This window comes from Equus asinus, chromosome 18 (genome assembly GCF_041296235.1).
Source record: "Equus asinus isolate D_3611 breed Donkey chromosome 18, EquAss-T2T_v2, whole genome shotgun sequence".
NCBI lineage: Eukaryota > Metazoa > Chordata > Mammalia > Perissodactyla > Equidae > Equus > Equus asinus.
In genome coordinates, this window is record NC_091807.1 from 39,723,314 (window position 1) to 39,978,492 (window position 255,179).

Below are 255,179 nucleotides of genomic sequence, written 5' to 3' on the forward strand. Positions count from 1 at the left end.
ATTCATTTAAAGGATGCAGGAGAAACTGGGTTTTCTATTAATAACAATTATTTACTCTGCATGTTCAAAATGACGCATTTGTTACGTGTGATTTTCTGAGCCAGCCAAGTTCCAGGGCAGCATATTAAACATTTAACATTTAGGTAATAAATGCATCATTGATTTCAGGAACCAGGCCGTGGATGCATCTCTTTTGGACTGTGGGGCGGTCACGGTGCCCCTCTCGGGGGGTGCTGGGCAGCATGCGTGCCCCGCAGAACCTTGTCTGTTAGCGACTGGCTGCACCTTAGGCGGAGTATGAGCAAGGACTGGGCTGCAGGTGGCTTATTTGCCAGTGGCCCCAGAGGGAGGAGGAAGGGAGTGGGGAGGAGAGGCGTGGGAGGACAAGGAGCCGTGACAGTGACTGTTATGGGGCTGGTTATCTCTGTGGGCTCGACCCTGCCGGGGCCCTCTCAGAGGCTGTGCACAATGCACTCCGAGAAAAGGACGGTTTGCACATTGATTCACCCCCTCGATGAGGGAAGGCCTGGTGGTGTCACTACCCCAGCTTATCCTGTGCAGCCTGCTCTGGGCCCTCGGAGAAGGTCTGGGCCTGGGGCAGGAAAGGGGCTCCCCCGGCAGGTCCCTGAGGTGGGACCCTCCCAGTGCCCTGCGCCGCCCAGCTTTAGTTGAATCAGAGTGAGCTGCGGGCATGCGGTTTGGGTACCCAAAACGTCTGCTAGAGTCTGTGCGTACCACGCAGGCCTCTGTGACCGGACAACTTTACACCGTGGCCATTAGGAGGGAAGAGACCCGTAGAAATTGGGGTTAAGCTGACGCCACCCCTCCCGCCTGTCCCAGTGAAGTTTTGGAGGTTGGCATTCTGGGCAGCCCAGCCCTCAACCTGCCCTTCCTTCCCACCACCCTCTTCTGCCCCTGTCACCCCGATATTAGACGTGCCGGAGGCTGGCACAGGAGGTGTTGGCCCCGCCCTCATGGCTAGGCCAGGCCCCCGCGGGCGTCTGCCTCCAGGCTGGTGGTGGCTGCCTGGGTTTGAGAACAGCCTGAAAAGGTGGCTGGAGGACAGATGACGGCCTCCTGCAAGGTGGGGCCGCCCGCCCCCATCGAGCAGGGACACAGGTGAGGGACAGGAGGCTTGGGCGTGGACAGGCCTCCTGGTGGAAAATCTCAGCTTGGAAGGAGTGAGCGAGAATCCTGGCTGTCAGAAAGCCAAGAAAAAAGGCAAGTGAGCTAAAAATAGGAGCACTGAACAGAATGTCCGGAAATGCCATCCACAGCGCCAGGTTTGATTTCATTATCGCTAACTGTTCAAGTCACGTTGTGCAGAACAACCTGGGAAGAGGATACTGTTTCTGTACAAGCAGCTGTGGAGAGTGAGTTCCTTACAAAAAGGATACACAGAGAGAGCAGCCGTTAACAGCGTGCTAAGTGCGTCACTGAGAGCCAGGGGAGGGCAGGTGGGGCCAGGGCCTTGGCGGCACCTAGCTCTGCCCTTTAACCTGCTGTGCCCCCAGCTCCTCCAGTCTAAAATGGGATGACAATAGCAGCCCCACTTCCTGTGCCGTGGCCTCCAGATGGCGTGAGCAAGGGGCTCCCGTGTCCCCAGCGTGGCTGAGCGCTAGGGGTCTGCGATCTGAGCTGCCTCTGGGAGAGCACTTACCCTGTGTGTGCCTCTGTTTCCCCATCTGTGAAATGGAGATGGGAATAGCCCCTCACAGGGATTTTGTGGGGGTCAATTGCATAGAATACATGTTTTGGAGTGGAAAAAAATTCTATCATGAGCCCTGCTTTCAGACAAGAAAACTGGGACTCCTAAATGAAGAGTAATTTAGACCCCAAGTAGCCCGTTCAGAATCTGCTACCTTGACCACTGTGCAGCTCTTTTTGTGGACAGGCCGGCTCCTCACCAACAAGGGGGAAGTGCAGAAGCGTGGAAAAAGAGCAAAGAGATTGCCTGCTGTCCAGGACAGTCAGGCGAGCATTTTGATGCATTTCCTTCATATCACAGCTTCACTTGCCTTTTAAGGCTTGTTGGGTTTTTTTTAACTTTTTTTTTTTTAAGGATTAGCACCTAAGCAAACATCTGTTGCCCATCTTCTCTCTTTGTTTTCCTCTTCTTCTTCTTCCCAAAGACCCCAGTACCTAGTTGTATATTCTAGTTGTGATTGCCTCTGGTTGTGCTATGTGGGGTGCTGCCTCTTCATGGCCTGATGAGCGGTGCCATGTCCGCACCCAGGATCTGAACCAGTGAAACCCCGGGCCGCCGAACTGGAGGGCGTGAACTTAACAACTCGGCCACAGGGCCGGCCCTATTTTATCTTTCTAAAAGCTTTATTCCTTTTAAAATGCCCAAAAGACTTTTAAAAAGGTCCAAAGGCCTAAAGATATCCAGGTTTCAGATGAGATTATAGTCAGGTGCTGACTTGGTTTCTCTCTTGCTAAAGCCTAAATTTCCACCTGGTCGGTTCTCTATGGCCATGATTGTTCCAGTTGGGGAGGGGCGAGGTCACCACTCCAACAGCATTGAGAAAAACAACGGCAGTAGCGATCATTGTCATTGCAAGGGAGAGAGTTTTATGATCCAGGATCAACTTTTATCAATTAACATTGTGAGCGCTTCCTGGACTATCATAAACCATTTCCAAACACCGTTTTGAGGCTGATATCATAGTTCACCAAATGGACAGAGCATAATCTGTCTAACACGGCCATTGATATTTATTTTAGGTTGTTTCCAAGTTTTGGCTGATGCTGCAAATGATACTGCAACATGGGTTTTTATCGGTCAAGGTTTGGGAGAGACTGTTTCTGTAAAGAGATCCAGAAGCGGAGTTGCTGGGTCAAAGGAGGAAAGGGGGTTACTGCTTTTTAAAAAGGTGGCACCTCAGAGAATCTATCAATGCTCACTCCGAGCAGGCTGGATGGCTTGTGTTACACACCCTCACCTTCCCCCGCTCTTCTAGGATTTTCTCTCAAGTTTTTGTTAATTCTGTAGGCGAAAAAAAAATATATATATTTAAAGATTGTATTTTTCCTTTTTCTCCCCAAAGCCCCCCAGTACACAGTTGTATATCTTTAGTTGTGGGTCCTTCTAGCTGTGGCATGTGGGATCCTGCCCCAGCACGTCTCCACGAGTGGTGCCATGTCTGCGCCCAGGATCCGAACTGGCGAAACCCTGGACTGCTGAAGCGGAGCGTGTGAACTTAACTGCTCGGCCATGGGGCCGGCCCCCCAAAACCCTTTTTTTAAGGTTTATATGGCCTTTCCCTGGTTCCTCATGAGGTAGATTATCTCCCTAAGCTATTATTACTACTTCTATTTCCCCTTTTGTGGAAGAGTTGCTCCCTGAGGACACTATTTATGGACGGCAGTAAAATGCGCATAAGAAAACATGGAACCAGAGTGCCCGGACCCCTCTGCTGCGCCCAGCCCAGCACTCCACGTGGAGATGCTCCTAAATCCTGGAGGGTGAGTGAAGCGCAGTTAAACAGAGGGGTGAGCACAGAGTGAAATATTCAAAGCAACACATAGTTTACCTTGTGGCTTCTTTGGAAATTCATGGGTTCCTGCTTTAGAGTCAGTGGGGTTTTTTATTAAACCTTTATTTTGAGATAACGTAGATTCACATGCAGTTTTAAGAGGACTCCCATGAACCATTTACCCAGTTCCCCCAGGCTGGCATCTCGTAACACTCTAGTACAGTATCACAACCAGGATGTTGACATCAACACAGCCCAGACACGGAACATTCCATCCCCACAAGGACTCCTCATGCTGCCCTCTTATAGTCACATCCGTTTCCCTCTTTACCACAACCCCTCCTTAACCCTTGGCAACCACTAATCTGTTCTCCATTTCTATAATTTTGTCATTTCAAGAATGTTATATAAATGAAGTCATGCAGTGTGTAAACTTTTGGGGTAGGATTTTTTTCATTCAGCATAATTCTCTCAAGATCCACCCAGGTCATTGCATGTATGAGCAGTTGATTCCTGTTTATTGCCGCGTAGTATTCCATGGTGTGGATGGACCACCATTTGTTTAACTAGTCACCCCTCAAGGGACATCTGGGTTGTTTTCAGTTTTCGGCTACTATGAATAAACGTGCTATGAACTTTTGCTGGCTCACCATCCATTTTGGCGCCCCCTCTGTGGAGAGGGCCTGAGCAGGGGGGCAGTGTAGATCTTGTGGTGCCTCGTTTGGACAAAGCATATAAAATATCTCGATGCATAATTTAACAGGCTCTTTGCAGCCTGGAGACAATGTAATGGGCAACCAGGAAAGGTCATTCAGGCTTAAGTTCCAGCAACTTTTAAAAAAACAAATGCTGTCTCAGGAGAAGAGGATCTGAAAACAGAATGGACATCGATTAATAGGAATAGCATCATTTTCACCATTATTAAAAAAGAATTGCTAAACCAGTATTTGTGCTGAATTCAAACATTTACTAAATTCCTAAGTGGGAAAAAAAAAATCTCTGATGGTCTGCTTGGCGGGAACATAGCCCAGGAGTCTGCTTACTGCCCGCGAGCCAGCACGTTGCCTGGAATGGAGTGGGAGAGCTTGCCCTTCCCTCCCTCCAGAAAGAAAACTCTCCCAAACGAGAGCTGGCCGGTGCGGCCGGGACACAGCATCTGCGCCGTCACGCAGGAAGAACTGTCAGTGCCTGTTTTCTCAGTCTGCAGTTAGTTCTCTGTGAGAAGAGACCGTAGACGTGGGGACCAGGGCCTGGAGTCTATGTTTATCATGTCCTTTTTTTAAAAAAAAATTATTTTAGCTATTGAGTAGATGTGAATGATATGTCATTGTCACTTTTTTTTTTTTGAGGAAGATTAGCCCTGAGCTAACTACTGCCAATCCTCCTCTTTTTGCTGAGGAAGACTGGCCCTGAGCTAACATCCGTGCCCATCTTCCTCTACTTTATATGTGGGGCGCCTACCACAGTGTGGCTTTCTGCCAAGTGGTGCCATGTCCGCACCTGGGATCCCAACCGGTGAACCCTGGGCCATTGAGAAGTGGAACGTGCGAACTTAACCACTGCGTCACTGGGCCGCCCCCTCATTGTCACTTTACTTTGCATTTCCCTGATATCTAATGGAACGAGCATCTTTTCGTGTGATAACTGACCATTTGTGTGGGTCCTCTCTGATTTTTATTCTTCTGTTGTGCCTTTCCTGCCTTCTTTTGGATTGATCAAATATTTTATATTTTTCCATTTTATTTCTTCTACTGGCTTCTTAGCCAAACCTTTTAAAGTTATTTTTTCAGCAGTTTTGCTCTAGGCTGAGTATATGTGTCCTTACATCAAATTCTAGTTAGAGTCGATATTGTCTTACTTCAATCTCGTCTCTTCATACAAGACCCTTCTCATCTCCCACTTCGCACTTCACACTTGAAATTCCCACTTCACAAAAGTAGCAGCCTCACCAATGTGGGGCATCCTTTATCCACCCCATCTTTGGGCTGTTGTTACCATGTCTTTTACTTCCTCACACATTTTAAAACCGTCACACAAAGTTATGCTGTATGTTTTAAACAGCAAGTTGTCTCTTAAGGAAATTATGAGAAGAAGAAAAAAGCATAGCAACTTAGATTTCCCCGTTTCTTGATCATTTCCAGGGCTATCCTTCCCTTCCTGTGCATCCAAGATTCCATCTGGTACCATCTCCTTTCATCCTGAAGAACACCCTTTAGCATTTCTCGTAGTACCTGCCTGCGGGCCTCAGGTTCTCTCAACTTTATCTGAAGATATCTTTATCTGCCCTCATTTTTTAGACTACTTTTGCGGGACATAGAGTTTTGGCTGGTTTTTTAAATGCAGCACTTTAAAACTTTTGTTTTCTGGCTTATGTTGTGTCTGATGAGAAGTTAGTGGAAATTCTTGCCATTGTTCCCCTGAAGGTGTGTCTTTCTTTGCTGGCTGCTTTCAAGATTTTCTCTTTATGGTTGTCAGCAGTTTGACTGTAATGTGCCTGTATGTGATTTTCTTTGTATGTATTCTACTGAGCTTTTGCTGAGTTTCTTGATCTGGACATCAATGTTTTAAAATTAAACACGTGGATTTGGGGCCATTATTTTTCAAATAAATTTTCGGTCCTATTCACACTCTCTTCTCCTTCTGGGACTCCTGTTACGCGTGTGTTAGGCCATTTTATATTGTCCCATATATCCCTAAGGCTCTTTTCATTTTTCCTCCTTATTTTTTCTCTTCTTCAGTTTGAATAATTTGTATTGATCCGTCTTCAAGATCACTCACTCCTTCTGCTATCTCCAATCTGCTCATAAGCCAAGGCAGCGAAATTTTCATTTCAGTTGTACTTTTCAGTTCTAGAATTTCCATTTGATTCTTTTTTTTTTTTTTTAAAGACTGGCATCTGAGCTAACAACTGTTGCCAATCTTCTTCTTCTTTTTTTTTAATTACTTTTTTCTCCCCAAATCCCCCCAGCACATAGTTGTATATTTTAGTTGTGGATCCCTCTAGTTGTGGCATGTGGGACGCCACCTCAACATGGCCTGATGAGCGGTGCCATGTCTGCGCCCAGGCCCAAAACCGGTGAAACCCTGGGCCGCCGAAGCAGAGGGTGCGAACTTAACCACTCGGCCATGGGGCCGGCCCCCTGATTCTTTTTTTGTGCTTTCTGTCATTCCACTCTGAGTCCCTATCTCTTTACTCATTAAGGCCATGTTTTCATTAATTCTTCAAATATATTTACTACAGCTGCTTTATGGTTTTTTATTTGTAAGAACAGCATCTGGGACATCTGGGGGTTGGTTTCTACTCACTGCTTTTTTTCTTGATGTGGTTTAGACTTTCTGGGTTTTGCACGTCTAGTAATTGTCCAGTGTCTGTTGGGCATTAGATAAATCATACGTTGTAGAGACTCGGGATCATCTTCCATGGAAGTCTTGACTTTTGTTCTTGTTGGCAGTTCAATTATTGTCTTTATCACCTTGCATTTGTATACGTTTATTTTTTATTTTTATTTTTATTTTGAGGAAGATTAGCCCTGAGCTAAGTGCTGCCAATCCTCTTTTTGCTGAGGAAGACTGGTCCTGAGCTAACATCTGTGACCATCTTCCTCTACTTTATACATGGGACGCCTACTGCAGCATGGCTTTTCCCAAGCGGTGCCATGTCCGCACTTGGGATCCGAACCAGCTAACCCTGGGCCACCGAGAAGCGGAACATGCGAACTCAACCACTGCGCCACTGGGCCAGCCCCTAGGTTTAGTTTTATGCTTCGTTAGGTTGTATCTGAGGAATGTCCAAGGTGTCCCCAAGCCCCCCAAATTTGGTGAGATTCAACGTCCAAACTCTGTTTCTCTTGCAGATCTCGTCAAGGCTTTGCTTTACACCTTGTTAAGGTAGGTCTGGCATACGCCTTATTTTAGGGCCGGGGTTGGCAACCTGTGACTCACACCTGGGCCATGCCCTGTTTTTGTATGGCCCTTGAGCTAAGAATGGTTTTTATATTTTTAAATAAATGTTTTAAAAAAAATAGCAGAGGAAAATGTGAGACAGAAAGTGTATGTGGCCTGCAAAGCCTAAAATACTTATCTGGGCCTTCACTGATAAAGCTGGCTGACCCCTGGGGTCATGGCCCTCCAACTAGAGTCTTAGCTGAATGCCCTGGGTGTTAACAAGGTATCAGTGAGGTCTTTCCTGTACCCCTGCTTGGCCTCTAGTCTTTGTGCCATTCCTAACTCTGTAACAGCCACTTCCTGGAAAGCCCTATGGAGTCTCATCCTGAACATACTGAGCCGTACACACACTGAGCTGTACAGGCTTACGGGGGGCTCCCACGGACTTCTGGCTCTCCACTCCTGATTAGCTCCTTCTTCTCCAGTGCCCCACAGACTCCAGCTGTCCAAAACTCTGATCTTTGCCTCCTCACCCAGCTACAATGCTGGGTGCTACACTGTGCATACACATTTAACAAATATGTTCACACTCAAACTATTTCCCACGTACACTTAACCTCATTTGCAGAAGTTACCCCAAACCTACTTTCCTTGCACAAGAAACTTATATGCAGTTAAAGTAAGGTTTCATTTTATGGTGTCCTCAAAATGCGTACCACTGCCTACTCCATGGAAGGCTCTGTGTGGCTGGGTATGGGGGAGGGTTGGGGACTCACGCAAAAGACACAGTGCCTAATGCATGTGGAGACAGGAAATTAGTGCTACCGGGAGCAGGAGCAACGTGTTGTGGAAATCCAGAGAGAGGCGATTCATTCCAACCATCTGGAAGGGTCTGCACAAGCTGGTCTCCCAAGCCAGCCTGGAGGAGGAAGTGTGGTACTGTGGCGTCTTTGGGGGTAGTGAGAAGGCATATAATCTTGTTCTACTTTATGGCAGTAACATTACTCCATAAAACCAGTATAACCAGAAAACACAAGACCAGCAGTTTCGCAAGGGCTAACTGCCCTGCAGCCCAGGGGTGGGAATTAACCCTGTGTCTTAACTGATTCCCCGCGAGGCATCCATACTCTCAGCGTCTGCTAAGAGTAGCAAAGCTGGGGTAGGGGCAACAGGCCCACACGCAGGTGAGTCACGGACATGCTCGTGTCCCCAGGCCCTTGTCAGTGCCTCCAGGGGTCCTGCCTGTGTCCACACACTGTTGTCAGTATCCCCCGACGTCGCCCCACGAGCAAACGCCATTGCTAGTGCCTCCCGGGGTCGTCCCGTGTCCACATGCCGTTGTCAGTGCCTCCCGGGGTCCTGCCTGTGTCCACACACTGTTGTCAGTATCTCCCGAGGTGGCCCCGTGTCCGAATGCCATTGTCACTGACTCCTGGGGTCACTCCGAGGCGCGGAGGGAGCTTCTGCGGAGCCTCGCCCGCCGCCTGCCTTCCCTCCCCCGAGGCCGCGCGCCGCCAGGGCGCCTTTCCGTCGGAGGCCTCCCCTTTAAGCCGTGCGCCCCGGAAGCGGTAACGCGGCGGCGCCGGACCGGAAGTGGATGCGGCCGGCGGCGGGCGGCCGGCTCCGGAGCTGCCTCGCGCGGCCGGGCGGGCGTCGGTGTCGCGGCCGGCGGCGCCGCTCAGGCTCGGGCTGGCCCGGCGCGGCCTCGGGGCTGCCCATGGGGCGCGGGGGGCCGGGCCGGTGACGCCGGACGCCCATGGACGCCCCTGCGGGGCCGCTGCCGCCGCTGATCTACACCATGGAGAACAAGCCCATCGTCACCTGTGAGTGCCCGTCGGCGCGGGACGGGGCGGCGGCCGTTGCGGGCAGCCCGGCCCAGGCTCGCCCGCCCCGCGGCCCGGCCCCGCGCTCCCGGCCCGGCCGCTTCCTGGAACGGAGGTGTGGCCGGGGCGGCGGCTGCGGCTGGCCCTCCGACCCCACCGGGGCCGCCTCCGACCTCCTCTGGGGAAGTCAGCAACTTCCCTCCGGTTTCGGCCTCCGACCTCCCCCCGGGGCGACCTTCGACCCCGCCGGGGCGACCTCCGACCTCCTGTGAGGAAGTCAGCAATCTCCCCCCGGGCATGGCCTCCGACCTCTCCTCGGGGACGACCTCCGACCCCGCTGGGGCGATCTCCGACCTCCCCGGGGGACGCCCTCCCAGGCCGTTCCGGCTGCAGTTTGACAGCCCGGGGAGTCGAGGGCGAGGAATGGGGGCCCCGCCGTGCACCCCGTCCAGCCCCAAGCGGGAGCTCGCCCCGCGACCGGAGGGACCGGCTTTCCCGGTGGGGACCGTTCCCTCTGATCCCTAGGAGGGCTCCGTGGCTCTCCGAGTTGCGACGGGGACGAAGTTTGCGTGCGTTCTTGTGTTGGAAGACATGGGTTTGTGCTTCGGTGAAGGGTTACCCGGTAGAAGACGCAGGTGATCTTCGGGGCCGTGCAAAGCTGCCTTTGCACGGGCACGGCGGCTTTGCTGATGGAGCGGGGACCCCGGCCGGGCGTTGTCGTGGAGTCCCCGCAGGCCCCTCGGGAGGAGAAACCCGTTTTGCAGATGAGCCTGTAAAGGCTGGGTGAGCTGCTCCGCCAGAACGTCCCACTCTGGAATCCACACTCTGGACAAGCAGGCTGGTGCCTCTTTGTTTTGGGGGTCCATTTTTTGTTTGTGACACATTTATGCATATGCAAAGGAATTGTTTTCCTTCTACAGGAAAAATTCCCCCTGATTTTTACAATGGTTAGTTTAGAATTAAATACTTTAAAAAACACGGAGCTTCTGGGAAACGTTGAAATGTTGCCTGGGGTTTTGATGACTTGCAGAGAGGTTTTTCAGACTATTAGGATTTTTAACCTTTAACAGTATTCTCTGTCTTCAGTTAATTTTTTCAAATGGTCTTTCATGCTTTGAAAGGAAGCACTCGTTCTATAGAAGAATTTGGGGGCCTAGGCCGCAGTAGACTGTTCTGTAGGTCTTGAGCACGCTCCTGTTTCTTTCCCTCGTTTTACTTTTTTTCTGACTAAAGAACTTTCTCCTGGTATGCTCCCTCTTGTCAGATCCCTGGGAAGCTGTGTGTTTAAAGTTTAACTTTGTTGCTTCAGCCTTAGGTGATAAACTTTCTTAGGAAGTGGGCTGTGTCTCATCTAAATTTGGACACTTGTGTAGTTCAGCAATAGCTGTGTGCTTTTTCCCCCAGAACACTTGTCAACTAAAAGTCTTAAGACTGCACCTTCAGCCCAAGAGGACAGGTGCACGTAAAGCTGATCTGGTGGCCCTGCAAGTCCCAGGTACTTTGTGAGTCCTCAGGGAAGAGGGGCCGTGCTGGGTCTTCCTGTTAGCTTTCGGTGTCCTCCAGATCCTGGAAACTTCTCCCCAAGTGCTGGGCACATTTTGAGTGCTTTATAAATAAATATGGGTATCCACATATTTAATTATATCTCGTAGCCCTTAGCTTACATTTTAATAGCAATATATTTTTCTAGGCGTTGTGTAAGTACATTTCTGAAGAGGAAGTTCCTAAAGCTCTATTGGATTCAGCTGTGACTAAGTGGGTAAATTGTTATTCTAGCAGTCGGGATTTGAGATACGTGTTTGTTTGTTTGTTTTTTTTCTGAGGAAGATTAGCCCTGAGCTAACCTCTGCCTCCAGTCCTCCCCTTTTTGCTGAGGAAGACTGGCCCTGAGCTAACATCCGTGCCCATCTTCCTCTACGTTATATGTGGGACGCCTGCCAAGCATGGCTTGCCAAGCAGTGCCATGTCCGCACCCAGGATCCAAACCGGTGGGCCCCGGGCCACCAAAGCGGGATGTGCGCACTTAACCACTGCGCCACCGGGCTGGCCCCTGCGATACGTGTTTTAATGTTTAGTTTCATACACTCTTGCATGGCACACAGCTAAAGGACACAGTTTCCTTTCCTGTAGATTTATTAGAATAGCTTATGTTGGAGATTTTTTCCATGTTTAAAGCATAATGAGTAAGTGTTACCTCTACTGACGGCATCTCTGTCTTAAAGGCACAACCTTTCATTCATTGGAGTCTCAGAAAAGAGTGGTTTCAGTAAACTTTTGGAGAAAGTTAGCTGGAAAAAGAAAAAAGGTTCCTTTAAAAGTTGCAAATTTTGTAGCTTTTAAGAAGGCTGACTTCATGGATCAGACTTGAAGTTACGCTTCAGTTTATCTGGGGCTGAAGCTTCGGGAAGCAGTTGTTGTCCTGGCTTCTCCTCATGCTTTCTTTATCTTGTTCCGTTCTTTCAGCTGCACGTTTTGAAGGGTGAAGCTAGTCTAAGCCATATAGACAGAGGTATTAGGAAAATTGCTTTAACAGTCCATCCAGAGACTCTTTATTCTTCACATTTTTGATGTTATGTACATAGTTCTCTTAGTATGCAACATTTTTGTTTTTAAAGTCTACTTGCATCTTTGAAATGTCACCACTTCAGATCTCCTTGAAGACTTATCAGGCCACTGCACTCTTTTTTTTTTGAGGAAGATCAGCCCTGAGCTAACATGTGCTGCCAATCCTCCTCTTTTTGCTGAAGAAGTCTGGCCCTGAGCTAACATCCGTGCCCATCTTCCTCTACTTTGTATGTGGGACACCTGCCACAGCATGGCTTTTGCCAAGCGGTCCCCTGTCCTCACCCAGGATCCGAACTGGGGAACCCCGGGCCGCTGAAGCAGAACGTGCCCACTTAACAGCTATGCCACCCGGCTGGCCCCAGGCCACTGCACTCTTATGAGGTCTGTGTTAGTTCATTTTAAAATGGAAGCAGAATTTATGCTGGTTTTCAATTTCATAGAATTTAGGACATTTTACTTCAAGTGAAAATGAATTGTGCATAGACCTTTCTGAGAAGAATGTCGACTGTGGCTGGTTCAGGGAAATTTGGGAACTGTTTATATGTGGCCATGAGAAGAATGCAAAGTCCCCAGAGATTCGGGGTAAATAGAATACATTATTACTTGAAAACCTTGCTGAATTACTTTAATAATATTCTGAAGCTACCTGCAAGCTTTAATGGGCTTCAGTCCGTAGTTAAGTTTCTGGACCTGGTGCAGGGGGACTACTTGAGCAGGAGATCTGCTTCCGCCCAAGACTGGTTAAGCTTGTAAACACTGGAGAATGTATCGGAAATGCGCAGGGATGTCAGCTCAGCTGTTTGTGGCACTGATGATGTGGTGATGTTGGGCAATAGATTACCTAATCATAGCAATGAGAATACCTATGGTGTCATTTATTAATCATGAAAAATGTGCACTGCAACTGAAACAAATCCAGCAGATGCATTTGATCTAAATTTAAGTTTTAGCTTAGATGTTTTTCAACCACTGGCTCAGTTCTCTGCTGTAGAATAAAGACTTAGGTTTCTGATCCAAAGGTATGTTAGGAAAGGCATTCCTTTTCCAGCTGTCTCGTTTAGAGGACAAAGTTATTGTAATTTCACTGATTTGTGACTGTTGTTTGTTGACTGTCGGCATCATATCTAAAATAGCACATACCCTCAATGTGGAAAGGTGCGGTGCTCCATCCAGATGATCTGTTCTCACCAGCCTCTGCTTAGGGTGCTCGTTTCATTTCTCTGAATCTCTGTGTTTGGGGTTCTGCATCTGACATTATACATTTTGAAAGAGGGAAAAAGACAACAAAAATGAGCAGATCTGTAGTGCTTTGTACCTGGTTGGAGTTGGGTTTTTTTCCCCTTGTAGGTTGAAAGTTTTAAATTTGCATATCACAATTTTCCACCGAGCCCGAAAGTATGGTGCTTGTGATTTAACCACTTTCTCAGTTTCATTACCAGAAAAGTCACTTAAAGTGTCTTTTTTTTAAATTGATGCACATAAATGCAGGTCTTGGTCCATGTTAAATGCTTAAGCCAGTAGTGAATGAACGACTGAGAAGTGGGAGAAACGTTTCTCCTTGGCAACCCTCAGTGGTTCCGGGGTTACATTTGGGGCGTGGACGGGAGGACCACCAGATGTGCTGCCCTTGCTGGGTCTGGCCTTTCTGCCTGTGTGTGGTTACATGACCCAGGCGTACGCAATCCCTTCCTCACCTGTGAAGTGGGCACAGTGGTAGTTCTAATCTCAGAGGATTGACATGGGATTAAAAGAATAAATATGTGTAAAGCGTAGTGATCAATGTGCAAAAAAATGTTTGCTGCTCAGGAGCGATTCCTAAACTTTCTGTGTTCATGGTGCCCTCAGTGTCTCAGTAATTTCTTCATGGCACCTCTGGGCTACAAAGAATATTTAATAATTCCATTTACTAAGTAGTTAGGTCCAAATAATTTTATTAAGTGTTATGTCCTAACAGTAGCTATTTAAGAAAAAATAATGCATATAAATTGGAAGAAAAATTTGTATTTCATTCTTAGATAACCCTAACAACATACTAATGGGATGGCTGCACTTGTTGGGCACTACAGCTTCTTTCACCTGGGAATCAGCTTGGACCTTGCGACCCTCCTTGGCTGTCTTTTCTTTGTGGTACTTACCTTTTAGCACAGCGCCCCCCCCCCCCCTTCTGTGATGATAATGATGTCATTCAAAGGAATGAGGAATGTTATGCGATCTAATATTGAAACTGTGAATACCTCAAGTGGGGTCTGGTACCTTTCCAGTGTTGCTGTTTCCTCATTAGTTTCAAATATCTCTTGAGCGCCTGAGGGTTTGCTGTGACGCCCTGAGGCAGCTGGGGACACAGTTTGGGAACTCACGTTACTCGTATAGGAGCCCACCGCTAGCGTGGATTTGAACTGATCATTTAGAAGTGAAAAGCTTCCTTTTCTATTTGAATTTCAGCTCACATGCCTAATTTACGAGATGTGTTTCTGACAAGCTTTTAGTAAATTAAAATTTTGTTTACGCAAATGACACTTAAGGGTCTGACTTTTTTTTTTAAGTGCTAGTGAACCTCTGGAATAATCGTGTGTGGCAGACATAACACACGCCAGTCTTCCCAGAGCGGCACGGACAGCACGGTGGTGCAGTCCATGCAGTGAGAGAGGAAAGCCTGAGTTGGTCATCTTGCATTGGAAATGCAGGGGGACTTACTGAAGGATTTTTTGTCTAAAAAACGTTTTTTGCCAGTTGACAGAGTATCTTTTTATATGAATTGCACAGCTTAGTGTGTGTGCTCTCACAGTGGACCGTGTGCAGGTCTCCCTTCCCTCTGCTCTCGCCTGGTGGCTTCCGCTCTAGATGACAGACCAGGCGTGGCAGAAGACTGCACGGCCTAAAATACTCCAAAACACACGTCTTTCTCAGCAACCTCCTTCCTTGTGTTTGCCTCCGAGCCTCCTGGGCCTTCTCTCTTCCCTCTCCTGTCTCTCCTCTCTCCATCCTAGTCAAGTCTTTGCTTTGGAACTGCTTTTAACGTGAATTTTGCATGTATTCACAGTATTTTGGTCCCAGAGAATATTTGGTTTTTAAATTCAAAATTGATGACCTTGGGGGCCTGCCCAGTGGCATAGTGGTTAAGTTTGCGTGCTCTGTTTTGGCGGCCCAGGATTTTGCGAGTTCAGATCCCAGACATGGACCCACACACCGCTTGTCAAGCCGTGCTGTGGGAGCGTCCTACATACGAAATAGAGGAACACTGGCACAGATGTTGGCTCAGGGCTAATCTTTCTCAAGCGAAAAAGAGGAAGATTGGCAACAGATGTTAGCTCAGGACCAATCTTCCTCTCCAAAAAACCAAAAAATGATGACTTTGGAGTCATTTGTGACTCCTTTTTTTCTCTCACAGCTGACATTTAGTCTATCAGCAAATATAGTTTTATCTTTAAAAAACTTATCTAGAATTCAGCCACTTCTCCCTAGCTTTACTGCTACTCTCCCAAACCCAAGCCTCCATCTTTCCCTGGGACCACTCCAGTGGCCTCCCAGCAGGCCTTCTGGTCTCTACCCTAGCCCTTGAGGCCAGTTCTCTACGGGGTTAAGAGCAATTCCTCTACAAGAGAAGCCACAGCATGTAATTCCTCCGCTCAGACCCCTCCAGTGGCCAACCCCCTTCTCAGTGTGACATTCACAGACCTTCCTGTGGGCCACGATACCCTCCCTGACCTACAACCCCCTGGCCGCCCGACCCTGGCCTCCTGGTTGTGCCTTACACCCCTGCAGCCTGCACCCACTGTGGCCTTTGCCGCTGCTGTTACTCCAGCCTGCACTGCTCTTCCCACCCCCTCAGAGGTTCCCTCCCCAACTCTGGTGGCTGCTCAAATGCCACCCAGCTATTGTTCGGCATCCCAGTGACCTTATTCAGTCTTGGTGGCTTGTACTCCCTGATGTACATATTTGTTTTTTATTGGTTTATTGTCTCTCCACCCCTCACCCAGGCTGCCCACAGACTAGAACCTGAGGTGAGTTGGAGGAACTTGGTCTGCTTTGTTCACTGCTGTTTCCGGCACCTGCAGCTGTGCTTGGTATGTGGTAGGTGCCCGTAAATTAAATAAGTAAAGGAGGGAGCACTTCTCTCAGGGAAAACTGCTCTCCATCACTTAATGCTTCCATAAGTTAGAAGTTTTGGTGGCATAAAATTATTTTCTTTAAATACATGTTTTTATCAAGATAAGACAGCTTTGTAGAAAATGCTTGGAGACTTTAAATCCTGATCACTCAGACTTGTTTTTAGGAAACTGCTATGCACGTAGTTTTTTTGATACTGGAACATTCTCTGTTTAGAGTTTTTTTTTTTTTTTTTTCCTGCTTTATCTCCCCAAACCCCGCCTGTACACAGTTGTATATCTTAGTTGCAGGTCCTTCTAGTTGGGGGATGTGGGATGCCGCCTCAACGTGGCCTGACGAGCAGTGCCATGTCCGTGCCCAGGATCTGAACCCTGGGCCGCCGCAGCAGAGCATGCGAACTTAACCACTCGGCCATGGAGCCGGCCCCTGTTTAGAATTTTTGAACCGAGGAAATACATGTTAATCTAGTAAAAGAAATCCAGCTAACCGGTATGCCAGGGACTGTATTCTTTGTGGTGATCCTTCTGAGTTGTGTTTGGATATGCTGTCTTTACTGCAAGTCGACAGAAATTTAACTACATCCAAACCAAAGCATTCTTGGGTGGATGCATGCAGCTTCTGAGGTGGAACATTTAGGGTTGAGGGACTGTCAGCCTGGCATTTGGATGAAGCCTTGAGAGAAGATATATTTCTAACTTGTTTTTTTGCTAAGGAAGATTAGCCCTGAGCTAATGTCTGTGCCAGTCTTCCTCCACTTTATATGTGGGTCACTGCCACAGCATGGCTGAGGAGTGGTGTAGGTCCATGCCCAGGATCTGAACCCATGAATCTGGGCTGTTGAAGTGGAGTGTGCTGAACTTGACCACTATACCATGGGGCCAGCCCCTATTTGTAACTTTTCAAAGCTAAACTTTAGGGGCTGGTCCTGTGGCCGAGTGGTTAAGTTCATACGCTCCGCTTTGGTGGCCTAGGGTTTCACTGGTTTGGATCCTGGGCATGGACCTAGCACCACTCATCAAGCCGTGCTGAGGTGGCATCCCACATAGCAGAACTAGAAGGGCCTGCAACTAGGATATACAGCTATGTACTGGGGGGCTTTGGCGAGAAGAAGGAAAAAAAAAGATGATTGGCAACAGATGTTAGTTCACAGCCAATCTTAAAACAAAAACCCTAAACTTTAAACCTTAAAAATGCATAGATAAACTGGGATCCATTTTTATTATGAAGAATGGAATCTTGAAGTGGGATTGCTGGCTCAGAAGGTGAGAGCACTTTGAAGTTTGAACCGTGTTTCCCAAGCACCCTGTGAAAAGCTGTTTTCTGAGTTACGCTTCACTGGATAGGATCCATCTTTTTAATTGTCACCAGTCTGATGGATGGGAAAACAAACTTGTAGGTTCTTTTATTTAAAAAAAGAGCTTTATTGAGCTTTAATGTATGTACTATAAAATTCATCCGTTGTAAGTATACAATTTTTTGACTATTAATAAATTTTTCAGGTTGTACAGCCATTACCACATTTCAGTTTTAGAACCTTTTGGTCGCTTCAACGGCCTCCTTTGTACTTGTTAGCAGGTAATCCGTGCTCCCACCCCCAGACATAGGCAGTCAGTAACCTGCTTTCCATCTCTATAAATTTGCATTTTCTGGACGTTTCGTAGAAATGAAATTGTGTAATATGCAGTCTTGGATCTGCCTGCTTTTCCTCGGGTGTTTTTGAGGTTCATCCGTGTCGCACCATTAATGATTTGTTCCTTCTGTTGTTGCTGTACAGTATTCCACTGTATGGATGGGCCACATCTTGTTTATCCATTCACCAGTTGATGGACACTTTCCCAATTTTTGGCTGTTGTAAATAATGCTGTTGTGAACATTTGCCTGTGTGTCTTTGTGTGGACGTGTGTTTTCATTTTCATGGGAAGATTCCTAGGAGCGGAATTGCCGTGTTGTATGATAAGCTTATGTCTGACTTTTTAAGAAACTGCCAGATTATTTTCCAAAGTGGCTGTACAGCTCAACCTTCCCACCAGCAGTGTTTGAAGGTTCCAGCGTCTTCACATCCTCTCTGATTCTTCCTTGTCTGTCTTTTTTATTGTAGCCATCCTAGTGGGCATGAAGTGGTGTGTATCCGATTTTGGTTTTAGTTTCTATTCTCTGATGATTAGTGATGTTGAGCATCTTTGCCTGTTCTTATTAGCTGTTTGTATATCTTCTTTAGTGAAATGTTTGTTCAAATCTTTGCACATTTTTAAATTAGATTATGATTGAGTTGTAAAGTTTATTATATTTTCTGGATACATGTTCTTTATCAGATAGATGATTTGCAAATATTTTCTCCTAATCTTTGGTTGTCTTTTAATTTTCTTAATGGTGTCTTTTGAAAGGCAAATGTTTTCAGTTTTGACGAAGTCCAGTTATCAGTTTTTTCTCTTGTGGATTGTGCTTTTGATATTGTAGCTCAGGACTCTTTGTCCAGCCCAAGGTCATCATAGTTGTCTGGTGTGCTGATGATGTCTTCTGAATTACCTCTTCATCTGCGTCTGCTCACATTTAGGAAGCATAGCCGAAAACCTGTCTAGAAGATGAATTGGAATAGCACTAGGGAAAGAAAGTGCGTTCTGTGTCTGTATTTTATACGTATGTATTAGCAGTTTTCTAGGGCTGCAGTAACAAATTATCAGACACTGAATGGCTTAAAAACAGAAGTTTATTCTCTCACAGTTCTGGAGACCAGAAGTTGAAAATCAAGGTATCAGCAGGACCGTGCTCCCTCCTGAGGCCATAGGGGAAGCCCCTTCCTTGCCTCTTCCAGCTCCCAGAAATCCTTGGTGTTTCTTGGCTTGTGGCTGCATCTCTCTGATCTCTGCCTCATCTTCACACGGCCTTCTTGCTCTCTGTGCTTTCTCTTCTGTCTCTTATCACACTCACCGTTAGATTTAGGGCTCATCTAGATAAGCTGGGATAATCTTGTTAGAGATCCTGATCTTAATTATATCTACAAAGACCCTTTTTCTAAATAATGTCCCATTCATGGGTTCTAGGGGTCAGGGTGTGGACGAATCACTTGGCCCTTTCAGCCCCTTCATCACACTGTCTGCACTGGCATCCAGGTGCATACTGGCCAGCACCCCCGCAGGTCTTTGGTTTTCTACTGTTTCTTCTATTTTGGGGGGCTTGTCCTTGCTGTGCTCCTGAGCAACGGAACGATTCCTGGGCATCTGCGGTTTTGGGGTCTAGATGTTGACACAAGGTGGGATGATCTCTCAGAAAAAGATGAACCTTTTCTGCAATCTCTCTTTCCTTAATTTTTTTTTCCCTAGAGCATAAATGCCTTTATTTGGCTTCCTGCACATGTGTTATGTGATATTTTGATCCTCAGTATTGTTTTAGGCCTTTGTTTGCAAAATTTTTAAAAAGTGAGCAGAGAAATTTTAAAGAAACTGACAACAGGTTTAAACCTTGCTTTCTCCAGGGAACGTTGTATGTTTGGAAATTTTTCTTATTTTTAACAGGTCTCTTTAGCATTTAGAAGTCATTGCGTGAATTTCAGAGCTGAAATTGTAGGGAGAGCCTTGGAAGTAACGGTGCCCCGTTTGGTCGTCATTCCTGCTGCATCTGTAGCTCACCACTGGTGGGTACTTTTAGTGCAGCTGGGTCACTTAGTAAGTTTCCGAGCATTGAGGTGAACAGTGAGAAGGGCTGTCAGAGATCATTTTGAAGTTGAAGACCTGAGGGCTGGTGGCTGTGCCGGACTAGGGTCCCTCAGTAGTTGGTGGTGCCTCGAGGATAGCGTCAAGGTGGCTGATTCCTCCTCTGCACAGCTCTGCCAGGTACTCGGGGAGTCAGACCTCGTCTGCCTACACAGAAGGGGCTTGTCCCTGAAATTATCCCTCAAGAATGCCTTTGCTGTAGAGTTAAGTAAAATAAAAATATCGCTTCCTTTACTTCTGCAATCTAGGAACTAAGTCAGCCACACTAGAAATTTTTAGTATAATCTTACTCATTCTAAAATTAAATTCATATTCTGAGAACTGGACACCCAGCAGCATCATTGCTTATGCTGTAGGACATCGTGTCCTTTGGGGGCCCTGGGTTGCCTAGTGTAGAGTATGAAGGGGTTGGGCCAGATTCACCAGTCAGCGAATACGTAGTCGTCATCTGTTACATGCCAGGTACCATTGCAGGTACTTGGGTTTCCTCCGTGAGCAAAGACCCCAGCTCTCTTAGAGCTATGTTCTAGCAAGAGATGGATGTAAATAGTAATTTATACAATTTAACAGGTGATACGTGCTATGGAAAAAGGAAGAAAGAAAAAAAGATAAGAGAAATGTGAGAGTTGTAACGTTTCGAACTTTTATTATGGAAACTTGCAAATATGTAAAAAAACCAGAATAGTGTAAAGGAGCTTTAACAATTGTGTGAATTGGTCAATCTCTATGCCCCCCCATTCCTTCCAATCCTACATTATTTTGAAGCAAATGGCAAGCATCACATACATAATTTATCTATGAATGTGTGTGTTATGGACTGAATGTTTGTAACACCCCCCATTCATATGTTGAGGCCCTAACCCCAGTGTCTTGCTATTTGGAGATGGGGCCTTTGGGAGGTGATCAGGATTAGATTAGGTCCTGAGGATGGGGCCCTCATGATGGGATTAGTGGCTTTATCAGAAAAGGAAGAGAGAGAGCTCTCCCTTCCTCCTCCAGCACCCCAAGGAAAGGCCATAGGAGCACCCAGTGGGAGGTGGCTGCGTGCGAGCTGGGAAGAGAGCTCCCACCGGGAACTGAATGACCAGCACCTTGACCTTAGACTTCTAGCCTCCAGAACTGGGAGAAAATAAATTTGTGTTGTTTAAGCCACTCTGTCCATAGCATTTTGTGATGGCGGCTAAGACAGTATGTATCTCTAAAAGATAAGGACTTTTTAAAAAAATTGATGTCATAATAGTTTATAACATTGTAGAATTTCAGTTGTACATTATTATTTGTCAGTCACGATATTAATGTGCCCCTTTACCCCTTATGCCCACCCCCAACCCCCTTCCCCTCTGGTAACTGCTAATCTGTTCTCTTTGTCCATGTATGTGTTTATAAAAGATAAGGACTTTAAAAAAACATAACTGCAAAACCTTTATCGCACCTAAAAAGAATTCCTTAATATTGAATAGTCAATGTTTACATTTCCGATGTGTCTTAAATGTCTTTTTTTTTTTTTTATCATTTAGTATCCAAATAAAGTTTTTGGATACATCTTTAAGTTTCTCTTAAAATCTTGGTTTCCCCTCCATCTCCCTTTTGTTCCTTGCAGTTTGTTGAAGGGCCCAGGTTGTTCGTCCTGTGGTGGTCTCGCCTCCTGGGCTTTGCCAGCTGCGTCCTGTGGTGTCCTTAAACACCATCCTCTGCCCTCTGTGTTTCCTGTGAGATGGTCATTGCAGCCCGAGGCCAGGGCGCATTCAGGTCGGACTTTGGCAAGAGTGTCTCGTAGGTGGCACTGTGTTCCTCCATGAGCAGGAGCGCAGTGTCTGGTGGGGTCTCTTCGTGATGTTAGCAGCCATTTAATCTCACATCATTAATTCTTTAAGGGTTGCCAAATGGTGATGTTCTAATTTCACCATTTCTTCTTCATTTATTAACCGAAATATTTGTGTAGAGAGTGTGTCTGTGTACATACAGACACACACACGTATGTACATATATTTATATTCTTGGTTACCCAGTGGCGTAGTTTGTGTGGGAAAGGAAGACTAATGCTTGGTTTCCTTTACAGAATTGTTTTCAAAGTGAGTTGGCTTACTAGTGTCCTTTAGTGGTGCTCAGTTAGTTTAGGTTTTTTTTTGTTTTTTTTTTAAGTCTCGTTATGAATTTAGGATTTAAACAACTTGACTTGTTTCAGCCCATTGCAGCTGTCATCCTTACTGAGGTGCAAGTTGTTCCGTCTCTCCCAGTTGGCTTCTCAGTTATAGGGATCTTTGTAATTTCTTTGTTGTCTGCTCTGACAAGATGTCCAGACTCCTTTTGTCCATTTCCTGCTGCCCCTTTTCAGGGGACAGGGCTAGGATGGAAAGGTAAAGTACGGCACAAGGTCACACTGATCTTTTCAATGCAAATTCAGGACCTCAGGGCTTTAATGAACTGCTCTGCCTTCTGTATTCTCTTTGTTCCGGTTCTCATGGGTGGTTGGGGATGACAGAGTTAGAGCGAGGTTCTCAGCCTGGAGCTGCGGCGGAGTGCCCTGGGGGGCTGGGTGCCTGGAGGGCTGGTTAGCACCTGTGGCCGGGCGGGGTGGGGCCTGGGCATTAGTGTGTGCAGCAGACGCCCAGGTGGTCTGGTGCTGCAGACCCAGGAGCCTCGTGTCCCCCTTCCACAGGCTCTGAGTAACTGCACTCTAACTCTGCCATCACAGGCTGACTAGTGGAGACATTTAAACTTTCTGTCATCGTTTTTGTGGCACTTGGCTCAACCCCACTGGGAACGAACAGGTTCCTGTGGTTCAAGCCCCTTGTCCTGCTTCCTCTCTCTGTGGTTACACTGCTAATTGCGTATCATTTTAACTTCATTTAGTTTTTCCTGATATTTTTAGGGAAAGCTTTTTAAAATTTAATTTAGTTTTATAATTATATAAAGTATTTACATGCTTCCAAAATCAAATCTCCCGCACGAGGTAGAGCAGTCTGGCGCACATCCCTGTCCTTTCCCCCTCCCCTCCCGCCTGGGTATTCTCCTTCCATAAGACAATTCGCGCATACTTGTATTTCCCTTACTTTCTTTTTCTTGGTTAAGAGATTGCAAACTACACATACATTTTTCCCATGTCGTTTTTTCCCTCAGTGTTGTCTGGAGAGCATTCCACACTAGTGTATAGAGATGTGTCCATTCCTTTGTCACAGTCCTGTAGAGCTCCATTATGGGGACGTTCCGTGGTGTATTCTCCTAGACCCCATTGGTGATGTCAGAGAATAAGAGGCATAAACTACAACAGAAGTAGAAAGGTTATTTGGGGTCTCAAGAATTGCAACTTGGGAGAGACACATGTGAGTAGAAACTCAAATGTGCTCCGAGGAGAACAGAGGAGATGGGTTAGAAGAGATGAATTACACAGGTTGTTTTGCAAGATTTGTGATTGGCACCAGCAGCATCTATTACCTCTTGGCTACACACGATTGGTTGCTAAGGCCATCCCTAAGGCAGAAAGTTCTTATCTATGGGAGTAAGCATATTTCTTGGCAGAAGGTCAGGATGACAGCAGTGAAGCACAGTTCAAAGGTTATGTTCCATCTGGGTGGAGACGTGTAGAAGCCCCGCTTCCCGGGTGGCCATCCAGCTCCATTTTAGAAGCTTTGACGCACGTTACACCGTTTTGTTATCGTCGTCTGCACTGGAACTTGAATGGTTTTGTCTTTTGCTGTTTCAGAGTCTCACATCGAATAGCCTTGTGTGTGCGATAGCCTTGTGTGGGCATCTGTCTTCTAATTTTGCTGGGGTATCTGTTGGGATAGATTTCTGGGGCTGCAGTAGACGTGGATGTAATTTTGCTAAATGTTGCCAAATTCTCCTCCATAATGGTGCACCTTTTGAAACTGCAGTTAGACCTTGTGACACGATGACCTTTGAACAGAGTCTTTAAGGAGATGAAGGGGAAATCTGGGGATAGAGCAGCTTGGGGACCCTTCTATCCAAAGCCCAGGACAGGGGCATGCCTGGAGCGGACGAGATCTCTTCTTGAATTTGTGAGTGCTATGATTTGAACTGCTACAGTCATCCTGTTATCTTTATTTAAAAATATACAAACTGTTAAAGCCCGATTCTTCAGTATTCTTTTTTTTTTTTTGAGGAAGATCAGCCCTGAGCTAACATCTGCTGCCAGTCCTCCTCTTTTTGCTGAGGAAGACTGGCCCTGTGCTAACATCTGTGCCCATCTTCCTCTACTTTATATGTGGGACGCCTGCCACAGCATGGCTTGATGAGCAGTGCCATGTCCGCACCTGGGATCTGAACCGGCAGACCTTGGGCCACTGAAGTGGAACGTGCCCTTAACTGCTGTGGCACTGAGCTGGCCCCTTCAGTTTTCTTGTATTTAGATGCATTTGTTTGATCTTTCTTTTTCTGTTGAAACTCTTGGATTTTAAGTCTAGTCTTGTCTCTTGAGAGCTAGAGAAGGTGACTGTCGTCCGCTGGTTAGGAGTGTTTGCTTAGACCTCTTTAACACTTGGCCGGGGTGCTAAATTGTCTTTCATTTTGAAAAAGAAAAAGACTTTGGGGCTTTGTATCTTGTGACTGGTCTCCCATGTATCAGTTATAGTTTCTTTTCTGCAAACTCCCACGTGTGAAACTTGGTTAATGCTGGCATAGTGTGGTTTTTTCCCTTTGATCACTCCTGGGGGTGGTAATTGTTATGTGGACTGGGTACTGGGAGAGTGAGAGTGTGTCACAGGCAGGGGCAGGAGGAAGGCTGGGTGGTACGGGTGTAACGGGGGAGCTGGGGATCAATCGGGGGGTATGCTGAGTTGTGATTTGAAATCACCGTCGTTTTGGCAGGCGTGACACAGGGTCTGTGACAACTGACAGCCAAGCGAAGATGATCCCTGTCACCTGGCTGCGGGAGCGACTAGTCTTTAAACCAGGCCTCTGCAGTGCACAGCTGCGCGAGGGTCCCTTTGCTTTTCTTCTCAGCTACGTGCCTTCCAGTGGAGAGAGGGCAAGGTTTCCGCATAGAAGGGGGGCTCAGTGGCCCAGTCATTGTGAGGCATAGAGTCCCCCTTGATTTCTATGTGAAGAATCTGGATGGCGTCTGGATCTGTTCTGTTCTTCCTTGTTAACCTTCAGTCCCTGCCCCCACCCCCAAATTTGAAAGCCTTTCGTGTGCGGAGACTGAGGGGCCACTTGGGAGGGTTTCCTTATTCCATGATTATGCATTTGATATTAGTTTTCCCCATGAAAGCGCTATCAATTTGAAGCATTAATTAATTTTCATTACTGCATTGACATTATACATAAATTATAGCAAATACGTTTTACATTTTATTGAGCAGGCTGAAATGACTTCCCAGTTTGTGACCTTGGACTTTTTTCTTGCTGTTGTTGAGGAAGCTTGGCCCTGAGCCAACATCTGTTGCCAGTCTTCCTCTTATTTTTGCTTGAGGAAGATTAGCCCTGAACTAACATCTTGTGGCCATCTTCCTTTATTTTGTGTGTGGGATGCCTGCTACAGCATGGCTTGATGAGTGGTGTAGGTCCGTGCCAGGGATCTGAACCTGCAAACCCCAGGCTGCCAAAGTAGAGCACGTGAACTCAACCACTGCGCCACCAGGCCAGCCCTGACCGTTGACATTTTTATCGTCCATGTGAAAGTCTGTTCTACCAAAGCTGTTGAGGAGAAATTGATTAATGTGCGGTCTGTTGGCAAGCACATGCATTCTTGGGGTTAAAGACTCTGCCCTCTTTACTACTTGTTTTCAGATGGGAGTGAGCCGCCTGTTAGTGAATTGTAACTTTATTTTGTTAACAGCACGCTTAAAGAATGCTGTTTCTACAAAATTTTCTATAAAGCAAATGTTAGATAAATTATGTATTTCCTTTGACTTTTTCTTCACAAGTACAATCTTAGAATCTCTTGCTTGGAACAGCCTTAAAATAGCTCCTCTTGTCCTAGTCCAGCCACTCCACAGCTGTGTGGTCTCTAGAGTCCCAACTGGGAGATGGTCAGATGTGGGCTGTGGGTTCCTCTGTCTGACGCCACAGCACTTCTGCTGAGCTGCAGTCCGTCCCCGTCATCCCCAGTCATGAGTGCTGTGGAGCCTGCAGGATAGAGCTAACCCTTTTAAATTAAGACATCATCTGTTAGGTAGGTGAAGGCAGCCGTCTTGATAGCAGGCTACAATAATCTGGATGTCTTCAACAATTGAAGAGAAGGAGGGCTGTATTTTATTATAAAAGTTACTGTTCCCACACAAAATTGGGGTTCTCTTGCCCGATGCTCATAAAAAAGCCAATTATTATGACAGTCAGCTTTTGGGAAAAGAAATGTAACTTTATTTTGCGAGATCGATCTGCAACGAGACATGGGGCATGTGCCCTCAAACCTGTCTCCCTGGTCCAGGGTTTGGGGCGCAATTTGTGGGATGAAGCACAGGGCGGTCTGAAGTGTGGAGACAGATGACTGGAGGTGAGGAGAAGTGAGGTAACTGATGATGTGCGCAAGCGTAGTCAAGCTTCATGCCTCTTCACAGGACATGTGTTCACAAAATGGTGGTGTTACCATGACCTGAGGGTGGAGTTTTTAGCTCCCTGACGTCAAAAAGGTTACTTAACGGAGCATTTGTGCAGGCCCAGTTGATGAGTTGGTGGTCTCAACTGGCCTGAACTGGACAAGGGATCTCAGTTCCTGAAAAACCACTGTTAATTACTCTATTGATAAGATGGGATCAGTTGAACAAGGGTCCTGGAGGGCCCGGGGTTACATTACTATTTGTCTTTACTAAGATTATACTAAAGGGTTTGAAGAAAAATTATACTGTATGAGAGTACCAACAAATATTTAAAATTTTTATTTAAGATCTTTTACCTAACATAAATCTCCAAATTAAAATACTGATCTTGAGTCAGTGGAACAGAATTGAAGCCCAGAAATAAAACCACACATCTATGGACAGCTAATCTTTGGCAAAGGAGCTAAGAACGTACGATGGAGAAAGGAAAGTTTCTTCAATAAATGGTGTTGGGAAAACTGGACAACCACATGCAAAAGAATGAAAGTAGATTATTATCTTTCACCATATGCAAAAATTAACTCAAAATGGATCAAAGACTTGAAGATAAGACCTGAAACCATAAAACTCCTAGGAGAAAATATAGGCAGTACACTCTGACATTGGTCTTAGAAAGATCTTTTCAAATACCATGTCTATTCTGGCAGGGGAAACAAAAGAAAAAATAGACAAATGGGACTTCATCAGACTAAAGAACTTCTGCAAGGCAAAGGAAACCAGGAACAAAAATGAAAAGACACCCCACCAACTGGGAGAAAATATTTGCAAGTCATATATCTGACAAAGGGTTAATCTCTAAACTATATGAACTCACACAACTGAACAACAAGAAAACAAACAACCCCATCAAAAAATGGGCAGAGGATATGAACATTTTTCCAAAGAAGATATGCAGATGGCCAACAGGCACATGAAAAGATATTCAACATCACTAATCATCAGGGAAATGCAAATCAAAAGTACACTTAGATATCACCTTACACCCGTTAGAATGGCCATGGTCACCAAGACAAAAGATAACAAATGTTGGAGAGGATGTGGAGAAAAGGGAACCCTCATCCACTGCTGGTGGGAATGCAAACTGGTGCAGCCACTATGGAAAACAGTATGGAGATTCCTCAAACTAAAAACAGACATACCATATGACCCAGCTGTCCCAATACTGGGTATTTATCCAAACATCAACAGTTGACATCAGTTGACATCAACAACTCAAAGAGACTTATGCACCCCTATGTTCACTGCAGCATTATTCACAACAGCCAAGATGTGGAAGCAACCGAAGTGCCCACTGACTGATGAATGGATAAAGAAGATGTGGTGTATACATACAATGGAATACTACTCAGCCATAAAAAAGACAAAATTGTCCCATTCTCAACAACATGGTTGGCCTTGACATTACTATGTTAGGTGAAATAAGCCAGACAGAGAAAGACAAACACTGTATGATTTCACTCGTATGTGGAAGATAAACTAGCACATGGACAAAGAGAACATTTAGTGGTTACCAGAGGGGAAGGGCCTTGGGGGTGGGCACAAGGGGTGAAGGGGTGCATTTATATCGTGACTGACAAACAATAATGTACAACTGAAATTTCACAATGTTATAAACTATTGTGACCTCAATAAAAAAAATACTGATCTTGAAAATATATGATATCAGGTATTTAGAAAAGCTGCAAATTGACTGAGCATTTTGGTTTCTTTTTTTGCCACCTTCTCAGGGTTATGATTTGCCGATCCTTTGATGCTTTGGTGATAAGACTTTCACAGCTCTGCATGTTTAAGGATTGGTAACAATGGAAAGCAGGTGACAGAAATGTTTGCGGTGTTGGTGGAAGGTCTTCTAGAGCCTGTATTTTCAGCCACGGTGTCAGCACAGCCACTGTAGGTTAATTAGCAAATGGTAAAATGAAGAAACAGCAGCAAAACGGAGCCGTAGTGAAGGATGCTGAGTGCAGAGCCAGGCGCCTGGGTCTTGGTCGGTCCTGGCGTTGATGCTAGGAACTGCTTCCCCTTGGGCCGGTTGGGGAGGTTCTGGGTGCCTTGGTTTCTGTGTGTGCAGGGGCACTCTCTCCTCGGGCTGGTGTGAAGGCTCAGGGTGACTGTGTGCCTAGGGCCTCCTGTCAGCCAGCTCTCACCTGGGGCCAGATCCTCCTGGATCAGCAGATCAAAGGTATTACGTAGATTTGGGGGTTTTTTGGTGAATTAAATGCTTTTATTTTTCCCTTGTAAGTGTCTTGTATACTTTTCATAGTTGTATTTGTTTCCTGTGGCTGCTGTAACAAATTACATAGATTTAGTGCCTTAAAACAACACAGGTATTGTCTTACAGTTTCAGAGGTCAGAAGTCTGAAATGGTCTCATTGGGCTAAAATTAAGTGGTTGGCAGGGCCCATTTCTTCTGGAGGCTCCAGAGGAGAGTCCGTTTCCTGCCTTTTCCAGCTTCTAGAGGCACCACATTCCTTGGCTCATGGTCCCTCTCCCATCTTCACAGCCAGCAGTGACCGGTTCAGTCTTTGAGATGCCATCTCTCTGGTTCCGGCTTTTCTGCCTCCTTCTCCCCAGTTAAGGACCCTTGTGAGTGCGTTGGGCCCATCTAGATAATCCAGGATAATCTCTTTACGTTAAGGTCAGATGATTAGCAACCTTAATCCATCTGCGACCTCCATTCTCCCTTGCTGTGTAATGTAACACATTCATAGGTTCCCGGAATCAGCTGGAGATTTTTGAATGCCCTTAACACAGGTGTGGAAAAAAAATCATAGGACATAGTGATTCTATAAGTAGAAAAGCCCTGTGTCCTTCCCACAGTGAAGGTAACTTTTGAGAGGTAACTTTTCAGTTTAACCTTGTTTTTCCCCAGACAAGTTTTAGCTCTTGAGCAGTCAGACCACGTTGGTAATTTATGCTCTTTCTGGAGACTGTTTAGTGCCAAATTCAATCTTTTCTTTTTCTTTTGGTGAGGAAGGTTGGCCCTGAGCTAACAACTATTGCCAGTCTTCCTCTTTTTGTTTGAGGAAGATTATGCCTGAGCTAACATCTGTGCCCATCTTCCTCTATTTTGTATGTGGGACGCCTGCCACAGTGTGGCTTGATGCGTGGTGTGTAGGTCCATACCTGGGATCTGAACCCGCGAACTCTGGGCCGCTGAAGTGGAGCACGTGAACTTAACCACTGCACCACCAGGCCAGCCCCCTAAATCCAATCTTATGTCATAATCAAGACCTAAAATCTTTTAAAAATTATTGCATAAACATTATAGGAATATTAGCCACAACAAATTTATAGCTTTTTGAGCATAATGCAAACCTTTTTCCTTTAGTTAAAGAGTAACATGTACCTTTGTTTTGGTCTCGTTTAGACATCTGACATGCCTGTAATCAGAAAGCGAGCTCCCAGTAACCTCTCCCCACACAGAGCCGCTGTGCACCCTTCAGTCTGGATGCAGGTTTTTAGCAGGCTGAAGCACTGGTTGTCTGTCTGTCTTGTTGGAGGCATCTTCACACAAAGCAGGACATCCTGGGGTCCTCTGCTCTTTAAGTATCTGTTCTGGTTGCAGTTGACTGTGAAGAATTAAACATCTGAATTTGAAAATGCTTTGACCTAAATAACTTTGTGGCTTTGCAGCTCTAGTGGGCCCTAAAATAAAAGGTTTTGTGCATGAAATGATTGAAAGTCAAAGCTTCCATTGCTCTTTTCGTTGCTGGAGGATAGACAAATGACGTATGGGTATGAGGACAGCTGGGGCTGGCCTGAGCACAGCCGCGGGGTCCGTCTGGGCTGGCGCTGAGCTTTGGGCAGACTCTCATCTCAGCGAGAGCACCATGGGTCTGGAAGGGCTGTCTAGTCTACAGTTACAGTTGACTTCTCTGAAAATTGCAGTTGTTTCAAGAATAGCCATTTTCTTATCATTTTATTGTTGGTCATCTGAAATCTGAACGATAACATCTATGTCTAGTTACTCATGTTTTGTAAATTGGTCATGTGTTAGTGTCTTTTTAATATTGGTATAAGTTACTACTTCCTCTTTGAGTTCCCAAGTCCTTCTGTTTTAAAGATTTTAAGAAAATGTTAAGCTGAGTTTGTTGAAATATGACCCATTTATGCTTAAATCACTGAAATCATCTTTTTGAATTCTTTTTTCCCCCGTGTTTAATTAGTTCTTATTTGCTTTTAACATAAAAAGTTTTAAATTGCGTGATTACTACATGATGTGTGCTGGTCAAATTCTCAGCGACTCGCGCGGTGAGGGCCTGCGTGGGTCTCTGACCGCGGGGAATAGGTCAGTTCCAGCTGGTGTAAATTGTGAGGAAATGGTTTGGTTCATTCTCTCAGAAACTGGGCTCTGCTTGCCGTTCTCGAGAAGTGTCTGAGCTGGGCTCTCAGCCTGGGACAGGTGCCGTGCAGGTCCAGGCAGCACCCAGACACAGTGCCCGCGTCTCTCTGTTCGGAGCAGGTGACTGTCCCCCGATGTTTCCCTTCATGTTCAGGGCTCCTGTGCCTGCTCCTCAGTCATCCCTCCTGCCAGGGGGCTGCCAGGCAGTGATACAGCCAGGGCAGAGGAGGACCGTGCTGGTCTGCACACACCCCTGCACCCGCCTGGGTGCGGGCCCCTGTGTGCCCCCTGGCTCGCCCCAATCCTCAAATCGCTGAGCCCCCAGTGAGTGACGAGAGTGGGTCCTGTGTGTGTAGACACACGCACAGGGAAAGAGATTTATGTCAATGCGATCAGGCTTTGAATTACTCTTATTAGTTATTGTGATGTCTCCCCTCTCACCAAAAAAAGGAATCTCCGTTGTCTGAATTGAGTCTTTCAGTAGGCTTCTTGAATCAGAAAAATAAACCCCACTTTTCTGCAGAGTCCTCTGATGCGGGCACGTCAGTAAAAGCCTCATTTTGCTTTTAGTAGCTCCTTTCTAACGTCCGCATCCTCATTGGTTTTCCTCGTGCCTCTGTTGCCCATGGGATTAAAATGGAAAATCAGCCTGGAAGTTGCTCTCTCTTACAGTTCAGATCCCAAAGCTCTAATGACTTTTCTCCTTCATGCTTGAGCTATTCGGGGAAGCTACAAAGTTTATGTTGTTCATTTAATTACCTGTCACATAAGATGAGATTTAATTCTTCGGGGTTTTACAGTAAGCTCTTTCCCCTCTTTCTTTTTGTGCTCTGACTCTCTGTGGCCCATTTTCAAAGGCATCTCTCATTTTCATAGTACTCGAAATAAAGATTGAAGAGTATTATAATTGATAAGACCTGTGTATTCTGAGAAGCTTACGGTGGCTTTGCTTCGTTCTTGTCCGGTCAGGGTAGAGTGTCAGTGGGTTGGAAGGATTTGGCTGCAGACGTAGATCAGGGTGCTGTCGTAGTCAGCTCTTGCTGCCGTAGCAGATAGCACAGACTGGGGCATAAGCAGCACACTTGATTCCGCACGGTTCTGGCGGCTCGATGCCCCAGATTGTGTGTCGACAGGCTTGGCTTCTGAGGCCTCTCTCCTTGGCTGTGGATGCGCTTTTCACATCTTGGTGTCTCTCCACGTGTCCCCAGTTCCTCTTCTTCTAGGTCACCAGTCAGGTTGGATTAGGGCCCACCCTGAGGACCTCATTTTACCTTAATCCCGTCTTTCAAGACCTTGTTTCCAAACCCAGTCTTGTTTCGAGGTACTAGGGGTTAGAATTTCAACACATGCCTTTTGGGGGAGGACACGGTTTGGCCTATAACAGGTTCTGAGGTCAAATGGTCACATGTTAAGTCCCCAGTTACTGTCAGATGACATCTTTGCACTCGACAGATGTGCTAATTGACCTCTACTCTTTTCAAGTTAAAGTTTGGACTTAAAGATTTATTCCAGATAGAATATAAGAAAAACTGTTACTTCATAGTTTCCATTTAGACGAGTTTTATTGTTTAGCAGGATTTCCTGTGGGAGATGGCTTGGGGGCGGGTAGGAGGCATTTCATTTTTTTACTCTGTGTACATACGTTAATTGTTCATTTATGTTAGATTTTATTGCAAGGATCATGTGTGTAGTTTTATACAGAAAATCAAGTGAAAGAGGAGAAAGCTTCCATGTAGTTGCCCTCATTTCTACCTAGCAACGAATAGTGGTTTTTGTATGTTAATCTTGCGACCTAGTAGGGGCCGGCGTGGTGGTGTAGTGGTTAAGTTTGCTCACTCTGCTCTGGCAGCCTAGGGTTAGTGGGTTTGGATCCTGGGTGCAGACCTACACTACTCACCAAGCCATGCTGTGGTGACGTCCCACATACAAAATAGAGGAGGATTGGCACAGATGTCAGCTCAGGGCCAATCTTCCTCACTGAAAAAAAGAAAAGTTAGGAAAAGAACGTCTTGGAACCTTGTAAAGAGGCAACAGGAATTGGCAGTCAAAGATAAGAAATCTGGGGCCAGCCCCGTGGCAGAGTGGTTAAGTTCGTGTGTTCCACTTCAGCAGCCTGGGGTATCGCCAGTTTGGATCCTGGGCGCAGACATGACAGCACTCATCAGGCCTTGCTGTGGTGGTGTCCCACAGCACAAGCAGAAGGACCTACAACTAGAATATACAACTGTGTACTGGGGGGATTGGGGGAGAAGAAGAAAACAAAGAAGATTGGTAACAGATGTTAGCTCAGATGCTAATCTTTAAGAAAAAAGATAAATCTGAAGCTAACTGAAGATTTTCTGTAATAATTTCTAAGATGACTACCAATGACCATGATGAAAAATGATAAACATAAAAATTTTTATTTTAACAAAAAATGTAGTAATAGTGAGCCTTATTAAGTATTTACTTTGCATCAGACCTTGTTGGAGGTTATTTACTGTGTTGACTCATTTAATTCTCACCAGGCTGTGTTGGGGAGGTATTTTTATTTTCCCATTTCACAGATGGTGCCCCGACACCCAGGAAGGGTGAATGGTATCCCCAGGCTTATTCAGCCAGTACGTGGCGGAGCTGACATGGGACCCTGGCGGTCAGGCCTCAGTGTTTGTGTCCAGTCACGGTGCACCCCGCCTCTCTGCCCCTCTCGGCTCAGCTGCCTAGAAGTATCATTCCTCTCAGCAGTGACTTGACATTGTTATGTGGTTTGGGGCAGGTTTTTTTAGGTCCATGAGAGCAAAATAAGCAGATGTATTAATGGCCCATATCAATTCCCAGTGATTGCTTTAAGATCAATATAAAAGCAGTTTGGAAAATGGTTTTGCTGAAAAGAGGATCCTCTGAGTATAAGAATTTGAGTCATCTATATGAAAAGATTTTTTTTTAGCTTAAGTGTAATATGGTCGTACAATCGTTTTATGAGCGCTAACTGGGTTTTCAGCTCTCTTAAAGCCAGGATGGAGAGCTGAATTAAACCTGAGTGGGCAGCATTAAGTCAGGCGCACCCGCATTCGGAACTAGTGTCTGCCGCTGGCCAGCTTTGTGCTCGAAACGCCTTGACCTCTCAGATCCACTTTCTGTACCTGTGAAGTCTGGTTGTGTTTGACCTTGCCTTCTAGGAGTTACCGAGGACTAAACGAGAGAGTGCATGTCAGGTGTCTTGGGTAATATGTGCACATGGAGAGTGTCCTGTGTATTGTAGCTGCTACTGGCGTTTGGATGCATCTTGAGTTTATTTTGGTGAAGAAATTCGTGCTCACTTCCCTGGATTCCTTGTCTGCACGGAGTTCTGCAGCTGTTCTGAAGTTGAAGGGAGCAGTGGTTGTAGAGCACAGACTCAGGAGGAAAGCTGAGGGGAGCTGAGCTGGCTGCATCTCTACTAAGCTCTGTGGCCTTGGGCAATTTACTCAACTTTCCTGATCCTCATTCTCCTCGTGGGGAAAATCATATGTACCTACCTCACAGAGGTGTTGTGAGGGTTAAGTTAGATCATGTATGTCAAGGGCTGGGTTTTCCTGAGACCAGTTATTTAAAGGTATGAAGCAGCCTTGTTTTGTAATGTCATATTACTAAGTATAAAGTTGTCTAAAATTACCCATTTAATAACCTTTAGAGCCAATTTTGCTATATTCATCTAAAAATGTCATAGCTGGATTTCTCTTTGTTCCTGTTATAGGTGCTGGAGATCAGAATTTATTTACCTCTGTTTATCCGACGCTGTCCCAGCAGCTTCCAAGGGAACCGATGGAATGGAGAAGGTATGGCCTATTGTTTTCTGGGTGTATCTCCCTCTTCATTTTTAGACATTTTTTTTTTTTTTAAAGATTTTATTTTCTCCTTTTTCTCCCCAAAGCCCCCGGTACATAGTTGTATATTCTTCGTTGTGGGTTCTTCTAGTTGTGGTATGTGGGACGCTGCCTCAGCGTGGTTTGATGAGCAGTGCCATGTCCGCGCCCAGGATTCGAACCAAACACTGGGCCGCCTGCAGCCAAGCGCGCGAACTTAACCACTTGGCCACGGGGCCAGCCCCCATTTTTAGACATTTTTGTGAGCAAGTGAGGTAGTAACAGTTGAAGCCTCAGTTCTAAGTGGATCATAAAGAAGCTGTGTGGCATCCCTGAATCTGTGGGCCTTATTCTTTAAGGAGTGTGCTGATTGTCTCAGCGAGACCTAGGGTGCTGGAAGCAAGACAGGTCCTCTGAGTTAAAGGCTCGCTTTTGTAGGGATGACTTCTGATTCTTCATGGCTCATCAGAATGTCTTCAAGACACAGGCGTTTGGAAAGGAGACGTGCGCTCACTCAGACTGCACATCAAGCAGAAGATGTGCTCTCGGTGTGCGCTCTCGTCAAGAGCCCTCTCCACCCTGAGCTCCTGTGCTCTTTGCTTAAGGATGAGACAGTGTCCAGAAAATGTTATTTAAAAATTAGGAGAGAAACCAGATCAACCATCCCAGTTGACCTGTTGTGTGTAATTGTTCATCTAATGACTTGATCAGAGGAAATAATTGACTTTGAATTATCTTATTAGAAAACTTATTTCTGGTAAGATTAGATATTATTTCTAGAAAATGTTTGGATTTTGACTTGTTAACACAGGTAATCTGATTTTAACCAAGGTGTATAAAAAATCTCCCGTTGTTATTGATGTTCGTGTAATTCTAATTCTTGCTGCATTATTCCTGTCTGACCACCACTTTATACCATTGTAACGTGAAGAATTCCTGTGGCTTTATGGGGATGACTTACCCAGGTTCTCTAGTGAATCAAGTCTATTTTTTCTGCACAATTATAGTGTTAGAAGGAATGTGTTTAGTTACTAACGTTCAGTATAAAGAGTGTACAGGATGTGGGAGAATGCCCTTACAGAAGAAGTGCTCAGCATCTGAGGAGGCCCAGTGCTATGAACAAGAGAGAAGAAGCCTACAAGTGGAGGAGTTTAGTACCCGACAAAATGGAGTAATCTGGAAGGATTTTGAATAAGTAGACACTGTTTACACATTCAGAAAGATAAAAGAAAAAAAGTGTGTCCAAGAAACAAGAAAGGGGGTTATGAGGAAGAAGAAAAAATGAAATAAACTACATAGATTGAATATATGTATTCATCTCTTCGTCTTCCTCAAACCTCACTAAATGAGGAAAAAAGTGCTGAAAATGCCTCGGTGCACAAGGACAGAGGCGGGGGGTGGAGATGGAGGCAGCAGAGAGCTGGGAACACCTTCCGGGAGAAGGAAGAGACACAGAGGAATTGGGAGAGAGAGCTGAGAAAGCCATGTGTCTGCAGAGGTGGCTCCCTGAGAAGCAGATGAGTCCCCTGGCAGGTGACAGGGCCCATGGCCTTGGAAGGCGAGGGTAAGACCAGGTTGGAAAGGTGGGTAGCAGAAAGTGTGGACAGGGAGTAGTTAGATGCAGGGCTCCTGCTGCCGTGTGTATGTGTGTGTGTGTCTGTGTGTGTGTGTTTGTTTGTTGAAGTGACCAAGCTTGCCTGCTCCTGCAGGGGCCTGGAGAGTCTTTCTGTGGACAGAAAACCTCCAGACTCTTGGATACGAGGCACTACAGAAAGCGGGAGAAGTGCCATTCTGAAACCAGCAAGTCTCAGTCTGAACAGGGCACAGCCGAGATCCGAGAACTGTGTGCCACATCCCAGCGAGTGGAGACCTCATCTCAGGAGAAGTCGATGGCTCCTGGAAAAGGCCTGCCACATTCCCTTTCTCGGCCAACACTGGGGGGATGTGCTTCATCACGTTTAGGACCGAGGCTGCCTCCCTGATTGGTGCAGGAGGACTCTGGGCTCCTGAGGGACGCTTCCAGGGAAGAGAATTGATAGATGTCTGATGCTTGACTGTGTGTGGGTAGTGATCAGAGGGTTTACAGTTCTGTTGGAGAGCTTGAGAGGAATTAAAAATGTTGATACTGCGAGCTAGGAAAATAAAAAATGCCAAGAAGAAAAGTTACATTATAAGGCTCCTGTAACCATAGTGTGTTACTTGGCTCATTAGTGAGCAGTGTTGCTACATTTACTAATAAGGGAAACAACATGGACAACGACTGGTGATAGAACTGCTGGAGGGTGGAGGGAGAGCAAGAGCTTGGGCACACACAGCTGGTTCTGCATCTTCCATCATGGACAGTCGAAGATTGTCTCTAAATTTAAAGTGCTCGGGGAGGTGTAGCGTGTTGAATTCCGCCTCCCAAAAAATATGTCCACCTGGGACCTGTGAATGTGACCTTATTTGGAATAAGGGTCTTTGCAGATGTAATCAAGTTAAGGATTTCTGCATGAGAGTAGTGTGGGCCTTAAATCCAGTGGCAAGTGTCTGTAGAAGACACGGGGGAGAAGATCACGTGACGATGGAGACAGAGATTGGAGTGCTGCGTCTGTAAGCCAAACAACGCCACGGCTTGCCAGCAGCAGGAGAGAGGCCAGGAACGGATTCTCCCTTAGAGCTTCCAGAAGGAAGCAACGCTGCCACACCGTGATCTCAGATTTGTGGCTTCTGAGCTGTGAGATAATTAGTGTTTTAAGCCTCCAGGTTTGTGGTCGTTGGTTAGAGTAGCTACAGGAAACACATGTGGGAGGAGGCCAGAGAAGGATGGGGAGGCGCCTGCTCCTGTCGTGGGGGAGGGGGTGTGAGAGAGAAAAGCTTCTCAGTACTATTTAACATGTTAAAGCATGTACATATTACTATGATAAAAATTAGAAATTGATTAGATCTTGGAAATAAAAAAATTGAAGCAGAAACTTTACTAGATGCAGTGAACAGTCGTGTAGCTGAAGAGCAAATTAGTGAGTTGGAAGATGGAGCTTCGAAATTGGAGTTTACTGCTGGAGATTGATGCCAAGGGCTGGAGCTGGAAAGCATGGAAGAAGAGCAGAGACACAGGCTACATCCAGGAGTTTCAGTGTCCCTCTAGTAGGTGTTTCAGAGGAGAGAACAGAGAATGAAGGGCTGGTGTCAGGATTTTCCCAGATGGGAATCAGGAGATTGCAGGAGCTCGCTGAATGTCCGGCAGAATGAAGATAAAACAAAGCAAACAAAAAGCTGTGCCAAGGAAGCAGGAGAAGAGCAAATCCGAACCTACAGTCTCTGTCCAGGCTTACAATGCAGCAGGAAATACAGCACCTAAGACTGGGCTTCTGATCCTATCCTGATCCTATCCCCTGCACTCTCCTGAAGAAGGAAGGCTGAATCCGAGCCCCCCCGCCCCCAGCCCAGGACGACGCAGGTGTGAGAGATTCTGTTCCTCTGAGGCCTTGGGGGCCAGCTGGGGCCCAGGATGGCCAGGGGCCCTCACCTGTCACTTCTGGCTGCACAAAGCCACATATGTTTGCTCCAGGGTGCCATTCAAATATTATGTTCACTGTTTGCCAGAGCACGGAGATAGTTGGGAAGCAGTGCTTACTAGAAACCTTCTCAGACACAGATGATCAGAAATCTTACGGCCCTGTCTGAAAGAATTAAAGGGCGTATCTCAACAAGAAGAAAAATGAGCCCAGAATTCACAGGATGAAAGAAGTGGCTGCCAGCAACAAGTCATAAAAATATTTTACTAAAATTAAGGTATCAATCTTTTTAAAAATTAAAAAATCTAAAATTTCAGATATGGGGAAGGAAGCAGAGAAGAAAGTGTATCTTTCCTGTCTCGCTCAAGAAGAGGGTCGACATTTGCTTTAGTCTTTGAAAGAATGATTTGTTCATGCATATTAAAAATAGTGGAGTAGAGATAGATGGTTAGACTTTCAAGCCAGCAGAGAAAAAGGATGGAAAAAGAAAACTCGATTAATCCCACAAGGGACAGGAAAAAATAGAGCCTGCAATGGGAAATACGCAAGTTCAAGTATGAGCCTAATCGTGTTAAATGTGGTTGGTGTCAGCTTACTAAACAGAGACTCCAAAGAATACGAAATCCAGCTCTTGGAATTTAAAGGAGACACAGCTACTACTGGTGGAAAATAGAGGTATGGAAAAAAGATGTATGTAGCATAATTCATTTTTCGGAAGTGTAATGAAATAGCATCCATATCCTCTGACAGCCTTAGATTAGATGTCTGTAGCTTGTGGGATTCCTCCATCTTCTTTTTCTTCTTTGGTTGAGAAAGAGAGTTTACCACTGTTTTTTCATGCTCTGCAAACAAAAACGTGTTCTCTTTCATCGGACAGTTCTCTCTTTTTTGAATGGTACAGATTGTCCCAAAAGTGTTAGCGCAGATGAAAGCTTTCGTAGCTTCCCACTGTGCTTGACATCTGGGAGCGCGTTTCCTCTCTTATGTAGTGACTAGAGATTCAGTTAAATTGCAAGTGATGCCCGTTTGTCTCAGAAGTCTATAGCACTGCAAACAGCCTGGTGAGGTAGAGTATTGCTGTGTGCTGTCATTGAGCAAAATGAAAGATTTTATGGAGGGGGGAGTTTGACATGTAAATGTGAACTGTGAATTATTAAAGTAATTGCTAGAACTTTTTGGACAGAGTATTATAGTTACAATTCAGGGTTAATATTATATATGTACTTCTGAACTCAGAGCTATGATTAAATTATGTTGTGTTTTTCCTCTTTCTTTCTGCTGAACGTTCTTCTCAGTGGCGTGTTAAACATTGTTTCTAGGTCCTATGGCCGGGCTCCGAAGATGATTCACCTGGAGTCTAACTTTGTTCAGTTCAAGGAGGAGCTGCTGCCTAAGGAAGGGAACAAGGCCCTGCTCACCTTCCCCTTCCTGCACATCTACTGGACAGAGTGCTGTGTAAGTGCTCCTCGAGGGGAGGGCGCTTGCAGTGGGACTAAGCATGCACCTGTCTGGGCTTTGTTAAGACAACTGTAATTTTTCACACTTACTTTTTAATGTACTCTGTGTGTTGGTGGTCTTCTCTTTTCTCCCTTCCTCAGCTAGATGTGCAGCTTTGTCCCTGCATGTTTCTGTCCTGGTGCAGGGCCTTGCACTCATGGTAATCACCAAAGACAGTCTTCCTTCCTGTGTTGCCAGTTATTGTGAGCCATCTCACTGTCCCCGACTGGCCACTAGGTATCTTTAGTATTCGCTGTCAGTTTTGTTTTCATAACGCCCTGTGTTCACCATCATGGCAGTTACTCTGCTTGATCATGCTGTTTGTCTCTCTCGCTGGTGTATCGACTTTCTGAGGGCGGGGCCCTGTGTCCTGCTTCCTCCCATCATGGTGTCTTTTGCAGGAGGCTCTTCATGACTGCCCATCGAGCGAGGGACACTACTGTGTGGGTATGGTGGCCTTCACTTGTACTATGCAGTTGTGTATTTATGAACCTAGAAGGAAACTTTTCATTCCTTTTTTTTTTTTTTTGAGGAAGATTAGCCCTGAGCTAACGTATGCTGCCAGTCCTCTTTTTGCTGAGGAAGACTGGGCCTGAGCTAACATCTGTGCCCACCTTCCTCTACTTTATATGTGGGACACCTGCCACAGCATGGCTTGACAAGTGGTGCATAGGTCCACGCCCAGGATCCGAACTGGTGAACCCTGGGCCACTGAAGTGGAATGTGCGGACTTAACCGTTGTGCCACTGGGCTGGCCCCGAAACTTTTTGTTCTTGACAGAATTTTTCAGTCATGAATTAATATAGAATTCTGTGGGTCATTTCTTCCGGTTTTGACTCCAATAAAGTAAGCATTTTGCAGTATACAAAATATATAAATTGTTGCATACTGTGACATTTTAACCTGAATCTGAGGCTGCAGAAGTCGTTCTTTGTAATTTTAATGAGCGGGGACTCGAAGCTCAGGCCTCGTTTCCCCTGGACTTTGCCCCTGGGCCACACCTTTTGCGTTTGCTGGTTTTGCTTTGTGACCTTTCCCAGGGGAGTCGTTGATGGTCTGACTCCCCCAGCAGTGAGTGTGACGGCACGTCTGAGATGTCGTCTAGAAGGGAAGCTGGTTAGAGACTCAGTGTCCAGGGTGTTTATCGGGGGCCAGTCATGTAGGCAGCCTCTGCCTGGCATGTACCAAAACTGTGGAGTCCCAGAGGGGAGCAGGTGTCAGCACAAGCCATAGTGTTTGTACCGCAGTTTAGGCCCAGTGAGGCACTCTTGCCTCACGGTGGCGGGAACCCTCCCCAAATCCGCGTTCCCAGATGCCAGCCTTGGGAGCAGGCCCAGAAGTGGCCGTCCCGCCTGCTGTGCTGACTCTTCTCTACAGCCCTCAGTGGCAGTGTTAGATTCGACCTCGTGTGAGGGGTTGTCCGATTTCTCCATGCTATAGTTCTTTTTTGCCCTTGCAACCAAGAAGCCCTCTCTGGGGAGCCCCTTTCAGACCACATGAGGGTCCTGCTCCTTGTCCTGCTTAGATTTAGCGCCCACTGATGATCCTTCCTGAACCAGTCTTTACTCAGAGCTGCAAATGCCATTCCCCTAAATGTCTCAGCTGGTGCTATGCTCTGGAGAAGAGTCTGTCTGGGTTTCTGCTTTATTTAATGCTCTGTAGTCAGTTATCCTTGCTTATCTTGGTGCTTGAGTTGTCCCGGATTTGCCCACTGAGTGTCACCTCCAGCTGGCTCCTGTGTCCTTTGGAGCATTTTCTAACTTTCTGGCATAGCGACGTATTCTTGGTTCTTGGACCTTTGCTCCCTTGTCCTGGGATCAGCCATTTCTTCATGGAGCACTCGGGGAGTATCGCCGTGTCTATGCCCTTCAGTAGGCGGAGTTGAGAGAGTACACATCTTAGAAATCCTGAGTTGATGCTCATGCCTCCAACTGTAGCCTAACCCCACAGGCTCCTTCTTGCCGTAGCCCAGTCCATGTTGATCTCCGCCCTGGCTCCCAGCAGCGTCCACACGTTAGCTGCTCAGTCCTGCAGTCTGTGCACAGTGCTTTCAGAATTGCTGCGCCCAGGAACAGACCCGCGGAGAGCCCCGCGTTCGTTCACCTGGTCCTCTTCCAGGTGACTGCATTGTGATCAGAGTGGCTTTATGAAACTTGTCTTCTCTGTGTCCAAATAAATGATCAGTTTTTGTGGTTGTTCCATGTGTGTTTGAGAATGTATTTTCTCTGTTTTCAGATTATAATGGTAAATATGTGTTTGTAAGAGCTGTCTTACTGGTTGTATTGTTTAGCTCATTTCTGTTTTGCTGTGTTGTCCTCTTGGCCTGTCTTGAACTGACAGTGCCATGTTCAACTCTTCTATTATTGGTGTGTTCTACCCTCTTGCATCTTCCGTAAGTCCTGTTTTCTGTAGGTGGTTGATCTTATTATTTAGTTGTATAGGTATTCATAAATATATTTTTTATGGAGCAAAATATGTAATTAAAAAACCAGTTTCTGAGTAGTGTATCATGTTTAGGAAGGCCTGGTCTATCTGAAGATAAGAATTGATCTTCTCCTATATGTTCTTTTAATCATTTGATAGTTTGTTTTATATTTGGACCTGTATAGTTTCAGGTTATTTTTGTGTGTAGTAGGAGATTTGGGGCTTCATGATCTAATATTATAGTCTAAATGGGTAGCAAATTAGTTTGACTTCATTTCATAATCGACTGTCTTTTCCCCACTTATCAAAAGTGTCACCTTTATTTTAAACCAACATCCTGTATGCGCAATATCCTAGACACCTCAGTTCTATTAACCATTGTCTGTTCTGTGCCAGGACCAGACTTCTAATTATTACATTTTTATAATATGTATTGGTATCTCTTCTTTAAAATAAATCTCTTGGCTATTTTCTCTTCCTTAGAAATTTTAGAATCAGATTGTTAGGTGTATAAATTTTGTTTTCCCAAAATGGCTGTACCAATATATCCCATCCCACATGCTCTTCTCTACTCGCTAGTGACATTCCTCCATTGAGAGGCTGGTCTGTGTTTCCTCCAGTTGAATCTGAGAGGGCCTCTGCCTGGCAGAAGGGGCACTGTGACTTTTGAAAAAGACTGAGTCATAAAAGGTAATGTGTCTCCTGCTGGGTCCTCTTGGTATGCTTGCTCTTAGAGCCCAGACACCATTGTGTGAGGAAGTGAAGTCCCCATGGGAAGGCCACCTGGAGGTGTAGAGCCCCGGTCCCAGCAGGTCCTGGCCAACACGCTAGCGTCCGCCAGCAGGCGTGGGCTGGCCCCTGCGCCCAGCCTTCTAGCGCCACAGCTCACGCTAGGTGGAGCAGGCGAGCTATCCACCAAATCGCTGGCTCGTAGACTCGTGAGCAGAGTAAATCTTCCGGACCACCGCATAGTGTAGAGGTTTGTGGCAAAGCAGGAGGTGACTGGAATAGCAGTTGAAAAGAAAAAGACAAGACTGGAGGCGCTTTGATTGGGATTGCCTTGAGTAAGTTACAGGTTCACCTGAGAAGAATTTCAGTAATCATGAATCTTCCCACCTGGGGACATGGTTTGTGTCTCCATTCTTTATGCCGTTTTTGTGTCCTTTAGTAATGGGTCATAACATTTTTCATAAAAATATAGTTTTTGTGGACATTATGAAGGAGGTTTCTTTTCCTAAAATTACATTTTCTAATAGAGAGCCTCTGTTTTTTTGTTCTTGTTGTAGGTTTTTGTTTTGTTTCAGTTTTGAGTATTATCTCTTAAGCAAAAGTTCCTGGAGCAAGTTGATAATGTTTAGGATCTTAGATTTAAAAGTAAAACTCTTAGTTATGTTCTCTCAGTAGTTGCTTTAGGGTTTATAGTGTACGTCAGTAACTTACCACCTCAGTCATGACCTTCAGGTCACGTTCTACTGCCACGCGGGCTGAGAACTTCCCAGCAGTGTGCTGTGCCGTCGTGGCATACGTGTTAATCCTCTGCGTGTTACAGACCCCACAGGAGGTTGTTACTCTTATGTTTTCAGTCAGTTATGTTTTCAGGAGATGAAGCATAAGAGAACACGTCTTCATATCTGCCTGCATGAGGACCATTCTCAGAGCTCCCCTGTCCTCTGTGCAGATCCCGAGTTCCCATGGGGTTCGTCTCCTCCACTGAAGGACTTCCTTCACGTCTTAGAGTGCAGGTCCATTGCTGCTGAGTTCTGGCAGCTCTCATATGTCTGAGAAAGTTTTTATTTTGCCTCACTTTAATTTACTTCACTGAGTATAGAATTCTGGTTTGACAGTTCTTTTTTCCTTTCGACACTTAAAGTTGTTAGTCCGCTGTCTTGGTTTCCATTGTTACCCATGAGAAATCTTTCATTTTTGTTGTGTTACTTTCCACATAAAGTGTCTTTTTTTTCTTTGGGTTTTAAGATTTTTTCCGTTTATCACTGGTTTTAAACAATTTGATTATGATATGCCTTAGTATAGTTTTCTTCATGTTTCTTGTGCTTTGGGTTTTTTGGGCTTCTTTGCCTTATAAGTTTGATCAAATTTGGAACATTTTTGGTTATTATTTCTGCAAATATTTTTTATGTTTCTCCCTTTCTCTCCTTTGGGGACTCCAGTTAATTATATATTAGGCCACTTGAAGTCTTGCAGCTCACTGACGCGCTGTTGATGTTTGATCAGTCATGTGTTTCATTTGGATAATTTCTGTTTTTCTGTCTTCAAGTTAACTAACTGTTTCTTTTGCAGTGTCTAATCCGCCCTTAGTCCCACCCAGTGTATTTTTCAGTTTAGACTTTGTGGTTTTCATCTCTAGAAGTTCCACGTGGGTCTTTTCCTTCTTTTTAAAAGATCTTCCATGTCTCTGCTTAACATTAGTCTTTCTTCTGCCTTCTTGAATATATGAAATATGGTTATAGTAACTATTTAAATGGCTTTGTCTGCTAATTCTATTATCTGTGTCATTACTGAGTCTATTTCTATTGACTGATTTTTCTACTTACTATGGGTCATATATTCTTTCTTCTTTGTCTACCTGGCAAGTTTTTATTGGATGCCAGACATTGTGAATTTTATCTTGTTTGATGCTGGTATATTTGTAATCCTAAAAGTTTTCTTGAGTTTTGTTTAATCTGCTTGCTAAGTTTGATCCTTTTAGGTATTGATTTTATGATTTAATGGGTCTGGAGCAGTGCCCAGTCCAGCCCTAGTTATTCCTTACTTCCTGAGTGCCCCACCCAGTGACTTGAGGTTTTCCAGTCTGGCCCCTTTCCAGGCCCCTTGTGAGTGTCTAGTCCTGCCTGCTGGGTCTCTCCATGGCTTTGGGTGGTACATGCACACATGTGCTGATCAATTCCCTGCTGAATACTCGAGGGGCCCCTCTGCAGACCTCTTGGGTTCTCTTTGTGCTTGGTGCACTCTCTTCCAGGATACTCCGACCTCCTATGAAGTCAGCTGCCTTCGTCTCCCAGGACTCTTCGGCCCTTTCTCATCCACGCAGGGCATCTGCCAGACTTTCCCTCAGTGCCCTGCCATGTGCTGTGGTCTGGAAACTCCAGGGGGTCAGCTGGGCCCCTCGCCGGGCTCACCTCATTTCCCTCTCTTGAGGATCTCTGTCCTTTGTCCCCTGATATCCAGGGTTTTGAAAACCCTTGATTCATGGGGTTTTTTTCGGTTGTTTCAGGTGGCTGTGTCAGTCTGGTCCCTGTACTTCGTCTCATCTGGAAGTGAGAGTCCTGTGCACTGATTGATGTCAGCATGCACTCGTTGATTTCTAGTTTTTGCAGTGTAATTCATTCCTGTCATCATTTATTTTAATGCTCAAATTGTCCCAGATTTGGCCTCTGTGACCTTTTGAAATGTCCTTATTCTTTTAGCACTCCCTTACACAGGATTTTCCAGGGTCCTCTGGTCCTGTCCCTGCTGAAGCTCTGGGGTCAGCTGTTGCTCCAAGGAGCCGTGGTTCTTTCTGGTGGAAAACTGTATTTAGAAATGAAGATCTGGAGTTAGGAGTGCTCTTTGTTGTTGAGCCCTCGCAGCGGACTTACCTAGAGAATAGATGTATGTGGTATGTGTATGCATGTGTGTCCGTCCACACATACATTTGCGTGTGTTCCATATGTAGCTTTGTGGCATGCACACACATCGTGTACGCACACACAATCCAATTCCAATCCAACACCACAGGGTTAATTCTGGTAACTCCCATCTCTGACACGGAGAAGCCAGGCACTCCTTGTCTTCCATGTGTTTGCTTATTCGAACAATCGCTGTCAGTGAGCGTTCTCCTGTCACTGAGTCCTGTTCCCCCACAACACAGTGCCCCTCTCTGCTCTGGGGCTGCCGCTTTGTGCTGGATCACCCCCTCCTAGGACCTCACGTGATCCACAACACGCCGGGCAAGGTCACGCCCAGAGGGAGGGCCTCTCTGCCCTGCTAGGCCTCGGACACCTCGTGTCCTTCATCACTTCGCGTGGGGTCCCACGTCTTGTTCTGTGATACCCTCCTCGCTCTGCTTGTCTCTGGTGCTGGGGCGGGGCTGCTCCTTGTCCCCCATCAGGACCCCTTCCCCACCATCCCACTAGTGGGTTCTTCTTCTTTTAGCTTGTTTCCTTAGGGACCCTTAATGTCACTGGCTCAGCGTGGGCTCCTCTCCTGAGGAGTCACCAAGTCTTTGTAGTGATGTTTGGTAACGTTTGCTGTTTGCTCTCTGTCGTGAGTGGTGAGCTAGATTGTGTACTCCTGATTCCCTCAGAACTTTGGGGAACTCTGCCCTGCTGCTCAGTGAGGTCTCTTCCTGAGAGTCCTGGCAGACTGCCCAGCGGAGTGTCCCAAGAAGGGACACTGGGGTCCCCTCAGGGGGTGCAGCAGTCCCTCCCTGGTGTGGAGAGCGGGGCTGGGGGTGGGCCTGGAGTCGGGTGGGGGGCACCTGGAGCTTTCACAGCCCTTCCCGGCTCCCTGACTTGGTGGGGCCCTGTGATTGGTGTCTGCTCACTGACTCTAAGGCTGTGGGGTCTGTGGCTGCCAGCCCTCTGGCCTTTTGGTTTCGCTTTCCAGGTGTGATGTATCCGGGCTCTTGGAGTTCTGACAGCACACCAGCATTGTAAACCTCATCTTCAAGTCCTAAGAACCGCCAGTCTCTGGAGGAGATGCCATAACTGATGGATGTGAATTCGCAGAAAATTGATTTTTGCAAGATAGTTTTCATCTTAATTTTTTAGCAAAAGGTCGTTTCAGATTGTATTTGTTTCTCATTTAAACTGAGGACATGGCAATTTTTAAAATCAGACTAAAATTATAAGCACTGTCCTTTGGATCTTTTCACTATTAATTAAACCAAAAGTGGGACTAGATATAGAATTTGAGATTTAACTCATTCGTGGATAATCACATTAGCACATGTCTGTATGAGCGTTGTTCAAGAGAGTGAAAAATCCAGAGAAAATACAGGCAGGATGATAAGGAATCTTTCTGTTAAAAGAGGGGAAAGGATATATTTAAATAGAGGTATTAATTATAGTTCTCAAAGGTTTTTAGATGCCTAATTTTGAAAGGAATTAAGCATCTTGGTTTTAGATTTTCTCTCTGGGTCTGCCAAGTGGATTTGCGGAGCCTAAGAGCAATTATCAACAGAGTTAGACATAGCAAGGACAGTTCCTGTTTCCCTGTTCTCTCTGGAAGAGGACTGAGGATGGACTCACTGGCTTTTGTGCAGGTGGGGTGCTGTCTTTGGCAGGTGATGTTTGGGCCTCTGAGTCAGAAGGAGCATTGATTTTTAGGACCAGGATGGCTCCTCTGTCAATCCCTGGGAATCAGAAGAGCTTGCAAGAAGCACTAGGTTGTGCTCTTTCCTTGGGTTTGCGTTGGAAGCGGCCTTGCCCCTGACATGGTCTGTGAGTGGCATCGAGGTTAGAGTGGTTTTAGGGGCTTGCAGAGAGCTGAGGGGCTGCAGAGAAAACTGCCGGGAGGCAGGCCTTGGCTTCCTACAAATGGCCTTGGCCCTGCAGTGACAACTAGCCAGCACGATGACAGCTAGCCTGCAGCAGGAGGAGCTGGTCGCCTCCGCCATCAAGGCAGGACACACGACTGGATGGGCTTCATGCAGTGCTCGGGTTCAGGGCCTTTGGCCATAGAGACCTGGGTTTGAAGGTCCCAACTTACCTAGTAGACTCCGTCACTGTGGCAACTCACCGAGCTCTCTAACTCTCAGTCTCTTCCTCATAACTTTGGAGGACCTTCCCTCAGTGTCAGGAGTATCTGGGGACCGTGTGCACCGAGGGCATGGTGCTGAGCCTGCCCAGAATGCCCACAGGTGTGGCCAGTGCTGGGCTTTACATGGAGTGTCCCTGTGTCGGAGCCATAAGGCCCTGCGGCCTCTGTGTTCTCTGTTATCAGACACGTTTTGCCCTGTAAACTAAAGCGCATTGATTAACTTGCTTTCACAGTGACTTATTTATTTTTAGGATACTGAAGTGTATAAAGCTACAGTAAAAGACGACCTTACCAAGTGGCAGAATGTTCTGAAAGCTCATAGCTCTGTGGACTGGTTAATAGTGGTAGTTGAAAATGATGCCAAGAAAAAAAACAAAACCAACATCCTTCCCCGAACTTCTATTGTGGACAAAATAAGAAATGATTTTTGTAATAAACAGAGTGACAGGTAAGTGTATCTTTAATTTTCCCTCCTTGGGCTGATAGCTGGATGATGCTGGCTCCTGGGTAGCGATGAAAGTTTACTCTGAGCAACTGTAGTGTTCCTGACCTGGAGCATGTGATGGGGGTGCCCAAGAGACCAGGGCCCTCCCCTCCTGCTCTGGCAGGCAAAGAACTGTGAGCAGTAACGCCCTGTGTGTGGCGTGGGAGGGGCGGGTCCAGTGGCTCAGTGACCGTGGAAGAGACCACACAGTGGGTCCCCTTTCTGAAGATTGGTAATGGGTGTTAGCACAAGAATGGCTTCTCGAAGTCCTGCAGTCCTGTGTACAGCAGGATTCCTTAAATGTTTTGTAGCTATGGAACCCTGTGTTTTGTTTGTTTACCATATCACCTATTAAGGGTTCCTAAAAACAAGCTATAAAATGCTGACTTACTCTCCTTCGGAAACTTGAAAGTGACTCGGAAATTCTGGTGGCCACTTTGTTGCACGGACTTCCTTTCCCCTCTTGCTCATCCCTGTCTGAGTCCTGTTGTCATCCTTCCTCTTTGGCGATGCCATTCCCAGCCTGACACTTATATAATTTACCGTCTTCCTCTCCTAGTTTAGCACTTTAACTCGCCCAGGTCCGGGGGTGCAGTGGTGACCCTGCTCCCTGCACTGCTACAGTGTGATCTAGTGGCAGAAACAGGCATTACTCCACCCCCAGCTCGCCACGACTGTGGTTGCCACATCTGTGGTCACCACACCTTTGGTCACCATGGTGACACATGCTCAGTGGGAGGGTTCCAGAGTGCAGCAAGAGCCTGGAGTAGGAGAGCTGGACTGCTCTGGGGGCTAATGGAGCTGCCCTGAGAAAGCAGCAGTGGGGCTAAGAAATGAAGGATGCATAGGAGTTGAAGGAAGAGATCCTGAGTGTATGTGGCTGGGAGTACCAACCAGACACTGCCACATGGCTCCTTTATTCTGTGGCTGCATCTTGTCAGGGCCACCCAACGAACTGACAATTCTTCTAAGGAAGGAGCCATAGGTGGACTTCGTTTTTATGTTCCACACAATACTGAGTACATAGTAATGTTCAAACTTGCCTTATTTATAGTTTGAATTAAATATTAGATTGTCCAGCTTATGGTTTATCTTAGAGAAATTTTGTGCAATCTGGACTTTGGGAATTTTTTCCTAAGGTCTGTTATTCATAAATTAGTTATCACAAAGGAATCAGCTTGACGTTTTATCAAGATGCTCCGTAACTGAGTGTCCGTTCCTTCACTGCAATGCAGGTACACTAACATTTTTGTTCTGAAGGAAGGAATAGATGCCCTGGGCCTGGAGGGAAGAGAGCTCTGTTTCACCAGCTGAAGGAAAAGTGGGCCAGCATGGCATAGTGAAGCAAGAGATGGAGCCAAAAATCAAACCAAATGGCCTTTCAGTTGTTAATAAAACAAATCATATTTGTTTGGGATTTTATTAAGTAAATAAATTGGTACTAATGGTGTGTATTAGTCTAAACTTATGAAATGTTCAAATTGTATGATTTTTCAAAGTGCCTATTGCTTGCTTTTAAGCCTACATTATTATTTTTTTATCTAATTGCCGAAAGTATGTTTCTGCTGAGCCTATTTAAAACTAACTTGCTTTTAATGACTATTCGTTATACGTAAAATTTAACTTACTAAAATCTTTAACATTTCATCTTTAATATTTAAACATACCATCTAACATTTTGATTTTCGTCAGTTTGCAAAGCCACCTTTAACAAATCTGTACTTCATTTTTTAATGTAAAAACCTGGGTCACGTTTTCATAAATTTGAATTTAGTAATGTCTGTATTGACAATTGTTTTATTAGGTAATATAACTTCCGGCCTTTGGAAATATCGGAACACGTGGCCCTGAAGTGGCTTACCTTTTTTTTAACTTTAATCTTGTATTTAATTTATGATTATAAATATTACATGTTTATTGTAGAATTATTAGAAAAAGACAGTAAGCAAAAGGAAAATAGATACTAACTGTTAGTGTTTGGTGTATCTTTCAGACTTTTTACGCGTAATGTTTTGTGCTTGCTTTTTTCATTTAGTACGTTGTAAAAATTTTGCCATCAGCAGTAAATGTGCGTCTGTACCCTATCGTTAACGAGTGCATGGTGTCTCACAGCATCAAGGCGCGTAAGGCATTTGTACAGTCTTCTGCTAGACGTATAAGTTACTGCTTACTTAGTATTGTAAACAATATTATAAACATCCTTCTAGCTTAGATGGTGTATACATCCTTAATTATTTCCTTAGGCTAAATCTCTAAAAGGAACATTCCTCGGTAAAAGGTTTTGTGCATTTTTCAGGCTTTTGGTAAGTATCGCTAAATCAGAGGGTTGGCTTATTAATTGTGCCAGCAGCTGTCCCAGTGACTGGCAGAGACCCAGCCTGGAGCCACTCGTTGTGCTGCGCCTCGGGACAGCCGTGCAGCAGGCCCTGTGAAGATGCTGCTCTCCTCCAGATTGGGCCCACCAGCCTGGGCTCTCCCTCTCTGAGCCAACCATCTAGGCTTGATGTGAATTTCTGAAGCATAGCGCTTTCTTGTTGATAAAAGGAGAAGAAGATCTGGCAACAGTAAATGCTGAAGGACGTAATGAGGGATAGAGAATATAATGAGTATATCGTCTGAGTGATAAGCACCAGGTCCCTGAAAAAAAATTTTGTTTTGATGATTGGTGTTTGTGTTTGTTTCCTTTTCTACTCCACCCTGTAGGCATAGGGAGAATTCTGTGTCTGGTGAGGAATAAATGTTGATAGTTACAGTCCTTGAGAATGCCTTAAGGATAAACTACTGAACTGATAGATTCCAGCAGTTCATAGATTGAATAAATACATGTTAGCCCTTTGGGATCTTAGGAGTGGGCTGACTGGACCCCTTCATCTGTCAGGGGCAGAAATATTCTCAGAGGGGTGGAGTGACTGGAATCACAGCCAGCTGCCGATTTGATAGTTGTCTTCCCGGTGCTGACCTTTCACCTGGTGGGTCTGCTAGAGTGTGGGCTGCTTCCCCTGTTTTGTCTCCTGGCTTATGATTCCACAGATTAGCCCTTCCTCCAGAGGGCGTGAGGGGGCACAGAGACAGTGAAACTTAGAATCTCTTCTTTTTGCTACTTGCTGGTGATTCAGGTGAAATATTTACTGAGGAGAAATGTTGACGCTCCTAGCATCAATATTTTAAAATTATTTCTCAGTTCAGATTTATTCATATTTCTAAATTATTATTATCAAGGATAAAGTTAGTTACCTTTTCCAACCTGTTAGATGAGTATGTTGCCTTTTCCAAATCCATTGGAAACTCTCTTAGTTTTATGCCTTTGGTATTTTTACACCACAGATGCAGTCTTTTTGTAGTGAGATTGTATCACACCTATGTGTTCAGCCATATTCATTAAGCCTTTACTTATTACTTATTTATTAACCCTGCTCTTGAGGAGCTCCCAGTCTGGTGGGAGAGACGGACCTACAGAGAGAGAAGGTGTTTACAACGTGGCCCTCCCGTGGTCGCGGTGTAATCACAGTGGGGGCCGAGCAGGCAGAGCAGCTTGGGGGGCGGGGGGTGGGGAGGGCTCAGTGAGGATGTGTCAGCTGGGCCGGGGTTGAAGGGTGAATGGGAGCGTGCTAGGTGAGAGAGGAGAGCGTGAGAAGTTCAGAGGGCTGAACTGGGAATACTAAGAATTCAAGCCATAGACACCTAGGTTGGATCCATGTTATAATGGTCGGCATGTGCCATGTTATTGCATTCTAACTTTTATCCTGTCAATTACAAGGAACTAGAGATTTTTGAAGGGAGCAGGGAAAACAAGGTTTGGCAACTAAGTGTGATATAATCACCTTATTTTACAGAGATCCCTGGAGGCAGGGTCTAAGACTCAAGACTTGTCATAAATCCCTCTCCCCTTTCCAGTCCATTCTACAGCAACTCTCGGAACAGTAGTTACTGCTCATGGGGCATCAAACCTGTTCTTGAGGAGGCCTTTTCCTCGTCTGATTTCTCACTGCCTGCCTGATGTCTTTCACCAGTTAAAGAAGGAAGAAAGGCAGGGAGGAGGGAGGAGGAAAGGAAGGGGAGGAAAGGAGTCAGTTTTCACTCCAGGAGAATGGTGGCACCTGGGCAGTGGTACTGTGCTTGGAGAGTATTTTCCAGATAGTCCGTTCATGTCTCTGCAGGTGTGTCGTGCTCTCCGACCCCTTGAAGGACTCTTCTCGAACTCAGGAATCCTGGAATGCCTTCCTGACCAAACTCAGGACATTGCTTCTTATGTCTTTTACCAAAAACTTAGGCAAGTTTGAGGATGACATGAGAACCTTGAGGGAGAAGAGGACTGAGCCAGGCTGGAGCTTTTGTGAATATTTCATGGTTCAGGTACTTGATTAATTATAGAACTAGACAGTTTCCTTCTTCTCTCTTTCCCTGTCTGTCTTTCTTAATAGGCAGCTCTCTTCTGGTAATTCTTATTGGCACAGTTTTTCAAACTAAGAGGCAACGTAGTAGCTAACAGATGTTTCAGTCTCTTGGCCTGTCCAGCAGAGAGCAGAGATGGTCTCCTGAGTAATTACGTCATCAGCTCCCCTGCCGCTTCAGAGCTTGGCATCCAGCCTATTTTGAAATGGCCTTGTCCTCAGGCCATTTGACACTAATTGTGGTTTTGTTAGTGTCTTGGGCCTTGTGGGGCATCCACCATGGGAGTGACTCAGGCAGGGGAGCCCTGGCAGTGGTGATGGCCCTGGTGATGAAGATGCCCTCCACCTGCCCAGCACTGGGATGAGATTATGACTGCCTAGGAGTATTTCCTCTGTGGTGTAGTCTTATAGCCTTAGGTTCTAATAAAAAGCTCATCTTAAGCTAGTTTCTTTACCATAGTTTACAAAATGTTTAGGTTTTTAAAATTGTAGTCCACACTCAGCTGTTTTTCTCTTTTGAGAAGAGAAGTGAACAAAGGGGTGTGACGGTATAATTTGGGGATAACACTGCAGGAGGTGACAAGAAGGCTGCTCTTAAGGTCCCTTATTCTTGTTCACCCTATTTTGACTGAAAAAGTATAATTTTCATATTTAAAAATCAGATATGTATTAATTGCTGATGAAATAATACACTTTGAATAAATAAAAGACTAGTTCTGATTAGAAATTCTGGTATTTCTCTTCTTCTGATGCTTAGTGGTACTTGGATGATTGGTAGTCGTAGGGAATTGGAATATGTTCACAATTCCGTGTGATTGACCCATTACAGACCTTCCAGATTGCCCTGTCTTTCCACCCTTCAAGCTTAGTAAACTTAGTGTCTAAGAGTTACAAACAAGAAAGGGGGAGTCTAAATGAACCCAGTGGAATTGGATAAGAATCTGACGTATCAATGTGAACCCATGGTGGGATGGATGGATGGATAGATAGATGGATAGGTAGACAGATACATTCAGAAATATAGATGTGTGTGTGTGAGGGTTGGCACACGTACATATATTTCTTTACTCTGTCCTTTGATCGTGCCTAGAAAAAATGACTCCAGTAACAATGAGCACACCTAGTGTTAGGATCTTGGTTTCCAAACTCCATTCTCCAATAAAAGGTGCCAGGGCTCCCTGTAGAAGTAGTTGATTCTGGGCCTGGGCAAGGAGAATTCAAGATGGACCTGGAATATGCTGTAGAACCAGAAAGAAGTAAGTGCACAAGAAGAGATGGAGGTCCGTCAAAGAGCGTAAGCAGCACCTAAAGGAGCCTCCTAATGGCCAAAGCTGGGGCAGTTGGTGCAACAAAATAAATAACGATAGAATTGGATTTTAACCCATGGAATAAAATTAATATCCATGAGTCTGCATGGCTATAAATAAATCGTTGGTTAAATAAGTAAATGGAGGCAAAGGTTCAGCTCTTCCGTATGGAAGAATTCCAGTTAAAAAATGTCTGGGATGGCAAGGGAGATAGCAAGGATGAGAGGGGAACTGGCGTGTCCCGTGCTGCTGCTGGGCCATGGAGGGTCTCCAGCAGTCATGCTGGCCTCCTCCCACTTCTCTCCTGCCTCCTCTCTGGGCGCGCGTGAGTGTTGCCGTGCTGTGGTCACCGAGTGGATTGTCACTCAGCGTTGTGCGAGCGTTCCTCGCAATGCTGCCTGCTTTCCTCTGGTGTAATCTGCAGTAGCTACGTACTGTTTCACAAAACTGAGTTATGTTTTTGCCTTTTTTAAAACTTTTTTTTGGTGAACAGGAGGAACTTGCCTTTGTTTTTGAGATGCTGCAGCAGTTTGAAGACGCCCTGGTGCAGTATGATGAGCTGGACGCCCTGTTTTCTCAGTATGTTGTCAACTTTGGTGCTGGGGGTGAGTAGTGAAGTTTCGGAAGCAAATTCTTTTCTCAGCGTAGTTTTTCCCACTTTTCAGTAGTTTGGAAACTGCCATGTCTTTAACCAATGATTAAATCATTTGATGTTTTTATACGAATCATGTAGATTCCTATGGGAACTGGAACGGTTCCTGTAGGAAATGAAATGAGAATTAGGAATTAGTCACTTAGACTTTGAGAAGGATCTTAAGTAATGAAATGTTTAAGACGTTTTTCAGGCATAAAGTGTCGTTTCTGTGCTGGTGACGCCCCTGCTTCCGGGCCCCTCGCCAGCACAAGCCTGGGAGTCTTACTTCTCCTGAGAGGCTGTCTTTGTAATATTGGAGCGCTTGTGCAGTGAGTTTTCTATGACACCAGTGTAATGGGTATTCATCTTTTTTTAAAACTTTTAAACAATGTCTTAAATTCTTTTAAAAGTACAAAATTAGTACAATGAAACCATATACAAAGAAAGTTTATAATTGTCCTGTTTGTTGGTTGACATTTATTTTGAGAGAAATGGCATCGTTTTATATAGAAATTTGTCTGTAGCCTGTTCTTATTGACAGCCCCTCACAGGCGTGTCTCCGAGGTCACAGGTCAGTTTCTGAGTTATCTTTGTTCATAGCTGCCTAGTGCTTCCCAGTGTGGATTTGTTCACATGCGTGCAGCCATCCCCTGGTCTTGGACATTTGGGTTGTTTCCGCTCCTGCCACCACAAGCAGTGCTGTCATAGCCATCTTTGAAAACCCTTGTCCCAGTGTCTGAAGAAAGGGCTGATCTCAAGGAACCATAACATCTGCTAGAAAACTTGTGGGAAGATGAGGTGCTGGGACAGTCAGCTTGAGCCAGGGACACTGTCCTTGTTCTGGAGATGATGATGAAATGTCACTGATTGGGTCCCACTCCAAACCAATGGTTATGAAGTTCAGGTTTAGATCCCTTACTTTGCTAAGACAGAAATATAAACATATAACCAAAGCAAAATATTTACTAACAAAATAAAAAAATTTTAGAAGAGGTAAAATTACATTTCTTAGATTTTACATATCCATACTATACATATATATCTTTTAAATATCTTACATATTTCTTACATTATATTTCACATAATTTCTTTGTTCCCTCAGTTTTAAAATAAATCTGGGGCAATTTAAAATCTAGGAGTAAGCCTGGACCACCTTTCACAGCTAAATGATAAAATTGTTCATTTTTGTTCATTTATACAACAAACACTTATTGAGAGCCCACTATGCCAGGCACTGTTCTAAATAGAGTAGGGAGCAAAACAGAATCACTTCTTTCATGGACTTTACGTGAAGGGGGAATAGGCAAAGAAAATACACGTATAACTTGAAGTCACTCACTAATACTGTTAAGCGCAGGCTGCAAAAGAGCCTCCAGGGGAAGGGGCTAGAGTGACAGCAGGTGCTGGCTCATTCAGACAGGACGGTCTGAGAGGTTCTCTGAGGAGGCGGCATTGGACTGAGGCCTGAACGAAACATGGCAGTGAGCCGGGAGAGTACTGAGGACGGGGCGTTGGTCTAGGGACTCTGAGGGGTGGGGAAGCGCCTCACTCAGCCTTCAGGTAAATAGCTCTGAGTGTACGTTCCGTTGGATGAAGGATGCTGTTAGTTGTAGTTGCCCCTTCAGCTATTTAGTAGCGTCAGTATGCCAATATGGAGTCGCTTCCTGATAGGAACATCAAATGACATGGTTATGATAACCTCCTTTTTGGAGTCAGAAAAATGGATTAAACATTTTTTTCATGAATGTCGAATGACTTGTTATTGTAGATTCTTATGTTTATTTTAAGATCATATTTGAGTCTTAAGACAATAAGTTAGAATTGGGGAGTCCTGTTGGCAATTTTTGATAGGCAAGAATTTTTTCCCCTCCTCTTCCTACGTCTACATCTTCCTTGTCCTTTCCTCTAGGAGCATGACTCAGGTAGTTGACGTGGTTGAGTTAGCGACAAGCGTGAGGCTTAAATAAGTAAGGAAAAGTGTGGGACGAAGGAAGGCAAAAAAGACCAGCATGGCCCCGTGAACAGGCTGCTCTCCAGCACACAGGTAGAGGTGAGCTAGCACAGCATGCTCCGGCCCAGGCCTGGAGCCTTCTCAGAGCTGACTGACCACAGAGCCTGAGGTCTGTCTGACCACTTAACCCATCTGACTCTGATTGCTTCCCAAGCTGTTCCTGACCTGGGCATGGTCCCTGTGCTCATCATCAAATGCCGAGTACTAAGTGGGTGTACTTGTGGTAACTACCCCAGGCCTGCATCACTAGCCCAGTTCCACGCCAGACCAAGGGGGGCGGGCCAGCGGCTAGGGAGCAACTGACTGTTAAGCTGCCCATTGGTATACGAGGTCTCATAGTCCTGAGCAAGACTCTCAGAAGGTGAAGTAATCTTAGTCAGCGCCTTTCATGATGTGTGTTTGTTTAGATGGTGCCAACTGGCTGACTTTTTTCTGCCAGCCGGTGAAGAGCTGGAATGGATTGATCCTCCGAAAGCCCATAGATATGGAGAAGCGTGAATTGATACAGAGGCAAGAAGCCACCCTGTTAGATCTGCGCAGTTACCTGTTTTCTCGCCAGTGCACCCTGCTCCTCTTCCTGCAGAGGCCGTGGGAGGTGGCTCAGCGCGCCCTAGAGCTGCTGCACAGCTGTGTGCAGGAGCTGAAGCTCTTGGAAGTGAGTCGTCTCTTTTCCCAATTTACCCGTTTCTTCATTATTCAAACAGAAAACTCTGAACCTTGAAATCCCAGGCATTGAACTGTTGGTGCTTAGGAAGGATTTTTCTTTTTCTGAAATGTCTTTAATTTTTAGCGTATTATTTGTGTAGTTACTCTGTACATTGATTAATTAATTGCTTGAAAATATAATTTCTGCTCTCAGCATGGTGGAGTTCCTGTTGGCCCAAAGCGAGCCTCTTAGATCAGTTTCTTAAAATTACTTTTTAAGATAACTGGCTTATTCCGTAGGAGCTGGTCTTCTCTGATCAAGATTACTCACCTCATGGACGTGCAGAACTAGGTTTTGTAGGTAGACATTTCTTTCAGAACTATCTTTTCATTTTGCACATGAGCATGCGGGTAACAATGTGAGTGACACGCAGCAGGCTGTGCCACATTAATCAGTAGCACGAAGTTTAATGGAAGGGACATTGTAAGTATGTGTGTGCATGTGTGTGTGAAAGAGCCAGTCAGTGAGGCTCTACACTGCTTATCTGTAGGAAATATTTGCCTTTGAAGCTTCATTCGCCCCAGGGCTCCTGAGCTCCTTTACTCCCATGAGTCGTGAGCATTTGAGTGAGGTAGGGGAACTTTGACGACTGTCTGGTCTGCGGTTCTCACCTCTGTTGTTTGAGTGACCTGTCTACCCAGAGAAACGCACACGTGCACATAGGAAATGTTCCGTGTAGCTTCAGAGGATCCATGGATACCCACAGCCCCGGTCCCCTGGTCACAGGCCCAGCGGGTGTCTATTCCATTTTGCAGATGAGGAGAGTGGGTCTGGAAGCGGTCAGTAACTTACCCCGTGACATAACTAGTCACAGAATCCCGACTGTCGAAGCCAGGGCAGTGTCCCTTCTGTTGTGCTCCACACCAGGGCTCCCGGGGGCCCTCTCTAAAGGCCTTAGACGGTGAGGGCACCTTAACCGCATTGGCTGCACCCTTGGGAGGGCTAGTCGTTTGTAACTTAGTAGCGTCTGTTTTGTGTACCCTAGAATACTAAATAACAGGCTCAACACTTGGTTTGAAATAATCTAAAGAGATTTAAACTTTTTCTTAACCAAATGAAGAGCAATTATTTTAGTTAATTTCTAAATAAGAAATACCTGGCCTAGGTGAGGCATAAACTCAAGAATTTAAGAATTTTTATCAAATTATTTTTCTTGCCTTAGACATCTGATCAAGTGAATGAGGAAAACTAATGATTTTCTTTGGCTCCCTCTGAGTAGATTTAGATAATCGGCTTTTGCTCTTCCGACCTAGCTGGGCAGACAAGGGGGCTGGGAGATAACTGTTCATTACTAGGACAGGGCTGTCTGTGTTCATCTGTGTCTGGAGATTTTACCTGGTTTAGAGATTCAGTCTTGTTAGTGGATTGGGGGAAAATTGGGGTATTAGAGTCCAAGCAGTTCACACTTGGCACTTTCAAATGGCGAGACCTGGGGGGGTTCATTAGGAAGTGCTCTTGCTCAGCTTCAGGCAGGTGTGGGAAACCACGGTGGGCAGTGCTGAGCCCAGCCCGTCACAAACTCAAGAGTGTTTAAGAATCTTTCTCACCTTCTTTTTCTTGCCTTTGAAAGTTGACTAGTCATCAGGTGGCTGCTGGCCTGCAGAGAGGAGAGGAGGCGTTGCCAGAGCCAGGCCGAGAGGGCTGCCGTGAGGGGCTGGGCCCTCCGCTGAGGGGCTACTGGCTCTGCAGGAAGGAGCCGGGCACCTACGACCACTTCCCTCTCCTCCTCTGCTCTGATCTCCTGCAGGCATTCTGGAGGCCGGGAGGCGGGGGAGCTGTTGACAGCAGGGGGAAGTGGAAAATGGAGCTGGGAGGCCAGCCAGGACATGCAGCATAGAGTCGGGGTGGCGGTGCCTTTTCTTCTCATGTCGTTGCTCACTTGCAACTGTCCCCTCCTGGAGCCCTTCTCATTCCGGCTTGTCCAGACAGTGCAGGTGGGGCTGCCGGAGGGCATGTTAGCTGTCTCCCTCGTTCACTGCCCAGCAGCACACTTGCCTCCACCTGTCAGCTCTCCCAGTGCACAGTGGGTCCTTCTGCCCGACTTAGCTTGTCCCCTGAGCTCTGTGACCTCCCGGGCCATTGTGGAAGTGAATACACACGGGTGCATTATTACCCTTTTGGCTGGAAAGAGAAACGTGCAAGTAACAGGTGCCTCAGAGGTGCTTGTGGCTCAGGGGCAGTGTGTCAGCGTGATGTGGTTGGGCCCTCGGCTCTCGGGCTCTGTGTGGGCGTGCACTGAGGGCTTCTTAACTGCTTTGTGGTGTTGCGTGCACCTCACATCCTTTGCAGTGTTCTTTCCCCTGGCTCTTTTCTTTCTGAATGAAATGGTCATCGTCGTCTAGATCTTTCCTTGAGTAGAGGCTGTCCCTGCTTTCTATTACATTTATTGCTCTTTTCTGGTTCTGCTATGTCCCTCTTAGATGAGTTGACCAAAGCTGAATGCTGAATTCAAGGAGGACACACCACCCACTTCTCGCTTTCTCCGTCTCTCTCCTTAATGATCCAACTGCTTGGTGCCTGTCCCCTCATGCCCCACCAGCTAGTTGCCGTGTATGCCTGCGCTGTCACCTGTGTCTGCATTTGTCAGCCTAGTGGACGAGGTAGCTAGGCCTCTTGGATGTGCCTTGCCTGCTAAACTGCCTGGGCTTGGAGTCGCCGCGCTCCTTTGTCAGACCCCCGTCCCATGGGTAGATAGGCCTGCACGATCTTCTCTCGTCTTGCTCTCTCGTTTGACCAACGCTGACGTGAATGCTGTTCTCTTGCAGAGCTCCACTGGTGACTTCTTTTTCACTTCAGAAGTGTTTTCCTTGAAGGTGTGACTCGAGTCCAGTTGTCAGGTGTCCTTTGTGAGGGTCAGGTTTTAGGAAAACAGCCAGCACAGAGGCTGGGAGGGTGGTCTCTGGAGGCAGCCTGTCTGCCCTCAGATCCCACCCCCCTTCCCGCCAGGACTTGACTGGTTGACTTACCCTTTGCGCTGCTTTTCCATCTGTGAGATGGGGCAAACCAGTAGCTGCCATTTGGATTGTGAGGACCCATGAGATAACGTGTGTCCAGGGAGCGTTAGCACAGTGCCTGCACGTCATCAGCCCTTCATACAAGTTAGGTCTTAGCGTGACCTTCCTTGTTAACATCTTCTGGAGTATTTCCTCTCAAAGGACAGAGAGTTCCCTGTAAACTCAGGTGCCAGCGTTCTCATGAGACTGTGGAGGTTGTGCGATGCTTGAAGCACAAAATTATTCCCTCAACTTTCTCATCCACGATTCTTCCTGTAGGCTGGCGTTTTGGTGCGGGAAGATTGTTACGTTTGAAATAAGCTTTACAGTTGTCAATTAACTTAAAAAGTTTATTCTTAGAGTTTCTTTTAAATTTTTGTAGAAACATTCAAAATTCAAAAGACTCAAAATTATTTCCTTTTTCTGTACGTTTGATTCTACGCTTGAGAGTAGCCTCATTTCCCTGGGACTAGGCTAGCGTTCTGGTGGATACTTGTTCATGTTCCCATCAGTGGCCAGAGGCCAGCGTTGAGCTTTGGTTCTGACACACAGGGCCGAGGTGGCTCACAATGGTGCCATCCCAGCCGTGGGCCAAGCTGTGGGGACAGAAGCTAGGGACTCGGCCAGCTGCAGACTGGGCCTGCGTGTGGTTCTTTTAGGGTTACACTTATGTTTGTTAATCCATTTTAAGCCCAAAGCCTCAGTATTGCAACCATTTTGTGCATTTCTAATTGTGACATTTCTTTAGCAGAAAATGCTGTGTATATTTACTTTCATGGCTTGTAAAGCATGTCCCGGTAACTTCCTGGTTGATTTATCAGTTGATTTAAAGTATCTTCTTTGAGAGTAGGAGGCAGTGTGGTGGCCAGATGCCGTGGGAACAAGCCCTACCTTTGTGGTAGGGCCTGGAGTCACACCCCGGGGGTGCCAATTAAGAGCCTTAGGTGAGCTCCCTGATTGAAAATCCATAAGAATGGAAATTGTACCTGCCCCATATGGCTGTTAGAGATCAAGGAGTAACATCCATAAAATTAGACCAGTTTTGTGTGAGTTCAAATGACTCCATTGCAGAGTATTTCTTTTTTTCTACAACATTTAAAAATTTTCCCTCCATTTACCACAAGGTGAATATATTCTCTGTATAAATTTGGAAAATACAAATTTAATACAAAAAACAAAGAAGGAAGTCTCATTGCTTAGTCTAATAGCGAGAGGTCCCTTTTGGCCCATGGCTTTTCCGTCTGTAGAGGAACCGCAGGCTGTCATCAATCCCGCTGTGAACACTCGGACTCTTTAAAATTCTTGGTGATCATAGCCATGTGTGTCCTTGTACATCCGTCTTTATGTGATGTATTTGTACAAGTAGAGTTGCTAGTTCAAGGAGACATGTTTTTAAAGCTTTTAATATATATTGTCAAATTGCCTTCCAGAAAGATCGTCCCATTCTCAGTTATACTAGCAATGCCTGTTTTCCTGCATCTTTGGTAAGAAAAAAAGTAATATGTGTATATATTTTAATCTTTAACAAATTGGTAAGTAGAACAATATTAGGAAGATATATTCTAGAAGCCCATTATATGTGTGTTTCATCGACTGCCCGAATGATTTTTTTTTAATGTGTTCACTTCAGGGCTGATTTGTTTTTATCATCTTGTGTTCTGACTGTGTTCGCACACAGGGTGGGCCGAGTAGGAGCAGGACTCCTTGGCATCCCAGAGGAGCCGCCTGGTCTAGAGACTGGCCAGAGCTGCACACAGAGCCCATCCCAGCCAGTCGGCCAGTTTGTGAACAAGGGCCACGTGTGGTCGAAGCTTCCAGGTTAAGCCGCAGGAAATAGATTAGGCCTGTGATCCAGGCTGGCCCACTGGGATTGGTGTTCTGAGGTTGGGGCCCCACAGAGGACAAAAGCCGAGGCGTGGCTCAGGAATGCAGCTCAGGGTCGTCAGGTACTCGCTGTGTACCACACCCTCCGCCGGACTCCTCCGTGGGCAGGCGGAGGCTGTTGTGTGACATTGAGCCATGAGGACCTGCACTGGAAGAGCAGTGGCAATGGGCAGGAGGAGGGAAATGTGAAGGGTGTTGCTGAGGCAGAACGGCAAGAGTTGATGGCTCTCAGGAAGCAGAAAAAGGGTTAGAGGAAAGGACTGCCAGGCATCATTGCAGAGACAGATAACTGCCTGCCAGGCACCGCTGTGAGCGTGGGGCTGGGACACAGGGTGCACGGACGAGGAAGAGACTGGGCCCACTACCCTCAGGAAACCCAGAGAAGAGGGCGTTGAGCCAGCCATGCACGCAGGCTATCAGCACGCTGCTGCCAGGCCAGGAGAGGAATGTTCAGGAGAGGGGCAGCGTCAGGAGGGAGAGCAGCTCTGCGCGGGTGCCGCTGGTCAGCTGAGTAAGCATTTACACGGGGCCTGGTACGAGGGAGGGAGGTTTCTCAGGATGCTTTTTGTGTGAGCCAGGTTTTAAAAGATTCACTCATTCAACAGATGTTCACTTGAGTGCCTCCTTTATGCCAAGCAAGCATGTATTCCAGGTGCTGTATTTTTAGCAGAGAGCAAGAGAGACCAGACCCCTGCCCTGTGGAGCTTGCATTTTGATGGAACGAGTAGGCTGAGGAAGAATTCACCAGGTGGATGTGGCTCGTGGGGCAAGTGTGAGAGTGCATTTCAGGTAGAGACAATTTGGTCACCTTTAAGGAACCGTAAAGGAGTTTGGTCTTGGTAGAATGTAAGGGGGGAGGTAGGGCGTGGAGGGGAGGGTACAGAGGTGCTGGGGGCCAGATTTGGAAGGGAAGCATGAGGGTCAATGTATGTCACCTCGAAGGTTGGATTTTGTTCTCCAGCTAGTAGGGAGCCATTGTGGGTTTGAATCTGGGGTGCCATGAAAGGTGTTAGGACCTGGTGTGCGGAGGGCAGAGAGAAGCGAAGCGTCAGGTGGGGCAAGGAGAAGAGTTGGAGACTTCTGCCATAATCCGAGGGAGAAAGGATGAAGCACAGAACTAAGGCGGTTGGGGTAGATTTTAAATAAATGAATTCAAGAAAAACTTGCTCAATGAATAAAATGGTTTTGAGTCAACTGAATATATGTAAAAATAAATCTTGATCTCACACTGTCCACAATTTCAGGTGGAATTTTGATCTAAACAAGAAAGTTTCTGGAAGATAATATGGGAGAATATCTTCATGACCTTGAGGTTAGCAAATGTTTCTTAAGCAGGACTAAAAGGCACTACCCATAAAGGGAGAGAGTGATAAAGTGGGCTACGTGAAAATCAGAACTTCTCTTGGTCAGTAAATACCATTCAGTGAGTGAAAAGGCAGGCCACAGAGTGGAGGAGTGTGTCTACAGGCTGTGTAGTCGAGGCTCTTATCTAGAGAATGTGAGGAACTCGCACAGATCAGGTAGGAAAGACTGACACAGGAGCGAAGAGGCAAGGGAAGATGTCCAAAGGGGCGGTAAGCATGTGAGAGGTGCTTAATCTCATTAATCCTAGTGAAATGCAAGCTAAAACCACTGTGAAATCCCACACACGTCCCCCAGAATGGCTGACATTGAGAGGCTTGACAAGTGTCAGTGAGGGTGGAGAGAGGGAACTCATTCACTGAGGAGGGAGTATGAATGGACCCCCTGCTTTGGAAAGTGTGGCAGCACCTGCTGGAGCTAAACACAGACATCCCCTGTGACCCGACAGTGTCAGCCCCTGGCGCACACAGGATGTGTGCGTGTGTGTACTCAAAGACAGTGCAAAAAGGCTCGTGGCAGCATTAGTCATAATTGCTAGAAACTGGAAATAACCCAAATGTCCATCACACGCAAGGGATGCAGTTACTGCTGTGTGTTCAGATAGCAGAAGAGCATACAGCAGTGAAAACGAATGTAGTGGACGAATCGTACCAACATGAAACTGAGCTAAAGAAGTTAGACACCAGAGAATGTGTGCATTTCGATTGCATGAATATGAAGTTCAAGATTAAGCAAAAGCAGTCTGTTGTGAGGCGTCCACCAGCGATGGTTTGCGAAGGGGACACGACTGGCAGGGGGCTCTAGGGTCCATGCTCTGCTGCGGCCATGGCTCCAGCGGGGGTGGGCATGCGAGGATTTACTTAGCACGCGGTGTTTTTAAGCTATTTGGGTTATATAAAAAGTGGAGGTTTAACAAAAGAAAGAATAAAAAGAATGTCTTTAATTTTAGGCTTGGAAAATGGTAAAACAAGAATAATAGCAGTCTATCAGGAGAGGAGGGGCTTTAAGAAAACTAAGGAATATAGTATATTAAGAAATTAGTTTTAAAAGTCTGTTGTTCACAAGAGAGGTTCTCTAGATGGCCCAGAAGTCTGTGGAAAGGTGCTCAGCATCCTTCTTGGTAGGGAATGTGAGTCATCAAGAAACGCCGAGACCACCGCCTGGTTGCTGAGGAGATGCCAGAGCTGCAGCTCTGCTGTGTGGACTCGGCCCGCAGAGGGGCGTGGAGAGTGGCTCTTTGTCGGGTTTGGGCGGCAGGGGGTTCTGGGCCTGGCGGCCTTCAGAGGGACACAAGCTGCCACCACCTGCAGATGTGTGGGTCACTTGGCACTCCTGGCATGTTTGATGAAGTGCGTGCATCCCGCGTCGGCTGCCTCTCAGGCGCCGGGGCTGGCGCTCCTGACTGGCTCACTGACGTGAGCTCTCCTTCGCTACACCAGGCTTATAACCGCTTCTAGTGGTTCCTTGTTACCATGGCTGCGGTGCAGCCGCTCTTTTCCAAAGTTTATCGGGCTTTAAAAGTTCTCAGATTCTACCATGATGGGTAAAACAACATTAAAAAAGATCGACAATACCAAATGTTGGTGAGGAGATAGAAAAATTGGAACTCGCATGTAGTGATACAAGTGTAAATTTGTACAAGCACTTGGGAAAACTCTGTGGCAGTGTCTGCTAAAGCTTAAACACGTGCCTGTCCTGTGACCCAGCAGTCCCATTCCTAGGTGTGTGCTCAAGAAAATGAGGCCAACCAGAAGACAAGCACGGGAATGTTCAGAGGAGCTTGTGAACTGGCAGAGGGTCTGACTTTGGTTGATTTCCTGGCTCTGTTTCCCTAGGAATAGATAAAGTTGGTGCAACTATGGACCCAGACGACATGGCTTATGATCAGATCGCCTTCGATGTGTGGGTTGTGTCTGGACTGGGAGACTGCAGACACCTGAGGGTGAGGCCTTGTTCTAGGCCCCCCTTGGTGGCAACTGCTGTTACCTCGCGGTATCCGTGCGGCTGTTACAGGAGATGGTGGTCCCAGGGCCACAAGGCTTCGTGAGGGACCCAGTGCCGAGCCCTCCTCCTGCACAGCTGCTGCCGGGATTCTTGCAGGAGAGGGGCCCCTGATGCTGCCTGCCCGTGCCCTTCTGAGTCTGAGGAGGCTCCCTTGCCAGGGAGGGGGCAGCATTGCAAATAGTTTTATCCGGAGTAGCCAAACCCTGGAAACAACCCAAACGCCTGCCAACAGGGCGATGGATCAGTAAATTGTGGCATATTCGCAGAGAGGCGTGATACCCAGCAGGGAAGAAGAACTAGCTGCTGATAGACTCAGCAAGGCTGAATCCCACTGACATTGTGCTGGACAGCAGGAGCTGTATGCAGAAGAGCTCGTGCTGTGGGATTCTGTTTGTATGAAGCTCAGCAGTCAGGCAAAAGTCACTGGTGGTGACAGAAGTCAGAATAGCGTTCCTTTTTGGGGTGAGTGTTCACTGGGAAAAGGCTCAAGGGAACCTTCTAGGGTAACGGGAATGGTTGGTTTCTTGATGTCAGTGGCGATTACATATGTAAAAATTCATTGAGCTCTAAGCTTAGGATTTGTACCATTTACGTATCTCGCTATATGTATTTTGTAGCTTATTTTTTTAAATGAATAATGAAATGAATGAAATCAATGAAAAAAGTATTACTCCAATTTTGTTTTAAATGCATTTGTTTCACTAGAATGTCCAAAAGCCTCAGATGCTGCACTGTGGAAGTTCTGGGCTGCCAGAGAGCCCAGCTCCGTCAGGACTTTGGGATGGGCAGGGAAGAAGCAGGAGAGCTGGTCCCTTTGGGGTGTTTACATGGGCTTTGGTTGGGAGCCGAGACAGACAGACACACAGAAAGGAGCAATGTAAGAGGTAAATGGCATGTGAAACATAGACACCATAGGACACACCAATTAATATGCAGATGTTTTTCAGTAAAAACTTAAATTTAAAATGGTGTGCAGCAGGAAATGTAGGAAGCTGCGATAGTCTCTGACGATAGAGGCCATTAGAACGCTACAGCTGCTGAGCAGAACTTGTGGTGGAAACCAGAGCGTGCGGGAGCGGTGAGCACTGTGAGGGCTGTGGTTCCCAGAGGAGGGGCTGGCTGCGGTCCCCAGGCAGCACTGGGGAGGATTCCAGCTTCAGTTACAGAACGAACACTGCTTCTGTGGTAATAGGATAGAGCACTGTGAGTCACGGGGCACACCTTTGTTCTTTGTCGTGCATCTGTGTCTCCGTGTGGGCACCTGCCTGGTGTTTCCTCTTCCTGCTGCCTTTGACCTCCTCCAGACTGGAAGTTGAAACTTCAGCAGCAGCCAGTGCCTGCCCCTAGGTTTTCTTTTTTTACCCCTAGAAAAGCTACTGCTGACTGATGCTGCTACTTTTTACACACTATTTTTCAAACTTACCAAAGTGGTACTTTCTCTTTGCAGAAAACAAACATACCAAGAAAAGATCTATTCCCTAATCTTTCCACAAAGTAATACCATGCTTTACGTCATGGTGCGAGTCTCTAGATTCCTTCCATGCACACATGTGTGCCATACGGGTCCATTGCTTTTGGCTCTCTGCCGGTTTGGAGAGTGGCCCAGCGCCCAGGGGCTCAGGCCCCTTGATCCCGGAAACCGGCCGCCTGCACCTGGCTGCTCATACCCACAGCTCCAGGGCTCCCCTCCATGGCACTCCCTGCTCTGACTCCTGGGTGTTCTTTCCCCTCCTTGGATTCGTCTGAATCAGAAGACTCTTAACCTAAAGCGCTGTGTATAGCCCTGCTTGGTATGCACCCTTCATTCTCCCTGGCTGATTACCAGTGTGAGCCTGGGGAGAGGTGGCATGGTTAGCAGAAGTTTCCATACAGTTGGGTACCTGTGCTGGTGGTGTCTTGTGAGGTGAAAGTACCCAGATGGCCTGGCACCTGGGAACCTGGAGGTGCGGAGAGGCGAGGTCAGCTCGCTCAGAGCCCGCCCTATTTGACTGGGGAGGGAGGAGCGTGCTCTGTTCAGGGTCCCAGAGCTGTGTCCTGCTGACCAGCTCTTCTCTACATCCCTGTGGGTTTGATCCATTGTCCAGGTGAGAAAGTTGTACCACTTTATGAAAGTAGCTTCTGATCACATAATTTTTTTCTATGCTGATTATTCTTTTCAAAGGATCTAAGTAGTTTATCTCATTTTTCAAAAACTGGGCAATTTAGCTTTGATGGGAACATTTAATGGCACTCTCCGTTCTCTGCACTTGGCTCTGCGTCCTTTTCTTTGTGCTCAGAGTGCATTGAAGGAGTCCTTCTTGCATAAGTCAGTTTTATCTGCATTATATAGCTCTTCACTTGTCAAGTGATGTAGAATTGCTTCTTAAGTTTCCATTTTGAGTAGTACCAGTTAACATATCTCACCAAAACTGGGATACCAGTCGTAAGATACCTCACGATGTTAGTGCCACCCAGAACACCGTCAGCACTGCCAAGTGTTAGGGTTAAGATGCCATCAGTTGTGAGACACAGTCCTATTTCAGAGATACTAAAATGTGAAAAAAAAAGTGCATCTTAGAGCCGATCATATACAGTAGATGCTTTTGTATTTCTGATAATATAGGATTATTGTTATTACTATTGTTTTACCGAGGAAGATTCGCCCTGAGCTAACATCAGTTGTCAGTCTTCTTCTATTTTGTATGTGTGTCACTGCCACAGCGTGGCCACCAACGAGTGGTATAGGTCCATGCTCAGGAACTGAACTCATGCCGCTAAAACAGAGCGTGCCAAACCTAGCCATTAGGCCATGGGGCCAGCCCCGTAACATTATTTTTTTAATAGAAAGACTCAAGTATATACAGAAGTAGAGAGGATGATATGGTGAACTTCTGGGTACCCAGCACCAGCTTCAGTGGTCACCAGCCAGTGCACAGGCAATCTCTTAATTCATCTGTGTCCCTGTCCACTTTCCCCTGGATTATTTTTCAGGCAAATCCTAGACATCATGTTTTATTTGTGTGTAAATATTTCAGTCTGTATTTCTAAGCAACGGGAGCTCTTTTTTACAAACATACTCACACCTAAAAAAATAGGAATTAGGAATTGTGGTTAATTTTTTTTGGTGCGATTATGTTTGTAAAAAAGAGCATTACCATTAACAGTAATTCCTGAATATCATCTAATAGTTACTCAATATTTCAGATTTCTCATTTTGAACATGCTCTTTCTGAAAGGTGACCAAGTGGTTGCCTGGCAAAGGCCACTCTTCCCTTCATAATATGTGTTGTTCAAACTGAGATGTGACATCTCTCAAACTTAGAGTAAGTGCTGAGAGTCGGCCTTTCTGTAGGCTTCTTTTCTTAGTAAGCTTTTTAAAATGCATTATTGAAAGCTGTGTCCCTGCCATGTCACTCATTGTCATCAGAAAGATGAAACCCAGTAATATCTCTGGACCCAGATCACTCCTTTCCATAGGTGAGCGGATGTCACTTTGGTTGCCATCCCCTTATCCTCCCGGTGGCTTTGCAGATGACAGCACCGTTAGATTGGGTCGCTGCTTGAACGTGTGGGAGTGTGTGCTTTCCCTGAGTGCTGTTCTCACGCACCTGCACTTGTCCCCTCCCAGGTCTCTGTCCCGCCTGGCGCTCTGGACTGCTGGGTGTTTCTGAGCTGCCTGGAGGTGTTGCAGAGGATAGAGGGCTGCTGTGACCGGGCGCAGATAGACTCGAACATTGCTCACACCGTGGGTTTGTGGAGCTATGCCACGGAGAAGGTAACTGCAGCTGAGCGCAGGCGTGTGCGCTGTCCTGGGCGGTGCTCTGGGGCGGTTGGAGTAAGCTGTGTGAAGAAGTGCTGTCCACCCATCAGCACACGGGCGCTCTCGGCACTTAGGGCGTCTAGTAGCAGCCCCAGATGAGATGCTCCCCTGCTAGTATTGCTTTATTCAGCAGAGACCGAGCACTTGCTTTGCTTATGCTAAAGGCTGGTTCTAGGCCAGGAACTGGGGGGAGAGGGTAGAGAAAAGGGTGAAGCCTGGAACATTGCGTACAAATGCAGAGTGGCTTCCGCTTCAGTGACTGATGGCAGTCCCGTGTGTGCGACAGGATGGCCTGCTGGGGTTGGGGTCACGGGGCTGCAGATTGAGTGGGAGACCTTGAAAGCTTGGGAGAATGTAGCTAGGTAAATGGTGTAAGCTGAGAATTCCAGCCGCAGAGCCACTCTGAGAATTACTGTGTAGGGAAGGTGTGAGTTTGAGATTACTCCAGTAAGAAATATTTTTATATCCAGATAAGAATCACTTGGATAGGAGAGCTAGATTTCTTTTAGAATTAGGTGGATTTTAATTTTTATATTTAAATTTATAAATTTGCTGCTTACTCTAATGGCAAATTAATTGAAATTGTGGGTTTATCTCAACAGCTAAAGTCCTTGGGCTATCTGTGTGGACTTGTGTCCGAAAAAGGACCTAACTCAGAAGACCTCAATAGGACAGTTGATCTTTTGGCGGGTTTGGGAGCTGAGCGACCTGAAACAGGTACTTCCTGAGATGTGCCTGTGTGAGCAGGACTGTGGAAAGTAATGAATATGCTGGTTGTAACCTGCATGTGGTAACTAAAGTTCTGCCAATGTAATTACTTACTATTTGGGGAATTATACTCATTATTAGCTGACCGGATTAATACACAGGATGTTTTACCTTTTAATAACATAAAGAAATGTTAGAAATAATTTAGGAAATTGGAAGGATTTTTACAAATGTGCCTGAGTTTCTAATAGGCATAAGTGAGCTGCTCGTGACTCTTTCCAGCCTGTGTGAAGTTCCAGTGCAGCAATCCCCTCTCAATTCCAGATGACCTGTCTTTCTAACAATATGGCCAGACAAATCCTTTCACTCAATAAATTACTCCTGGGTAAGAAAGCACTTTGAAAGGAGCATTACTCATTCTTTTACCTGTGAATGTAGTGATGAGTATGGTTTAGCAAAACTGCTGCTAAAAGTAAAGAATACCTAATGAGCTGGGAGGACTCCGACTAAATTGAATGAATTCGTCAGGGAAAATGTGTAATATTTACATTGTACTGTTTCAACCTGAGACCACCGCAGATCATTTTGGAAGTAATTTAATTCTTTGGAGGATTTGTAATATGTACTTTTAAAAATTCTAGTCTTAATCAAAGATAAAAGTATTAAATGAAGAGTTTAGACTATTTCGTGAATATGTTAATTGGACAGGAATATAAGTAACAGTGTAGTTTCAGTGGCATGGCCATGTTCATCATTTCCACAAGCATCAGATGGAGTCACCTACCTTGGCATTTGAGGGTAAATGTGAACTCATATGATTGGATGTAATGAACATGAATAAAGACTCTTATTTCTTTTCTTTTAAGCCAACACAGCTCAGAGTCCTTATAAGAAACTCAAAGAAGCATTATCATCAGTAGAAACTTTTGAAAAACACTACTTAGTAAGTATTACAAATGTTCCCCATCTATGTGGCAGAAAACTCGTCCCTAGAAGGCTCTGCTGCTCCATCACCTTCTGCCCTGGGAGTGAACTGGTCTTCGGGATCTCCACCCCCTCCTCCTTGTTGGCCCTTTAAGTTTCTTTGGTACCCTAGGGAGTTGTGATGAAACCTGGAATAGTTGTTGTTCATCAAATGTTTATTAGTATCCGTGGTGCCATAATTAGGCATAAGAGAATCTTTGGATATTTATAATTTTGTTCAAAATGGTACTGCTCCTTCAATAGAATAGAAATTGTAAGAAAGGATAATGAATCGTTTTCTGTGTACACAGGAATAATTTGGACTTGAACAGAGCTATTGTGCTTGATTTTAAAGGGTTTAAATTTGGGAGAGACCTTACAAGGCAACGTAGGTAGAAGCTTGGTGGATCAGCTTTGTTCCCAAGTCACAGTTAACTCGGGAGCGTTCGACGGTAGACTGTAGTGTTCCTGTTAGCTAAAAAGTGAGAAAAATATTAAAAATGTAACCCACATACAGAAAGTACTTTGAAAAGTTAAATATTCTCTGCCTGCTGAGTTTGTGTTTCTTTTATTATGCTTCATAATTTACACACAAGCTAAATGACTGTATAAATCTCACATTACGTTAAAACAACACGAAAATAGATGCAAAGTGAAAAATGACACGTTAATAAGGAAGTCTTTTGCTTCAGCTTTGGGTAAATAAAGATAGAATTTGTCTAGCATTAAAATTAAAGAAGAGAATTATGTGGTCTTTTGCGTTCCCACAGGATTTGTCCCACGCTACCATGGAAATGTGCACAAGTATCGGGAGGGCTCGGTCTGCTAAGCTCGTTGGGAAGGACCTGGCAGAGTTTTACATGTAACTGATTTTGAACTTTTCTTTGCATTTTAAACATTTCCTACATGTAGTCAGAGAAAATTTGTTTTGTATGGAGTTAGTACAAAGTGTACATAAATTTGTAAAGTGAAAAATGTAGAATCTGTTAACCAATCTTTTTTTTTCCAATTTCTTCTAAAACCAAATGGAGAGATTTTTAGCTTATTATCCTTAATAGCTGCTATTGATCTTTGAGTTTCTTTTATTTAGTTAAATTCATTTAATGAACTTATATAATATGTTATATATAGATATATGTAGGTAATATAATAATACATGTAATATACATATTATAATTAAATTTATTTAATTAAATAATTATGAGGAAATATTGAAGACTCTGCATCCAATGGCAAGTAAATTGGGATATGGATCCTTAAATATCTTGTTCTATAGCAGTTTCTCTAGTTTATATCATATGCCTCCTAGGAGGATTGAAATTCTCGAGGTCAGTGATGTCAGGTAACTGCATGTCTTGTATCTGTGAGAGAGAGGCGATTTGTGACTGACTAAGAGATGGTGTGTATAAAATGCTGTAAACGTTTCCAGTCTAGCTCCAGCTTTGGAGTTGAATTCTAGAGAAAAGACTAAAAACTTAGCCTGTTTCTCATGTGTTTGATAAAATCAGCCTATCCAGGAGAAGAACCCTGGCTGGCATCAATTGCTCTTTCAAAGTACTGGAAAGAGATATAAATTACAAGGGAAAAGATGTTTAAGTTTCCTCGAAAGCAATGTGTGTTTGAAATGACGTCTTGAACTGTTTAATAATTTCATTGGATGAAACAAGAAAGAATAATTTTACTGATTGAAGTGGCTGCAAAGAGATGCATAGATCATCTAAATGAACTTACTAGTTTTCCAAATGTGGTTGCAGCAGCTAGCCAGTCACACAACCAGCTAACGGCCGAGTTGGCTAGCATTTGACTCTCTTGAGTCTCCATCTTTTGTATCTAAGGAGTAAGTTATTAGTTAATGGAGCAAAGACGCCATATTCTCAGACACTCTGAGTGGAGCCCGCCGGGACCCTGGTCCCTCCTGAGGCCGGGAGCTCCCGTGGGATGCTGCTGACGTGCTGGTCGGAGACTGGGGTCCTGGTTCCAGCTCGGCCGCAGACCAGCTGGGTGAGCACCAGCCTCTGTCTCCGGGGGCTGGATACCCAATGGTCTGTAGACTCCCTTCCAGCTCTAGAAGGAAGAATCTTCAGCTAAAGAGAGTAACTGAAGAAGTGTGGAAGGTTCCAACCCCTTTAAAAAAACGGGGGTGGGAGAGAACCATAAAAGTCTAGAAAGACCAGTGCGCCAATTTGATAGGGTTAAAATTTATGTGAGAATTTGAGAACTCTGATTGCTTCAACTGTAGGGTAATGAAAGCTGGGATGTCTTCCAAGGATGCCTAGAGAGTGAGTGCTTATTTAGTGGTGGCCTTTGTCCCCTGAATTCAGTAGTCCCCCCCCTCTGGGGAAGGCCGGGGCACCCATGCTGTCGCTGAGGCCGCGGCAAGCTCTTGTTCATTGTGCTTTGCATTTGTTTTATTCTGAACACCTTGAGGGTTTCAACTGGACTGGGAAGGTCTGCTCTTGGGCGACATGTGCTGCTCCTTCACTTCTTCACAGTTCTCCGTAAGTCTCTGCACCGCTCAGTGCTGTTTGCCTGGGTTTCAGAGTCGGCCCAAGCTCTCCTCTTGGCTGGGCCGTATAGACTGCTTCAGCGTTGACCTGTCTTCTCTAGGTGGTGTGGCACGGAGCCCAGGTCTCCTGCCTTCCTCGATAACTAGCTGTGTACCTGTGGACAGATTCTTCCCCTTCTTTTACCCTTGGCGTTCTTATGTGTCAGCTTTTGAAATAGTGAACAATGCCCTCACTTTTCTTATCCTGAGATTCAATTAGGAAAGTTCTTAGACTAGTGTGTGATGCTAGGCAAACGGTGTGTGTGGGATTATCACTGTGAGCCCATTTCTCGGCTCCAGTTACGCATTCCTGATTTAGTACCCTTTCTCCTGCCAGGGGAGTGGTTGGAGAAGGACGTCTAAAGATGGTACAAATGTCATGACGTGGGGTTGCAAAGGGTGGAGGGCAAGTCATGAAGATTATGTTGAAGTTCGTTGATTATCATGAACCATAATGAAAGCTTCTGTTTGTTGATTGCAAGGAGGAAAAAGTCTCCACAAAAGGCAGAAATGTATCTTCAAGGAGCATTGAAAAATTACCTGGCTGAGGGCTGGGCACTGCCTATCACACACACAAGGAAGCAACTAGCCGAATGTCAAAAACACCTGGGACAAATTGAAAAGTATCCTTTAAGTTTAGTATTTTCATGAAATAGGAAAATCGCTTTCTGTTTGTACAGCAGCAATGCCCATAGTTGAGTGTTTAATAAACACCTACTAATTAGAGAAGAATGCCACCTTGCACATAATTACTGGATCGAATATAAGTTAAATGCCTAGTCAACATATTTGATCTCTTTTTGAGTTCCTAATAACCTAAGGAAAAAAAGAAGAATCCACATGGGGCTGCAGTCCAGGGGTCCTGAGGCCGTAGAGGCTGTCCACGCAGCACCCTCAGTGTGAGGCCCCCTCTCTGGGCCCCTTGACTCTGCACTCCAGCTACCTTCAGACCAGCAGCCTCTTAGCCAGCGATCGCCACTTAACTGAAGAGGAACGGAAATACTTCTGCCAGGAGATACTCAGCTTTGCCAGCCAACAGACAGTGAGCCCAGGTAAGACTCAATTTTAAAACTTTTTATTAGGGGTATTTTCAAATATTATAGAAAAGTAAAAAGAATAATACAATGTATACTAACTACCTGCATTGAACAATTGTTAACATTTTGCTGCGTAGCAAACATGTACCTGTATCTTTCTTTCTTTTCACTTTTTTCTTTTTGCTGAACTTCAGGGCAACTCCAGACCACCTCTAACACTCTACGCTGAAACGGTTTAGCGTGCGCACCCTGAAAACCAGGGTGGTCCCCCGCCACCCCAAAGAGGGGCAGGGTTCTACCTTCAGCTGCTAAGTAGCCCACATTCAGATCTCCCTTCTTGTCTCAAAAAAGGTCTTCACAAATTATTTTAGTCGAGTCCAGTCAGAGCACATCCTGTAGCTGATTGTAGTATCTCAATTCTCTTTTGATTTAGAACAGTTCTTCCCATTTCTTTTTCTTTTTTCAAGACGTTGACTGTTTTTAATATAACAGCTTTATTGTGGTAGAATTCACGTACCATTCATCCCCTCATTTGCAGTGTACAATTCAATGACTTTTAGTATATTCACAGATAGGTGCAGCCATCATCACAGTCAATTTTAGAACATTGTTATTACCTCAAAAAGAAGCCCCATCCTTATCTCCTCCCAGCCTCCATCCTACCCCTGGCAACTGCGAGTCCGCCTGCTGTCCCTGTAGAGACCCATTCTGGCTATTTCGTGTAAATGAAGCGTACACTGTGTGGTCTTTTGTGACCAGCTTACTTCCCTCAGCATGATGTTCTCAAGCTCCATCCATGTGGTAGCATGTCAGTATTTCATTCCTTTTTACGGCCGAATAATATCCTGTTGTATGGATAGACCACATTTTGTTTATCATGCGTTGTTTGACGTTTGGGTTGTAAGACACTGACTTGTTAAAGATATTGAGCCAGTTGTCTCATAGACTGTCCCACCTTCTGGACTCTGTTGGGTGTTCTCACGTGGGAGTGTCCAACAGGAAGGTAGATGTGAAAGGCGTAGATTCAGGCTGGATGTTTTGGCAAATATACTTTATAGACAATGCAGTGTGGTAAGAGTAAATTTATTGTACCATTTAGTTCCTTGTGTTTAGTCTTTCAAGAAGAGTACTTATTTAAAATAGTTACTGTCTTAGTCAGCTCGGGCTGCCATAACAAGTGCCATAGACTGGATGCTTAAACAACAGGCAGTGATTGTCTCCTGGTTCTGGAGGCTGGGCATCTGAGATCAAGATGCCAGCAGGGCTAGTTTCTGATGAGGACTCTCTTCCTGATTTGCCCTGTGTGGCAAGGAGAGACAGAAACAGAGAGAGGGGGAGACAGACAGAGACAGGGAGAGACAGAGACAGAGAGGGGGAGAGAGAGACAGAGAGATGGGGAGAGAGTGAGACAGACTGGGAGAGACAGACAGAGATGGGGGAGAGAGAGACAGAGAGAGAGGAGAGACAGAGACAGATACGGGGGGGAGAGAGAGACTGAGAGAGAGACAGAGACAGAGGGCAGAGAGGGACAGACAGGGAGAGACAGAGAGAGACGGGGAGAGAGTGAGACAGAGACAGGGAGAGACAGAGATGGGGAGAGAGAGACAGAGACAGGGAGAGACAGAGAGGGGGGAGAGAGAGACAGAGACAGAGAGGGGGGAGAGAGAGAGGCGGAGAGAGACAGGGAGAGACAGAGAGGGGAGAGACAGAGACAGATGGATAGAGAGACAGGGAGAGACAGAGAGACGGGGAGGAAGAGAGACAGGGAGAGGCAGAGACAGAGGGGGGAGAGAGAGACAGAGGCAGGGAGAGACAGAGACAGAGAGAGGGGAGAGACAGAGACAGGGGAGAGAGAGAGGCAGGGAGAGACAGAGAGGCAGAGAGAAACAGACAGGGAGAGGGAGACAGAGACAGTTCTCTCTGTTGTCTCTCTCTGGTGTCTCCTCTTATAAGGGCACTGATCCCTCAGGATCTCAGCTGAACCTAATGATCTCCTAAAGGGCTCACCTCCAAATACCATCACATTGGGAGTTAGGGCTTCAGCTTAAGAATTTTGGGGAACACGATTCAGTCCAAAACAGTTACTAACTACTTGGAAGCCACTGTCTCCGAAGGTTCTGGCTTCAGGTTCATTTGGTCATTGACTGCTAGGGTGTATTTCACTCCAGTCAGGCCGTCTGGATGGGCTTCTCAGGAGCAATATAGCCTTGCTTTGTTTGGTTTTTTAGATTCTTTAATGTGCCCCAACTGGTCGTTGGTAGAGCCATGTGCCAGGTGTGCTGTATGTGACGTGTGCATGAGACTGTGCAGTTAGGCCTTTCCTACCCACATTGCTTGGCATCTCTATATGAGTAAAATATTCTGCGCTTGTCCTCCATTTTCTTGTGGTTTTATAGCATCAATCTCAGCAAGTCCTTTAGGTGATTAGTGTTCACTAGATACTTACTGGTCAGTCCGGCAGCCTTGTGAATTTTCTAGACAAACCAGGTGCCGGTGGAAGGGATGGCAGAGAGCGCGGCGGGTTCTTCTCCCCTTGCTGACTGTGGGGCTGGGGCCCCGTTGCCCTCCTGTGGTCCAGGAGGCAGGGCTCCCCGCTTCACTGGCTGACGTCAGAGGCTGGCAAACACCTGGATTTATTTCCAGATACGTAGAGGGACACAGCTGTCTTGAGAACTTCTTTATGTGCGTGAGAAAGCGGTAGAATTCCTTGAAACAGCTCTAGGAATTGGACTTACTTACCGATTTTGTTTTGAAATTGAGACGTTAACTGACCTGTATTTCTCTTAGGTTTGCCAAAACAGAACTTAGAAACCTTTGTTTCTTCAGATTTCATGATTTCCAGACGTTATGTGTGTGTGTGTTTATGTTGTGCTTTTGATGTGTGGAGCTCTTTTTGGTGTGTGTGACAATGGCTTGAGGTTGGGAATCTTTGAACCATCTCTTGAATATCGTTGCTTCTTGCTTCTCACGTTGAGCGCGCTCCAGCTGGCCTGACGGTAGCCAAGGTCTTGCTGCCTCTCTCATCCAGCAGTGTGACTTGGGAAGTAAGACATGGTAATGTGTATTTGCAGGTCACAAAATAGTCCTCCCTATGCAGTCTTTTGCACAACTGAGAGATCTCCATTTTACCCCTTCCACTGCGGTGGTCCACGTGGGCGGTGTTTTGTCCGTGGAGATAACCATCTGCAGTCAGATGCCTGTCCCTGTCCGCGTGGAGCAGATTGCCATCAGCGTCCACTTCAGCATTGAGAAGAACAGCTACCGGAAGACAGCTGAGTGGCTTACCAAGCACAAGGCATCCAATGGGGTCATTCACTTTCCGACGGAGCCCTCGCCTTTCCCCGCAGCCCAGAACAGCTTACCGGCCCTGGAGCTATACGAGATGTTTGAGAGAAGTCCTTCCGATAATTCCTTGCACACGACAGGGATCATATGCAAAAACGTTCACATGCTCCTGAGAAGGCAGGAAAGCAGCGCCTCTCTGGATGCGCCCTCAGGTGTGGCCCTGGAGGACGGGGCCCACGTGCTAAAGTGTAGCAGTGTGACTCTGGAGCCAGGGGCCAATACGATAACGTTCAGGACGCAGGTATGTGTGGGGAGGGGGTGACTGTGGAGGCCGTCAGGAAGGGGTGTGGAGCTTGCAGAACTGTCTGAAGTGTGATGAGAATCGAGGGGGCCTCTGTCCAGTTACCCTGGTTTTGTTTTATCCCTAAGGAAGAATAGGCTGACATTGAAAAAATTCGTTTATACTTATACAGTTTTAAGGCAGTTGGTAAATTTTGAATGAAGTTCTTAACATAGATCATCATTTGTCTTCTCACTGGATTTACTTAGTTTTTTTCCCTTTGTATTAAAATACACCCTCATTTGTTAAAATGAGGAGATTTCAAAAAAGATGGCGCACTTTCATATTAAACTTGATTTTCCTTTAGTAGCTGCATGGATGTCAAAACAGTTGCTTCTGACTCATTCTGATTGAACTCTTTCCCCAGTGCGGCGTGTCCTCGAAGTTCCACCAACTGAAGGGGATTTGCCCAGTGGACGTACAGCTCTTTGTCGCCTGCATTTTTAGTCTAGTCTGAGAGCAGGCCTTAAATCGCATGCTGAATGTCTCCATTAAATAACTTCTCAGGGGCCAGCCCCGTGGCCAAGTGGTTAAGTTTGCAGGCTCCACTTCAGCAGCCCAGGGTTTCGTGGTTCGGATCCTGGGTGCAGACATGGCACCGTTCATCAGGCCATGCTGAGGCAGTGTCCCATATGCCACAGCTAGAAGGACCCACAACCAAAATATGCAACTATGTACTGGGGGGATTTGGAGAGAAAAAGCAGAAGAAAAAAAAAAGAAGATTGGCAAGAGTTGTTAGTTCAGGTGCCAATCTTTAAAAAAATACTTGTCAGAAGAGAATGCCACAGATAAAGCTTATGAAATTGAAAATGCGTTATTAGCAGCATTAAGTCAAATTTGAGTGTCAGTTACTCAGAAAGTCATCGACTGAGACATTCTGAGGGCTCTTTTGAACAGCCCGAGTGTAGAAGTCTAGGCACAGAGCAGGAGGGTAAAGAGGATAAGACAGGGTCATTTCAAAGAGAGTCCAGCACAGCCTCCTTTAGGAAGCTCATAATTACGAGGATGGGTGACGACTTTCCAAATGCTTGCTTTTGACCCTAGGCCAAGGAGCCGGGAACATACACGCTGCGGCAGCTGAGCGCCTCGGTGGGCCCGGTGTGGTTTGTGCTCCCTCACATCTACCCCCTGGTGCAGTACGACGTGTACTCCCAGGAGCCGCAGCTGCACGTGGAGCCGCTCGCTGGTGAGTGGGCCGCGGGCTACAGGAGGCTGGGCTTGTTTTGTGCTTGTGCGTGTTGTGCTTCACGCGTTTACCAAGGAGTTGCTTGAAAGGAGGGCTTCCTACAACTTCAGACTTGCAGCGCTTCGGGCTGTGTCCCTCTTCGGGAGGCGTTTTGGTGGCACAGTAGAAATTTTGCCTGGGAACTAACTGGCTGTGACTCTTCTCTTCATCTGAATATTTACTTTCCTGTAATTGCTGACTTTCATGTTTAATAAAGATGCTGTATCTGAAAATAAGAAAAATTGGCCAATGTCTACTGCAGAGAATTTAATAAGTAAATATAACTTCCTGCTTAGAGTTCAGGACGCTAAATGCTAGATTTAATTATGTTCTATACTCTGATCAAAAGTCTTTTCCTTTGAAAGTGTTCATTAAACTTGATCCCCTGGCACAGCATTTGAGAAACTCACAGCTGCTGTCCTTGTTGTTAACTTTTAAAATTGGAAGGAGTTGGTGTGAACGAATTACTGAAGACCACGTGGCCCTCAGTTAAAACACGAGTGAGCAAGTGTCCCAGTTGTTTAGGCTGGAAGCAATATATTTATTTCCTGGTTTCTTCCATTTGGAAAAAAAAAATCAAGGAAACCATTTGTTTTTCTCTATTTGCTCTTCCCATACTCCCTGTTTCTCTACTTTTAAACTTCTCCCAGGGCTGCCAGGAAAGGCCCTCGGATGCCGAACACAAGAGTCTCTCAAAACAGTTCTTCCGTCAAAGAAGCTTTTGTGAAAAAGGCTGAGCTCTGTTGCTGGGAGGTCCTGGACGTACCAGATGAGACCGGCCGGGCCGGGCGTGCTCATGCCTCTGCTTTGCACTGCAGCCCCTCCCTCCCTCTTGTCTGTTTATTCTTAGCTCTTGCCTCCCTCCTTCTCCCTTCCCTGGAGGGGATTCTCAGAAACCTCAGCTCATTCCACGTCTTCATTCTGTCTAGGAGAAAGCGGTAGCCATGCCCTCTATCTCACTGTTTGTGGACCAAAGATCCTGCAGGCCTGACCTGAAAAAGCCAGAGAAAATTCTGAATAGCAGCAGCACATTCGATATCGTTAGTCTCTTCTTTAGCATCATTCTCTGATTCTCTCTTACTAACTTATTGGCAGGTAAATTTTGAGACTCAAACACGGTTGCCACTGTGATCACTAACTCTCTAAGCCAGGCAGTGCTAAGACCTCAGTCTCGCATATGCTCTTGTTCCTAGCAAGAGCCCACTCAACCCTGAGTCCACGTAACGGAGATGGAGAGTGAGGGTGGAGGGATGGCAACTGAGGGAATTTGTGGAGTATCTCAAGTGAACAAATCTTTCCTAGTAGAAGAAACAGAGTGTCCTTTTAATCTCAGCGTAGGCCCTCCATTGGTACTCTTGGTTGATAGTGATGCTAATTGCTGTCTTCTTCCCTTTAGATAGCCTTTTGGCTGGTATTCCTCAGAAGGTCAAGTTCACTGTCACTACTGGTCATTACACAGTAAAAAACGGGGACAGCCTCCAGCTCAGCAACGCGGAAGCCATGTTCATCCTGTGTCACGCAGAGAACAGAGCAATGATCTATTCTAACACGAGAGGTGAGGCGGCAGTCACATAGCAAAGGTGAACTCTTGGCATTGTCATGCACTGTGAGGATGTAAGCAGCCTGTCATCCCTGCCATCCTCAAGTGGTGTCTGAGGACCTCTCCTCCCTTTGGCTTTTGATGGCAATGTCCTGCCTGTAGGTGGACGGTGACCCTGCCCCTCGGCGGGGCATTAGATTTGGCAGGGATAGATTGAGAGCTGTGCACGTGCTCAGTGGCCAGGTGGCGCTGACCTTGCTGAGGACTTGTGAGGCAGCATTATAGCCTGGGTCCATGCTCCACGGTGATGCTCGGCTGGCCTCTACCTCCTTCCACCCTCCCCAACCCTCCTCACGAAAAAGCAAAAGCAAATCAGTCTTTCCAGGTGCTGGTTAGAGTGCTAAGAAAGTCCCATCTCCCCAATCTCTGGCCATGAGGTATCGAGAGGGAAGGAGGCTGTGCCCTGTTTGAGTGGGAGTTGATCTGGTGGTGGGATGGAGTGGGAACACGTTGTGCAGGGACACACACAGTACTGGAGTGGGCCATGTGGGAAGTGTCCCTTTTCTGTCTTTAGACTGAGCACAATGACAGTTGTCTGAGCCACTACCAGCCGACTTTTATGCAGTGTCGCTCTGTCTTAGGGGTTTTGTTCCTGATTTTCCTGCCTCTTCCCTCCCAAGTCAAGCCTTCCTAGACACACCCTTCCACGTGCATAGGAGCGGCAGGAGTTGGGCTGGAACTTCACTGCTGGGCCCATCACCTGCTCGAAGAGAAAGGAACAAGGAAAACAGGGAATGTGTTAGAGGTGACTTTTTCTATTTTTCCTAGAAAAAGCTTCTGATGCATCGCTCCGGGTGCAGTCCTCTGACAAGGTCACAAGCATCAGTCTGCCTGCTGCGCCTGCATACCACATGATCGAATTTGAACTGGAAGTTCTCTCTTTACCTTCAGCTCCAGCAAGTGGAGGGGAAAGCAGTGTGCTGGGGGTAACTGAGCCCCATAGGAAGCATAAGGACACGCAGAAAGCTGGCCACTGCATGGCTACCACGGACCACAAAGTAAGGAGGGGCTGGAACTGCTCAGTCTGTGGTGGCAGCCTCTGTCTGTCCTGCATGTTGTGAAAGACAGTACATAAGAGAGAACTTTTGTTGAAGTGGCAGATTTCTAGTTCTTGATATCTCAGGCTCTCGTTGGGTTTGGCACTTGTCTGTGGATCACCGCTTCTTAGATACAGGGTGCATCTTGTAAGGACAAAGGCAAACTTTTCTATTCCAACTCAAGAGGGAAGGACAGTTTATTGTAAAAGATAGAGTGTTTGCTTAGGCGGAGGTGGGTTTGGGTCCGTGGTCCATTCATCCTCGTGCTTGGGCTGCAGGGAGTGCTGTGTCGTGCTGTCCTTCATTTCTGTGCCCTGGAACATCACATCAAACTTAGCAAGCAAGAACTTCTGTCATTTTATGCTTTGGTGCTGATATTTATTGACAGTTATTTGAGAGGTTCATGACTTTGATCCTAGGTCCACAGTCTGTTAGCTCACGGAACATGTTGTTAACGTTGTGCTTATTCCGGGTGTGTCCATGTCTTGTAACACAAATATCTGTTCTGAAGGCTTTTGAACAGCCCATGTGTAGAAGTGTAGGCTTGTGGTCCCATAGGACTGTGTATATTTGTATTCTTTTAAAAGCTGCTACCTGAGGGTCTGGCTTCCAGTCAGCCTGAATCTAGGTGCTGAGATCCTCCCCTCTGGGACACTGACAGACTTGGCACATCCTCAATTACTGGGAGCTACTGAAAATATAATAGGCCGCCTGGACAAGCACAAAGGTTTGGGAGACTACCAAGAGCTAGGAGAGGGTTGAACGCCAAGGTTCATCTCCTACACAAGGCCACTCCTCCAAGATGGGAGAAGTGGTGGTTTTATTTGCTGAATAGAAACCAACAGAGTCAAGCAAATTGAAGAAACAGAGGAATATATTCCAAGCAGAAGAAAAAGATAAAACTTAAGGGAAACACTGTAATGATACAGAGATAAGTAATTTGCCTGAGAAAGAGTTCAAAGTAATGGTTGTTAGGATTCTCACTGACGTGGGCAATAGAATGGATGAACACAGTCAGAACGTCAACAAAGAGATGGAAAATAATAAGAAAGTGCCAAGTAGAAGTCACAGAGCTGAAGAATATAATAACTAAACTGAAAAATATGCCAGAGGTGTTCAACAGCAGACCAGGTGAAGCAGAAGAAAGGATTAGTCAACTCAAATACAAGGCAGTAGAACTCACCCAATCAGAGGCAGCAAGAAGAGAAAAGAATGAAAAACAGTGAAGATAGGGACTTGTGGGAAAGCATCAAACCAGAGTAACATTTGCATTATAATAGGGCTCCTAGCAGGAGAAGAGAGAGAAAAAGGGGTAGAAATTTCACTGGAAGAAATAATGGTTGAAAACTTCCCTAACTTGGGGAAGGAAACAGACGTCCAGATCCAGGAAGCCCAGAGAGTTCCAAACAAGATGAACCCAAAGAGATCCACACCAAGACACATTATAGTTAAAAATGTCAAAAGCTAAATACAAGGAGAGAATCTTAAAAGCAGCAAGAGAAAAGCAGCTTATTACAAACAAGGGTACCCCTATAAGACTATTAGCGGATTTCCCAGCAGAAACTTTGCAGGCCAGAAGGGAGTGGCATGATATATTCAAAGTGCTGAAAGAAAAAGCTTCCCACCAAGAATGCTCTACTCAGCAAGGTTATCACTCAGAATTGAAGGAGAGAGGAAGAGTTTTCTAAACAAGCAGAAGCTAAAGGAGTTCATCACTACTCAATCAGCCTTGCAGAAATGTTAAAGGGATGTCTTTAAGACGAAAAGAAAAGGTGCTAATTAGTAACAAGAACACATGGAAAAATAAATCTCACTGGAAAGGTAAACATATAGTAAAGATAGTGGATTAATCACTCATAGAGCTAGTATGAAGGCTAAAATACAAAAATAGTAAAAATAACTGATTATAGTAGTTAAGGGATACGCAAGATAAAAAGATGTAAAATGTGATATCAGAAACATAAAACTTGGGGGAGGGAATGTAGAGCTTTAGAATGCGATCAAACTTAAGTTGTTACCAACTAAAAATAGACTGTTATACATATGTTGTTATACGTAAGCCTTATGGTAACCATAAAGCAAAAACCTATAGTAAATGCACAAAAGATAAATAGGAATAAGAATACCACTAAAGAAAGTCATCAAACCGCAAAGGAAGAGAGCAAGAGCAAAAGAAAGGAACAGAGAGGAACTACAAAAATGGCCATAAAACAGTCAACAAAATTAAAAAAATAAGCACATACATATCAATTATTACTTTAAATGTAAATGGGCTAAATTCTCTAATCTAAAGACATAGAGTGGCTGAATGGATAAAAAAACAAGACCCATCTCTACGCTGCCTACAAGAGGCTCACTGTAGACGTAAAGACAGACTGAAAGGGAAGGGATGGAAAAAGATATTCCATGCAAATGGAAAACAGAGAGCTGGAGTAGCTATACTTAGATCAAACAAAATAGACTTTAAAACAAACACTGTAATAACAGACGAAGAAGGGTGTTACATAATGATAGGTCGGTCTAACGAGAGGAAAACATTTGTAATTATCTATACATCCAACATAGGAACACCTAAATATATAAAGCAAAGACTAACAAACCTAAAGGGAGAAACAGACAGCAATACAGTGATAACGAGGGACTTTAATACCTTGCTTTCATCCAGACAGCAAATCAGTAAGGAAACATTTGCCTTAATCACGTTAGACCAGATGGACTTAACAGACATTTACAGAACACTCCATCCCAAAGCAACAGAATACAGATTCTTCTCAAGTGCACATGGAACATTTTCCAAGATAGATCATATATTAGGCCACAGAATAAGTCTTAATAAATTTAAGAGGATTGAAACCATATCAAACATCTTTTACAACCATAGTGGTATGAAGCTAGAAATAAATTACATGAAGAAAACTGAAAAATTCACAAATGTGTGGAGATTAAACAGCATACTGCTGAACAACCAATGGGTCAAAGGAGAAATCAAAAAATATCTTGAAACAAAAGAAAATGGAAATGTGACATACTACAATTTATGAGATGCAGTGAAAGCAGTAGTAAGAGGGAAGTTCACAGGGATAAATGCCTACCTCAATAAACAAGAAAAGTCTCAAACCACCTAGTATTCCACCTCAAGGAACTAGAAAAAGAAGAACAAACGAAGCCCAAACTTAGTAGAAGGGAGGAAATAACAAAGATTAGAGCAGAAATAAATGAAATAGAGACTAAAAAGACAATAGAAAAGATCAGTGAAGCTAAGAGCTGGTTCTTTGAGAAGATAAAATTGACAAATCTTTAGCAAGACTCACCAAGAAAAAAGAGAGAGGACTCAAATAGAATCAGAAACGAAAGAGGAACTGTTAGAACTGGTAACCACAGAAATATAAGGGATCATAAGAGACTACTATGAACAATTATATGCCAACATATTGGGCAACTTAGAAGAAATGGATAAACTCCTAGAAACATATAACCTACCAAGACGGAATCATGATGAAATAGAAAAACCTGAATTGACTGATTACTAGTAAGGAGATTGAATCAGTAATCAGAAACCTCCCAACAAACGAAAGTCCAAGACCAGACAGCTTCCCTGGTGAATTCTACCAAACATTCAAAGAAGAATTAATACCGGTCCTTCTCAGACTTCCAAAAAAGAGAAAAGGAAAGAACTCTTCCAAACTCATTTTATGAGGCCAGGATTACCTTGATACCAAAACCAGACCAGGATGCTACAAGAAAAGAAAACTACAGGCCAATATCCCTGATGAACATAGGTGCAAAAATTCTCAAAAAATTTTGGCAAACTGAATTCAACAATACATTAAAAGGATCATACACCATGGTCAAGTGGGATTTGATCAAGGGATGCAAGGATGGTTCAGTGTCTGTAAATCAGTCAGTGTGATACGCCACATTAACAAAATGAAGGATGAAAATTATATGATCATTTCAGTACATGCAGAAAAAGCATTTGACAAAATTCAACATCCATTTATGATAAAAACTCTCAGCGAAGTGGGTTTAGAGAGAATGTATGTGAACATAATAAAGGCTATATATGACAAGTTCACAGCTAATAATCATACTCAATGGTCAAAAGCTGAAACCTTTTCCTCTAAGGTCAGGAACAAGACAAGGATATCCACTCTTGCCACTTTTATTCAAAATAGTATTGAAGTCCTAGCCAGAGCAATTAGGCAATAAAAAGAAATAAAAGGCATCCAAATTGGAAAGGAGGAAGTTAAATTGTCACTATTTGCAGATGCCGTGATATATATAGAAAACCCTAAAGTGTCCATCAAAAAACTGTTAGAACTAGTAAACAAATTCAGTAAAGTTGTAGGATACAGAATCAATATACAAAAGTCTGTTGCATTTCTTTACACTAATAATGAACTATCAGAAAGAGAAATTAGGAGAATCCCTTTTACAGTTACATCAAAAATAATAAAATATCTAGGAATAAATTTAACCAACAAGATGAAAGACTTGTATATTGAAAACTACAGTGGCTGGCCCGGTGGCGCAGTGGTTAAGTTCTCACGTTCTGCTTTGGCGGCCTGGGGCTCACCAGTTCGGATCCCGGGTGTGGACATGGCACCGTTTGTCAGGCCATGCTGTGATAGGCGTCCCACATACAAAGTAGAGAAAGATGGGCATGGATGTTAGCTCAGGGCCAGTCTTCCTCAGAATAAAAAAAAGAAAATTACAATGAATGAAATTGAAGAAGACACAAATAAATGGGAAGATACTCTGCTTGTGGATTAGAAGAATTGATATTATTAAAATGTCCATATTACCCAATATAATATATGGATTCAACACAATCCCTATCAAAATTCCAGTGGCATTTTTCACAAAAATAGAACAAACAATCCTAAAATTTATATGGAACTACAGAAGCCCTTGAATAGCCAAAGCAATCTTGAGAAAGAAGAATGAAGCTGGAGGCATCATGCTCCCTGATTTCAAACTACAGCCATGTGCTGCATAACGGTGTTTTGATCAATGACAGACCGCATATACGACACGACGGTGGTCCCATAAGATTAGTACCATATAGCCTAAATGTGTAATAGGCTATGCCATCTAGGTTTGTGCGAGTGCACTCTATGATTTTGGCAAACCACAAAATCACCTAAGGAGGCATTTCTCAGAATGCAGCCCTGTTAAGTGACGCATGACTGTATATTACAAAGCTATAGTAATTAAAACGGTATGGTATTGGCATAAAAACCAGACACACAGATCAATGGAACAGAATAGAGAGCCCAGAAATAAACCTGCACATACTTGGTCAATTAATTTACAACAAAGGAGCCGCGAATATATAATAGAGAAAGAACAGTCTCTTCAATAAATGATGTTGGGAAAACTGGACAGCCACATACAAAGGAATAAAACCGGACTACCATCTTACACCATATACAAAAGTTAACTCAAAATGGATTAAAGACTTGAACTTAAGACCTGAAACCATAAAACTCCTAGAAGAAAACATAGGTGGTAAGCTCTTTGACATAGGCTTTAGCGATGATTTTTTAAATCTGACTCCAAAAGCAAAAGCAACCAAAGCAAAAACAAACAAGTGGGATAAAGAATTTCTACACAGCAAAGGAAACCATCCACGAAATGAAAAGGCAACCTACCGAATGGGAGAAAATATTTACAAATCATAAATCTGATAAGGAACTAATACCCAAAATATATAAAGAACTCATAGAACTCAGTAGCAAAATAAAAACCTGATTAACAAATGGGCAGAAGATCTGAATAGACATTTTTCCATACAGATGGCCAACAGGTACATGAAAAGGTGCTCAACATTATTAATTATTAGAGAAATGCAAATCAAAAGCACACTGAGATAGCGCCTCACACCTGTTAGAATGCCTATTACAAAAAAGACAAGAAATAGCAAGTGTTGGCAAGGATGTGAAAGAAAGAGAGCCCTTGTGTACTGTTGGTGGGAGCACAAATTGGTGCAGCCACTATGGAAAGTAGTGTGGAGGGGCCTGAAAAAATTAAAAATAGAACTACCATATGATCCAACAATTCCACTTCTGGGTATTTATCTGAAGGAAAAAACCCGCTAACTTGAAAAGATACATGCATCCCCATGTTCATTGCAGCATTATTCACGATAGCACGGTATGGAAACAACCGAAGTGTCCATTGATGGATGAATGGATAAAGAAATTGTGGTGTATATACAATGGAATGTTATTCGGCTGTAGAAAAGAGGGAAATCGTGCTGTGTGTTACAACGTGCATGGACTTCAAGGGCATATGCTAAGTGAAATAAGACAGAGAGAAAGACAAACACTGTGCGATCTCATTTATATGCGGAATCTAAAATAAAACAAGCTCATAGATACAGAGAATAGATTGCTGGTTGCCAGGGGTGGAAGGTGGCTGTGTTTCTTAGCCTTTTATCCTACTACTTTTCTTCATACTCTTTTTTTTTTTTTTTCAATTATTCATTTTATTTAAACTAAAAAAAAAAAAAATAGTTCACCCATTTTTCCTACTCAGGGGAGTGGTCTGAATGTGCATCCCTGTTTCTCCTCAGGTGTCCATCGATTGCCCATGGTCCATCTACTCCACCGTCATCGCACTGACCTTCAGCGTACCCTTCAGGACCAGACACTCTTTGCTGTCAGCCGGAACACGGTAAAAGAGGCATGCACTCCAGGCCCTGGTCCTGTCCCAGGCTCTCCTATGCGGAGACCCTTGCTGTTCATAGCCTGGCCGTGGTGACATTGAGCCCGTTTTCTTACGTAACCATGATGCCATCTTCCACATGTTAAAATTCCGAGTAACTCCCTGGTGTCCTACAACACCCAGTCGATATTCAGATTTCCCCAGCTGTCTCAAAAATGATGTTGCGCCGCAGTTGGTTTGTGGGATGTGGGATCCAAACAAAGTCCCCATTTGATTACGAGACCCCTTTTTATCCCTCCTTCCCTTTTTTCAAGCCATTGGCTCATTGACAAACTTGGGTCAGTTGTCCTCTAGAAAGTTCACCATTCTAGATTAGACTGGTCACATCCTCTTGGATTTGTTTAACTAGTTACCCTGTCAATTGGTAGTCACCTCTAGAACAGCGTTTTTCAACCTTGGCCCTGCTGATGCTTTGGGTCAGATAACCCTTTGTTGTGGGGGCTGGGGGCCGTGGGGGCTGTCCTGCACACTGTAGCATGGTTAGCAGCACCCTGGCTCTCCTCCTTTATGCCAGTGACACTCCCCATCCTCCCCACCCCCAATGTGACAACAACAAATGTCTCCAGACATTGCCCAGTGTCCCCTGGGGGGCCTAAATTGCCCCCACTTGAGAACCACTGCTCTAGAGGCTTGCTGAGATCCAGAATCAGCCTTTGGACAAGAATGTTTGGAGGTGGTGTCCTGTGCTTCGTGTGTCACACATCAGGGGACACACAGTGTCTGGCGTCCCACTGGAAGTGATGATGCTCACATTGATCACTAGGCTCAGGGAGAGTCTGGCCTCTCATTGTAACATTCCCCTTTTGCTTTCATCCGTTGATGATGTTCAGGTAATTTGGAAACAAAAATGTCAGGACCATTTTTATTTTTATTTTTTTTAAGATTGGCACCTGAGCTAACAACTGTTGTCAGTCTTCTCCTCCCCCTGCCCCAATCCCCCTGGTACATAGTTGTATATTTTAGTTGTGAGTCCTTCTGGTTGTGGCACGTGGGACGCCACCTCAGCATGGCCTGACAAGCATTGCCATGTCCACGCCCAGGATCCAAACTGGCAAAACCCTGGGCCACAGAAACAGAGCTTGCAAACTTAACCACTCAGCCACGGGGCGGCCCCAGGACCATTTTTAGAGTGGAACATTATGGTAGCAGGGTTTTTTCCTTCAGATCACTGTGAGGGAACTACAGACATTAATGGTTAAACACATCAGCAGTTCTCACTAGAACCTGAGTTGCTTTATTTAAGACTGGCTTTTCAAAACTCCTCTTTACCTGTAGCAGAAATTAAAGTGAACCCTGTACTGAGTTTCTCAGTGTGTGCCCATTGCCTCTGATGATGAAGAGTAGCGTTGCCCTTTCCTACACAGTTCATTGCAATCTACTACATGTTTAGGAAAATCAGTTGTAATCATTTAATGATACTGTATCAGAAACAATATTCTTTGATCCATTTTTTATCAGAAATTGCTTAGATTTTTTTATCTGACACTTTTTTCTTTTTGCTGAGGAAGATTAGCCCTGAGGTAACATCTGTGCCAGTCTTCCTCTATTTTATGTGTGGATTGTTGCCATAGCATGACCGACAAGTGGTGTAGGTCTGCACCTGGGATCCGAACCTGTGAATCCAGGCTGCTGAAGCAGAGCATGCCGAACTTAACCACTGCATCACAGGGCTGGCCCTTTTCTAATACTTTTACATGTGAAATCGAAAATAGGAATATATGTAACAACTGGTTCTTATTTTGCTATGTCACTCTTTCAATTCCCCAGAAAGCCAAATATATTCACAAAGCCAAAATATATTTAATAAAGTTCTTAAATGCCAAAATCTGTTTTCTTTTTCTACTTTAGGAAGTATGTTCAAGTTTGTGTCCAGAATTTGTCAGAACTTGACTTTCAGCTGTCAGATAGTAAACTTGTAGATACCGGTGATGGTACCGACCTGCAACTAATTCCGCTAAACACGAAATCCCAGCAGGTAACTCTTTTCTAGAATTGAGCATAAACTTCTTAACAGAAGACAGCGTGAGAAGAAGAGTGTAAGATGGAGCATTCATCGTGTTTTGATGAGAGGGACGTGTGCTTTCAGACTGAGAGTGGTCTTACTGGGGATTAGTCAAAAGCGCTTGCACATTTAAGGCTGCTCTGAAACGACAGCTTTGTTGCCACGATGTGCATGTTCGCATTTCACTTTGTGGACTGAGTGGCACAATGGATGGGTTAGGAAACAGACAGATATTTGTATTTTCAGAAGGGTTAAGTCTTAGACTTGTCCTGCTCTATGCACAGATTCATGTAACTACAGGCTTATTTGTAGTCCCAAGTTGACTGCATGGACACCATCATCCATGGGAAGTGGTGGCTGTCCCCTTCTGCCTGTAGTGCAGCACCTACCTGTGCCCAAGGAAGCGATCTTCGGTGTTGGTGTAACTTTGGAAAGGAGTCATATTCATGTGCACGCTGCCTGGCTGAGTCCTGACCTTGCTTTTTCTGTTCATTTGTCACATGTTTTCATTTATTTATTTATTTTGTTTTTAATTTTTTACTCTTTTTTGAGGAAGATTAGCCCTGAGCTAATATCTGCCACCAATCCTCCTCCTTTTTAGCTGAGGAAGATTGGCCCTGAACTAACATCCATGCCCATCTTCCTCTACTTTATATGTGGGGTGCCTGCCAAAGCATGGCTCAGTAAGTGGTGCATAAGTCTGCACCCAGGATCTGAACTGGTCAACCCTGGGCCACCGAAGAGGAGCATGCGAACTTAACTGCTGCTTCTCTGGGCCGGCCCCGTCACATGTTTTTAGATAATAAATGCTGAGTGTTTAGAACAAAGCTTTTCTTAATGGATGTCTGATCTTTAGCATTTTCAAAAGATTCTTCCCAACTAACCTTTGACCTGTTTCAAATGCTACCCAAGTCTGTTACCATGCTTGTAGCTGTGGACTTCATGCATGAATTGGGAGCGGTGTTAGTTCCTCATTTAACTTAATGTTAAATGCAAAGTAATTGGCGTGGATGTAAAGACGTCCTTTTAAATTGGTTGACAGCATTTCCCCTTTTGGAAATGTATGGGATACTGTTAACCAATAAACATTCTTTATGCTTTTTTTGTAATGCCCTATGCTCTGAAGCTTATGGAATCATAGGGAATTAAAACCTTCTTACCAACTTTGTGGGGGCGAGGTCAGGTTGGAGGAGCGGAGGGCGGTGGTGGGGACGCCGGACCGCAGGCAGCTCATGCGCAGTGTGGGGCAGCAGGGCTCTGTGGGCGGCCTCTCCTCGCCGCACACATGCCGGGGCAGGCAGCGGCTTTGCACTGGGATGCCTGTTTCGCCCTGATGTACCGTGACGGCCGACTCGTTTTGCAGCGCATCTCCAGCAAGCAGTCGGTGTTCTTTGTCTGGGAGTTGCAGTGGACCCAGGAGCCTCCCCCGTCTCTGCATTGCCGCTTCTCCGTGGGATTCTCCCCGGCTGCTGAGGAACGCCTGTCTATCTCCTTAAAGCCGTATACTTACGAATTTCAAGTCGAAAATTTTTTTGTACGTATTGTATTGTTTTTTTGGTGGGGGTGTGGGTTGGGAAAATGAAAGGTGGCACGTGTCCTTTATAATCCCCCAAAAACCAGATAGACAGAGTCTTTCAATATAGTGAAACAACAGATCAAGGAGAATAGTTAAGTTCTTGACTGGCTGGATTTTAGAACCCCAGGTCCTTTTCAAGTGACTGTCTGATACACTCTTGGTGGCGGTTCTAAGATATTTGTTTATTTGTTTATTTTTATTACTTTATTTTTTTTATTAAAAATTGGCACCCGAGCTAATATCCATTGCCAATCTTCTTTTTTTCTTCTCCCCAGAGCCCCCAGTACATAGTTGTGTATTCTAGCTGTAGGTCCTTCTAGTTGTGCTACGTGGACGGCACCTCAGCATGGCCTGATGAGCACTGCTAGGTCCACACCCAGGGTCCAAACCGGCCAAACCCTGGGCCGCCAAAGTGGAGGCCACGAACTGGAACGTAACCACTCCACCACAGGTCGGCCCCTGTAAAACGTTTATAATCTATAAAGACCAAAGACTGCTGATCTCTTGTCCCATTTCTCTTCCTCACGTTGACTTAGTAATGTCCTGGAAGTGTTTCTCAGAGTCTTTTCATCTTGATCATAAGCTACTCCTCAGTGGGGTTGCTTTATGAAGGCATGTCTCTAGTTTTTTAAAAGAAAAACTGAAAGTATTACAGAAGTTTTCTTTTTTATTTACTTTTTTAATTTTTTTTTTACTTTTAAAATTTTTTTGAGGAAGATTAGGCCTGAGCTAACATCTGCTGCCAATCCCCCCCTTTTTGCTGAGGAAGACTGGCCCTGAGCTAACATCCATGCCCATCTTCCTCTATTTTATATGTGGGACGCCTACCACAGTATGGCTTGGCCAAGTGGTGCCATGTCCGCACCCAGGATCCGAACTGGCAAACCCCGGGCTACCGAAGTGGAATGTGCACACTTAACCACTGCACCACCGGGCCAGCTCCTACAGAAATTTTCTTAACCAATGTTGTGAAGATTATCTCATAACCTGCGCATTAAGTATGAAGCTAAAAGTAGCCTTGAGCTAGGTGAATAGAATTGTGTCTTTTGATTCTTTAGTGGGGTTATTGGACTTTGTTACGTAAACCAAATTGTAAATAGACAGTTTTGTGGTTTTCCTTTTCTTCTCTGTACTACTGAAATTGTCCCACTGAAATTTGACTCTCCTGTTTTATTTAACGCTGCTCTTAGCTAAATTAGAGTTAACATAATCACTAGCATAATTTGTCTTCTTGTCATACAAGCAGATACCTTTTGATGTGTTAACAGCAGCTGAACATGCAGATCACTCCCACAGTCAGGAGTCTGCATACATCCATCTGGTTTGCTTGCCGCAGAAGTCGGCTCACTGCTTCGCAGTTCTCACTGTTACTTTCCTGTCTGATTTGCTTCCTCTTCAAGTTAAGAGTATGGAAAAACTTCTCCTTTAGAACTGTACAAGCTGAGTAAAAGGCCAGAGAGGAATATCTGGTGGCTTGCTCTTTTCAAAACTGGTATTCTGGGGACCAGAAATAGAGATAGCACTTTTTTAAAAAAGCATTATTGAGCTATAACTTATATACCGTAGAGTTCACCCATTTGAAGTGTACAATTCAATGAATTTAGTGTATTGACAGAGTTGTGCAACCATTACCGTAATTTTAATTGAGAACAATTTCATCATTTCAGAGAGAAACCTTGTGCCCCATTAACAGTCACTCCCGTTCCTTCTTCTCAATCCTGGGCAACCACCACTCCACAGGCCCAGCTGTCCGTGGGTTTGCCTGTTCCGCGCATTTCACATACACGAGATCGATCATATGACGTGTGGCCTTTTGGTGACTGGCTTTTCACTTGGCAGTGTTTCCTAGGTGCATTCATTTTGTAGCATATATCAAGTCTTTGTTCCTTTTGATAGCTGAATAATATTCCATTGTGTGGGCAGGCCACATTTTGTTTTTCCATTTATCAGTGGCTAGACATCTGGGTTGTTTCCACTTTGGGGCTATTGTGAATAATGACGTTATGAAGATCCTTGTGTAAAATTTTCTGTATACGCATGTATCCAGTTCTCTTGGGTGAACACCTAGGTGGAGTTGCTGGATCGTGTGGTAACTCTGTGTTTAACTTTTTGAGAAGCTGCTTAACTGTTTTTCTAACAGACGTCACTTTACCCCACTAGCAACATATGAGGGTTCCAGTTTCCACGTACTTGTCAACACTTGTGTTGTTGTCTTTTTGATGATAGCCATCCCAATGGGTGTGAAGTGTGTATCTCGTGATTTTGCTTTGCATTTTCCTAATGGCTGATGATGTTGAGTATCTTTCATGTGCTTATTGGCCGTTCGTATATCAAAGATGTCTATTCATATTCTTTGCCCACTTTATAATAGGGTTGTCTTTTTATTATTGAGCGGTAGGAGTTCTTTATATATTTTAGATACCAGTCTCTTATCATAAATATAATTGCGAATGTTTTCTCCCATGCTATGGGTTGTATTTTCATTTTCTTGATGGTGTCCTTTGAAGCACAAAAGTTTCTTGTTGGTTGTTTTTTGTTTTGTTTTGTTTTTGTTGCTGAGGAAGATTCACCCTGAGCTAATGTCTGTGCCAGTCTTTCTCTATTTTGTATGTGTGTCCCTGCTGATTCAGGCTCAGCGAGCCGAGGGGTCAAAAGAAAGATTTCTTGGACTCCCAAGGTCTGGTGGTTGTGCTCCTTTATTCAGAGAACAGCATGGGAACAGGATCCATGGGCAGTGAAGAGCTGCATTGTGTTGAGGGTAGGGCTAAATTTATAAGGCATAGGTATGTGGGTTATTTTTTACTAGACAAAGGAAATATCATGTAAAAAAGTTATTAAAATGGTATCATGCAGGTGGGGTCTGGTTATCGTGTGATCATATAACTTTAGATATGAATCAGGTCAAGACATCCTATACTTCCCAGAGGCTGATATAGATCAGCATGTAGGCCAGAAGGCCTTGGGCTTCTCTCCCTGGGGCAGCCTTGATCCACATCATAAAACGCCCCCTGAACCCATTTGGCCCCGAAATCCTTTGGGGATATGGATGATGGTCAGTTTTCTGTAACTACTTCCAGCTGTACAAGGTCATAGAGCTGTCCCTAAATGGGGCCATGGGGGTATAGGCAGGAAGTTCAGTGGACTGGAAGGTTGTGCCCGCAGAGTCCAAGGCAGACAAGGTACACAGAGCCTCTGGAGACGAGAGAATCATTTGATGGGAAGTGGTCCAGGACGTGAAACGTTTTTGGCGTGTGGAAGACAAACAATAAAATAGACAACAAATTATAATAAGAAATACAAGCAATATGATTAACCTAATGAATAAAGCTTTGATAATAGTCTGGAGACCTGGTCCTGACCAGGAGTTCAACCAATCACTCAGGGATAGTGTAGGGTCAGACATAGATTTAATTTGGTGACGTGTATCGGATAGGAGGCCAGAGATGTTTTGATGGTAGTCGGGAATATAGACACAACATTCAGTTTCTATAATGGCACGAGTGCCCCCCGTGCTGCCGTAAGGCATCCGGTGCCATTCGGTTTTGGAGGACTGCCTTACGCATTTGGGACACTTCTGAATTGAGCAGTGAAAGGATATGTTGTGTATTGTTTAATGACTTCACGGTAAATTTGTTTAGGGCCTCCATGTGCCAGATGACACTTTCGATTCCTAATTGGGGAAGGAAAATTGAGGCAAGGTGATCATACCAGTGGAAGACAGAGCGGGTCCAGCGCTGTTGCAGGTTGGGTAGGTTAGCGGGAGGAGATACAGTAAATGTAGTTCTACCTTGCACCCAGATGAAGCCTAGGGTGCACCGTCCAATCCATCCAGGCGGCAGCCAAGGCCATAAGTTGGAGCCACATAACCACTGAGTGCTGTTAGGGGCTAACCAACATATGCTGGGCCATCTACCCCAGTCAGTCCCAAACCAGTCAATATTTTTTAAGGCTATGACAGGAGAACACATCTGACAGGGAATTTGTCCCATAGGTTGGGTCCTATTAGGCCATGTATCACAAGTGTGATTGGTTTGTTCCCAACATAGAGTGGCCTTTTGACTGAGTTGACCATTAGTAGGAGTGAGCCAAATATATTCGTCCCAAATTTGATACAGTCCATCCTCTGTATATCGATAGGTTGGGGACTTTACTTTAGGAACCCGTTGTTTATGATCCACCTGTGACAAGGCGAATCTAGTTAGTATTTGGGCAGTAGAGTTGAAGGAAAAGTTTGATTGTGGCCAGGGAGCTCCCAGGTATCAGAGACAGATGGCCACAGGGAGACATTATGATTAGTAATAGATGAATCTTGTAGAAGAGAAGAGCTAGAAATATATTGTGTGGTAAAGGGAAGCATTGCATGTCAATCAGTACCCTGGAGGGGAGGGACCCACCAGGGGAGGCCGGAAGTACTAGACAGAGGCAAGAGTCCTCACCCCAACATGGGGTTTGGTTCCGGAGCTCAGCATAATGTTGAGCCCATTTTAAAAAAGAATTGTCTGTAATTACAAAAGGAGATAAGAGGAAAATAATGAAGATAGGGCTCATTTTGTTCTAAAAAGTAGTTTTAAATCATGAGTTTGTTCACAGGAGTAGTCCAGTTGAACAGCAGGATATGCATCAGCTTTGTCCTATAAAGAAGTCATAGGTTTCATTCAGGAAATATGAGTCCAAGAAGTATGATCTTTTAACTTTACAGCTGTGGGGGTACTTAGAACGACTTGAGAAGGTCCTTTCCATTTTAGGCTTAGCCCATCAGAATGTGTTTTCCATTCCTTTAAATGTACCACATCTCCAGGATTTACCTGGCAAGATATATCGGCAGCCAATGTGTCCGGCTTAGGTGAATGATTATCCACGTACTCATTTAGTTCCTTTTGTATTAGACCAGCCTCAATGGAATAGCGGTATAGTTGGTGGTAATCAGAGTCCAATACTATATCGGCAGATGGAAAGGGCCTTCCATACAGGCTTTCATAAGGGCTTAACCCTAACGTGTTCTTAGGGACAGTTCTCATCCATAGGAGGCCAATGGGTAAGAGTATAATCCAAGTTTCCAGACTTAATTTGGAGAGATGTCATTTTAGAGTATGGTTTGCTTTTTCCACTTGCCCAGGGGATTTTGGGTGCCAGGCCAAATGCCAATAGTGTTTAATTTGTAAAGCTGAAGGAGACCTGTTGTGTTATTTGAGCTATGAAAGAGGCTCATTAGCACTCCGTAAGGTCTTGGGCAAGCCAAAGCGTGAGATGATCTCCCTTAGAAGGGCCTTTGTTATTTCGATTGCCCGTTCGCTTCGACAAGCAAAGGCCTCAATCCAGACTGTAAAGGTATCGACAGATACTGAAAGATACTTATAGCCATGACAGGGAGGCATTTGAGTAAAATCCAGTTGCTAGTCTTCCGCCAGATAGGTGCCCCATCGTCATACAGGCCACAAGAAGGGAGGTGGTTTAGCTGCCCCCTCTGGATTTACTTGAGCACAAGTGGCACAAGAGCAGCAGACCTGCCTAATGGTGGCATGGAGAGTATGCCCATCAAAGGATTTAGAAAGTAGTTGAGTCAAGGATTGTTTGCAAAGTAGGTAGCCTGATGAATTCTGTTAACGAATTTCCATTGAAGGCTTTTAGGTATGAAAATGTTTCCTTGATCGTTAATTAGCCAAGACTTTTGTTTCCTGGGTGTATCCCTTTTCTTGAGCCAGGCTTATTTCTTTTTTCTTTTCTTTTTTTTTTTTTGAGGAAGATTAGCCCTGAGCTAACTACTGCCAACCCTACTCTTTTTGCTGAGGAAGACTGGCCCTGAACTAACATCCATGTCCATCTTCCTCTACTTTATACATGGGACGCTTACCACAGTATGACATGCCAAGTGGTGCCATGTCCACACCCGGGATCCGAACCGGTGAACCCCAGGCCACCAAGAAGGGGAACGTGCTAACTTAACCGCTGTGCCACCCGGCCGGCCCCCAGGGTTATTTCTTGATTTGTATAAATAGGACTAATAAGGCCTGAAGCAGGGGGAATGGGGAGTAAGCTGAAAAGATTACTCTGTTTAGCTGCCCGTGTAGCTTCCTGGTCACTGAAATTATTGCCCCTGCTCAGGGGATGCAGCCTTCCGACGTTCCCAGCAATGGACCATGGCCACTTGCTTTGCAAGAAGCACGGAACTCAAAAGAGCCCAAACCTCTGTTCCGTGTTCGACAGGGGAGTTCTTTGTATTGAGTAAACCCCTTCCTTTCACATGGCCCCCTGTGCATGTGGGACCAATAAGGCATATTTTGAGTTAATGTAAATACTAATAACCATATGCTTCGCTGTAAATATTGATAACCATGTCCTTCGTCAGGTGAAGGGCTTGGGTAAGAGTCGTGAGTTCAGCCTTTTGGGCGGACGTGTTGGCTGGAAGGGCTTGTGCCTCATTGATGTGTGAGGCGTTGACTACAGCATAGCCTGCCTTGCATAGCCCCTGTTCTGTGAAGCTACTGCCGTCTATAAACCAGGTGTCATCTGCATTATCTCGGGGGAATCTAGCAGTCAGGCCTGCTAGAGTACATCTGTTCTATGACTTGAGAGCATGTGTTCTCCAAATCCTGGACTGGGTAGTCAGGACCGGGCGTAAGGTCTGCCGGACCCGGTTCGACGCACCTGAAGGATGACCTCAGGGGTGTCTAGGAGGATGGCCTGACAGTTAGTTAGACGTCCTCCAGTCATCCATTATGCCCTTAGTTTGCAACACGGCTTGTACCTGATGGGGAGTGATGACTGTTAAAGGTTGTCCCATAGTTAATTTAGAGGCCTCCTCAATTAAAAGAGGTGAGGCTGCTACAGCCCTTGAGCAGGCTGGCCATCCCAAAGCCACCGAGTCTAGAGTTTTTGAGAAATATCCAAAAATTTGGGTCTCTGGGCCTAGTCTTTGAGTGAGGGTACCGAGGGCTCGGCCCTGCTTTTCAGCAACATAAAGAGTAAAAGGCTGGTTGCCATTAGGCAGAACCAGGGCTGGGGCAGAAGACAATTGCTATTGAATTGACCGAAAGGCCTTGTCCTCCTTTTGTGTCCATTTCAGAGGTTCTGTATCAGGTCCTCTGGTTGCTTCATACAAAGGCTTTGCTATTACCCCGAACTGAGGAAGCCATAAACGACAGACACCTACCATACCCAATGCGAAGGTGTTTTTTGTCTTTGGTGGTCCAAGTTCGAGAGTAGTCTTTTCCCTATTTATAGAAAGTGCCGGGTGTCCTGGGGTTAAATCATAGCCCAAATAGGACACCTGCTGTCGTGAAATTTGTGCCTTTTGTGGGGACACTCGATATCCCCATTGGGCTAAGAAATTAAGGAAAAGGACAGTATTGTGATCAGAATCCTCCTTTGTGGGACTACAAATAAGAATATCATCAACATATTGTAGTAAACCACGGCAGGGAGTTTCACATCCCGCAGATCCTTGCCTAGGGCCCTTCCAAACAAATGGGGGCTATCCCGAAAGCCTTGGGGAGGACTGTCCACGTCAACTGGATAGGAAGAGCTTCATTAGGAAACTTCCATTCAAAGGTGAATAAAGGTTGGGAAGTTTCATCCAGAGGAATACAAAAGAAAGCATCCTTTAAGTCCAGGACTGTGGACCAATTAGAGTTTTCTGGGAGCTGGGAAAGTATAGTATCTGGGTTAGGCACGATGGGGTGGTAGGAACAGTGGCCTTATTAGTTATGCAGAGGTCCTGGACCGAATGATAATCTCCATTTGGCTTCTTTACAGGCAAGATAGGAATGTTATAGGGAGACTGACATCGTTTAAGGAGGCCGTGACTGAGGAATTTTAATATAAAGGGTTGTAATCCTAGAATTGCCTCTGGTTTTAAAGGGCGTTGCTTCTTCTGGGGTACAAGAGAAGAGTCTCTCAGGGTAATAGAGACTGGCTAAGCTGTTATAGCTCTTCTTGGAAGGGAGCAGTCCCAAACCTGGGGATCAAGTGCTTCCCATATATGGGGTAGAATATTAGAGGCAATCTGGGAAACAACAGAGCTTGGAGAGAGAGCGGCAAACAAGCCATCCTCCTCATGTGTCAGAATAAATTGGCTTCCTAGTTTTTTCATTAAGTCTCGCCCTAATAGTAGAGTATGACAAGTAGGTAGGACTAGAAAAGTATGGGAAAAATCTGAGTCCGATATTGGCAAGATAAAGGAAGAGTTTGATAACAAAATTTAGAGTCACCCTCTATTCCACAATTTTTGATGGGACTTAGGAGTTGGGCCAGAGTGGCAAAGAAGTGCAGAGTAAGTGGCTGCCGTATCAACAAGAAAATTGATCTGCTTACCCTCCACATCCAGAGGAACCCGGGGCTCAGTCTGTTCAGTGGTGATGGTTGCCGGACTGGCCTCTGGGCCCCTTCAGGCGGAGTCTTCGGGATTGCATCTCCAGGCAGGGAAGTGTGTTCTTGGCCCCTCCTCGCTCTGGAGGTGAGGACAGTCACGCTTCCAATGTCCCTCTCACTTGCAGAGAGGACCAGGCCCAGGAGAAAGCTCCTTTCTTGGGCACTGTTTGCTCAGTGTCCAAGTTGACGGCAATGGTAACAAGGGGACTTACCTGGGCCTCCGGCATTGGTAGTCTGAGACTTGGGCCCCTGGTTAGCCTGTTTCTGTGGCAATTCCGCTGCTAAAATGTGAGCCTGTACCTTACCCTGTAATTTTGCCCTTCTGTCCTTATCCTGTTTAAGAGTCAAGTCCCGATCATTAAACACCTGAGTAGCAACCTCCAAAAGTCTCTGTACAGCTGTTTGAGGACCCAAGGCCAATTTAGTCAGATTGAGTAATGAAGTGCAGGTTTAGAACGGTCATCCTTTCCGGAGAAGTAGGGTCTAGATTAGTGTATTTTCCAATAGCTTCAGCTAATCTTCCTTGAAAAGGAGCAGGGTTTTCATCTGTTCCCTGAGTTACTTATTGGAGTTTGTCAAAATTAACCGGCTTTGAAAATCCCTTCTTCATTCCCTCTAAACAGTAATCACGTGATTGCGTTGTCCGATCTTCTTCATCCCCATAATCCCGTTTGGGGTCTGTATCTGGTGCTGCAGTGCCACCTGCTGGGTATGTCTGTCTGTCTCTAGTATGTAAGTCAACTGCAAATTCACGTGCTCTCACCCAAAGACGATTTCTGTTGTCTGTAGTGCAGCAACAAGTAAGAATAATACAAATATCCTGCCAGGTCAATTCAGACATCATGATGAGCTGCTGAAAGCCATCGATAAATTGGGAAGGATTTTCTGAATGTCTACCGAGTTGTCTTTAGTTGAGCCATATCAGACACTGAAAATGGCACATGGACTCGAATGGTCCCCATTTCCCTGTTTGCTACCTCGCGGAGAGGGAAATGTCTGGGATTATAAGAGGTCCCACTCCTCGTGTGACCGGCAGAACTTATGAGGGTTGAGGACTCAATTTTAGGTTCCTCCTCGTAGGGAGAGGATATTCAGGTCTTTGAGTCCTCGGGACAGGTTAAATCGACAGGAGCTGCAGGGGCCTTCGGAGGAGGTCTGACAAGGCAGTCATCATCTAATATGTCAGGTGTGGGTTTTTCTACTGTAGTGGGGGAAGCTAGACACATGCGACAAACCACTCTGAGTTCAGGATCTTGATATAAGGCCACGAATGCTTGAATATAAGGGATTTCAGACCATCTTCCCAGGCGCGGCAACGTAAGTCTAGTTGAAAAATAGTATTAAAATTTAGGGTGCCTTTCATTGGCCTTTCTCCTCATTCAGCGTATGCTGAGGCCAAACAGTATTACAGTAAAAAATGTCTCTTTTTCTTTAGATCTTGTAGATCAAATTTTGCCCAGTTATTTAAAAGGCAACCCAAAGGTGAGTCCTTAAGAACAGAATTAGAAGCTCCCATGGTCCTAGGAAGCAAAAAGACAAAAGAAGAAAGATGAAAGAAAAGGGCCCATCACCTTGAAATTCCCCCCTGAACCTAGGGCAGCATCCTACCCATTGTTCTGCCTCTGGGGTTCTTGGAGCAAGGGGTGATGGGGGCATCCCCCTGCATCGCATCCCTTGTCTGTCCTCCCTATTATGCCTGGCAGTAATAGGCGCCTGGTGAATGGTCCCAGAGATAAAAGAAAAGAGAAAAACAGTGAAGAATTTTCTGCCGGTCTTGGGGCCATTCTACCCAGTGGCATCCTGGAGCCGTTCTCCCAAGAAGGGGTTCCCATACTCAACGGAAGGTTATAGTTTGGTACTTTCCTTGAACTGGAGTCCTGATGGGGACTTTCCCACAGTTCGGAGTGTGGTCAGGAGCCATAGGGAGGTATGCCAGTCCAGCCTGAGGAAAAGAAACCTGTCACGGGAGTCTTGGAGATTGGCGACCGTCCTGATGACTTAAGAGGCCCACCCGCGCCCACGTCAAATTTATGTATTAGAGATAGGATTAGGAAGGAACGCATCAATTCATTCTTCATCACCCTAAGGCTTCAGGTACTGATTCTCTTCGGGCCGAATGCCATGGTTTGCCCCATAGAGTAGCCACGGGCGGCAAACTCGTATTCATGCAGCTGTCCGAGAAGGTTGCTGATGAAGAAGTGAATTTAGATCCATCCTTGAAAAAGAGGAAGGCACAAGGAAGAAAAGTGCATTTATCAGAACTTAAGCGCACAAGCCCGTGAAGCAAGAAAGATCCCTGTACGGGCCACCAGAGGAAATGATGTGGGCTTGGCGAGCTGAGGAGTTGAAAGAAAGATTTCCTGGACTCTCAAGATCTGGTGGTAGTGCTCCTTTATTCAGAGAATAGCATGGGGACGACTCGTGGGCGGTGAAGGGCTGCAATGTGTTGATGGTAGGGTTAAATTTACAAGGCATGGGGCCGGCCCGGTGGCGCAGCAGTTAAGTTCCATGTTCTGCTTCTTGGCGGCCCGGGGTTCGCTGGTTCGGATCCTGGGTGCAGACATGGCACTGCTTGGCACGCCATGCTGTGGCAGGCGTCCCCTATGTAAAGTGGAGGAACATGGGCATGGATGTTAGCTCAGGGCCAGTCTTCCTCAGCAAAAAGAGGAGGACCAGCAGTAGTAGCTCAGGGCTAATCTTCCTCAAAAAAAAAAAAATTTACAAGGCATAGGTATGTGAGTTATTTTTACTAGACAAAGGAAAGATCATGTAAAAAAGTCGTTGAAATGGTATCAGTGCAGGTGGAGTCTGGTTATCGGGTGGTCATATAACTTTAGATGTGAATCAGGTCAGGATGTCCTATGTGTCCCGGAGGATGATACAGATCGGCATGTAGGCCGGAAGGCCTTGGGCTTCTCTCCCTGGGGCAGCCTGGAACCACATCACCCACCACAGCACGGCCACTGGCGAGTGGCGTAGATCTGTGCCTGGGAACTGACCTAGGCGGAGAAGCAGAGCGCGCTGAGCTTAACCACTAGGCCCCAGGCCCAGCCCCTGAAGCACGAAAGTTTTTAATTTTGATAAAGTCCTACTTATCAATCTCTTTTATTCCTTGTTCTTTTGGTGTAAGATCTAAGAAATCATTGCTTATCCCAAAGTCAAAAAGATTTCCTCCCGTGTTTTCTTCTAAGAGTTTTACAGTCTTAGCTCTTACATTCAGGTCTGCAGTCTACTTTGAGTTAACCTTTGTGTATGGTGAGAGGTGGGGTCCAGATTCATTCTTTCCATGTGAGTATTCAGGTATCCCTACATCATTTGTTGAAAAGACTGTTGTTTCCCCACTGGATGATCTTCGTACCCTTGTCGAAAACTGATGGCCTTAAATGTTGAAGTTTATGTCTCAGGAGGCTTATTTCTAGGCTCTGTACCTACAGCCTCAGCAGTGGCTGTCAGGGGCGGGAGGCGCCTCACTGCCAGCTTCTGGCCCAGCGCTTCCCCTCAGCCCTTCCCCTCCTTCTCATGTGCAGCCAGAGAGCAGTGTTCCAGGACACACGCTGACGAGCACACACACCTCCATCGCTCTTCCCTCTGGGCTTCCTTTCAAGCTCTAAGCAAATTCGTACTCTTCGTTGGCTCGGCTCAGAAACATTCCAGACTGGTGTGCTCCAGCCATGAGCATCTCAGGAGCCGGAGACCCTGAGCCAGCCTTTCGCGTTGCTGGTCTTCTCCGCGCAGCGCTCCTTCCCCTGCCTGCCCCTGCCCCATCCACCATGACAGATGGCTCTGCTTCAGTCCGAGCACTGTGCTCCTTTGCGTTGCACGCGCAGGCGTCTTTGACACCCTCATAGTCAGAGGGCCCTGTGAGAGCCGGGGATGCCCCCCTTCAGATCGGGAGAAGTCTGTTGCATCTCCAAACAGATGTAACTGGGTGTTTGATGGGAAATCCCTGAGCAAAGCCCATCCAGGATTACTGTTTAGCCTGTTAGGTCCCAGAAAAATGCTTTATCTTGACAGTTGGCTATTTGAAATCCTAAAATCTTCTTTCTTTGAACATGTTACAACACCAACAGAACACTTCTAAATTGAGTTGTTCTGTAATTATATACCTGTTCTGACTTTGGTAAATTAACACTTGGTGTGTGGAGCATAGAGTGCTAGGTGGTGAGCCCTGGTTCAACAAAAGACCACGAGAAACTGAAATAGAGAAGTGTATTGCTCACAGGCGCTGGAGGAAGTAATTTGCACTCTTGGAGGCGCCACACAGGGAGATCAAGGCAGAGTGCAGGCAGAGAGCAGGCCCCAGGGCACGTGCCTTCATAGGCTCTGTGGGTGGAGTGCTCTGGCGTTCCCAGGCCAGAGCTGGATTGGTCAATTCAAACCACAAGAGTGGGTTTTGGTAAGTCCCCAGGAGTGTTATCTAAGGGGCACGTGGGGGAAGGGCTGGGAGGCAGTAGGGGTGCTGTTGATCTGTAGGGCTGTTGGGGAAGTCACATCAGGGACTTACATTTCCTGTGGCTCTCTGGCTGGTATCGGGGCATGCGCTTGCATGAGAGGCTAATGTCAGCTTAAGGACTTCACAGCCGCTTGGCCAAACAAAATGAGTGGCGAGGCAGAGCACCGTGGAGTAGCTGAGCTGCACTCTAGACAGTATCCTTCAAAAGTGGAACCACAGCCTGTGGGGGTGAGCCCGTGGTCCCCTGTGCGGGTCTTGGGTCTTTGTCCTGGATTGTGAGAAAATGTAGGGCAAGTGTGAATAGATGTGACGATCAGGTAAATAGGTCATGGAGAAAGATACGTTGTGCAGAAAGTTGGTTATGGACTCAATATTGGGTGATACCGAGGAATTAATGTCAGTTTTGCTAATTGTGATCATGGCGTGTTTAGGAGAAAGAGCCCATGACTTTTAGTAATACATACTGAAGCATATGGGGTAAAGTGACAGCTTGTCTGAGGGAATCGATCACTGTCCGCTGGGCAGAGGAAGTGAATGGAGCCACTGTTGCTCACCCTGCCCCTGGGTGCTGGGCACACGGAGAGCAAGACCCTGCCCTTCTCCCGCTGTGCGTGCTGGACAGCGGTCAGCATTAGGAGGGGCGGACTTCCCAAGAGCGTGTCCCCAGGCGGTCGCTGAGGGAGGCGCACCGTCCTCTGGGTAACCTGAAGTGAAGTAGCCGCGTGGACGTCTCCTCCGTTCTCATTCAAGTCTGTGGGCAGCGCCACGCCGGCCTGCAGGAGCGTTTCTTCCGACTGTGTATTCATCTCCTTTGTCCTCTTCTCCCCACTTCTTGCCCAGACATTATATAACGTGAAAGCGGAGATACTGCCCCCTTCGGGGGCGGAGCACTGTAAGACCGGCTCGCTCTGCTCCCTGGAGGTGTCCATCACACGGCTCTCGGGCCTCTTGGAGGTGGATAAGGACGAGGCCCTGATGGAATCCGACGAGTACTTCTCCACCAAGCTGATGTACGAAGGTGGGTCGCCGTGCCTCCTTCCCCACTGTTGCCAGACGGACTGAGCCCTCCCTTTCACATGGTGTCGTGTCTTCTCTGAGAGAGAGCGTGCTGGAGGCCAGAGCTCGTGGGAGTGTCTGGTCATGTAAGGGGCCCTAGGCCCGCAGGATGTGGAGCGTGGTTATCAGGAGCCTTCTCCAAACAGGTGTCGTCAGCAGTCGTCAGCCCGTGCTGAGCACAGCGGCACTGGCAGCGGCCCGTCTGCCTGCCTGTGAGTCAGGTCTCCCCTCACCCTGGAAGCCAAGGCTGGACTCTGCTACCTAGCAGTCTCAGTGGCCTGCACTCACGGCTCCTGCCCTTCCTCACCTTCCTTCCACCCAGGTCCCAGCTCGACCCCCAATGCACGGCTCCTCTCCCCCTCCTCCCTCCCAGACAGCCCTTGTGGCCCTCCTCCCCCAGGGCCTGGGCGTCTTCAGGAGCAGGTCTCAGCTTTGGTGTCAGGCCCTTCGTACTCTCAAAATGGTTGAGGAGCCAAACAGTTATTTATTTATTTACTTTAAAATAATGGTAGACCCATTACATGACACTATTGAAAAAGAACTGTTTTCCAAAACAAACAAAAATAGCGAGAAGAACAATGCTTTGCATTCTTTCAAATCTCTGTGCTCTCTGGCTTCGTGGAAGGTAAGTGAGTTTCCCGCTCTGCTGCATCCAGGCTGTGGTGACATGTCATACTGACCGGCGCACGTGGGGAAACTCCAGCCTTGCATAGATGCGTAGTTGGAAAAGGGAGGGTATGTTAACAGCCTTCAGACAACTGGATGTTCTCGTTTGATACTACACCAGAACTTGACGAGTGCTAGTATTTCACAGGCTTGTTACAACCTGGAACCTGAAATCAGTGAGTGAACTTTGTGTACTCGATTCAAGTCCTTCGTCTGTCTTGCATTTTTAAAGGATCTTGTACCCAGGCATCATCTTGTAACACTGCGCACTGATCACTTGGGAACCATGGTTCCTGAGTTATGCAGATAGATCTTCCAAGTGTTGGCACCTTTCATTACACAGGATCACAAATTCACACTGGTTTCAAGCTTACACTGAACTCATCAGGACAGTTTTTGAGTATTGGGACACTGTCAAGTTCACAGTGGCAAATGCAGGTTTTCCAAAATTCTGATTTTTGACCCGAGTTTCAAATTATGTCTTGGCAGCTTGTTTGAAGTGACAGGCTCACACCATTCATTTTCAAGAACATATCTGCCAAATACTCAAGACTGGGTAGCCGCCGCTGGTGAAGTCCCAGTGAGCTCTAGTCTGGTGAACCGCACTGTGCCAACGTCCATTTCCTGTGTTTGGTATGAATACTGAATGTCCTTTTCCGGAGTAAAACAGTGGTTTCCCTCTTTGTTTCAGTTGTTGACAACAGCAGCAATTGGGCAGTGTGTGGGAAAAGTTCTGGCGTCATCTCCATGCCTGTGGCCGCGCAGGCCACTCACAGAGTCCACATGGAGGTGATGCCCCTCTTCGCAGGCTACCTCCCCCTTCCCGATGTCAGGCTGTTTAAGTACCTCCCCCATCATTCTGCGCACTCCTCACAGCTGGATGCTGGTAAGGACTCGCGATGCAACGTACACTCAGCACTGGCGTGAGAGGGCTCCGTGCGCAGAGCTCATAAACGGACATTGTAGGCAGCAGGCTTGCTGCTGAACGGCACGTTCCCAGAACCTGGTGATAATTTCCGAATCCAATACCAAAACTTGTCAGGCTTCCATGTCCTAGGCCCCGCTCTTAAGATCGATCCTCTGACGACCCAGGCGGGAGGTTCTCTTTACGGCGGTCGCCTCCGTTAACAGTCTTCTGCCCTGGAGGTTGGCTTGGGGTGGCCTGCTACTCTCCAGGGTGGGTAAAGGGTCAGCGTCTGTGTGGCCCGTGTCTCACTTGCTGTGCGTTTTGCAGATAGCTGGATAGAGAACGACAGCCTGTCGGTGGACAAGCACGTGGATGACCAGCTGGACAGCAGCAGCGTCAAGAGCAGGGGCAGTGTGCACTCAGCCGCCAGCAGCGAGCACAAAGGCTTGCCCATGCCCCGGCTCCAGGCGCTGCCGCCCGGCCAGGTCTTCAACGCCAGCACAGGCATGCAGATCCTGGTCCTCCCCAGCAAAGACGACCATGTCCTCGAAGTCAGCGTCACATGACCAGGCCTCGGGCTAACACATGCCCCAGACCTGGTGTGAGTGCACTTGAAGGGATCCTGACTCGCCTGTTCTCCAGTCTAACAGTTAGCTCTGACCAGACTTGGGGATTCTGCCTGGCCATGGACGCATCAGAGAATTTCAGTGTACCGCTGGTCAGCTGAGTTACATTGCTATTTCTGTGTTGTCTGTGGTGTCAGATTACATGTTGTTTTCTCATCTCCCTGGTGTCCTCCGTGTGCCCAGAGCCCCACTTCCTGACGTCACTCCCTCCCGGCTCGTGAAAGACCCCTGAGTGGTCTCACCAGAGCAGCCTCAGTCTGCTGGTCTTGGTGGAAGTCCCTGTGTCTTTCACGTGGACACAGCAGGCTTTGTAGTACTATTAGTGACACGCGTGTGCCTTCCTGGTCACACGGCTGCCCAATTTCTGGACCAGATGGATTGGTGAGTCTCCTGAGGAGTAAAACACAGTCCTTTACCACACATCATCTAGTTGTGTTTTCTAGAATAACACCCTTTTAGGGCAGGTGGGTGGGCTGAGGGGTGGGATGGGGAGGGAACGTGACCCCTTCTGTGCCTTGGGATGTCACACTGAGCGGGCCTGGGACCTCCATGCGCTGGAGCCATTTGGAAGGTACTTGAAGCAGACTAGACAAGGGCGTAAGGAACACCTCATTATTGAAAGAGGTTAGGAGTAAATGTTTCTGCAACCCTTTTTCCCCGTAATGTTGATTGAATATCATATGCACTTGGAATTAAATATATATTTATTTTAATTATCATTATATATGTGAGGGTTAATGTGTTGTTTTTCTCTTACCTTTAAACCTAAAGTCTTTACGTGTAATTGTAACTGTATAATCAATATTTTTCTTTTGCACCTTAAATCTTAGTGATTAAGAGGTTCAAATGAAGATGAGAAGGGTCCTCTCAGTGTATTTCTAGTCTGACGAAAGTCTTGGAATGTTCTCTGCTGGTCCACTAAATTGCAGTCACACCATCCCAACAGATGAATTTGCTTTTGGTTGTAAATTTAATTGTACATATGGTTGATTTATTATTTTTAAAAGTACAAACTAACTGATGTAATGTTTATGTATAAGTCGCACCAAAAATTAAGGACAAAATAAATGTGTGTTTGTTTTTACTGGTGTGAAAGTCACAGCTTGTAAATAAGTGTTGTATGTATTAAACCTTTTCCAGCTCTCCAAAGCGATGTATTTTTGTACATATGAAAAAGAGAACTCTTAATTCACTGGGAAAGTGTGGTTGGGATTGAATTTGTCTAGATTAAGGCAAGCAAGTGTAGTCAGGTCCAGCAGAGGCGGGGCCTCGTGTGAATAACCTCAAGTGTGTGAGCCTCAGAGAGAAAGGAGCTTCCTGCAGCTGTCCTGGCCCTGGCTCGGCTCGCGCCTGCTCGAGAGGCGTGGGGTCCGAAGACACAGTTCAGACTAACAAACAGAGCCGTTGTCCTCACGCTTCTGTGTGTTGTCTTCTAACCTGTTCAACAATAAAGGTGGTGTGATTCCCCCCATGTCTTTTTCATTTATAGAAATTGGAAAAATGTGTAAAGAATAAAAATATCTGTTTGAACTTTTCAGAAATTTATCTTCCTTATGTGCAGTTTAATAAACTTGATCAACTAGTTAGGCAAATTAGAACTTCCAAATCTAATGATAGTTTAGCATTTCTAAAATGTTTGTTTTATTGGAAAAATTGATGATTGCCCCACAGATCTGCCAAGCCCTGTGAATGAAGGGATGTTTGAGACTTGACGCAGAAAAGCCTCTAACCCGCGTGGTGAGCCTTGGAGCCTGGGAACGACCCCTTCCTGGATATACAGGATCACTTTCCCTCTCCCCTTCTGGAAGGGCATGGGATTTCTGTGTCTGGGTTCTAATCCCAGGATGAAATTCTGTAATTACGTACATATTTTAGAGGGGTAATGCAAAATATTTATGGCGGTTTCTTATTGTCTGGAAATTCAATGAAATCAAATTTATCACAGGTTGGTTTTTTTGCCCTAATTACCCAAAGGATCTTTTGCAATCTAAGTTGCATGGGTGTCTCTGTGTTTTTCTGTTGTTTTTTTACACACAAGAGGAATGTTACCTAAAGCTTCAAGTCATTTTTTTTTTAACTAAAAGGCTGTAATTGCATTTTTGTTGGCATAAAATTATGTGTTTGAGACGAGCTGGTTTTGTTGTAAAGAGGTAGCCGCTGCTAAATAATTGTGAAGCCAGATAGAGAATGTGCATCAAAAAAAAGAGAATATGCAGGCATTTTACAGATACCTGTGGAACATGTAAATACCAGCAAGTGGAAAAGAAGTTATAATTTTGGTGAATTTCATGGGTTCTCCTGTGACTGGAAAAATTATAACTCTTCTGATGCTAATGTGGAAATTGTTGTATTTAATCTGAAAATGACTTCTACCTACAGTTCCATTGTCAGCAGAGCCTGTGGTAGGTCAGGTTCCTGTGTTAGTCTTAGCTGATGAGGCTAGATAGCCCCTCAGGAGTTAGTAACGAAAATGCAGGCTTCTATTCAATTTTTCTTTAGTATTTACAATAAGATTGTTACAAAATGAAGTTAAACACTCCAGGTGTGTCTATAAAATGAAAAGTTATACTACTTTTTATAAAAGAACAAACTAGGCTGGTCTAAATGTTTTACTGTCAACTGTGATCTTTAAAATAAGTCCTACGTGATTTTAAAATTTGATTTTTCATGAAAATGCCCCTTTCTCTAAATGTATTTGTCCTATACGTCAGGCTATAAGATCGGAAAGCATTGTTAAGACAATTTGCTAGGATTCTGTGACTGGAAAGGTGACAAGTTGGTGACTTTGACACTGCAGGTATTAATTCCATTTTCATGGTTTACTATGAAAGTCATTCTTCACATTATTCTGTAATATATTGTTAGACTAAAAACATTGTATTAAAACTGTTTAAAATGTGAGCATTATAATTCTGAAAATACACATTTTAAGAAGAAACTTTGCTGTTTTGAACTGCTTTCTTTTGCTGTGGGGTGTGAAAATTGAGTGTGTAAAGTTAAAGAATTTTCTTGGTTTTCTCTCCCTAATCCTTGTTCCTAACTCAAAGCGTAGATTTACTTTTGGGGGAGCATTGGGGGATTTTTCATAACGTATTGGCCAAGAGCTCACAAGAGCCACGACATCTAAGTCTGAACGGTTTTCGGGTTTTTTGTAGACGTATATGCCAACCTAACATTTGACAGAACTCTTCGGAAAAGTGTAGTGTTCAGTTCAGAGTCTCGTTCTTTTTGATCTCCCGTTCATAATACAGAGCTCTTAAACAGTAAGCGTGGGGTCAGACCTTCTCACCTACTTGCTGCGTGAAGGGTTCGTCGAGGCCTCCGGCCGAGCCCGGCCCAGGCAGGTGAGGACCAGGGCCCAGGCCCGGCGCGCGTGCGCGGCTCCGGGTCCAACGGGCTGGGGCTCCGCCTCGGGCGGGGGCATGGGCGTGGCCGGGGCTGGGGCTCCGCCTCGGGGGCGGGGGCATGGGCGTGGCCGGGGCTGGGGCTCCGCCTCGGGGGCGGGGGCATGGGCGTGGCCGGGGTTGGGGCTCCGCCTCTGGGCGGGGCCGGGGTTTTGGGGCTCCGCCTCGGGCGGGGCATGGGCGTGGCCGGGGCTGGGGCTCCGCCTCGGGGGCGGGGGCATGGGCGTGGCCGGGGTTGGGGCTCCGCCTCTGGGCGGGGCCGGGGTTTTGGGGCTCCGCCTCGGGCGGGGCATGGGCGTGGCCGGGGCTGGGGCTCCGCCTCGGGGCGGGGCGGGGGGGGATGGGCGTGGCCGGGGCTGGGGCTCCGCCTCGGGGGCGGGGCATGGGCGTGGTCGGGGCTGGGGCTCCGCCTCGGGGCGGGGCGGGGGGGGGGGTGGGCGTGGCCGGGGCGGGGGCTCCGCCTCGGGGCGGGGGGGGATGGGCGTGGCCGGGGCTGGGGCTCCGCCTCGGGGCGGGGCGGGGCATGGGCGTGGCCGGGGCTGGGGCTCCGCCTCGGGGCGGGGCGGGGGCATGGGCGTGGCCGGGGCTGGGGCTCCGCCTCGGGCGGGGCGGCTCCTCCGGGCCGCGGGGGGCGCTGTGGCGCGGGGCCGCGTCCGCCCCGGAAGTGCTCGCTGCTAGCCGGCTGGCGGGGCGTGGAGGCTGCGGGGCGGTCCACGTGCAGCTGCCGGGATGAAGTTCGCGTACCGGGTGCGTGAGGGCGCTGGGCAGCCCGCGGGCGTGCGCTGTATTGTCCCGGAGCCCGGGGGGCCGGCAGCGGGGGCCGGGGGAGGGACCCGGTGGGCCCGGGGTGCGGGCCGCGCTGTCACTTCCATGAGGCTGAGGGAGGCCGGCCTCGAGAGCAGCAGCCGTCCTGGCCTGGACGGAGGGTCCTGGCTGCAGCTGGCGGGGTGAGGACCCAGCCGCGCGGAGCGGGCGGCGAGCCGCTCGGCCCGGACCCCGTTTTCCGGAGGCCGCGTGAGGTCTGTTAGAGCGCGACGTGGGGAGGACTCAGGGACACACGGCCGGGGGGTGCCTGCCGGCCTGGCCGTCCCGTCTGCCTCCGCGACCCCGATGGCGGCCCCTCCCCTGCAGGCTGCTCTCGGGCGGCCCCCCAGCTCCGCCCCGCACCCCCTCTGCCCACACCTGTTCCTGGGATCTCGGCCTCAGCGCCCTGCCCCGGGACCCTCCTCCGTCCCCACCCAGCTCCCCGCCGCCGCGCTCTGTCCTCTGGTCCCCTGCTGTGCGAAGTAGCCTCACTGGCCTCCCTGCTTCCCCTCCTGCGCCCACGGCCGATCGCTGGCCTTCAGTACTCGGGAGTGGGAACCCCCATGCTCTGCTGGAAACCTCGCTGACCAAGCTCCTCCCTGGCTCTCCGCCCTGCTGGCCTGGTGGCCCCTCCAAGCTCCTCCTGGCCCACCCTCTGAGATACCTCTCCCGCCCGCTGTGGGGTGTCTGTCTTCAGCACCACCCCGCTCTTTGATTCTCTGTCTCTCCACTGCTCGCCTGTGGAGGTGGGATATGAGGGCGCTGAGGGCAGAGATGGGGCGCAGGGAGTGCTCACATTTGATGGCTGTACTCATGGATTAATTACAGAGCGCTGGTCACCTTTGCTGCTTTTCTGAGACGTGGGTCCCATCCTCTCCTTCCCCGGCGGATGCCTGCTGTCTGGAGGCTCCCCCGACACCCCGGTGTCCCTCACCTGCTGCACTTCTTCCTCCCTCTTGCTCAGGGCTGGGCTGCATGGGTGGCCAGGAAGTGTCCCAGGGGATGACCGGGGACCCTGCAAGCGGTGCTGCACCATCCCCTTGACCAGAGGCCTCATTCGGCCCTTGTCCAGGGTTCTGGAGACTCTGTATTTTCTTGATGTTCAGACAGCTTTGCTTTCTTTTCAGTTTTCAAATTTGCTGGGGACCGTCTATAGGTGTGGAAACTTAAATTTTACCTGTGATGGCAATTCAGTCATCAGTCCTGTGGGAAACAGAGTCACTGTATTTGACCTTAAAAAGTAAGTACCCTAAAATGACGTTAACAGAGTGATTGTTGTAATTTGCACGTGAAAAACAACGGTGTTTTCCTAACCTTCCTTTTAATAGTATCCTGTTAAGTCAGGCAGCCTGAAGGAGGGCTCTGGGACCTTCAGTGGTGTGGACAGGCCAGTGGTGGAACTGGCCCAGAAGTCCCGGTGTCTTCTTTCTGGTCCCTCAGCTAAACCTCGCGGATCTAGGAGTATCTAGGTCTTTGACATTACCTTCAAGGTAGAAATCATGAGTCACTGAATTGTCTGGGAAAAGGTGCCCAAGAACGTGGACGCCGCCTGTCCCTCGTGGTCCCTCCTGCTGGATGAGCACGGCGCTCGCCCAGATCAGTTCTGCGTGCACGTTGACTCTTTCTTGTGGATGAGCGCGTGGTGAAGGGGAGGACTCCTGGTCGGGCTATCACCCCTTCCCAGACTTGTGCAACCTGGGTGGGATCCTCCTGTCACAGAGGCACCTGGGTTTCTGTCCCGCTGCACAGGCCTCGGTTTTTGTGTCTGTAAGAAGGGACAGTAGTACGTGCCTCCTCAGTGAGTTGCTTCCTGCAGTGCCCATGCAGGGTGTGCCCAGGGCCGGCTGCTGGCTTGGTCTTTCCCAGTTTGTTTAAATGACCTCTGACGGGGCTTTCTAGAGTAACCACCCTATGTTCGTTGAGGAGAAGTTGAGGAATAAAACAGTAAAGAGCAAAATTAGAATCTAAGCCAGTGGTTGCTTGTTTTTCCACTTTTGTGCATTTTCCCCTTTCTGTAGTTTTACAGGGATGTGCTGTCCTTGTGGTTAATCTCTCCTGTTGGATAGTTAGCTTGTTTCCAGTTTTCTGACTTTATACCTTTGCAGAATCCACTTGGGATGCAATCCTCAAAACAAACCTGACATATCTAAAACCCATCTTTAAGGTCTTTGATATGCTTTGCCCAGTTTTCTCCAGGGTCATTGTCTTATTTCCTCTCCCTGCAGTGAATAGCGGGGGTGAGTGATGAGCTCTGGCCCAGGGCTCTGATGGGACAGGAGAGGGTGTGGCACAGGGACCAGTGAGCTGGTGGTCCGAGCCCGGCCCAGCCTCCTCATCTGACAACGTGAGACCAACTGCATGGTTCTGGTTTTTGTCTCTCAGCAACAAATCTGACACTCTGCCCCTGGCCACTCGGTACAACATCAAGTGTGTGGGTCTGTCCCCGGATGGCCGCCTCGCCATCATCGTTGATGAAGGTAACTGCCCTCCTCTGAGAGATGGCGATTCAGGGTCATGACTGATGGCACCGGCTGAGGGTGGACGTGGCAGGCCTCAGGGTGACATGAGGCCGACGCCATGTCCCAAAGTAGGGGGGGTCTAGGCCGCATGGTCATCTCCCCCGGTTGCTTCCGTGTCTGGGGCCCTGGGGGGCTTCAGGATGAGGGCGTGTGTGCAGGGCATGGATGTGCCAGGGCGTCCTCGTTGGTTGTGCGCTGCTGGCACGTGAGCGCTGGCTCCCTGTGCCGTGGGGCACACGTTCCGCAGTCCTGATGCCTGCAGTGGAAACGTGTGGAACCTCACTGTGTCTCGGTTGTACCTGTGCAGTGAATCTGCTGCCTAGGGTGGGCTGTCACGTCTGGGAGGACTGCGTGATTGCCACGCGCCCTTCCTGCAGGGGGGAACGCGCTGCTGGTCAGTCTGGTCTGCAGGTCCGTGCTCCACCACTTCCACTTCAAGGGCTCTGTGCACAGCGTCTCCTTCTCCCCTGATGGCAGGTAAGGGCCTCTGGGCCTGGGGCGGGGAGCTGTTGAGGTGCAGACTCTGTGACCCGCACGGCGGGGCTGGAGCCAGCTCGTGTGAACCTAGAGGTCTCTTTACACCCAGCACTCACTGTGGGAGCCTGTGCCAATGCCTCGTCTTGGCCAACCACAAATGGCCCCGAGCCGAGTGCTCCCGCAGGGTCCAGGCCCTTCTCCCCCACTCAAAGGCAGATGTTCACACCTCCAGTGGGAGGTTCTAAAAGTTCTGATCCAAACCGTCTCCAGAGCAGGTGTGGCCCTCAGAGGGTCTCCCAGCCTCCAGACAGTGGGGCCATGGAGGATCCACCACTGCCAAGTGGCACAGATCCCTGGCTTCGATGTCCACAGTGAGGAGGATGTGTGGGGACAAGGGCCTGGCCAGACTCAGCCCTGCTCTGGGTTCAAGGACCTCAGGAGAGAGGGCTCGTTCCTAGGTTGATCAGACCCCGGCTGACCCTGATGTGCTATGGAGGGGGTGGTTCTGGGTTTTAGTCAGGAGCCCCCACCCCACGGCCACACTCAGAAACCTCTTAAGAGTGGCACCTGAGGCAGTGGCTGCTCCTTGGCACCCGTCACGTGGGGCCAGTGTCTTCCTTTTGGTTCCAACCGGGGCTGTCTAAGGTTGGCCTGGCCTCAAGGACCACATCCCAGGTTGATGGGCGTGCCTGAGGGGCCTCTGCTCTGGGCAGAGGTGTGGCCGGGCCCAGGGTGCTGCAGGGTCTGTCTGCCTGTCCTTCTTCAGCCTCGTCCCTGAAGGAGAAGCGGGGACTTGGGGCCAGTGAGAGGCAGGTCCCCAAGGTTGCCTCGTAGGAAACTGGCCCCAGAGCAGGAGAGCTGTCCTCTCAGGGGCTCTGAGCTGGTCTCAGGGTCTCCTTGGTGTTGAATATCGACGGGCCCCCGTTTCCATGGCAGGAAATTCGTCGTCACAAAAGGCAACATCGCTCAGCTGTACCATGCCCCTGGGAGGAAGCGAGAATTCAACGCGTTCGCCCTGGACAAAACCTACTTTGGGCCGTACGATGAGACCACGTGCATCGACTGGACAGATGACTCCCGGTGAGGCCTGCAGGGCAGGGCTCGGAAGGGAGGCCTGTAGCCAGCCTGGTGTTTGACAACGCTGGGTGACTCTTGGCGCATGCTGAAGTTTCCTTTAGAAATGGCCTCTCATGGGCCTCATGTGGGGCTGGATGCAGGGCGGGCTCCGGGTTGAGTTAGGTCTGCCCTGGCCTTAGTCACGGGAAGCCAGAGTGGGATCTGGACCCTGGCGAGGAACGCTGTCAACCAGTGCATGCAGCCTGGTTTGTGGCCCCAAACATCCAGAGCAGCTGTGGCATCTCCCCTCATGGGTGCTCGGGGAGCACTGCGGCCCCATCCTCTCATGACTGCCATCTCTAACCATCTGGAAAGGCACCTGGGAGTGGCTGGCTTTTTCTCAGCTACCCCGAGTTCTGTGCGCAGGGAGCAGCAGGGGCTGGTGGTGGGGGCTGATTTGTACGTCACACCAGCTGCCACAGTGGGGGGACACAGCCCCCAGGCAGCACGCAGTGTGTCAGCAGGAGACAGCGGTCCCACTCCTGGGACGGTCTGTGGTACAGGGGCAGGGCACCCAGCGGCCAAGCCTTCCCACTCTTCAGCGAGGCTGGGCTGTCCCACCTCTGTCCCTGTTTACGCCGTAAGCAGAGTTCGATCCGATTCGGGTCGGGGATGTGAGGAGCAGGCTCCCAGGTGGCACCCCACAGGCTCGGCGTTTGGTTCTTAGGGCTCCCTTCGGCTGCCCTGCTGTGAGGCACTGCTTTGTGAGGAGGGATGGTGACACACGTGCATTGAGGCTCATGGTCCCAGGAGAAGCACAGAGAGGAGATGCAGGCTGGCAGACCCAGGCGTGTCCCCGTCTGCCACCCTGGGGCATCCCCTCTGTGCTGGGGGGCCTCAGCTGTGATCCTGAGCACGAGCTATGTCTCCTCCATCCAGGTGCTTTGTGGTTGGAAGCAAAGACATGTCCACATGGGTGTTTGGGGCCGAGCGCTGGGACAACCTCATCTACTATGCGCTGGGGGGACACAAGGACGCCATCGTGGCCTGCTTCTTCGAATCCAGCAGTCTGGATGTACGTCCCTGCACCCAGAGCCCCCAGCCCACTGGCATCTCTGGTCACAGCTGCAAATGCGGGACGCACCAGGAGGCTGTGGTGCTGGGCCCTCCCCTGGGGCCCCCAGGGGCCGTTCTCAGGGGGTATTTGGGAACTGACGGTGGCTGCTGGCTCCCCGTTGGGAGTTTTTTCTCCCAGTGCACAGGGGCAGGCCTTGGCGGAACTGGTGACACTAAGACAGGGTTCTTGTCCTGGCCTCCTGTGGGCCGGCGAGGGCCAGGGGTCGGGTGCCCACGCCCACACGCAAGTGCTTCCCTTTGCAGCTGTACACGCTCAGCCAAGATGGAGCCTTGTGCGTGTGGCAGTGTGACACACCCCCGGAGGGCCTGAGGCTGAAAGCCCCCACTGGCTGGAGGGCAGACCTACTGCAGAGAGAGGATGAGAATGAGGATGGGGACGAGGACGAGGATGGGGAAAGAGAGGCCACCGTCCGAGGGAAGGCCGCGCCGGCCGCCGAGGAGCAGCCGGGCAAAGTGAAGTACTCTCGACTGGCCAAGTAGGTCTGCACTGCGGCGGGCAGCATCGCGCTGGGGGCAGCCGATGCACTCTTGCAGGCTCTCCTGCCTTGGAGGGAGCCGAGCGGGAGGTGGGCAGGCGAGGACCTGCAGGCTCAGGGGACAGGCCATTTTCCCGTGGGCCCATCCTGGGGATGTGTCCTGGGGACCAGCCAGGAGGCTGCTGGGTCCTGCGCACGGCCAGGGAGGCCTTAGGAGTGGAGAGCCGAGGGGTGAGGAGATGGGCGGTTGCCCTCAGGGCCTGAGAGGCAGTGCAGTCAGCGCTGCCCCCGCATGTCCCACGTGCAGCCAGGGCCTCTGGCCTGGGGTCCCAGGCAGGCACTCAACGGGAGCAAGAGACCAGCCTGGCTGTCTCGTCGTCCTTTCCATCTGTTTAGGTACTTCTTTAATAAAGAAGGGGATTTTAACAACCTGACAGCTGCAGCGTATCACAAGAAGACCCACGTCTTGGTCACTGGGTTTGCTTCTGGAATCTTCCACCTTCACGAGCTCCCAGAGTTCAACCTCATCCACTCCCTGAGGTGAGCACCTCTGCTCTGTGGCCTGTGTGGTTTCCTGAGTGCTCAAGAGTGGGAGTGAGTCTGACAGGCCCACGCACAGCATGGGTATGGGCAGAGGCTGTGCTGTGCTGACCTGACTGAGCCCTGTGGACGCCTGACCTCGCCTTCGTCCTGGCCAGGCAGGAAGGCAGCTTAGAGTGAACTGGACATTGCTGCCCATCTTTGTCTCAGACCCATGCTCCCTCCCTGGGCTTTGATCCCACAGCGGGATTGTGTCACTTTTCTTTTTTTTTAATTATTTTTACTTTTTTGGTGAGGAAGATTGGCCCTGAGCCAACATCTATGGCAATCTTCCTCTACTTTGTATGTGGGACACCACCACAGCACGGCTTGGTAAGCGGTGTGTAGGTCCATGCCTGGCATCCGAACTCGCAAACCTCTGGCTGCCCAAGCAGAGTACAGGAACTTAACTGCTATGTTTCTGGGCTGGTCCCGCATCCTTTGTTTTTATTTTCCTTTGTTCCTTTCTGTTTATCTTTGGAAGTTAAAATATGGGTATCACAGAATCACGCAGCTTCCAAGTTTTGAGTGCAGGGCACTGCTCTGGGTTTTTTTATGCTTTAACAAAGTGAATTGTTTATATCTAGTAAGTGGGCAGGGAGAAGGTGGGTCCGGATGGTAGGGGCCACCTGGTCCTGCCTTCGCCCACCTGGGCCCCCCAGGGTCGGTCCAGGAGGCTCTTCCGTGCTCACCGAGCCCTGCTTTTCTGCTCAGCATCTCGGATCAGAGGATTGCATCCGTCTCCATCAACAGCTCCGGGGACTGGATCGCCTTCGGCTGCTCAGGTTTGTGTGAGAATAAGAATAGAGCTTCTGCTGCAGGACAGCTGCCTGTCGTCCCCTCGGGCACTGGGGACACAGCCGGGAGAGACGCCTTGGGGGGCCTGTTGTGTGCAGAGCGGGTCAGCTGGGTGGCTCAAGTGCGCAGCAGCAGTCAGTGAAACTTCCAGAGCAAGAGCTCCTCTGAGCTGTGAGTCTCTTGTTGCCTGAATCTCGGTCTCTGGCCGCAGCCCCTGGCCGGGGGCCTTGGCCCTCTGGTGGGCCGCAGCAGGTGTCCTGTGTGGCATTCCCACTCTGCGTGCTGGTGATTCAGGAGGTTGACTGTGCGGGGTGCCCTCACTCAGGTGGAGGATGCTGGTGCCTGACTCAGGGTGGGGAAGGGGGTCAGGGTACCAGCGTGAGTCGAGGCCGGGCAGGCCCACAGTCGATAGTGTGCCCCTGTCTGCCCAGGGGACGGAGCATTGTGTGCCAATCCCCAGCCCGTTTGTGCTCTGCAGGCCTGGGCCAGCTGCTGGTGTGGGAGTGGCAGAGCGAGTCCTACGTGCTCAAGCAGCAGGGCCACTTCAACAGCATGGTGTCCCTGGCCTACTCCCCCGACGGGCAGTACATTGTGACCGGCGGGGATGACGGCAAGGTGGGGCTGCTGCGCCACGGCATGGGGCTGGCGGATGGCGGCGGGGAGGGATGGATCCTGTCTGTCCTGCCGGCTAGGGTACCGGGTCTGGGCTGAGGGGGGCGCATGGCATTCGTGGCCAGGCTCTGCCTGTAGGGTTCAGCCTGGAGCTTGCGGGCTCTCCCCGCCTCATCTGGGCTCCCGAAGAGGCGTTTACAGACTTAGCCACATCTGGGTGGAGAGGGTTCGGGGTCTGTTTCCCCGTCATTGGCTCTGGCTCCCGTACACCTGTCGCTTCTTGGCTGAGGGGTCTGTGGTGCTAGCAGCTGCCGTCTGAGGTGGGCAGGTCCTTGTTGCGCCTCCTGGGGCAGACACGGAGTCCCTGCAACCCCCCAGCCCTCCCTCACGGGGTGACAGGAGACGAGCAGCGGACAATCTTTCTAGGCCTCAGTGCCCACACGGGGTGTGTGTGTGTGTGCGTGGGTGTCTATCTGTGTGTGCTTGGGGCTGGGGGTCCCGGGTTGGAGAGGTGTGTGGGTGTGTGCGGTCCTGAGCCGTGGCTGCCTACCCCTCACGCGCTGCCCACCGCAGGTCAAGGTGTGGAACACCCTCAGTGGCTTCTGCTTCATCACTTTCACGGAACACTCCAGTGGGGTCACTGGCGTGACCTTCACTGCCACTGGCTACGTCATTGTGACCTCTTCCATGGACGGGACCGTGCGTGCCTTTGACCTTCACAGGTGACCCTTCTGTTGGGATGCTGGCTCAGAGCAGCTTCTTCTCTGCAGTGGGCTGTGAGAGAGGCTGAGGGTTCCGGGTTTGTCAGGAAGTATGTGGTGTAGATGCATGCAGAGGGTTGAAGCCCAGCGTCTGGGACTTCAGGGAGCCACGCCAAGCAGGACTTTTCTTTTCCCGGCAGGTACCGGAACTTCCGCACCTTCACGTCTCCACGCCCCACCCAGTTCTCCTGTGTGGCTGTGGACTCGAGCGGGGAGATTGTCTCTGCTGGGGCCCAGGACTCCTTCGAGATCTTTATCTGGTCAATGCAGACAGGCAGGCTCCTTGATGTAAGGACGTGGGTCCCAGGAGCCTTGCTCTAGAAGGGGCTGGGACCAGAGGGCTGGGGGACAGGCCACTCACAACGCACCGGGAGGGGCCTTCAGCAGACTGAGGGGAGCGAGTGGGTCAGAGGTCACGTCTCGGGAGCAGGCAGCACTGTTCACATGCGTTTTCTGGCCTGGCCTCCTCTCCCTTCCTTGCGCCCAGATAGAGTCAGCCCGCCTTATCCCACAGCCTCAGGGCACTCAGACGGCCGTGTCTCAGCAGCCACAGCCTCTGTGCCTGCTGTCCGGCTCAGGGCTGCCCACCATGGCTCTTGCCTCTGAACCACTGTAGGTTTTGTCTGGCCACGAGGGGCCCATCAGCGGCCTGTGTTTTAACCCAATGAAGTCGGTGCTGGCCAGTGCCTCCTGGGACAGGACGGTGCGTCTATGGGACATGGCCGACAGCTGGAGAACCACAGAGACCCTGGCCCTGACCTCCGATGGTGAGCTGCACAGTGGGCTTAGTGGGCAGAAATTGTGACCCAGGACGAGGGTCTGGTCTCCGTGCTGTTACCTGCCTGTCTTGGTTGTGTGTCTGGATGTAAACCCAGGACCCCCCACGCCCCACAGCTGTCAGGATTGGCGGCCAGTCCAGGGTCACTTAGCATTGGACATCCACGTAGGAGAGTGAGCAGGCCTCCTGCCGCTTTCTGCTCTTGCCTGTGGGTTAGCTTGTCCCCAAGGAGCGGCCGGTGCTCTGCTCGGCTTGAGCCATAGGGAGAAGCACGAGGTGACTGTAGGCGGCATAGGAGGCCTCACGGCTCAAGCCGGGTGGGCCCTGCCTCCCGTATCTGTGAGGGGAGTGTCCCGGAGCACAGCCAGGCTCTATGTGAATGTCTTGTGACAGCTGCTCTCTCCCTGGTGGCTGAGTTGATAGGTCATGCCAAAGGCCAAACCGTTTGCCATCTGGCCCTGTGCCAAACACGTTTGCTGCCCCTAGGACTCACAGGTCCCTCCATGTTCTCTGCTTCCCACTGCCCCATCCGGCTCCGGTTCAGGCTTTTGGCAGTCGGTGTCCTCCATTTTTGTGGGGCCTCCGTACTGACCTTCCTCCTCTAGTTAGCCTGTTTCTAGTCTGTCCTGCGTCTCCGTCAGAAAAGCCTTTGCTGTGACCTCCAAGTCACTGTGACTCACCCCTGCCCGGCCTCTGCTTCCGCCCTGCGCCCTCCCACCAGACTGGCCCCTGCTCGGTCGTGCATCCTGGGCGTCCATGGCCCCACCTGGACCCCTTGCCCCCCGAGGCGGCTGGGGCCCTGCTTGCACAAGCAGCCAATGTGGCTCCAAGCTATTCGTGCTGGGGCACAGGCCTCCCTCATGGGGCTGGAGCTTCTCCTCCCCCCGCCCAGACCCGGGCCCTCGCAGAGCTGATGATGAGGCCCAGTGAGGGTGGGCCCATCTGCTGGAACCCAGGGTCTTCCTTGGGCCCTGATTTTGCATCTCTTTTCAGCTCTGGCTGTGACTTTTCGCCCCGATGGTGCAGAGCTGGCTGTGGCCACACTGAACTCGCAAATCACCTTCTGGGACCCCGAGAACGCCGTGCAGACGGGCTCCATTGAGGGCAGGCATGACCTCAAGACAGGAAGGAAGGAGCTGGACAAGATCACCGCCAAGCACTCAGCCAAGGGGAAGTGAGTGCCTCAGCGAGGGCGTGGGGCGTCAGGTGGTGGGCACCAAGGGTGTGGGGCCCGGGGCACTGAGGGTGTGGGGTGATGGGCACTGAGGGTATGAGGTGAAGGGCGCTGAGGGCATGAGGCAGGGGCACCGAGAGTGCAGAGCAGCAGGCACTGAGGGCATGGGGCACGGGGCACCAAAGGCGAGGGGCGCAGGGTAGCGGGCACTGAGGGCATAGGGCGCAGGGTGGTGGGCACCGAGGGCGTGGGGCACAGGGCAGCTGGCACCGATGGCGTGGGGTGCAGGGTGGCGGGCACCACACCAAGGGTCTGGGGCATGGGGCACCGATGGCGTGGGGCACAGGGCGGCAGGCACCGAGGGCGTGGGGAGTGGGGCACTGAGGGCACAGGGCGGCGGGCTGGGAGCCTGCTCAGCAGCGGGAGCTCTTCCTCCCAGAGGAGACAGGGAAGCTGTGCTGCGGTTTTGTGCGCTGCGGGGTTGATAGATTCCAGCGTCCTCACACACCTTTGGCATTAATGGTGCTGCCGTGGACGTTCAGGGACGAGTTTGTGTGGGTTCATTTCTAGTTCTCTTAAGTGTGTCCCGAGGAGTGGAATCGCTGGGTGACCACAGGTGACGGTGTTTAAGTTTCTGAGGAACCGCCACACTGTCTGCCAGAGAGCCTGCAGCGTTTCATCTTCCCACCAGCAGCATGGGGGTCCCAGGTCCCCACGCCTTCACAGACTCATCCTGTCGTTTTACATGGTAGCCGTTCTGGTGGGCGTGAGATGGGGGCTCGTGGTTGTGACTCTCGTTTCCCTAAGGACTGGTGGTGGTGAGCGTCTTTTCCTGGGCTCTCGGCCGTTTGTGTGTCGGCCTTGGGGAAACGTCCAGCCAGAGCATTTGCTGTTTTAACTGGGCTGTCTTTCTTTATTGCTGACTTGTTAGATGTGTTAAAATGTGAGCCCCTCATCAGATAAATGATCTGCTGGTTTTTTCTCCCATTCTGCGAGTTGACTTGACTTTCTTGACGGTGTCTTTTAAAGTACTACAGTTTTACTTCTGAAGACCTCCAGTTCATCTCTTGTGCTTTTGGTGTCATGCCTAACAATCCATTGCCTAACTCAAGGTCACTGTCTGAGTTCTGTGAGCAAAGCGGGTGCATGTGCCAGGTTTCTGGTCCTGCAGGACTGAGGAGGCACTCCCATGAGTGGCCACTCGCAGGGCGGCAGGCAGACCGGCCTCCTTTTCATTCCTACTTGAGCCACATGGTCCTTTTGTGAAAAGCTCGTGCCTTTTGAGAGGCTGTGGTACACGCCCCTCGTCTGGAGAACCCAGTAGAGTGACTAGACGTTGTAAACTACAGGTTCAAAGTCCTGCGGGAGGGGCCGGCCTGGTGGCGCAGGGGTTAAGTGCGTACTTTCCGCTTCAGCGGCCCAGGGATCTCAGGTTCAGATCCCGGGTGCGAACATGGCACTGCTCAAGCCATGCTGTGGCAGGTGTCCCACATATAAAGTAGAGGAAGATGGACACGGATGTGAGCTCAGGGCCAGTCTTCCTCAGCAAAAAGAGGAGGATTGGCGACATGTTAGCTCAAGGCTAATCTTCCTCAAAAAAAGAAAAAGTCCTGTGGGAGTTTCAACCTGAGCCGTGGAGAATGCTGGGAGGGTGGCCTTTGCCCTCTGGAATTTGGGTGGGACCACACATCAGAAGTCCCCTGGTGGCAACAAAGTCCTCCTCCCCTCCGCTTCAGGGCCTTCACCACTCTGTGCTACTCTGCGGACGGCCAGAGCATCCTGGCGGGAGGGATGTCCAAGTTTGTGTGCATCTACCACATCAAGGAGCAGATTCTCAGGAAGAAGTTTGAGATCTCCTGCAACCTCTCGCTGGACGCCATGGAGGTGAGCCGGTGCGCGGGGCTCCACTGCACGGCCCCACGGGCTCACAGGACCCCAGTGTGGACCAAGTGTGCTGTGGAGGTGCAAGGCTGCTGCTGCGGACGGCCTGGCCCTGCCCCTTGCCCTCCTCGCGCTCTGGCTCCGCAGGATCCGGGGTGGGGCCCCTGGGCAGACTCGCGCTTGCCTGGGTTCACTGCTCTGGCCCCATTGCAGGGCAAGGGCTCCTGTGTGGGCCAGAAGCCCGCCCCTCCTAAGTGTTTCTGGGGGCATGTGTCCTCGCGTGTCCCTGAGGACGTGCAGCCGCCCTGGGTGTCACGCTGACGTGCGCTGTGTGCCTCCCCCGCAGAGGCTCACGAGCCTTTCCAGTGTTGAGTTAGGGACTCCGACACCACTGAGGTGGCAGCAGGGACTCCCACCCGACAACAGTGGGCTCTGAGGGGATGGTCTGCCATGGGAGGGGCTGAGATGGGCTTGTCACTGTCCCTTCTCGGGGTCCGTGTGTCCTGTGCGTGTTCCACACAGGGCTGGGGGCTCGTCCTGCTGCGCCCTCCCCTCTCCTCCAGCTGGTGAGTGGTCCATGGACTTGCCTTTCTAGGAATTTTTGAACCGAAGGAAAATGACGGAGTTTGGTAACCTGGCACTAATCGATCAAGACGCCGGGGAGGAGGCCGGAGTTGCGATACCGCTGCCGGGAGTGAAGAAAGGTGGGCAGAGGGCCGCTCGGGCCCTGGACAGCCACAGCAGGCCACCCTCTCACCTCCTGATTTCCCGGGGCGACAGTGGTTTTGCTCTCTGGCTGGGGCTGCAACAGTTGACGACCAGGTGCTCCCACTACACGCGGGTGGCGCTGGGCCGGGGGCTGGGGGCGCAGGGAGCCTCCTGTGAGTTGCTACATGGCCCGCGGCCTCCTGGCTTGTCTGGCTGTCGGTTTGTTCAGCGGTCGGCGCCCAGCCCTGCACCTCTCACTCCCCCGACATGGGCCACAAGGACTCTGGTGTCAGAGCTGGCAGTCCGGGAGGCCTGAGGGGCACATGTGCCTCACAGGGACAGGGCAGAAGCCTCAGGCCCCTCGGGCCCTGGTAGACCAGCATGAAGGGACAGCCATCCCCAGAAAGCCTGCATGTCTCTGTGCGCCGGCACTGGGCACAGTGTGGGGGTGGCTGCCCTGCCCTGCCCGCCCTGGCCCCTGGTGCTGGCCGGGCCTGGTTCCCTCCAGGCCTGCGCTGACGCATCCCGAGGACTTCCTGACGAGCATGGCCCCTGCTTCCTCGGGTGTGTGGAGCGGCGGTGCTCAGCCTGTGTGGAGACGTTCTGAGTGTCTCAGCCTGGGCGGAGACGCTGTTGGCGTTGAGTCTGGGGAGCCCAGGGGCTCTGCTGGACCCGCAAGGACCTGGCCCCAAATGCTGGTCATCCCAAGGTCAAGAGCCCCCAGCAGAGTACTTCCAGGGGCACACACAAAATGTCATGGCGGTGGCCTCCAGGAAGGGCTCCAGGTGGGAGATGGGCTGAGAGGAGACTGACTTTTCACAGGTCTCCTTTGTGTCATTGAATTTCATACCGTGGGAATAGATTACCTACTTAAAAAGCTAATTTGAAGAGAAAATGCTAGCAAGTATTCACATGACGATACCCAGTGAGAGTGAGCCTCCACTCCACAGAGCTACCTTGTGCAGTCGTGTGGCTTGTGCACTGCACAAAGAGGCTGGCTGAATGGGTAGGGAGGAACTGAAACCACCCTGCCTCGCAGCCCTGGGCTGGGCAGAGACCTTTTCCAAGAACAAACAAGCTGTTTGCTGGCCAGGCCAGATGCACAGGAGAGTGTCTTCTCCAAGGGCTCCTGTGTGGAGGCCAGCAGCACCTGTGAGACAGCATCTGAGGTCCCAGCCCAGCACTCACCTGCTGCATCTGTGAACAGGATGGGAGGGCCAGGGGACAGGGCTGCCATTCCTGATGGGCCCATCGCCACCCCTGGCCAACAACATGCCCCTGGGGTGGCCCTCCCTCTGTTGGGTGAGTGGTGAGGGCTGTGCTGCCCTGTAACTGAGAGCGGTTCCTGTGTCTTCAGGTGACATGAGCTCTCGGCACTTCAAACCGGAGATCAGGGTGACCTCGCTCCGCTTCTCTCCCACTGGTGAGCCCTGAGCAGCGGGTTGTTGGTGCTGGAAGGGGCAGGGGTTGGTCCTGATGGGTGTGAGGGCCTGAGCTTGCACGATGGGCCTGTCACCTCTGCTCTCAGGGACAAAGTTGGTCTCAGAGCGTTTGTCCAGCTCTGGGCCACACTGTCCCCTGTGGGTAAGACGTGGTGGTCTTTGTCCTCGCCAGAGGACGGCTGTGAAAGCTCTTACCTCAGATACACCGGGCTTCGAAACAGGGAGGTGGGCACCTGCCCTGAGCACCCTTTTCGTGTACCAGTCAAGACTGTCCCAGGGGGCTGCCTTGTCTGCCATCCGGCGCCTTGCTCCCCCATCCTGTCCCTCCCTGTATTGAGGGCGTCCGGTGGACTGGTTCTGAGGGGCTGTGGGGGAGGGTCTGTGCCCCCTCGTACAGGTGGTCCCGCAGAGCAGAGCTCCACAGGGGTTGCAGTAGGCTGATCTTATGGTTGACAGTGACACTCTCCAGCACCCATTGAGTGACAGGAGCAGCGAGTGCAGGACAGCACGTGCCCCCACCGCAGTGTGAGCCGGTTTATTTGCATGTTTTCTCCTGGCATCACGGTGAAGTTCAAAAGTTGGCGCAGAGGCCACACGGCCTGCAAAGCTGAAAATCTTTCCCTTTACAGAGAAGCCTGCTGGGCCTGGTGTAAACCAAGGGGCAGACGTTTGTATGTGTGTCTGCTCACGCGCACACACAGCAGTTCTGGAGGAATGCCTGTGGAAGTGACCCAGGCGTCCCTTCCAGAGAGGAGCTGGTGGCTGGGAGAGCATAAGAGGAAGACATCCCCATGTTCCTTTCTGTGCTGCTGCTTTTGGGACCAGGGGAAAGTATCCAATACCTGTTCTTCAAACAGTGGGGAGAAGTGAGCATAAATCTTCAGGAACTCTCTTGACTGCTTAATCCCCAGGGCGCTGCTGGGCGGCCACCACCACCGAGGGGCTCCTCATCTACTCCCTGGACGCCCAGATGCTCTTTGACCCATTTGAGCTGGACACCAGCGTCACCCCCGGGCGGGTCCGGGCGGCGCTGCGCCAGCGGGACTTCACCAGGGCCATCCTCATGGCCTTCCGGCTCAACGAGAAGAAGCTGCTGCAGGAGGCCCTGGAGTCCGTGCCCTGGGACGAGAGTGAGTGCCCGGGGCCGGGGCCCGGGACGGGCCAGGAGGACCCTCCGTCCAGACCCAGTGGTCGGGATTCCCGGCCTCTTTGCAAATGCAGGAATGTCTTTCCTCCTGATTTGATTCTTTGCACCGTGAGCATGGTTTCCTCCTCTCCTTGCAGTTGACGTTGTCAGCTCCTCCCTCCCGGAGTTGTATGTGGAGAAAGTGCTTGAGTTTTTAGCTTCATCCTTTGAGGCGTCTCACCATCTAGAATTCTACCTCATATGGACTCAGAAGTTGCTCATGGCGCATGGTCAGAAGCTGAAGTCCAGGTATGATGTGCTCACACGCTCATCCATGTGTGACTTCTGTCACTTGATCAGCTGGTCTCTATAGATAAAGAGGGAAACTTTACATTGCAAACACCGCGTGAAGTGAGGCCTTACATGCAAACAGGATGTGAGGCGAAGCCTTTACAGGCCACAACAGTTTGAGGTGAAGCTTTTACACGTGTACACAGTGTGAGGCGAGGCCTTGACACAACAAACACTGCAGGCGACGGGGCTGTGGCGTCCCGTTACTGCCGCGCACTCAGGGACGTCTCCTTGCAGAGCGGGGACGCTGCTGCCGGCAGTGCAGTTCCTTCAGAAGAGCATCCAGCGGCACCTGGACGACGTCTCCAAACTGTACGTGTTGCGACGCGGCTGGTGGGTGGGGCGGGGCTGGTGCTTTGTGCTGGCTCCCCCGGGGCTGCTCCCTGCGTCGTCTGACGGGACAGGAGGTCCCCGTGTTGGGGGTGCTAGCTCCCTTGCTGCCCCGAGCCAAATACGCCTGGCTGCCGCATGGTGGGACAGATGGCCCGTGTCAGGCGTGTCCTGGGTAGAGGAGAGCTCTCTCAATGATGCAGTTAGAAGAGGCGGTGCGGTCAGGAGCCCTGTCCCCTGTCCCCAGGTGGCTTCCTGATGGTTCAGGCACTTTCTGGCCCCTCCCCTGAGGCCGAGCAGCCCATGAAGGCCCCACAGCGTGGCCTCTCCTGGGGGTCACCGTCCCTGCTGTTGGCGGGGTGTGTAGAGAGTGGTGGGGTCCGAGGCGCTGAGTTCAGGATCGGTGTCCAGGTGCCCCAGCTCGGATCCTGAAGGTTTTCCCCTGCTCTTGACTGCCCGCTGTCCACAGGCGGAGGCCTGTGTTTGGGCCCAGTGGTCCCAGGGTCCTCCTGCCTGTCCGTGGCTGGTTCCTCTGTCTTTAAGAGTCCTGAACCAGGCCTTCCTCCCTAACTTTTCTTCCTGACTCTGCCATCTGCTGGGGAGAGCCTTCCCTTTGTTGGGGCCTCCGTGACTCCACAGAGCTCTGTCCGAGAGGCTGGGCACCTCCTGTCACCCCTCATTTCTTGGTGCTCCCGTAGAGGCAGTGTCCCTGGACCCCGGCATCGAGGGCTGTTGCTGATGTGTGGGCACAGCTGGCTCTCGTGTGTTGATCGGCGGGGCTCCAGCTACGCTTCCAGACCTAGAGTCCGGTTCAGAGTTCCTGCACGGGCGGTCACACCGCTTGCACACTCTGTGGTGTGCTGCGTTTATTCCTTTCTCGCGAATCCTTTCACCTTACAGTTCATTCTCACCAGCGAATTTCTGCGTTGACATGATGGTGTGACTTCTCCCTTACTCTGTCACTGTGGGGAACTAACTGACTCAGCATGTTCCTCTCTGCTCCAAAACGGCCCTGGGCTCCGCAGCGGTCCCTTCCTCCGGGGTCTGCTGGGTCTGAGTGGCGAAGCCAGAGACGGGCAGGGGCAGTGAGGACAGAGCAGAAGGGATGGATCTCACAGTCAGGTCCCGGAAGGCCTTCGCTGCTCCAGAGCCAGGAGGGTGGCCGGGCAGGGACACGGGGAGGAGAGAAGTGAGGCAGGTTGGGGCTCCTACAGCCTGTGTCTGGTTTTTCTCTGAGTCCCGGTGGTGGTTGGTACGGGCGAGCTGGGCTTTTCACTGGAAGGATGACTGTGTTGCTTTTGCCGACATGATTCCTGTGACCTTCAACAGCTGCGACTGGAACCGCTACAGCATTCAGTACGCTCTGGCCGTTTCCAAGCAGCGGGGCATGAAACGCCCCTCGGAACCGCTGGGAAGTGAGGAGGAAGCAGGCGCTGCTGACGACAGTGACGACGACGACGACGACAGTCAGCACCTGCTCGGAGGAGGACACGGGGGCGAGGATGAGGACGGGCTGCTGGCATAGAGCCACCGTGTTTGCAGTCCCGCTCATTTCGGTTAAGACCCCAAGAGTTGGAACTGAACCGCACTGCCTGGGCCCGGGACGTGAGGGGAGGGCAACCCAGAAGTGTGGCAGTGCTGTCGCCAAGGACTCGCTGCTCCTGTAAGAGCCAAACAGGCAGCAGCGGCAGAGCAGGCTGACCATCCCCAGCCAGCGCAGGCCCGGCCCACGGGGCTCAGGATCCAGCGGCGGTAATGAAGATCAGGGATGGTGTCTGCTCTTGAAAAAGCCTTCCAGAGACGAATGGTTTCACATTGATAGACTTTGGATGAGAGTTATTTATATTTTTGATATGACATTTTGATGATAAATTTAGGGATGAAAAAGATGGGGTTTTGGAAAATGCAAGTATGAATTAAGTCTAAACTCTGAACTAAAAATGTTTATAATATATCCTGGGTGTGGTTGACATGCAGGGGGATCAGGGCCACCTGCCTGCTGGCACCTCCATGCCCGGGGAGCAGGTGAGCAGGGCAGGTGGATCGCCGGCCATGTCCCCGCCCTCACAGCCCCCAGCCTAGGCCGCCTGCCCTGTAATCTCCTACACAGGGTCGGGCAGGAGCATCTGCCTGACTCTGACATCAGAGAGGGACGTGCAGGAGCCTGGGGCTGGGACCGGATGGTCCTCCTGGGGAGCTCACTTAGACCTGCCTGGCCAGCCCTGCACAGGCCACACAGGGGAGAGTCGGGCCGCTCTGCCCTGCAGTGCCCCTCGGGAAGGGTCCCTGTGAGAGTGTCTTGGACCAGCTTCTCAAATATAGCCAGGCGCCCGGTCCCTGTGGCTTGGGAGCAGCAGCCTCCAGTCAGGACACGGGCAGACCTGGGTGCAGTATGTCCCAGATAGCCTGTGGGCATGGCTCAAAGGAAAAGGAAAGCCCTTCACAGCTGGCCTGGTGCCCACTGGAGGGGGCTGTCACCTGAGTCTGTTCACCCAGTGTGTGCTCAGGTCTCCAGTGTCACTGGGCATTTGTTCCTGCTCGTCGTCTCCAAGCATAACTTAGGCTGGAAAACTCTCTAGCATTCCCTCCTCACCCCAGCTTTTTCTGTAACTTTCATGTGTGCAGGTGAAATGCAGCTGAGCAGAGGCCCCTGGAGGTGCAGCTGACGGAAGTGGGGCTCTGCAGGTGGGGTCCAGGAGCAGTGGCCAAGTGGCCAGTGTGGTCAAGGCCTGGCAGCAGCACTGGGAGGAAGCTTGGTAGAGAGGCGGGGTCTTGGCTCCCAGACCGACTGAATAGACTCTGTATGTTAGTGTTTCCTTCCTAAAAGAGAGCAGCTGACCTAGTGCATTTTAGCATCGTCCCCATGATCACGAGCTAATGTTCTGGATGTGGCCCTGAGAAACAGTCCCTCAGGAGCCGTGAGAAGCCAGGATGCTGGTGGGAGTGCAGGGAGGATTGAGAACGGCTCTCCTGGGTCCAGAAGAAATTGGGTCCATCCATAGAAATGGAGGAGTCAGTGATGAAGGTTCAGGAATAAAGACAGTGAGACATTCCAAGCTTGTCTTTGGTTATAACTTTTACAATGTCCTATGTTTGTTATTCTAGTTTCCTAGGAGAATCTCCTTGCAGAGATCAACTGTAAAAGTCTTTGAAATAGGACAATTTGAATGTCAATAAGGACAGTGCTGGCCCTGGGTTGAAACATCCAATGTATCTGCCTGTTGCTCACCAGCTGCCTCCAACAGTGACCATTCAAATTACTTCAAAAACCTGTGTTGTTGGTTTGAAAAGTGGTAAATTAAGGGAAAGAATATGGCATTTATCCAGTCGTTTCTATGTGAACCGGCTCCTGGATAACCACTAGGTATTTTTTGACCGGGAGAATTCCAACTAGCCCCTCAAGGCGTCAGAGTAGCCCCATTTTGCAATGATTTAGTGCCTCGGTACAGGTCACAAGGAGAGAGCAGACAGCACTACGGCTGTTCCTGCCCCACACTGACCCTGGAGGAGCCTCCGGAAGGAAATTGGAGGACAGGCAGTTTACCTCGCGGTGCAGCCCGCAAACCAAGAGGGACACTCTGGAGAAGGGGTAACATCAAGGGAAACAAAGAACAGGAGGTGGGGCCCTGCAGTGTGAAGACCTCATTTGGATCCCGATTCAAACACTAAGAAAAAAAGGACATTTATGAGAATTCGACATTTGAACGCTGGTCATTCGACACGGAGGAACCACTTTTAGGGATGACGATGATGCTGAAGTTGATTCTTAGTCTATTTTAGAGCAGCGATGCTCAGCCGCTGCTGCCCCGCGCCCGGCCCGGAGACACGGGACACCGGGCCCGGGCAGCGCAGCCGAGAGCCGGACACAAGGAGCGGGAGGGAGGCGGCGGGGCGGGCGAACCCCTCCGCCCGGGGTCGCGATCACCCGCTTCCGCGAGGACAGAGCCAGAGCTCCCCGGGACGACTGCGCAGGCGCGGCCCCGCCCCCGGCGCACTCGCGGGAGTGGAACGGGACGAGGTGACTGCGCAGGGGCGGCCGGCTGGGTTCCGTGCGTGGCTCCGTGGTCACGTGACCCTCCGACCCCCGCCGTCCCGCGCACCCATGGCGGCCGTCCGGGCCCTGATGGCACCCAGGCTGGCGGCGGCCTCCGCGCTCGCGCCGCTCCCCGGCAACACTCGGATGCCCTCCCCGCGCGCAGCCCTGCACGGCTCCGCGCCGCGCCCCGGGCCCAAGGTCGCGCTGGTGAGTGGACGCCGGCGGGCGGGGCGTGGGGGCGGGGCCGCCGCCCGAGGTCCGGCCCTCTCCCTCCCCCCGCCCGAGGTCCGGTCCTTTCACCCCCACCGTCCGACGTCGGAGACCCCCTCCTCTCCCCGCCCGAGGTTGGCCCCCTCCCCGCCTCCGAGGTCCGGTCCCCGCCCCAGGTCGGCGCCCTCCGCCCGAGGTCGGGTCCTCATCTGCCCCCGCCCCAGGTCGGACTTCTCCTCCCCGTCTCGGGGCCCTCTGTGCGCGCCCCCAGTGACCGTCCGCCCCTCCGCAGGTGCTGTCGGGATGCGGAGTCTACGACGGCACGGAGCTCCACGAGGCCTCAGCGTAAGCCCCTCGGGACAGTCCTGGGGCGGGGGGCGCCTCTTCCTGAGCCCTTTGAAGAAACCTCCCCTTAGACAGGCAAAAATGACTGGTCAGGCCTCGGGACACAAAAGAAAAGTTTTATAGATCAGGTGTGTAAAATAGAGGAACGCATAAAACGAGCTTTGTAAATATGTCCTGTGGCGGTGTCCCCCAGGGATGACCACGTGCCCTCTGCCTTCTGGTGTTTCTCACACCCCGTGTTAACAATGGGCTCACGGGAATGGGTGCTGGTTTTGCTTGGCCCTCCAGCTGATCTCAGGGCAGCACAGCGCCCTTGGCTGTCTGAGGACAGAGCGTCATTGATGTGACCCGGCAGCTGGTGCTGAGTAGTTTGTATCCTGTTTTTTTTATTTTTTGGAGAAAGGTTCCTGTGAGCAGGACCATTCTGGGCTGTCAGGTTTGGGATAAGTTGGGGGACAGTGAGGCGCCCCTCCCACCCTCAAGCCTCCCGGGTACCCACAGGCGCCTGAGGCTGGTGGCTGTGCGTGGCCGCCGAGCCCGCCCCGTTGGGGTTGCCTGCCCCCGTGTCCTGGTGTTGGCGCCGGATGTGGAGTGAACTTTGGAGCCCGCGGCGCTGGGGGGGTGACCAGGAGAGTGTCCTGGTGGGGGCTGAGGAACGAGAGAGCTGAGGCAGCAACAGGGAGCCGGTGAACAGCTTGAAAACCTCTCGGGCCCGGGCAGGGAGGTTACTGGGAGCAGAGCCCCAGCACCAGGGCAGTCCTGGCTCTACCAGCTCACGTACCCCGTGCCGCCTCCGCCTCCCGCAGGGAGCCACGAGGGCCCTGCACCTGGGACGGGGTGGTGATGGAGCAGCCCTCAGGGAGCCCTGCACAACTCCCTGTCTCTCTCCCACCCCCGTGGTGGGAAAGCTGGCGGAGACCAGGAATGAACTTACTATCCTGACCGAAAGCGCCCTCAAACCTCAAGGCCCGTCAGTTGGCCTGTGGGAGGAAGAGCATCCAGAGCAGCCTGGGAATCCTGATACCCCGGCTGTGATACCAGCCGGGCCACCCTGCTCCGGACACCATCTTGTGAAGGGAGCTTGGAGACTAGCTGGTCTCCACAGGCTAGTTCAGTGACAGTGACTTTGAATTGTGGGCGTTTGAGTTGTTAGCAAGTGAACTGTAACTTTCTGCAAAGCAAGTAGATGAACGTAGGGGTTTGTACCTGGCTCTCAGCTAAAATGCTGTTGTCCTCCCGTGCAGGATACTGGTTCACCTGAGCCGTGGCGGTGCTGAGGTCCAGATCTTTGCCCCTGACGTCCCTCAGATGCACGTGATTGACCACACCAAGGGGCAGCCTGCTGAGAGTGAAACCAGGTGTGGGTCCACCCCTCTGGTCCTTGAGCGTGGACAAGGGGCAAGTTGACAGTCCTGGAGAACCTGCATGCGTAGGTTCTTCACCCTGGGTGGGAGCTGGATCTGTGTCTAAATGAACCATCTTCCTCCAGAGCAGTCGTCCTCAGGCCGTTCTGTAAATGCTGCGAGCCTAGGATGTTGTTAACTCTTGATGCCTGCCAAAACGTTGAAGGAAAATTCCCACCCAGCAAGGACCTCATACCTTCCTTCTAACTAAAGGAGTGCGTCTCATGGGCTTGGGTCGCCCACCTCGTTCCCCTCTTGCGGCCCCACATCTCTGAGCCAGCTCCCGGGCACATTTCTGTTCTGGAGGCATGTGCTGTCCTGGCCCTGCCCGGCCTGTGGCCCTTGGAGGCTGTGGTTCCAGCACCTTCCAGCTGGGTTTAGAGAGAGGTGGGGCCTGCGGTTCCCCACTCAGGAGCCCCGTGGTTTCTTTTTCTGCCTGGGCCTTGGCCCTGAGCCCCACAGCCGAGGGTGGTAGCAACTTCTGCTGTGGCTCATCCTGGGCCTGCTTCGCTCTCCCCGAGCAGTAGTTTCTTACTGTCCCACCACTGTCCCATCATCCATCAACTCCCCGCACTAAATGCTGTCTGCTTCAGGCTCTCGGAGGGGCTTCCATCTTCCTGGTGGCCCCGGGCTCACACAGAAAGTGCCAGATAATTTGGCATTACTGTAACTGTGTCACATTTTCTAGGTATCGGCCTTAATGCACGTGTGAGCGCATGTCCCCGAGGCCGAGGGAACATGTCTGCTTGTCTTGTGATAGACTCCAGCCTGCCCCCTTTTCCTGGTTGCACACTGAACCTCTTTTCCGGCCTCTGTGTTCTTTGCCAGGAATGTTCTGACTGAGTCGGCAAGGATCGCCCGCGGCAAGATCACTGACCTGGCTAGACTCAGCGCGGCCAACCACGACGCCGCCATCTTCCCCGGAGGCTTTGGAGCCGCCAAAAACCTGTACGTGTTTGAGCTCTGGGGTCTTCTGCTTTTCACCTGGAGCGGTCGATGGGGATGAGGTGGTGATGTGAACGGCTCTTGGGGGCCTTAGGGTCCAGGCAATGCACAGAGCTGCTCTGTGATGGGGACTGCTGTAGGGTGAGGCTAGGTAGTGTTTGAGCAAGCTGTGGGTTTTCCTCTCCCTGCTCCTTTCTGAGCCCTCAGGGACCTGGCCACCTTTGAGGGCTTGGGCTCCCTCCCATCTGACAAGGGTGCTCACAGGTCTCGTCACTCAGAACTCATCTCCCTGTTGGTGGTCCTCAGACACCAGCTCTCCTGTGGGCCTCGCAGCACGGAAACCTGCTTTCCCGCTCAGGCCCTTTGGGCGACGGTCCTGGGTGGAGGAAGGGAGCCCTTTCTCGCTTTGCCCTCTGGGTTGTTGCCACGGTAACTGGACCACAAGTTTGCAAGACCGTCATGGTATAGCTGTGATGTTGTTTGGGTTTCAGGTTCTCTTTCTGTTCCCTTCTTTCTTCTGTCTCTGGTTTCACGGAATGCCTGCCTGTCCCGGCACATCCCTCAAGGTGGGCCTGGGGCTGCCGCTCCAGTGATGGAGGGTCCCCGCACAGCCATCAGGTGCGGGAAGATGGGAAGTGGCTGCGCCGGTAGTTTGGGGGTGTTAAACAGGCGATGTACTGTGCGTAACAGCCGGGACTACATGTGTTTTGGTGGAAACCAATAGATCAGCAAATCAGGCCCTAAACCAAGCATTTTCCTGTGTCAAGGATAAGAACATTTCTCTGTCCCAGGTCCAGGGGGCTCTGGGGAAAGGTGTCTGGCTGTGCCGACAGGCCGCCAGCCCCTGGGGCTTGCCTTCCCGCTGCCTGGGCCATTCTGGGGTTCTGCAGCCTCAGCTGACCGGGCCCCAGTAGTCTGCCTGCTCGCTCCTCTGCTGGAAACTCTGGTCAGAAGGGGGTGGGCCGGGGTTCAAGGCCAATACCTCGGATCTTCTCGCCTTCTGCCCACCCTCTGCTGTGCCCACCGCCTCCTCAGGGCATCACTCCGAGAATCCCTGCTCTTCCTTCGTTTCCCCCCTGCGCCCCTGTTCACTCTCAGACTCTGAGTGGGTGCTGGTGCCCGCCTGCTTTCCTCCCGCGTGGTTCTCCAGTCTCACACCGTCCCGTTTCCCTCCTCGCTGAGCTGTCCGTGTCTCTTTTCTGAGGTTTCCAGTATCCACTGCTTCCTAACCCCGATGGGTCCCGTTCTCCCCCCAGCTCTGAGTTCCCTGAGTGCTGTCTTCACGCCCTGGGAACTGCCCGCTGGGCTCGTTCTTCCCAGCTGCTCCTTCCCGGAGCTGCCTCCCTCCTGCACCCCGTCCCCAGGAGTTTCATCTGCACGTGGCTCAGCTGTCCCCATGTCTGCACCGTGGATCTCCACCTTTCTGACCCGCATTTCCAGCTGCCTGCCTGAGTGGTTGGACCCACTTGTTGCTGTTTAAAGCTGCATCCCCCAACCTGTGCTCAGCTTCCGTCAGGCTCTTGTTCTCTGGACCCCTCGTGTTCAGGGGAGGCGGTGGGTGGGGTTCAGGCCAGATGCCTGGGATCCTGTGCTCACCGTCCTCAGTTCCTGTGCTCCACCTGGCTCAGTCAGCTGGCCGGCTGATCATCGGCCTTCCACCTGCAGCAGCCCGGCAACCTCCTGGCTGGCTGTGTGGGCGCCCTGCCCCCAAAGTAAGGGGCAGAGGCTGTTGCATTCCCTGAAGTCTGACTCTACTCACAGGCCTCGCGTGTTCTGACACCTCGAGGCTCTCTCCACCTGCGGATGTCAGAACACCTCCTTTTGCCAGATTCCCACCCGGTTTCCCAGCCCCTTGAAATGGTGCCCATGCTCCTTTCTCTTGCTGGAAGCACTGTCCCTGCCTCACGTCCACTCCTCCCGAAAACCAGCCTGTCAAGTGATTTCCCCACCTCACCATCTTCACAAGCCTCCGGGCAGGCGATGCAGAGAGCGGTCTGTGTTGGCTGTTCTGCGACTTCCAACAGGACCAGACATGCTTTCTCAGAAAGATGAGCCAGGTTCAGAAGCCATTGCCCCTTACCTCTGATGCTTGGTACTCGAGGGCAGTTTGAGATTTGTTGGGGTCGTGTCCCAGCAAGGCTGACCGCCCGCCCTTGGTTGACTCAGAAGCGCAGACGTGGGCTGTGCAGGGTTATTGGTTGTTTGGCTTGGTGTTCGAGGAAGCGGTGGGCCTTGGCTCAGTGCACGTGTGAGCTCGTGCTCCCTGGGGAAAGCTGGGCTTCTGGTCACTGGCCCCATTCTTTCTCACCTTTCCAGAAGGAAGGCCAGCTCCCACGTCAGCGGTCTGTGTGGTGGCTGCTTTGGTTGTTCAGGGAGCAGGCGAGTTCACTTCTTCCTGCTTGGGGCTCTGGCTCCTCTCGGGCACTGTTACCAGCTTCTGCGCGTATTTCCCGAGAGATCTGTATATCTGGTTAAGATCTCACCAGTGAGCAGCCTCTCAGCTCACTGTTGTGCAGTCTATATTTCCGCTCAGCAGCGTGGCTTGGTGCTGGTCCGTTAATTGTCCGACAGCTGCCCCACAGATCCCATTGGGTAGACGACCCAAGCCTGCTGGACGTGCGTGATTGCCAGCCCTCTCTTTTGTCTTAATAGCTTTTTGGAGGTGTAATTGACATACATACCTTTAAAATGTAAAATTCAATAAGTTTTGATGAGTGCGTGCACCCCAAGAAACCGTCACCACGTTAGGATAGCGAACATCCGTCTCCCCCAAGAGTTTTCTAGTCTTTTGTGTGTGATACTGCAGACGTCCTAGGATTGAGGAGTTGAACACATAAACAGAATAGAAGAAAGCCCGGAAGTGAGGCTCTCGGGAAAGGGGGGTGTCCTTTGAAGTTTGGTGGGTCTCACCACATTGCCTTCCAGAGCAATGTACGGGCGCGTGCCCGCCAGCGGTGGGAGGGGCCGTAGAGACTCCTCAGCTGCCCTTGTCTGGTGAAGAAGCAGCTGTCCGATGTGCTTCGCCTTTCTTTTCCTTGTTAGTGAAGTGCAGCATCTGTTGCTGGTTTTAGGCCAGTCGGATGTCGGCTGTTTCTCGTTTACCAAGCGGACTTCCGAGCGCCCTGGGGGCCTGGCTTGGCTTTGCTCTGGTGTCTGTGCTCCACTGTGCCTCTGTTGTCCTCCCTCCTGCTGGTTCCCGTGCTTCTTTCTGTTTTAAAAAGCAGAAAAAAAGTGTATGTGTACGTATATACAATTATGTGAAAAGCCATGTGCACACACATTAGTGACTGATTTCAGGGACTGTGGAGTTAACGGACCCACGTGTAAGCCTCGGGTGGGGTTGGAGGCTCCCCAGCCCGGTGGCCACCCAGCCGCAGGATCTGAGGACGCCTCCTCTCTCTGGTAGGAGCACGTTCGCCGTAGACGGGAAGGACTGCAAGGTCAACAAAGACGTCGAGCGTGTCCTGAAGGAGTTCCACGAGGCCGGGAAGCCCATCGGGTATGTACTGCCAAAGCGGGCCTGGCAGGACGTGGGGCCTCCACTTGGGGCCCGGTGATGGCTGGCCTGGGTCTGAGACTGGGCTGTGGGGGGAGGGCGGCGGCTGGAGCCTGCGGCCCGGGGCTCACAGCCAGGAGCTCCCGTTGAGCCGTGTGGGCTTGGGAACTCTCAGCCCTTTCGTCGCTTTCGTCGCTTTCGCCAAGGGGGTTTCATGTGATCTCACAGGTGCCTTCCAGCTCTGAAAGTTCTCTGGTCACTTTTATTTCTTCTGATGACTTAGCAGGAAGGAGAGGGGATGATTCTTTCAGCTTCTGGAAGGTTCCCTAGTTCGTGCTTCCCTGACCCCCAGCCTTTACTGGCGCCTCTTCCCCTCGCCTGGCCTTGCCTTCCCATGCCTGCTCAGAGCAGCCCCGTAGTTACCACTCAGATTTCTATTCTCCGTCACTGTCGTGAGCACCCTTCCTGACGCCTTGTCACTTGGCTGCTCTTCTGGAGGTACACACCGATCGCAGGTCATGGCCCAAGGACTGGGTCCTGAGGCCAGCCACACACGAGCGTCCTTGTCCTCCTCTGCACGACCAAACTCACACCGTGGCACAGCCTTTGCTCACGCCACAGCCTGCAGTCCTCGGTCCTGGCAGGTGGGCGAGGCCAGCCGTCACCTGCAGCCAGGAGAGGCTCTCAGAGATGTGGGGTGGAGACCCCCTCATCAGGCCTGATCTCGTCGGACTTGTGTTTCCACAAATACCCCGGCAGTCGCTCCTCCGTCCTGCTCCAGTGCAGTGTGCTGTTTGTCCACGTGTACTCCACACTGCAGCGCGTGGACCACGTGGCTTTGGAGTCTGTTGCTGGTTAGAGAAGGCCTCTCAGGAGCACAGCAGTGCACAGACAACTAAAAACTAAAAACTAAATTCACCAATACACAATCTCGAGGCCACTTCCAATCTCCATCAGATATGCTTGCTACCATATTGTTGGCAAACCGAAAGAGAGCAATATTCTGTTAGAACCCTCTGAGCTACAGAGGCTCAAAAGGACAGTCCCCACTGAAGGCCAGTGTCCTTCCCAGACCCTGTGGTCACTTGCCTGAGGCTCTGCCCAGTCATCACCCAGGGAGCCCCAGATCATGAGCGGCGCCAGCCTTGGGTCCATAGCCCGGGCGCACGTCTGCATGCACAGCATCTCCCTCCATCCTCCCAGAGTTGGACCTGCTCGGAAGAGACGGTACCTTCCTCAGAAGAGAAGAAGCATGGAGAGTGGGCGATGCCGATACTGCGTGGCCGCTTGCCTCCCAGGACACTCATTGGAGCAGCACCTGTTTACGTGGGCGAGCGCCCAGGGAGGAGCCTGGCACCATTTCTTTGTGACCAACTCAGAAGTACAATACATAGGACAGAAGCTGAGCAGACTGGCCACTTTCCTGCGGGCGTTCTGCCTATTTGTATAAACAGACGTCTCAGCTGAGTGCACTCGAGAGGAAGCAAGGCCAGTGTTGTCCTCTGCTAACCGTGGGGCGTGGAGGCTGGGCGGGGATGGCGACTACTCTTATCAGTCGCCCTGTCATTGCTGGAGGCTCACTTCAGTCCCTCCCACAGCAGTTTCTTTAGTGTTGTCCTGGCCACGGATGAAATGCCCTTTTCAGGCAGTGCGCCTCGCGTCCCCCTTCCCAGCAGTCCCGTGACTTCTCAGCCCTCTCATCAGAAGCACAGATGGGCGATGGGGGTTCCGCCAGCTTTGCTGCCTTGCTCGTGTGTCCCCTGACTTCAGCACAGGAGTGCTGCAGGCCAGGGCTCTGTCAGGAGTGCGCTGTCGGCCAGCGTCACCGTCCGCAGCCTGAGACCACAGCCAGCGTCCACAGCACGAACAGCCTGACTCGAGGGCTCATGGCCGCAGCGTTTGTTTCTGGGCATCCTGCACTGGGCTTCCAGTGCCTCTGAGTCTGCCGACGCGGGACACTCCCAACATCGGTTCAGGTGGCTGCTTACCTATCAGTGGCTAAGGGAAATTGTGTCTCCTGGGTTTCTAATCAAAAGTTGTTTCGATTGTTGTGACATTTAAACAAGTTTGTAAATACGTTTTTAACGATATTTTGTTACACCAGCCTCAAGATGGGGCCTTGCATGTCAGCACAAGTAGGAGTGGTCCTTGCTGTCTAAAATAGACCATTCCTGCAAAACCTTTCGGAAGCCAAAACAGTGTAAAGCGAAGAAGCAATTCCCACTAATTTACGTGGGAAAAGTTTTTGACTGTTCCTAGACCCAAAAAATAATCTACTGAATCATGCAAATAATACACAAAATCTAGAATACCAGTAACATGCAGTGAAAGTGGGAATGAAGTGCTAAGCATACAGCTCATAGGAAGTAGAAGTTACGTGTGAATGGTGCAGTTTCACATACGAGAACCCGGGAGGCAGCGAGCGCCCTGGAAGGCTGAGCAGTGTGGGGTGATGGTGGGTGGCAGGCTGAGTCAGGGGAGGTGGGGTGGTGGGAGGTACAGGAGACTGCGGTGGAGGAGAAATAAGAGGGTCACCTCTTAACATCTCATTATCAGCCGCCCGTCAGGGCAGGCAGGTCAGCAGCCACCACCCCTTCTGCCCCTGCCGCTGTGCCAAGCATCTCGGCTCCCGTCTGCTGCGGCTCCTGGGCAGGGCGTGAAATACTGCGTGTGCTGACTGCTCAGCCTCCCTACCGGCCCAGTGCAAAACAAAGGCTGACTGCCGTCTTCGCTTTTCACCTTTTTTCATAAAAGTGTGAAAACCTTCTTTGGATTTCTTTCATTTGGCCGCAGCGGGCACTGATGTGGGGCTTTTGTCAAAGTAAAGTGGCATGAAATGGACTCTGGGATAGTGGGGGAAGTCTATAGGTACTGTTAAAGACAGGGAGAAGAGGGTTATGAAAGGGAGGGGGCTGGGGTGCGTGGAGCCCAGGTGAGGAGAGGGCAGTCCTTGATGGAGCCACACGATGGGTCGCCTGGCCTGGAGCTGCTGTGGCAGTTGACACATGTTCTCATGCCGGGCATTCTGCAGCACCCGGCGCCTGGACGCCTCAGTGTCGACTGCAGCAACGGGCTCAGGCACCGTTGGGTGGGAGCGCCTCCTCGTGAAGAGCAGAACCTCTTGGGAGCCCCAAGGGCAGGCACTGTGATGGCCTGGTGTGTGCACCCAAGAGTGACCATGAAGCTCAGGTGCTGCTGGCACAGGCTGCTCGTGGGTGTGTAGTAGGGTTGGTGCTCTGCTGAGAGGGTCCTCAGCTCCCTCGGGGCCAGGCATCCACCTACCTCTGCACCGACAGGTCAGGCGAGGCTGCTGGTTGAACTGTGTCCCCTGGCTCCTTATGTCCCCTTTGGAGGAGGGGGTCTGGTTACAGCCAGTCAGTACAGCTGTGGTTATTTGTTGCCGTGTGAGAAGCCACCCCCAAAACTCAGGCCTAAGACAGCTGCCACCATCTGCTGCCTCCTCTGCGAGTCGACCTCTGCATCCCCACACACCACATCCGGTGGCTTGTCCTTGTCTGGCAGCTGGTGCCCGGAGGCTCCAGACGTCGGGGAGCAAGCTGAGGACCAAGTCATGATGCGGCTGTCCCACGCTCCATCGGTCAGAGCCGCCATGGGTCCAGGGGGCAGGCTCACCTCTCAGAGCCGGCAGTGGCTCTGCTGCGGTGCCCTCCACCCCCACGACTGCTGGCGTTGGTGCTTGTTTTCAAGGTTACTTAGGTTCTTTAGGCTGCCTCGTAGCACCCCCCGGCCTGGGATCCACACGCACGGGCCTGAGCTGACCTTGTCCTTCACCTTTCAGCTTGTGCTGCATTGCTCCTGTCCTTGCAGCCAGAGTGCTCCGCGGCGTTGAGGTCACCGTGGGCCATGAGCAGGAGGAAGGCGGCAAGTGGCCATACGCCGGCACCGCGGAGGCCATCAAAGCCCTGGGTGCCAAGCACTGCGTGAAGGGAGTGACCATATCCTTTCTGGCGGTGGGGGACAGTGTGTGGTGCTGGGTCCCCCTCCTCTGGCCCTTTGGGGCTGTCTTGGGCAGCAGCCTCTTCAACCAGTCACTGCCCTGCTGGGGCACCGGCCTGCTGGGGCCTGGTGCCCAGCGCTGAGAGGTCTCTGCCTGTGCTGTGGCCATGTTTCCGGGCCCGTCCAGTGGGCACATGCTGCCCTCGGCTCAGCCCGGCTCCCTGGTGGGGCAAGGAGATGGAGGCTGGAGGGCCAGGGAGCTGCCTGCTCTTGGAGGGAGAGAGCGAGGGCCCAAGGCAGGGTGGAGGCTAGGGGAAGGGATGTGGGTGGGGGCGCTTCCCGGCTTTATTCTTATTTTGGTGGAAGCTTCCCGGGCAGAGGGGATGGGTGTCAATCCCAGACAGCCTCATTGCCCCTGTTCCTCCTGCGAGTGAGTCCTCTGCATGCTGAGATGATGGACTGAGGACGCGGAAGGGAGCTGCTGGCAGAGCTCTGCAGGCGTGCAGAACCTCAGGCCACAGGCTGACTGTGTCCTGGGTCTGCATCTGGACCCAGAGAATCTGCACGTGGGCCCAAGTCAGGAACAGAACAGCTGTGTCCTCAAAGGTGCCCGAGACAGCTTTGGGTGCCTGTCTTGAAGGTTGTGTCTGTGTCGAAGGTGGCTTTCTCTCTTCGGAGTGTCTTTATTTGCAGGTGGTTTCAGGTGTTAATTTTCCACCTCCCTTCAGAGCAGAGTGGCCAGCAGACCTTGGCGGTTGGTTGGCATGGGGTTGGCCCTGGGGCCTTTGGCATAGATCCAAGGACACACATGTTGGTTAGGGTGGAGGCAGGGTAGGGGTCAGGCCGTGCATTGTGTGGAGCATGGATCCCAGGTTGAGTTGGTCTCTGTGGCTCCTCTATGGTGGGAGCGGGCACTCGACAGTGTCTCAGTTTCTTGATCTGAAAAATGGAGGTGCTGCTGCCGCCTTCAGGGCTGTCGTGGGGTCCCAGGTCTGTGTTGGTCTCGTGTGGCCTGATGGTGTAAAGCGTGTTATGAAGCCAGTGCTCTCGTTGCTGAGATTGCGAGCGTTTTTCCTTTTGAGAACACGCTGATCGGGAACTCGTTCCACGTTCTTCGGTTAAGTAGTGCAGACAGTGCGGAAGGCGGGGCCCTGTCGGCAGAGGTTGCTCCAGGAGGGTTCCCCACGTTTCACATATGTTGAGGAGGAGCGTGGCATGCGCCCCTGAGGGCGGCCTGGCAGCAGCGGCCAGGGTGGATGCTTTATGCCTAAGGTTCTCTCTCGTCCTTGCTGGGTGACGTTTTTCCGTAACTTCTGTGCACGAAGCTCACGTCGACCAGAAAAACAAGGTGGTCACGACCCCAGCCTTCATGTGCGAGACCGCGCTCCATCACATCCACGATGGGATTGGGGCCATGGTGAAGAAGGTGCTGGAACTCACCCGAAAGTGATGCTGCTCAGTGCCGTGGCCTCAGCCTCGTCCACCAGGTGGAGCTGGTGGCCTGCTTTCCTGTCCAGCTTGGACTATGATAGCAATTTATTTTTGTGCTTAGGTTGATAGTTATTTTCTGCCTGAAGAGGGAGCGTGCGACATACTTGGGGTCAGGGGTAGAGGATGTGAGACGTTTCGCCCTCCACTGGGCTTCCCTTCCTTCCATGCGGAGGAAGGAGCAAAGCGTGCACCCAGTGGCTGCTGGAGTTTGCCTGTGTGACCTGAAGATTTCAGTCAAGGCAGCTTTCTTGGGGAGAATCGGGTAGACAGATCCTTCTGCAGTCTTAGCTTGGCTTGCTTCAGAGTGCTCAGTGTTCAGAAGGGAAATTTCTTAAATGTGCAAATCTCGTATTCAGGAAAGCACAGCGCCATGCTTGTGGCTAATTGAAGATTCTCCAGTGTGGAGTAAATGAGTGCTGATTAACTGAACGGTGAGGGGGTTTCCGTAGCAGACAGTCCCTTTGGCCAGGGAGGATGAGCTCCTTGCCAAAAGGACACTTCTCACAGCTGCGTTCCAGGCCTTCTGAAACCAGCAAGTGAGGACTATGAATGAAGCTTCTTAAATTAGTCTCAGTTCTCTTAATTTTCAGGAAGAAAGGGAAGTTGCAGATACTTAGCCCGCGTGGTTGCCCTGTGGGCTTGTGACGTCAGGCTGGTCCCAGGCCGTGCACGGCAGCTGATGTAGATGTGTGAGGAAGGGCAATAAAGTTTGTTCACCTCTGTGAGCGTGGCTTCTCTTCTGGGTGGCAGCCCCGGGGCGTTTGTGGGCCTCACCCCTTGTGGCCCTTTCCCCTCCGTCTGTCTGCTCTGACCCTGGAGGTGCCTTGGACACGCCGCAGTGTTTGCGCCCCCTTTAGTTTTGAGAAAGCTGCTTGGTGTCCCAGCCAGGCTGTTTAGTTTGATCCAGTTTGCACTGAGCGGTGGGGTGCTGTCCTGGGGATGGGGCGTAGACACAGGCCACCCCACTCTCCCTCTCCCCACCCCTCTGCCCTGTGAGTGAAATGATGGACGTGCGGTCTTCCAGGGCCTGTGGGAGTGCGGGGAGGGCAGGCCTGCTGGTACAGGGCTTCCCAGGCCCCTCTGGCTCGCCTGCTGGCTGTGTCAGCCGGCCTCAGGCGTTTCTGGTTCTTCCTTCACGGGGACTCTGTTCTCTGGTGGCCTGTCTTTCTCCCACTGCGGCTGGGCCTCACAGGGTGAGGGCCCCCTCAGCACACCTGCAGGCACCAGCCACGCTGGCCAGGGTTGTCCTTACCCCATGCAGCCAAAGGTCGCCTCACAGGGCCCATCAGAGGTCGGCAACCCAGGTTAACGTCCCCTTCCTAAGAAACTTGTTGATTAAAGTGTTTTTTACATGTGTGTGCACCTGTGTGTGCATGTATGGAAGCGTTCACAAAGCGCGAGTGTGCACCTCGTTGAGTTTTCACCGTGAGCACACCTGTGGAGGCCCTGCTCGGAGCCGCCCTGCTTCCTCCCAGAGCCGGGCCCACGCGGGAGATGGCGTGTTTCGGCTCCGTGCACAGGGAGCCCTTGCTGTGTGTCTCTCCCTTAGGGAGATGTCCACACGGATGAGGCGGGCACGGGCTGTGACCGTCCCTGTCGGTGTCTGGGTGCACTTCCATGGGCCCCTGCTGATGTGTCTGGGTCTCAAGTGCAGGGACGGTTCAGTCAGTGTCATGGGAACATTGAGGACTTTTCCAGAGTATCTGTGCTCGTTTTCCTCCCACCAGCAGTGGTGAGGGTTCTGGCTGGGCCCCAGCCCCCCGGCACTGCAGCTGTTGGGCGTTCTTCGTTTCATCCCCGCCCCCTAGAGGGTGCGGTTTCTGTGTCAGCCCATTTATCACCCTGTACCGTTTGTTTTCCTGTGTCGTCCTCTAGGATCAGTGTTATCTGTTGTTTCACCTCGGTTCATCTGGAACAATGTTTGTGAATCCATCTGCTCTGCGATTTGGTTTATCTTTTCTGGAAATGCCGGCACATGTGCTGCAGAGCAGAGTGGGGTGCGGTGGTCCTTGAGCAATCACCGTGCAACCAGGCCACCCTCGGAAACTGGGCCCTGTGCAGGAGCAGCCGCCCACACCTCCTGGACTCCCCCTCCCCCACTCGGGGCTTTACCCCCGGCTTGGGTGAGCTCAGGCACCGTGGAACATAAGAGCCCGGGAAATGGAGCCCACACTCGGGAAACAACAGGCTGGCTGGATGTCACCTCTGCCTCACCTGCAGTGAACTGGCTGAGGACAGGTGACCAGTGAGGGAAGGGAGATCTTAGGAGAAACCCCCCAGAAATGTTGATGTGATCACATAGTGCTCATGCAGCTCCTTGCATGCGCTTCCCCTTTGTCCGTCCTCTGCCTTTTCCGGATGAATTATCTGGTTGCCCAGTTCAGAGCGGCCCCTGGTGGGTGCCGTACCTCCTTCCTATAATCCCAATGCAGTGATGAAATAGGGTAACGGCCTCCCCAGGGCTTCCATGGCCCGGAGCCCATCGGCACTGGATCTGCCCATTTCACCCCGCGGCGGCCCTGGGAGGCCGTCCCTGCCTGTCCCCTGTTGTCAGGGGGAGCTGGGACTCGGGTCAGGACCTGTGCTCTAGAAGCAGATCTGAGACATTGGAAAGCCCAGAGAGGGGCCCCAGGGAACCACATCTGGGGTGTGTGTTTGACAGGAGCTGAGTGCCTACTGCACGCCCTGCACTGTTTCAGAGCCAGGGAGAGACAGGCGGACGTCATCCCAGCGCTCACAGAGCCTGGGCTGGGGGCACGGCTGGTACGTGAGCAGGTGAGCCATGGAGCCGACAGATGGTGGAAGACACGTGGACGTGCTGGGAAGGAGGGTGAATGGCGCCAGGTGGGACCCAGGGTCAGGGAGGCAACAAGGCACCATCTGAGCAAGGATGAGAGGCAGAGCAAGCAGGTGGCTGTGTGTGAAGGATGTTCCAGACAGGGAAGTGGCTGGTGCAGAGGCTCAGCGGGAGCAGCCAGGGAGTACAGGACAGCAGGGTGGAGCGGCAGGGGGCAGGGGTGGCGTACTTGGTGCCTGCAGCAAGCTGCGGGGCTGCAGGGCAGTGGGGCCCAGAGGCTCCTTGACCAGGAGACCGGGCTGGGGAGCATGCCTGTGCGTCACGCCTCGCCACCAGGGGTGCTGCAGACTGTCCTCTGGGGTCTGGGTGCAGGCTCCCAGGGTTGACCAGCCTGGGTGGGCAGCCTCCCCTACAAGCATCACCAGGCGTGGGGGTTGTCATCTTTTGGAAGCTCTCCCAGACCCCACCTTCCCTGAACCTTCCCCTGTCTGTCTGGTCCCTTTCGTGGGCACCTCTTGGCACCCCTCCTGTCCCTCCACCTGGAAAGCCCAGCCTCCCTCGTCCCTCTGCCCCTTGCTTCAGCATCACCCCGCAGAGGACTGTCTGCACTCCTGACCTGCTGTTGTGAGCTCGTGGTCTATAACTACACACGTCACTGGCTTGTCGTCTGTCCTGCATATGGACTGAGAGCTCCAGGAGAGAACGCACCAGCCTCGTTAGCGTACCTCAGTCCCCCCAGGGCCAAGCGGGAGCCCCAGGAGTGGTGGGCTCAGCAGGCACTTGCCAGTGGGTGCTGGAAGTCCTGAGACTCGCTGGCTGGACATGGGGTGCATGCCGAGGCCCATCCCAGTGCCTGCCCTCAGCCCAGCTCCAGGGCCTCCTTCACCCACCCTCACTGGGTGGCACCTGCCCTTCCTCGACTTCCTTTTCCTGCGAGACTTCCCTTCAGATAAGTTTTTTTGTTTTACATAGACTTCAGTTTTTAGAGCAGTTTTAGGTTCCTGGCAAAATTAACCAGAAAGTACAGAGTTCCCATATCCTCCCTTCCCCGACACATACACGGTATCCCCTGCCAGAGCAGTGCGTCGGTCACGGTGGATGAACTACGTTGATGCGTCCCCATCGCCCAGCGTCCGCAGTTTGAATTAGGTTCACTCTGGGTGTTGTACGTCCTGTGGATGTGGACAAACGTACAATGACATGTGTCTGCCTGTGTCTGTCATACAGGGTGGCTTCCTTGCCCTAAGAGTCCTCTGTTCCTCCTGTTCGTCCCTCTCCCCCCAACCCTGGTGACCACTGATCTTTTTACTGTCTCCATAGTTGTGCCTTTTCCAGATTGTCACATAGTTGGAATCATACAGTATGCAGCCTTTTCAGTCTGGCTTCTTCCACTCAGTAATATGCACTTAAGGTTCCTCTGTGTCTTTTCCTGTTTTGGTAGTTCATTTCTTTTTAGTGCTGAATAATACTCCATTGTCTGGATGGACCACAGTTTATTCATTCAACTACTGAGGGACATCCTGGTTGATTCCAAGTTTTGGCATTTATGAATAAAGCTGCTGTAAATATCCATGTGCAGGTTTTTGCATGGACATAACTTCTTAGGTCCTTTGGGTAAGTACCAAGGACAACGATTGCTGGCTTGCATAAGAATACATTTAGTTTTGTAAGAAACGTTTGAAGTGACTGCACCACTTTGCACTCCCACCAGCAGTGAGTGAGAATTCCTGTTGCTCCATGTCCTCGCCAGCGTTTCGTGTTCTGGATTTTGGCCAGTCTAATAAGGTGTGTGTTGGTATCTCGTTGTCGTTTGAATCTGCATTTTCCTGCTGACGTCTGATGTGGAGCATCTTTCCATGTGCCTGTTTGCCGTCTGTACATCTTCTTTGATGAGGTGTCTTTTCATGTCTTTTGCCCATTTTAAAATCTGTTCTTCATTTTCTTTCTGTTGAGTTTTAAGAATTCTTTGTGTGTTTTAGATATCTCAGATATCTCTTTCAATTATTTTTCTCAGTCTGTGGCTTGTCTTCTCATTCTCTTGACAGTGCCTTTTCTAGAGAGGAAAGTTTTAATTTTAATGAAGTCCATCTTGTCAGTCATTTCTTTCATGGATTGTACCTTCAGTGTTGTAGCTAAAAGGCGTCATCCTATCCAGGGTCATCTAGGTTCTCTCTATTGTTATCTTTTAGGAGTTTTATAATTTTGCATTTTATGTTTATGATCCATTTTGAGTTAATTTTTGTGAAGGGTATAAGTTCTGTGACTAGATTCATTTTTTTCACGTAATGTCTGGTTTTTCCAGTACTATTTATTGAAAAGACTATTTTACCATCGTATTACTTTTGCTCATTCATCAAAAATCGGTGGACTCTCTGTGGGTCTGTTTCTGGCTCTCTGTTCTGTTCCACTGATCTGTTTGTCTATTCTGTTGCCAATATCACACTCTCTTGATTACTTTAGCTTTATAGTAAGTCTTGAAATTGAGCGGTGTCGGTCCTCCAGCTTTGTTCTTGTCCCTTAGTGATGAGTTGTATATTAACCTTGTCTCCTGCAGCCTCGCTGTGATTGCTTATTAGTTCCAGGAAGTTTTTTGTTCCAAAAAATCTTTCAGATTTTCTACCTAGACGATCGTGTCATCTGTGAACAAAGACAGTTTTATTTCTTCCCTCCAAATCTGTATACCTTTTGTTTCCTTTCCTTGTGTTATGGCATTAACTAGGACTTCTAGTACAGTGTTGAAAAGGAATAATGAGAGGGGACATCCTTCCCTTGTTCCTGATCCAAGCAGGAAGGCGTCTAGTTTCTCACCATTAAGTATGTTGTGAGCTGTAGGTTTTTTATAGATGTTCTTTATCAAGTTGAGGGAGTTCTTTTTTCCTGCAAGTTTTGTCATAGATTGGTGTTGGAATTTGTCAGATGCTTTTTCTGTGTCTGTCAAAATGATCATGTGATTTTTCTTTAGCCTGTTGATGTGATGGATTACATTAATTGATTTTCAAATGCTGAACCAGCCTTGCATACCAGGGATAAGTTCCACTTGGTCTTGGTGTGTAATTCTGTTTAAATGTTGGGTTTTGCTAATATTAAATGTTGAGGATTTTTGCACCTATGTTCATAAGAGTTACTGATTTGCACTTTTATTTTCTTGTGATGTCTTTGTCTGGTTTTGGTATTAGGGTGATGCTGGCCTCATAGAATGAGTTAGGAAGTATTCCTTCTGCTTTTGTCTTCTGGAAGAGACTGTAGAGAACTGCTGTAATCTCTTCCTTAAATGTCTGGTAGAGTTCACCACTGAACCCGTCTGGGCCTGATGCTTTCTGTTTGGGAAGATTATTTAATTATTGATTCCATTTCTTAGTAGATATGGGCCCATTCAGATTGTTTCTTCTTGTGTGAGTTTTGGCAGATTGTGTCTTTCAAGGAATTGGTCCATTTCATCTGGTTATCAAATTTGTAGGCATACAGTTGTTCATAGTATTCCTTTATTATCTTTTTTTTTTTTTTTTTTGATGAGGAAGATTAGCCCTGAGCTAACATCTGTTGCCCATCCTTCTCTTTTTTTTGCTGGAGGAAGACTAGCCCTGAGCTAACATCTGTGCCAGTCTTCCTCTGTTTTGTATGTGGGATGCTACCACAGCATGACTGATGAGTAGTGTAGGTCCACACCCAGGATCTGAACCTGCAAACCTGGGCTGCCAAAGTAGAACGCACTGAACTTAACCACTACGCCTCAGGGCTGGTACTTTTCCTTATCTTTTTAATGTCTATGGGCTCTGTAGTGATGTCCTCTCTTTCGTTTGTGATATTAGTAGTTTGTGTCTTCTCTCTTTTTTTCTTAGTCTGGCTAGAGGCTTATCAATATTACTGATTTTTTTCAAAGAACCACCACTTTTGGTCTGAATTATTTTTCTCTGTTAATTTCCTGTTTCCAATTCCATTGGTTTCTGCTCTCATTTTTATTATTTCTTTTCTTCTGCTTGCTTTGGGTTTATAATTTGCTTTTCTTTTTCTAGTTTCCTAAAGTGGAAGCTTAGATTACTGATTTTAGATCATTGTTCTTTTTTAATATCTGCATCCAATGCTATACATTTCCCTCAAAGCACTGCTTTTGCTGCATCCCACAAATTTTGATTAAGTTGTATTTTCATTTTCACGTAGTTCAAAATATTTTTAAATTTCTCTTGAGATTTCTTCTGTGCTCCATGTGTTATTTAGAAGTGTGTTGTTTAATCTCCAAGTAGTTAGGGATTTTCCATTATCTTCCTGTTACTGATTTCTAGTTTAATTCTGTTATGGGCTAAGAGCGGATATTGTATGATTTGTGTTCTTTTAAATTTGTTGAGGTGTGTTCTTGTCTGAATGTGGTCTGTCTTGGTGAGTGTTCCGTGTGAGCTTGTGATGAGTGTGTGTTCTGCTGTTGCTGCATGAAGTAATCTATAGCTGTCAGTTCTAGCCAGTTGATTGACGTCGTTGCTCAGTTCCGTTATGTCCTTGGCTGAGTTTCTGTCTACTGGATCTGTCCGTTTCTGAGACAGGGTGTCACAGTCTCCATCTATAATAGTGGATTCATCTATTTCTCCTTGCAGTTTTATCAGTTTTTGCCTCATGTAGTTTGACGCTCTGTTGTTAGGCACATACATGTTAAGAATTACATCTTCTTGGAGAATTGACCCCTTTATCATTGTCTAGTACCCTTCTTTATCCCTGATACTTTCCTTGTTTTGAGATTTGCTCTGTCTGAAACTAATATAGCTACTCCTGCTTCCTTTTCATTCATGTTAGCATGCTGTATCTTTCTCTTCCTTTACTTTTAATCTGTATATATATGTGTCTTTGTATTTAAAGTGGGTATCTTGTAGACCACATGTAGTTGGGTCTGACTCTCTGTGTCTTGGTACGTTTAGACCATTGGTGTTCACAGTGATTATTGCCATAGTTGGATTAATGTCTGCCGTATTTTTTACTGATTTCCATTTGTTGCTTCCCTTGGTCTTTGTTCCTATTTTTGTCTTCCGTGCTTTTTCTGCCTTTTGTTGTTTTAATTGGGCATTTTGTATGGTTTAATTTTCTCTTCATCCATAGCATATCAGTTATACTTCTTTTTACTTTCTTTAGCAGTTGTCCTAGAGTTTGCAATATACACTTACAGCTAATCCAAGTCTGCTTTCAAATCATACTCCACAACTTCATGAGTAACGTGAGCACCTTATGACAACAGAGTGTCCTAATTCCTCCCTCCCATCCCTGTGTCAGTGCTGTCATTCATTTCATTATCTCCCAGCTACAGTCATTGACTACATTGTTGCTATTATTTTGAACAAACTGCCATCTGTTAGATCAGTTAAAAGTAAGAAAGGTAAATTTTTTATTTTGCCTTCACTCATTCCTTCTCTAATGCTCTTCCTTTCTCTATGTAGATCTGAGTTTCTTTCCTACACCGTCGTTGTTGTCTCTTTGAAGAACTTCCCCCAACATTTCTTGCAAGGCAGGTCTACTGGCAACAAACTGCCTGGGTTTGTGTTTGTCTGAGAAGGGCTTTGTTTTTCCTTCACTTTTGAAGGATAATTTTGCAGGATACAGAATTCTAGGTTGGGGGTTTTTTCCCTCAACACTTTAAATATGTCACTTCCCTCTCTTCTTGCCTGGTTTCTGAGGAGAAGTCGATGTGATTCTTATCTTTGTTCCTCTGTAGCTGAGGTGTTGTGTTGTCTGGCTCTTTCAGGGTTTTTCTTTATCTTGGTGTTCTGCAGTTTGAGTAAGATGTGCTCATTCTAGGTTTTCGGCATGAGATCATCTTTAACCTGCACCACAGTAAGGGCAAGGTTTAGCGCCTGGTGCCGCACCCAGGCAGGACAGACAGCCGTGGCATTGGGGCCCTGGCCTCCGCCCAGTGCTGCCACAGTGCTTGACAGCTCTCCACAGGGGCGCCTGCTGCCCTCCAGGAGCCCCCAGCCCTGAGTGAGGGAGGGGCTGCACTGGCTTTGGAGAGGTGTTGGCGAAGCATGTGTTGGAGGTGGGGCGCCAGTGTGGTGCTGTTTCTGCCGCATCTCAGCCGCGCCCCGAGCCTGGAGCCCGGCACTGCCCTAGGGCTGACGAGCAGGAATCCTGGGGGGCCTGCTCCGTGTGGCGGGCTGGGGCATGCACTCCGCACATGTCCCTGACTGCGGAGTCTGTCAGCCACCCCAAGGACTAGATGATTGCGGGCCCAGGCTGCTGACTCAGAACCATGAGCAAATAAAATGATGTTGTTTTAAGCCATCAAGTTTGGGGGTGGTTTGTCACATGGCAGGAGGTAACTGACGCATGCCCCTAGGCTGGGCGAGGGGCCCGTGCCGCAGCCTGCCCACTCCTAACTCCCTGACTCGAGGGGTCTGTGCCTCTGGCTGACCTCCTCACAGACGGGGCTCTCCAGGGGGTCAGATGGGCAGCGTTCAGGCCTGGTTCCTGATTCCTGCTCAGTCGCTGTCGCTTCTGCTGCACCACCTCAGGCAAATTGTGTGACTGCTGTGGCCACAGAGAAATGGAGGTGCTCATGGGGGCTCCCAAGGACTTGGATATGGAGAATAAAGGTGTGTGTGTGTGGGTGTGTGTGAGTACGTGTGGGTGTGTGTGGTTGTGTAGGTAAGTCTGTTGGTGTGTATGTGAGTGTATACGTAGGGCTGTGTGCATGTGTGCGTATAGATGTGTGGGTCTGTTAGGCATCCAGCGTGTGGTGTGCATGCGTGTGTGTGTGTGTGAGCATCTAGGCTAGAGTCAGGTAGATGCCAGTCTGTAGGCATTGCGTAAACAGGAACTAATTTTGTTTATTATTTCACAGCATGAGTTACCTTCTTAGAAAACCACTGCAGCCACAAGAACGACAGCCAACTAGTCATTTAGAGATGCTGGTCTCTGGCCAAGTGCAGTGGGCCGTGGGCGTTGGGTGGGGAGGCAGGAGTGGTGAAGAGTGGGGGCGTGTCGTTGCTGACCTCCCAGTGTTGCCGCATTCCCCCTCACCAGCTCAGGAAAGCTTTCCGTGGCCCCTGGGTGCTCTGTGGGTCCCCACCTCTCAGCCTGGGGTAGGGGTGGGGACCTTGGGCTGGATGTGCTCAAGCGCAAAGCCAGAAAGGTCCTGCCCAGCGGGACCCAGGGGAGGTTTGGGGCTGCTTCTGGAGGCAGGGAGTGAGAGTGATTGACTCCTGTGCCATGGGCCGGGCCCAGCCCTCAGGGACCCAGCGAGCTCCTGACTTGTTGCGGGGCACTGTTCCGAGTTCCCGCGCAGCCCAAGTCCCCAACAGACAGCCGAGTGTCTGTGGGTGCAGTGCTCGCCAGGGATCCCTGCCTCGGTGGCAGCTGGTCGGGAAGACCTCCATTTCAGATCTGTTTTCTGGGCAACGTCTACCCAGAGGAGAGCTGGGCAGACAAGTCAGCGCGCAGGCACGCAGCCCATCTGCTGTGGGATTGGGTGGGTGTGGTGCAGGGGCGGTGTGCGTGGGGGCGAGAGTATGGGCCCGGGAGTCGTGACACCCCAGCACTGTGCACCTGCAGCTGGTGGCGGGCCTTCTTGTCCCGTCCGTGGGCTACTGTGCACGGTGGCCGCGGCAGCAGCTGGCACCCTTCACTCTGGGTAGTTCTGAGGGTCGTGAGTTCACATGAGGCTCTGTGCAAATGCACGCTGGCTCATTGGTCCCTAATTTGCTAGTGGCCATCCCAGCATCAGCTCTTGAGTAGGAGCAGCCGCTGAAGACTTTTAGGGCGACTTGGAGCTTGCTGTGCAGGATGGGAGAGGGTCCGCTCTCAGCCCTCCGGCCCAGCAGACACCCCTCTTCTTTTATTCCTGCGTCAGCCACGGGACTCAGCACATATTCTTCCCCCATCCTTTAGGTTTTCCAGAACATTCCAGCCCCCTGTCACCTGTTGCTGACATCCCCACATTTGCCCCGAGGGCGTGCCCCAGGTGCCAGGGACTGTCTGGGTTTCATCTCATTTAATTGTCACTACAGACCCGTAAGTAGGTGTCAGCTCCCAGGGGCTGCTGTGACAAGGTCCCCAGACTTAAGACTGCAGAGGTCTCTTCCCGCCGTCTGGAGGCCGGGAGCCCAAAGCCAGGGTGTGGGCAGAGCTGCTTCCTTCTGAGACTGGGAGGGAAAATGTGTCCCAGTCTGTTTGCTGGCCATCTTGGGGTTCCTTGGCTTGTACGTGTGTCACCTGATCTCTGCCTTAGCCATCACATGGCGCCCTCCCTGTGTGTGTCCGTGTGCAAGTTTCCCCATTTTATAAGGACGTGAGTCAGATTGGACTAGGGTCCCCCCACTCACCTCATTTTAACTTGATTACATCTGCAAAGACCCTGTTTCCAAACACGGTCACAGTCACAGGTACTGTTGGGGCTTAGGATGCCAACACATGAATTTTGGGGGGACACAGTCTCTTATGGTAGGCACTAGGATCCCATTCATAGGAGAGAAACTGAGGCACAGAGTGGGGGTCCCTCCTGAGGCCCCACAGCTCACCAGAGAGCAGTGGGGGACCCCAGATGCTCTCTCTGCAGCAGCCCCTCCCTGTCACTTCCAGGCCCTCCTGGGTCTTCGTGGTCAGGGCCTTGGCTGGTCTTTGCTCTGAGTGGTCTGTGTGCCCAGCCCCCTGCCCTGCCCTCAGGTCGTCTGTGACTCTGTCTGAAGGACAGGTGATTAGGGCCACCCTGGAGGACATCCACCTCACGGGCCCCAGAGAGTGCTCACTCTGTTAGATCATGTCCTGCTTAGAGTCTCCTGGAGGCCCCTTGATGGTGCGGGCCCAGCCCCTGCCTTTGCCACCAAGAATGTGGGGCCGTGGGGCCCTCATGGTACATAGTAGGCACCCAGGTCCTTCACCTGATTGGCAGCTCCACCTCTAGTCACTGCTGATGGTTTCCCCACGTGGAGACCACCGCTCACACCCATGGCCAGCCCCTCACTTTCCCGTTCTGCACGCCGGCACCCCCGGACCTGTGCACCCTGAGAGCAGCTTAGTTCTTGGCTCCAGGAGGAAAGGGGCTTCCTGCCGGGGATGGAGGGCGTGGGAGTGCAGCGGGGGTCTCAGAAAGAATTTACGGAATTCTCTTCCAGTAAGATCATTTGTCACTCTGTTAGATGTTCTCTTTAGTATTTTCTGTCTCATTTTCATGCCTGCCTGGACTTCCTGGCTTGGGCTGAGGTCAAATAGCAGAAGTACTGAAATATTTCTCATCAAGCATCTCAGGGTGCTTCTGATCTGGCCCCAAACAGGAAGTTCTGTGAGTCGTGCCGCCGGAAGTCTCCGCATCCACCGCGGGCTCTGTGCACATGGTGCATCCCAGCACCTGCCCTGGGCTCCTGCAGGGCCACCTGGACTCTCAGCCCAAGGGGACCCGTTCCCGGCTTGGGGGAGATGCCATTAACTCACTGGGATTACAGGACGGTTTGGGGGAAACTAGGACCCCATCTGGATTAGTGTCCTTGGGCGGCCGCAGCAAGTACCACATTCTCTCACTGGGATCCACGTGTGGGCAGGGCTGGTTCCTCCTGAGACCTCTCCTTGCCGTGTAGACGCATCTTCTCCCTGTGCCCTTACGTGGCTGTCTGTCTGTACATGTCTGTGTCTTCATCTCTCATAAGGACCCCAGTCAGATTGGATCAGGACCCACCCCGGTGACCTCATTTCACCTCTAGCACCTCTTTAAAGACCCCATCTGCAAAAGCAGCCACGTTCTGAGGTGCTGGGGTCAGGCCTTCAGCTTGTGGGTTTTGGGGGGACATAGTTTAACCTATCAGACCATCTTTTTTTGTTTTTAAGTCAATGCCGAGGCTGAAGGTGAAGGTGTTAACCATCTTGGGTGAAGTGGCGCACGCCTGACAGAGCAGAGCTCGTTCGAGTGGCACTCTGAGGCCGCCCTCCAGGACAGCCTCGGGGGCCCTCACCCCACGCTGGCCCCGCACAGCCCAGGATGCACGGCTGTGAAGGCTCTGGCTTGCCCTGTCGAGAGAGTTTCAGGGGGTACACAGATTGTTTTTTTTTTAACTGTGGTGAGATACATGTAACAAAAGAGTTACCATTTTAGTTGTTTTAACATGTACAGCTCAGTGGCGGCAAGGACAGTCACAGTGCCGTGCAGCTGCCAGCAGAGACCAGCTCCAGACCCCTGTCAACCCCAACGCTGTGGCAGCGCCCAGCAGCCCGTTGCCCCCCTCTAGGACTCGTGCACTCTGGGTATGTGGGTTCTGGATCCCAGAGACCCTCCTGAGTTGGTCCTCAGACAAAATTAAAAAAGAGGCTGCCTGGGTCTCAGATTCCTCCCTCCCTGACCGCTGTGGGCCCACAGCCAGGACCCGAAGCATGTGCTGCCCATTTCCTCATCGGTTGGTCCCCTGGGTACTTAGGAGAGTCCTGGACAGGCCAGTGACCAGAAGTGCTGCCGATGACCATGCTCTTCCCAGAGCCACCCAGACTGTCCCCTTGCGTCCGCCTGCTAGGGCTGGGATGTGACCCCACTGTGCCCACAGGGGTTCCTTCTTCTGAGCCTGAGCTCCTGGCTGGCTGCCCTAGCCTGATGTTCCAGAAGCCCCTCCCAAGATGGGGTCTGTGGTTTGTGGAGGAGGGACACGCAGGTCAGGGAGAAGCCCCCTGAGACGGGGTCCGTGGTTTCTGGAGGAGGGGCACGCAGGTCCGGGACAGGTGAGGGGCGGGAGGCAAGCAGACAGCATTCAGATGATCAGGAGCCCTGGCTCTGGAGGGTGCATTTGCCTCCAGATTCCCTGCAGGATGAGGGGTGGGCTTCCTCCCTCCGCCCCGTCTGTCTCAGTCCTGGGACACAGGTTCCCAGATGCCTCTGGGAGCCGCAGTGCTGGCAGCTGGAGCCTGAGAGCCGAGAGGCCCCGCGGGGGTGGGTTGGGGCGCAAGAGGACAAGGCCTGGAGGGGTCTGCGAGAGTGCAGTCCCTCCTGCAGCCCTGGGCACCTGCCTGGCTGCCCCTGCAGGGCAGGGCCAGCACTCGGGTCTGGAGCTCCAGCAGGTGACTCGATGGCAGAGGAAGTTGGTCCCTAGCAGAGGAAGTCAGTCTCCCGAGCCCTGTAGGGGATTTTGAGGGGGATTTCCAGCCAGGGAGCGGCTTTTATTGAAGGTGCTACATGGCTGTGAAAGGTCAGTCCTTTATCAAATGAGTCACATTAGAGAGAGGAGCACTGCTGCAGCCTCTGCGGGTCCCATGCTGTGCCAGAGGGAGGGCAGATGCCAAGGCCTCCCCCAGCCTCCTCAGTCCTACTGGCTGGCACCCTGTATGTGATGGTTAATGTGTGTCAGCTGCGCCCGTGGAGTGCCCAGATTAAGGCTTACTTGTGGGTGTGTCTTGAGGGTATTTCCTGATGAGATTAGCACTTGATTCAGCGGGCTCTCCGCCCTCTTCCCCAGCACTCCCAGCAAAGGCCGACAACAGGAAACCGAGACAGACGCCAGGACCATGTGGGTCCCCTGAGGGGTGTTTCGTGGGTGTCCGTGAGGAGAGTTGGTGCTGGCCTCCGACCCAGTCTCTGAGCAGCCCCTCGCTGGCCGCGGTCAAGGCCGTCAGGACTCACGGCCTCGGTCTTGAGGAGGGGGGCTCCGCCTAACGCCCTGCTTCTGTGTGAGGCTGCCAGCTCCCCTCTGCGGCCTCCCCCGAGGCTGCGCTGGGTCACGGGGGTCTGCAGGCCCCGAGGGTAGGCGCAAGGTGGGTGTGTGCCTAGGGTTGGGGGAGGTGCTGCCTGCTGCACTGCTGTGCTGCTGGACACAGAGATGGTCCTTCCCCAAGGAAAAGCCCTCAGTTACCCCACGAGGTTCCCAGGGTCCCACAGAGAAGGGCCCAGTTCTGGCCCCAGCGTGGGGAGCAGTGTCCGGGGGCCTCTGCGAGCTGAGCCGTCATACTTACTGTTCAACCACGTGGTAACTGTCCAGCGGCAGAGCCGAGCTGCTGGAAGTTGAGAAAACAGAAATAAGCTTCACCTCTGATCCTGCCGCCGAGCGCAGCCGCCCAGTGCTGGCGGGGTTTCCGCGCACATGTGAACAGCGTACACATTTCTAACAACCGTGTGTGTGCAAGTGAGCATGTTTGAATGTCTGCCGCCATCGCAGCCCCTCCCACCTTCCTGCCTGGACACTCCAGCTCCTGAGTGGCCGCGGGCTGTTTTCTCAAGGTGCATTAACGTAAACTGTCTCCCACCCTGTGATTTCATTGACCTGGGTTTGGGGGTTGTTTGCAGTTTTTCCTGATTAAAATAGTGTTGGGAAGAACATTTTGGCCTCTAAGACTCTTTCCTCAGGGCGTTTTCTCAGAAACTGTGTTACAGAATCAGAGAGAGGAGCGTTTTGCAGCCAAGCTTCGGTGTAGGAAGATTCCCACCATGGGAGCCGTTCTTTCGTGATGTTTCCCATGTGATGGGCCAGGAGTGGCCCTCCCAGTGTGGGGCCCGTGGCGGGAGAGTCCCGACAGCCTGGGCCGGGGGCTTTTGCAGAGACAGGCCCTTCTCCTGGACCGGCTCCTGGGCTGCTCTGCTGGGGCCGGGCTCGCAGTGGGCGTGCCCACACACATTACCCCTCTCCCACCACCCGGTGGGCTGCCCTGGGGGTCGGTGCCTCTTAGGTGGAGGGTCCCCACCTTCTTTGTAGCAGTCTAGAGGGAGCGGGTTCTGGGCACACTTGACTAGACGTTCTCTTAACAGGCGACTGGCCAGTAAGTGGAGGCAGGCGCTTCTGGGAAGGTGGGCTGGGCCCTTGGTGACAAGGGCAGGAGGGGCCAGGTGGCCCACAGGCAGGCGAGGGCCACCTCCAGGCCTCTAATCACTGTCACAGCCCTGCCCTCACTGCTGATGTCAGGCAGGTCAGACCGCTCCCAGTGCTGTGGTTCGTCAAGGGGCTCAGTGCTGGAGGGCTCCCTGCGGGCTCCAGGGGTCCAGGTGGCTGCCCCAGGCCCTCGGCCTCAGTGTCACCTCCTCCCGTGAGACTTTCTCCTGGAAGCTTCGGCAAACCATGGTGCCCAACAACTGAGGGAAGGCTCAGCTCCTCGCTCCCCGCCTACAGGTCCCGCTTCCTTTTCCTGGGAGCCCCCTGCCCTGCGCACACCCTACCGCCTCCATATTCCAGCGTCAACTCTGCCCACTGTGCTCAGCCTTTTAAACAGGTCCTTCCTCCTTATGTCTTGACCAAGTGACTGGGGCTGAACAAAGGCCCTCTCCTTGACCACACACCAGCCAGGATCCTCTGCGCCCTCCTCCTGCGGGAGCTCCCGAGCCCATCCCTGCGGAGTCCGGCTGTAGGAAGAACCCTGCTGAGTCAGGTGGGAAAGAATCCCCCCCAACGTGTGGTCACAAGAGCTGATCAAACTCGCACGCCCTGTGCCCCCCGAGGTGTCAGATCACCTGCCCGCCCTCAGCAAGGATCCTCTTGGGTCGGTGGAGCCAGAACCCCCTCCGCATGACATCTCCTCTCAGTGCTGTTCCACCACGCCCCCAGCCCGTGGCCCCCACTGTCCCCGCTGTCCGTGGAGCTGAGGTGGCCTGTCTCCCCGATCGCCGAGGTCCTGGGTAAAGTCTTCCTCACCATTCTAACGAGTGTCAGAACACTGCTCTCCTGCAGGCTCCCTCCGGGCTGTGCCAGGGAAGGCTGGGTTATCGTTGCTTGTGGGCTCCGGCCTGCGGGCTGAGGCGGCTCCAAGTGCTTTCTTAAGTGTCTGTCCCAAGCCCAGTGGTTGGCACTGGTTCTGAGGAGCTGTGAGCTGGTCTGGCTGCTGTCTCTAGTCCTGTCCCTCATCTCGCACCCAGGGCCTCCTGGTGCCCCAGGGCTGGGTGAGAGCTTGGTCAGCCCAGAAAGGCCGACTCCGAAGCCTGGCCTCCTGTGGGGCATTGGTCTGGTGTCCAGGAGCACATCCCGGACAGGCAGCCCTTCCCGTGCAGATGTTAGCGCGCAGACGAGGAAGCAGGCAAAGCAGAGCTGAACAGGCATCTTTATCGGAGGAGGTCGCAGGCCCAGCGCAGACCTCCCAGAGGGGGCCGCGCCTCACAGGGTCGCAGACCCCTCTGACCCGCTTTCTCCTGCATCGTGTGCAGATACTGTCCCTGGAGACCCGCCCAGGGAGCTGTCCTGAGAGCTAACTAAAGGGGTGGCATCATAAACATCCGAGTGAGGTACCCTCGGCTGTGCGCTGTTGTCTGGGGGCTGAGAGACCCCACATCTCCAGGGAGGCTGCTGTGCAGGGCACGGTCCTCGTGTGACCGGTTGGTGTTTGCGTCCCACAGTGGGCGTAACCCTAGCGTGCCTGCTTTTCTGTGGGAGGAATGTACCCAAATCCTGTGGGGGCTGAACCGTGGCCCCACAAGGTACGTCCACCCGGAGCCACAGAATGTGGGCTCTTTGGAAGTGGGCTTTTCCGGATGTGATTAAGTTAAGGGTCTCGAGAGGAGCTCATCCTGGATGGCCGGGGTCGGCCCTCCATCCAGTGACAAGTGTCCTTTATAAGAAACACGCAGGGAGAGAGGAGAGCACGTTATGATGGAGGCAGACATGGGATGACACAGCCAGGCTGGGAGCCCATCCCAGAGCAGCCCCTGTCCCCACGCGGAGGATGGAAGGTGCCCACCTGCACCTCGAGGGCGGCCTTCGGGTGCAGTGTCCCTGGAGGAGCCGCGTGGATTCACCAGAAGGGAGGGGCTCTTCCAGTACGTTCTAGAACCAGCCAGAAGGACTTGACTCCCAGCAGGAGCACAGCCCTGGTCATGGAAAGGCCTGACCCCAGAACGAGAGACTTGAGTGGATGCCACCGGCAACAAGCAGGACAGGGCAGCTCCATCATCTGTTTCCAGGTGGCATCGCAGGTCAGGCAGGCAGGGGGGGACCTGATTGCTCTCAGCACATTCTCTGTGTGATAACGGCCGAATGAGTGTGGGGGCAGGCAAACTGTTGTCCAGGCCCCACCTCATCCTCCGCCTCCCCACGGTCCCGGCTGGGTCCTCGCTGCCTACGTCAGCGCGAGACCTCCTGTCTGTCCCTGGGGTGTTGAACTTGGACAGCACGCTGTCCTTCTCTGTTGCCAGACAGGGACCTTTATTGCTGCCTAAACCTGCGCCCAGAAACTCTCCCAAGTCCAGACCCCGCAGAGAGCCTGGCCCATAAAAAGAGTTATCCAGAGGGCAGCGCGCTCTCCCTGACCCCTGACCCGGGCCCGGCCACCAGGGCGCCTTTGAATGTGGGGTTCTGGAACTTCTGTTTTCCGACCTGAAGTCACCCCCACAGAGGGGTCCGTACGGGCTGCACCAAACCAGGCCGCAGGGTGGACCACGAGGCTGCCCTGGAGAGAAGTGGAGAGAAACCCCCAGAACACCCCGGAACTCGGGGCTGCTGGCTCCACATATCCCAGGCCACAGTGTCAGTCCCTCTCAGAGCTGAAAGTCTGAGGCCACAGTCTCAGAAGACATTCAGGAAGTGCTGGGAGGCTCGTGGGCCGTGGGGCCCAAATTTCAGGACGACGGAGCCGGCGGCTCTCAGCCTCCAGAGAACAGAGTGGAAGTCCGTCTGTCCCCCACCATTGGTGGCCCAGGGACAGGAGCAACCAGGACATCAGTTCCTCTTTCACCCGATCCCCCCGACCTCCTGTTCACAGGTCGCTTTGTGTGGTCACCCAGGCAGGGCATTGTGGCTGGGATTTCTCTCCAGAAAGGACCCTGGAGTCCAAGAGAGAAGTCAGCTTGAATGCCAGAAGCTGTGGTCCAGAACACTGCAAGTTTTCCCCAATGTGGTGTTGTGAAAACTTTTTTTTGAACCAGTATTCCCTAAGTTGTGGTAAAATGTACACAATGTAAAATTTACCTTTTTGACCATTTTTAGGTGTACAGTTCAGTGGCACTAAGTACATTCACATTGTTGTGCAACCTTCACTATTGTCCATCTCCAGAACTTTTCCATCTTCCCAAACTGAAACTCTGTCCGCATTGAACACTAACTCCCCCCCCCACCGGACCCCAGCCCCTGGCACCCACCATTCTACTTCCTGTCTCTATAGATTTGACTCCTCAAGGGACCTCATATGAGTGGAATCACACAGTGTTTGTCATTTTGTGACTGGCTTATCTCAGTGTAACGTTCTTGAGGTTCATCCACGCTGCAGCATTGTCAGAATTTCAGTCCTTTTCCAGGCTGAGTACTATTCCATTGTGTGATGGACCACCTCTGCTTAACCATTCGTGGGTCGGTGGACACTTGGCTCACTTCCACTTCTGGCTTTGTGAATAGTGCTGCTGTGAACGCGGCTGTACAAATCTCTCTTTGAGACCCTGCTTCCCTTCTTTTGGGTGTATATTTACAAGTGGAATTTCTGGATCGTGTGATCATTCTATTTTTAATTTTTGAGGAGCCACCATGCTGTTCTCCACAGCAGCTGTGCTGTGTGACATTCCCACCAGCCTTGCACAGGGACCCAGTTTCTCCACACCCTCACCCACTCTTGTCGTTTCTGTTTTTGTTTTTGGGTACTACCATCCTAATGCGTGTGTGTTGTGAAAAGTGTTCAGGATTTTGCAGTTTGAAGAACAGGAGGATCGCCCACACTCTCCCTGAGAAGTGGTTCACGTGCCCTCTTTACCTCTCTCCAAGTCGACATGCGTGGTACGTGTCCATGTGTCGTTTTGGGAGCAAGTTGCAGGCATTTGGGTGCTAACAACATCAGCTGACTTCTCCTGGGATGAGCAGAGTGTCCCCTCGCCACCCTCAGGATGTGCCAGAGTCCTGTCTGCTCTCCAGACCCTTTTGAACATCCCCAACCATCCCAGTGGCTGCCAGGCTCCCCACTGGTTCGCACCCAGCCTCTCAGTCCAGACTCTTTTGTTGACGACACCCACTTTGCTGGAGGTAGGGTCTATGGTAGCCGTTGCCAACCTTAACTTTGCCCCCAGGAGATGTTTACCAACGTCCAGAGATGTTTGTGGCTGTCACTCTGGGGGGTGCTGTTAACACCCTACGACGTGTGGGGCGCCCCCACACCCTGGGGTACCCCACCCCTGACGTGAGCAGCTCTGTGGCCGAGAACCCTGGGCTGGAGGCCCGCTGAGCTCTGAGTCGCACGTCTCCGGCCAGATCCTTGGTGGCTTGTGTGCTTGCTCATCAGCAGGCAGGTGGCCAACATCGGGCCCCCCAACTTCGGCCTGCTGGGCGAGGGGCATCTAGGACCCTCCACTATGCAGGTGGGGTTCCCCTTTGGCAAGTCCTGAGTGACATGGGTTGCCCCACTTTGTCCCGATGGATACCCCCGCACCCAGGAACCCTTCCTGGTAGCATCCACCACTCTGATGGTCCCAGGAGAAGCCAGTGACCATGCTGGGGGCTGCAGATTACGCTGCTCGCCCTTCGGTCCTCTGCGTGGACGGCGACGCTCTGTAAAGGAAGACCTCCCTCTATTTCCCCTTCGGCCCAGTCTCTTCTACTTTTTTTGTTTAGTTTTAGCTTTAGATTTTTAGAAAATCTATCTCTGGATTGATGCATTTCTGTTGATTCAAAGTGTTAAGATGAGTGACAGCCATTATTCTGTTTGCCACTCAGATTGTCCAAAATTCAGCCGCTGGGATTTCATTCTGACTGGTTCCCGTCTCCACGCGCCACCTCCTTCCAGCCTCACCCTCTGCTCCGCTGTCTCGGGCTTGGGATGGGCCCTTGCCCCAGTGCCTTCTGGTCCGGAACGGGATCTCAGAACCAAGACCCCGGCATGGTCAGATGCTGCTGGTGTCATTCTCTGAGCTGTTCCATGAGACCAGCCTAGATTATAGAATACATAGGAAACGTACACAAAAACGAACGAGGACACCGTTTCCCTTTTAGACGCAGCGTTAGGAAGGCTCTTCTTAAACTGAAACTCTGGTTTCTAAGAACTTCACTCTATTACTCAGTTGCTTTGTCCCACAAGACTCGGTTTCGCAATGTCAGCCTCAGCCCCAGGCGCCGGGGGAGCCTACGATTTCCCTGCGTCCTTGGTGCGCAGCGCAGGCCAGCTGAAGAGCATCAGCCGGAACCACGTTCGGAAGCCCCCTGCAATGATTCTCCTCCCTGAAGGGGCGCATAATCAAAACGAAAAATATTTGAAATTTAACCGTTTCCTCGAAATACCAAAAATAACACTCTGCACGTAGACTTTTTTCTTTCAAATCTTGAAAATATTTTGAAAATTTAAGTGTTTTAAGGTACTGTACCACACGCGGCCCCCACCCCAGATAAGAGAGGGGCTCCGCCGCGTGGGGTCTCAGCCCGTGTCCCCTCCTGGTGCCTTTTCTGTGCTCTCATGTGATGCTCCAATGCCTGGTCGCACGGGGCAAGTGACCATGCCGCCACCCAAGTGTGTCTCGCCTGGCTCTGTGGACCAGTGGGCTGTTCCGGCGCCTGCAGCCGGCCCTGCCCGCACGGAGTGTTCCTGTGGCCGCTTGGGGTCCCTGCGGAGTTCACCCTCGGGATGCGGCAGACCCAGACAGTGCCCTGGGCTTCCGTCCTCCTGCCCGCATCAAGCCAGCATCCTATGGCAGCATGTCCTTGTCCCCCAGCTGCCCATCCAGTGCCAGCCACCTGCCTCTGGGGAACCCAACCTGGTTTCGTGTCAGCAGGAGCAGGCCAGTGGCTTGTGCTTTCTCCCCGCAAGCTGCACACAGTCCCTGGGGGGCCGAGCAGGGCCGCTTCGCTCTGAATGAGCTCCGTCCTCCGCACTGTGTGGCCTGGAGCAAGCTGCCCTCTCTGGGCCTCATCCTCCCCACCTGTGAAATAAGGCGAATTGAGAAGCTCCTTCTCCTGAGGTGCTTGGGGCTTGATGGCCAGTTAGGAGAGTGACGCAGGCGAGGGGCACGCAAGGCATCAGGCCGTGGACTCTGGCACGTGAGGACATGGCTGGGCTGTCAGGAAGTGGCCTTCGAGGAACGGGATAGGCTTTGCTCAAATCCAGACATGGCAGGTGTCCACCACCACTGCCTGCAAGAGGACGCCACCCCATGCCAAGGGCACGCCCAGCCAGGTGCAGACGGAGCTAAGGACACAGGCAGGAAGGAGACAGACAGACGACAGGCAGCAGAGCCGTCCTGGGGGCCGGGAGTCTGTTGGAGGTGAGCACAGGAAGGTCATGGGACTTGAAAAAGGGGGCTTAGAGCTCAACCTGGTGGCACTGGGGAGCCCCAGGAGTCAGAGCAGGGAGGGGCGTGGTGAAATGGCATCTAGAGGGTCACCTGGCCGCCTGTGGAGGGCAGCCAAGGTGAGGGGTGGGCAGAGTGGGCCAGCAGGTCAGCGGGGCTGAGACCGGCCGGCAGGAGGCAGGGGCTGGGGTGCTGATGCTGATCCAGAGGGATGCTGGGAGTTTGGCTCTCACTACGGTGTGTCTGAGATGACCTGGGAACGTTTGTTGAGGCACAGCCCATCCACAGGCTGAGACACCAATTTCAGAGTCTTCCTGGAAGAAGCAACAAGGAGAGAGCTGGCCCCTGGGTAGGAGTGGGGGCTTGGCCCCAAGCAGGGTGGGGCATGTGGGTGGGTGGTCAGAGAGGACCCCGAGGGTCCAGGGCCCAGAAGGAGAGGATGTTGAGTGAGTGCCCGTCATTGAGTGGGCTCTGGTGAGTGGGGTCACCTCAGGAGAACCTAGGTGTGTTCCATGTGGGCTCTACATTTTTAGAGGGACCCTGATCCCCAGCACAGGGACCAGAGCGAGAGGGGTGTCAGTCCACTATAGCAGGATGATGGAACCAGGAAAGAGGAGGCACACGGGAGGTTGGGCAGCCTCCAGCCGGCAGGCTGGCCAGCAAGGAACTCAGAGGTACATGCTTTCCACAGAGAAGGGGGCAGACTGAGTGTCAGTGGAGCGGCCGATGGGACAGCCTATGGGGGTGTTAACTAAGCCCCTCAAGATGACGGCATCTGCAGGGTGACGGTGTCCAGGCTTTCTCTCCCCGAGCCTGGGCGCGCTGCCCTCCGCCCCCAGCTCCCTGGATCTTGTGGCTCTCCTCTCCTCCATGCCCCCTTGGAGTCAGTGCCCCTGCACTGTCTCCATGCCCTGCAGGCCCCAGGTGCCCCCTCCTCCCCTTCTCTCCTCAGACCCTGAGCTCCCTTCAGGACTGTGACCCCACCCCAGGGCAGGCCTGTCTCACAGCGACGAGAACGTGACAGTGGGAAGTCGACGGAGGCCCTGGATCCTGTGTTCTTCACCTGTGTCCCACCCACAGCCCCCCTGGCCACTGTGTGCTCCCTCTGGAATCCTCAGGCCGGCGGGGACGCAGGAACACGCAGCCGTCTGTGTCTGGGCATGGCCTGTGCTGTGCCCCCTTTTCTGGAGTTCTAGAGCACTGCCACACGGCCCCGACTCTGTCCATCGCCCGGCTCCCCACCTCGGCCGCACCTCCCGCCTTGCCATCACAGGCTGGGACAGCCACAGTCCACTCACTCAGCCTTCCGGGGGTGCACAGGTCGGGCAGGACCTGGTGTGAGAGCACCGTAGAGAATTTGAACACCATCATGGAATGGGCCAGAAGGGATCTGCTCTCATCATCTCCGGTCTGTCAATTCTGAATCAGGTCAGGGTGCAGCTCCCTCGCTGGCCCCCTCAGCTGCCGTGGGACGCCTCCACAATGTGCCCTTCTCTGGCCACATGCGGCTGTGGCTCCCTCCCCTCCAGACTTCTCCACCCCTACCCGTGGACCGTGGACCACCCCCACGTCCCTGCACGTCACCACACAGCAGAGGCAGGGCGATGAGCACGGCGCAGAGGAGGCCGGTCCACCTCAGAGGAGTGACTGGGCCCTGTGGTCCCTGCGGGTGTTGTGGGGGACTGACAGGCCCCACGTTCCCTGTGCCTGGGATGAGCCAGAGCCAGAACCCCATGGCCTCGGCAGCTCCTGCAGGGCTTCACTGCCTGGCCAGGCCTGGCCTGGAGCCAACTTTTCCTCATCGACTGTGGTCTGGGACTTTCCTGGTCAGGCTCCTTGCCACAGGGACAGCTGCCGGGGAAACCCCGTGTGAAAGTGGAGTCATCCAGGTCAGCCCAGCAGCAAGGGTGAGTGCTGGCCAGGCCAGGGCCCTAAGGGGACACCTGCCCGTGTCAGAGGAGCTGGGAGTCAGATCTTGCTCTCCCAGCTCACACCCTCAAAGCACTGTCTTACCAGGCCACGTCTGCCCTGCCTTGACTCTGAGCTTAGCTGCTCTGCTCTGTCCAAGCACCTCTGCCCCAGGGCCTTTGCACTGGCTGTTTCTGCTGCCTGGAGAGCTCACTCCCATGATGTGCTCAGGTCAGCTCCCTCTGCTCCACAGGTCCCTCCTCCAACATCACCTGCTGAGTGGGGCTTCCCTGTCCCACTTCTCAGTGTCAGGGTCACACCAGAGCCCCAAGGCTTGTGGGGGGGTCTGGCACAGAGTGGGTGCGCCTAGGCACGTAGGATGAAAGTTAGTGAACGATAGTACAGACCTCTTCGGGGTTCAGGAGAGACAGCAAGGACAAAAGAAAAAGGAAGTCAGGCGACGGGAGAGGGGGACATGGGCCATCGCGGGTCTTGGAAAGCTGGATTTAGGGGCTGGGACCAGGCGGTCCTATAAGGCCCTGTGGGGAAGCTGAGGCCCAGGAGACACCATGAGACCAGGGCACCGGCTGATGAGAGGAGGAGGGGCCGAGCACCTCTCCTGCGACCAGGTCCAGCTCCTCCAGGCTACTGTCCCCCACCAGGGTCCCCGTAGGCCCCCATCCTGGCCAGAGCCCAGGATGCCCTCCTGTTCCGGAACTTCACCTTCCTCTCCAAACCTAACTAGTCTCCTTCCTGCAGTGGCCCTGGTCCCTGGAAGGGGCTCAGGCCCTGCTCAGGTGGCCCTGCTGCCGTACTCAGGTACGTACATATCCCACATATGGACCCCATCACCCCCAGGAGGGCCTGGAAAGGCACGAGGCAAGCTGTCAGGGAAGAGGGTTTTGTGCTGGAGTGTTTTAGTGTCCCCCCAGTCATGGGGTGCGCTGGGCGCTGGCCTGGGTGGGTGCCTCCTCACCCCCGCTCCGTGCAACCCGTCCATCATGGGTGCCCTCTCCCTGGAGGCGTTACGGCTCCATGGCTATAGGACAAGCTGGTGACGGCCAGCAGGGCTGGACTGGGACATGTGACAGCAGTGTTGCCTGTTGGAGAAAGAAATCCCCTTTCCTCCTGGGGCTAAAGTGAAAATGTTGGAGGGAGTGGGACTCCGTCGGGGCTTTCCTGGGAAGTGGCCTTGGGACTTGCCCTGACTTTCCGTTTCTCCGTGTGGGAGCCTGAGCCTGAGACGGGCCGGCTGGGAGGAAGTGAGCTGGTCTTGCAGAACCTTCTGGCTGGCACTAAGCTGGGGGCGGAGAGTGATGTCCTGCCAAGTGAAACAGCTCCAGGCCGGCTCCCGTGGGCGCCCCAGCTCTCAGCCAGCCCAGAGCGGTGGGTGCCGAGGGTGATGTGTGGGCAGGCATGGGCCACACCCCTGCACTGTTGGCCCGTGAGGATGGAAGGCAGGTTGTGACAGGGAAAAGCGCTCAGAACCCGGGCTGGGGTCAGTCTCTTGCTGGCCGTGGGTGCAGGCTGACCCCTCCACCTGGCCAGGCCTCAGTTTCCTCCAGTAGCACCTGCAACCTCTGGTCGCTGGATAGGCATTGGTTCAGGTGGACAGCAGGCCTGTAGCGCTCCACCCACACTGACCAGCATGGCTCCTGCCCCTGGAGCCCCAGCCCTTTCTCGCTGTGGAGTGTGCCTGCTGCCACCCCACCCCATGCAGAGACGAGGCATCCAGGGCCCCAGCAACCTGGCACCGGGGACGAGGGGAGGGTAAAGGTGTATTAGCAGACAGGTGGCTGCCTGGCCCCGTGGGAAAGTGGGTGTTAAGTCCGTGGCAGAGGGCAGCCGAGCAAACAGCCCCCTAACAGCCTCAAGTTTCAGGCCAGGAATGTATCCCCTGCTTCGTCGGTCAGAAGCTGGTGGGAAGTGGGGCATGACACCTTCCTGGGTCACCCAGCCTCCTCCTAGGTGGCCTCCGGGGTCCCCTGGAGAACCTTGTAAAGCATATGCCATGTCACCACATGGTACCGATGAAGAGCCCAACCTTCAGAGAGATGAGGGGCCCAGGCTGAGCTCACAAAGCAGGGAGCCCACGCTGAGCAAGGCCCGGGCCCCCGACGGGGGACTCGACCTTCATTTGGGTTTCCTGTAGAAATGGAAAACTTTGAATAAGAAAGCGGAGGCTGGCAGACGTGAAGGGGGTTGAGGAGAGCGGGACTTGGTTAATTGCATCTCCAGCCATTTTCATGGACGGAAAGATTGTGGGACAAGAGTCTTGGTGTGGACAAAAGAGAAACCGAAACGCCCGTGCCCCGCCCCTCCTCCCGTCTGGCTCTGTGGGGGGAGGGCAGCGGCCGGAGGTGCATGGGCAGGGCTCCCTGACCTCTGTGCTCTCGGCCACATTGTGGGCTTTGATGCCCATGTACACGTGCACTCGTATTGGCGTGTGTGTGTGTGTGCACGCCCAGGTCAGAGACACTGCAGTTGCAGATTCCTCTCCCGGAGGGAGGCATCTGTAGTGGGACCCTATCCTGGGGCCCAGCCACCTAGATGTGCCAAGGCGGCTGGTGCTGGGGAAGGTGGGAGGACCGCAGCCTTTGTGCCGGTGTCTTGGTGGGAACCAGCACTGCTTAACTGGAGGCGGTCCCTGGGGCCCCTGTCAGCACCCCCTCCAAGACAGGTGCCAGCCAGGATGCCCAGGAATGCCTGGGGAGGTGACCTGCTGGCCCCTAATGCCCAAGGTCAAGAGCAGGGCAGACATCTTCCTTTTTCCCCTACCAAGGACCACACACTCGGGGACCTTCAGACCTGGGGAAAGGTCATGCTCGCTTCCTCGCTGTGTCCGAGGTTTGCAGCGGGTGGAATGTTCTCCTGAAAGCTGATCTTGACGTGCCGGGTGTGGACTTTCCCCAGGTGCCGGTGAGGAGAAAGTAAACACAGCTGGGGCTTGCCCGGAGGAAACGGACGACCTGTGGTGGCCTGGTCACTGGGGGTGTCCAGCAGGGACTTCCCATGGCTCCTATGGCCTTTGGCTGAGACCCACGACAACTTTCACCAGATACTTCCTCAAGGACCTGAATCTGGGGGGGACTGTGCACCCAGATGAAAGGTGCTGGAACTAGGTAGCGATGAGTGCTGCACGATGCCGTGAATGACTTCGTGCCACTGAATTGTGCACTTGAAAGTGATTAAAATGGTAAATTTTATGTGCTGTGTATTTTACCAGAATAAAAATAAATAAGTAAATGGGAAGAACTCACACCCATTTGCTGGGCCGAGCAGGAATTACCTGGTAAGGTGGAGGCTGCATGGACCCCCAGGGCCCCCGAGATCTGCCCACCTGGCCTTTGGGAAAGCAGGGCCAGAGTGGCGTCCAGGAGCCTGGGCTCTCGTGGCTGGACCCAGGCAGAGCCACAGGCCGAGGCTTGTGGAGTAGGGGAGCCGAGAAGACCATGCTGAGGCCAACCCCTCAGGGGCCCAGGGGCTCCATGGGCAGCCCCTGCAGGGGGTGAGAGGACACCCACCTTCTCCTCTTCTCTGTCCTGGTCCTGATGCGGCCCAGAACGGCCCCTCCCAGTCACCTCTCTGCCTGCCACTTCTCTGCAGCAGAGTCTTGTCGCCTAAGCATCCTCCTACTTTTTTTTTCCTTTTTGAACCGTAACTGCTGTACCGCTCAGGCTTGCTGATTGCAAACAGTGGAGGTGAACTCTGAACCCCTTCCATGGGGGTCTGGGATCGGCAGAAAGGCCAGAGAAGGAGACCTGGACGTGAGTAGGGTTCAGAGAGGCCCAGAAGGTAGCCTGGTGAGGAGACCGCTGCCCCTGGCACTGCCCCCTGGGCACTCGCCACAGCAGTGCCCAGAATGTCCTGCTTCTGGGTCACTTGCTGTGACCCAGAGTCCTGCGCAGGAGCGTCCCGTGGCCAAACTTGGGCCCCGAGGCCGGCCCCATGGTGTCTCTTTGCTGTGGCCTCTGCAGCCTGTTTGCAGAATGCCACCAGCTTAGTTCAAGGCCAGCAACGTGCCCATCTAAACAACTACATGTCTTGGTTCACACGGCAGTCAGGGGGACACGTGAACCAGCCTGGCCCACGGGTTATGGACAGAAAGTCAAAAGACTCTGTGTCCCTGGTGGCATCGTGGGGCGCTGTGCCTCTATGGATGCCCGGCCCAGACTTCCTGGTACACAAGGGAAAGTCAGCCTGCTGGTCTCCGCAGTTGTCTTTTCCGGGCCCGCGGCTCTCAGAGCCGAGCACAGCCTTGCCTGTAGGGTCTGCTGGTGCATCCTCCAGCTTGCACTTCCATCCTCACGAATGTGAGTTCAGCCTGCAGAGGGTTCCAGCCCCAGCTCTGCTTGGGGTCCCTGTAGCAGATGGCCCACGGAGAAGGGACGAGCTGGCACTGCTGACCCTGCCCAAATCGAGCTAAAAGAGGACTGTCTTTGCTTTAGCCACTAAGTTTTGGGGTGTTTGTTATAGAACAATAAATAACCAGAACACGGCCAAAACTCAAGTTGGTGAAGATGGCAGGTCAAGTGCAGGCGGCCGCGCCACATCTCATCGGCTCCGGTCTCTGCTTTTGTCCTCAAGGAACTCAGGTCTTCTGGGGCCCTGGCCCCGTGGGTGCTGGTGAGGCCTGGCCCATCCCCGCCCCGCACGTGTTGCAGCCCACAGTGGTCGACTGCGCCTAGCATGTATGACTCATGAGAACCAAACGTGCACTACTCTCCCAGCTCGTGTTGAGTGACGTGCTGCTGGCTTGAACGGCCCATGTGGGAGCCTTTACGCCAGGGAAATGGGCAAACGATGAAAGTCAGGGCTCTGCCCGCAGACGAGCCTTTGGTTTCTGTGGGCGGCCGTGGTGCAGAGCCTGGTTCCCTCTGGCCCACACGGAGGAGGGGTCTGGGCTGTCTCTGTTCGCCCCGCCCTGTGAGCCTGGGGTGGGGTATGAGGGTGCGCTGTGCTGGCCTCAGGCCCGGGCCTGCCTCGTCTCGGGCCGGGTTACCAGCTGGGGCTCCACTATCCCAGACGGGGTTTGTGGAGCAACGTGGAGACAGTAATTTCGGGGAAGTGAGGGGAGTGAGCAGTGGCTTAGAGAAATGGTGGGTGTTGCCTGCCAGCTGGTCATGGCCCAGCAGCTCAGTGCCAGGTCCTTCACGTTTTGTCCCGACAGGAAAAGGCCCTCTTGTTCTAAACATATTTCAGTGAAAAGAGCTTTCACCAGGCCCACACTCTGAGGGTGTGGGTCCAACTCTGTGCCTCAGTTTCCTCATGGGGGCACAAGGATGGGACCATCAGTGGGTGTGGATATGGGGGTCCCATGAGGCGGTAGAGGGCAGTGTTGGGGACACTGCCGGGAACGGGGCGGCCTCGGTGGATAGAAGGAGCTCCAGCACCCGAGCCCGTGTGTCCCACCTGCTCACCCGCGGGGAAAATGAGGCTCAGCCAGCAGCAGAGCCCGCCTGGGGGTTGCGCAACCCGCTCCAAGCTGGGAGGTGACAGCAATGAGGCTCACGAGGGTGGAGATGACAGCGGGGCCCAGGCCAGCTTTCCCGCATGCCTGTCTCGCCGTTTCGATGCTGGCTCTCGCGTTTCTTGACCAATGGCTGGCACCACCCCGCGCGGGGAGCAGGCTGGTGGGAACTCACCAGGAACAGCGGCTTCAGGTCTGGAACCCCCAGCAGTGAGGGGGGACCCCAGCCAAGGTGGTCAGCAGGGTGGAGGTGAGAGGGGGAGCGCAGGCCGGCGGGAAGGTTTCTCAGCGTCCACTCGGTAACATTTAGGTACCATGACCGAGATTTCCTGCTGATCCTCTCGGGTGAAACCCCAGCCGACTCTCTTCAGGAGAGGCTGGGAAATGGGCCGTTTACGAGGCTTACTGACCCTCCTTGCTGCAGCTTCGCACGGCTAGTTCTTTGATTTTGTGAGTTTTTCTTTGCAAGGGAAGGCACCCAGGGTTTTTTTGTTGCTGTAAGTCATGCAGCCAATTTCAATGCGCTCCTCTGAAATCGTGGCTGGAACTGTGACCCTGAAGTCGGTCTTGGCCCCACTTACAGGGCGACAGCTGGATCTCGTGTCTCCGTCTGTGATCAGTTCGGCGAACTGGCATCGGCTGCAGGGCCCTCTTGCCCAAAAATAGTTAACTTGAATCTAACAGGCCTTCAGATCAAACTCCAGCTGCAGGAGTGAGAGGGAATTGCAAAGCCAGTGAGCAGGCGAACCCCAAGCGCGGGGGGCGGCCTGCAGGACCACCGGCCCCTCCAGCTTGTCAGCGTCGTGGAGAAGCCTCGTGCTCCAGGGACTGTGGTCCCAGGGTTGAATCCGCTGCAGGAGAAGCCGGCCGTAGACCGTGTTCTCGGGCACTTTGGGAAATCGGAGCATGAACTGGAATTAGACATCATGAAAGAATTCGTCTTGATCTTGTGAAGCGCGATGATGTTGTTTGGTTGTGAGGAAATGCTTGTGTTTTTAGAGAGGCACACAGAGATATTTCGGGGAGGAGCGGCATGGTGTCTGTGGTTTGCTGTCAGATTCTTCAGCATCATGCAAGCAAGCAAAAGGAAAATATACCAATATTTCCAGTGAGATGACCACCTTTAGTGGTCCGTTCCCTCACCCCAATGATGTCATTCAGAAGGAAACTTTACATTTTTGAAATGTAATAACAAACACGCACATAAATGGTAGAAATCCCCTGTGTTGTGTGACATAAGATGAGGTGGTTCACTTTTTGGAAAGGGGGATATTTCGCTGGCCTCATAATTTCTTGAAAACTTAATTTTTAAGGATTGGCAAGGTGTTGTCGCCGTGAAGATATTTTTCAGATGAGATTAACCTTAAACCAGTGGATTTTGAGTAAAGCAGGTTGCCCTCCCTGATGCGGGTGGACCTCACGCGATCAGCCGGAAGCGGAAACAGGAGGAAGGAGTTCTGCCCCCAGACTGTCTTCGGACTCGAGCCGCAGCATCACCCTTCCTGGGTCTCCAGCCTGCAGAGTTTGGACTTGCCAGCATCCACTATTGCACAAGCCAGTTTTTAAAATAATTCCCTCTGTCTCTCTCTGTGTGTCTTTGTGTCTGTATCTGTATAGACACAGAGGCAGATACAGATCCAGCTGTGGGTATAGATGCATCGATTTCCCTGACCGCTGCCCCCAGTTTGCCTCCAGGGAGAGCCACCTGCCCCAGTCCTTCGAGGCCTGAAGACTCAGGGGAGGGCGGGCGGCGTACAGACTCAAGATCCTCACCCACCAGCTCTGGGATCCTGCCCTCTGGCACCTCTTCCTTTCTGCTCCCCTGGGCCCGGAGAGCCCTGCTCACACCGACACAGCGTCGATGAGGCGGGCCCGGGGACAGGGGGCTTCCCCAGACGCAGTGCACGGTCCTTACCTGTGACAGGTAAGCAGGCAGGTGAAGGATCAGGAGCCCAAACCAGAGCCTGGTCAGGGGACTGGTTGACCACGATCAGGCTATGTAGCCACCCCCTGCCACCATCTGCAAAACAGACACGGTCACAGCTGCCCCTCCAGTGCGGGAGGATTAAATCACGGTAAACATGCGCAGCCCTCAGAGCTATTCCCGTGATCTTTACTGTGACTGTGACCACCAACCAAGACGTACCACATCCCCTCTGCTCCGACGCCGCCGCATAACCTCAGCTGATGGGATCCTAGCCCACCTGGCCTGGTAGGCTGTTTGCTGGCCTCCTCCCAGGGGCCAGGAGTAGGGGAGAGGGGGTAGTCTCTGAACTGCCTGCCCCCTGCCTAAACTCCTGCCCCTGGGACAGCCTGGTCCTGACCTCTGACCCGGAAGGGTACCAGGCCCAGGAAGGCCAGTCAGACTCCTTCCTCAGGAGTGTGGAGCTGTGACCACCGCCGCCCGCCCACATCCTGGACTGAAGGATGAGACGTTCTCGGATTGCCGATGGCCGCGTCTCCTGGCTGTGGACCAGGGCAGTGGGGAGCGGGAGGGGAAGGAGAGCAGCGTCCAGCCCCAGAGAGGAGCAGAGAGCAGGGCTGAGAGCAGAGTCCAGTGGCGGGCGTACCTGCGATCAGCTGCTCCTGGCCTGCGCTCGGGCCCCCCACGGTCACCCTTCTACGAATTCCCTGTCTGCATCTGCAAGTTGAGTCGAGCGTCCGTGACTAGCAGTCAAACTGTCATAACTGAGAGCAAACCCCTTCCCTGCCTTTCGGTCGGTCCCTCCGACGACACGATGCTCTTTGTTGCCCAGACTCTTCCCGGTCGGTCCCTCTGGACCCAGGACTGACCTTGCATCTCACGTGCCTTCACGGAGCGGCCTTGGCAAGGCCCATGCGGAGGTCCCCAACCTCCCAGCACTCTCTCACCTCTTCACCCCTGGCTCAGGCTGCACCCTCTCTCTGGATTCCCTCGGGGCTCCCAGAAGCAGACCCATTAAGGGGGCTTTTGTACTCTGATCGCTCAGCCTGGGTTCTCTGCATCTTTGTTCCTTCACTAATTTTTCTTCTTTCTTTTCTTTTTTTTTTTTTTTGAAGATTGGCATCTGAGCTAACATCTGTTGCCAATATTTTCTCTCTCTCTTTTTTTCTTCTTCTCCCTGAAGCCGTCCAGTACATAGTTGTATATTCTAGTTGTAGGTCCTTCTGGCTCTGCTATGTGGGACACTGCCTCAGCAGGGCTTGATGAGCCGTGCTAGGTCCACCCCCAGAATTGGAACCTGTGAAACCCTGGGCTGCTGAAGTGGAGCGCATGAACTTAACCACCCGGCTATGGGGCCAGCCCTAACTTTTTCTTCTTGATGTTGATAGATGCCCCGCTCTTGAACCATCCTTGCACTGCCGAGCAGACCCTGCTTGGTGGTAGTGTATGATGACTGGCTACACTGGCACAATGTTTGATTCATTGGTAGCGTCTTTTTGCTAACGTTTTATCTAGAATGTATCTATAGGCATACATAAAGTAGCACATTTTTATATGCCATCTTTATGAAAGTTATGTTTTCGTAAAGGAGGCTTTCCACCTTTTTCTGTGGCCTAGAAAAGTTTACATGAGATCGAAATATCTATTTGAAAAGTAAATAAAATTCAGTTGGGCTGAATTTTTCCAAAGATAAATATTTCTGATTTCTTCCAATGAAGTTAGACTATTCAAATCTTCCAGTTCTTCTAGGATTGATTTTGATAATTCCTGTCTTGCTAGAGAAGCAACCATTCCTCCATATTTTCATGGGGGTGGGCTTGACTCCCTTCATTCTGGTCCCAAAAGTGCTGGAGCGGGTCTTGCTGCCCAGCCTGGGTTTCCTGCCCACCCCTCAACCATGTCCCTGGGCGGGGGCTGGGGGCCAGGGTCGAGGGTCCAGCTTGGGTCCTTGGGCCACATCTAGGTTGTCACGTGGCTGTGCAAGTAATGAAGGACAGCTCTCACTTTGGGAGGCAGCAATGGGATGTGTTCTCATGGCAGTGACGATAACAGACTTTTTAGGGAGAGGTGAGAAGGGTGGACATCTTTGAGGCTGTTTAGGTTTCACACATTTTTAGTCCCAATATTGCTGTCTTAATCAGCAAATGCTATTCCTACCCCGGCATTTGAAATATTCTTCACCAGATATTATCTTATCCTTTGGAAACAAGTTCAGCTGGCTGGGCAAGTTCGGGACCAGCAAGGCTGGGTGCTGTGCAGCCTCCCCAGCGTGGGGTGCGTGTCTTGCACTGAGGTTGTTGACCTGCTTTTCCCTACAGTTTAATTCCCTTCAGTGTTGTAGGTTCTATTCCAGTTTAATGTTTTCATTCGTCTTTGTAAGCATTTCAAATACCTGACAGGAGACACTTACAATGCAAACAAACCAAGCTTCTCAAAGGCGTAAGTTACTCTCATTCATCTAATAAATTAAGCTTTTAACACATCAAATTCACTTACGCATTCTAATACTGTTTTACAAACTTAAATTATTTAACATCTTTCAGCTTAAAATCACAACTCTAGGGGCCGGCCTGATGGCGCAGCGGCTAAGTGCGCGTGTTCCACTTCTGGGCAGCCCGGGGTTCACTGGTTTGGATCCCGGGTGCGGACAGGGCACTGCTCATCAAGCCATGCTGTGGTAGGCGTCCCACATATAAAGTAGAGGAAGATGGCACGGATGTTAGCGCAGGGCCAGTCTCCCTCAGCAAAAAGAGGAGGATTGGCAGCAGATGTTAGCTCAGGGCTAATCTTCCTCAAAAAAAAAAAAAATCACAACTCTAATAGAAATAATGTAGGATATGACTTTAAAGATAACAAAAACAAAAAGTTTGATATCATGCATTGTTTCTATTAAATTTTTTTGTTTCAACACAGTTTAGTTTAATGCTAACTTTGATATATCTAAAAAATTTAATGAGCTGTAAACCTTCACGTTTTTATTATGAAAATATATGTGGTTATGCTTTAGGCTCTTTATTTTTTTAATTGTGTGGAACATACGTAACATGAAATTTGCCATTTTAACCGTTTTCGGTTGTGCAGTTTGGTGGCATTAAGTCCATTCACATTGTGTAACCATCACCACCGTCCGTCTCCAGGGCCTTTCCACCTTCCCAAACTGGAACTCTGTCCCCAGTAAGCACTGACCCCCCAGCCCCCTCCCCCAGCCCCCAGCACCCACCGTTCTGCTTCCTATCTCTGTGAATGTGACTCCTCTGGGGGCCTCAGAGGAGTGGGATCAGACAGTCTGTGTCTTTCTGTGACTGGCTTACTTCACTCAGCATGATGTCCTCAAGGGTCGTCCACGCTGTGGCAGGTGTCAGAACGTCCTTCCTTTTTCAGGCTGACATCCCATGATATGGATGGACACACTTTGTTTATCCCATCACCAGTTGATGGCCATCTGAGTTGATTCCTTCCACGTTTTGGCTTTGTGGACAGTGCTGCTGTGAACATGGGTGTACAAATATCTATTCAAGTGTCCCCTTTCACTTGTTTCGAGGGCACACCCAGAAGTGGAATGGCTGGGTCGTGTGGTGGTTCTCTGTTTAACTCTGGGAACCTCCGTCCTGTTCTCCACGGCAGCTGTGCTATTCTACGTTCCCACCAACAGCACACAGGCTGCCAATTATTCCACATCCTTGCCAGCACTTTCTTTTTGTTTGTTGTTCTTGTTTCAATAATAGCCATCCTCATGGGTATGAGATGATAGCTCATCATGGTTTTGGTTTGAATTTCCCTAATGATTAACGATGGTGAGTATCTTTTCATATGCTTGTTGCCAATTTTTACATTTTCTTTGGAGAAATTTCTATTCAAGTCCTTTGTCCATTTTAAAATCAAGGGGGTTTGCCTTGTTGTTGTTGAGTTGGAGGAGTTCTCTGTTGAGTCTAGATATTAACCCCTCACCAGGCATATGATTTGCACAAGTTTTCTTTTTCTGAGGGTTGCCTCTTCAGTCTGTTGATAGGGTCCTTGATGCACAAAAGTTTTTAATTTTGATGTAGTCCGATTTATCTATTTTTTTCTTTTATGGCTTGTGGTTTTGGTGTCATATCCAGGAAATCATTGCCCAATCCACTGTCAAGAAGCTTTTAATCTATGCTTTTTTTTTTTTCTTTTTTGAGGAAGATTAGCCCTGAGCAAACATCTGCTGCCAGTCCTCCTCTTTTTGCTGAGGAAGACTGGCCCTGAGCTAACATCCGTGCCCATCTTCTTCCACTTTATATGTGGGACGCCTGCCACAGCATGGCTTGACAAGCAGGGCATAGGTCCGCACCCGGGATCTGAACCAGCAAAACAGAACGTGCGAACTTCACCACTGCGCCACCGGGCCAGCCCCGCATCTATGCTTTCTTTTAAGAGTTTTATAGTTTTAGCTCTCACGTTTAGGTCTTTGGTCCAGTTTGAGTTAATTTTTGTACACAGGGTGAGGCGAGGCTGCAGCATCAATCTTGTGCCTGTGGAGAGGTTGGTGAGCTTTCTCAAGAAGAGGTAACCGTGCTTTCTCGCTGGAGCTTGTCCTGTTTTCGTTTTGCTGTGTTTCTGGCGGGCTGTGGAGCTGGAGACAGAGTGAATGTTTAATTGAGGCCATTTGTTCAAGCTTGGCTTGGCTTTGCAAGTAAACACACTGAGAAACAGACCAGGACATCTGAACCACTCAATGAATCTCAGCTAAAACTATGGAAATCCACACGCAGACGGAAATCTGACAATGTAGAAGGTGCCTCGTCTGCCACGGTACCTTGGCTCCCAGCGTGCTCAACGGCGACGTGAGAAACGGGCGCGTGTGTGAATTCTGGCCTGTTGTCACTGTCGGGTCACCCAGTCTCGGCCGTCTCGAGGCTGCCCCCCTGCCCTTCCTGCCTGACCTCTGTCCCCTGGCCATATGTCCACATAGCCAGCAGCACTGCCCATCCGCCCTGTCCTCTCACTGTGGTCAGCATCCGCCAGAGGGGGCTCGGCGCTTGCTGGCCTTGGGAACGGGCTTGCGTGCCCCCACCAGGTGGCCCTGTGAGCCTCTCTCTCCGTCGACTCACATCATGCTTCTCCCCAGTCTTCACGTGTGAGGGTGTCTGTGCCCACGTGTGTGGACTTGGTGTACGGCTACTCTCAGCTGTCCTTCCGTCTTCTCTCCCTCCTGGCCAGGCAGCTCGTCAGCTGTGTTGGGGTGTTGGGCCCCCATTTTCTTCGCTGGGCTGGAAACATCTTGAGGATAAGCGCTCTACCTGCCATCCTCCTTGTCCCCATCAACTGCTGGTGACACTTGGGGCACACGAATCCCCAGTGGGACCTGGGACAAGGGTGGGGCTGGGGCGGGGGGCCAGCATAGACCATGCACACCCAGGTAGAGCCGAGCCGTGCTCACATTGGGCACCTGCATGTTTACTGCCAAGTCAGACGGGACCCACCCACCCGACTCTTGTAATTCACACGCAAAGAAAGTCTGTGATCCGGGACATCAGGAAGATGACAAAGATGGGGGAAGATGGCCTTGTTTAAAAAGGCTGAGAGCCACACGCAGTTCCCTCTCATCTGTGATGGACGAGGTACGAGGAGCCAGAAATCCAGCAGTGGCTTCCCAGTGGGGTGGAGCCACATCTGGGGGCCGCGGGGCATGGCCAGCTGTACAGACTCAGTCGGGCCGCACGGGGGGTTCCTCATTCCCCACCTGGCTCGGTTCAGTCCCACCACACATGGTGGTGGCCGGGCATAGGGCACACTGGGGAAGGTGACAGCCGCTTTGCTCACAGCCTCAGGGAACCCAGGTTCTGCCCCAGCTGCCTGGCCCACCGCCCTCTGCCCTCTGCCCTCCCCGCCCACCAGGCTGCTCTTCTGGAAACTTCCAGCAGCTGCAGGGCATGACCTTGGTTCCCCTAGGGGCCTCATCGGATGCACAAGCCAGCACATTGCAGGTCAGGGCCCAGGGGTCACCGGGCTTGGTGTGCAGACAGGGCGTCCTGCAGAGAGCGTCCGAAGCAGCACTAGGGTTTCTCTTCTGTCTGCCGACAGTCCCAGGAAAACCCCAGAGAGGAAGGGAGCTGTCCCAGCATGGTCCACGGTCGGCTCCTACTGACTCCTGGTCTCCCTCCCACCCCAGGACGTGGGACTGACATCCTAAGGGCGCCTCCCCTGGCCTCGGTGGCCCGTCAGGCCTGCGGGAGAATGTCCCTCCCCAGGCAGATCCAGACCTGAGGGGCTCCGCTCCTGTCTGACTGCCCGATGGGGCAGCTCCTCTCAGGGTCACTCCAGGACAGGGCAACAAGGTCAGCAACAACAAGGAAGCTGCTGGCTGTTCCCCGGGGCCTCGCCTTCCCCGCACTGCCCTTTCTGTCTCGTCCACTCCCCCTGGCCATTTTCGTGCGTCCCATTGTTGCTGTTTTGCTGGTGGGTGGGCAGGAAGGAATGACCCACACCATGATCCATGCTCAGTTGGGAGGGACGTGGACATGATTTGAGAGAAGATGGACATGGCAGGAGGAGGGGTGGGCACAGCAGGGGCAGCGTGTCCCTTGCCCCTGCCCGGCCATGTTCCCTGAACCCACTGCTGCTGAGCTCGAGCCAGCGACTTGCTTTGGCCAGTGGGAGATAGCTACATCCCAGCCAAAACATCACTGTGTTTGGTTCTCCCTTCCTGCTCTGGCCGTCCACTGTGAGAACGACGCCCAGATGGTCCTGGAATGAGAGGTCGCACGGAGCCGGCCAAGCCCTCTGGGTCCAGCCAAGCCCAGCAGAACCATAAGGGACTCACAGTCCTCACGTAATATAACATAAGCTGGGAGCACACCGTTAACCTGGGAAGCCTCTGAGATACTGGGGCTGTTTGTTGCTGCTGCAAACACTGACTAATACAACAGCCCAAAGGAAAGAATAACTAATGGTAGAATTCGAGAGGCTAGATTTATCTTGAGAGAGGATACCAATGTGTCACCTGGCAGAGGCTGTGAAACAGATGAGGTGCTGAACGATGGTGGGACAGAGCTCCCAGAGACCCCCTGGGGGTTGGTGGTAAAGATACACTAGAGGTTATTCCGAGGATGGCAGGGCGCCTCAGCTCGGCCGGGAGGAGCCGCCAGGGGGCAAGGCAGGATATGGAGAAATGTTCTCTCGGGCTTCCCTGGGGCGGGAGACTGGCCTCAGGCCTCCAGGATAAGCCTGGAGGCTGCGGGGTGAGGGGTAAACGTCACCCCGGCTCAGCGGGCTGCTACCTCCTGTGTCTCCAGGTCCCGTCCGGCCCCCATGCTGCTGCAGGTACCTGATCGTGTCACCTCCCCATGAGCCCTTCTGCAGCCCCATCTGCCCACAGGATGCAGTTTGGGGCTGAAGCCGCCCAGCATGTCCATGTGGCTACCGCTCACCTGGCCCCGTCTCTGGTGCCCCGTCCCCACTGTCCCCACCAGCCCTTCCTCAGCCTGCACGGCCCCTCGCTGTCTTTCCCAGGCCAGTGGTCTCGCCGCACTGTGGTTCCCACGCCCCTAAGCAAATTCTGAGAAGCCCCGTGGCCCCAGCACACGTTTAAGTGAACAACTGTGGAAGGAAACAAAGACCACCCAAATCAAAGGCTATTTATTCAGTTTGCCATCACGGCAGGCTCGGCCTCCCTCACTGTCCTCACGGGGGCTCACAGGCCGGCACAGGGGGACAGCCTGGTGGGGGAAAAGGAGATTCAGGTGGGCTCTGGTGGGCCCGGGGCCCAGGGAAGCTGTGGGCGAGGGCTAGGAGTGGGGCGTCCTGTGTGACTGGTTAGGGAGCATGTCTGGCTCCCCTGCCTGGTCCTGAGTTAGAAGCGGGAACAAAATGCGGGGAAGCTGGCAGATATGGATGGAGTCCTGGCCACTCGGGGCCAATTGTTATGAGGGCTGGACAGTCATGAGAGACGGCAGACTGGCTTCCCACCAGCGTGACTTCCCCAGCCCGATTCCTGGAGGCGGGCGGTCAGAGCCCTCGCTGTACTTATGGTCTGGCCGCCGCACGTGTAAATTCACTCTTGCAAATTTCTCATCATAAGTTTAAGTAGTTGCAAAGGATATAATTCTGACATATTATAAAAATCAACATAAAAAATAACTGAAGTCATTCTCTGAAGTGTATTCAAGTTCTGTATCCATTTGACACCCACCATCACCCGTTTGAAACATACAGCAGCAACCTCTTCTATAATAGATGGAAATTTTGTATCTTCCCTTTTTTCTCTTAAGGTTTCATTTTCATTCACGTCATCCTGAGGAAGTTCCTCCTCACGGATTTTTATGTTTGAAGGTCTTTTCCTCACCACCTTCTTACTTTTCTGCAGCAAAACTTCTCTATCAATGGAAAACCAAAGTCTCTTTTGTTTGCTGTGACCATGACATTTTCAGCGCTAACAGTTCTTTTCTGTATTGTGGGTGTGACAATAATTAATACATGTCTGATGAAGACACCCGACATGTTATCGTTAGATAGGTCGTTCCTGCACGTGAGCGTCTGATTGTCTGGGGAAGCGTCTCCTGACCCGGTGGGCGGGTGAGGCCGTTTCTCTCACGGGCCGGCCGGTCGTGATTCCGAGGACGAGCTTTCTGGTTGCTAGAAGGACGCAGAGCTCAGCGTCGATTCTGCTCCTGTCTTTCGTTTTACGCACGAGGAGGGAAGGGCTTTGTAGCAGTGAAAAATTGAAAACTTAAATGTCTGAATTCTTTCCTAGATAAGTGCCCAAAGTCACAGGACAGGCGATCGAGGCTCTGCCGGGTGCCACCCGGGTCAGGCCCTGCTTCCTTGTTGGTGCCCCGGGGACCTCCTGACTGACAGAAGGACCCTTCAGTGGCCGCGGACCTCCCTGTCTTCTTAATTCCTGGGAAGCTGACCACAAGGCTTTACCGCGACTCTGGGGTGGCCACTGGTTTTTCCAGATCACTCTTGCATTTAGAGGCCACCAGTGTAACCTCCTCTTCACAAAAGGGTGGGGGCATTTCAGAAGTCTCGTTCACTTCATGACACATTTCTCTGTTGAGTTTCTCTGCTTCTTATGTGCTGCAAATGTGTTTTTGTCAAAGAACGTGGATCTGCAGCTGTGGTGTGCCCCATGAGAGCAGAACTCCCGCCAGGCAGCCGTCTCTCCCGTCACACCGGTCAACCAAGCACACGTTCTGTCAAACAGCCGGGTTCCGTTGCTCGGTTCCTGGACACGTGCTAATACGATCTCAAAAGAAGCTGACGGAAGCCGTGGTGTAAACGCGGATCCTGTGCCGTAGGAGACCCCAGCCGCTGCCGAGATGGAAACCAGGGAGATCCTGTGTGGGACGCCTGCCTTCGAGACAAACTGGCAGCGCCGGCTCAGGCCACACGCCCTGTGCCCGCGCTCGGCTGTCGGCAGTGCGCTGCGTGCGGAGCTAAAAGGGCGAGCTCTTTGTGAGAGCAGGGAGCGGTGGAAGGCCCGTGTTCCCTGGTGAGTGTGAGTGTGTGGATACATGCGTGTGAGCGTGTGTGAGTGCATGCACGAATGAGTGTGTGTTTGTGTGTGCGTGTTGTGAGTGAACTGACCTCCGGAGTTCAGCCTTGGGGAATTGTTAAATAAGAAGCAAGTATGGATCAGGTACAACATGGCGGAGTCCATTCACCACTAAGGTCAAACTTCCCTGTGTATTGAGTGAATAGAAAGGACTTTGCTGGTCCGGAACCCGGGGCGAGAGGGAGGGCAGGTTCGTTTTGCTGGCAGGGTGTAGAAAACATGACTCTGTCCAGGACGGCTTGAAGAGGTGGCCATGCAGGAGATGTCGCCCCGCACCTGCGGGCAGCAGAGCCTCTGGCCAGCTGGGCCGTCGCGCTTTTCCTCCTGGCCTGAGCCACACCCTTGGAGGGGCACCGGGAACAGCTGAGAAGGTGCCCCCTCTGCGTGTGCAGTTAGTGTGTGTGCTGCCCTCTCTTTGCCGTGACTCGGGCTCCCCCGGGGTCTGGCTCCCTGGCCCAGAGCATCCTGGGCCCTCCCACCACCTCCCTCGGCACCTCGGGAGCTCAGACCACGCGTGGTCCACAGCCAGGTTCGCTCTTAGTGGGCACGCATGCGGGCCGGCCAGAGACGCTGGGGACAGGGGCAGGGACCACTCTAGTCTTCTCCAGAATGTGAAAGTTGGAGCTCTGGCACCTGCTTCCTACCTGTGCCCCTGGGAAAGTGTTCTGTACTTCTGTGCCCTCAGATGAAAGGCCGCTGGCCCAGAGAGCCCCCCTCTCCTGCCCCTTGTCCCCCCGGGTTCTCCTGGCCGGTGGTTCAGCCTCCTCCACCGCATGATCACCTGTGTCACAGGGCATTAGGTGTGGATGCATCTCCTGTACCCACTGCCTGCGTCCCGCATCCCAGCACAGGGAACCTGGCGTGGTGCTGCTTCTCTTCCTCCCCTCCTCCTTAGAGGTGTTATTAAATAACAACTGCGCTTACTCGTAAAACGAAAACACAACCACAAAGGAATCTGTAGGGCTTACAGAGAAAAGACGCTCCCGTTGCCCCCGCCTCCCGCTCCGGCGCCGGCCCACTGAGATGCCACCTCCAGCTCCTTTGGCTGTTGTTTCCAGGGTCCCCTCTGCTAGTCTTTGTGTTTTTTTCATCTTCAAATACTTTTCTGTTTAACTGGAGAGGTTTGCTGCAAACTCGCACAAAATCTGGTTGTAATAGGCTGAGTAACAGCCCGCAGAGGTGTCCACACCCTGATCCCTGGGACCTGGGACTGTGTTACCTTACAGGGTAAAAGGGACGTGGCCGACGGGACTGAACTAAGGATCTGGATGGGGGGATGATCCTGGATCGTCTGGGGGGCCCAGGGTCATCATTATAAGAAGGAGGAGGGAGAGTCAGAGCCAGAGAGACAAGACGTGATGATGGAGGCAGAGGCCAGAGATGGTACGCTGCTGGCTTTGAGGATGGAGGGAGAGGCATGAGCCAAGGAACATGGTGCCTCTGGAGACTGGAAAAGGCAGGAAACAGATCCTCCAGGAGGAAGGCAGCCTGCTGACCCCTCATTTAGGCCACTGACATTGACGCCGGACGGACGTCTGACCTCCAGAACTGGGTGATGGTTGGGACCTTTGTGCTGTTTTAAGCCACTACATTTTGATAATATATTAGAGCAACAGTAGAAACTAATGCACTGTCATCAAAATTTCCATGAAACACGCTTAAGCAGTGTGAGAACGAAGATATTTGTGTATTACATTTAAGAAAAGCCAAATAGAAAGAATGATTTAAGTAGTATCCTAATAAACAGCTGCAAATACATCTTAACAAATGGAGAGGCCTCCATCCAGAAACTTGACGCTGATATTTATGTTGCCACTTAAAAGAGTAAGATGATCTATCTCCATTTTAGTTGCATTGTTAGGGATGTTTCAACATTGTGTTCTTGCTGGCAGCTGCAGCATAAACACATCTATCCACGCCCTCGCAGCTGGACTCTGAGTGTCCAAGAAAAATGGGCTCCTGCTGGCTTCTGGTGTGGCGGAACGGTCACTCCAGAAACACTTGGAGACTGCGCGACGTGGGCAGCATGGGTGGGGGGCGAGGAGAACTGAAGGAGGAGAAGCCCCCCCTTTCCTTCCTGTCTGCCTTCATGTGGTTGGGGTTGGGGGAGTCCCCAGAAAATGAAACCAACATGATGCAGGATGCTCTGCACCCCGAGTCAGGACCATGAGGAGGCTTGGGGAGCCCTGACCCCTGGAAGAGGCGCCCAGATCTGTAACATTCTCATCCTCTCTAAACCTGCAGAGGTGCTCCCCAAGGTGGGCGGGCGTCCTGCTCACACGGGGAGCGACTCCGTCAGCAGCACCAGGAGCCGAGGGTGTTCATGCCATGGAGCGAAGTCAACCCAAGTTCCACTGATGGCTTTTTTTTTCTTGTAGAATGTGAAATTCCCTTGGAATGCTGTTTTTTGTGGTGAGATTGGGTTTAATTGTTACCATTCCTCCTGCTTCTTACAAGAAAAACAAAATTAATCCATGGTAGCCTAGAAAATAAATATGAAAATTTCACACAGACTGTTGAGAAAGAAAACGTCCCCAGACTAGGCCTGGGGCAGAACGTTACTTCTCGTGCCGTCCTTTAGACGCCCTTCTAGAGAGAGCCCAGCTCCTGACAAAATGCACATTTTGTATGAATTTTGATGAGAAATGAGATTCTCCGCAACCGGGAGACCGTCCGTCCGCCCGCCCTGGAGCCCAAGGCCGCTCAGCCTGGTGGGAGGCCTCTGTTTACTTGTTTCATTTTAATTTAGTCTGACAGTGGTCGTGTAACCATCCTTTGTTCTTTTCTGTGAAATGTGTCTGCCAAGAAGAACCCGCGAACCGGCTTTCGTGAAATGGACGCTCTTGCTGGCCGAATGAATAGAAATGCGTGAAACGGACGCTCTTGCTGGCCAAATAGAAATGAAACTTTGCGGCGGGCTCCTGATCCATTCATCGGAGAAGCAGCATAAACACCTTATTTCGGTCTGAGATAGTCAATGTCATTTTTTTTTATGGTGTGACATTTTTATTTTTATTTTTTTCCCCAGCTTTATTGAGATACAATTGACACAGGCATTGTATGAGTTTAAGGTGTACACCGTGTTGATTCGAGACATTTATTTATTCTAAAATGATCCCCCCCATCGTGTTAGCTCACACTCCGTGACGTCACATGATTGGCATTTCTTTCTTGTGATGAGAACATTAAGGGTCTACTCTCTTAGGCACTTTCAAGAACACAATAGGGCATTGTTAACTATAGTCGCCGCGCTGTACGTTATAGCCCAGAACTTACTCATCTTATAACTGGAAGTTTGTACATTTGGACCAACGTCTCCCCATTTCCCCTACCCACCAGCCCCTGGTAACCCCTTGGTGTCATTTTATAAAAGATTTGGACAGGGGCCAGCCTGGTGGCACAGGTGTCAAGTCCACGCACTCCACTTCAGTGGCCTGAGGTTCATGGGTTCGGATCCCGGGTGTGGACCTACACACCATTCCTCTAGCCATGCTGTAGAAGGCGTCCCACATATAAAGTAGAGGAAGATGGTCACAGATGTTACCGCAGGGCCAGTCTTCCTCAGCAAAAAGAGGAGGATTGGCAGCAGATGTTAGCTCGGGGCTGATCTTCCTCAAATAATCAGTAACTAAATAAATAAAAGGATGCACAGCTGGGGACTCTGCTGACCATGCACTAAGGCACCCCTCTGACGCGTTAGGGGGCTACACAGGGCCTGGAGGAGGCGTGGGCCCTCTGAGGACACACTGTTGGGAGTGCATGAGGGCATCACCCCCAACCACGGCACAGGGAACATGCCACCTGGGTGATACCATTTTTAGACCTTATTTACTGACTTCTTGTTATGAATGGGTAGATTTTAGCTCTTTTACAGCCTAATTTCTCCTCTTCACCTTCTCAATATCGTGAGTTTTAATCAACAAACAGTGTTTATGGTATTTTGATGGAATAAATGCAGCCTAGAGCAAAGCCAGTGGTGTACTTTGAGTAGTTTCTTTTCTCATAGTGCTTTACATTTTTCCTGGCCTTTCTACGCGCCTCTCTTTTTTTTTCTTACACTATTTTAATCATATCCTCGTTTTTTCCCACTTTCCATCGTGTCAAGTGTATTAGTTTCCTGTGGCTGCTGTAACAAGGTAACACAAACTACATGGCTTAAAATGACAGAAATTTATTCTCTCCCAGTCTGGAGGCCAGAGTCTGAAATGAATATGTCGACAGGGCTGTGCTCTCCTGAGGCTCAAGGGGAGGGTCTTTCCTTGCCTCTTCCAGCTTCTGACCATTGCCGACTCTCTTGGGAGTTCCTTGGCCTGTAGCCACATTTCCCCAACCTCTGCCTCTGTCATCACACCGTGTTCTCTCTGTGTCTATCTGTCTCTTCTTACAAGGGCACAGCCCTGTTGGGTTAGAGCTCACCCCGACCATAACGCCTCACCTTAATTTGATACCATCCGCGAAGACTCTATTCCAAACAAAGCCACATTCACAGGGACGGGGGCTAAGACTTGGACATAGCTTTTTTGCGGGCACAATGCAACCCATAACATCAGGCACCCTATCGTTTTCCCCAGGGATTTCCTTTCCAGAGCCCTCCATACTCTGGCTCCAGTGTGGACCGGCTGCCCTCTAGGCCTGCTGGAAGCAAGTTACCTTGGATTTCCTGTCACTGTCCCCATGAGCTGGAGAGACTGCTTCAGGGACCCACGTCTTCTTCTTTCTTGGTTTATCTCCTCATTTTCCTGAAGCACGTCCTCAAGGAGCGTCCCAAGAAAAGGCGTGTGGGCAGGACCTCTTCTGAGTCTTTCCAAGCCTAAAAACATCTTTCTCCACCCTCACACCTGATGGGCAGTTTGGTCAGCGATAAATTCTCGGCAGAAATAACTTCTGCCAGCGTCTGGAGGCCCCGCTCTGCTGCCCTCCAGCATCTCGAGCTGCTGATGGGAAGTCAGCTGACAGTTTCGTTCTCGCTCCTCTGTGGGTGACATGTATTTTGTTTCTCAAAAATCTCTTAGGATCTCCTTTTTAATCCTCGATGCTCTGAAATTCACAGTGATGCATCTAGTGGGGTTATTATTATTACCGTTCATTTTTCTGGAGAAATTCTCCTCTGCTATACCTTTGATAACTTCCTCCCTCCGTTTTTCTCATGCTGGAATTCTCATTAGCCAACGTCCTCCAAGCTCCTCCACGATCCTCCAATCCTCCGTGTCTCCTGTCCTTTCTTCCTTATTTTCCATCTCCTTTTTCTACTTTCAGAGAGACCTTCCTCCCCTTTACCTCCAACCTCTGCTGTTGAATTTTTAGTAGTGACTTCATTTTAATTTTCTGGAAGCTTTTTCTTGTCCTGGGTCCTACTTTATGGAGGCGGCCTCTTCTCTAAGATGTTACTAGCAGGTGCCGTGTGTTGGCTAATTCTCCTCGTTCCTCGACTTCCCTGTTGCCTTCAGGGTCCTTATTTTCCTCTTTATCTTGGTCTCTCTCCTATGTGTCACCGGGCGGCCCTTGGTCACCTGCTGTCTTCAAGAACAAGATGATAAGGATCCAGTGGGACTTCCTGACCTCACACTGGGGCCCTAAACTCCAGAATGAAGACAGACTCTGCGACATTTGTTCTTCCAGCTCCTGAGACAGTCACCTGCCCGGGCCCACCCTGTCTCCTCCACAGCCCACCCTGGGAGCCTGGCAGAGCAGGGGTTTGGGAGTGAGGATCCCCGGCAGAGGAGGGCGTTGTGCCAGAACCCATCGAGTGTCCCCTGTCCCTTGGGGCTGTCCACTGGGTCCCCTAACACTCTGGCTAAGCTGGACAGCTTTTCCCCACAGCACAGGAAGCCAGAAGAAGTTGGAATTTTCAAAACTTTAGGAAACATCAAGGAAGAAGAAAGAGGAAATTCTTTCAGAAGACGTCCATGGCTGAGAAACAGCCCAGCAGGCCCCTCTCTCCCTGGGGAGCCAGGCCGTGAATAAAGATGTGTTTACGCACAGTTAAGGAGGGGTTCCAACTCAGCCCCGCCCCGACCTTGACCTTTGCTGACCCCTTCCTCCTGACCTCTGAGTGTGGGCGGGTCCAGCTGAGGCTCTCCCACCTTCTCCTCACCCAGGGTGGCCTTATGGCCTTGGGCTGTCAGTACCTCCTACCGCCCACGCCTACATCGGCATCTGCCCGGCTGAGTCCCGTGTGTCTCCCAGCCTGCAGCTCTTCCCAGGCTCCCCGCTGGGCTGTCCCCTCCCTGCCCTCCTTGTCCAACGTCCCCTCTCTCACCAACGCTGGGACAACACGTCCTCCTCCCAGGCCCCTTGGCCCCTAGATATTAATTCTTGCAAATACATTCTCTATGATGCAACCGCCTCCCTCTGCGGCCTAGCTGGCGACCCTGACACAGCTGGGCCTCCTCCTGCTCATTGTGTGCCCTGCTTCTTTCACAGAACGCTGCGATGCGAGGGGCTTCCCTGAAGAGGGAGGGAACCGGAAGCCAGCTGAGGACAGAGACGGTGGCCTGGCAGCCTCTTGAGTCTGGCGCCCAGCGTGGAGCAGGCACTCAGTGAACGCTGGCAGAGGGGCGGCCAGCGCTTGCTGGCTCCACGAGGCGAGCGTTGGCTGCAGGGGCCTGGGGTCAGGGCTGGGTGGGGCCCCGCCGAGGGGGCTTGGTTTCTGTTTGCTTCTCTTGGAGCCATGGACACAGAGGCACTGGACCCTATCAGCCGCGGTCAGAGTGCACATTTGGAATGTGCTTCTCAGGAAAATACATCCCAGTGGCCCCAGTTCCTTGCGGGCTGGGGGAAGAGAAATGTGTGCTGGTCTCCTGAAAATCTCTAGAATTTCTTCAGAGATTCCAGCCTACTTGTGTCCCCAGTCCTCGGGGGGGCCTGCCCGGTTCAGACGACTCTGACCAGCTTCTGCAGGAGTCCCCAGACGCCCCCTACAACTGCAAAGAGGCTCTCGGGCTGGCTTCCACAGAAGGGGTGCCAGGCCTCCAGGGACGAGACTGGGACCTGGGGCACGGCCTGGGGTGCCCCCAGGGCTGTTGGCTCCAGGCTGCACCTGGTTCCTCCAGTTGGCCCAGTGTCTGGCCTGGGAACTGGCTGGCATCAAGCCCCCTGCAGAGCAGCAGCCATGGCTCCTCAGCCCCTGCAGGACGGAAGGGGCCCCAGGGCCAGGGTGAGCCAGCCGGCGCGTTCACCACGTCATGCCCAGCCGCAGGACCCCCAGCCTGCTGTCCTCTCCTGGGACCCGGCTGCCTCCCTCCCCAGGTGCCTGCTGCACTCCACCTGGCACTTCCCACCCAGACTTGTTCCCTTGCTCTCTGTAAACACACCTCCCCTGCCAGACCCTGCCGGGCTGGGCTCTGTCCCTAGTGAGGAGGCAGAGGGGACCCAGACATCACTCCTCTCAGGGCCGGCCCAGAGTGGGTGTGAGGCCAGGCGGGTCTGCATTTGAGAGGGACCGGGGTGGAATGGGGGGACGAAGTGGGGAACCACTCCCCCCAGGTGGAGGGCTTGGCCCTCATCCGTCGAGGTGCTGTTTGCTGAGCACCTGTGGTGTTGCTGGTGATGCTACGGGACAGGTGCTGTCCTAGGCGCTGGGGACTCCAGATGGAGAGGACAGAGTCCCTCATGGAGCTTGTGGCCTGAGGCAAATGCAGAGCGGTGTGGCCGTGAGTGCTGTGGGGAAGGGATGAGAGTGAGGGGAGCGGGGCCCCTCTGAGCAGAGACAGGCTGGAGTGAGGAGGGTGGGCCTGTGGATACCTGGGGAGCAGCATGCTGAAGACGGAACAAGTGTGGTGCAAGGGTCCTGGGGCAGGAGGACTCTCGCAAGCTGAAGGAACTGAGGGAAGGGAGGCAGGAGAGGGCAGGAGATTGGGGCTGCACTGCGGTGGTTTGGCCTTTCAAGGTGGGAAGGACACCTGCAGTCCTGGTGTTGAAGGGAGAACAGCAGGGAAGAGGGAGGGGGAGGGCTGGGAGGGAAATGGCGGGGCTCCGGGGTGCTCTCCTAGCGGCCCTCTCCCCAGGCTCCATCGCCGTGCGCCACCCTGTCCACCCACGCCCACATCGCAGCCTCCCATTCAGCCGCAGGCCTGTGGGTGCTGCGGTCGCCTCCCTTGGGTCCCCCCAGAGCCTCAGACCCACTGTCCAACCACAGCATACCAGGCCCGGGCGCCGAGCCTGCAGCCCCGGGGGACAGTGGGCGTAGACAGGCGCGTCTCACCGGTGCTAGGAGCCGAGAAATGATGCCTGAGAACCGGGTGTAAGGAGCGACAAGCGTTCAAAGAGGAGGGTGTGTCTCCCACGGGAACACTGACTCCTCCTGGGGTTTCTTTTATTGCCTGGGGACACGGTTACACCCTGTAAACTGTAGATAACTGAGAGGGTGTAGCCGAGTGTCAGGAGTGTCATTCCCAGACTCTCAGCCTCAGAGAGACAGGTCCACGCCCTGACCCCTGGCACCAACAGATGCGCCTTATTTGGAAGGAGAGGTGCTGCAGCCGTAGTTAAGGCCATGGAGCCCAGGAGAGGAGGATGGCTGGCAGCCCGCCGTCGAAGCTGGGAGAGGCGTGGCAGGACGCTCCCTCCCCGCCCGCAGAAGGAACCCACCCCGCCGACAGACGCCCTGATTCAGGCGTCAACTCAACTCTCAACCTCTGGCCTCCGGAACGAACTGCCAGAGAACAAGTCTCTGTCGCCTGAAGCTGCAGCCTGTGTGCCTAGTCCCACAGCCCTGCACACTGACACAGCGCACAGATCCATTCTGCCCCAGGAGGGCCGACCCGCCGCGCCCCCTTCCCCCCGCGGGAAGGGCAGCTCCCGCCGGTGTGAACCACCCCCTGTCCGCCTTCCTTCCCCCCCGCCCCCCCCCCCCCCCCCGGAGACATTCGTGCCTTTTCGCTCCTCGTTTGAACTGGCTGGAACATGTTACCAGTTCCCTCACTAAAAGGGAGTCAAATAAAATCTGTACCATGCATTCCTTTGCTATCTGTATGAGAGTCATGCTTTGGCCACTTTTTGAAGATTATCTTCTAACTATTTAGGGATTGTGAAATAGAAACTTCTGGATATAAAATCCGTCTCTTGGCTGCTGATCCCAGCACCTGCTCCATCTATTTACTTATGATGTAAGAAAATAAGTCAGTCGAAGTGCTTATGGGGTGATGCCTTTTAGTCCCATGAGGCAGGTCAGCTTCAAATCAGAAGGAAATGAGCTCCGCCAGCTGGGCTGTTCAGGTCTGCTGCGGCCCCCGGATGTGGGCCCTGAGGAGGAGACACACACGGGAGCCTCGGGAAATGGCTGTGACGGTGCGTCCGGGGGGCCAGCTCGGGGGCACAGGGCTCACTTTCCTGATGTGGCAGCCCACCAGGCGAGGTCATGGGGCAGGAGCCCCCGCTGGCCCACCCGAGGACCCCCAGACCAGGGCGATGCTGGGGGCTGATGGTAGGCCTGTGTCCTCTGCTGGAACGCGGTTCCCCCTGCACCCGGGGCCTCCTCAGTGGCAGCGCAGGGAAGTCGCATCTGGTTCGTGGGCTGTGAACCTCAGGGCCTGCTGCACCTGGTCAGCCCCAGCCGCCCCAGGCAGCCAGCCGGAGGCCCGAGGAGGCTGCGGCCATGTCCAACCGCTGCTGCCAGCCCCTCCTCACCCTCCGGCACCTGCATCTCCCCACGCTCAACTCTCAGCTCCCTCAGTTCCAGGCTGTTGAAATCGAGAACGGCAGTGACCACATAGTGGTAATCCTAGCGGGTGTCGGTTGTAGGCTGGGTTCAGCATCACTCTGCGGGCCTCACAGAGCCCCCTTGGCAACCTCTGCCCTCTCCTGAGGCTCGTGACCTGGGCCTCCCCGCTCACCCTACAGTGGCCGGCCCAGCCGTGCCCCGATGACTGCACATATAGTCACCTGAGGCCCGGAGTGAAGTCATTCACACTGTCCAGCACCTCCCATGAGACACCGAGCCCTGCACGGCACACTGGTCACCAAGGGACTGGCCACCACCAATGCCCCCATCTCTGCCGAGCCCGGCTCCCCCCAGCCCAAGTCTGCAGAGGCTCCCGGTCCACAGCTGCTCACAGGCGGCTGCCCAAGCGTTGACACCTCACTGCTGTTTCCTCCCCTCGATAAACGCACACCTGCTGGTTCGCTAGACTTTTCTGGAGGTGTTTTCCAAAGTTAGACAGCAGATTCAACTCCAGGGCACAGCGGGGGAGGGATCCGAGGTGAAGAACAACAAACAGACACAGCCTCTGTGCCCAGGAGCCGGCTCGCTCGCTCGCTCCCTCATCCGCTCACACGCTGGTGCTGGTGCGTTTGTCCTTCTCTCGCTCTCTCCTTCACACACTCGCTCAGATGTGCTCGCCCTCAGGCTGCCTCAGGCGTCTGGAGGATGGATGTGCCCCTCCACGCAGAGAGTAACCACCACAACCACCACCAGTGGCCTGGCTGGGTGACTCGGAACCCCCGGGGGCAGACGGCTCGGACACAGCTGTTATCTGGGGACACGGCCTCGTCTATACAAGTTCTCACCTGGGATGGTTTTGACCCACCACGCCTGGAGACATTTTGGGCTGTCACTACTGGGGGAGGCGCAGGTGGGGGCCGCGGTGCTGCTCAGCCTCCCACAGCCCGGCACGGAGAGCGACGCGGCCCCAAGTGCCCATGGTGCTGACGGAGGAGCCCTGCTCCTGAGAAAACCCTCCATTAGTTCTTGGGCGGTGTCTGGCTTGATGATGTCATTGGCGTCTACTGCCCTGTCTGTGAAGTGACCCTTACCTACCCACCTGTGACCGACCCTCTCCTGCAGGTCCCGCATGAACCCGCTTTTCTCCCTTTCCAGCCCCGATGCAGTGGGCCCACTGTCCACATTGCCTCCGCCCGGTCACTCTCTGCGTCCCTTCTCCCTCCCCGGAGAAGCTGTTCTCAGCCCCCCACTCCATCCTGGTGGCCCCTTGAGGGGGCTTCCTGCCCTTTTTCCTGGGAAACACAGCGTCAGAATGAACCCCAGAGGGTGGTGGCATTAAGGCCTACGTCCCTTGGTGCAGCCCTGGGCTCCGTCAGTATCTCTTCTGCTCCTCACACCACCCCAAGCCCCATGAGGGATGCCAGGCCTGGGTGACCCATTGGGGCCCAAATTGCCGCTCACTGTCCCCTGTGGAGGGGATGGGACCCTGTCACATTAGCTGCACCTGGAGCCATGGGGAAGGCTCTGTTAGGAGCTGGGGCTTCCCTAGGAGGAAGGGGCCCCTGAGGCCCGTGTGAGCTGAGTGGGTGCAGGAGGGGAGGAGAGGCAGGGCTGGTGAAGGGACACCTTGGTGGGGAGCTTATGATGGGTGAGAACAGGGCCTCTCTGAGGCCAGGGATGGCCTGAGCCCATGGAGAGGGGGCGGAAGGAGCCGCGGACCCTGACCCATCACGTAGGCTGGAGAGGCCGGTCTTGTCTGGTAGGTGGCATGGAGCCCCGCAGGTTTGGAATGGGAGCACAACACAGCCATGTTGCTGGAAGGTGTGTGAGGCTGGACCAGGGAGGCAGGGATGCAGGCTCAACTTCGGGAGGCTGACCTGGAGGATGTCTCCCTCACGGGTGTCCACCTGTATGTCCCTCTGTGTCCTCCTCCTGATCACACAGGGGCAAATCCCCCTGGTCCCACAGGCAGGATTGTCCTTAAGGAGTCATCCTGGGCATGTTATTCTAAATCTTGCTTTTTCGCATATCTCCAGGTCAGAGGATAAAGGTCTGGCTTATTCCATCACCACAGAGCAGGGCCGCTGGGGTCAGGACCACAGAGATGGGCCCTGTGGGAATCAAGACCACAGAGCAGGGTCTCATGGAGGTCAAGACCACAGAGCAGCGCCCCATGGAGGTCAGGACCACAGAGATGGGCCCTGTGGGAATCAGGACCACAGAGCAGGGTCTCATGGAGGTCAAGACCACAGAGCAGGGCCCCATGGAGGTCAGGACCACAGAGCAGGGCCCCATGGAGGTCAGGACCACAGAGATGGGCCCTGTGGGAATCAGGACTACAGAGCAGGGCCCCATGGGGTCAGGACCACAGAGCACAGCCCCATGGGGTCAGGACCACAGAGCACGGCCCCATGGGGTCAGGACCACAGAGATGAGCCCTGTGGGAGTCAGGACTACAGAGTACGGCCCCATGGGGTCAGGACCACAGAGATGGGCCCCGTGGGGTAGGACTGTGGAACACAAGCGCAGCACCTGCACATGGACATCTGAGGTGGCCATTGGGACCTCTGAAGAACAAGGGCACTGACGGGTCATTTCCAGGCCTCTCTGTGGCTGAAGCACAGGGACATCAGCCACGTCAGACTCAGTCGTCTGGGAGCAGATTCTGGAAGAAGGCTCCCCGAGCCCTGGCCCAACCTGAGAGCAAGGTCCAGGCCTCTCTCCTCCCCTCCACCCCCGCAGGCAAATGGACCATTGACTCAGAGCCGTGGAAACCACCCCTGCCAACAGCAGGTGACCCCAGCCCTCTCGGTGGCAGGCCCCTCAGGGCTAAGAACCTGAGATTTGGGAGCTTTCCAACAGCTGGCAGAGGTGGTGTCAGGAAGGGATGAGCCCCCCCCATCCTGCTCACCCGGGCGGCGCCCTTCTGGACACACATGCCAGTCCTCGGCCCGCCCCCCCCAGCGCATAACACTGAGGGATGTGGAGCCTGTGCCGACAGGCCAGGCCGTGGTTGGCAAACCCGCAGGGTATTGTCAGCCACCTGTGACGCGCCCAACCAGAGCCCGGATGACCCAGGACCCCTGTGGCTGGAAGAGCCCTCCTTGGGCAGTGGGCTGAGGATTCGGACAAAACGACCCATGACCAGGACTGGGAACAGGAGAGGGGAAGCGAGGAACATTCACTGTGTCAAGGAGTGAACGGCTTCGTCAACTTACGATATGTTCCAGCTTTTCAAAGGAAGCCCAGCAACCTCAAGATAAGCCCAACCGTCCTCCAGCTTGGGGAACGGGCTGGGGGGGCCCCAGTCCCTGCTCACCACTGGGCAAGACCAGCCCGGGGGGCGGGGCGGGGAGCACAGCTACCCCATCTCCAAAGCCGCTCCTCCGCAGGCCTCCCCTGACCTCTGTGGGAAGAACGTTCCCGGTTTCCCCACCAGCCCCGGCGCTGGCCCAGGTCCACCCACTTAGGGAGATGACTGATGACCGAACATGCGTCATCGCTCCAGCAGGTCACTGCTCCTCAGCGGGGGGGCGTGAATGTCATGGCGGCCAGGATGAGTGAATGAATGAAGGACACAGGGGGGAGGTTTGGACACATCACCTCCCCAGAAACCTCTTCAGATGCGAAGAAAAGGAGCCCTCCAAACCCATCACCTTGTTTGTTCTCTTCCAGAGCCCTGATCTCTCGCACATCATCTTGTCCGCCTGACTTGTGCGTAGCCCACCTGCACCCCCCAAGGGCTGGAACAGCTCCTGCCACCTGCTCAGCACTCAGTGAACATCCGTCCCCTCCTAGGGGGGTGGTGAATGAATGAATGTTGGGTGAATGAATGCATGTCGGGTGAACAAGCCAATGTTGGATGAACGAATGAAGGAGCAGAAGCCCCCTCCTGTGCAGCACCCAGAGTCCTGTGCCAGGACAGTTCCACAAGAAGAGAAATCTCTTGCATCTGGGACCTCACAAAAGCAAACTCGGGTGCTCAACTGAGAGTGATAAAAATAGAAGCCAAAAAAAACTTTTTTAACGAACTGATGGAAACTCCCTTCATCAAAAGGAGCCACTATAAGTCAAGCCACAAAAGTGATGTGTCCAGGAGCTAAAGTTTCTTGAGCAAACAATGCCATCTCTGGGGATTTCTCTGGGGAGAGCCTGTGGGAGAGGGAAGTCTCCTCAGGGAGCGGCAGACCTGGGGTCTGCGTTCAGGGCAGGTCCTGGGAAAGTAGTCCTGTAGGAAAAAAAGACACTGACAATTCCTTCCTGGATTTTGCAAATAAATGATGGGTCCCATGCGAAGGGTTGTATTTAAGGGAAAATGTCCCTGGTCAATTTGTACCGAGGATTTTTTTGGACAGAACAGTGCATTTGGATAGGAAAGGCAGAGATCCAGGTAAATAATTTGGGGAGGGTCCTGGGCTAAGAGTTGGGCATCAGAGACCAGGGAGCATCATGTGCTGGTAAACGGCTCTCCAGACAGAACTGAGCTGACACCCAGCCCTGACGAGCGAGCGACTGCCAACTTCTACAGTGTGAACACCCCTTACGGTCACTGCTGCCATTTGCAAGCCACCAGCCCTTTCACTCCTGGCTGCAAAATTCCTGAATCTTTAGTCACTGTCTCCCTGTGCCCAGGTCTGTGGCGGGGGTGGGGGGGTGGGGTTAGCCCAGAGATCCAAGCCACCAGGGGCACTCTCCCTGGTCAAGCTCCAGCAGGCTCGGCCCCCGGGTGTGAGAGCCACCTTAGACTTTGCACCTTAGGCTTGGGCCCAACTCAGTTACTGCCTTGGGTCACAAAGCCCCGGGGCCTCGTCTTCTCTCAGCAAAATCCTCATTCTGCTGCCTCTATAAGCTGCGCTCCCCGGTCCCAGGAGCCAGGCTCAGTGCTGCTTCCTGGAGCGTGTGCACCAGCAGTTCTCAACCTGGGAGGTTTGGAAATGCGATGCCTGGGGTCTTCTCCAGAGCTTCCGACATAATTGGCCGGGGATGGAACTTTGCTAAAAGCTCCCAGGCCGTCCTAACGTGACCCCGGGTGTGTATCAGCAATTTAATCTGCTGGGGGCACACGCAGGAGCCCGGGTGGTGCAGCAGGCATGTCTTGGGCACAGCGGAAAGAGGCCCCTCTGTGGAACCGGCAGACTCTCCCATTAGCCGTGTGATGGGCGGTGGGTTACACTCGGCTTCTTGGCCGCTGGAAGGGGCGATCGTGCTTGTCCTACCCGCATGTCAGTATTGTTACAAAGACCCACGAGCTGTGACTTCTAACGTGCAATGCAAATGCTAGTCTTTTGTGCTGCGGCTTGAGGAAGAAGACAATAGGCTAACTGGAGGAGGCTTGTTTTCAAAGCCGGGGGTGTCGGCGCCCACAAGCGACAGAGTGTGACAACCTCGGCCAGTGGGTGAGCACCTGCCTGGAGCAGCCACCATCTTGATCAAGGCCTTGATCGGGGCACAGCCTGACCTCTCAGGACGAGCTGGGGCAGACGCCCCTCCCTTCCCTCTCCCTTCTTCCGTCCCACCCTCCCCCACGGGCTGGACCAGGAGTGGTCCTGGGGGACCAATAGACATCCGAGGCCCCTGGGGTTTGGGTACAATCTCTTAGATGTTCTTGTCTGAATAAATGAGCCCAATCTTGTTTCTATGAAGTGACATCAGGTCATCAGCCTGCGAATCTGAAGGAGTGAGTCCAGCTGTTCTGGAATTTTTCCAGAAAGAAATTGCAGTCTTTTTGAAATTTGATATAAATCACTTAAAAACTCCTTTGGGAATTTGCCTAATCACATCCTTTGGTTGGCCGTGGTTTCCCGGCTAAACTTGAACCTATGTGGCCGCGTGGCCCGTGGCCCCCCTGTGCGCCTCCCTGATGACCTGCCGCAGGGACGCACATCTGCACATGAGATGGTAAACCTCGCCCGCTGGCATGCACAGGGCTCAGGGTGTCCCTGTCGCCTGAGAGGGACAGACCCTGGAGCATGGGTGCACATCCTGACTGGCCAGCGGCCCTGGAGAAGCCGTCTCTTGGGCCCGCACAGTGGGCAGCCCTGGGCACACTTCCTCTGAAGGACCACAGTGGGCAGGGGTCCAGGAGGGACCTGACGCCCCTTCCCCTGACCTCGTTGGTCTCACCCTCATATGGGACACCTTGCAGCCTCTCTGGGAAGCTCGGAGGGGCTGAAAGCCGTGACTTGGGCACATCTCTGGGAACGCGAGTCCCTGTTTCACTTGAGCTGCACGCATGGAGCGGATCCCAGGGGCCAACAGGGACAGTCACTCCTCACTCTGATTAGAGGGCTCTGCCTCTGTGGGCCGGGCCTCCAAGGTCCTTCCCCCACCAACCTCCTGCTCCAGCCCCACGACAGCTGGAGGCTTGGGGCAGACCTGTTCCTGTCTCCACGGGGGGAGCACAGTCCAGTATGGGAAAATGCTGCCCCTTTTCATAGACGGCAGGCCCCAGCCCTGCAGAGAAAGCTCCTGGTCAGGAGAAGGACAGCAGTGTCAAAGGCAGACCTAACATCCTAATAGCATCCTGTCATTTTCCAACACACCATGCACCCTTTCTCATGCTGTCCTCACAGAGACCCCCGAGCTGGGCAGAGCACAGGGCACACCTGCGTTTTGCACAAAGGGGCTGAGTCACTTGGCCGAGCACACAGTGGGTAGAGGGGCCTGGCTGGCACCCCTATCTCAGGCCCTGGCCCCGAGCGGTGGCCACCAAGCTGCCCTCATACCTTTGCAGGAACCAGGGAGCGCCCACATTTCTCCCTGGTCTCGAGGGAGTGCCGGGCTGGCTCTGGGAAATCCTACGTGCTTCCAAGGGGCCTTTCTGACTTGACTTCTGGGGCTATGAAAGTGTTACTTCCTCTTTCAGACCCTACAGGCAGACAGGAAATTCAGGGAGGTAATTTTAACTAAAAATCTGTTGCTTTTTCCTCTAACTGGGCTGGGTTTTATTGCAATTCTCCCTGCGGCTTTTGGCCGACTTTGTCAAGGATGCCCCTGGCCACAGGGAATGTGCCTGATGGTTAAAGCCTGTTGCAGACCAGCCCCCAGGACCCGCCGCATCCGTCCTGGGTGCTTTATTCTCTCACAGCGGGTAAGGCATTCCTGGGTGTCTTCCATCATTAGGTAATGTTTTATGGACAATCCTTCCCAAGTTCATGGGATCTCACTGTCCTTCAAGGCATGAAGTGCAGCTTTTCCCAGTCAGTCCCTGACCCCCGTTCCTGACCCTGGACAGCGCTGCCCCCTCATTGGCCCATTCCCATCTGGCCCCCTCAAGGGACAAATTAAATTTAGGAGGTGAGATAAGCTCTATTCCTTCCCGAAAGAGTCTGCTTAGACTCACAGGAAGTGATCTTTTTCAAATTTGGAGGTTTTATTGGAAGACGAGCAGAGAACTCCATCAGTTATGAAAGAAAAGCAGGGGGCTCCGGGATCATGACTGCAGGCCAGGAATAAACGGAACATTTTCCCAGAAGTCTGAGATGCCGCACACCCTTGTGCAAACAGCCCCAGCAGGTCGAGTAGTGGAGGGCAGATGTGGAAAGTCCCTCCCGATCTTGGGTGCAGGCTCCTGGGCAGGGGTGAGCAGGGTCGGAGGACTCCGTACCTTCCTGTGGGATCCTGCCCCATCCCCCTGCGTATCACGCTCACTGACACCATCCCTCAAGGCGAGAGGGCCCCGGGCCCCTCAAAGCTGATGGCCTGTCCTGGTGTCCCTTACATGGACTGCACCACTTCCAGAAGACGAATTGCAGTATCTTGGAAGTCGGGACACGCCAGACCCTGGCTGCCTTCTTCCCGGCCAGGCCTGTTCCCCGAGACAGGCCCTGGATCTTGTTGGCGTGCCATGCATCGCTCGCGGCTAGGTGAGGGAAAAAGGCTAGGTTCAGGTGCTACAATTTCTACCACCCTCTTTTCTAGGAAATGATTTTTTTTTTAAGTAACCTTTTCCCCTGTAATCTAAAGTGGGGCTCTCATGCTTCTTGATTCTGGAGTCTGGACTGAAATCTTCATTGGCGACTTTTCTCTCTGGGCCAAGGAGACGGCCGGTCTGCACGGATCGTGCTCCCTGTCAGCAGGCACCGGGGCCCTGCAGGGCAGGGGCGTTCGCAGCGATGCCCCGGCCTGGCTGACGGGGAGGGGCGAGGAAGCCACTGAGGACACAGTGCCTGATGTTGGGGCTAAACGGCAATTGCCGGACCTCGGTCCTCCAGAGCCTGGCGAGTCCTGGGCCTGAACCCTGTTGTTCTCATGGGGCCCCTGCCTGGCAGCCCTGGCCACACACTGCATCTTCCCCATCACACCTTCAGGGTCGGCCACCTCTCTTTCTAAGAACTCCCCCATCCCCCAGCCTTGTCCTCCACCCCCGGCTTCCTCCAGCCTCGACTTGGCCCACGCCTGGCCTTCCTGAGACTGAAGACAGGCCGCGTCCAGAGGGCACATCCTTTAGGGGGCTGCCCATGCACCTGAAGGGGTCTGACCCAGTGGGGAGGGGGCACGGGCCCCAAGGAAGGCCCAGAGGAAGGTGGGGGTCCCCGGGGCTGCCCCTCCCCAGGCTGCGGCGCCAGTGGGTGGGCAGAGCCTGCCTCCTCTCCTCACCGTCACATGCTCGGGTGTTGACTCCAGCCCGACCCAAGTCCCACCGGTTCGAGGCTGGCTAAGAGCCGGGGCAGCTGGGGTCACGGTGAGGCTGACACGGGGCACCAGGGCCAGTGCCCAGTGCAGCAGGAACCGCGGTCTCCTGCTGGGATACTGCGTGGGGAGATGCTCCCGCAGGGGCAGGACCTGACTAGCAGGGGTGGGCTGGGTTCAGGTGGTGGGTGTTCCCTGGAGGGGAGGCGTGAATTGGGCTGTGTCCGTGCACAGTCATCCACGAGGGTGAGCCCGGCAGGGCGGCACAGTGCCTGCAAGCTGTGGCTGAACAGTGTCCTGGAAACTCCGAACGTGGCCGTGTTTAGAAATAGGATCCCTGCAGATGTAATTAGTTATGGGGAGGTCACCCTGTGTCAGGGGGGGCCCTGAATCCAATGACTGGTGTCCTGTAAGAGGAGGAGAGGACACAGACGGAGGACAGCACAGAGACCGAGGGGTGTAGCCCCACGCCAAAGGTCACTTGGAGCCACCAGAAGCTGCCAGAGACACGGCAGGGTCCTCCCTCCCTCAGGGTGTCCACCCCAGAGGAAACCAGCCCCACCGACACCTTGACCTTGGACCTCCAGCCTCCAGACTGTGACAGAGTGGGTTCCTGGCATTCTGGGCAGCCCAGGGCCCTCGCGGCTCACAGCCTCTGCAGCGGGTGTGTCCCCAGCGCCCTGCCTGGCCCCGTCACTGCACACATGGCACACACGCCCTCCCTGTCCGGGGCCCTGGGCTCCTGGGCCCAGCAGCCTTCTGCGTAGCATTTGCTGAGTTGTGGTGTCTGCTCCTGTCCCCTCATGGTGGTTTTTTTGGGTTCAGGGAGATGTCGGCGGGGGGCCCTCCCTGGGTCTGCTGAGAGCAGGGGTCTTCACTGTCCCCTCGTCCCGCACCTGGGTCCACTCGTTTGGGACATTTTGAACCACACGTGTGGAAGTGTGCTCTCCGGGAAACTGCTCCTTCATCAGTCCTCGGTTCCCCAGGTCACCCCGCTGCCTCTCGGAGCGCAGACCCCACTGCCTTTTGGGCGACCACGTCCCCCCTCACAGCCCCGTCCCTGCCTGGGGAACCCCCACTCAGGTGTGACACGGCAGCCTTGGGCACCTGCTCCAGGCTGACCTCGGGGTCAGGAGGCCCCAGAACATGTGGCAATGAATCACACTCTCAGGGCGGAGCCCGGTGCTCGGACCACAGCCCGAGTGGTGGGGTGGGGACAGGGAGGACATGGAGGAGGACAGTGGGCTCCAGCCTCTGACCGAGGGTGTCAGACCCAGGGGCTGTGCTGGGTGGGAAGGAGGCTGACGACCCTGACCTGGAACATCCCAGGCCTGGCGCTGTCAACCATGAGTCACCTCTCCTGTGCCACAGCCAGCCGTGGGCAGGAACCACCGTGTCAGGCGGCAGTGCTCCCGAGGCCCAGAGCAACGGGGACAGGAGGGAGGAGATCCACTCGCCCTGCCCCCCATGGGCAAGTGCCCTCACCCTGGGACCACCGACTTGTGGGTGGCATGCTTCTCTGCCATGGGCCATCCTGTGCCAGCGGCCTCTACCCAGTGGAGGCCAGCAGCGACCCCCAAATGGGACAACCCAAAATGTCTCAGACTTGCCCAGCGTCCCCTGGACGACAGAACCGCCTCTGGGTGAGAACCACTGGGGCAGAGGCAGGTGCCCCAGACCAGTAGTGAGGATGAACTGAGATGACCGGGCACCACCCGCTGTGCTGACTGAAGCCACTGGACATAGGCACAGCTTATACCTGTATTTGCTTATGTCAGTTTTCTGAAACAGATGTCAAAATATTGGCATTCAGCCTGCCTGCAACACAGCATATGGAGTGAACAGCGGTTGCTCAGGCTGGAAGGGCGAAGGGTACCTGTGTAAGCCTCGCAGACACCAAAGTGCATTGCGGTCCCCTCTAGAGGCACGCCCGTCTTCCCCAGACCCGAGGCCCCTGGAGGGGCACGCTGGAGCAGTGAGGGAGGGGGAGCCAGGCCACGAGGGTCCGTTGGGACCAGTGGGAAGATGATGACTCAGTGTGGAGAGCACGGCCTCAGCCACCCCGAGGGTCTCCAGGGGCCGCTCAGGGTCTGCGGGGGATGGCAGGCCAGGCCTTGAGGCTGCAGGGTGGTGCAGGACCCTCGGCCCAGGCTTGGGGTGGGGTGGGGCGTGTGTCCTGGCGTCAGGCACCCCAAGCGGCTCCTTGGGCTTCTTCGCTCCAGATGCCAGTTGGCAACATTTCTGTCCTTTTAGAAACAATGAGCGTCTTCTAATGCTTTCACGTTAAAAGTCTGGGTACCTCCCTCATCACACTCATCTAAAAGCCGTGTGAGGGCTTTCTGGTACAAAAACAGATAGACAATTTCCTGTAGCAGTATTGAACTCTGCTTCCCCATGGACGCCCGTCCTCACTTTGGCTCCAAATCTGGGTCTAGGATGTACGCCTTACATGGTGTCAGTGCTGCCTGACCCCGGGCGGAACAATAGGCCCCATTCTCCTGGGGCTGCACACCTGGGTACCCAGAGCCTCCTCTGCAGAACCTGCTGGAAGGTCAAACTGCTAGGTCCACTCTAGGCACCAACATGGAAACTGCCCGGGGAGGGTCAGGGCCACGGGCCGCACACCTGTGTGGACTTGGGCCACTGTCCGGCTCCCATCACCTGGGGGGCCTGCTGGGCTCCGAGGACCCCGGCATTTGAGTCCGAGGCCACCATTCGACCGTGCAGGTTTTGGGAGGAGGTCAGGCGGGGGGCTGTGGGCGACCAGCGCAGAGAGTGGCAAGGAGCTGCCCGCCCCGCGCTCGGGAGGACCTACTGACTCACTCTGAGAGGCCGCTGGGGGCGTGCCCTCTCCAGCCACATCGTGGCCACCCTGAAGGACATCGATGGTCACATGTCCAAGCCCGTGTCCCCTGGAGATTCGTGTCCTCGGTCCTGTCCGGGCAGTGTTTCTGCTTCTCCCGCGGCAGAGCCGAGCGCCCGAGAGGCTCCTGTGTCCCATGTACGTGGGGCCCGGCGGCAGACTCTCTTCTCGAGAAACCTCATTGTGCTTTTTAGGAGGGAAACCTAGCTTTTGACCAAAACCAACAAGTTCCCAGTGAATTCCGGGGGAGTCTTCCAGGGGTTTTTCGGTGTTGACCATTTCCTGCATTTGGGACACACCCACGTGCACAGACATGTGGGTTCCTGCCCTCAGGGTGGGGTGGGGTCCTCATGGCAGAATCACAGTGAGCCCCTGCATTTCCGTCTCCCAAAATGCCCGAGTGACCTCCACCCAGCAGAAATCGTCCTGGAAGAGGGTGGGTGCCCCTATTCTTCTTTGCAAACGGGACGTGCTTCCTCCAGTCTCAGAAACCCCTGTCCCCTGGCCGTGTCTGGGATCCTGAGAAGAGTTTCACGGCTTGTGGGGAGGAGCCGTCCCAGGCCCCTTTCCCCTTCTGGGTTCAGCAGCGAAGGCGAGGAGCCCACTCCCTTGGGACATGCGTGTCCCAGAGCTGTGGACCCTTTAGAAAGGGTCTCATTCCGGTATCAGGACACCATGCAGCATGTTCCCCCTGTGCTCAGGCGTGGTCCTTCCAGGAGAAGCCCCTGCATGTCCCCTCCAGGCCGCAGAGGCTCCAGGTCCATGAAGTCCCCTTTCGTCACCAGCCACCCGAGTCAATTCTCAAGCTGCCGTCCGACGTCCCCCCGCGGCATCTCACAGAAGCCCTGTCCACATCTCGGGGGGTGAGTTCTCTTCACATGCGGTCTTGGAAGGAGAGAAGAAGGGAGACGGATGAGCCCTGGGCCTGCTCACCTCTGTTTGGGGGGCAGAGGTGGGGTTCTCAGGACTCAGGACGGTGAAAACCGAGGCTGAAGCCTCAGAAGCAGCTGCCTGTGAGCAGTGCACAGCGCCTGACTCTGCAGGAACAGGCCAGCCCAGATGTCTGAGCGAGCCGTGCCCCAGAGTCACCCAAAATGGGCTCACGCGGGCCTGGGGAGTGCATCTCCCGCAGCAAGTCAGCCAGCGTGACCTAGCTGCACAGGTGGGACCACTTGTGGTGGGTGCTGTGGGCCAGGCACTGTGCTGCAGGTTGTGCACACCTCAGGCCCCCCCTCCCCAGGAGGACTCCTGCTCATAGGTGGAGAAATGGGGCTCAGAGAGGTGCGGTCACTTGCCTAAGGAGTGGAGCCGGACCAGCCTGACTGCAAAGCCCTGGCCCCTAGCAGCCCAAGACACCTGCTGCTGGAAACCGGGGACCCCGTGTGAATGTTTCCCCAAATCAGGATGAGAATCACATCGACCTTTGCTCCCAGGACTGTGGGGTGCGTGCCTCTGCCAGGAGACACCAGCTAACTGCTCTATTACAAGGACGTGGTATCTGGACTCGCTGCAGTCCCCTGCAGGGAGGGGCGCACGGAGGCAGTGAGGATGGAGAATGGAAGCTGGGTGGAGGTGCCCGGGGGTCAGCGTCCCAGGCTCTGTGTGTGTTCGGAATGTCTGTATGTCAGTGAGTATACACAAGGACAGGACCCATGCCAAAGGGAGCCAGTAGGAAATACCCTAAGCCTCACTGGGGGTTTCACCGAGTCTCTGAAAATGGAAACATCTATTTCCTGGTCATCAAGTATTGCTCGTGCCAAAAGGCAAACAGCAGAGGAAGCCAAGAGCCAGGCTGGCCGGGGCCCCGTAACCAGCCCGCTTTCTCCACAAGCCTCCTCCCCTCTTGGCAAACTCACCGGTGAGCTCCTACCTGGGCCTCGCTGCCAGGCACCTGCAGAGCAAACCACAAATGCTCAGGATGGGCAGCAAAGGCAGGGAGGGGCCCCTCTAAAGACCCCAGCGCCCCCAGTGCAGGGAGACCCTTTAAGACACTCTGCGGCCTGGCCAGATTGGCAGTGGGGCCGAGGGTGGGGGAAGTATTTCTGGGATGATGGAATTGGCAACACACTGGAAACTCCAGGACGGGACGTGGAAACTTCCTTCCATCGGGGAGGGCTCCAGCGGTGAGCTACCTCAATCCAGCAGCAACTGGTCCATTTATCCGGGCGCTGCCCTTGTCCCCACCCTCCCAGGGCCCAGGAAGAGCCCTACTTTGTATTAGGACCCTTGGGGATGCCCACCGACCTCTGCCCCCAGGCCGGCCCTGCAGGCCTGTCTTGTGACACGGGGTCGTCACCGTGTCCACATTCTGGGCTCTTCTGCCTCCACTGTGAGTTCTGCTACTTTGGTTTACAATCAAAACCCAGACTCAATGGATCTGTCTTTGGGTTTGGCTGGGGTTGGACAGACAGCCTTTGTTAGGATTGACGGCGGCTCAGCTCCCACAGCAATGAAGTGCGTCCTCACCTCTAAAGTCGGAGTCCGTCATTCCCATCCCACCCCTGGAAGCCAGGCCGTTTCAGGAATGTGCAGCCTGAGGCGTCAGGGCTTCCAAGCCACATCCTGGAGCTAGGGGGCTGCTGACGCTCACGAATGTTAACGCCGTTAAAACTGCCTTCGTAAGAAAGCAGCATCTTGAGGAGCTTGTAAACAGGGCTTTGCTTTGAAAAAGGCAAACGCTCACACTGACAGAAGAAACATCCGCCATCTACCTCAAGCGCCCGTCGGGTACCTGTGCCGCTTCTCCCGGGGCACCTGCTCCTGCACATCCAGCCTGTGGCCACGGCCACAGCCACGGCCAGGATGGCCAGGATGCTGAACAGGGCTCTGTTTCTCTCCTCGTGGGTCTCGGTGGGTTTCTCTGTGATGCTGTCCTTGGTCCCAGTGAGCATTTCTATGAGAAAGAGGAAAACAACCCAAGACTTAAAGGGGAAGGAAGAAGGGGGTCTCTTTCCATCCTGAAGAAGGGAGCACTGGACACAGCCATTCCAAAGAGCTGCCCTGGCATCACGCTGTGAACCCCAAAACGGAGAAGGGTTCTCACTTCAGGGGGAGCCTTCGTCTCTCCAGGGGTCTCAGTCTCCCCACCTGCCTGTGTGGCTGTGATCCCAGCCTAAACCTCCACGCCTGGGGAGGGGTGTGCAGCATCAGACTCATCTGACTTTTAAAATTTAACCGAATTTAATTTTTTTCTAGCTTTATTGCTGGCTTTTAAAAAAAAAAAAATCAAGGTGGAATTCACATAAAATTCACCTTTTTAAAGCGAAAATTGAGTGGCATTTAGTACATTCACAGTGTAGTGCACCCATAACCATTGCCTAGTTCCAGAACTTTTCATCACCCCAAAAGGAACCTCCACACTCATCAGCAGTCACTCCCCGCCCCCGCCCCCAGCCCCCGGCCACCTCTAAGAGGCTTTCTGTCTGTACGGGTTTACCTACTCGGAACACTTCACATCAAAGGAATCACGATGTGGGACCTCTGCGTCTGGCTGCTCTGACTAGGACAATGTTTTCACGGTTCGTCCACGTTGTGGCGTGTCTGCCCTGCATTCCTTTCTGCGGCTGAACGCTATTCCACCACGTGGACGGACCACATTGTGTTTACTCCTTTACCCGACCCCGGGCACGGCTTCTTTCCACCTTTTGGCGATTGTGAATGGTGCTGCCATGAGTGCTCATGTACAAGCATTTGTTTGGGTCTCGTTTTCAATTCTCTGAGGCACACACCTAGGAGTGGGATTGCTGAATCACATGGAAACCCTACATTTAACTTTTGAGGAGCTGCCAGACTGTCCTCCCCAGCGGCCGCACCATTTTACATCCCACCTGCAGTGCAGGAGAGGTTATGTGAGGGTCCTGCTGGCGGCACCCCCTTGCTGCAGCAGGCGGGGCCCACAGACTCCATCCCAGAGGCCCCTCGCCTCCCACTTCCACCTGTCATCTCAGCAGCGGCGGTGCAGACCCCGGGGACCTCACCTGTCTGGCTGCTGACGGTCAGGTTTTGGTGCAGAAGCACGTTCTCTATGCAGCAGCCGACGTTCACGTTGGGGCTCCACTGGATCTTCAGGATGCTGACCACATCGTACAAGCCCCTCTCGTTCAAGGAGACCGTGTTGTTCTGCAGGGCCTCGTCCAGCAGGCTGTTGTCCGTCTTGTTGATCCAGTAGACATTCGGCCTTGGATAGCCATTTGTAGACGTGCACGTAAAGGTGAGCTCCTTGTCCTGGGAGGGGGCGCTGGGGATGCTGACCACGGGCATGCTGTAGTTGGCTGCAGGGGAGAGAAACGGGCAGTGAGGGACCCCAGGTTGTGAAGGTCAGAAATGGAGGGGTAGACGGCACCGAAGGCCAGGCTACAGGGAGGTGGCCCGTTGTGCCCCTGATCCTGGTGGAGAGGCAGGACCAGGGCTGTGGTCTGGGCAGTGGGCACAGACCATTGGAGTCCCCCCCTTCACCCTCAGCAAGAGGCTCCTGAGCCCGGCGGGCAGTGACTGGAAGCTGCTTCCCTCTCCAAGAAGGTCGGCCTCATCTGAATCTAGTGACACAGAGACTCTGTAATTCATCTGAAACGGACACAGCCCGTCTCTCCTCTGCACGGGGCCCCGAGCAAGCGGGCTGAGCAACTTTAACTTTCTTCCTAAATTCTGATCTCATTTAGTGCCTTATAGCGCGCTCTCTCCCAATTTCATTAAAAAAAAATCCAGTTGGAGTTGAATTGGAGAGTTGGAGGCAAAGATAGCCAGATGAGGGCTTCTTCTGAAACAGGCCGCCTGAGGTTACGGAAACCTCGCTTATGAGCCGAACAATTTTTTAACCAGTTCACCTTCACACACGGTTCAGCAGAAGCCCGCTACGAGAGATAGGATTTTCTTTATGGGAAAAAAACAGGTGACTGAGCCAGAAAAAGGGTCTTAGGAATCTTTTTCCAGGACGTAAGGCTGGGATGAAATCCGTTCTGTCAGCCGCACGGCCTTACCTGCCACGTTCAGCGTGATCACAACTTGCAAAATCTCCATCGGTCCTAAGGATTTCCTGAACACCAGGCATTTAAACTTCTGGGCATCTTGGGGGGTGACATTGGACAAAAGCAGAGAGAAGTCTCCCTGTTTCATGCCTTCCAGCGACAGCCGGGCCCGGTGCCGGTAGTGGTCATCGTGGTGGCCGGTGGAGCTGTTCCCAGAGAGGTAGTAAGCAACCACGGTTTCCTGTTGGCCAGGGACACTGATTTGCCAATAAACAAAAAGGTCACTTAAATCAAAGCTGTTTTTTTCTGGGTAAATGCAGGTGAGATTGACGTTGCTGCCGACCATCGCTCTGACTTCTTTTTCTTGAACATCTGCAACGATTCAAAAAGTACAAAATTTGCTTTCAGAGGGTGGCTCCTGGCTTCAAACTCACTCTACAGGGGGTGGGGTAGGTAGCTTCTTGGTTGCAAGACTCAAACACTAAGTCTGACTCATTTCTGTAGAAAAGGAATGTATAAAGACGCACACAGGGAGCCGGCCCTGACGGCCTCGTGCTTAAAGTTCCATCACAGTCCACTTTGTGGCCTGGGTTTAGTTCCTGGGCACAGAACCACACCACTCATTTGTCAGTGGCCATGCTGTGACTGGGGCCCACATAGAAGGACTAGAAAGACATACAGCTAGGATAGACAACTATGTACTGAGGCTCTGGGGAGGGGGAAAAAATACACGTAGCAATGCAATCATATTTTAGAAATTCAGACACCTACAATAAGCTGCCCCAACGTATCGTCCGATGTTATTTCCTATCATATGTAGGAGGCTAGCATTGGGATAAGTGGGGGCCTGGGCCCCTCTGCACTATTTTTGCTATTTCTTGGGAGTTTAGAATGAATTCAAAATAAAAAGGTTTTCTTTAAAGTTCAGCGTTTGAAAGAAAACATCAGTTTCTCAACAACAGCATTATAATGCCGTCTGCACTACGTCTGAAAAGGCTCATGTAACGTATCAGTGGTTTGACCATCGCACAGCCACTTAAATGCCTGCAGGGAAGGTGGCCGTGTCCCCTGACCCTGCCACCCTCAGGGATGGAGGGCCCCGCAAGGCCTGGGTCTCGGCTGCAGTGCCGCATCCCTGCTCTGTGCTCTTCTGGAAGCTGGTGGCTTTGGGGGCTCCCCAGGGCTGACTGGGACGAAGGTGCCGGGAGAAACAGGAAGCCCCGGGCTCCTGGCTCATCTGGAAAGCGGAGGGGCTGACACGCGTGGGAGGAAGTGCATTCTACCTACGCCAAACACAACATAAAACAGGACTCCCGGGTCTGGACAGCCTTCCCCTTTGTGGCCTTCAGTCCCCCACGTCACCCCGGAGCTGGGGGCCCGGCTGTTTCCTAAGGGCCCTGTGGTGAGGAGCCTGCTGACGTCAGCATCCTGTGGTCCTCACTGCTCAGACTGGAAGGCCTGGAAAGCTGTCTCGCTGCTGCTCACACCCAGGAAGAGCTCCGTCTGAACTTACCAGCTTGCAGGCCGCTGAACAGCAGTAGCAGCAGTCTGAGACTGGAAGAAACAACCAGAAACGCAGATGAGTCCCACTGGCAGGCTGCTGCTCCCGGGCAGGAGCCGGGTCCACCCACACGGAAATGTGACACATCCACAGCCAGCCAGCCCCTCGGCCTAGGCCCCCTGGGAGCTGAGGGAAGGGAGCCAGGACCACGTCCTCCCGGCCCGGCACAGCACGTCCCTAGGGGCTGGCAGCCCTGCACCAGGCCAGCTCCTGAGTTAAGCAGCCCCCACCCCCTGTAAAACAATGATGAGAGTGTGATGATAAAAGGTGGCCATGGCCTTCCACTCCCTGGTGGCCCAGCCTCACAGGGGATGCATTCCAAGAAACTCTATAAAATCGGGAAAAAACACTTTCAAGGTATTTATATCCAAAGCTTCATCTAAATTTGGAGAGTCAGAGAAGATCTAAGACAACCGATGGCAGGGGCAGGTGAGCTGCGGGACTACCCTCTGGAGGAACATGATCATTCTGAAACCCAAGCTGACGGCTCCTCCCGAGCTGCCGGAGGCCAGCAAACCCCTCTCGTGACTTCCCAGGCTCCTAGCAGCCTCAGTTTGGGAGGCTCTGCGCCCTGCATGCCTCCGCCTAGCCAGCCCCTCCAGCAGGCCTCCCAGGATGCCATGTCCCCTGAGCTCTGGACCCACAGAAACCTTGCTCTGCCCCCACAGCTGTCATGTGAGTCTGCATGGAGGCACATCCCATGCAGGCAACATCGGGCATGCACTGCTGTCCTGCCTATGCCAAGCAGGGCCACCAGGGGGTCGCCCACACACCAGAGAGGCCACAGCCTGCCAGTGGGCATGGCCTCTCTCACTGTCCCCGTTGGGGCCACCATTTCTGCTTGAAGGGATGGCTTCCAAAACCTCCACCTAGTCTTAACCCCACCAGCCATCTTTCCCACAGCCAGAGCAACCTTCCAAAATACAAAGCTGTGAAAACCCTTCTGTGGCCGGCTTTGGTCTCCTATGGCGCCCACCCAGTGGGTGCTCACCAGGCCCACTGTGTCTCTGGTCAGGGTCCAGGGAGCACGTGCCCTTCAGGGCCTCTGGGGGCTTTCTGGAGGGCACCAGCATCTGCTCTGGGCTCTAGCAGGGGAGAACAGTTTGGCTGCTCCCCAGGTACCGCCCCTTTGGCCCTCCTCCCACCCTGCTGTCATGTCTGGCCCCGTCCCACCCTCCACCCTGGCCCCCACTACCCAGGCCCCTGCCCCTGGCTCTGGGTGTGGACGGCTGTGATAGTCTAGTAGTTTTATTTTCCTCTCTTAGGGAACAGTGTTAACTACCTCTATTTCTAACTGGGAAGACCGGGCATGGGGACCCAAGTGTGGGCAGGCTTTTGGGCTGTGTGGGTGGGACATATAGGGATGGAGTGCCTCACCAGCTCATCAAGGGGGACACAGGCTGTCCCCCCTACAACATGCCCTGAAGGGGATATTTTGGCAAAACGTTGGGAGCAAAGCCGTCAACCACCCCCTCAGGCCGGGAGGAAGCCAGGAGCCCTGGGCTGGCCCAGGCAGTTCGGCTCTGCTGATGCGGGAGGGGGGAATCCCAGATGAGCAGGGGCGGGGGGGGGGGCCGAGGGGGGGCGGGGGCGGAGGGCGGGGGCGGAGGGCGGGGGGGGGGAGGGGGTAGTGAGCATGTGTGCGGTGCGTCTTGCCTCCTTCCAGCTTTCGCTCTTTCCCTTCCCTTCGCAGGGACCCCGCCCCCAAGCACACCTACGCCCTGCGGTCCACCCCCACGGCCCGGCCCTCCCCGCGCCTTCCCCTGGGCGGATGCCACCTGCCGGCAGGTGACCGCGTCGCCCGCCCGTCCCGCCCGATGTCGCTCCGCTCCCTGGCGGCCGACCCTCCGAGCGGACTCCCCGCCGCCGCCCCGCCAGCTGAGCGGGGACCCCGGCCGCGGACAGCAGGGCGCGCTGGGCCCCAGCCCCGGCCCGACCGCGGCGCCCCCGCAGCTCCCACCGCTCCCGCCCGGCCCGTCCGCCCGCGCGCTCACCTTCTCAGCCACATGGTGGGAGCGGAGAACTCGGAGTGCGGGAGACCTCAGGCCGCGGCAGCCCTCGGGCCCGGCAGACCTCCAGGCGCGGGAGCCCAGCGCCCGCCGCGTGCCCGCCTAGACTGAGCGCTCGGCCGGACCCGGCGCAAGAGCTGGCCCCGGCCCCGCCCCGGCCGCCGCGCCCCGCCCCGCCCGCGGCCCAGTTCCTGCCGGGCCCCGGCCGCGGGCGGGTGCGGCGCGGCGGAAGCTCGGCCGCTGGGAGCCTGCGCGGCCCACGGGGCCAGTCGGGGGCCTGAGCGGCGGAGGTGCCCCGGGACGTTGCGGGGGCGATGGTACCGGGGAGGAGGGCGGCCCGGAGTGCTGCGGCTGGGCTGGCGCAGCTGCAGGGGCCGTGAGGGGCCAAGTGATGCCCCCAAGGTGGCGCAGGGCGTCCGCGCCCCGCAGCGCCCTGGCTCCGCCCGCCCCCTGCGCCCCGCCAATGCGGCCGCGCGCCCCTGCCCCGGGCGGGCGGGGCTGTGTCGGGACCTCCAGGTCTTCTGTAAAGCGAGCGCTGCAGGACTGCTGAGGAACGAATGAATGAAGTGGGGGAGGAGGGGAGGCAGGCAGGCCCCACCTTCTAGTCCAGCCTTGGGTCTCCCCCGACAACTTTGTTCTCCTGTCCTTTACGGGGTCCTGGGCCACATGCTGCGGCATATTTACTTAGTAAAGCCCTAAGAAGCCCACCGCCTGGAAACCCACTCATCTTTGCTCCTCTAAGCTTCTGGGGCGTGGCACCCTGTTTTGTGGGAAAGGCTGCTCGGAGCCATCTCCTCCCTTCCCCACCCCGCCCAGCTCCCCCCACTCCTCCTCTCTCGGCCCAGCTGAGTCAGTGCTCCCCCTCCACCCTCTGGCACCGGCTGGGTAGGTGCCAATGAGGTGAAGGAGGTGGGGCCACGAGGGAATAGGGTGCCCCCCCCTGCAGAGGCCTCCCTGGAAGGGCCCGGGGTCCCAGGCACCCCATCTCAGGTCTGGAAGCTCTTGTCCGGTGGAACAGGCAGGAGGGGTGGGTCCTGCTGCCCAGGCTGATGGGGAGGCAGAGGCTGGCCTTTGGGGGTCAGAAGAGGGCAGCCGGTAAGGTGAGGGCAAAGCCAAGGGGGACTTCCCTGGCCCCAGTCACCTCCCCAGGCTGTCATTCATCCAACAAAGATTTCTCGCTCGAGTGCTGGCCAGGTCCTATGTGAGCACTAAGGAGAAAGCTTAAAAAGACAGACTATCTGCCCCGTGAAAGTTAACATTCCTGAGACACGAACAAACAAGACTAGGAAGGAAAGAGACGGGCCGGGAGGTGGGGACACGTGCTCCTGAGAGTACGCAGGAGGAGTCGGAGCTGCCGGGGAAACGGTGGCCAGGGAGGGCATGCAGTCCTGAAGCCGGGCTTCATTCCTCCCTGGTCAGGCTAGGGGACTGGGATGGGGGATTTAAAGAGGTGCCCACTCTCCCTTTTAGCCGGAAGGGCAGGGCCGGGGGTCCAGGCCAGGGCTCAGGGTCCAGGGTCCCGTGAGGGCAGGACAGTCTGAACTTGGGGGTGCGAGGGCGTCGTGAAAGGGGCACGGTGTGGGGGCCGGGAGGAAAGGTAGGATTTGGCTAGGAGAGCAGGGCGTGGGCATAAATTAATTCAGAGAGGGAGTCTCAGGACGCTTCCCATTCCCGGAGCTAGAAAACCAATGCGCACCTTGAAAAAGTATAGGGGTACAGTCGAGGGGGCACAGGCTGAGACCCAGAGGGGCTGGAGGGGGCGTGATGTTGTTGGTCTTGGATCCTCTCCCCCTGGGTCGGCAGCAGCTGGTAGAGAAGGACCGCGTTTGGGGGCGGCCAGCCCCAGCATCACCCGCAGGTGCGGAGGGAGGGCGGCCACCTCCCGAGCCTTCCCGGTCCAGCCCCGCCCACAAATCCCGGGATTCTGTGATTGGGCAGGCGGAGAGGGGAGGGGCTGCGCTGATTGGTTGACGCCTGGATTGCGCACCACCCCCAGAGGCTCCCACGAGGATCCTGACTCCGCCCGCCTGGATGGGGAGCAGGGAGGGATGGGCCCCACGTGCAATCTCTAGGTTTGCTGGGGGATGGAGAGCACCCTCCCCCACCCACCTCCCGGCCTAGGTTAAGTCCCCCTCATAGGGTGCCCTCTCATGTGGTGCCCAGTCCGTTGGGTCCGGAAGCGAAGCCCTTCATCTCAGTCCGGACACTGCCCCACCGCGAGATGTGGAGGGCAGGGGGCTAGAAGGGGCTAACACGGGAGAGCTGGCCGGCGCCCCAGACCCCAGAAGGCCAAGCGCAGCTGCCAGGCCCACCCAAGAGTGGTACTCTGTTTGTTGAGCAGGCAGGGAAGTGCCGCTGGGCTGGAAGGGGACATCCACGTGGGACTAGGGCCATGGAGGCAGGGGCACCCCCAGGAGGGGGACCAAGATCAGCCCCAGGAACCTCAGCCTGAGAAGTGTGTGCTAGGTTCAAATCCCAACTCTGCTTCTCAGGAGCTGTGTGACATTGGGCAAGTTACTCAACCCCTCTGTCCCATTTTTGAAGTGGGGGATATTATAACACCTTCCTCACAAAGTAGGCTAGTTAATATGTGGTTCTTGTGAGCTAATGAACACAGAGCCCTCATACCAACACTGGTGCGTGGGTTACAAACAGAGGATTTTAACACATGAGAAAAGAACGCCCCTCAGGAGGCTTCCTGCCTTTCAGGAAGGTCTTCCTTTCTTCCCCTTGACCATGACTGTTTCTCAGGTGGTCAGGGGGTGTGGAGAGAGAAGCTCGTCCAGAGGAATATCTAGGCGACCTTAGAACCAAGTAGGAATTGTATTCATGCTGGGGATTCGAAGCTCGGAGCAGACCTGGAAGCAAGGAGCGTGCACCTTGACGCTGGAGGCCCAGGCCTGCCCTCCGCTTCTCCCGCCAGTTGACTAGAGGTCCAGCACAGCCACATGCTGTGACATCGCAGGCGTCAGCTGCTGCTCGGAGCTTGACTTATCCCTCGTCCCGGGAAGCCCACCTTTTCTCTTAGGGGCCGTGTCAGTTGCCTCTGTGCTTAAAAACAGCAGAAATGGATTCTCCCGAAGCTCCAGAGGCTGGAAGTCTGAAATCAGTGAAAGGGGCCTTCCTGCTTCTGCCCCTGGGGGCCCAGGCATCCCTTAGCTTGCAGCTGCCCCTCCATCTCTGCCTCCAGGGTCACGGCCTTCTCCTCTGTATGAGGTCAAGTCCCCCTCTGCCTCCCCTGGTAAAGACCTCTGTGATCACATTTAGGGTCCACCTGAATGGTCCAGGACAACCTCCCCATCTTGATTTCAGCACATTGGCTAAGTCCTTTTTTTCCCTATAAGGTGACATTCACAGGCCACTAGGATGGGGACATCTTTTGGGGGTCGTTATTCAGCCAACCGCAGGGAGTCACAAACAAGGGCCCTGTGGGTGGGATTAAAATACTTAAAGGGAGAATCTCAAGGTGTTTGGGAGGGAATTAAAGATGTAAAGCTGTGGCCCCTGCTTGGGAGCAGTCTGATAGAAAGTGGACATGAGGTGGGGACACGCCCCCATGGTGTCGGTTACCTTGGCAGAAGCAGCCTGGAGTCAGCCCGCCAGGGCACAGCCGTCATGATGCCCTGACCTGTCAGTTGCCACCATGGGTGCACGTCTTTGTGGTCAGCTTGGATCCAGAGATCCAGAGCTTGGCCTCCCAGGAAGGTCTTAATGTGGGCTGGGATGCCCTCATCTCCACTTCCTCCGTGTTTTCTGGGGCTGCATGATCTCGGTTTCATTACAGATCTTGCAACATCAGCCTCTGGGCATGAGATCTGTGATGTCAGAGCCCAGTATTGTTCTCCATTCCTGCCATGAGAGAAGGTTCCTGTGGATGCGATGAAGATGTCTGTATTAGTCAGGGCTCTCCAGAGAAACAGAACCAAGAGAATGTATATAAAGAGAGAGAAATTTATTTCAAGGAATTGGCTCAGGCAATTTTGGAGGCTGAATAAACCCAAAATCTGTGGGGTGGGCTGGCTGGCCGGAGGCCCAGGGGAGAGCTGTAACTGGAACGCACAGCGGCCTGCTGCTGAATTCCCTCCTTCAGAGGAGGTCCGCCACTGTCCTGTTCAGGCCTGCGTCCAAGACAGTGGCTTAGATGAGGCTGTCTCAGTTGATCGGGCTGCTGTAGCGAAATATGACACACCGGGCGGCTTATAGACAGAAATGTCTTTCTCACGGCTCTGGAGGCTGGAAGGGCGAGATCAGGGTGCAGCATGGGTGGCGTATGTCCTCTTCCTGGTTGCACACTTTTCCTGTATCCTCACGTGGCAGAAGGGGTGAGGGAGCCCTGTGGGGCCCCCTTTATAAGGGCACTAATCCCCTTTTGGAGTCACCTCCCAAAGGCCCCACCTCCTAAAACCATCACCCTGGGGGTTCAGATTTCAACAGGTAAATTTGGAGGGGGACACAGACATTCAGACCACAGTGCCCGCCCACATTAGAGCGGGTGATCTGCTTTACTCAGAGTCCACCATGTAAGTGTTAATCCCATCCAAAAAAACAGCTCCACAGAAACATCCAGAATAATGTTGGGACAAATATCTGGGCACTGTGGCCCAGCCGTGTCGACACATAAAATTCACCATCACAACTTGTATTCTACTTTAAGATATTTTTTTTAAAACTTCAAAAGCTTCAATGTGAACCCCACCTTTCCTCCACAAAGTGTTTTACATACTGCTTACAGCACCCGCGCTGGTCCCAGGGGGGCCCCAAGGCCCGGTGGTAGTGCCCAGGACGAGCTGAGTCTGTTTACGTAGTCTAGATCCCTTTTGGGGGTTTTCTGGCTAATCTGGAAAGAACCCTTTAGGATTCACTACATGTGATTTGAAGCCAGCTCAACTCAATGCTCTCCGTTGGGTTTATCCTCCTAGGAGCCCGGGGGGAGCAGAATCCTGCTTTCTGCAAGCGGGTCCGTCTGGGTTAAGAAGGACAAAAAGCCTGCACGGTTCGCAAGTGGGTCTGGTCTTGGTCTCTGTGCCATCTATTCAGTCCATTCTCCCCGCTTTCCAAGTTCGGCAGTCTACGCTTCGACAAGGTCTGGGATGTTTCGTGTGGTATAATCAGGGCGAGTGGTTTTGACGATCACAGCAAATGGCAGTCGTGTGACAGCATCAGCTGCGTGTCCAAAGGGAGCACATGTAACAAGCACTTATAAGAACGTGACCTGCTCGTTGTCCTCCCGGGCACCCCCATGTCCCAGAGAGGAAAATAAAGACTGTGTTATACATAACACCACCAAAAAATGACCAGTAACTCATCATCATAAATATATTTTTAACTTCTCAAGTGGCACACACAAACTTTTCAGCAGCACACTGTGCTGTGTAACATCGGGATCTCGTCTCTGGTTAGACGTGGGGTATGTCCCCCCGTCCCGCAAAGGGTGTGGTGGGTCAGGGCCCTGGTCTCCAGACCCAAAAGGAAGATGGGTCTGTGGCAACCATGGAAAATCCACAGTCAAGCAGATAAAATAATAATTTAAAGAGGAAAAAAGAAACAATATAAGGAAAGTTATCTTTGTTCTAGGAAAAGTCTTTTTTTTTTTTTTTCAAGGTATAATGACTCATTTACAAAGAGGAAGTGAATTCTGTTGAAAAATACTTGAAATATTCTCTCAGGGGGAGAAAACAATTCTTCACCAGCTTGGCTGGCCCCCGGGCGGGGGGCTTTGCTCTCTGCCTGTCCTGAGCCCGCAGGAATGATTCCTCCTGGGAAAACAGGGCCGAGTGCCTGCTGTGGGGAGAGAAGGGGGCTCATTACTAACCGAGCACTCTTGGGCTCCCCAGGGTCCAGGGAGGACGGTGGGCGGGGAGGCGGCTCCCACGGGGAAGGCCAGCTGGTGCCAGTCTCGCTAGATTATCCCGAGGTCTCTGAGATAAGCACCCCCCACCCATCTCCCATTTGCCCATTGGTGGAATGACAAGCTTGTCCTGGGCAGCAGGGAACCAGATGGCCCCCACGCCTCCCGCCTCCTCCCTGGAGGAGCCAGTCCTGGGAGAGGCAGGCAGGGCAGTTGGGGGCAGAGAGGGTCGCCCGGGACAGACCCTTGGCCCAGGTGGGTGGGTCCCACTTTCAGTGTGAAGAAACCATCATGGAGCAAACCCACGCAGAGGAAAGGGCGGGACTCTGCGGGCCAAGGCTGGCAAACCCCATTGCACGTTGTTCTGAGGCATTCTGCTGTACCCAAGCCCCGACACGGTGCTAGGCCCAGCCCCAGGGTCCTGTGGCTGCCTGTGCGGAGGCCCTGCCTGTGGGACAGGTGGGTGGGGAGAACATGGCCCCAGCCTGCAATTTGATGTGACCCGTGGGGAGGAGGCTTCAAGGACGTGGCCCCCGGCACCCGCTTCTCCTGCTCCCTGGCACCTCCCTGGAGTCGGGGAACGTGTCTCAGCTTATAAATGAGGTGCCAGAACTGCAGGGCCCCTCCAGGAACTCTCCCGGTGAGTTCCCGGGCAGCTCGACCTTCCGAGGCTGACCGTGCCGTCGGGCGGCTGCTGGCGATGAATGACCCCTACTTTCCGCGAGTGTAGGTCCCCCTCCACACTGCTGAGACAACAGGAGCCCAGCCGGAAGGGAAAACGCCCTTGAGAAAAAGCGGCTTCCAGCTTCGCTTCTGGGAAGGAGGCGCCTGCCCGCCCACCCGCTCCCCGTGCACCTTCCTCAAGAGGGTGAAGCGGGGAGGAGGGGAACGAGGGGGTGGGGGGGAGGGGGGATGCACACAGAAGGCGGATGACTCTCAGGCTTCCGAAAAGGAAACATTCTGGAAAGCTGCTGCAATTTAGCTCCACCTAAACCCAAACCCTGGCCTTGGCAGGTGCGGTGGGGGGCTCACGCCACGCTGCCAGCCGGGAGAAGGCTGGAGTTGGGAGGTGGATGGGAAGGACTTTCCAGAAAGTCACTGTCAGGAGGGGGAGACATGACTTAGCTGTCCCAGAAGATGCCGTCAGCATCAGTTCAACACAAGGGCACATGCCAGATGCTGTGGGGGGGCAGGGGCGGGAGGTGGCCATCTCCTCGAGGGCTCTGGGGGGACAGTGTTTGAATGAAGACAAGAGAGCGAGGGCAGCTGTCCCAGGAGCAGAAAGGCTGCCTGGAGGAGCGGGGTTGGCCGGACCAGGGGCTGTGGGGTGGAGGGGGGTGAGGCGGAGAGAATGTTCATGAGAATGAACAGTCATGAGGATGTTCCGGTGGCAGAGGAGGGGAATGCGTGAAGGCCCAAGGCATGGCGTGTTTGAGGGACCGAAAGTGCATCACGTGTGTGAGTAAGAGTGAGTGTTCATGGGCTTGTATGAGCATGTGAATGAGTGTGCCTGGGTGTGGGTGTGTGAAAGTGTGAGAGTGGGCGTGTGAGCAGATGTGTGACTGTCTGTTGTGTGTCTGGTGAGGCAGGTGCCCTGGGAGGGCCAGGGATGGGTAGCAGGGCCAGGGCGCATGTGGCCACGCAGCACACGTCTAGGAGTTTGTCCTGAGATGAGAACCTCAGATGGCATTGGTGCCAAAAGCTGGGAGCAGGTCCCCAAAGTGGAAGGGGGCATTCCAGACCTTGAGCGTGTCCAGAATTTTCCAGGTGGCCTGAAGGCCCACCGGACACAGCCCCCGACCTGGGCACAGAGGCTGCTCTAGGCGTGGCTGTCTAGAAAACTCCCCCTTCTCTCTGGCTTCTGTTTCTTTGGCAAACCTGACGCTGAGCCAGGGTCCCTCCAAACTCCCAAAGGACTAGAACACACAGGAAATACCTTTTCACGGCCGGGATGTTGCTCCACACATGCACGGCGTTCCGGACAGCTCTGCCACAGACGTCCTGGATGGTCACCGGGTCAGTCTGAGACACGGAAATATCGGCTGTGGATTAGGTCGCCTGCACAATGACGTCTGCCCCCCCACTGTGCCCGCAGGCCTCAGCCACTGTGGGAACCACATCTGGCCTCAGAATACGGTCAACAGCCTTTCAGACTGACAATGTCTCCCAGTTGACATTGCTTACAAGTCACATCGTTTTTCTTATAAATCACCTTAGGAAGGAAAAAAATCCAAGATATTATTTTTAGACTTGTAACCGGTAGATTTGCGTTCCCACAGGTCACGTGGCCCAGGGAGTCCCCAGCCGCTCCAGCACAGAGGTGGAGTCCACAAGGATGAAGCAGGTCTTGGTCACTGAGCCAAGACGAGTCTTGTCAGGGAGGTAAGAGGCTTTGCTGGCAGAAGAGGAGTTTTCTAAAGTGCCAGTTTCACGGTGCCCATCAGGAGCCAAGCAGGCTGCCTGGAATCCTGGGGTCACAGTCTCCCTAGAAGGCTCTGGAAGGATGGGGGAGGAGCAGGAGGAAGGCGAGATGGACTCTCCCACATAGGGAGGGGAAGCTACAGGAGGGAGAGAGGCATGGAGGAGAAACTGAGGCAAGAGGCCACTTGGTCCCTGATACCCAGCACAAGGTGGCCTTGACTCCACCTTCCTGGACTCGGGTGGCCAGCAGAATGGCCATGTGGACCATTCCCGAGCCCCACCTCCCTGGACACATAGCCTCCTCCTGTGTCCGGGCACCTTGCTGCAGGGAGAGGCTCACACCGGCTGTACCGTCAGCTGCCAGAGCCTGGAGAGACAGTACCTATATGTGGCAGGTCTCAATTCTTCCCTGCCAGCAGCAGGAGCAAGGTTCCACAGCAAGACAGGAGCAGTCACAGAAAATATGAGAAGTTCCCTTTTTTGCCTACTTCTGATTTGGGGTAAAGTTTGATCTATGAAACGTGTGCACAAAACGATCAGAAGTCAGCATTTCTGTTGTCCTCCGAGTGTGTGGATGACTGACGCCTAGGTTTGCAAATCGAGCTTTTTGGTTGGACCCACAATAACTTATTCATGAATTTTTGTTTTTATAAATAGCGCAGCTTACAAACCTGGTCCTGGCTGCTATGTGACGACATGCTGGTATTTTTAAAATTCCAGATTTCTAAGAAGGAGAAATAACCCCAGACACAGAAGAAAGAAGAACCATGAGGCCACTTTGCTCAACTCTGTGAAAGTGATTTCCATAGCTATAAGTAAATGGATGACATGCTAGGAAAACATAACTTACCAAGTTAATCTCAGAAAAGATAGAAGGTCTTAAGACAGCCATTTCCACAGAAGAGCTACTCCTCTTTTAAAACAACAGCAACAACCACCAATCCAGACAGTTTCACAGGAGAATTCTGTCAATTTTTCAATTATTTTTGTGAAGCCAGTTTAACACGGATATCTGAGCCCAACAAAGATCGCACAAAACAAAGAAACTACAGACCAGCCTCTCTCGTGCTTGTCAAAGCAAAAATCCTAGATGAAATGCTGTTCACCAGAATTCAGCAATACGTTAAAAGAGCCATTCACCACGACTAAGGGGTTTTTTCCAGGAATGCAAGGATGGTTCATTAATAGGAAATCTATTAGTGTATTATATCCTATTAATAGACCTAAAGAGGAAAATGATCTAATTATCTAAACAGACATCAGAAGCAACATTTGACAAAATCCAACAGTTATTCTTGATGAAATTGCTCAAAAAAGAAAAAAAAAAGGAAATTGAGGGAAACTTCTGGAAACTTCCTTAACATAGTGAAATATATCAACCTCAACCTCCATGCCAGCCTCAGGGTCATAGGGAAATTCTGGAAACATTCCCATGAAGGTCAGAACAACACAGGCATGCCTGTCGCTACCAGGATTCAACACTGTCCAAGACGTTGCAGCACCATGAGGAACATGGTAAGGATGTCCCAGGTGTAAAATCAGAATGAAAGGACTGTCAGTATTTGCAGACGATCTGCTCAAACACACAGCAAGTCTAATTCAATCAAAAGAAAACTAGCATAATCCAGAAAGTAGTCCCGTGAGACAGCAGGAGCAAAACCAATGTGTAGAAATCAAGAGTTTCGTGTACACAAATCAAAACCAGTTAGATGATAAAATGGAAGATCCCAATTGCCATCCGAGGGAAAACAAAGGTGGGACTTGGGAATGACCCTAACATGAATCGTACAAGAGAGCTCGGGACCCTCTGCTGATGAGGCAGGAAAGGGCTCCTCGTCCATCCCCTGCTGGCAGGACTGTGGACCAGCCTGGGCCCTGCCCAGGGCAGGTGGGCAACACCTGGGCAAGTGACCCGTCATTTACCCTTTGATCTGGCAGTCTCACCACTGGAACCGATCCCACAGGTGGTCCCACACACGCTCCCTCATCGTAGTGTTGTTTGTAAGAGCAAAAGATCAGAAACAACCCCGGCATCCATCCCCAGGGAACAGGTCAAAGACGTTATTTTATGTCTGTACCAATGAAAACTGCACAAAATGAAAGAAACAAATTAAGAATGAGGAAGGTACTTTTGCAAAGCAAGGCGATTGTTAAGTGACAAAGAGGCGGCAGCAGGCGGCAGCGTAGGTAGATTTGCTCGTATTTGTGTAAAGGAACCTGGCGGTAACGGAGACACTGAAGACTAGGGCGTGGGGACAGGTGGGGTCAGGCCGGCGAGGGGACTTTCTGCTGTAAGTTTCTAAACTTCGAAACGTGGGGGAGATGTCTCGAGAGGAGGGCACACCAGGCCCAGCCAGGGCTGTCCTGTGTGTGTGAGGGGAGCGGGGCGGGACCCCGGCCTGGTCAGCCTGGACGGACCCATTGCTGAGTCCAGAAGTGGCTGCTCAAATGATCAGGATTCAGACACACGGAGAGCGTGGTGTGAGCGTGTGAGCGTGTGAGTGTGTGTGTGATTCTGTGTGTGTGTGGTGTGTTAGTGACTCGTGTGCAATGTATGTATGCGTGTGCATACGTCTTTGTGAGTGTGTGACTGTGTATTGTAGTGTGAGTGTGCACACCTGTGCATGTGTGCCTGCGAGTAGATGGGGGGGCGGGGCGGGGTAGGGAGAGAGGAGGCGGTATCCTGAAGATGTGAGAGGCACGGAAGGGACGGCCTCCAGGCCGCTAGGCAGGCCACAGTCTCTGCCTTACAGCCCTGTGAGCTCTGAAAGCCCAGGCCTCAGCGGCGGGATCCAAGCTGTGCCACCCCTGAAGACACCCAAGCGTCCCTCGGGGAGGCCCCGGCCTGGCCAGCACCCCCGGGACGGCAGCCCCTGCACGCACCTCCAGGAAGCGAGTGGCTACGGCCCGGTCATCCTCGGTCAGCACCAGGTTGTCCACAAACATCCAGAAGAAGGCCTGCGGGCTGCCCGGCCTGGGCCTCGCGTACTGAAGCACACGGTGGAACTGGAACAGGTACCACCCTGGGGAGGGCGTCTGGGTGGGTCTGGGTTCTGCCGGGCACACGGACACGGGGCCCAAGGGCAGGGCTGAGGGGCACTGGTGGGGGCAGGGGGACCACGGAAGGCTTGGCTCCAGAGTGGCTGGCCCGGACCCCAGGCATCCGCCTGCTCCCCAGGGTGCTTCTGCTCCTGCCAACAGCAAATGGGTCTCAAGGGCACAGGGCTGACGTCACCCCAAGCACAGACCCCAGCCTCACCCAGTGCGCCCTGGTGTCAAGAAGGGACAGAAGCCGTTAAAACAATGCAAGTTCGAGAGAAGCCAGCTGGCAAAGAGCACATGCCACTTTCTTCCGTAAATAATTCCATTCCAAGGAAACAGACGTGCTCCGGAGACACCAAGCACATGTCAGAGGCTGCCGGGGGCGCGTGGGGAGGATCAGAGGGCGCGAGGCAGCCTCCGGGGAGGGTGGAAACACTCACTTTCTCCATTGCTTCCCGGGGGATATGCATGTCCCAACCCACCAAGTACACACGCTGAATGCGGACAATTTATGTGAGTCAGCTGTACATCAATGAAGCTATTTTTAAAAATGCAGACAATTTGCTCTTTCTGCCCTCCCTGAGGAGGGCTAGAGTGGCAATGAAGAGGGTGGGAGGGACACAAGGGCCAGGGGTTTGAGCAGACCGAGGTCTCTTACCGGGAGGATGGTCACAGGCGTGGCCGAGGGGCGGCGTGGAGCCGTACACGAGGTCGAACGGGCCCCATTCTTCCACCTGCAGGGCCAGGGGCACCGGAGGCTCATGAGGGCTGGGCGGTCACAAAAGGGCCGAAGGCACCTCGTGCGTCTGACCACAAGGTTCACGACAAAGCTGACCCGCTCTGCCCCGCAGAGTCTCGGGCGCAGGGGAGGCAGTGAAGCCCAATGGGTTGGACCTGACACTGTGGTTTCTTGGTCACCACCAGCCCCGGGGACGCACAGAGCCTGGCTCTGGTCATCTGAGGAGCAGCCGGCCCTCACAGAGCACTGGGGATCAGAGGATTCCTCTGCGCCAGGTGGTGCCCTTAGAGGAGGGTTGACACACCGGCCCCAGAGGGTCCTCACGGATTTTGTGTGTTGCTGGAAAATACAAGAAGTGCCCTGACATGACCGTGGCAGCTGGAAGTTAACAGCTTGGCCACATTCTTCCCCATCGAGCCCCAACGGCACCCACACAGCAGCTCCATCAGACGGTCACCCCTGGACGTCCAGGGAGATCCCCTCTGCGTCCGATACGTTCCTGCAGCCCAGCCACATGTGTGGGACTCATGTCACCATCGTGTGCCTCGAACGTCCCACCCTGTGAGGGAGGACTCCCGCCCCGAGGGCCTGGGGCAGGCGTGCGGGCTCCAGCAATGTTCCATTGTGGGGCGTCTGAAGGGGTCGGGGGTGAGACATGGCGTCTCGGGGGAGGCCCATGGTGATGAAGTTCAAGGGGTGTGGGGTTCGAGGCCGTGTGAGGGGCACCCTCCCCCACAAGGAGACCTATCCTGGGCCTCAGGGTAGGGGACCCCCCCTGGATGGAGCTGGATGACCACCAGAGAGGAGGGCTAGCTCCTCAGACATGGGCTCCCTGGCCAGACCGGGAGCAGAACTGTGAGGCCCTGGCCAGTAGGAGGGGTTGGGGGTGACAGAGCGGACCCCCATGTTGGCCTTTTCCTTGTTGCTGCCCCTTCAACGGCCAGCCCTCCAAGCCCCCCAGCCCCTCTGCCCGTCGTTGTCGGGCCCCCAGGACGATGGGCTTGAATCCTTTCTCTGCTAGTGCGAGAGGCTGTGTGCCAGTGCTGGCGGGAGAGACCAGGGTACCCTGCCCGGCGGCCCCCAGGAGAAGGCTTCCCGGCCCTCTTCCATGGCCAAGCTGGTGCTGGTGAGTCATTTTTAGGCACTTCCTCCAAGGTCACTGTCCAGGGCAGCAGGAAGCAGCCTTCGAGGGAGCCAGAACATTCTGTCGCAGTGTCCAGAGGATGTTTCATCAGCGGATGTTTAGTTCAAGACTCAGCGCTTTTCCTTGAGAGGACTGTGGGGGCTGACCCCTTCCTGGGCAGCACCATCCACACGTGGTGGGACTGCCCCTTGGACTTCAACATGTCGGCCAGGGGATTTGGCCTCTCACTCTGCTCTGGGCTGTGGGCAGCATGGGGGCCATGAAAATGCCCCTGTCACCTCTCCCACTGCGGGGTGACTACCAGCAACTGTGCCAGCAGGTGCTAATTCCCACGAGACCCCCACATCGGCCCTGGCTTGGGACAGAGCTGTGTGGCGTCAGCTGCCCCTCCTCAGCCTCCTCCCACAGCCCACGGCGTCCCCTGACGGGTCTCTGCTCTCACCGCGGCGTCTGGAGCACTCGAGCTGTACTTACGTCCCTCCTCACTGTATTGGTGACATCGTCCAAATGTTTCAGTCGGCCCGGGTCAGAGCCGTTTTCCAGAAAGCCCAAACTCGTCAGCTCTGGATGGGCAGAAGCAAGGACACAGAAGGGCTAGCGTTGACTTTGACCCCATACGGAATCACAAGGCCAACGACTGATCATAAAGCTCTCCCGTCACCCAAGAACAAACTTTATCTTCCTAACGACACGCCCGGACCAACGATGAGGACGTGTGTTGCGTCATAAGCAAACTGCACTGAGAAGCGATTTTACAAAGTCAAGACACTGGTTGCAAAACCAGGCCTTCCTGGGCTGCGGCAGCGTGCTCCGGTTGAGGAAATCTGCCTGGTGGTGGAGTTCACGCTGATGTCACCCGGCCAGGCTGTGTGACACGGGTGTGGGCTGTAGAAGCCCTGCACTGGCCTCAGAGACTCTGCAGCCTGGGGACAGGAAGAGGAGCCCAGAGAGGACCTTACGAGGCGGAGGACGGGATGCACCTTCTGGGCAGGCAGGTGAAGGCTGGGCGGCCGCAGGCAGTGACTCCTGGGTCCCTTCAGCACCCCCGGCAGCAACTTGGCAAGCCCCACGCGCTCTGTGGGTGTCTCAGGCCCCACGTCTGTGACATGGGCTCCTGTGAGGCCACTGTGACACCACAGCGAGCATGCTGCACAGTGCCGGAAGTGGGGCGGATCCCCAGAGTCCATTTGGCCAGAGACTAAGGAGCGTTCTCATGGATTCTTCTTGCGGCTGCTGGGCCCAGAAGAATCCACAGGATTTCCAAAGGCGCCCACAGCTGGGAGTGAGCGCAGGGTCCAGAAGGGGCGGGACACTCAGGCAAGGCTGGAATGCAGCGCGTGGCCGGCCTGGGTGAGCCAAGATTTGGGAGGAGAAGGAGGGCTCAGGGCCACCCTGCAAGGCGGTCAGGCGTGTGGAGGTATCTGAACTGGACTTTGGCTTTTGGTGGCCGTGCACAAGGCCTGGTCTGGTCTGCCGTCCTAGGCAGAGACCTGGCCTGGTGGCCTCATCAACCACATTTCACACCCGCCATCCTGCTTCCTTCTCACATTTTCCCCCAAGGCCTCTCTTCTGCAGGAGGGCGGCCCAGCGCAACTGCACCCACCCCCTGCCTCCCGAAAATGACAGGCATGTCGTTCTCGGCCCTCAGCCCCAGACGCTCAGCGAGCGAGACAGCGAGGACATTCTGCCCCACTGCCCACACACACACACATCGGATCCTCTGTGGGTCTGGCTCTGGGCAGGCTCACCCTCCAGCGTGAGTCCTCTGGACATCACTGCACTCACCTTTCTTGATGTCACCAAAAAGGGACAGCACCCGCACTGGCTCTCTCTTCCACACAGGCACAGTTTTATACATCTCAAGGGGACTCTCCTATTAAAGAAAAAAAAGGACATTCTGACAACTACGTGGTTACAGAGCCCGTCAGTCACAGGGAACCTTCCTTCTGGCCCAGCGGAGGCGTTTCTCCTGGATGAACCGGGACACACCTGAGACACACCTGCCAGGGTCGGCTGCCCCACCCTGACCACACTACCCCTCCCCTCGGGCCCCCACGAAGACTCCGTCCGCCCCCCAGGCTGAGGTCTCCCACCTGACCACCCCCCTCCCCCCAACCCAGCAGGGGAGAGGCAGGTGCGGGACTGAAGGGAGATCCGGATCCCAGAGGAGACACTTGCTTTGTATCTCTTGGCTAGAGTCTCAATCTGGGGGACCCAGAATACGCACAGCAGTGGGATTCACCCTGTTCCTCTCCTTCCCCACCGGGGGCTCTGAAGGTGGGCCCCACGCTTCCGGCCCCCCAAAAGCTGCCAGCGTGAGGGCTTTCCCAGGCTGAGGACTGAGACCTGCTGGGCCAAGAGCCAGCCAGCACGCCAGCACCCCAAGTTCAGCCACCAAGGAGGCACGCTGAGGACAAAGGTCGTGGGGAGGCCGGTGGATAATACCTGTCTTGTCTTCTAGGACAGAGGCTCGGTTGATTCATTTGTCAAACAAGCACCCCCAGAGCCTCCTCTCCCCCCAGGAGGTTGCACTTCGGGGGTCTCTGGCCACTGGCAAGCAGGGCGTGGGGTCTCCGACTGCAGGGGTCCAGGCCTGAGCAGGGGTCTGCCTGCACGGGGGCTCTAGCAGATGCGACAGCACCCAGCATAGGCAGTGAGTGAGCGAGCTGTGAGCCTGGGGCAGGCAGGCAGTCCTGGGCTGCCTGGAGGAGGTGAGCGGGAGAGGAGGGTGGGGCTGGTCCCAGCACGGGCGCAGCTCTGACAGACACTGGGATGCGTGTCCTTGTTCTCTGTCTGCTGTGCTCCAGCACCGGGCCAGCATTAAGGACATTTCTGAGTCTCAACTCTGTTTTCTTTCTGAGTGAAAATCCTCCTGCAACTTGCCAGCATGGCGTCTTTCTACACTGAGACAGAAAGGCTTCTGCCACTCAATGTGTCTGAAAGAAGGCTCTAGAAGGTGTTCACAGGCCTCGTTTTCCAAAGAACACCATAAAGCCTCATCCTTTGTCACGGAGGTCTGTGTTTCAGGCTGCCCTTATCCAGGATGAGCTCATCTTGAGATCCTGAGATCGGCAAAGATCCGATTTCCAAAAGATGTCACGGTCCCAGGTAGCAGGGGTTAGGACTTGGCCATGTCCTTCGGGGGACACAGTTCAACCCACTTCGATGAGGCCACAGCTCCTGCCTAGCCCGTGGCTCCTGGACCCTCGAGAGGTCCCGTGTCTGTGCCCCGGCCCGGTGTCTGCTCCCATTTGCTGGACTCAGAAGCCCACCTCGGCTGAGCCCCTCTCCCACCCACTACAGACGCCTCATTCCAAGGCTTGGAAGAAACAAAACCGCCATGCTAAAGGGATTCTTAAAAAATAGACTGCCTCGTGGAGCCTGCTATCAAAGAGGAAAACGAGAAAAGCCCGTTCGCTTAAAAGCCTCTGACTTCACTACCTACCAGAGCAGATGGGCACTTTGCAACTAGTAACCAGAGAAAACCAACCAAGTGAGGGCCGCTGCGCATCCTTCTGCCCCAAGCTGAGCGGCTTCTTACCGCCTCCTGGTCGTAGAAGGCCTTCAGCCAACCCCGCCACTTCCTCCTCCTCTGCAGCAGCCCACTGCGTGGGAAAGGCAGGCACAGGAAGCACACCCAGTTACTCATGGCTTGAACTTTCTCTGAGGTCCCGGGGCTGACCAAGGTGTCAACACACTCGAAACAGTAGCAGCTAGAGTCAAACAGAAAACCACAGGGACTGACATGACATTCCCTCAGGCGTCAGGTGAAATCTTAGTTGGTATGTCGGTCTGCGGGCAGAGGAGAGCCTGGTCCTTGCTTTGGAGCCATCGATCGAAGCACGTTCGGGCTCAAGGCAAAGACAAGGGTGGCCCTGTGGTCTCTGCAGCCCATGCAAGGCGAGGCTGTGGCCCCGGGGAATGGGGAACGGTCCCTCTTAGGCACCTAGAGCCACAGGAACAGAGTGGTCTGCAGAAAACAGCAGGGGATTTAAGGACAATGACAGATTTCAAAGCAGCCCCCAAACGTCGGAGCCTGCAGAAACCGGTCAGTTCTCCCAGCAAACCAAGTGAAGGAGCTCCAGCTGACAGAGGGGGGAGAATTGGGGTGGGAGGAGGAGCTGTAAATACAAGGACAGTCCAGAAGGGCAGAGGGAGGGGACTACAGATGGAGCTCACATTGGCATGTAACAGGGAACCCACACGCCCCTGCCTGTCCCCTGCTGTGACCAGCAGGGCACCCGGGGATGTGGGGTTTCCGTCCCTGCCCTACGTAACCATAGAGGGAACAGTCATGTCTTGGTGATAATAATAATGAAAGAAAAATTGGAAATGCAAGTCTTTTGTCACCAAATGGAGAATTTGAGTTGGAAACGGAAAGCTTTGGAGAAATTTATCTTTTTGTGGGGAAATCCCTCCACACTCAGGATGCGTGGCTGAGAATCATGGGAGTTTCCTAGGCTCATGGGCAGTGACTCCTCAGACTCTCACCCCCGACCCCCACCCCGGGCCCCTCGCCTCACCGGGTGCAGTCTGGGTTTTCGCAGATGAGCAGCGTCTCTCCGGAGCAGCAGATGGAGCAGTAGGACTGGTTCCCGTCGTCGTCATACAAGAAGAGACAGCTGAGGAACTTGTCCTTGGGGAGGGCAGAGGCGGGCTGGCACCTCCTCTGCTCCAGCCTCGGGGAGCCACCCCGCACCTCCCTGCTTACCTTGCAGGCAGTGCACATCCCTCCCTCAAACAGAGGGTGCTGTGTGTGCACCTGGAAACTTCCACAGCAGATGCACATGTCTAAGGGGACATCCAAGGTGCAATGTGTGTCAGGATGCCATCAAACAAGAGTGACAGACTTAGGAATAAATTTAACAAAAGTAGCGCAAGACCCGTACACGGAAAACTGCAAAACATCGTTGAAAGAAATTAAAGACGATCTAAACAAATGGAAAGGTATCCCATGTTCATGGATCGGGACATCGAATGGTGTTGAAATGGCGCGCCTGCCAGAGTGGTCTACAGATCCCGCTCAAAATGCAAGCCGGCTTTTGTTTGCAGAAATTGACAAACTGATCCTAAAATGCATATGGAAACGCAAGGGATCCCCAAGAGGCAAATCCATCGAGAAAGAAAGTGGACTCGTAGGTTGCCTAGTGTTGAAGGGGATGGGGAGTGACGGTAATGGGTATGGGATTTCTTTCTGGAGTGATGGAAGTGTCCTAAAATCAGGCTGTGGTGTTGGGTGCACTCTGTGAATACACTGAAGACACGGAACTGGACACTTTAGATGGAGCCTCAGGAGCCTTGGGGCTGGGGGACAGAGACGAGCAGGGCCTCCAGCCCCATCCACTGCCTTCTGCGGGGATGGACGACGGTGTGAGGCTGCAGCAAGCCTTTCCCGAGCTGGCTGACCTTCCGCTTCACCTAAGCAGAGGCCAGTATGCAAGCACTCACCTTCTATGTCTCGCTGGTTAACCTTGACTTCATACTCAATAAGATCTGGAAAAGAAAATAAGAAGTGGCTTCCTCTGCCTACCTCTAATTTAAACATGGCCAGGAAGTGAGCACCCCAGGTTGACCTTCTGAAGTCAAGGGAGCTAGAGCACCCCTGCCACCCCTTCCCTTCCACCTTTGCTGGCATGTTAAACATGGAGCTTGAGGGGAAGCCTCAGGGTGGGGCCCTCCCACCCCTGCCGGAGCATCGGAATGAAGTCTGGAACCCTAGCCACTGCCCAGGCCTGGAGTTGACATCCTAAGTGATGGGGCCAATACTTGAAGGAGCCCCCACCTCGGGAGGGCCCCGGTGAAGGCGGGGACGACAGCTCGCTGGAGTCCACCAGGATGATGTCCATGCTGGGCTCTTCCTCCAGGTCCAGAACTGGGGCAGCCGCCATGGGACGCCCCACCGGGAGACAGGACACATATGAGCAGGCAGGAAATCACTGGTCAGCCTGTGCCCAGGATCCCCTGGTCCCCAGCATGAGGGACGAGCAGACCACCCACCTCCCACGGTGACACTCACCCCTCCCAACCCGGATCGAGGGGCAGGAAGATGGGTGGTGAGTGCCAACCTTGAGATGGGGCTTGGTGTGTCCCCTGAGACCTGTCCCTCCTTGCTCAGGGCCCCTGCCACCTTGTTGGCTCAGGTGGGCTACTCCCCACAAATGGGAGGGCAGGGGGCCTCAGAGGGGTGGAGGGGCCAATGCCCACCGATGCACCTGCCTCCATCTGTGTCCATGCCCATGTTCCCTCCTCCCGCAGTGTCCCCAGACCCCAGCCTGTGGTCTCTCCCTATTGACCACACCCTCAAAGGCAGGAGCCTGGGGAGGAGGAAAAAGGGCCTCACCGATTTCAGAGGATGGCTGCCACCGCTCCTCATCCAACTGCCCGGCTACGTCAGGGTCCCAGCTGTCCAGGGTCTCCAGGCTCAGGGTCCCCGGGGAGGAGAGGGCCATGGAACCAGGGGAAGGGGCCTTCCAGAAACCTGCAGGAAGGGGGTCAGGTGGAAGGACTGGGGGCCCAGGGGAGTGGGCCGCTCAGGAACACTGGGTGGGGGGCACGCAGGGTCCCCGCCTGACGTGACGTGCGGGGGCGGGGAGGGGCGGGACGAGGGGCCAGGGAAGCCTTTCCTGTGAGGGGGGTGTTGGGTGGGAGGGTGAGGAGCTCCTAGGGGGTCATGCTGGGTGGGGGGGTTACGCTGGGACGGGCATTAGGGAGTCCAGGGAGGGGGGAGGAGGGGAAAAGAGCCCTCCCCCCTCCCTGGGGGTGGTTAAGAGCTCAGTGCCGGAGGAGGGTTGGGGGGCGGGGCCAGGGGGCTCAGGGAAGGGGCTCTGAGTGAGGGGTGCGATTGGGGTGGGGCTCAGGGCAGGGTGAGGAGCTAGGGAATTTAGTGGGGGGATGAAGGGGTGGGGTGGGGGCGGGGCATTCAGGGCTGGGGAGGAGGCGGGGCTCGGGGAGGAGGGGACAAGAGGGACGGGGAGGGGGAGGGAGTTCCATGGGGGCTTCGGGAGCTGGGGGTTGGCGTCCAGGGTGGGGGTGGAGGTGAGGGGTGAGGAGAAAGGAGCGAGGGGGCTTTTACTGAGGTGGCACGGCCAGGGGTGCTCAGTGAGGCGGTACAAGGAGGGGTGGGGAGGGGGGCGCTCAGCTGGGGCCTGGCAGGGGCTCTAACCACTGGATAGGGGCCGAACCACAGAACAAAGTGCTGGGCAGAAGGGAGGGGAAGACCCTGTGGGGCATAACCCCCTCCCGGCCTGGGTGTGGGCTGGGTCTGGGGACTGCCCTGTCAAAGTGCAAGATGAGGTGGGGGGACCCTCGCAGTGAGAAACCGGGAGATGCCTTCTGCCCTGTGATCAAGGTCGAAATCGACAGTGATGTCCTGTTGACAGGATCGCCCTGGCTACAAGGTGGCAGAAGGGCACTTCACCTCTGTGTCTTCCTCCCCCAAACCCACAACCTCTACCCATGAGAAAAGCACCAGAAGATTCCAGTAGGGGACACCCTACAGAATACCTGCCAGTACTCGAGAGAACCGTCAAGGTCATCAAAAGCACAGAAAGTCTGAAAAGCTGTCACAGCCAGGAGGAGCCTAAGGAGACCTGACGGCTGAATGTCACGTGGCGTCCTGGGACAGGAAGAGGACGTTAGGGGAATACGGAGGAAAGCTGAGCACACAGCGGCTTATTGGTTCAGTTTGTGATAATGTATCAGTGCTGGTTCCTAACTGCAGCAAAGCTGTCACACTGACCGGGACCTTAGTGATGGAGGAAACCAGGTGGCTATATGGGAAGTCTAGCTTCACAAGTTTCCTGTAAATATAAAACTCTTCTAAAATAGTTTTTTTTACAACACAGTATTATTAACTATAGGCACCATGCTGTACGTGACATCCACAGGACTTATTCACTTTATAACCAGAAGTTGGTACCCTTTGACCCCCTTCACCCATTTCACCGCCCCCAGCCTCGCCTCTGGCAACCACCCGTCCCTTTGTTCTCTGTATCTATGAGTTTGGGGTTTTTGTTTGTTTGTTTGGTTCCACATATAAGTGAGATCATATGGTATTTGTCTTTCTCTGTCACTGAGCATAATGCCCCTAAGGTCCATCCGTGTTGTTGCAAATGCCAAGATTTCCTTTCTTTTTATGGCTGAGTAATATTCCATTGTATATATAGCACAATTTCTTTATCCATTCACCCATCAACAGACACTTAGGTTGTTTCCATTTCTTGCTACTGTGAATACTGCTGCAATGAATATGGGGGTGCGTGTGTCTTTTCAAATTAGTATATTTGTTTTCTTCAGATAAATACCCAGAAGTGGAATTGCTGGATAGTATGTTAGTTCTACTTTTAATTTTTTGAGGGCCATCCATACGGTTTTCCATAGTGGCTGTACCAATTTATGCTCCCATCCACAGTGCAGAAGGGTTCCCTTTTCTCCACATCCTCCCCAACATTTGTTATTTTTGTCTTGGTAATTATAGTCATTCTAATGGGTGTGAGGTGATATCTCAGTGTAGTTTTGATTTGCATTTCCCTAATGATTAGTGATGTTGAGCATCTTTTCATGTACCTGTTGGCCATCTTATATCTTCTTTGGAAAAATGTGTTTTCAGATTCTCTGCCCATTTTTTTTGTTTGTTTTGGAATTTAGAGAAACATTTTACTTACTAGATCACTGGTTTATCATAAAAGTATATAACTCAGGAACGGTCAGCTGGAAGAGATGTGTAGGGCAAGGTCTGGGAAAAGCACACAGAGCTTTCACGGACCTTCTCCAAGCACACCCCTCCCTCCAGACTCCTCATGTCCACCAGCCCGGAAGCTCTCTGCCCATTTCACAATCAGTGTGTTGACTTTTCATTTTGTGGATGGTTTCCTTTGCTGTGCAGAAGCTTTTTTTTTTTTTCCTGCTTTTTTTTCTCCCCAAATCCCCCCGGTACATAGTTGTATATTTTAGTTGTGGGTCCTTCTAGTTGTGGCTGCAGAAGCTTTTTAGTTTGATGTAATCCCACTTGTTTGTTTTTGATTTTGTTGCCTTTGCTTTTGGTGCCTTTGCTTTTGGTGTTAAATCCAAAAAATCATCACCCAGGCCTATCTCAAGGAGCTCACCGCCTATGTTTTCCTCCAGGAGTTTTATGGTGTCAGGTCTTAAGCTCAAGTCTTGAATCCATTTTGAGTTAATTTTTTTTTTTTTTTTGGTGAGGAAACTTGGCCCTGAGCTAACATCTGTTGCCAATCTTCCTCTTTTTTGTTTTCCTCCCCAAAACCTCAGTACATAGTTGTATATCCTAGTTGTACATCCTTCTATTTCTTCGATGTGGGATACCCTCACATCCTGGCTTGATGAGCTGTGTTTGCTGGCCTGAGGGGGTGACCCACGGCTTGATCCCAGTTGGGTTCAGATGCCATTGGGCCCGAGGGTCTGGGGGTGGCTGCATGTAGCCGGGCAGATCCCATCCTGGTTCCTGGGGCACCAGCCACGTTCCGTCCGCCTGGTTCATGCTTGTGTCCTGGCAGTGGTGAGAGACACCCCCCCACTTCAGCCTTCGTGCTGTCCTTCCATGTTCCTGGGGTGGCCCTCGGTGGAGCGGAGGGTCTCAGGGTCACACATCAGGCAACTGGGAAGGATTTTTAGGCAAGTGAAGCAGAGAGGGATCTGGCAGCAGGTACAGCGATGTGCCTTACCCGGACCACACGTCAGCCCGGGGGGATGATGGGGACCACTGTCCCAAAGTGGCCTTTGGGAGGAGACAAGAGTGCGAGCATCCATCCGGGGGCTGGAGGTCAGGTCCTTTTTCTTTTTCTCTAGACGTCAGGCGTGGGCTCTTGGCTGCTCGTAGATCGTTAGGCAGAAGCAATGCTGAGCAGCCCCTCCCAGGCCGTGGGCTGTGGGCGGGGGGTGGGGGGCGGTGAGGGCTGCAATGCGCAGGGCCCCCCACCCTGAGTGGGCTCGCCGACTTCAGACCTTCACGCTGTTGCTGCACACAAGCTCCTGGGGAGAGGCTGGGCTCAGTCCGTGATGTTTCTGGAGCTGGTCTCCCAAACCCGAGCTTCATGCACACAGTTTCGCCTGCAGTGTTTATAAAGGGAACTAGCCTTGTTGAATTAGATTTGGGGGAAATGGAGGGTTAATTGGGCATCTTTCGTGGGGACTTCTCAGAAAATTCACATGGTGATGGAAGTCGTGAACCTCCGGGTGGGGTATGCGTACGCAGTGTGTCCCAGACCAATCTGACCGTGGCGCCCTGTTCCCGAGACCGTGCTTCTGGAATGCAGGAGAAGCTGCCGGCAGCTGGCCAGAGCTGAGTGCATCAGGCAGGCGGGGCTGGGTTAGGCTGCAGCAACAGAAGCTGATGTCCTGTCCACTCCTTCTGACCATAGTGGTCCCGGGGCACTGGTGGGGCAGACTTCCTGGCTGGACAGTGCTCTCTTCCTTCTGGAATGTGGAGCCATGGCAGGAGAAAGGAACATGGTAGCCCACCCACGTTTCAGTGACCAAATCAAGTCATGTGACCACCTACCTAAGCGGAGTGGTGATGTTTTGTGATGCCCCTTGGGTGAATGAATGAATGAAAGAACGAATGAACATTCATTCTTCTCCCAAAAACAAAGTGCTGTGGGAGAAAAAGAGAAACCAGCCCTTGTGTTGGGCGTGACCCAGAGGACCACGAAGTCACCCTCTGGTCCTCAGGCTCTTGTCTGTCTGCAGCCTCTCCCTGCCCCACACCCAGCCTGCAGCTCTCCCAACCATAGTGAAATTGATGCTTTAAACATGGAGGGAGAAGGCAGCCCCCCATCTCTCAGAGCTGACCCGGCCTCCCAGCCAGGTCTTGGTGTGCTCCTGGTGTTCATCAATGACCTCCCAGAGCACAGCCTTGGACCTGCTGTTCTGTGACCGTGGAAATGTGAGTGGAAAAGACAGGACCCTTCCGAGCTGTGTGTGAGCACAAAAACAGGACATATGCCACCCACAAGAAAGACCAGGCGCCCCCTCTCCTGGCTAGAATGGTGACCTCTGCGTCTTCCTGCTTCTGGATGAGCTTCCTCAGGACACCCTGTCCCAGAACCGTGCCCTCTCCCAACGGCACCGGCCCAGAACCGCCGCAGGGGATCCTCGGGAACAGGGCTGACGGTGGGGCCACTGCGTTCATGGTGGTGCTTCTGTGCTAGGGTCTCTGAGAACACCGCGATGACGCATCCGCTGACATTTTGATGGGTATCGTGAGCATTTTCAATTATATTTTTTTCCTGTTTTTAATATGAGAACCAAGATATGCACATTATTACAATTCAAACCATATTTAAGCATACAGATTAAACCGTGAAACCCCCACCTCATGGCCCCACCCCTGCCCCAGGGCCCACGCCTGTTATGATCCTCCCAGATGGAAAGGTTTTCTTTCTTCTCTTTTTTCATTTGCAATAATTGAGTCGCCCAACAGGCAGTGTACTGCAACTGGCAGCACATGACATACGCCGTGCAGGGTCCTGCACTTGGCCCCGTCTCCCCCAGGCGGCTGGTCCGTCATCCATGGAGTGCTAGGTCTGGCCTCCAACCTGCCTCCGTTGAGGGACATTTGGGTGGTTTCCGTCCCTTCACCCTCACACGCCATCTGCAGGGGACTCCCCTCCAAGCCCGGAGCAGGCCACATTTCTCCTTTGTTCTCGGCGCACTCAGCAGGACGGGGGCAGGTGGGGATGCAGTGCGCTCAGGAAGGGATGTTGCCAGAGAACCCTGTCTCATGCGTGCTTCCACGACCCTCTGTGGCCCAGGGTCTCAGCCCACCAGAGGCCCTGCAGGGCCCACGAGTGGCTGGTGCCTGCCCAGGGGCTCAGGGCCACCACAGGAAGGCTGAGGACGCCGGTACAGGGGTGCCCGCCAGAGGCTCTCTGACCTGCAAACCCTCACATGATTTCTGCGCTCATGCTGTGGAGCGCCCTGGCCCTGTCCTCCAGGGTGGCACTTTTCCCAGCGCCAGACCATCAGCACTTCCTGAGCTGGCTCCCTTGTCCCTGGCTCATCCTCCCATCCACTCAACCAGCGTGTCTTGACTGCTCCAGGACAGGCCCGGCAGAGGCTGGCAGGGCTGCAGCCTGTGACCATGTGGGCTGGGGTTCTTCAGAGCCCAAGATGTGGGGCTGAGCTGGGCCTCAGAGGAGGAGTGGTGCTGGGCTGGAGGATGACTAGGACACAGTGGCTCTGCTTCTGGTACCCAGGGTTGCCTGATGGGCTACCAGCAGAGAAGGTCGCTTAGGCCCCTCTGAACACAGGCTCCTATTTGTGAAGGGACTCTTCTCGTTGGGGACGATGCGAGTGAGTCAGTGCAGCCCTGAGAAATCTGTGTTCACAGTCTAGCCAGGCAGGGCTGGTCACAGCAGGGCCAGGGCCAGTGCCTGGGATGCTCTGGGCAAAGGCAGCCTGCGAGCAGGTCAGGCGATGTATTTCCCCCGGGCATTCTGTGCTGGTTCTGTTGGTTCCAGTTCTGGTCACCAGGCCCCTTTGGCCTCCACAGTGCAGGCACCAGTGTCTGATTCTGGATTCAACATCGCTGTGTCCTTCTGTCCCTTCTCTGTCTGTCACCTCCTAGCTAAGAAGGATGTGAGAAGCCTCTGCCAGGGTTCCAGACTCTCCAAAGAGTTTTTCTCCTCTTTGCTCAGTGTCTAGTGTTTCTCCTTCTGGGCTTTTCCGCGATGCCAGCTGTTTGGGGCTTGCTTTTTACTGCCTCAGTAGTAGGAGTTGTGGCTACAAACCCTGGTTCTGACAGGGTCCATGTCCGGGGGTGGGGTCTAGAGGCGATGTCCTCCTGGTGCTCTGCCGATCTGACCTCTTGGCTCTGGATGAAAGGCCTGGCAGAGAGGCCACTGAGGGTCATGGCTGGACAGGAAGGCCCTGCAGGTGGACGCTGGCCGGGAAGAGGGAAGATGCAGAGGGGAAAGGAGGGGACTGACTCCCCTCCATAAAGTCCTTGGAGACCCCTGAGTAGGAGTAGAGCTGGAACCTGTAACATCGGTGGTCCTCTAACCTGCTGGCCCCCTTCGCTGGGCGTGTTGGCAGAGATCTGACTCAACCTTGGTCCAGGATGTGCGAGGAGGAATTTCTGCAGGCCAGGGAGGGGCAGAGGTGACGCGGGAGCTCTGAGTGTGGAGCCATGAAGAGGTCCCCCCTCCCCATCAGAAACCTTGAGGTTCTTCCTGGGTCTCCAGCCTGCTGGCTTTCAGACTGAAACTTATACCATTGACTCTCCCTGGTCTCCAGTTTGTTCACTACAGATCTTGGAACTTCTCAGCTTCCATAATTATGTGAGCCAATTCCTTTTCATAAATACACACACACGCGCACACACACACACACACACACACACACATATTCTATTGGTTTTGTCTTGTTTCTCTGGAGAACTCTGACTAATACAGCAGCCATCATAAAAATGTTTCAATGAGCAATTATGAAGACATTAGAAACAAATGGAAAAACAGCAAGTCTCAGTTAAGAAATAGAAAGTGTCAGCAAAGAAATAAAAGATATAAAAAAGAGCCAAATGAAAATACAATACCTAAATAATAACTAAATAACTAAAATTTAAAAACCTCAATGGAGGGATCAGATGAAAGAATAAATGAACTGCAAGACAGTACAAGAGAAATTTCCCGATCTGAACAACACAAAGAAAATAGACTGAAAAAAAGTGAACAGAGCCCAAGGGGCCTGGGGGACTATAGCAAAAGATCTGTGTCATTGGGGTCCCAGAAGGAGGGGTGAAAGAGGATGGGGCTAAAAAGTATTTGAAGAAATAATGACTGAGAAGTTCCAAATTTTGGCAAAAGTCATAAACCCATATAGATTCAAGAAGCTGGACAAATCTCAAATAGGAAAGCACAAGGAAATTCACTCCGAGACACAGTCTTCTGAAAACTAAAGATGAAGAAAACTGTTGAATACAGTGGAGGAGATCTGACTTCTCACCTGTAACAGAAAAGACAATGCCAATGACACCAAGTTTCAGAGATCATGGAGGTCAGAAACAAGTGACACAACATTTTTCAAGTGCCAAAAAAGAACTACTAACCCATAATTCTGTACCCAGTGTAAATATCCTTCAGGAAGGAAGGAGAAATCAAGACATTCTCAGATGAAGGAAAACTAAAAGAATTTGTCACCAGCAGACCTACCCTAAAAGAATGCCAATGCAAATTCTCTAAACAGAAAGGAAATGGTAAAGGAAGGAGTTCTGGAACGTTAGGAAGGAAGGAAGAAGAAAGAAAAGAGTAAAAGGAGGAGCAAATACATTTTCTTTCTTCTCTTGAGTTTTATAAATCTATATTTGACAGCGGAAGCGAAAATTACATCACAGTCTGATGTAGTTCTAAATGTATTTAGAAGAAATATTTAAGAAAATTATAAATGGGGGAAGCCTAAAGGATGTAAAGAGAGGTAAGTTTTCTATACTTTACTCAAACTGGTGAAATGTTGACACCAGTAGATTGCAATAAGTTATGAATAATGTAATACCTAGAGAAAGCAATAAAAAGCTGTAAGAAGAGTTGCACTCAAATACACGATAGATAAATCAAAATGGAATTCTGTAACATGTTCAGGTAACCCACAGGAGGGCAGGAAAAAGAAAACTGAAATGGAAAACAGAACAAATAGAAGACAAAGTAAAATGGCAGATTTAAGCCCTACCATATCAATAAGTACATTATATGTAAATGGTCTGAATACACCAACTAAAAGACAGCATTTGTCAGAGTAGACTTTTTAAAATGACCCAACCAAATGCTGTGTGCAAGAAATTCACTTCAAGTATAACAACAGAGGTAGACTGGAAGTGAAAGGTAATTGGAAGATGGATGGAAAAAGATACACATGAAACATTGATCAAAAGAAAGCAAGTGTGGCTATATTAATACCAGATAAAGTAGACTTCAAAGCAGAGAAAATGACCAGAGCAATGAAAATTGACTCTTTTATCATGATATAAGGATAAAACAGTCAGTCCACCAAGAAGACATAAAAACCTAATGTGTTTGCAGAAAACAATGGAGCTGAAAAATATGTAAGGCAAAACTAATTAGAAATGCAAGGAGAAATGGACAAATCCACAATATAACTGGAGACTCCAACATCTCTCTCAGCAATGGACAAAAACCCAGCAAGCATGTAGAGAAATTCAGCATCACCTTCAGCCAAAAGGATCTAATCAACATTTGCAATTTCCACCCAATAGCAGCAGAATACACATTCTTTTCAAGGGTCCACAGATGGATGCCAAGATATACCCTATGCTGGCTGTAAAACAAACCTCAACAAATGTTTAAAAATTGGGATCATACAAAGTGTGTTCTCAGATCACAGTGGAAACAAACCAGAAATTAATAGCAGAAAAGTAACAGAAAAAAGTCTCCAAACCCTTGAAATTAAACATCACACTTCTAAATAATCCATGAGTTAAAGAGGAAGTCTCATAAAACACTTTGAACTGAATGAAAATAAAAGCACAACATATCAAATGTTGTAGGCGGCAGCTAAAGCAGTGCTGAGACAGAAAAGTTTGTAGCACTCGGGCAGACATTAGAAGAGAGGAAAAGTCTCAAATCAATCATCTACACACCCGTCTCAAGAACATAGAAGAAGAAGAGAAATATAAACCCAAATCAAGCAGAAGGAAAGGAATAGTAACGACAAGAGCAGAAATCAATAAAATTGAAAACAATAAATTTATTACTATAGAAAAAATCAATGCAACAAAGAATCAGTTCTTTGAGAAAAATTTTTTAAAAATCAACAAACTTCTAGCAAGACTGACAAAGAAAAAAGAGAGAAGACACAAATTACCAATATCAAAAATGACACAAGAGATACCACCACAGACCCTGAGGACATCAAGTGGATAATCAGAGAATACTGCAAACAACTGTACACTCATAAGTTTGACAACTTAGATGAAATGACCAGTTCCTTGAAAACCACAAACTGCCCCAACCAACCTGATATAAAATAGATAATTTAAATAGCGTATAACTATTAAGGAAATTGAATTCTTCATTTAAAAACTCCCCAAAAAGAAATCTCCAGGCAGGCCCAGATGGTTTCACTGTGGAATTCTATCAAGATTTAAAAAAGAATTAATACCAATTCCACACAATCTCTTCCAGAAAATGAAAGATGAGAGAATATGCCCTGATTCATTTTTTGAAGCTAATATAACCCTATAACCCTGATACCAAAACCAGACAAAGACAGTCAAAAAAGAAAACTATAGGCTGATATACCTTGTGAACATAGACATAAAAATCCTTAACAAAATATTGACAAATCGAATTCAATAATATATGAAAAGAATTATACACCATGACCAAGTGCAGTTTATTCCAGGGTTGCCAGGCTGATTCAATATTCAAAAATGAATCCATGTCATCTACCATGTTAGCAGACTAAAGAAGAAAAGCCACGTGATCAGATCAATCAGTGCAGAAAAAGCATCTGACAAAATTCAACATCCATTCATGATAAAAACTCTCATAAAAATAGGAATAGAAATATTCCTATACTTTTCCTAAACTTGATAAAGAACACCTACAAAACCCCTACAGCTAACATGATGCTTAATATGAAAAACTGGACACTTTCCCCCAAGATCAGGAATGAGGCAATGTTGTCCATTCTCACCTCTCTTACTCAACATGGTGCTAGAGGGTGTAGTCAGTGTAATAAGGCAAGAAAAGAAAATGAAAGGTATAGAGATTGGAAAGGAAGAAATCAAACCCTCTTATTTACAGATGACATGGTTATCTTTGTAGAAAACCCAAAGATTCTATAACTAAACAAAACAAAACCACTCCTAGGACTAATAACCTGAGTTCAGTAAGGTTGTAGGATATGAGATGAACATGCAAAAAACCATTTGTATTTCCATATATTAATAAGAAATGTTGGGCACCAAAATTAGAATTGTAAAACTATTTACACTTGCTCAAAAAATTAAATACTGGGGCCAGCCCCATGGCCGAGTGGTTACGTTCGTGCACTCTGCTTCAGCAGCCCGGGGTTCACCAGTTTGGATCCTGGGAGTGTACATGGCACCGCTCATCAAGCCATGCTGTGGTGGCGTCCCACATAGAAGAACTAGAAGGGCTTACAGCTAGGATATACAACCATGAACTGGGGCTTTGGGGAGGAAAAAACAAGAGAGGAAGATTGGCAACAGGTGTTAGCTCAGGGCCAATCTTCCTCATCAAAGGAAAAAAAATTAAATACGGGTAAGTCTAACAAACATGTATAGGACTGGTATGCTGAAAACTACAAAACATTGATGAAAGAAATCAATGAAGCTCTAAATAACCGGTGAAACATTTCATGTTCATGGATTGGAAGACTCAATGTAACAAAAGTATCAATTTTCCCCAAATTGATATATATGTTTAATGTAATTACTATCAAAATGCTAGCAAGATTTTTTTACAGAGACAAGATTATTCTAAAACTTTTATGGAAAATCAATGGAACTAGAACAGCTAAAACAATTTTGAAAAGGAAGAATAAAATGGGAGGAACTGGTCTACGGGGTTTCATGATTTATTACACAGTTACATGGTGAAGACTGTGCGGTCCTGGAGATGGATAGACACATACATCAAGGAACAGAGCAGAGAACCCAGAAATAGACCCACACAAATATGCCCAACTGACTTTTTAGAATGAATTAATTTTTGTTGTGGTAAAGTACACATGACATAAAATTTACCATTTTAACCATTTGAAAGTTCAAAGTTCAGTAGCAATTAGAGCACCACAATTTTGTGCAACCATCACCACTGTCTCTTTCCAGAACTTTTCTATCACCCCACACGGAGATCCATACCCATTAAGCAGTCACCCCTCCTTTCCCCTCCTCCGGCCCCTGGAAACCACTAATCTGCCTGCTGTCTCTATGGATTTGCCTATTCTGGGTATGTCATATAAATGCAATCAAACAATATGTGGCCTTTTGTGTCTGGCCCATTTTGCTTAGCACAATGTCTTTGAGGTTCACCCACACGGTGGCATGTGTCAGTACTGCCTTCCTTTTCTGGCTGAATACTATTCTGTCGTATGGATGGACCACATTTGTGGTACCCATTCTTCTGTAGACGGACATTTGGGTTGTTCCATCCTTTGGCCGTTGTGAATAGTGCTGCTACGAACCTTCGTGTAGAATTTCTGTTGGAGCATCTGTTTTCAGTTCTTTGGGGTGTACACCTGGGAGTGGAATTGCTGGGTCCTATGGTAACTCTGTTTAACTTAGTGAGGAACCCCCAAACCTTTTTGCACAGTGGCTGTACCCTTTTACATTCCCGCCATCGATGTATAAGCGTTCTGATTTCTCCACAGCTTTGCCAACACTGGTTATTTTCTGTTTTGTTGATAATGCCATCCTAGTGGGTGTGAAGTGGTCTCTCTTTGGGTCCTAATTTGCATTTCTCTGAGGATTAGCGATGTTTGGCAGCCAGGGTCACACAGCGAGCTGGTGGCAGAGAGGGTGCTCAAGTTCTCGTAAAGCGTCACCAGGAAACCGCACCTCCCATGATGCCCCACCACCTGGGAAGTCCCTGAGCTGTGGCTTGTGCTGGTGTCCTGAGTCCCCCGAGGTTATCCTGACTCGGGACTCCTGACACTTGGGAGCCCCGCCTCTTTGGGGGAGCTGCACAGACTGAAGCCTCCATCTGGGGCAAGGGGAGAAGATTACAGCGCCCGGGCTTCCTTGAGGGGGCCAAGGCCAAGCAGCTGAGGAGCAGGCCCCCTCCAGTCTCTGCCCTGCCCTGCCACTGGGACCTTGCTCCTCCCTGACCTCTGAGCACATCACACAGGAAGTACTTCCTCCTCTTTGCAAGCTGATACACTGATGTACGCTGGGCACCAGGAGAGAGCCCTGTGTGCTGAGAGCATGGACCTGACACCATCCATCCAACGCCATTTACTAGCTGTGTGACTTTGGTCAAGTTCCTTAACTTCTCCGTGCTCAGTGTCCTTATCTGTAAAATGGAATAATAACACCGACCTAACAGGCCTGTTCTGAGACTGAGTACAATTGCATAGAACTCAGAACAGGGCCTGGTGCGTGGTGGGGCTTGTGGTGTCTGATGTGTAAATAAGAAGAGCTACTGTGCTCGCTCCCTTGCAGGTGAGGACAGAGGCGTGCAGGTGGCCTACCAAGTGGCAAGCATGTCGCTATGCCCAGTGCCTCTTGGAGGAACTGAGACTCAACCCCATGACGGCAGAGACCCAGCTGAAGGCCGGCTGGGCCCTCACCCTCGGCCCCTCCGTGGCTCTCGAAGGCCACCTCCACGCATCCCTGCAGCTCCAGGGCGCCTGCAGCGAGGGGCTGCCGTGGAAACCCCCGGCCTGGCGGAAAGTCCGAAATTCTACAGGAGCCTGTTTGCTAATCTGCAGAGAGGCTGAGTGATGGCCGCAGTGGTCAGGCGTGGCCGGCGACACACGTACACCTGCAAGGATTTCGAGGATTACACAGGTGAAGCAAAGACTTCGATCTTTGAGCAGTTTTTAGTTCCCTTTGACCAGTCGTCTTGGGGCTAAGGCATCCCCTGATGACCACTCAGCCACCCAGGGGACAAGTTCCACTGGGCGCAGAGTGACGTTGGAGGTAGCGAGGCTCACGGGAGAGGGTCGCTGAGCCAGGGGAGAGCAGCATTCACTGGCCACCCCCTAAAGCCAGAAGCACGGTTCCCCGGAACCCCTGGGTGCTTTTGTGTGGGAATTTCAGAGCCTGCTGGCCTTTAGACGTGACGTGAAGTGACTTTACCTTCGTGGGACCCCTGCCCACATGAGCAAGGAGACTGGAGGCACTCCCCAACAGCCGGAAGCCCGCTGGGCATGGGGTTTAGGAGTGATTTTGGTTTGCGCTTCCTTTCATCTTTTTACAGAAGATACACACTTGCAGGAGAGAGCAGGACAGGTCGATAGGCAGCTGCCCGGCCTGGGCAGGGGAGAGGATGCTACTCTGAGTGGGCAGTCCCGTTCCGGAGTCCCGCTGGGTGTCTGCAGGAGGCACAGTGCAGGACGGGCTGGGAAGGCCCCCAAGTCACACATCTCTGGGCCACCACCCACAGCTCTGCAGCCAGCCGGCTCGGAGCCCCAGAGGCAGGCAGCGCGAGGGCCCCATCCCTGGGTCAGAGTCCCCAGAACATTCTGTGGGACAGCCAGCCTGTTCTGACTCTGCATTGACTGAGAGCTCCACACACAGGTCCAGGCTCTCTGAGATGATGACCTCCCAGGACCCTCACCTCTTCTCCCTGTCCCCGACTCCAGGCTGATGGAGCTTACTTCTCCCCCTCCGTCAATGCCCTCCCCGGGCTTGCTTCTGAACACCCCCAGAATGCTCCCCTGGAGCAATCCAGAACTGAACTTTCAGGGAACCCAGGCCTGGAGGCAGGGGACAAACCAAGACAGGGTTCCCATGTCAGGGGGGACCCTCAGCTCCCCACCATGAACCCCCACTTCAGTATAAAACATAAAGGGCTACACACATGAGAAATCTTGACGACACTCCCATGAACTGGTCATGGGTCCAATCGGGCCTCCCCTCCCCTTGCCCCATGTGGCCCATCCCAGTCCAGTGCTGCCCCTGTCCCCAGGCCTCCTGCAGCCAGCACTCACCCTCCAGCCTCATCCACAGGCACCCAGCTTCTCTCTCTAACACAAGCCTCACCAGATCACTTCCTGCCCGACCCCATGGACCGGCCTTCCCTCTGTGGCCCTTGCGCAGCCCCCTGCCCCCAGGCCACACCCTGCTGGACCACGGGCTCAGCATTCTCGGAGGCCTGGGTCCTGTGCCCTGCGCATGCTCTGCCCAGGATGCTGTTCCTGCCACGTGGACCTGGGAACCTCTGCTGCAATTCCCTCTGGGAAGCCTTCCCCACCTCCCCCGGGAGCTTCTGACCCTCCAGGCTAGGCCATCCCCCAGCCTAGGCCCCAGGAAGGGTCCTGGGGTGCCTCTCCCCGGGCTGTGAGCCCCACAAACACAGGAGCTCCCTGGCTCATACACAGGCATGTCTGCCCATGGGGTCCGCTGCCTTCTCGAAGCTTGACTTTCTAACACACCTGGAGGAAGCAGAGTAGGTTGCACTGGGGTCCCCCAGCAAACGTGCTCATTTTAAAGGTGAGGCGACTGCAGCTCGGAGAAAGGAAACGACTTTCCCAGCCTCACACAGCCTCCAGGCAGCGCCCAGTGCTGTACCACTGACACATGCTAGTCACAGCCTGCGTCCTCCATCGGCAGAGCACCCCTCTGTCTGGCCTCAGACTCTGAGCAGGGGCTGTGCCCACTCCCCCCCGGGGACCCTGCCCAAACCCAGTCCCATGGTGGCCTCTTGCCCTGGTCTCTCTGACATGCCGGACACCCGGACAACCCCTTCTGGTGCCCAAGACATTGGCCTGGGTGAGGCTAAGGACATCTGTCCTGGCTTTCCTCCATTTGAACAGGGCCCTGTGGGATGCAGGCCAGGACCACATTTTGGGAACTGAGAGGGGTCCCAGCCACCTCACTGAGGGATCAGAAGCTTCCTTTACAAAGGAAAGAAAAGCCGACAGCCTGCTGGTAGGTGCCGAATGGGGGCTGGCGGGTGGATGAGACCTTCTCTTTACTCAGTTACAGGGAAGTTTCCCTTCCTGCCCCTCCGGAAGCTCCCCCGGCCCTGATTGGCTCGAGGGCAGCGCGCCCTTTGCTCTTTCCGTGGGGAGTCTGGTATATCAGAGCCCGGGCCTGGCTGCTCAGCCCCGCGTAGGTGCCCGCCCAGGTGTGCCCGGCGGGGCAGGAGGAGCGCGAGGGCCAGGAGGCAGACGTGGCCCAGACACCCGCAAATCCAGCGGCACCCAGAGGCCGCGGGACCCCAGGCGGGGAGAGGGGGCCCCCAGCGCCGCGCCCCAGAACCCGCGATGGCCAGCGAGGCCCGGGCCGGCGGGGATGCGTCGCTGCGCCGCCTCCTGAGGCTGCACCGCACCGAGATCGCCGTGGCCGTGGACAGCGCCTTCCCGCTGCTGCACGCGCTGGCCGACCACGACGTGGTCCCCGAGGACAAGTTCCAGGTGGGCCCCAATCCAGACCCCCAACGCGCCCGAGCCTTGCCAAGCCGGCGCCCAGGAGCCAGGAGCAGGGTCCCGACAGAGTTGTTCCAGACAAACCCTCCCCGCCCCGCCCCTCCCGACTCTCCCGCCCCCAAAGCCCCTCCCCGCCCCGGTCGCCCCTACGCCGTCGCTATGCCCCGCCCACGAACCAGGGGGATGGGCCCCCAGGACAAGTTAGAGCTTCTCCCCTGGCCCCAAGGCCCCAGCCACAAGACGAGGCGATGGTCTCCAGGACAAGTCCCAGGCCCCCCTCAATCCACTTCCCCAACCCTCCGTCTAAGGCAGGGGATGATCCCCAGAGATGAGTTCCAAGTACCCCACACCCCAGAACCCCCATGCCTGGCCCAAGCCAAAGGGATGGACATGGGTGCCCATGTCTCCAGCAGCCCCCTCTGGGTTGGCATCTGCTCTCTAGTCCCATAGTGGAGCGGGGATTCGGGTACCGCCCAGCAGGAGGCAGGGAGCCCCCTACTCCCCGCTCTTGCTTCAGGAGACTCTGCGTCTCAAGGAGAAGGAGGGCTGCCCGCAGGCCTTCCATGCGCTCCTCTCCTGGCTCCTGACCCAAGACGCAGCCGTCATCCTGGACTTCTGGAGGGTTCTCTTCAAGGACTTCAATCTGGAGAAATATGCCCGGCTGCAGCCCATCCTAGACAGCTTCCCCAAAGGTGGGGGCTGGGCTGGGGCCCGGGTCCTTGAGGGCTCAGCCTCCCTTCCGGGGGCCTGGGGCCGCTGGCGTCATCCTACTGAGCCCCAGCTGGACTGTAGGAGGAAAAGGATGAGGGGGTGTGGGTTTGGGGAGCCCCTGGGCATCACCTAGGATGCCGGGTTCTGAGAGCAGAGGGCTGAGGCCCCGCCCTCTTTGCCCGGTGTCGGTTCTGCTCATGAGGCCCCGCCCCGCTTCTGCTCGCGCTGCAGATGTGGACCTCAGCCAGCCCCGGAAGGGGAGGAAGCCCCCGGCCGGCCCCAAGGCCCCTGTGCTGCTGCCCAGGCCCCCCACCAAGAGGAAGGCCCTGGAGGAGCCGCGGGCCGCCCCGCCGACCGCCCTGTCCCCGAGGGGCACCTCCAGCCCAGGTACCCAGTTTGAGGAGCTGGTGAGGTCACAGATCCCCCCAGGGAGCCTGACACTCCCTGACCACATCCCCTCCCCAGCTGGCCCCGGGAGCGTCTGTCGCACACCCTCTCCCGGAGCCAGCCTGGTGGGGGCTGCAGAGGTCCCCTCTGGGTATTTAGATGGACACCTGAGGGAGCCTGTGGCCCCTTGTTGCCCCAGGGCCTCGTAAAGTAGGCAGGGGAGTGTTACTTCCTTTTTACTGATGGGACATCAGAGCCGAGAGCCCGGGAAAGCAAAGGGACCCCAGGGGCTCAGGAGACCCCGCCCTGGTGCTCTCCCACTGCCTGCTGGCGCCGGCGTTGGCCCCTCAGCAGCGACGGCCAGGCTGCCGCAGCTTCCCCCGCAGGCTCCCACGGGAAGGGCAAGCCCCTCAAGAAGCCGGACAGCAACGCAGAGCCCCAGCGCCTCCCGCTGGGCAACGGTGAGTCAGGCCCGTGCTCCCCTGCTACGAGGCCAGGGTCAGGGGCCCCAGGGGGACGTCGTGGGAGTTGGGACCGTGCTGGCCTGGCGTCTCACCCCAAAGCCTTGGCTGCACAGCCACACCAGGAAGGAGGGGACGCCTTGGGTCACCCCACCTGTGCCGGTTGAGTGTCCCCGCCCTTAGGGCCAGCTCAGATTCTGCTTCCTCCAGAGAATCCTCCTTGGTCCCTCACCTGGATGCAGCCTCGCCCTTTTCTGTCCCCTCTCTGCCCCAGGGCATGGGGCCCCAGAGACCTCCTGTGGTCACCTGGTGCTGACCTAAGGGCTGGCTCTGGAACTCCACCTCCTCCCAGCACAACCCAGGGCCACGCCCTGGGTCCCTGTTCATTCCTGTCCACTGTGTTCAGTCGGCTCGCACACCACACACCACCCCCCACACCACAGACACACACACCACACAGATACACACACACTCCCACGGCCCGTCTTTGCGTGTACATGTGGGCTGTCTGTCTGTCTGTGTGCCCTGGGAGGTAGGAAGGAAGGACTCTGCACCCAGGCACCTCTTGCTCCCCGCCGTCCCTGGCGGAGGTGCTCAGGGGCCATCTTCCTGATTGGGGACCCCCGTCTGGTGCTCCCTTCCCCAGGAATTCAGACCATGTCCGCCTCGGTCCAGAGAGCCGTGGCCATGTCTTCTGGGGACGTCCCGGGCGCCCGTGGGGCTGTGGAGGGGATCCTCATCCAGCAGGTGTTTGAGTCAGGTAGACGGTGCTGGGGAGGGGGGCTGCCAGGGGTCCACGTCCCCCCTTAGCTCCCTGGTGGCCCCAGAGCAGACGGTGGACAAGGAACGGTGGACAAGGCACGGCATCCCCCTGAGTAGTTCTGCTGGCTCTCCCCGAGGGGGCGGGGGCGCCTGGACACGCAGGCCCTGGACCTTCTGAGAGGCTGGTGGTCCACGGCCACATCTAGATCTCCTCCGTCCGTTGGACGGGCCCCTTCGGGGTCTTGGCTCACAGCCTCTGAGGTCTGTGGGCAGGCCTGGACTGATGGACCCTCTGGGCAGCACAGCCTGCTGCACCCGCCCCGGCCCCTTTTCTCTTTCCCTGTCCCCTGCGCCACCTCCTTCCTCCACCCTCTCTGCTGGCACCAGCTGGGGACCCTGAAGACAGCCAGGGCCAGCAGGCCCCCCGGGAGCTGACGCGGGTCCTGGTCTCACCTGCAGGAATTTCCTAAGCCTGTTATAAAAAGTGCCGCAAACTGGGTGCCTTAAAACAACAGAAATTCCAAAATCCAGGTGCGGGCAGTGCTGTGCTCCCTCCGGAGGCTCCAGGGCAGAATCTTTCCTTGCCTCCCAGCTCCTGGCAGCAGCCGGCAACTCTTGTCCCCTGGCTTGTAGTGGCATCACTCCAGCCTCTGCCTCCGTCCTCACAGGGCCTCCCCGCTGTGTCTCTGTGTCCTCTTCTCATAAGGACTCCAGTCATTGGACTTAGGGGCCAGTGTGAGCCCATCCTAATTACATCTACCAAGACCCTACTTCCAGATCAGGTCTCCTTCTGAGATTCTAGGTGGACATGCTTCACCCAGTACAGGCCCCGAGCAGAGAAGAGTCCTGTGCCCAGGACTCCGGCCCCAGACCTGACTCGGGTGGTTGGGGGAGACGGAAGAGCAAGCTGTGGAGTGGGCAGCCTCTCTGTGGCCCGCCGGGCTGGCCTGGGCCTGCAGCGCAGCTGAGCAGGGGCCAGTCAGCATCTCCTCCCAGGGGGCTCCAAGAAGTGCATCCAGGTTGGGGGGGAGTTTTACACTCCCAGCAAGTTCGAAGACCCCGGTGGGGGGAAGAACAAGACTCGCAGCGGCGGCCTGAAGACCCTGGTCCGAGCCAAGGGGACCCAGACTGCTGCTCCTGTAAGCGATGCCCCTGCCGCCCTGGGGAGGCCCTCCCCGCCCCCGCCCTCCCCCAGCATACACAGCAGGAGTGGCGTTGCCTCTGGGCCAGGAGCTCTGCTGGGGGCTGCGGGCTGCTCTGAAGGGGCTCCTCGCTGCGCTGGCTGCCTCCACTCCACGTGACCCTCCCTCTTCCTCTTGCAGGGTGGAGGCGATCCGAGGGCAGGCCAGCAGGGCAGAGTCCTGGCCCCTCCTGCCCTCCCCAGTGAGCCCCAGCTCCACCAGGTAACGCCCAGACCACGGGAGTAGCCCCCATCCCCACCGTCCGTGGTTGGGTCCTTCTGCCACGTTGCCCCTTGAACAGGGCACTCGATCGGGTGACGAGGACAGAGGCCTGAGCTTCTGTTCACAGGGTGGAGCCTTTTTATTAATACTATTTTTTTCTGTTAATGAACAATTCTTGAAACCATTCCAATAAGTTAGAGAATGTGAGATCCTCCCAGGCTTTTCAAACCAGGGTGTTGGCCCCGTGTGTGGGTGGGGTGGTGGTCCCTGCTGGGAGCTGGGAACCCCAGCGTCAAGCACATCCTTGGGCTCCCAGCACTGTTTCTTAATGAACAGAACCAGCCGCAGACCCTGACCCCTCTGTGCCCGGCACGGTGCTGGGCCCTGGGCACCAGGAGGAGGACCACGCCTGTCCCAGGAACTCTCTGGCTGGCGGGCTCCGGGGGGAGTTACAATGAGCATGCTCATTGCTGTGCAGGGCTATCCAGCCTGGCAGTCTGGGGGGCTTCTGGAGGAGGTGGCATCTGGGGGGCAGGGTGGGCACTGTCCAGGCAGGGGCACAAGCAGGGTGAAGGCCTCCGGCAGAGGGGGCGGCAGGTGCCCTGGGCCAATGAAACAGGGCTGGGCCTGCGCTCCGTTGCCCCATGAGGAGGGGGCTACATGGGGGTGCGTGTGCAGTCACAGGTGCCCATGGGACACCAGGCTTTCTGAAAGCCTGGTCTCAAGGGAGACGGAGCTGGGAACAGTCTGTGTGGGAATAGTCTCAGAGATGGAAGGGGTCTTGGGGACCTGGGGAGCAGGCAGTCAAGGTGGCATTTCAGGGGCTTGGGTGCCCGTGGGAGACACTGCTGCTGGCGGGCGGAGCCATTCTGGGGTCTCTGGGGGGGGGCGCCACCCCATCCCGGGCTTTCCCGGAGCGCACGTGTCTCTCACCTGCGTCAGAAGAACGAGGACGAGTGTGCAGTGTGCCGGGATGGCGGGGAGCTCATCTGCTGCGATGGCTGCCCCCGGGCCTTCCACCTGGCCTGCCTGTCCCCACCACTCCAGGAGATCCCCAGGTGAGCCTGGCACCCGTCACCTCTGCAGCACCCAGGCCACCCCACCCGGCTCCAGGGCTGCCTCCATCCACAGACCATGAGTGGGAGCTGCCCAGAGAGCCTCCGTTCCACGATGGGGAAGTGAGGCCCGCCTGGGAGGGGGCCTTGGTTCAGGTCGCTGGGCAGTGGGCCTGGGGTCTCCCCATCCCACCTCCCCATTGGCTACACTGTCCTCCCAGCCTGGCCA

At 52.0% G+C, this 255,179-nt stretch overlaps 6 protein-coding genes and 1 long non-coding RNA gene across 30 annotated transcripts in view; 4 read left to right on the forward strand and 3 right to left on the reverse strand.

The window, feature by feature from the left end:
* The first annotated feature begins 8,977 nt into the window (after positions 1–8,977).
* TRAPPC10 (trafficking protein particle complex subunit 10) lies at positions 8,978–111,105 on the forward strand. 9 transcript variants are annotated; one of them, XM_070489025.1, is made up of 24 exons: positions 8,978–9,187; positions 34,184–34,265; positions 39,109–39,244; positions 47,722–47,918; positions 52,112–52,307; positions 54,146–54,257; positions 56,705–56,952; positions 57,243–57,299; positions 68,854–69,000; positions 69,648–69,762; positions 70,620–70,696; positions 71,487–71,578; positions 73,744–73,884; positions 74,201–74,313; positions 77,370–77,884; positions 78,968–79,109; positions 80,545–80,703; positions 81,517–81,746; positions 88,363–88,463; positions 90,363–90,489; positions 91,880–92,050; positions 105,753–105,930; positions 107,326–107,520; positions 107,869–111,105. In XM_070489025.1, exons 1-24 carry the CDS (start codon positions 9,121–9,123, stop codon positions 108,105–108,107), a joined length of 3,837 nt encoding a protein of 1,278 aa, XP_070345126.1. In that variant the 5' UTR covers positions 8,978–9,120; the 3' UTR covers positions 108,108–111,105. The 9 variants fall into 9 exon arrangements, with proteins under 9 accessions (XP_070345126.1, XP_044606989.1, XP_070345132.1 ...); XM_070489026.1 differs by lacking the exon at positions 8,978–9,187 and adding an exon at positions 10,006–10,024; XM_044751054.2 differs by lacking the exon at positions 57,243–57,299.
* Positions 111,106–112,153: 1,048 nt separating this feature from the next.
* On the forward strand, positions 112,154–130,534 carry PWP2 (PWP2 small subunit processome component). The gene is made up of 21 exons (XM_014830762.3): positions 112,154–112,318; positions 113,503–113,615; positions 114,758–114,852; positions 115,272–115,371; positions 116,308–116,451; positions 117,367–117,502; positions 117,808–118,040; positions 118,437–118,580; positions 119,334–119,404; positions 119,896–120,032; positions 120,603–120,751; positions 120,931–121,078; positions 121,407–121,557; positions 122,562–122,742; positions 124,479–124,626; positions 125,219–125,327; positions 126,689–126,754; positions 127,685–127,903; positions 128,058–128,208; positions 128,488–128,562; positions 129,910–130,534. The coding sequence occupies exons 1-21, from the start codon at positions 112,301–112,303 to the stop codon at positions 130,103–130,105; spliced, it is 2,784 nt and encodes a 927-aa protein (XP_014686248.3). The 5' UTR covers positions 112,154–112,300; the 3' UTR covers positions 130,106–130,534.
* A 1,912-nt stretch (positions 130,535–132,446) lies between these two features.
* Positions 132,447–189,168, forward strand: GATD3 (glutamine amidotransferase class 1 domain containing 3). 8 transcript variants are annotated; one of them, XM_014830747.3, is made up of 7 exons: positions 132,447–132,823; positions 133,119–133,171; positions 134,416–134,529; positions 135,403–135,522; positions 138,926–139,018; positions 142,815–142,971; positions 144,294–145,188. In XM_014830747.3, exons 1-7 carry the CDS (start codon positions 132,683–132,685, stop codon positions 144,420–144,422), a joined length of 807 nt encoding a protein of 268 aa, XP_014686233.1. In that variant the 5' UTR covers positions 132,447–132,682; the 3' UTR covers positions 144,423–145,188. The 8 variants fall into 8 exon arrangements, 7 of the variants coding, with proteins under 7 accessions (XP_014686233.1, XP_044606953.1, XP_044606954.1 ...); XR_011495437.1 differs by lacking the exons at positions 142,815–142,971; positions 144,294–145,188 and adding exons at positions 184,745–185,136; positions 188,009–189,168 and having other exon boundaries at positions 132,564–132,823; XM_070488974.1 differs by having other exon boundaries at positions 132,572–132,823; positions 133,119–133,299.
* LOC139041001 (uncharacterized) lies at positions 171,935–176,749 on the reverse strand. Its single transcript, XR_011495438.1, has 3 exons — positions 176,624–176,749; positions 175,668–175,772; positions 171,935–175,361 (listed from the first exon to the last, which is right to left on the reverse strand). It is a non-coding gene; the product is annotated as an uncharacterized lncRNA (long non-coding RNA).
* A 16,071-nt stretch (positions 189,169–205,239) lies between the features above and the next one.
* On the reverse strand, positions 205,240–215,061 carry ICOSLG (inducible T cell costimulator ligand). 4 transcript variants are annotated; one of them, XM_044750919.2, is made up of 7 exons: positions 214,874–215,058; positions 212,832–212,872; positions 211,331–211,690; positions 210,332–210,625; positions 209,066–209,247; positions 208,211–208,245; positions 205,240–207,239 (listed from the first exon to the last, which is right to left on the reverse strand). In XM_044750919.2, the coding sequence occupies exons 1-7, from the start codon at positions 214,885–214,887 to the stop codon at positions 207,149–207,151; spliced, it is 1,017 nt and encodes a 338-aa protein (XP_044606854.2). In that variant the 5' UTR covers positions 214,888–215,058; the 3' UTR covers positions 205,240–207,148. The 4 variants fall into 4 exon arrangements, with proteins under 4 accessions (XP_044606854.2, XP_044606855.2, XP_044606857.1 ...); XM_044750920.2 differs by having other exon boundaries at positions 209,086–209,247; positions 214,874–215,044; XM_044750922.2 differs by lacking the exon at positions 208,211–208,245 and having other exon boundaries at positions 209,086–209,247; positions 214,874–215,061.
* Positions 215,062–220,362: 5,301 nt separating this feature from the next.
* DNMT3L (DNA methyltransferase 3 like) lies at positions 220,363–234,106 on the reverse strand. 2 transcript variants are annotated; one of them, XM_044751047.2, is made up of 10 exons: positions 233,865–234,106; positions 233,531–233,575; positions 232,606–232,873; positions 231,624–231,795; positions 229,868–229,955; positions 228,557–228,645; positions 226,858–226,933; positions 226,041–226,180; positions 222,673–222,758; positions 220,363–220,669 (listed from the first exon to the last, which is right to left on the reverse strand). In XM_044751047.2, the coding sequence occupies exons 1-10, from the start codon at positions 233,968–233,970 to the stop codon at positions 220,504–220,506; spliced, it is 1,236 nt and encodes a 411-aa protein (XP_044606982.1). In that variant the 5' UTR covers positions 233,971–234,106; the 3' UTR covers positions 220,363–220,503. The 2 variants fall into 2 exon arrangements, with proteins under 2 accessions (XP_044606982.1, XP_070345077.1); XM_070488976.1 differs by lacking the exons at positions 232,606–232,873; positions 233,531–233,575; positions 233,865–234,106 and having other exon boundaries at positions 226,041–226,348; positions 231,528–231,848.
* A 13,031-nt stretch (positions 234,107–247,137) lies between these two features.
* The window catches only part of AIRE (autoimmune regulator), a 14,219-nt gene continuing 6,177 nt past the window's right edge, over positions 247,138–255,179 (forward strand). The window contains exons 1-9 of one of the 5 annotated variants that reach the window (XM_070488981.1): positions 247,138–247,586; positions 249,557–250,159; positions 250,689–250,863; positions 251,114–251,269; positions 251,644–251,730; positions 252,377–252,490; positions 253,489–253,631; positions 253,815–253,895; positions 254,838–254,953. In XM_070488981.1, coding sequence (XP_070345082.1) covers positions 250,010–250,159; positions 250,689–250,863; positions 251,114–251,269; positions 251,644–251,730; positions 252,377–252,490; positions 253,489–253,631; positions 253,815–253,895; positions 254,838–254,953 — 1,022 coding nt within the window. In that variant the 5' untranslated portion in view covers positions 247,138–247,586; positions 249,557–250,009. The remainder of the gene's footprint in view (positions 247,587–249,556; positions 250,160–250,688; positions 250,864–251,113; positions 251,270–251,643; positions 251,731–252,376; positions 252,491–253,488; positions 253,632–253,814; positions 253,896–254,837; positions 254,954–255,179) is intronic. The other 4 variants (XM_070488977.1, XM_070488978.1, XM_070488979.1 and 1 more) reach the window with 4 other exon arrangements.

Excerpts from the sequence above, each read along its gene's own strand:
- ICOSLG (XM_044750919.2), bottom strand. Across the intron at positions 210,626-211,330 it reads GATCACGCTGAACGTGGCAG|CCAACTACAGCATGCCCGTG; the intron begins GTAAGGCCGTGC and ends TCTCCCCTGCAG. Across the intron at positions 207,240-208,210 it reads GCCCAGGTAGGAGCTCACCG|ACCGCATGTGAAGAGAACTC; the intron begins GTGAGTTTGCCA and ends TCTCCTTCCAAG.
- GATD3 (XM_070488972.1), top strand. The coding sequence starts at position 132,683 with ATGGCGGCCGTCCGGGCCCTGATGGCACCCAGGCTGGCGGCGGCCTCC. Across the intron at positions 133,172-134,415 it reads GAGCTCCACGAGGCCTCAGC|GATACTGGTTCACCTGAGCC; the intron begins GTAAGCCCCTCG and ends CCTCCCGTGCAG. Across the intron at positions 139,019-142,814 it reads GAGGCCGGGAAGCCCATCGG|CTTGTGCTGCATTGCTCCTG; the intron begins GTATGTACTGCC and ends TTCACCTTTCAG.
- TRAPPC10 (XM_070489025.1), top strand. The coding sequence starts at position 9,121 with ATGGACGCCCCTGCGGGGCCGCTGCCGCCGCTGATCTACACCATGGAG. Across the intron at positions 47,919-52,111 it reads TGTAATAAACAGAGTGACAG|GTGTGTCGTGCTCTCCGACC; the intron begins GTAAGTGTATCT and ends ATGTCTCTGCAG. Across the intron at positions 77,885-78,967 it reads CGATAACGTTCAGGACGCAG|GCCAAGGAGCCGGGAACATA; the intron begins GTATGTGTGGGG and ends TTTTGACCCTAG.
- DNMT3L (XM_044751047.2), bottom strand. The coding sequence starts at position 233,970 with ATGGCGGCTGCCCCAGTTCTGGACCTGGAGGAAGAGCCCAGCATGGAC. Across the intron at positions 233,576-233,864 it reads TTCACCGGGGCCCTCCCGAG|ATCTTATTGAGTATGAAGTC; the intron begins GTGGGGGCTCCT and ends TTTCTTTTCCAG. Across the intron at positions 226,934-228,556 it reads CCAATACAGTGAGGAGGGAC|GTGGAAGAATGGGGCCCGTT; the intron begins GTAAGTACAGCT and ends CTGGCCCTGCAG.
- PWP2 (XM_014830762.3), top strand. Across the intron at positions 113,616-114,757 it reads ACTGTATTTGACCTTAAAAA|CAACAAATCTGACACTCTGC; the intron begins GTAAGTACCCTA and ends TTTGTCTCTCAG. Across the intron at positions 114,853-115,271 it reads CGCCATCATCGTTGATGAAG|GGGGGAACGCGCTGCTGGTC; the intron begins GTAACTGCCCTC and ends CCCTTCCTGCAG.